Source organism: Sylvia atricapilla, chromosome 7, assembly GCF_009819655.1.
Source record: "Sylvia atricapilla isolate bSylAtr1 chromosome 7, bSylAtr1.pri, whole genome shotgun sequence".
NCBI classification, from domain to species: Eukaryota; Metazoa; Chordata; class Aves; order Passeriformes; family Sylviidae; genus Sylvia; species Sylvia atricapilla.
In genome coordinates this window covers 1-266,570 of record NC_089146.1, presented here as the reverse complement: position 1 = coordinate 266,570, position 266,570 = coordinate 1, and the positions used below count along the sequence as shown (strand labels likewise).

At 52.1% G+C, this 266,570-nt stretch overlaps 12 protein-coding genes, 2 long non-coding RNA genes and 20 other non-coding genes across 57 annotated transcripts; 16 read left to right on the top strand and 18 right to left on the bottom strand.

Annotated features, from left to right (window-relative positions):
* The first annotated feature begins 30 nt into the window (after positions 1-30).
* COL18A1 (collagen type XVIII alpha 1 chain) lies at positions 31-18,844 on the top strand. Of its 3 annotated transcripts, none has more exons than XM_066322346.1 (42): positions 31-722; positions 5,149-5,693; positions 8,319-8,399; positions 8,491-8,550; positions 8,721-8,859; positions 8,946-9,049; positions 9,137-9,163; positions 9,254-9,424; positions 9,513-9,539; positions 9,630-9,692; positions 9,782-9,868; positions 10,008-10,061; positions 10,140-10,289; positions 10,420-10,473; positions 10,649-10,693; positions 11,619-11,759; positions 11,841-11,903; positions 12,016-12,042; positions 12,136-12,180; positions 12,303-12,365; positions 12,721-12,756; positions 12,827-12,916; positions 13,057-13,086; positions 13,196-13,222; positions 13,383-13,445; positions 13,589-13,663; positions 13,757-13,792; positions 13,905-13,958; positions 14,157-14,222; positions 14,402-14,473; positions 14,668-14,701; positions 14,840-14,902; positions 14,990-15,033; positions 15,128-15,250; positions 15,346-15,490; positions 15,623-15,696; positions 15,776-15,904; positions 16,085-16,120; positions 16,459-16,719; positions 16,804-17,001; positions 17,283-17,398; positions 17,481-18,844. In XM_066322346.1, the coding sequence occupies exons 1-42, from the start codon at positions 47-49 to the stop codon at positions 17,692-17,694; spliced, it is 4,608 nt and encodes a 1,535-aa protein (XP_066178443.1). In that variant the 5' UTR covers positions 31-46; the 3' UTR covers positions 17,695-18,844. The 3 variants fall into 3 exon arrangements, with proteins under 3 accessions (XP_066178443.1, XP_066178442.1, XP_066178441.1); XM_066322345.1 differs by having other exon boundaries at positions 10,411-10,473; XM_066322344.1 differs by having other exon boundaries at positions 31-1,412; positions 10,411-10,473.
* SLC19A1 (solute carrier family 19 member 1) lies at positions 18,636-24,158 on the bottom strand. The gene is made up of 6 exons (XM_066322347.1): positions 24,122-24,158; positions 21,514-21,812; positions 20,095-20,842; positions 19,648-19,840; positions 19,422-19,563; positions 18,636-19,322 (listed from the first exon to the last, which is right to left on the bottom strand). The coding sequence occupies exons 2-6, from the start codon at positions 21,724-21,726 to the stop codon at positions 19,134-19,136; spliced, it is 1,485 nt and encodes a 494-aa protein (XP_066178444.1). The 5' UTR covers positions 21,727-21,812; positions 24,122-24,158; the 3' UTR covers positions 18,636-19,133.
* Positions 24,159-28,878: 4,720 nt separating this feature from the next.
* Positions 28,879-80,646, top strand: PCBP3 (poly(rC) binding protein 3). 20 transcript variants are annotated; one of them, XM_066322324.1, is made up of 16 exons: positions 28,879-28,966; positions 35,582-35,656; positions 36,844-36,954; positions 53,287-53,358; positions 53,639-53,662; positions 54,365-54,397; positions 54,921-55,037; positions 55,533-55,664; positions 55,935-56,063; positions 58,358-58,501; positions 60,915-60,956; positions 64,950-65,028; positions 65,790-65,849; positions 68,983-69,035; positions 71,649-71,818; positions 80,279-80,646. In XM_066322324.1, exons 4-16 carry the CDS (start codon positions 53,290-53,292, stop codon positions 80,322-80,324), a joined length of 1,098 nt encoding a protein of 365 aa, XP_066178421.1. In that variant the 5' UTR covers positions 28,879-28,966; positions 35,582-35,656; positions 36,844-36,954; positions 53,287-53,289; the 3' UTR covers positions 80,325-80,646. The 20 variants fall into 20 exon arrangements, with proteins under 20 accessions (XP_066178421.1, XP_066178430.1, XP_066178429.1 ...); XM_066322333.1 differs by having other exon boundaries at positions 53,215-53,358; positions 58,358-58,432; positions 64,953-65,028; XM_066322332.1 differs by having other exon boundaries at positions 53,215-53,358; positions 58,358-58,432.
* Positions 80,647-87,946: 7,300 nt separating this feature from the next.
* Positions 87,947-110,702, top strand: COL6A1 (collagen type VI alpha 1 chain). The gene is made up of 35 exons (XM_066322321.1): positions 87,947-88,214; positions 88,937-89,066; positions 90,716-90,916; positions 91,201-91,360; positions 91,475-91,597; positions 91,689-91,709; positions 91,894-91,914; positions 92,012-92,056; positions 92,325-92,378; positions 93,123-93,167; positions 93,271-93,297; positions 93,585-93,611; positions 93,707-93,751; positions 93,964-94,017; positions 94,556-94,618; positions 95,104-95,166; positions 95,332-95,385; positions 95,466-95,501; positions 95,651-95,713; positions 97,639-97,701; positions 101,003-101,065; positions 101,759-101,821; positions 101,931-101,981; positions 102,067-102,102; positions 102,660-102,722; positions 103,166-103,231; positions 103,604-103,639; positions 103,731-103,767; positions 104,502-104,510; positions 105,334-105,467; positions 106,544-106,653; positions 106,929-107,112; positions 107,312-107,486; positions 107,852-107,881; positions 108,636-110,702. The coding sequence occupies exons 1-35, from the start codon at positions 88,106-88,108 to the stop codon at positions 109,244-109,246; spliced, it is 3,072 nt and encodes a 1,023-aa protein (XP_066178418.1). The 5' UTR covers positions 87,947-88,105; the 3' UTR covers positions 109,247-110,702.
* Positions 110,703-129,901: 19,199 nt separating this feature from the next.
* On the top strand, positions 129,902-156,117 carry LOC136363273 (collagen alpha-2(VI) chain-like). 2 transcript variants are annotated; one of them, XM_066322320.1, is made up of 28 exons: positions 129,902-130,102; positions 135,638-135,784; positions 136,461-137,059; positions 137,535-137,555; positions 138,216-138,281; positions 138,677-138,730; positions 138,812-138,856; positions 139,061-139,087; positions 139,373-139,399; positions 139,503-139,547; positions 140,743-140,796; positions 141,208-141,270; positions 141,933-141,995; positions 142,474-142,563; positions 143,352-143,414; positions 143,788-143,850; positions 143,973-144,035; positions 144,500-144,562; positions 144,887-144,937; positions 145,284-145,319; positions 145,687-145,749; positions 145,993-146,055; positions 146,245-146,280; positions 146,500-146,545; positions 146,671-146,823; positions 146,989-147,441; positions 147,725-147,763; positions 150,425-151,707. In XM_066322320.1, the coding sequence occupies exons 2-28, from the start codon at positions 135,667-135,669 to the stop codon at positions 150,718-150,720; spliced, it is 2,760 nt and encodes a 919-aa protein (XP_066178417.1). In that variant the 5' UTR covers positions 129,902-130,102; positions 135,638-135,666; the 3' UTR covers positions 150,721-151,707. The 2 variants fall into 2 exon arrangements, with proteins under 2 accessions (XP_066178417.1, XP_066178416.1); XM_066322319.1 differs by lacking the exon at positions 150,425-151,707 and adding an exon at positions 154,740-156,117 and having other exon boundaries at positions 129,904-130,102.
* A 436-nt stretch (positions 156,118-156,553) lies between these two features.
* On the bottom strand, positions 156,554-157,883 carry LOC136363809 (uncharacterized). Its single transcript, XR_010744048.1, has 2 exons — positions 157,661-157,883; positions 156,554-156,851 (listed from the first exon to the last, which is right to left on the bottom strand). It is a non-coding gene; the product is annotated as an uncharacterized lncRNA (long non-coding RNA).
* A 2,431-nt stretch (positions 157,884-160,314) lies between these two features.
* COL6A2 (collagen type VI alpha 2 chain) lies at positions 160,315-180,474 on the top strand. Its single transcript, XM_066323264.1, has 27 exons — positions 160,315-160,333; positions 160,802-161,400; positions 161,876-161,896; positions 162,557-162,622; positions 163,018-163,071; positions 163,153-163,197; positions 163,403-163,429; positions 163,715-163,741; positions 163,844-163,888; positions 165,090-165,143; positions 165,555-165,617; positions 166,279-166,341; positions 166,820-166,909; positions 167,698-167,760; positions 168,134-168,196; positions 168,319-168,381; positions 168,846-168,908; positions 169,233-169,283; positions 169,630-169,665; positions 170,033-170,095; positions 170,339-170,401; positions 170,591-170,626; positions 170,846-170,891; positions 171,017-171,169; positions 171,335-171,787; positions 172,071-172,109; positions 179,097-180,474. The coding sequence occupies exons 1-27, from the start codon at positions 160,315-160,317 to the stop codon at positions 179,702-179,704; spliced, it is 2,973 nt and encodes a 990-aa protein (XP_066179361.1). The 3' UTR covers positions 179,705-180,474.
* A 436-nt stretch (positions 180,475-180,910) lies between these two features.
* LOC136363808 (uncharacterized) lies at positions 180,911-183,204 on the bottom strand. The gene is made up of 4 exons (XR_010744047.1): positions 183,033-183,204; positions 182,566-182,601; positions 182,017-182,318; positions 180,911-181,208 (listed from the first exon to the last, which is right to left on the bottom strand). It is a non-coding gene; the product is annotated as an uncharacterized lncRNA (long non-coding RNA).
* A 1,565-nt stretch (positions 183,205-184,769) lies between these two features.
* On the bottom strand, positions 184,770-190,683 carry FTCD (formimidoyltransferase cyclodeaminase). Its single transcript, XM_066322318.1, has 14 exons — positions 190,534-190,683; positions 189,613-189,796; positions 189,131-189,259; positions 188,930-189,018; positions 188,533-188,712; positions 188,307-188,444; positions 187,881-188,012; positions 187,182-187,243; positions 186,380-186,509; positions 186,108-186,269; positions 185,683-185,726; positions 185,464-185,602; positions 185,090-185,185; positions 184,770-184,917 (listed from the first exon to the last, which is right to left on the bottom strand). The coding sequence occupies exons 1-14, from the start codon at positions 190,585-190,587 to the stop codon at positions 184,831-184,833; spliced, it is 1,626 nt and encodes a 541-aa protein (XP_066178415.1). The 5' UTR covers positions 190,588-190,683; the 3' UTR covers positions 184,770-184,830.
* Positions 190,684-191,200: 517 nt separating this feature from the next.
* On the top strand, positions 191,201-191,272 carry TRNAP-AGG (transfer RNA proline (anticodon AGG)). Its single transcript has one exon. It is a non-coding gene; the product is annotated as a tRNA-Pro (tRNA).
* A 349-nt stretch (positions 191,273-191,621) lies between these two features.
* Positions 191,622-191,693, top strand: TRNAA-UGC (transfer RNA alanine (anticodon UGC)). Its single transcript has one exon. It is a non-coding gene; the product is annotated as a tRNA-Ala (tRNA).
* A 294-nt stretch (positions 191,694-191,987) lies between these two features.
* TRNAP-AGG (transfer RNA proline (anticodon AGG)) lies at positions 191,988-192,059 on the bottom strand. Its single transcript has one exon. It is a non-coding gene; the product is annotated as a tRNA-Pro (tRNA).
* Positions 192,060-194,089: 2,030 nt separating this feature from the next.
* TRNAA-CGC (transfer RNA alanine (anticodon CGC)) lies at positions 194,090-194,161 on the bottom strand. The gene has a single exon. It is a non-coding gene; the product is annotated as a tRNA-Ala (tRNA).
* Positions 194,162-194,725: 564 nt separating this feature from the next.
* TRNAA-UGC (transfer RNA alanine (anticodon UGC)) lies at positions 194,726-194,797 on the bottom strand. Its single transcript has one exon. It is a non-coding gene; the product is annotated as a tRNA-Ala (tRNA).
* Positions 194,798-205,007: 10,210 nt separating this feature from the next.
* On the bottom strand, positions 205,008-205,089 carry TRNAS-GCU (transfer RNA serine (anticodon GCU)). The gene has a single exon. It is a non-coding gene; the product is annotated as a tRNA-Ser (tRNA).
* Positions 205,090-205,693: 604 nt separating this feature from the next.
* On the bottom strand, positions 205,694-205,767 carry TRNAT-AGU (transfer RNA threonine (anticodon AGU)). Its single transcript has one exon. It is a non-coding gene; the product is annotated as a tRNA-Thr (tRNA).
* A 594-nt stretch (positions 205,768-206,361) lies between these two features.
* Positions 206,362-206,433, bottom strand: TRNAA-UGC (transfer RNA alanine (anticodon UGC)). Its single transcript has one exon. It is a non-coding gene; the product is annotated as a tRNA-Ala (tRNA).
* A 351-nt stretch (positions 206,434-206,784) lies between these two features.
* Positions 206,785-206,856, bottom strand: TRNAP-AGG (transfer RNA proline (anticodon AGG)). The gene has a single exon. It is a non-coding gene; the product is annotated as a tRNA-Pro (tRNA).
* A 249-nt stretch (positions 206,857-207,105) lies between these two features.
* On the top strand, positions 207,106-207,187 carry TRNAS-CGA (transfer RNA serine (anticodon CGA)). The gene has a single exon. It is a non-coding gene; the product is annotated as a tRNA-Ser (tRNA).
* A 1,436-nt stretch (positions 207,188-208,623) lies between these two features.
* TRNAP-AGG (transfer RNA proline (anticodon AGG)) lies at positions 208,624-208,695 on the top strand. Its single transcript has one exon. It is a non-coding gene; the product is annotated as a tRNA-Pro (tRNA).
* A 609-nt stretch (positions 208,696-209,304) lies between these two features.
* TRNAP-CGG (transfer RNA proline (anticodon CGG)) lies at positions 209,305-209,376 on the bottom strand. Its single transcript has one exon. It is a non-coding gene; the product is annotated as a tRNA-Pro (tRNA).
* A 1,125-nt stretch (positions 209,377-210,501) lies between these two features.
* On the top strand, positions 210,502-210,573 carry TRNAA-CGC (transfer RNA alanine (anticodon CGC)). The gene has a single exon. It is a non-coding gene; the product is annotated as a tRNA-Ala (tRNA).
* Positions 210,574-211,142: 569 nt separating this feature from the next.
* Positions 211,143-211,224, bottom strand: TRNAS-UGA (transfer RNA serine (anticodon UGA)). Its single transcript has one exon. It is a non-coding gene; the product is annotated as a tRNA-Ser (tRNA).
* A 240-nt stretch (positions 211,225-211,464) lies between these two features.
* Positions 211,465-211,536, bottom strand: TRNAA-UGC (transfer RNA alanine (anticodon UGC)). The gene has a single exon. It is a non-coding gene; the product is annotated as a tRNA-Ala (tRNA).
* A 2,504-nt stretch (positions 211,537-214,040) lies between these two features.
* TRNAS-CGA (transfer RNA serine (anticodon CGA)) lies at positions 214,041-214,122 on the bottom strand. The gene has a single exon. It is a non-coding gene; the product is annotated as a tRNA-Ser (tRNA).
* A 249-nt stretch (positions 214,123-214,371) lies between these two features.
* TRNAP-AGG (transfer RNA proline (anticodon AGG)) lies at positions 214,372-214,443 on the top strand. Its single transcript has one exon. It is a non-coding gene; the product is annotated as a tRNA-Pro (tRNA).
* A 1,419-nt stretch (positions 214,444-215,862) lies between these two features.
* On the bottom strand, positions 215,863-215,944 carry TRNAS-GCU (transfer RNA serine (anticodon GCU)). Its single transcript has one exon. It is a non-coding gene; the product is annotated as a tRNA-Ser (tRNA).
* Positions 215,945-216,074: 130 nt separating this feature from the next.
* On the top strand, positions 216,075-216,147 carry TRNAM-CAU (transfer RNA methionine (anticodon CAU)). The gene has a single exon. It is a non-coding gene; the product is annotated as a tRNA-Met (tRNA).
* Positions 216,148-216,345: 198 nt separating this feature from the next.
* Positions 216,346-216,427, top strand: TRNAS-GCU (transfer RNA serine (anticodon GCU)). Its single transcript has one exon. It is a non-coding gene; the product is annotated as a tRNA-Ser (tRNA).
* Positions 216,428-216,602: 175 nt separating this feature from the next.
* On the bottom strand, positions 216,603-237,759 carry MCM3AP (minichromosome maintenance complex component 3 associated protein). The gene is made up of 29 exons (XM_066322316.1): positions 236,922-237,759; positions 236,615-236,838; positions 235,896-235,974; positions 234,500-234,647; positions 233,319-233,515; positions 232,208-232,347; positions 231,624-231,821; positions 231,141-231,409; positions 230,800-230,962; positions 230,085-230,245; positions 229,373-229,617; positions 228,378-228,568; positions 227,628-227,728; positions 226,666-226,797; positions 225,900-226,013; positions 225,603-225,755; positions 224,983-225,180; positions 224,618-224,686; positions 223,733-223,867; positions 223,175-223,328; positions 222,502-222,760; positions 222,063-222,160; positions 220,877-221,267; positions 220,502-220,759; positions 219,894-220,023; positions 219,064-219,258; positions 218,269-218,419; positions 217,491-218,152; positions 216,603-217,459 (listed from the first exon to the last, which is right to left on the bottom strand). The coding sequence occupies exons 1-28, from the start codon at positions 237,757-237,759 to the stop codon at positions 217,994-217,996; spliced, it is 5,550 nt and encodes a 1,849-aa protein (XP_066178413.1). The 3' UTR covers positions 216,603-217,459; positions 217,491-217,993.
* Positions 237,760-238,091: 332 nt separating this feature from the next.
* YBEY (ybeY metalloendoribonuclease) lies at positions 238,092-238,848 on the top strand. Of its 2 annotated transcripts, XM_066322315.1 has the most exons (3): positions 238,092-238,448; positions 238,536-238,604; positions 238,719-238,848. In XM_066322315.1, the coding sequence occupies exons 1-3, from the start codon at positions 238,110-238,112 to the stop codon at positions 238,803-238,805; spliced, it is 495 nt and encodes a 164-aa protein (XP_066178412.1). In that variant the 5' UTR covers positions 238,092-238,109; the 3' UTR covers positions 238,806-238,848. The 2 variants fall into 2 exon arrangements, with proteins under 2 accessions (XP_066178412.1, XP_066178411.1); XM_066322314.1 differs by having other exon boundaries at positions 238,092-238,604.
* Positions 238,849-238,858: 10 nt separating this feature from the next.
* On the top strand, positions 238,859-248,835 carry POFUT2 (protein O-fucosyltransferase 2). Its single transcript, XM_066322313.1, has 9 exons — positions 238,859-239,034; positions 240,102-240,352; positions 241,380-241,524; positions 241,817-241,927; positions 244,108-244,174; positions 245,534-245,659; positions 246,211-246,391; positions 246,633-246,756; positions 247,045-248,835. Exons 1-9 carry the CDS (start codon positions 238,859-238,861, stop codon positions 247,196-247,198), a joined length of 1,335 nt encoding a protein of 444 aa, XP_066178410.1. The 3' UTR covers positions 247,199-248,835.
* Positions 248,836-253,918: 5,083 nt separating this feature from the next.
* Positions 253,919-258,567, bottom strand: LOC136363780 (maestro heat-like repeat-containing protein family member 6). Its single transcript, XM_066323262.1, is given in 12 exon segments — positions 253,919-254,449; positions 254,624-254,725; positions 254,892-255,047; positions 255,168-255,344; positions 255,580-255,717; positions 255,901-256,015; positions 256,296-256,511; positions 256,513-256,703; positions 256,910-257,057; positions 257,306-257,454; positions 257,631-257,956; positions 258,450-258,567. Coding segments are annotated over 12 exon segments (2,367 nt in total).
* Positions 258,568-265,513: 6,946 nt separating this feature from the next.
* Positions 265,514-266,212, top strand: LOC136363779 (G-protein coupled receptor 26-like; the record flags this gene model as incomplete). Its single annotated transcript, XM_066323261.1, is given in 2 exon segments — positions 265,514-266,029; positions 266,032-266,212. Coding segments are annotated over 2 exon segments (665 nt in total), but the record flags the coding sequence as incomplete, so codon positions are not given.
* Between the last annotated feature and the right edge of the window lie 358 nt (positions 266,213-266,570).

The window sequence follows — 266,570 nt, the reverse complement described above, 5'->3', positions numbered from 1 at the left end:
CCAGCTCCTGGGGACAGGGACCACTGAACACGTGCGGCTCCTGAGGATGGGGACCACCAAAGACCCCCAGTTCCTGGGGTCAGAGACCTCCAAGCATCCACAGCTCCTGGGGTTAGGGACTACTGAGGATCTGCAGCTGCTGGAGTCAGGGACCACTGAGAACCCACAGCTCCTGAGGATGGGGACCACTGAAGACCCCCAGCTCCTGGGTTCAGGGACCTCTAAGGACCCCCAGCTCCTGGGGTTAGGAACTACTGAGGACCTGCAGCTGCTGGGGTTGGGCACCACTGAGGACCCACAGCTCCTAGGGATGAGTACCACAGACCTGCAGCTCTCGGTGACGGGGCACACCAAGGATGCACAGCTCCTGAGGACATGGACCACTGAGGACCCTCAGCTCCTGGGGACAGGGACCACCAAGGACCCACAGCTCCCAGGCATGGGGACCACTGAGAATCTGCACCTCCTGGCGATGAGGGACACCGAGGACACACAGCTCTTGAGGACAGTGACCCCCGAGAACCTAGAGCTCCTGGGGAACACTGAGAACCCACAGCTCCTGTGGACAGTGACCCCTGAGGACCCAGAACTCCTGGGGAACACTGAGAACTCACAGCTCCTGAAGACAGTGACCACCAACAACCCAGAGTTCCTGGGGACGGAAACTCCTACAGTAATGGAGACACAGGTGTCCTTGCAGAGACCAGCAGGTCCCCAGCCAGGTAGTGCCCTTTTTCCTTCCTCACCAGGTGACAGTACCCCTGAGCAGCCGGTGCCATCCCGGCACCCCTCGGCACCACCTCCCCATCACCTCCACGGAGCATCACCAAACCTATGGCATGGCACCAGCCGCCCGGGGCTGGCTCTGGCCAGCAGGAATGGGAGCCAGAGCCCCCCTCGGCCTGACCTGAGGGTGGATAAAGGTGTGGATCCTCCTGCTGCTGCTAACCCCGTCCCTCTGGAGTTTGATTTACTAACCGCTACCATGCGGCTCTACAGGGCTGGCAGCGCAGAGCTCGCATCCTTCTCTCCGGGACTGATGCCAGTGGCCGGCCGTTGCCAGCCCATCCCGACCTACCTGCCCTTCTGCAGTGTGCTGGGCACCAGCCATGTCCGATTGCCAAACTACCTCCAGCACGGCAGCGAGGAGGAAATTCGGGCGGCTTTGCATGAGTGGGAGGGGCTGCTTGAGTCGCGGTGCCATCGCTACCTGGAGTGGTTCCTCTGCTTGCTGCTGCTCCCCGGCTGTAGCCCCTTGGTCCCCGTCACCCCCCCACCATGCCAGGGCTTCTGCGAGGCCATCAGAGACCTGTGTTGGACTCACTTGGCCGGCGGGCGCCTGCCTCTGCCTTGCGATGCTCTCCCTGAGGAGGATGACGGGGTTTCTTGTGTCTTTATTAATGCTTCTGCAGGTAATGTGCCTGGGCGATGTCCTTGTGTTGTGTCTCCCCTGCCCAGACTCCCCCGGGCACTGGGGGTGCTTCTGCCTTGTGCCTGTGGGACGCTGCCGAATCCAAAATCGCTTTCCATCCAGCCTTGGCTTTTCCAAACAGAACCAGCAGGTTTTGCCTCCCTCCACGAGGCCGAGGATCACTCCCGGTGATTTTAGTGAATTACAGTGAGTTACAGTGGCCAGCACAGGGGACGCTCCCCCAGTGCATTGTGCTGGCATTGAGGGCCAGGCGCCACGGGGCTTTGAGGTGTCCATCCTGGCTAGGATCAGAGCACTTGGAGAGCTGGCAGCTCCTCACAGGAACGGGGCAAGGAACAGGGCAAAGACCAAGACCCCCTGACTACCCAGCCACAGCACTATGATGGCGAGCAGGTTTCAAGGTGACCCTCAGCCATGCCCGCGCACTCCCCCTCCCAGAGCAGCCCTTTGGGGTTAATGATTCACCTTATGGCGGCTAATGTTTGATCCCTGCTGCTTGGAAAAGTGGGAGAGGTTACTTCACCCCCAGCTTCATCATTCCGTTCCTGTGACCTTCCAGGGATCCAGACAGGGCAGGGGGGTGAGAGACAGGAGCTGGGGGTGACTCGTGCTTGGAGAAATGCAGTTGGGATGAAAGCTGGAGCTCCCCCCCAACCCCCCTGCCAAAGCCTCTGAATGAGGCTGTGTTCCCTTGCCGACCCCTGCGCCCTCGGGAGATGGCCGGGAGATGCCAAGGAGGAATGCTGAGACTGGGGGATGGCAAACCAGGGTTGCACACAGAGTCCCCTTGGTGTCAAAGAGGCTCTGTTTGTGGGGGGATGCACTGGGATCGTGGAGATGCTTCCAGAGGAGATGTATTCCCACCTGGGACTGCACTGTGGTTGCTTGGATGGGCAGTGTTGGAAATGAGTGGGGAATGTGGGGGCTGTGGTACACCCCATGGAGTGATTTGATGTACTGCTGCGTGCTGGGGGTCCCCTGAATCCCATGCTGGCAGGCTGGGCTCAGGCCAGCCAGAAAGGTCATGGCAGAGTGCGAGGGTGGCTTAGAGCATTCTGGGGACATTTCCAATGGCAGAATCACTGCGTCCAGAGACATCCCCACAGCCATCCCATGCCGGCACCAAACCCACTGCAGTCCCCACCATCTCTCCATGTTCTGTGGTGGGTGCTGACAGTTTGCCACAGTGATGATGGGCTGCAATATTTGGGCTCTGAATGCCCTTTGGAAAAAGCAGGTGCGGCCTGAAAGCTCTGGGGATGAGAAGGGGCACTTGGCTTTTGTAGGGGAGCAGACATTTGAAGGGCTCTCCCTTTACCCCTCTGCTCCCCAGTCTCCATCCAGCCTCTGTCATGCAGGAAAAAAGTTCATTTGCTTTGGGAAGTGCTAGCACCCAGCTCCCACCCTGGACGCAGGGGCGAGTGGCATGTTTGAGGAGGAGGGAGACTCCCAGAGCTGGCTGCAGCTCCAAGAGGAGAATGGTTGCAAATTGCCCTGCTAACAAAAGCCTCTTTTAGCGTGTCCCCAACATCCTGAGGCCTGTGGGGGGATACAATGACTTGTCTGCAGGAATTGCAGCACTGGCTCTTACACCCGTGTGGACCCCCAGGAGGAAGCTCCGGTTTCCTTTTTCCTTTAAAGCTGCTGTAGATTTGGCTTCCTCCAACCCCAGATAAACGCAATCCCTGCATCCTGGCATTTGCAGCTGGAACAAACTTGTGAGGTGCTGAGCACGGGATGACTCAAGGGTGGGTGACAGGCTGAGAGTCTGGGGGAGGGTCACTCACTCACCTCATCAGTTTTGGTGTAGGGCTGTGCACATCTGGGAGTGAAAGGCTGCTGGAGTCCAGGATCCAGAGGTTCTCTTCTAAGCAGATTGGGCATGCCCCATGAGGAAGCCTGATCCCAGTACAGGGCAGATGAAGGGGCTAGAACTGGTGAAAGAATGGGAAGGAGATTTTTTTCCCAGCCAGGGGGTCAGTTTTGGGGTGCTGGAGTTGGGAGGGACTGGGGGCTTGGGGAGTAGGATGGACATGGAGCAGTTTCAGAGCCAGAGTTACAGAGCATCAGTGTGTCTGGCTCTGGCAGAGCAAAAATTTGCTCCCAACTTTAGTTGGTGGCACTTCTTATGTCCCCACTGCTGGTTTCCTGTCATGGGACTGTCACTGGCATTGGGGCTTGGCAGCCAGGGAGCCTGGGAATGATTCATGTCCCTCAGGCTTTGGAAGAGGCACTCAGGTTTTCACCACCATCCCAAGAGACGTGTTTTCCTTTTGGGCTGGGCAAGGCTGGGCTGATTCCTTTTCCCTTCCCTTCCCTTCCCTTCCCTTCCCTTCCCTTCCCTTCCCTTCCCTTCCCTTCCCTTCCCTTCCCTTCCCTTCCCTTCCCTTCCCTTCCCTTCCCTTCCCTTCCCTTCCCTTCCCTTCCCTTCCCTTCCCTTCCCTTCCCTTCCCTTCCCTTCCCTTCCCTTCCCTTCCCTTCCCTTCCCTTCCCTTCCCTTCCCTTCCCTTCCCTTCCCTTCCCTTCCCTTCCCTTCCCTTCCCTTCCCTTCCCTTCCCTTCCCTTCCCTTCCCTTCCCTTCCCTCTGGAGGACAATGCCTACCTAGCTTCAGAGCTGGGTAGAGATTCCTGGCTGATCCTCCAGGGTTCAGCCCAGGATACCTCAGGATACAACTCTGATTCCCCCCACTCCCCATTGCTCTACATGAAAATCGGGGATAGAACTGGGGACACTGAATTGTGTCAGCTCCTGCTTCTGGCTCAGGATGGGGCTGAAACTCAGCACTGAGCATCCATTCCCAGTGCAGATCCCCCAGCAGTTTTGGAGCCAGGGTGGTTGGGTTTCCTCCCTCCCAGGAAAGGAGAGGTTAAAAAGCCTCTCCTTTGGAGCTGGCACCAGCCCTGAGCGGTTGACATAGGAGAGGAGGAATCCAGCGCCCGGTGTGGGGGCGATGAGGATGTGCTGGCTGCCAGAACAACGGGAGCTGGCAGACACAGTGCTGGCTCGCCCTGACCAGATGTTCAGCTGCGCCGGGTAGGAGAGAGGTCTCCAGCAGAACCTCTCCAATTCCCTAATTCTCAGTAGGAGTTGGGAAATGAGTCGACCTCCAAATTGAGAGCATCTGGGAAGCTGAGCTGGCTTGAGCTGCGTTCCCAGGGTGTTGCGAGGGGATGATTCTGATTTATTCCCAGCTGGGGTGACCGTAGGATTTTGTCCCAGGATGACGCGAGGGGTCACTGTGATCCCGGAATGAGTATGGATGCAGCACACTTCCATGGGCTCCATGGTTGGCTCAGTGTCCTGGTGCTCCAGGAGCATCTCCCTACCAGGGGCAGGACCCCTTTGCTTTTATCCCATCTCAGGGATCTGAGCAACCTGGGCTAGTGGAATGTGTCCTTGCTCATGGCAGGGGCATTGTAATGAGGTGGTCTTTAAAGTCCCTTCCCACCCAAGTTATGCCGTGATTCTGTGATGTCCCAACTATGGTTGGAGGGGCAGCAGCTGGGAATGGGGGGCATTTCGGAAGATGCATCCGAATGATGTGGTGGGAGTGGTTCAAGGTCACTGCCTTGGCCAAGACACAAACCTTGGGGTGGGTGAGTGAAGGTAGCCACTGAAGAACAGTGTATTTGGGAGGTACAGGCAGGGGTGTCTTTGCTGAGTGACCATCCTTGCCTGTCTGGTTGAGACCATCCCCTGTCCTTCCTCCTTGCAGAGAGCCTGAGTGCTGAGGTCAGCCTGCTGGAGCTGATCGGGGACCCGCCGACAGAGGAGATCCACAGAATTTACGGCCCCGACAACAACCCTGGCTACGTCTTCGGTCCCAATGCCAACACGGGCCAGGTGGCCCGGTACCACCTGCCCAGCCCTTTCTACCGGGACTTCTCGCTGCTGTTCCACATCCAGCCCACCACGCCCCGGGCCGGTGTGCTCTTTGCCGTCACGGACTCCTCACAGAGCATCATCTACGTGGGTGTCAAGCTCTCGGAGCTGCGGGCAGGCCAGCAGCAGATCATCTTCTACTACACGGAGCCAGGCTCACCCAGCTCCTACCCGGCTGCCACCTTCACTGTGCCCACCCTGCTCAACCAGTGGACGCGCTTCGCCATCGCCGTGGAGGAAGAGGAAGTTGTTCTCTACCTGGACTGTGAGGAGCATGAGCGTGTCCGCTTCGAGCGCTCCCCAGATGAGATGGAGCTGGAAGAGGGCTCTGGGCTCTTTGTTGCTCAGGCTGGAGGGGCTGACCCAGATAAATACCAGGTAAGAGCTCAGGCCTCCCCAAGGAGTGTCTCCCAGAAGCCTGGAGAGATGTGACACTGCCCATGCCCAGAAGACAACCAGCTCCATATGTGTCCCTGGGGAAAGGGGACATCTGAGATGGAGGGGAAGGTAGCTTGAGGTGCCACTGGTTTATTGTCTTGGGGCTCACCACAGCAAAGCTCTCAACCTGGGCTGGCAGGAGGACATGGGGCTGCCACGCAGCTCCCACCATTCCCTTTTCCCAGCAAATACAGGGAGCCTCTTCATATCTCCCCATTCCTAAAAATACCCAGCTCCTTTGGTGGAGAAGTTGGTTTGGCTGGGAAAATGTCTCTTACATGGAAATAATGCTTGGGCTGGAGCATATCTTTGTTGGCTCATGTTGGGCGGTATCTCCAGGAAGACTGTGGAGAGTGAGGAAGGATGTGATAGCTCAGCCCGTGCTTTGAGCAGGACTCGTGTTCCAGATAAGGGGTGTGGGGAAAATGCCCAGCTGCCTTGGAAATCCCCTGCAGAACTTGAGAACAGGAATGTTCAGGTTTATCCTAGGCTGAGCAGGATTTGCCCAGCGACAGAGGCTCTGCTGAAGGGAACAATGTTTTTGCTGTGGAGCTCTACAAAGCACGTTTCTGAGCTTAAACATCATCCTGACTGTACTGCCACATTTTCCCTGGAATGGCTTTGGGCAGGGAAAGCTCCCCCAGGAAGGGTTTAATCATTGATGGACTACAAACTGGTTTGCACTGGGATTTGGGTTGGTCCCTTGAAGAGCAGCTCTTTACTCTTGAAGAGCAATTTCTTTGCTCTTGAACATTATGGGAGGGCCAGCTCGTGGCTGTGGAGTAGCTCCTCTCCACAGCTGGAGGGGTTTGTCACCATATGGAAGGCATGGCAACAGCCTGCAGCAGAGCAGACCCTTTTAGCAGGTGATGCTCCTGGGCTTGCCAACCCTCAATCCCACTGCCCGCCTCCAGTTTTCCCATGGGGAGTAGCTGGTCATGGAGGGAAGGAGGCCTTGGCTGGGTGAGAAGGGAGCAGCATCTGACTGCCTCGTGGTGTTTCCATCACTGTCCAGCCCTGCCTCGCGTTATCTGGAACTAATGGGGCATCAAGCGGATTAAAGCCTGGCTCTGGGTCAAGCCTCAGGATGAACTCGTTGGGAGGCAGCTGGAGGGGTGTCCTGGCACTTCTGCTCCTCCCTGAGTTGCCTTTGTGGCTGTGGCAAGAAACTTGGTGGAACAAAGTCTGTGGGTGATGCAGAAGCCCCCGGGATAGCAGCTCTCAAGGGGGCAAATGGGATCTCAGCTGGGGTCTGGCAGGAGGGTTTGTTTGCAGCTGGATGTGGCACCTGGGGACACGGTTTAGTGAGGGACCTGGCAGCACTGTGTTAATGGTTGGCCTCGATGGTCCTAGAGGGCTTTTCCAGCCTTAACAATTCCACGATTCTATGAATTCACTGTAAGATCTGTGGTGCTGCTGCTCCTGTATCAGAGCAAAGAGGCTGCAAAGGGCCCCTATCACCATCCCTCGTGGGACTGCCTCACTTTAGGGCTTGGAACTGGCTTGTTTACCATGCCTCTGCAAAGCCCCGGGTTTCAGCCTTGCAGCCCCTGCCCAGCACCACCAGCAGGGCTTGGCAAGCCATGTGCCAGAGCTGGCACCATATGGGCTGAGCAGAGGGAGTGTTCAGACACCCAGCAGAGCTTTTACAGGGATCTTTTGACTGTGCTCTTTGGTTTTCCTCTCCCAAGGGCTCCCTGGCCACAGCCCCTTGTGTGCCTTGCCCCCCACAAGGATGGCTGGCAGGCTCTGCAGCCCACGTGTTGTATTTCCTGGGATAAGCTGCACTTCCTTCCTATTTATTTGTGTTTTGCAAGCATCGCGTGCATCCAGGCCACTTGTTTATACAAGAAACCACCACAAATCCCTTCCTAAGGATGCTGCCTCCAGGCAAAACCCCGTAGCACCCTGATCTCAGCAGGAGAGGGAATGTGGGTACCAGCCTGAACCCCACAGATCCCACTGCAAGCAGTGTCACCCAGCACATCCCGGAACCCAGCCTGGGTTCTTGCTGCTGGGTGGGACACAGGGATGCTGTCAGGATGGGAGTCTGCCAAGCTGGGCTGCTGCCCATCTGTCTGATCCCAGTGGGGAGGAGCAGGGGACCACACTAGGAAGCGAGCTCAGAGAGAGGAGATAACTCTCCCTTGGTGTTTCTTCTTTGGGCAAGACCCCTAAAATAATATTTGGCCTGGCCTGAAAGCACAGTGCACCACGTCTGGGCAAGGAAACGCAATGGACTTAGGAAAACACGGATCAAGGGCAGTCACAGTTCAGCCAGGCTGACTGTGACATAATATGAATGAATTATAAGTAGATTAAGTTATATAATAAATTTATTATAGATACATAGTTTATATATAATTAAAAAATTATATCAATTCCTCTCACAAGCAAATGGCTCCAGTTGGGTGGTGACCTCCTGCAGCTGCTCACAGTGCTGACAGCAGATCTCATCCATGCTTTTTCTCCGACTTGAGGACGTGATGGCCGAGTGGCACGGCAGGTCATGTCACAGCAGGGTGGCTTGTCTGTGTCCCCCACCTGTCCGTGGTCTCCTTCCAGGGGGTGATTGCAGACTTGAGGCTCCGAGGGGACCCGCGGGCAGCCGAGCGCCAGTGCGAGGAAGAAGAGGATGACGCAGAGGTGAGTGCTGGAACGTGGCCAGGGCAGGCTCAGGGCTGCCCCCACCCTCCTCCCGGCTTAGCCCTCATCCTTTCTCCATGGGCAAACGCAGGTCTCTGGCGATTTTGGCAGCGGGATGGAAGGTGGTCAGCAGCCTTCGGGCAAGGTTGAGGTGAGTTGCTGCTCACAGGTGTTGCACATAGGGTGAGACCCCAAAAGTCTAGTGATGAGAAGGACTGAGTGCCCTGCATGGCCAAGGTGATGGGGTGCTTGATGGTGTCCCAGCACCTGTCCCTTACGGGAAGGCGCTGGGAGGTGAATGATCTCTCGTTGTTGGTGCAGGGTGTCCCAGGGCTGGTGGATGCTGTCCCCGTGACCTCCCCCCCCGTGGCAGGGGGCAGTGGTCCGAGGAGTGGTGGGGGGTCCCCACAGCAAGCTGAGAGGACCAGGGCAGAGGAGACACGGCGGGTCTCCACGGGAGGTAATTCCAGCAGCTTTCCCCAAGGTGCACAACTGGGCACATGGTGGTGTGGCCGTCCCTAACCACAACTGGGTCCTCTTCCACAGGCACCGGCCGGAAAGGTGAAAAGGGAGAGAAGGGGGAACGTGGCTTGAAAGGAGACTCAGGGACCAGTGGCATGATAGGGCCAGGCAGTGTCAAGGGTCAAAAGGTGGGTGAGACCTGGTCCCTGGGGGCCTGAGGGTGCCGGTGACGTGTCTGTGTTTGATACACACTTCTCTCTGTTTCTGATCCTCAGGGGGAGAAAGGAGACCTGGGCATCAAGGTGAGCACTGCTGGGGGAGCTGGCACAGAGCTGTGCCCTACCTGGTCTGCCACCTCAGGGACCTGCCACCCATCTCCCTCCCCTCCCCAGGGCAGTGCTGGATTTGGCTACCCTGGCTCTAAGGGCCAAAAAGGAGAACCAGGTGAACCCGGACCCCCCGGGACCCTCTCTCGGCACGCTGATGGCTTGGTGATGGAGCAGGTCACCGGCCCCCCAGGGCCACCGGGGAAGGATGGATTCCCTGGCAGGGATGGTGAGCCTGTGAGTCAATTCCCCCCCTACAGGGTGTCGTCTGTCCACCCACCCTACCCACCTGCACACTGACCTGTCCCCTCTCTGTCGTCCCTAGGGAGATCCTGGCGAGGATGGCAAACCTGTAAGTGGTGTGGAGGGAGTGGCAGGGTGATGGAGGACAGCCACCCCCTTGTCCTGCCACCTGCTGAGCCCCCACTGCTCCCCTTTGCAGGGTGAAATGGGGCCCCCGGGGTTCCCCGGGATGCCGGGGGAGCCAGGCCTGAAGGGGGAGAAGGTGAGTGCCGGTGTTGGGAGCCAGAACCCTCCTTCCTCTCACCCTCAGCTTGGCTGATCCCCCAAACCACACTCTGTCCTTTGTGCCAGGGCGAGCCAGGCCTGGGGCCGAGGGGACCCCCTGGACCACCTGGCCCTCCAGGACCGCCGGGACCCTCCTCCAAGAATGACAAGCTGGTGGGTGCCCCCTGGGACACAGGGATTTGAGGGATGGGGAGTCCATCAAGCCACAGAGGTGTGGAGTGCTGCCACCAGCCCCTGGGCAAGCCCCAGTGCCACCGGGTGCCCTGACATCCCTCTCATGCTTCTTCCCCAGACCTTCATTGACATGGAGGGCTCTGGCTTTGGCGGTGACCTGGAGAGCCTGAGGGTGAGTGGGGGTGAGTGCCTGTCCTGCCAGATGGGAGTGGGGGGACACCTTAGGCATGGTCTCCCGCATCTCTTCTAGGGTCCACGAGGGCCACCTGGTCCCCCAGGGCCACCTGGCGTGCCTGGTTTGCCAGGGGAGCCGGGACGGTTTGGGATGAACCGCACAGACCTGCTGGGATCACCGGGGCTGCCGGGCAGGGACGGGATCCCCGGGCCCCCAGGGCCAGCGGTAGGTGCACAGGGTGGCCGAGGGGGCCCATCCCAGGGCCACCCTGTGGTGGTGGGGGGCCCAGTGCTCACGAGCCCTGTGGGGCTTTCCAGTGTTGGAACCATCTCCTGGGATCTTACAGGGTCCTCAGGGTCCTCCAGGAAGAGATGGAGAGGCTGGGCCACCGGGCCCCAAAGGAGAGCGGGTGAGTGTCCCCTGTCCCACGTGCCCCAGGAACATGTCACAGCTGTCCCACAGGGCAGCTGGCACCCTTGGCACATCCAGGAGGCCCAAGTTCCTGGGATGGGGAGCACCATTCTGCTCCTGCCTGGAGCTGGGCAGCTTCTTCTCACCCTCTTCTCCCTCCTCCTCCTTCCTAGGGTGACATGGGTGACCTCGGCCTTCCCGGCCTGCCAGGACCCAAGGTACTGTGCCTGGGGTGGGGTTTTTGGGTTCTCCAGTACAGACTGGAGGCAGGGGTTTTGCCTAGGGGAGCCATCTTGCACGGGAATGGGGAGGAAGGCACTGCCCTTTGTGTTCCTCCCAGATCAGTGCCACAGCTCCAAGGTGCATGGAACTGCTGACCCCACAAAGGATGCTCACCGGGCTCCTACCACCCTGCCTTGGCTTTGCTCCAGGCACTTCCACATCAGGAAGTGGGCAGGAAAACCAAGGGGGGTGTGTTTTAAGATGCAGAGGAGAGCTTGCTTGGGGGGGTGCCCACACCCCACTGGAAAACACCCCATCTGCTGTGCATCATTCTCTCCTGCCTGTTTGCTCCAGCTTCTTTCCACCCTGCATCCCCAAGAGTGGAAATAAAGGCTTGCTGGGAGCCCCTTAGAGTTGGGATGCTGCCCCTTGGTTTGACCATCTACTCCAGCCTGAGCTGGGGGCAAAAAGGTCAAAACTTAAAGTTTCTTAACCTTAATTCTAACTTTTTGCACTTGTGCAGCACCCAGAGGGCAGATGGGGTGGCAGCGGGTGTAAGGTCCAGTCCTGTTGCTTCCAGACCCATTGCAATCCGAGGAATGCCTGGGAGCATTCCTTTACGGCACTGAGCTCTGCTGCAACGCTGGAGCCAGCCCCCACTTGCAAAAACATTCCCATTCATGGTTTTAGACGAGCCTCTGGTGGCCACTGTGGACATTACATGGGGAACTGGTGGAATGAAGGGTGCCCGAGCTGGGCAGTGCCTCCTCCCACAAAGCCCTTAGCCAGGGAAGCGTCAGGACAAGCATCCATGTCCTGTCCCAGAGAGGATTTGGGAGGGGATGCTCTGCCTCCTGCTTGCAGGCTCTAGGCAGCTGCCGCTGCCGCCTTCCATCTGTCCCATTCTTGTCTGCTTTGCAGGGCAGCAAAGGAGAAACAGGACCAGCAGGACCCCCAGGAGAAATGGGCTTAGCTGGCCTTCCCGGGCCCATTGGACCCCAAGGGCTGCCAGGGCCCCCCGGACCCCCGGGACCACCGGGGCCAGGCTATGACGCTGGATTTGTGAGTAATCACTGCACTGATGGGGTGGGATGAGCTGGAGCCAGGGACAAACACAGCTCAGCCTCTTCTCCCTGCATTTAGGGTGACATGGAGGGCTCGGGGCTGTCATTCAGCCCTGGACCGCCTGGACCTGAAGGACCACGGGTACGGCCATTCCTGCCCTTTCCCTCCTCTCCATCCTGGGCTCTTTGGGGTATTCCCTGCCATCGTGCCCCCTGCCATCACCCAGTGCTCACGATCCCTTTGTTGCTTGCAGGGTGTGCCGGGACTGCCAGGTCTGAAGGTGAGGACCCCTTCTGACATGCTCCTGGCTCCATCCATGTAGGATGCCTGCCAGCAGCCTGTAGGGATGCCTCTGACACCTCTTTCCTTGCAGGGAGAGGTGGGCAGCCCTGGACAGCCTGGCTTGCTGGGACCAAAGGTAGGAGCCCTGGGAGAATTGGGATGGCTTTGTGCCAGCACCTGGGTATGCAGGGCAGTGGGCAGGACCCCTGTGCTCCCCTGCCTGAGGCTGCATCCTGCCCTTTCCCACTCCCCTTGCAGGGAGATGCTGGCATTCCTGGTGTGGATGGCCGCCCTGGCCTGGAAGGCTTCCCTGGACCACAGGTAGGAGCCTCAGCCTCCTAGCTCCAGAAGACCCTCCCACTCCAGGCAGGGTACCTTTGATTGCAACAGCTCCATCCTCCAGCAAGGAAAACTCCCCCTCCCTGCTGTGGGACCTAGCTCACCGTGTGCCAGTGGTGCCCACACTCTTTCAGATCCCGTTCCCCCCCTACCTTGCCACCCCCACTGGCCACCACCTCCACCCAAAATCATCACAGCCTGGCTCATTGCTGGGAGCTGGAGGCAGACGTGGGGTTGTCTGAAGGGGTTTTTTCAGCTAGAGGTGGGAGGGGATCCGTGCTTGTGAGCCAGAGTCTGTCTCCATGTGATGCTCACTCCTTCCTGCACTTCTTTCCAGGGACCCAAAGGTGACAAAGGCAGCACCGGTGAGAAGGTAGGTGCCACCAGGCTGGGGACAGGGACCAGCCACTGGTGGCCTTGGGCTGATGCCTTGTTTCGTCCAGGGAGAGCGAGGCCAAGATGGAGTGGGGCTGCCTGGCCCCCCTGGCCCACCTGGTCCCCCTGGACAGGTCATCACTGTCTCCAGTGAAGATGTAAGTGGTGGCACCTGGCTTCAGCACGGGGCAGGAGAAGGGGTATTCCAGCAGCCGTCATGAGGGGACACCTTGCCAGTAGCTCTGACCCTCAGAGCCAAGCTTGGGGGGGGAAAACCTCATTTTGTCTCTTTTTGCAGAAGTCCTTGGTGGCTTTTCCTGGTCTAGAGGTAGGTGCCCTGCTGTCACCTGTGCCTACCCCTCAGCAGTGCCAGGAGGGCACCCTGATTTTGGAAAGAGGGGGTTTGCTCTTAGGAGCATCTCTGCTTCTCTCTGCAGGGCAGACCAGGCCGTGCTGGCTTCCCGGTGAGTTAGTGACACATCTGGGGACCACAGGGTGGCCCTGCTGAAAGCTGTAGTTGCTAGTCCTGCTGTGCTTTGCTGCAGAGTGGTGGTGATGGAGGGGTCGTTTGGGGCCTGCCTTTGGTGGGTTGGGAATGATGTGAGCTCTGTGTCCTTCCTGCAGGGTCCAGTGGGACCAAAAGGAGACCAGGGGTCAGCTGGTCCCCAGGGTGCCCCAGGCTTGAAGGTAACTGCTCCAGGCCACCTGCATCCCATGGAGTGGTCACATTCCTGGTCCCCCATTCTACCTGGCCACCAGGTGACACCGGCCCTGTTATGGGAGGGAGCCTGATCCCTTCACGTCCCCTCCCACCTCTTCTTCTCTTGCAGGGGGAGAAGGGGGAGCCTGGTGTCATCATCAGCCCTGATGGGACTGTGGTCACTGCCAAGGTGAAAGGAGAAAAGGTGGGTTCCTGGCAGGAATAGGGGGCACATCCCCATGGGACATGTGCCAGGTGGGCCCAGTGGTGATGCCCTTTCCCTCTCCATTGTTTGCAGGGGGAGCCGGGACTGCGGGGCCCGATGGGACCATCGGTAAGTCACCATCACCATCCTCCTCCTTGTGTCCCACGGCGAGGGAATGATCCTAGGCAGAGGGGCTGCCCCCATACTCAGCACCCTCATCCTCATCTTCTCTCCCTTCCAGGGTCCCCCGGGACGAGCAGGGATGAAGGGAGAGATTGGCTTTCCAGGCAGACCCGTAAGACCTGCTCCTGGTTTGTTTGTGTCCATCCCTCTCCCCGTTTGCACGTCCTGCACAGGCTGAGCCCCACACCCCGCCATGTCCCTGAGGGGTGGGGCAGTGCCAGGGTGTCAGAGGTGACTCCAGAGCACCAGATGTGACGCCAGGGGCTGGCGGGGGGACAAGGACAAGGCTCATTTTGCTGCTCATCCGTAGGGACGTCCTGGCATGAACGGGCTGAAGGGCGAGAAGGGTGACCCTGCAGATGTGCTGGGCTCGCGGGTGAGCACTGCTGTACCCCCCAGCTGCTGGCCCTGCAGGCCGGGGCACACAGCCCCAGGGTCTCCCCGAGGACCCGTCCCTTAGGCAAAGGGCTCCTTCTCTCAGGGCCTGCTTGTCCCCCTCCACGGTGGGGACTGACGGCTTTGCAAGACCTTGACAAGTCTTCTTGCCCCCTACAGGGTCCCCCAGGGCCCCCAGGACCCCCTGGACCCCCTGGGCCACCTGGCAGCATAGTCTACAGCAACGGCAATGTGAGTATCACTGTGGTCACCGTGATGGACATGCTGGTGACTGGGCCCCCAGTGTCCCCTGCCTACCTGGAGGGCACTGAGGATGCTCTGCTGACATCCTGGCTGGGGCTGGCATGTGGGACTGTCACCGGCATTGGTGGGGGGTCCTCGAGGATGCTGCTGTCTCTGCAGCCACTTCCTTTGCATCTCCACAGACCTTCAGTGACTCCAGCCATCCGACGTTCCCTGGTAAGGGGGTGTCCCTCTCCCAGCCCCCTCTGGGCACTTTGGGGAACCTCGACAAAGCAGAGCTGGGGGGAAAGCCCCTCCCTCCCTCCCTCCCTTTGAGCTGCAGCTCTGAGATGGCATCTCTGCTGCTGCCCACAGGTTTCCATCAGTTCCTAGGACAAAAGGGGGAGAAAGGTGACACTGGACCCCCAGGACCCCCTGGTAGGTAACTGGTCCTTGCTGGCAGAGGCAGGCAGGTGGTGGCTCATGCCCATCCCAGCTCCTCTCCCCTCCTCTCCCTCTCCACAGGCCAGTTCCCCTATGATGCGAGTCACTTTGGTGCTAGCCTGCGGGTAAGTCCTTTGCACACTGGCAGCTGTAACCCAGCATGGTTTGGGGTACCCAGCGTGCCCCAGCTGCTCACCCCAAGGCTGTGCTATCCCACAGGGTGACAAGGGAGATGCAGGTCCCAAGGGTGAGAAGGGCGAGCCGGGCAGCACCCCACTCTACGGTCCTGGAGTTTCTGGACTTCCAGGGCCTCCAGGACCCCAGGGATACCCTGGGCTGCCGGTGAGTACCTCATGGGGTGGGCAGTGAAAGGGGGCACAGTGGGGGCAGCATCCCTGGGAGTTTTGCTCCAACAGATGTTCTTTCACACTGCCTAGGGTCCCAAGGGGGAGAGTATTGTTGGGCCACCAGGGCCTCCAGGGCCTCAGGGTCCCCCTGGTATGGGATACGAGGGGCGGCAGGGCCCCCCTGGCCCTCCTGGTCCGCCTGGGCCACCGTCCATCCCAGGTGCCCACAGACAAGGTGAGTACCTGCTCTACTGCATCCTTCCCTGCTCCCGCAGCATCCCTGCTTGTATGCCATGCATCCCTCCTTGCAGCTCTGCATTCCTCTCTGTACTGCACATCTCTCCATCTCACCCTCATTCCCCCACAGCTGTCAGCATCCCTGGACCCCCAGGACCACCGGGACCCCCCGGACCACCAGGCACTAGTGGGATGTCCTTGGGGGTGAGCTGGGGCTCTGGGCAGGGGCTGCCCGTGGTGCAGGCAGCCAATCCCTGAGCCCTGCCCCGGGCTGTGCCTGCAGCTCCGGGTCGTGCCCACGTACCAGGCAATGCTGAGCGCCGTGCACGAGCTACCCGAGGGCAGCCTCGTCTTCCTGACCAACAGGCAGGAGCTCTACATCCGCCTGCGCGGGGGCTTCCGCAGAGTGCTGGTGAGTGAGGGGGGCCCGAGGGGCACCCGCCGTGGCTGCGCTGCCCGGCTCGAGGGGAGCGTGGATAGCACCACCCCGGGGGCTCGGTGGTGACTCTTGGTGATGCTCGGGCTCCCCCCACCCGTGTGCGAGGAAGAGGAGAGGGGGGCAGCTGGGATCTGATGTGCCATGCCTTTGCAGCTGGAGGAGCACAACCTGATCCCTAGTTCAGCTCTGGTGAGTCCTCCATTCCCCGTGCACATCCTTATCCCTATCCTCCTTCCCAATCCCATCCCTATCCTCCATCCTCATCTAACCTCAACCCATGCCAGACCATCTCTATCCATCAACGATCAACTTCATCCCCTTCTCCATCCATCCCCGACCAAATGAATCCCCAGCCATCTCCATCCCCGTCCCCATCTCCATCCCCGTCCCCATCTCCATCCAATCTCAACCATCTCTATGCCCATCTTGATCCAACCACAACCATCTCCATCCGTCCCCCAACGCTCTCCATCCCCACGGCCACCTGGGGCGCCACGGCCCCCCTCATGCCTTGTCCCCCTCCCCAGGACAACGAGGTGTACGACAAGCCACCCACCCTCCACTACGCCGGCCCCCAGCCCCGCGGGCCCCTGCACCCGCTCCGCAACCACGTCCCCGCAGCCACCGCCCGTCCCTGGCGTGGGGACGAGGTGGTGGCCAACCAGCACCGCCTGCCCGAGCAGCCCCTGCTGCACCACCAGCAGGAGCTCATCAACGGATACTACATCCACCGCCGGCCAGATCCCGCCCCCGTGGCCGCCCACGTGCACCAGGACTTCCAGCCTGCCGTGAGTGCCGCATTCTGGCTGAGGGGAGCTGATGGTGGTGGCCAACGATGTGTCCCTCAAGCCCCCATTGTCCCCTCTTGGCAGCTTCACCTAGTGGCCCTGAACACCCCGCTGAGCGGCAGCATGCGTGGCATCCGGGGCGCTGATTTCCAGTGCTTCCAGCAAGCCCGGCAGGTCGGGCTGGCCGGCACCTTCCGCGCCTTCCTGTCCTCGCGCCTGCAGGATCTCTACAGCATCGTGCGCAGGGCTGACCGCGCCACCGTCCCCATTGTCAACCTCCAGGTAGGTGTCCCCATCCCCTTCCCAGCGCTCTCTGAACTCCAAGAATCATGGAATAGGATCGCGGAGTCATTACGGTTGGAAAAGGTCCCTTTAAGATCGTCGAGTCCAATGATTAAACCAGCACCACCAAGGTCTGGGATGCAGAGCATAGCAAAGCCCCCATCCATCATGAAGCATCCTCTTCCCGAGGCTGCTGGGGCTTGGAGCTTCTGGAATGCTCTTGGAGTGCAGGCAGGACTAAAGCCCCTCCTCCTCCTCCATTTTCCCACTCTTCCCACCAGGATGAAGTGCTCTTCAATAACTGGGAAGCCCTTTTCACGGGCAGTGGGGCCCCACTGCGAGCCGGCGCCCGCATCCTCTCCTTTGACGGACGGGATGTCCTGCAGGACGCAGGATGGTGAGTGCAGGATTGAGCCACGGGGAAATGGGGTTGGAAGCATGGTGGAGCAGCAGCAGCCCCCCACCTTTCACCCTTCCAGGCCGCAGAAGAACGTCTGGCACGGCTCAGATGCCAAGGGCCGGCGCCTGCCTGAGAGCTACTGCGAGACATGGCGGACAGAGGAGCGCGCGGTCACCGGCCAGGCTTCCTCCCTGGCCTCTGGAAAACTGCTGGAGCAGGCAGCCAGCAGCTGCCAGCACACCTTCATCGTCCTCTGCATCGAGAACAGCTTCATGACTGCCGCCAAAAAGTGACACCTACCCTGGCGCCCCCTGGGTACCCTCCAAGTGCCCAGGGAGGGTCGGGCCAGCCTACACCCTGGCACCCCTGGGCCCCTCAGCCCCCTCCATGCGCCCGCTCTCACCCCACAGGGTTTCCTTCTCCCGCAGACCTGAAGCCAAAGAGTATTGCCATGGCCCCTGCCCTGGGTTGGCAGGGGCTCAGATCCCACCCGGGGCAGGGCAGCTGTGGGCTGGTGGCCTTCCTCCTCCTCTTCTAACTCCTAATATTTAACCACTTCAGCTTGTTTCCCTCCCTGCTCAGATGCTCTTTTTGGTGTGGCTGCGTGGGAGGGTGCTCGGCAGGAAGATTTCAGTGCTGCCAAGCAGGCTGTCCCTTGCAAAAAGCCTGTGGGGCCTCTCTCACCAGCCCCCTGGCCCTGCGCCGTCCTCACCAGGAGCCTGGAGCTGGACACAAATCCCTGCTCCTGAGGCCATGGGGTCTTCTCTAGCCAAGACCCCAGCATCCCACCCAAGGGACTGTCCTGTGGTGATGCTGGGGCTCTCCCAGATGGTCTCCATTCTGCCCAGGTAAGGACCATCCCATAACCATCTTCATCTCCGTCTACCAGCCAGCAGAACTCTGGTGGGGGTCCGGTCTTCCCCATCACATCCACGCACCCTGGGGACCCCCAGCTGTGCTCCCACAGCCCAAGTGCAGCCACAGCCAGCCCAGCACAGGTACTGGGGTGATAGGGTGGCCCCAAGGCGTGGCCAGATGTGCCCTCAGCACGAGTTTCTCTGTGTGTTTGCATGTTGAGCACATGTGGTACCGAGGGCAGGCACTGCCACCCCCCTCCCCATGCCACCTTTTCTGGGCTTGAATGGCAAAGACAAAGCAAAGCAGGTTGGAATTGGTGTGGGCAAATCCAAGGTGCTAAAAAAAAAAAAAACAAACAAAAAAAAAAGAAAAAAGAGAAATTTGTAACTAGCTTTTTTTTTTGTTATTATATGGAAATTATTACCGTAAAAGCTGTGCGAGTCACACGGTCTCTATTTCTTACAGTCTACTGTATTTTGTGTAATGCAATTTAAAGTCTGTGGATCTTTATATTATTTTTTTGTCATTGGTTGTGTCCTATAAACCATTTCTGAAAGGCACTGAATAAAGAAACATCCTCTTGTAGCCTGGGTCTGTGCCATGATGGGGATGCAGCAGGATGGGGTCTCCATCCATATCCCTGTGTATGGGGTACAGCAGCAGCACCATGGCAATTCTGCTCCCACTCTGTGTGCGGGGACAGGGAAGGGGTACAGCCCTGTCCTCAGAGAGCAGAAAAACGTGTCCCAAGGGTTACATCCTCGACAGAACAGCACCCAGGACCAGCAGTGGGACAGGACACCAAGCACATGGTGAGGATGACAATGCTCACTTTGGGAGCGAAGAGCCAGCCACAGTGTCGCGGTGCCAGCGCTCAGGCCTGCACAGTGCCTGCCTCCGGGCTTTTCTCCTGCGCTGGGATCTCCACCGGGAGCTGGCACAGCTCCTTGGCCAGGGGCAGCTCCACTGGCTGCCTGCGGTGGCTGTGCTGGACACCCACTCTGACGGCCGCCAGTAGGTAGACCACGGCCAGCAGCGTGAAGTAGCCAAAATATACATAAAACTGCAAAAGAGGAGAGAGGGGAGAAGAGCACTTGGATCCCTCCCTTCATCCCATACCCTTCGGGGACCACCTCCATCCAAGGTGTCCCCCCATCCCTACCTGGGGATGCACAGATAAGCCCAAGCCCCTCTTGTCAGCCACAATGACAGTGATGATGGTCTTCAGCACAGTGGCAAAGAAGGTGTTGACCCCGAAGACCAGAGCACAGAGCTCTTTGGAGAGGGAGGTAGCAATCTGGAAACTGGGGAAAAACGGGAGCACTGGTGAGCCCCTGGCATCGACCCGGCAGCCAGGGTGGGAGTGGGTCCCCAGGAGCACCACGCACATGGCAATGGGCACCAGGAACTGGTGGGAGCCACGGAAGAGGATGTAGGCAGCATAGCACAGCCAGATGTTGGTGGTGGAGTTCATGAGCAGGAGCAGTCCCGCCTGGAATGCCGTCACCACTCCAATCACCAGCTCTGACCACAGCGTCCAGCGGATCTTCACGTAGCCAGCAGCAAAGGAGGCGACGGCACCTGCAGAGGGATGAAGGATGCTGTGAGCATCTCAAGGATCCCCTGCCCTACCTAGGCTGGGACCCAGCCCTGTGACCAACACGTCATCCCCAGTGCCAAACTACCAAAAATTCTGTAAGGACCATCACTCCCAAGGGGTGCAGCAGGACAGCAGTGACCCCCTGCCTCTCTGGCGTCCCCGGCCATTCCCACGGGAGGCAGCAGGATGTGAGTGTCCCCCCACAGCCCCAGTGTCCTCATCCCGGGCGAGTTACCCAGCAGTGTGGAGGCAGCATCCACGCCTCCATTGTACACCCGGCGGTTGTCTGTGGTGGGAGAGATCTCGTTCCAGAGGATGTGTGCATAGTACAGCATCAGGTAGTACCCAGCCGAGTTGAAGATCCACCACAGAGACCAGAGGCGGAGTTGGGGCTGCCTGGCCAGCACTCCCAGCTCCCGCAGCATACGGCACAGCACCATGTCCTGCCAGCCCCGTGTCACCACCCCACTGTCCCCCTCGGCCATCCTGTCCAGCTCAGCGGGGACAGCGGCATCGCTGGCCCCTCTGGGCCGGTTGAAGAAGAGGCTGCGCCGCGGCCGTTCAAGGAAGAGGGTGAGGATGAGGCCGAAGCTAACGAAGCCCAAGGAGACGTAGTTGAGGGTGAGGAAGGAGACGCCGCCGAAGGTGACGCAGAGCTGGCCCAACACAGAGCTAGTGAAGACCCCCAGGAGCACGGCGGAGCGGGAATAACTGGCCATCCGCTGGTAGCGGGACGGGGCGACCAGGGAGAAGATGTAGGAGGAGTAGGCAATGCGGGCGGCCATGGTGATGCTGTAGAAGAACTCCATCAGCTGCATGGCCAGGACAGAGGTGCCCAGCACCAGCAGCAGCCAGATGGAGATATGGCTCAGGCTCTGCAGCACCAGCACAGGCTTGTAGCGCAGGTAGTCCGTCAGCAGGAAGATGGGCACCAGCACGGCCATGTAGGAGTAGGACAGCACTGGTGTGATCACATTGGTCACCTGCCGTGAGGGCAAGGAGGGGCTGAGCACCAGACACATCCCTGGGGACGCCCCCCAACCTTCCGACTGTGTGGGCACCACCTCCATGGCACCTGCTCGAGGAGGAATGTGACCAACAGCGTGCTCATCTGGGGGCCTGGCTGGGCCTCTGCCCCTTCCCATGCCAGGAATGCAGCGATCCCAGAGGCGCAGCGGCTGGCTGGGATCGGGGCCAGCATCCCTTGGTTGGGAGACGATGACGTTGTGGCCCCACCTCGTGTAACCCCGTTGTTGCCAGCAGCCTGGCAGTGCACCGTGCCATCATGGAAAAGTCTCCCCAGTGGGGGTGGGGCATGGCTTCTCCCAGCTCAGCACCCTCCCGCAATCCCACAGGCTGCTAAGGTGGGCAAGGGTTCACACACTGCCCCCAAAATCAGTTGCCAGCCTGTGCACGAGGTTTTATGCAAGGGCAAGTTGAGCCTGGGACTCAGGGGACAGGGTGACCTCACAGCCAGGTGAGACAGGGCCCCACACCACACCCCTGCCCTGAAATCAGCACGAGTCACCACACATCACCATGCCCAGCACGTGAAACCCCAGAAGCACGGAGGGATGCTCTGGACAGCCCCTGGACAGTGACCATGGCCATAAAGGGAGACATCAGGGTGGGGGACTGGGTCCCCACAGCTCACCTCTGCCTTTGTGAAGTTCTTCTCGCCGCTCAGCAGAAAGGGGGTGATGAAGCTCTCCCCGGGCCGGATCTGTGTCATGAAGCCATAGAAGCAGAGGTACAAGACTTGTAGCTTCCAACGCTGGTCTGGCACTGTTTCTGACGCCGGCTTTTTGGCACCATCATTCTTAGGCATGGCTCTGCAGCAGGACAGCGGCATTATCCCAGGAACCATCAGCTACACAGGCTTTGCTGGACCACGCAGCCCCTCTCTGTCCGCAGGCGCTCTTGGACGCATGGAAAACCAGGGCGCTGCAGTTTCTGTGGAAAAAGCAGCGTTTGGCACAGGCTCAAAATTCCTTCAGAATCGCAAGGCAAATAAATACCACTACCTTCTCCCCAGGAGATGTTCTGGGAAGAAGAAAAGCAGCCATGCGTCTCGCTGTGCAGAAGCAGGGGGGTAACTTCGGGCAGCATTCATACATCACGTGCATCCGGAGCCTGGATGCACAGAGCATCTGATCCACAGTGGGGCATCCTCAGCTCCCATCGCCTCCTTTTCCTCCCCTTCAAGACTCAGTGGGGTTTTGCCGCTTCCTGGAGCAACATTTCCCTCTGAGCTGCAGAAGCAGAAGGATGCAGACGCCCTGCACCGGGGATACTCCAGAGGGGGTGGCACAGGAATGTGCTGGTTGTGGAAATGAGTTAATGTGCACGGTAGGCACGGGGCCACCCATGTTACTCAGTAGCTGAGTGGCTAACAGGATCTCAGCTGAGCCAGAGGCAAGAGGCTGCCCCTTGGCTCTTCCCGGTGGGACAAAATGCCCAGCCTGGGGAGAATGCAAAATGCCACGAAATTCACGGTCCAGAGGGAGATTAAAAGCTCACATCCTGAGGTTTGGCTGCAGGAAAGTTGGCAGTGCCAGGAGATCTGATTAACGGTCACGGGATAAGGGCAGGGACAGGAGAAGGCCTGGACTGGGTGTCGTCCCAGTGTTCCCCACTCCCACATGAAGTCACTAAGGTGAATTTTCATGCCATAAAATTCCACGTATGCCAATACGCCCCACCGGAGCAAGGTCTAGAAACCTGATTACCCTGATAACCACAGAACAGCTAATCACCGTCGTTAAAAATGAAGTTCATGGTCCCAGTCTGTGTCCCACTGGATCCTGCATGGCGAAATTGGAGGATAATCCCCGCCTACTGCCAGATAACAGGATAAATGGGGACACGAGCCAGCACCAGTGGTGGCAGAGGAAAGCTGGTGGTGAAAGACCTAAACCTACAGGAAGCCGAGTGCCCATTTGCCCCAGTGAGGACCCACTGCTCCAGCAGCATTCCCATGGGATTTCAGCACTGGTGCCTGAGTATCACCAGAACACTCATGTGCCAGAGCTCACAGCTGGGCAAACAGCCCCCCCCCCCAAAACGGCACTCACTCACTCACTCACTCACCGCCCAGTGAGCCTGTCCAGCACTGTCCGCAGCACTGTCCCCCCTGCTGTGGCAGGAAGGGCAAGGGGCAAGGAGCAAGGGCTAACCCCCACCAAGCACCAACCCCTGCACCGTGCCGGGGCCACTGCCAGCTGCAAGTGCCTGGACTCTGCCCCATTGCCTTCCTGTCCCCAAGCTGGGCTGTGGATGTTACCTGCAGCAGCCGCTTGCTGCCGCGTGCATCACGGCCCCTTATGGGATGTTTGCCACCCTCTGCTCCCCATTTCCTACCATGTCCATTCAGGAGGGATACACACATGCATCCCTGGCCCACAGGAAACCATCCACACTAAATCCAGGATGCAGCTCCACGAAGCTGCTCCATTCCCAGCAGCACTGGCTCCTAACTCCCAGCATGTGTGTCCCCACACACAAAGGGACTCCAGACCAGAACCCATCTGGCCGCACCCAATTCCCCTTCTCCAGAACATCCACGGAGCTGCTTTGCTCGAGGTGAGTGGGCATGAGTCCCAGGGAATGTTCCATCCTTCATCCCTGGTGCAAGGCAGGGAGTGGAGGGAAGACGGTGAGGGAGAAGAGAGGGACAGAGTGGGAGAGCTGGTCCGTTATCACCGTGTGAACCTGTTTATCACCGCGTTATCGGGCCGTGACCTTGACAGGGATCACTGTCACGCCACACACCGCTGTCTTCCCGGGGTCACGGGTGACACGGGTGGCCGAGCTCAGGCTCAGCTCCCCGCAGAGCCACGGCCACCGTGGCCCAGAGGTCGGGGAGATGCTCTCCCCCCAGCCACGTGTCGGTGACATGAAAGCGACACTGCCAAGGCACCACGGGTTTTGGTGGGAAGGTGCCACATCGAATGGGGAGTATGAGTCCCTGAGGCACCTTCCCTAAAACAACGGCTGGGAAGCTCCTGGAAACACACCTCGCCCACCGTGCGGGCACCTCTTTGCCTCCCACCGCTCAGCACCAAGGCACGGGCGCTGCGGCGCGGGGCGCACTTGTCATAGGACGGTGTTGAGCGGGACCTGCTCACCCTGAGACAGGGGCGGAGGGAAACACCACACCACCCGGCACACATCCCCAGCACCCGGGGGAACAACACTGCCGGCATCCCACGGACCCTCCGGGACTCCGCCGCCGCGGCGACACCCGCGCCCCGCACTCGTACCTGGTGGGCAGCGGGCATGGGCGCTGCGGGCCGGGGCTCCCGATGCCGGCAGAGCCCGAGCCGCGGCGACCCGGGCACAGCAGCAGCAGGAGGAGGAGGAGGATGTGGGGGTACCTCGGGAAATGTAGTCGCCCCAAGAGCAGGGCGGAGCGGGGACTACAAAGCCCACAGTGCAGCGGGCCGGAGGAAGGGGAGGAGGAACGGGAACAGCCCGGCCCCCGGGGACCGAGCTGCGCCAGCGCCTGTGTGTCCCGTGCTGGGACAAATCTCCCCCGAAAGCGTCGGCAGGGCGTGAAGGAGCGGCTTTTACCCTGCCCGCAGCCGGGGTCGGCTCCTCGCCCCTCTGGCCTCTGGGCTGCGGGCCCTGGGGGACCCCGCCTCCGCCTTGGCTCCCTCCGCTGATGTGCGATACCCATGGCTGCTGGTTTTATTTCTGCACCCCGTTTGTTTCCTGGGGTGGATTAGTTCCAGTCTGCGCTGTTCTGCATTCCAGAGGGTCCCGAACAGTTGCCCCGCTGTGCTCCAAGCAGAGCTCCCGAAACTTCTCATCCCCCCCACCCAGCCTGGCAGCAGCCCCCGAGAATTGCTTATGGGGTGAGCCTGGCTGTCAGGACCAAGAGCGAGTGAAGCACGGCTGTGCACTTCTCCCGGAGGGAAGAGCATCCCTAGAGGAAGTGGAGTCCCCTGAGAACGGGGTCCCGGAGCTGGTGCCCCATCTCCCGGGAGATGTTGCATCTTCCGAACGCATCTTCTCTCCCCGCCTTTCCTCCCCCTTTCCCAGCGCTCACTCTGCCAGGAGCAAATGCAAGCTGACAGGGCTCGGCTATTCCTCTGAAATATTTATCTGCTCCCGCCTGGAGTGCGGCAGCAGGATTCCAGACGTCCGGGGACTGTCACACACAGCCGCCCCATCCAAGCCAGCCTGTAAGGTCCAGGCAGCCCTGGGTATTCCCACCCAGAGGTTTCCAGCCCTACTGAGCCCTCGAGGCGGTCCTGGGGAGGCTGGCCAGACGTGTCCCACAGCACCCCGTTCTCATCCCGTCCCTCCCGCGGGCCGGGGGAGCTGTGTCTCCGTCCCTGATGGCCAGGACGGTGGCAGGGTTAGGTCCTTCCCTTAAACGCAGCCGGATCCGGGAGCTCCTCAGGGTGTGGGTCCGGGGCGATGCTGGACACCCGAACAACGCCAGCACCCTGGGGCAGAGTCACCCTGGGCAGAGTCACCCTGGGCAGTGTCACCTGGGCAGTGTCACCTGGGCAGTGTCACCTGGGACTGCCCCCGGGCAGCAGAGCGCAGCGGCAGGGACTGGGTAGGGCGAGGGCAGTGGAGGAGCAGGGGCAGGAGCAGAGACTGGAGTAGGGAAGAGCAGCACTTAGGGCGGGAGGGGAGCAGTTTCGGGGGCTTTATTAGAGAGAGGGGCAGTGGAGGGGCGGGGGCAGGAGCAGAGACTGAGCAGGGGAAGAGCAGTTTCAGGGGCTTTATCAGAGAGAGGGCAGCAGAGGGGCGGGGGCGGGAGTAGGGAAGAGCAGCACTTAGGGCAGGAGAGGAGCAGGTTCAGGGGCTGTGTTAGACACAGGGCAGCGGAGGAGCAGGGGCAGGGGCTAGAGGAGGAGTTGGGCCAGGGGAGGAGCAGGTTTAGAGACAGGAGCAGGAGCAGGCACTGTGTCTGGGCCGGGAAGGGACGGGCAGGGGCAGGAAGTCGGCGGGCTGGGCAGAGCCGGGGGGGCGGGCAGTGCCGGGCGCTCCCGCTCGGCTCCGGCTGCCGCCGGCCCTGAGTCAGCCCTGCCGCTCCCCCGGCCTGCCCCAGCCGCCCGGCCGGACACAGGTAGGGCTTTGCCTTCTCTGGGGAGTGTGTTCTGGGCGTGGGGGGCCCGGGACGGCGCTGCGGCTCCCGCAGAGGCACCGCGGCACCCGGAGCCGGGATGAAGGGTCCCTGTGCGGATGGGTGTGGCGGCGGCAGCGTCGGGGCGAGGCGGCATCGCTCCGAGGAGCGGAGGGCGGGCACCCACCGGCCCTGTCCCCGTGTCCCTCTGTCCCCAGGAGGTGCCCCCGTGTGCTGCCACCTTCCCGGCTGGGCGGCTCTGCGAGGCTCTGGGAGTTCTCTGTCCCTGGCTCCCAGCTTTGGGAGGCTCCCCGGCGCTGCTGAAACAATCCCAAAGTGCTGCCCCCACTTGGGGATAAGTGGGGGGTCTCCAAGGCGGGCGACTTTCCGACCCCTCGCCGCTGCAGGGAGAAATGTGCATGGGGATGGATGACGGCGGGGATGCTGCGTGGGTTTAGGTGGGAACATCCCGGGGGATGCCACAGTGCGTTTCTGAGCCCTGGCTGCTGGCTTTTGGGTGCCAGCACCCGTGGGGTCTGACGAGTGTCGGGCTGGTGGTCATTTATTAGCCTGTGCTCAAGGTGTGGTGGTCACCAAGCGGTTCAAACGCAGCCTCGGTATCACTGCTGGGGGCAGAAAAGGGGTCCCAGGCCTCCAAACTTCCCCTGTAACTGGGTGGATAACTCCTGGGAGCCCATTTCCCCAGGCAGGGCTTTTCTCTCCTTCCTCCGAAATCAGAATCATCACAGAATCACAGAACGTTTTGGATTGGAAAGAACTTTAGAGACCATCTAATTTTAACCCGTGCCACAGGCAGGGCTGCCCCCCACTCAGTCACTGAGCTGGTTTTTCAGCATGTGCCTCGAGGGAGCCGTGGGTGCCCTGTGCTGGGGCTGCTCCCCACTGGAGCCACCACCTCTCATCACATGGAGCGGGCTCAGCAGGGGTGAGTTTATTCAGCTCTGGCTCCTGGGGCAGCATTTATTGCCCACCTCCTTTCAGCAGGCGCTCTCAGGGTCTGGGGGAGACCCGTCCTGGGGAGGAGTACGTGCAGCAGCCCGGCCAGTGCAGCATCCTCCTGCACGGCCACGCCGCAGAGCATCCCCACCCCATGCGGATGCTGCATGGCCACCCGGGAATCGCTGCAGGGATTGTCCCATTGCTGCAGGCAGCCGGGAGATGGTGTTCCAGGCTTTCCAGGCCTGGATGGTTCCTGCTTCCTGTCCTTGGGAGAGCAGAGAGCGTTGGTGCATCCTGAGGGATGCGGTGTGAGGGAGCGGGTGGTCCTGGTGGGGGATACAGGACACTGCACCTGGGGTCTGGGGTGGGCTGGCAGGGGCACAGGGGTGCCTCAGGGTGGAGGGGACGCTCAGCAGCCCCTGCTGCAGACTGTAAGGAAGCAAACTGGGGATAGAGACCCCTGCAGAAGGTGAAGAAGCCACTCAAAATCTCCGTGACCTAATCTGTGCTTTCAAATAGCATTTCTATAGCAGCCTGTGGGAGGATGTGAGAGGGAAATCCCTGTCTGAGCTCACTTTAAGTGCCCTGGGCAGGTCCATGCAGATACCAAAATGCTGCCGGACTGCTGAAGTGGGTTGGGCAATGCTTGGATCCATGGGGCTGTGGCAGGAGGCTTCAGCCGAGGTTAGTGGGTACCATATCATCTCCAGTACCTTTCCCTTCTCTTTTTGATGTTCCCAGGAGAGGCTGGGCTTGTTTTGAGGCCCTGTACAGCAAGGCTGTGCTGATGCAGCCACTCCTGGGTGGACCCTTCACTCCCAGCCCTGGGCAAGGAGCATCATGCTCCATCCTCTTTCCCTGTCCCAGCTCAGTGGGGTTCATGCCCATTGCCACGACCGTGGTTTGAAGCTCCCATCTTTCCACACTACAAGAACAGGTCCAATGTCATCAGGTTGGTAAGAAAGCTGAGTGCTGGCACATCTCTGCCTGTCTGCAGGGCGGAAAACCTCCTTTTAACACAGAATTTCCCACCTGTCCCCAAAGGTCTGTTTTCTGTCGAGGAGGGATGGGACTCTCCAGCGGGCTGTTTCCCTCTGTTTTGGGTAAAGCCCATCGAATCTTGAACACACTGAACAACGAGGATCCCATCGGAGCCACAGATGGTTGGTGGGTTGCTAAATGAAACAAGGACTCAGGAGTGCAGGAATCAAGAGCCTTCCCCCCAAAACGGCAAAATAAAGAGCTTTAAATTTTCCACCTTATTTTTCTGAGCTGTATTTTCCCTTTGTTGGACCACAAACACCGTTTTGTTTGCTGGGCAGGCTTTGTGGTGGGGCGTGTGGAAGAGAAATGCTGTTCCCCATTTGGGTGGCCTGGGGAGACCCCATCTGGTCTGGCAGCAGCCCATCACTGGCGTCTCATGGCATGTCCCCCTCCCTGCCTTTGCTAGGGCAGCGTTGGCCTCGTGTCCACCAACCTGGTGGGTTCACAGAGTGGGAAAATCCAGCACTGAGCAAAGGAGGGGAAAGGATCTGCATGGGAGGGCAGCCAGCCAGCTTCTGCCAGGAAAGGGTTAATCCTGGAGCTCCAGGTCTGGTGTATCTTATTGCTGGCTACTTTGGCTAAAAGCTTTTTTGGCTCTGTTTCAAGGACATCAGGCTGGAGGATGACTCACAAATCTCTGCCACTGAGGAGCAAACCCTCTTGTCCCTACTTTACCAGCACAAGGTGATGATTTCCTGAAAATCCAAGTGCCCCAGAGGCCTCTGATTATGCCTTAGAGGACTCTGGTCAGCTGGGCTGGGAAAAGCTGCATCTAGGACTTGCTTATCCTGAGGGAATTGTGCTGGTGACATCTCTGGCATGGGTTCAGACGGTTGTGTGGGTGTCCCCAGGGTGGGGGCCTGCTGTGGAAGGCACATTGTTCAAAGGATGCTTTGCCCCATAAGTGACTCTCATCCCTTTATTCTGCAGGGAAGGAGCCAACCATCCAGCTGTAGCTCCACCCTCCCAGCGCTGCCAGATGTGCCTTCACCTTGCGCTGTGCCTGCAACCCACTCTGGAGGTGAGGAGGCAGGAATGACCCCACCATAGCCTGGGGCTGTCCAGGGGACTCTTGGGGTGATGGTGGCATGTTCACCCCAGGCGCAGGTCACTCAGGCTGGTGGCCATTCCAGGCTGGACACTGCTGTGGGCATGGGGTCACAATCATGGGCATGGGGACATCATCACAGTGAGCACCACCATGAAGTGGTCCCCTTTTATCCAGGTGATGATCTGTGGTGAGGTCCCTGCTGCCCATTGTGCTCTGAAAAGGGATAAAAATGAGGTCTTCTAGTGATGACAGTGGGTGAGGGCATCCAGGGAACATCTCCTTGTATGCAGGCAGAAAATGGAGGGCTTGGAAAGAGTTTTGAAGTTTCAGGGTGGAGTCATTTCATGCCAGGCAGCCAAATCCATCTCTGGAGTGACTCTCCTCGAGCCAGGATCCGAGCCAGAGACCTCCAGAGATGCTCACTCACTCTGTGCCTCTAAGCTTTCCTTAAAATATGGAAACAATTCCCATTTAAAGGCTTTTATGGGACTAATAACATGAAGGCAGGGCATGATGGCATGAGCCCAGGGTAGCCCTTCCCTGTGATGGTGTGGCTTTATGGGGCAGGCAAGCCTGTCCATAGAGGTTTCCTCTGTGACTCAGTTTCCCCACCTGGAAAACAGGTTTTTCTGGGGTTCCCTCAGAGAAATTTCGGGATTTTTCCCAAATCTCTCCTCCGAGGCATGGGGATGGATTAGTGAGGGACTTGAAATAGCCTGTTTCGACTGCATAGCTTGAGTGGCTGTGGTCCCCAGGGACACACCGATGGCTCATCCTCTGTCTCAGGCCATTGCTTTGGATGTGCAGTGGCACCCAGAGAGGTGGCACTGATGCTGTGCCACACTGGTGGGTGTCACACCTCATCAGGAGTTCCCTGGGCTCTGCTGGCCATCCATAATCCTCCATCTGAGGTGCAGGGTGCAATCCAGACCCAGATGCCCCAAATCCCAGCCTGTAACCTTTTCCATCCTCTCCCTGGGCTACAGCTTCCTCCCTCCAAGCGTTTCTGAGTGTTCCTGTGCCTGTCCTCATCAGCTCTCCTGCCTTGGAGTTTTCTGAGTAGGGCTGACGATATCTGGCAAGACATTTGTCCCTTGCAAGCACACAGGAGGAGTTTTCCAGCCCTTAGGCAAGGGAAGAGAGGATGCAAGAAAGAAAGGAGGAGAGGATAAAAAACACAACCCAGACGAACGAAGGGTGGCATGAAATTTGCTGACTTCACTTTCTGTGGCTTCTGGAGCAGAAGAAAAATTAGTTGGAGAGGGTTAATGCTTGTGGATGGCCCCGGGAGCAGGGCTGGGCTGTGCCTCCTTGGGCTGACTTCTGGTTTGAGGTCTTTGGGGCAGAAACACCTTTCTGAAAGTGGGGTGAGCATGGCTGGGGGCGATGTCCGTGGCGGGATCTGCTGTGGGGCTTTGACATCAGCACGTTATCATCCCCAGTCCTTCTGGGGATGTCTGTGTTTGGAGAAAGAATGTTTGGCTCTCCAGATCCCATCATCTGGACCTGGACTGACCCACCCCAGTGGACCTAATCCTCATCCAAGCGTGAGGAAGAAGCAGGGATTCCACTGTGGGTGATCCACCTCATCCCAGCGGCTGCTCCTCCCGCTTCCCACGCCCACCAAGGACCTCTCAGACTTGAAGAATCCCCTTCGTGGCTGGGGAGCATCTTGGCAGTTTTAAGAGCTCACCAGATGTGGTTTTCCCCACAGAGACATCAGCTGCCACATCTCCCTGTGCGGGGCATGAGAGGCTTAGCTGGCTGTGACCTAAATGTCTGCTTGTCCCCAAACTGGGCCTCCAGCAGGTACCCAAACTCCTGGTGCTGCCTCTGCCCTTGGGGGTGCCGTGATCCCTCTGGGTGTTCTGGGTGCTGCTGGGTTTGCCACAGGAGGGAGGAAAAAGTGCAATGTTGAGCTTCCCCCCCCATGCCAACCGATTTGTCCTCTGGGAGATTAGTCCCTTCCCAGGCTTACAGGGGGATTTGTGGCCGCTCCATCTGCTTGAGCCCAGCAGATCAGTGGGCTGCCAGGGAGGAGCAGCCTGAGCCCAGTTTGCGCTCCCAGGCATCCCAGGGAAAGGGCTGGAGCCTTCTTTTGGGTGTTTCTGACTACGCTTGTTGGAAAAGAGCCAGGCAGGAGAAAGTCATGCTTGTAGTGGGGTTTAGACCCAAGACTGTTTGTTGATGGAGCTGGTGAAAACCATTGGGAGTAATGTCGGTGTTTTGAAGCTGCTTTTTAGGCTGGCAGAAAGCCTTGAGGATGCGCCAGGATCTCCCCTTTGAGCCAGGATAGTTGCAGGGAGATGATCTTCCTGTAAATCCACTTGGCCTTTGGGAAAGCAGGCAGGCAGGTGGGGAGAAGAGCATCCCCCTTTGGGATCTGGGGAGCATGAGGGTGTTTCCTGGCTCGCAAGTACTTTTAGAGCCAAGTTTTCCTGAAGGGAAAATTGGGAGGTGATAGGGGCAATAGAGGCCTCTCCCTTCTGCTCCATCGCTCCTGTCTCATCACCAGTGGAAGGTGGTGGGTAGGGAAGAAGCTGGAGGTAGGGTGAGTTAGGAAAGAGCTTGTGACAAGTGGGCTTAGGGAGGCTGGATTTATGGGGACTGACAGAATTAGGTTTGTGGAAGTGTGGGGGGTGACACCGGGGGCTGGAGCATTGCTGAGTGCCACCCTGCTCCTGGGATGTGGAGAGCAGGGGACACGGGGAGCCTTTGCCCGTGCCTAGATCCCAGCCTAGAGCAGGTCTGGTGTGCTGCTGGACCCAGGAACGTGCTCCCTGCCGTGCTGCTGCCTCTTCCTGGGGCATGGGGCAACATGGGACCCTCCCAGACGCCCCCCTCCAGCTCCCTGGAAGCACCAGTTTTTCTTCTAAGGTGACAGAAAATCCCAGACTGGAGGTTTGGGCAGCGCAGGTGAGCCACTGAAATGTCAGCCCTGCGGCCATCCAGGTCACCCAGCCCTGCAGAGCCCAGGGGTGGCCGGCTCCAGCCCCTCCACTGCTGTGCTCCTTCCCGCACTGTTTGGTCAGGGGCACCAATGGAGGCTGCCAGGTGTCAGCTTAGGGATCTTTCCACTTTCCCTCTTCTGTGCAAGTGGACAGTGTCTCTGCTCATTAGGTACCCGCCCAGGGGGCAGATGTCAGCTCTGCTCTTGGCTTTTCTCGGCCCCTGTGTGCCCAGGCTGCTGCTGGCTCTGCAGCACTCGGCTCCCATCATGTCAGGGGATGCTCCAGCCCAGCGGCACCTCCTCTCCAAGCCCCAGCCCGGCCTGGCTGCCTCCCGCTCCTTCCCAGCAGGGTTTGCCAGGAGTTTTCGTTAAAAGGCTGGAGAATCACAGGCACCGGTGACACGGGGGGTGTGTGTGCACGCGTGGAGCTGGGATTGCTTTTCCTGGCCCAGGCAGCACCCGGGAGGAGAAGGCAGCTCTGAAGCCTGCCCTTTGAGGCTGATGCATCCTGACAGCTTGTTCACTGGGACATTAAAATCGTTGCCTCTGTCTGTGTGGAACGCCCGGGCAGGCGGATGATGGGAGCACAGATCAGGGGAGGGTCCCTTTCTCCCTGCACGGGGAGCAGCAGTGCCCAGAACCCTGGAACAAAGTGGATCCTGGCAATGTGGGGTCTGCTTTGTCCTCAGTGGAGGGAATTCCCACTAGCACAAAGGGGGCTGGCAGCCTGGGGATCAGTGCAGGTGGAGCCATCTCACTGACCTTCCCGTCCGTGGGGTGTGCTATAGATGAGGGTTTGGTGGTATAGTAGGAGAGCATCCCCATCCCACCCCCATTCCACCTCATCTCATCCCATCCCATCCTATCCTACCCCATCCCATCCGTTTCATTCCGTCATATCCTGTCTCATCCCCATACCATCTCTCCCTCACCACTGCACAGCATGTCTTCCAAAAGACCTTGGGTTTTCTCTGGAGGGTCACAGCAAAGCCAGAGGACCTAACCAAGCTCTCCATGCTCTCTGCAAAGCTTGGACCTCACACAGGTGCCCCACGGTCCCAAACATCCCAAGGAAGGTTCCTGATGGTCACAAACAGCCAGAGACTCACTTGTGAGGGAAACTGAAGTCCTGAGTTTGCAGGAGAGGCAGGGTGGGTGTTGCAGCAGGCTTTGGTATTTTTGGGAAAGGGGAGTGGTATGGAGGGGGGGATGTGATATTTGGGGTGGTAGGATAGGGCATCCTACCCTGCCTGAGCAGAAACAGGGAGCTTTCACAGCCCTGTGGGACCAGGCACAGGAACTGCTCCCACATGGAAGTAACACCAGCTCACCTTGGAGGCTGGGCATCAGCAAGGAGCCACCCTCAGCTCTTTCCCCTTGGCTGTTTTCCCCCTTCCCCAGGTTTGTCCAATGTGTATCCTCCGTTCCCATCACAGACTAAAGTTTGAGCCCCCTGGCATGAGGTGGCCGAGGGCTCTGGTGTAGGTGGGGCCATCGAGCTGTGGGTGCTGCCCAGCCCCTGGGTCCCTGTGGCCTCACAGGGATGAGTTAAGGGCAGTGACATGCTGTGGTCTCCAGAGGCTGATTTTTGGGATTGGCCACATGGATGCATTGGAATTTGTTGCATCCTCAGGTGCTTTTTTGTGGGAGCAATAGGTGGGATCTGGGCACTCTGCTGTTCAGAACTGACTCCTTCAGCATCCTGAGTGATCCTTGTGAACATTCCTGACCAAATTTCCTGATGGGACGTAGTCCACGAGGGCTAGCTGGCTGTGCAGGGATGGAGCCGTGCCCTCCCCTGCCACGGGTCAGGAGCTGGAAAGCTTTTTGTGGGAGAAGCTTACTGGTTCCTCTTGTTGGAGTCCAGGACATCCCCTTGGATGGCCTGGGACCTGAGGAAAGGAGTTTGAGCCCTGGACAGGGGGGTGTGGAGACGGTCCAGGGGGCTCGGAGACCTTGGCACAGAGCCCAGGAAAACACCGGGTTTGATTTTGGTCCATGGGAAAAGTTTTCAACATTGCAAAAGTAATTACAAACCACCAGGATGTGAAAATTGTAATTTGGCACAGTAGATGATGTAGAATTTAATAGTTTTAGAATTTTTAGAATAGAGGTAAATGGGGACAAGATGGTGGAATTTGGGTGGTACCTCATGTACTTCTTCTTCCTCTTCCTCCATTTTTTGGGGCGGTGATGGCACAAAGTAGTTAGAGTGGATTAGACCAAAGTAGAATGTCACTTCTGGTGTGGGCACTGGGCATTGGCACAAAATAGTAAATAACTAGTATGTAATAATCTGTATAAATGTTAGGGGACGTCCCATCTGTGGGGCAGTCGCCTCGTGTCCCAGCTGCTGTCCGGACCTCGGCTGGGAGCAGAGAAAATTTTGAGATACCAAATAATAAACAACACGAGAAACCTGGAAACAAACCTTGAGGACTCTGCTTTTTTACACCGACGCGACTCGGGGCTTTTTAGAGGGCCAAGGACTTTAAAGCACCTAAAGCTCGGGTGAGGAAACCCCCCCCGACACCTCTTGGCACCAATGCCTGCTCCACTTCAACCAGGAAAAAAGTTTAATTGGCTCCTTTGCCTGTACTGTTGGGGCAGCCACAAGGGGCAGGGGCTTTGGCCGTGCTGAAGAGAGGATTCGGGAGGTGACAGTGAGGGTGATAGTCCTCCAGCAGCCCAAATGTTGCTTGTCCATCTCATGATGCCTTTTAAACCAGTTCCTGAGTGCCTTGGACTGGTCAGTGATGAGGAAGGAAACACTGTGGTGTGGCGTGGCAGGTGCTGGATGGCTGTGCCCAGCAGAATTTTCTGGAAACAGCCCCACTGGAGCTGTCAGAGGGTGCTTAAAGCAGCCAAGATGTCTTTTTCAGTGCTGAGGTTTCTGCCTGGAGGCTGCTTTTGAGTTGCTTGAGGTTCACTCTTACCTTTGCTGGAGCTGAAGTTGTCCCAGCACAGCCCCAGTCCTGTGGGACACACAGGCATGGGTGCACCTGGAGGGGACCTGCACCCTGATGGCACAGAACCTCTCCAGTGTGCACTGGTGCCTCCTGCAGGAGCACGGGGGCTTGGCTGGGATCTCACCTGCAGCTTCGTAGTGGAAGGGGTGGGACATAACAAGGAGCAGAGCTGCTGAGAGGTGGACCCATTTTTGATTAAGAAAACTGCTAACAAATTCCTTAATGCTGTGTTCCCTGGATGCTAAGCCTTGCCTTGGGATGAACTCAAACCTGGGACCCGGAAGATGAGTGCAAGTATCTTCTGCCCGGGATCTGTAGGGTGTGGGTTGATGATCTGTGCTCACGCTGGCTCTGGGAAGAAGGATTGGGGTTTCCTTGCAACCACTTGTCTTTCCAGCATACCTAAATCCTTGCCTGAGCTCCCTTTTCATGGGTATGTTGATGAGACTGGTGCCATGATGAGGGTTTTCCCTTCTTACCATCAGTCCTGGAATCAGTCACCAGCAATTGGTGCTGATTGGAATAAAACAATTACCAAGGACCTCGCTGACTTGTGCCTGGGCTTCCCTGTGCTGCTCTTGGCCATGGCAGCCGAGGATGCTCTGTGGGTTCCAAGTTGGGGGGCTACCTGGACTCCTCAGGGTGCTGAGATGTGCTGTCTTCCAGATCCCTCCCTGCCTCCTGCACTGCTGACCACCAGCTCCACGGGATCCCCAGCCTGTCCCTGCGGGTCCTCCAGTGGTGAGTCACAGTCTGGGGGTTCCATTCTTTCCAGTTTTTTAGCTTTGGCCAGAGCCCATAGGACTGGATGTTGCAATTGCAGCATTTATTGGGACTTAGAATTTATCTGACTTGGTTGTCTCGCTGGAGGGCAGGGAAGTCCCTCAGAGTCCATCCTGGGACCTTGCTTGCAGGTGCTGATGAAAATTTCCTGCTTGCAGGTGACACGGGCTGGGGATGTAGCCACTACCTTGGAGGACATGGAGAGAACTATTTAAAAGAAAAAATAAAAAAATAAAAAAATTAAAAAAAAATATTTAAGAGAAAAAAGAAAAGAATGCTCCATCCTTGGAGGTTTTCAGCCCCCAAAGGAAAAAAGTCCTGGGCAACACTCTCTGGCCTTAGCACTGATGGTGCTGTGAGCATTGGCAGGACTGAAGACTGACCCAGAACATCCTGTGGCCTTCCCTGCCACTGACAGGCTCCTTCCCATGGCAGGGCAATGCCCAGGTGGCTGGGGATGGGCATGGAGGCTGCTGAGTCACCAAGAATAGGAGGGTTTTCCCTGTTAACACACACAAGGTGCCCAGCACACTAAGAGCAGCCCCAAGTCCAAGCACGGTGTCTTCAGGTCACCCACCCTGCTGCCCAGGGAATATTTTGGGCAGTGGAGAGATTTTCCTGCCCTCTGGCAGTTGGTTTATTAGCAGCTGAGGCTGCTCCATTGATTGTATTGATGGATAGTACATGCCCCAGTTAACTTATTTGGAGCAGCAGCAAAAATCCAGCTGGCACCCAGCACCCATGGCACTGAAATGTGCTGAATTCTTTCCACCAAGGCTGGATTTCTGCAGGAGGCAGGCCCCATGCTCCACAGCTGGGCACGAGCACAGGCAGGTGACCACAGAGGAGCACTGCTGGGCTGTGGTCACCGGGAAGTCTCTCTGGCATCCCAGGGATCCCCTCCTCCACAGGATGATTTCCTGTGGCTGGTGGATGCTGAGTGTCTGCACAGACCTGTTTGCAACGTAGAGAAAAATATAAGTTCTGCTTGCCTACCCCAAACACAACCTGGAGGTGATGCTTTTGACCATTCTTCCCTGACCCCCAACCCTGTCTATGTTTTATTTCTCTCTGAAGTTCACATTAAGCAGCTTTGGTCTTTCCTCTGTGCTGTGCCTTAACCTCTGCCATGTCCTGGTCTGCAGGCTCGTGCTGTGGACTGCTGGGCTCCCCCCTGCACTCAGCATGCCCTTTTCTGGTGCAGCCAGACCCTCCCAGGAGTCACTCTGGAGCTTGAGGCCGTCCTGTAGGGTAAGGTAAGGTCCTTCCCGAGTCATACAGTCCTGGAATGGTTCAGATTGGAAGGGGCCCTAAAGCTCATCATGTTTCATGGGGACACCATCAACAGTCCCCATCCAACCTGGCCTAGAATACTTCCAGGGATGGGGCAGCCACACCTTCTCTGGGCATATCCTGGGAGGAGGGCTCTTGCAGGTCCCTTAGGCTGTGAAGTACCTGCAGGGAGGGTGATGGGGCCTGTCTCCTGCATCCCTGCAGGTCTCCCATGCCACCACATCCGCCCTCACCGCCTGCTTTCTGCCGCACTGGCCATTCCATTAAAGCCAGCGGAAGAGCTGAGCTGGGAAGTGCAGAGACAGGGTGATTTTCATCAGCCACTCTGCTGTGGTGACTAAAATAGATGTGGAGTGGCCCCAGGCCATTATGTTGTCCCATACATTGACTGGCACGAATGGATGGCGGGGCAACATTTTCCATTAGTGGAGAGGCGGATGCGCACCTCCGAGGGAGAAGACAGTGCCATAAAGTAGAAATGTTGTGGCAACAGATAAGCCCGTTTCTCTTTTCTCCCATTCCTTTTACAAATGTCATTTTATCCCTGTTTTCTGCACAGAAAACGGTGGGAGAGACCAGCCAGAGCAAACAGCCTGCAGCTGCAACATGAGGGTGTGTTTTGGATCAGGGGGTGGGGGTTTCCCAGAGGAGCTGGAGGTGACTCAGTAAGGTACAGCAAGGATAGAATTTGCCAGAAAAACTGTGAGGAGGTTTATCCATGGCCTCTGGTGATGTGGTGGGTACTGGTTATGTCTGGTCTGAGGTTTCTGCCATCAACAGCAAGTGTGTTTTATTCTCTGGCTTTAGTGAATGCACTTTCCTGCACTATAAGGCTAAATTTGGGTGAACATCAAAACATCTCATAGCTCCCATCTCTCTCTGGGAAGGTCTCTGGTGTAATTTTTCTGCCTTCTCATGCTCCCTGTGCACCATCCCATCCATCCCTTCTCCCAGGTCTGTGTCCCAGCCCCTCTCCCACATCCACAGGAGGGAGAGGAGCCTGGTGCTTGTCTCCATCCAAGTCCTCCTCAAGGCTGTGGGATTCCATCGTCAGAACTCGAGGCTGATCCTCTGTGTGTGGTACCGTGACATTTTTATAGCAAAACTACAGCTGAGAGAGGCACCTGGAAGAGCACAAGGTGGGATTCTGAGCATTGTCTTGTGCAGGGCCAGGGGTTGGACTCTATCCAAGGTTGGATCCTTGTGGATTCTTTCCAACTCAGGATATTCTGGGACTTAGCACTGGAAAAATTGCTGCTCCATCTCCCATCCAGGTGGTGGGATGAGTGGTCACTGCTGATGCTGGAAGATGGAGATTCTACAGGGTTAGCAGTGTGCTCAGGTGGGAATGCTGACTCTGGAGATACTGTGGGGTGGGAATTGTCCATTCCAGCAGGGCAAACAGCTGTGACACGAGGCTGCAGGGTGGTGATGGGGGTGTGTCTGCCAGTGCCAAACCATTTCTCAGTTTGACCCTTCTGCTCCATCTGAAGTTGAAGGTGAATGAGCAGAGCTCACCTATTGATCCAAAATGGGCTGATGAGTGCCATGCCCTGCGGAGGGCTCGGCCCCTGGCGCCAGCTCCTTCTCTCCCCGTTTTGTTCCTGCCTCCCCTTCACGCCTTTCCAAAGCCATCAGTCAGAGCACAGCACCCCAGGCTGCTGACCTTGCTGGGGGGCCAGGGGGACAACATATAGGTCTCTCCTGTAGGGAGCTGTCCCGCTGTCTGATGGGCTTCTCTCAGCTGTCACTGCCACCTCTGCGCTGCCGGTAAGCATGGCATCCACCTACCATCAGCTCAGGGGTGTGGGGAGGCACGGGGCAGGGCAGAGAGGTTGATGCCCATTGTGCCAGGAGCCATATTTTTCACAGGCAGTGATGTTATCTGCTGAGCTGTGTGCGGATTCTCCTGATTTGAGGGCTCTGATGGCTTCACACGGGGAAAAAGCAATTTGAAGGGCTCTTAATCTTTAGCTAAAATGTCATATGAACTGGCAAAATGTATTTTTTTTACCTATTGGGAAGCAAAAACCTGATTTGTGGTTGGAAACTTAGAACTTGTCTTGGCTAATATATAAAAAGGTTAGGTTTTGGGGGGAAAGAAGATGATGCGCCTTCGCTTCGTGTCGTCTGTACTTTAGCAACAGATTTTTTCCTGCAGCTGAAAATAACAAACCATTTTAATCTAAGTACTGCTTGTTCAGATCTTTTAAACCAGCTTGCTTTCTATCAGCACAGTGGCCTGAAATAATTCACCCGCCTGCCTCTCTATTATATAATTATTGGGAAGATTACTGTGGAGCCAGCTTTAGCTTTGCTGGGGAAGGAGGAGGGGGCTGAAAGGTGAGGCAGGAGTTTGAGGAATCACAGCATCACGGAATGCTTTGGGTTGGAAGGGATCTTAAAGCTCATCTTGCTTCCACCCCCTGCCATGAGCAGGACCACCTTCTACAGTCCCAGGGTGCTGAGGTTTCTTCTCTGTGGCCATCAGAAAACATGGGAGGGGCAAGCAGCGAGCTGGGTGCTTTGGGCTGTGGCCATAGCTTGCGTTTGAAAATTCTAAGTGTGGAAAGTTTCTCCCTCGATGTGTACTGGTTGGAACTGAGTGCCCCTTGATCTGGCTGGAGCATGGCCCTCTGAGCCAGAGAGGCTTTGGGTAAAACCCTGCACTTTTCTACACTGTTTGGGGCCTTTTATGGCTGTGCTTGTTGTTTTGGGAACAGCGTGGTGAGACAGTCTGGCCTCGGGAAGAATCTGGAATTAGGGGCTGTGCTCCTCATGCTTCCCATGCCTGTACAGAGCTGTGGAGGGGGCACATCTGAAGGAAGAACCAGCATTTGGGACATGGTGGTGATAGCAGGAGGGGCTGCAGGTGGAGGTGGCCGTGGCTGTTTCAACAAGCTTAGCTGTCCTCAAAGGAGCCTTAGGTGCCACCCAAGGATAAGAAGGGCTCAAGCCCTTGGGTGATGGGGTGGCTGGGGACAGCTGCTCTGCAGAACCAACATCCAGATGCCCAAGGTAGATTTGGCCAGGGCTTTCAGGTGAGCAGATGTATCCCTAACATGAAAAGATGGCACAGCCGAGGCTTGGCACAGCCAGGTGGATACTTGGGTTGCCAGAAAAAGGAAGCTTCTGACTGTTGTGACCAATGGCCTTGATGGACAGAACATGAAGATGTCTGGGGGCTCCAAAAATTCCTTTTCCCTTTGCCAAAATGAATGCCTGGACACTGAAGGGCTGGTGCCTGCCCTGGTTACCAAGGGAAGGACAGGAGATGCTTGGCCTGTGGACCATGGACAGCTGGGATGTGGTAGTTCAGAGCTGGGACAAGGGGACACCCCCATCAATGGTGAAAATCAGATCCTGAGAGTAGTGGCTTGGCTTTCTTTGCTCCACAGGGTCTCAGGGATTTTTTTGGGATCCCCAAAATTGTGCAGCATTTTGGGCTTGGTGAGTGTCTGTGGGGGGACACTGAAACACCCTTTGGGCCTGGCATGGCCATGGGCTGGTGGGAGCAGGCAGTGCCCACCTGGAGCGTGCCACACTCCCTCCACTGCTCTTGGTCCAGCTTCCCGGAAAGCTGCTCCAGCAGCCTCCAGAGCAGGAGATTGTCATCTCTTGGAGCAGCTGTTTGGTGCATCAGCCAGGAGGGCAGCAGAGGATGGGAACAGCTGAGGAGGGGTCAGGAGCAACATCAGGGCATGAGATCATCTGGTTTGGGTGATGGAGCAGTTGTAACGCATTCCCTTCCTGCAGGGAGCCAGCTGAACTCTGGGACACGCAGGCAGAGCTTCAGCCTGGTCCTTTCCACCCTGCCTCTGAGATGGAGGGTTTAGCACAGCTCTCCTGTCCCCCCCGGAGGCTCTGGCCACACGTTGGATGGGCAGGCACCCTTTAGAACATGCCCAAATTTCCCCCTGCACATGGGCAGCACAGCGGGGCTCATCTCATGCTGAGATCCTTTCTCCTTCATGTTGGAAGCGTTGGCTGGTTTGCCCTCATTGCCTTGAGGCATTCAGATTTGCTCAGTGGCCTTTAAATAAAAAATAATAAAAATAAATAAATAAATCAAAGCCCATGAAGTGACGAGAACATCAGCGGTGGGTGCATCCCTCTTTCCAGCAAACCCAGGGATTTGGGAGAAAATAGGTCACGTGCTCTTCATCCTGTGCCACGTGGTGGATCTCCCAGGGCCAATGAGGTTGGGAGTCCTTCTGCGCTGAACGGCGGAATAAGAAAAAAAAAAAATCACTGGGATTTTTTTTCCCCCCCCTGTAGCATTTTTCATCCTTTCCAAACGTGAAAAGACTGGCCATCTGTCTGGATCCCCCTCCCGCCAAAGCAGCACGAAAGCGGCTCTTTGGGAAAGGTAAGGAGATTTAAAAGATTGTCCTGGGAGAAGACCACCTGCCGCGGGCAACTTTTCACACCAGTGTAAGTCCGGGAAGAATCCTGGAATGAGGCAGGTCTCAGGCTTTCGGTGTGGGTTGGAAGAGCTTTGGATGCTTAAGAGCAGTTTTAAGGGAATCTCTCATGGAGGAAATTTAAGTCTGTGGCAGCATGAGGCGGGATTATGGGAGACATCGGGACGCGAGCAGCGGGGTTCCCTTAAGTTAGCGGCTGCTCCCCAAGTCTCTCCTGGGAGAAATTCCCAAAATACTGTTGGGAAATTATTTTGCCGAATATTTTTTTGGTTTTGTTTTTTGCAAAAAAACCCCCAGAATTTGCAAAAAATTTTGCAAAAAGAATATTTTTTGCAAGTTAAATTTGACAAATCTTGCGGCAGATTTTTTTTGCAAAATCGTTCTCAAAGCGTGTGCCTTTTTTTTAGGTAATTCCATTTTACGTATGCCCGGCAGCCAGTCCCAAAGATTGTCTCTCTGGGTAGGGAAGCATCCATCTCTTCCTTAACCAGAACATCCAGCTGTTCCTAAATTCCATGATTTGCAGCTCAGGCTTTGGACAGTGTCATTTGTGTGCGCGCTTGGGTAGGAATGGCACAAATGGAATTGCCTTCAAGAAACGGACACTAAAATAACAGGGATGTTAATCGTGTCTTAGAGTGACAACATAATGAAACCCGCAACCCTGATTCATCTGATTTTTACCTTCCGTTGTTTGGTTTCGTTTGGTTTATAGTATTGGTATAGTTCCAGTATATTTCCGAATTTTTTAATATTTTTATTTTGAATTCCACTCTAGTTCCAGTATTTTTTAAAAAATATTTCTAATTCCATTCCATGTCCATTAATTTTTAATGCTATAAATATTATTTAATTGCATCCTATTTCTATTAATTTTATTTTCCTTTTGTTGGGGAAATTTTATTTCAAGAGACGATTCCCTTTTATTGTGATGCTTGCTTTTTATTCTGTTTGCCCTCAGATACCCATTTTCCTCAGGGTGTCGAAATTCTTCCTGATACCATGATGTTTCTGTTGCATTTTCCTTGGTTTCATCATCACTTTCTAAGTAGAAAGGTGAAATATTAGTGGCAAATGTTGTAGAGGACTTAAAAGTTGTTGAAATGAACCCGAAATTATCACCTCCATACTCTAAAGGAAAAATATTCTCAGGTGTTTTTCTCGTAATCTGAGTTTTCTAGAGTAGTGTAATTTGAATGTGAACCATCTCAAAAAATCTGATTTTAGTAATTGGAAATCACGTCCGGCTTAAAAATAAACCAGGAACAGTGGCTCAAGGACATTGTGTTTAAGTTTCCATAAAATGATTGACCTTTGTTTTGACAGATGCAAGGGCAGATGCTGGGCTGCATTTTGATACAGAAACCCAATGATGAATTAAAGAAAAAACAACAAACCAGACATTCTTTCCTAATAGCTGGGGTTTTGGTCTTAATACGGAATTCCAGAATAGCTCGGTAATATTTCCAAAGCTCTTAATCTCAGACTTCCCCCTTTCTTTTTAGGATTCATTTATATAAATATTTTCAGTGTTCTCAGACACAAAAGCAAATTTTTCTTCTTGGGAAATAACTGCAGGAAATGTTCTTTTAGTCATGCTGAATTAAAAGGACGTTTATTCCTCCAAAGAAAAATGGTCATTTTGAGTTGGGAACGAAAGGCTGCCGATCAAGGCAGAGGGGAAAATCTCTTCTTAAGTGCCTCCGACATTATTTGAATGCCTTCAGAATGGCATTGAAGAAGCAGCAGGAATATAGCGTGGGATGAGGGAAGAGGAGTGCTGTCGGGATTGCTGGTGGGTGGATGGAGCAAACCCCTCTGTGGTGGCCAGCTCCCTTTTGGGGTGGACCAGGCAGGACAGGGACCTGCTTATCCCCCAGCTTGAGGGATACTCCCCTGGCTATGCTGCTTGGAGGGGTCTCAAGATTGCTTTTCCAAGGGGATCAATCGTTTTTTCCAGGCCCCCTCTTGGAAAATGGGTGTTTGCTGAGGAGTAGGCGGAGAGGGCACCTTGCCTGCAGCTTGGCTCTTGGTGGCGGGTGTGGGGCACACGCCTGGCACAATGGGATGACCTCAATCCCAGTGGCAACGGAGCACTGAGAGCCCTGGCTCCTGGCTCTGTGTGCCTTTGGAGAGCAGAGGATGGTCCCCAAGCAGGGTGGCATCTCTGCCCTCAAGCCCCCCAGTGCTGCAGCACGAGGGCGAGTGACAGCCCCCATGATGTGAGCCTGCTGGTTCTCTGCAGCTGCTTTATGGGCAGCTGAGCTGAAAAGGAAATTTGAAGGCTTCCCCACTTCATGAGGGCTGTCTCCATCCACTGAGCTTTTTCCCAGCTTCCCGCTGAACACATCCATCCCGGTGCTGTGATCACACACACACACACACACACACACACACAGAGACACACAGATCTGGTATAATTGATTTTTTTAATCTGGGGGTTGCTCAGTGAGCTGGCAGCAGGCAGTGGGTGCACCCTGCTGCCACCAAAGCCTCTCCACTCCATGGATGCAGGTTTGGAGCTGGATACTACCCACGGCAGAGGCAGGTTGTGGTTTCAGTGATATCGGTGGCATATCCCCCATGGATTTTAACAGAGACCCACAGGGATGCATCACTGTGGTGGCTGTGCCCTCGCTGCCAGGGCCAGGTTTGGGGAGAAGGGCAGTCATGGCCCTGTCTCTGGCAGCCCCAGTTCCCAGTGGAGCCGGTTCATCCATTCCCCGGCCGGGGTTTGGCTCAGCATTGAGACCTGAGGTTACAGAGGACCTACCACAGGGAGAAGGGGAGAGGAGAGGCGGCTCTCCTTGATTGTAATCGGGGCTGAGGTTTAGCTGAAGTGAAAACAGATCAGGAGTGACAGTTTTGGAGCCTGCTGTCAGGGTCTGAGCTCAGTGCGCTGGCGATCCACCCCCGGATGCCGAGGGCCCTGTCCTCCTCCCCGCCAGCTGGAGCGGGGAGAGCCGGCACCGCGGGATGGGGACAAGGGCAGCCTGGCACGGCCACCACCGGCACTGTCACACACCGTGCAGCCGGTTCCTTCGGCTGGGGACAGCGTCAGGCGGGACACAGCCCTGTGTGGCCAGCTGTGTGGGGTCCCCCTATCCCATACCTCTGGCCCCACACCAGTGGGGGCTTGGCAAAGGAGGGATGGGGTCAGTCTGCATCCTGACCAATGCCCTCGGGGTATTGGGTCACTTCTCCAGGGCAGGCAAAGGCAAGAATCTCCCTTCCCGTGTCTCTGATCAGTCTCCCATTCCCAAAGAGCATCTATGGCCAGGGTGGAAATCACGGGTGTGGGATTGTGGACAAGGGGCACCGCATCCGATCAGGATTGATGGGACCAGGGTGGTTGTGACTCCCCCCGACACCTTTGCTTGATCCCCGTGTCTTTTCTGTTCTGCACCTCATCTCATCCCTTACATCCCTAGCATGGAAGCTGGGGGCAGTGGGAAGACCTGTTCCCCCATGTCTGGATCAGGAAGGGCCATGATCTGGCCCAGGTGCTTTGAGAAGTTGGCTGGCATTCATGAGAATAGCCCCAGCCTCTCATATTTCTGTCCAGCAGTGCCTGGACAGGCCCCTCCAGGGCAGCTCGTGTGCTCCAAACCTCGTCCCTGTTTCCAGGGATTAGAGAAATGGAGATGGGACCAGATGAAGCAGTAGATTGCTTTGCACTCAGGATGAAGGGATTTGTGGGCTGCCCCCTGATCACTGCATTGAAAATGGAGGGAAGTAGATTGAAAATGGAGGAAATTATTGGGATGATGCTGCCTGTGGGATTAAAGGCAGTGCAGCTGGCAGGCTCTGGAAGAGGAGGGGAATGAGGGGGGTTGTGGGATGGCTGCTGCTGAGCACTGTGGAGGGATGCTCCTGGTTGCATCCTCATTTGTTTTGGTGGATGCCCTGGAAGGTGGGTGCTTTCTGCTTTCCCAGGTCCATGGAGGGATTCTTCTCTCAGCTGTCCCCCCAGCTGCAAGGATGTTGGGAATGTGCCTGGAGCTTTTTGCAGTGATGTGCCTCTCATTTCCAGAATGCTAGAGAACAGTGCTAGAAACAAGCTGCTTGTCTCTGGAGGTCCACACAGCTCCCAGTGGCCTCTCCTTCTTTGCAAGCATCCAGCATGAGTGTCCTTTTTGGGGAGTCCTTTGGATTCCCCTGAAAAATGGCATCTCAAATCTGGCACTTAGGGGGCTGATCTTTGACTATCTCATCCCTTGAGGCGTGTTTCCAACTACGCTGGCTCCTTTGGGGCAAGATATGGATCCTTTGGAGCTGATGCACAACCCTGGCTGAGCATCCCCGGGGTATCTCTTGCTGCAAGGTTGCACCTCCTGGCTTCCATTCCTCGGCCTTTGGCTGGCAAGGAAAAAACCTTGAATTGGCCGCATTTGGCTCAGTGCCAAGGTGGTAAGCGTGGCTGTTGAACAGAGGTGAGCTTTATTTGCCAATACGTGAATATTTGGAAGATTTAAAGAAGGATAACTGGCAGCTTGGCATTGCTGTGCAGAAGCTCTTTCCCTGGATCTTCTTCAGTGCAGCTTAAGCCCCTCACTCAAGGCCTTCCCATGCCTCTGTCCCCGTGTGCTGCAGAGCCTTTGGTTCCTCCAGCCCTTCCCTGTGGGGCCATGTTTGCTGGCCCCAGGGGTCTGGGGTTGCTCTCTGCTGCCTGGATCTGCTTTGAAGAGCCACTTCACCATTCCCGGTTTCCTTCTGCTGGTCCTGCAAGTCGGCTTGTCACTCCCAGCCACTTTCAAGTGGATGGGGAGCAGTTCTTCTGTTCCTATGCACTTAATTGCATGCAATTAAGTTCAGTACTTTGCCTTGCAAAATTCCATCTTATTTTCTTCACATTGCCAAGCTCATTTTGGCTTCTTGCTCTGCTTGCCAAGAGCTTCTCCCACCTGGGTTGGCACCTGGCATTTTAATAGGAGTGTCCCTGATCAATGTCTGGGGTGGTTTTAGGGCGTTTCCCAGCCATTTTCCAGTGGTTTCACCTACCCCAGCTCCCTGCACACGTCGCAGTCACCCCACTCTCTGGCAGGCTCGGTGTGGCCGCCCTCTGCAGCGCTGCCTGTGGTGATTCCCAGTCCCACTGGCACAGTCAGGGATGCGGACGCGGAGTGCGGCACTGAAACAGCTCCTTGCCTGGTCTCTGCAGTGCAAGGTGGTGACGTTGGAGGTTTGGGATTCTGTCCCCTGGCTCGGCTTCTGCAGTAGAACCGCCTCGCTCTGCAGTGCCGAGCCCCGCGGCAGGCTCCAGGCTGGGGGGGCAATGCAGTGCTGCTGGCTCTGCCTCCCTCAGCCCACTGGGGCACCTGACATCAGCCAAGACCCAGCCAATGCTTGCTCCTCCCTGGACCATCAGCAGCTCCAATGGATGCTCTTGGCCTCTCCAAAATAATGGCTTGGGCGTGGAGGAACAGCCGGTATTTCAAGAAAAAAACTGTAGTGGATTCTTTTTATCTATCCTTTAATCTGCTGGCAGACCAAAGGAAAAAGAATTGATGTTCCTTATCCCAAGAAATGTTATTTTCTTGGCATTCAGGGTCTTGCTAAAGGCTCGAAGACATCTGACAGTGCTTCTGGTCACTGAGTAGTGTTGGACCCAGCTGCAAAGAGCATTGGCTTTCATCACCTCATCGGGGGAAGTTTCTGATGCACTTACGCAGTGTGACATTCACTGAAAACACTGTTTTCATTGGCAAGTTGTTCCAGAAGTAATTAACAGGGTGGTTTGGAAGTGGCTGAATTGTAGCATGATGTTCCCATCCCCTTCCTGCTCACCCCAACCTTCCAAAATCAGCTTTAATTAAAGAAATTAAATGAGGACACATTATTCCTCTAATGACTCTTAATAATTCTAATAACCTTGTTGAGGTGGTGGTTAAAGAGGTTCAGGCCACTGGTTTTGCTCAGGGTCCCACAATCAAAAGCCCTGAAACCAGCCCAAGCAAGGTTTTCTGGCTTTCCTAAGGACATCTAATATCCTGCTGCTATTGCATTTCCCTAACTCGTCTGTGTCTGCCCTCTGCTTGCAACACTGCAGCAGCTCATGTGAGTGAACGCGAATTCTGCATGCTGTAGATCTCTGCAGATACGTCTCTCGGGTACCTGAATTAACACCAACCTAAAGGTTTTGTCTCCCACAAATGTATCAGGTCGCAGAGATAGATGCTCTCATCCTGCTGTCCTGTTGCAGGGGGCAAAATGATATTCCAGACCATCATCCTAGGGAGGTTGGCAGAGAAAAGTTGCGGTTTCATCTGCTGATCTGCACACAAGATTGCAATAATGGCACTGCCAGCACAGCAAAGCAAGTCGTTCTCCCTGGACTGAGCTTGCTTTGGTGGAGACTAATGCCTGAGTCCATAAGTGGAGCTCACCAGATAAAGGAGAAAACCAGGAAATCAGCTGGGAATTTCCTGGAGGAGAGGGCAGGTGTTTGGCTGGGACGTGGCTGAGCCCGCTGCAGTGTGACTGCAGTGTGCTGGAGTTCTGCGTCATCATATCAGCGCAGATGTTCACAACAAGAGGAAATGGCTTCAGGATGCGCCACAGGAGGTGTAGATTGGATATTAGGAAAAAAATTTCTTCATGGAAAGGGTGGTCAGGCACTGGCAGAGGCTGTCTGGAGCAGTGGTGGAGTCCCCATCCCTGAAACTGTTAATGAGGCACGTAGATGTGGCACTTGGGGACAGGGTTCAGTGGTTGACTTTGACAGTGCTGGGGAAACAGTTGGACTTGGTGATCACAGAGGTCTTTTCCAACCTAAATGATTCTGTGAGGCTGTGATCTCAGCTGGAGGGGAGCAGGAAAATGGGAACAGGTGACTGAGAAAGAAGCCTCCAGAGATGCCCGCTGTGAGGGCCAGAGCAGGACATTTGTCTCCTGTGCTGCTTGGAATGATCACAGCCAGGGGAGAGGCAGGAACATCCTGCTGCCTGATGAATTAGGAGGGCACAGGGCATTTTTTTTTTTTTTTTTTAAGAGATGCCTAAAATATTTCCACTGAAGTTGGAGAGTAGAGAGGAGGAAAGGTCAGCCAAAATTACTACAGCTGTGGAAAATGGCAGCAGCTGGAATTGCAGCTTTGTTCCCAACTGGCATTTGGTGTCACTCATGTAGACTACTGCCCTCCCACAGCTTCACCTCCCAACAGCCGAAGCTCGCTGGTGGCTGATGCATTTCCATGTGGTCTAACAGAGTGCTTGGCTTTGGGTTTCTGCCTGTTTTTTCCTCCTTCCACCCCCATCTTGACCTGGGCAGACTGTGCTGTCATCATAATCCCGAGCTGGCTGCATTGCCGAGCTTCCCAGCCAGTAAAACACTATAAACACTATGCTGGAAATCGCCGGATTAGGTCTTAATGGCAGGATCAAGTCAGCAGGAGATGAGTGGGGAGAAAGCTCCTGCTTACACAGGTGGATAGGCAGTCCTCCTTGAGAAAAGGGGCTAGAAAGCCTAAAATGTCAGAAAAGCATCCTCTTTCCTAGCCACCAGCTTTTCTGTGCTTTTAACACGTCCATCATTTTTTAAGGGTCAGAAAACCCTGCTCTGAGTTTTGTGAAGGTGATATGGAGAGGTCAGAGAAAAGGAAACGTTTAAGCGTTTCCTCCCTCACAAGGGAAAATGCTGTCATGGGTGGTGGACCTTCTGTCCCAGATGTTAATTCCCAACACTAAATTCTGCCGCCCCTGTTGAATATCCTGGCTGTGGGATGTTGCAGTGTGCTGTAGGATGCCAAGGGTTTGTGGCTGCCTTTAACACCCGTGCTGGTGGTGCTCCTGGAACACCAGAGAGCCTGGGAAGTGTGGTGGATGTTTTCCAGGGTGGCATTACCACTGAGCAACTGAGATCTTCCAGGGTGAGGTTTTGGGGATGGTCCTTCAGGAGGGTGCCACAGCAGGGACTGCCCAGATCAGGGCCCTGCCCACCCTGCCCTTTACCTGCACAGGTCATCAAGGGCTCTTGGTCAGCAGGGCTCTGAAGGTGATGGATTTTATCAGCCTGCACTGACCAGGAGAAGCTGTGGCTGCCCCTGGAAGTGTCCAAGGCCAGGTTGGACAGGGCTTGGAGCAACCTGGAGGGGTGGAAGGTGCCTCTGCCCATGGCAGGGGGTGAAACAAGATGAGCATTAAGGTCCCTTCCAACCCAAATCATTCTGTGGTTCTGTGACACGCCTGCAAGAAAGTGGGATTTTCTGGAGATGGAAGGGGGGGTGATGGAGACTTTATCCTTTGCATTTGCTTGGTGGTGCCTGTGAACCCAAACCTTTCAGGGAGGGGGTGAATTATGGCACTGGGGCATCTTTGCGTGGAATTGTCCTCTGTTTTTGGACAGCTTGAACAAAACATTGCTGTACCCCCCACCAAAATAACTCCAGGGAGCAAAGGCTTGCTCACATGGGGCTCATGAACCCAGCGAGCCCTCAGAATGCATGGCAGGAGGAGGAGGAGGGCAAGGGCTGGCTTCAGCAAGCACAGAGGCAGCAACGTTGCCCAGCCCCTGCAGGGATTTGGGGTCTGCTCAAGCTCAGCTGAGCCCCCTGGCATCAGGGTTAGCATCCCTGATAGGATATCAGAGGCATGATTCACTGGATCCCAGCATCTGCTTTTCCAGCTCCTGTCTGGAAGCTAGTCTGGAGACCAGCATCCAGCCCAGAGCTCCATTTTTCTCCTCCTGTTCCGCTTCATGCACCTTCTCCTGTATAGGAGATGATCGTGTTATTAAACTGATTCAATACACAGTGTTCAGATTTCCACTAATTGAAAGGGAATTACTTGAATTTTAGGGATGTGTTGGTATTTGTGAGGTATCAGAAAGCATAAACACAAGAGCACCAGCTAAGGCAATTGCTCCAACCTCTAAAAAACAGGAAAAGAGAAAACTTGGAGTGCATATGTTTGCATGTGAGGAAGAGGAGTCTTCCTGTTGTTCTGGGCTTTTGTTTTCCTTTCTATTCCTTGATTACTGATTCCTGAGTTGCTTTTTCAAACATGGGGGATTACTGATAGGTATGGGGAATTTCCCAGAATTTAAGATGTTTGAACCGAAGAAGAACCAAATTGCTCTGAGAACTGATGATGACTCCTCCAGGCACTCTTGCAAAGGCAGCTGCAATCAACAGAACTGTTTGTTGTGGAATGGGATCATCCTTTGGAAGGGCATTGGGCAGCTTTGGGGCAGATCTCCCCTTGCCGTGGTGCAAAAACTTTTGGCTGCTCCCCATGCATGGAAGGAGGATGCTCCAGTCCTCCACTTGTGGTTGCCCAGGTGTGATGCTTGGCAGAGCCTGGCTCTGTGCAGCTTCCCTTTTGGGGCCAAGCTTGACCACTTCTGTCTCCTAATTCCATGTCTTTGACCTCTGTGGGGCTGCACCTGCTTCGCACTGGGCTGGAGCTGGGCTCTGTATCCACTCTGTCCATTGGGCTGGATGTAATGGTGTCCTCAGGGCTCGAGTGGGTGGACAAAGGAGCCTTTTCAAAGCTGTGGTGAACAAGGCACAACGTGATGGTGAAGAAGAAGGGGCCGAGATGTTTCTCTCTCCAGGCAGGGAATGCTCTGAAATGCTCAAAGTGGCATTTTGGGGGAAATTTTTTCCCAGCCCTTTGTCCATGAATAATGAGGGCTGTTGGGGGAGGCCTGTGCCCACAGTAATGTGTGCTTTGTCTCTATTGTTGCCATGCCTTCCACTGAGCTCATGAGCCCCCTATAAAACACTTACCTTTCACTAGTATGATTAAGAAAAGGCCAATGTAGCTTTCCTGCTCACTGGAGCATGAAGCGTGTTTAATTTAATAATGCTGATAAATCTTAAAGCCAGGAGCATTTGGCTAACACATGACCCACTTTTTCAATCAATTGGAAGCATTTACATAACAGCCTGATGCAGGGCTCCTCCTGTGAGGGATGTGGAGCTGGGGATGGCAAACGCCCTCCCTGCCACAGATCCAGGAGGAACGGGTTTAGACTGAAAGAGGGGAGGATTAGGTGAGATTTTAGGAAGAAATTCTTACCTGTGAGGGTGGGCAGGCCCTGGCACAGGGTCCCCAGAGAAGCTGTGGCTGCCCCTGGATCCCTGGCAATGTCCAAGGCCAGGTTGGACACTGGGGCTTGGAGCCACCTGGGACAGTGGAAGGTGTCCCTGCCCATGGCAGGGGGCTAAAATGGTATATCTTAAGTTCCCTTCCAACCCAAACCATTCCATGATTCTGTGATGCCTCCAGTGCAGGAGTCTGTCTCATGGCACATTGTGAGCACTGGAAATGCAGACCTCCACCTATCAGCTTACTGACTCTTTCCCACACACAGGTCAGCATGGTGTTGACCAACACAGCCAGTTACTCTTTTCTTTCATTGTTCACCTTACAGTGGGCTCAGTCTTGAAAATTCCTTATCTTACCTTGTTCTGTTACAGTCTCCCAACCCATTCCCATTGCTTTAGTCACCAGTGTTATCACCTTTTTCCTTGGAAGTATTCTCCTTTGCCCCACCATTAAAAGCACCTTTTGGCTTTACACAGAACCAGAGAATAGCAGCATGGTTTGGATTGGAAGGGACCCTAAAGTTCATCTTATTTCACCGCCTGCCATGGGCAGAGACACCTTCCACTATCCCAAGTTGCTCCAAGTCCAGTCCAGCCTGGCCTTGGACACTGTCAGGCATGGGGAGTCCACAGTCTCTCTGGGCAACCTGTGCCAGTGAACCTGTTTTGGTGTTCAGCACATTTCGTTTCTCATCCTCCTTGTGACGATTTCATCCTTTTTTTTTTTCATTTGTAACATGCAGCAGCCTCAAGCCCTGTGTTTGCACCTAGGTCATAAGCAGCCTCATTCCCAGTGAGCCAGTGTCCTTTAGCTTTATGGAATTCTATCTCCCTGCAAACCACGTGGGTTTATCCATTTTGGGTTTCATAATAACCTCTGGGAAGCGGTTTTGCATCAAACCCATCTCCCAGCTATGGTCTGAGCATTGCTGCTGTTTATTCATCCCGACTTGCATTAAAGCACTACTTGAGTACTTGTTTATCTCCTGCTTTTTTTGCTCGCTTAAGTCCCCATCTGAGCAAAGGGACAGATGCTTGTGAGCAGGATGAAAAATCTCCCATCTGATACATACTGAGGGATTAAATAAGATGGGGGAGAATTGCTCTGTATCTCTCAGCATTGCACGTAGAAAGGATGCTGGCACCTCCCTCTAGGATAGGACTGATCTCCCCATGCAGTAGGCTGCAGGGACATTTCATATGCTGTGTTCTCATGCAGAGATGCTCCTAAAGAGGCATCAGGAAGGAAAACTGAAGGGTTTGTTGCCATGATGGGGTTTTTATTTCTTTACCCCATGCCTTCAAAACATCACTGGCCCCTTGAGAGGCAGGGATAGAAAGAGAGAGAATGGAAAAGGCGAACAGCATGGTTTTGTTAGATATGTGTGACATGAATGGCTGGAGGTGGCATGGTCCACAGGCTGCCCAGCTGGGGAGCCCTCAGATCAGGATGTGTGGCAACCAGGATGCCAGTTCTGTCCTTCCCATTCAGTGCTCCTGGGGTCAGATAGACAATTCTTGGTCACTGAAAAAGTGCCACCTGCCACTGAAAAAGTGGTTCTCTTTATGCTGGTGAACTTTGGTTTGCTAGATAGGTGCTGTGGTCTTTTAAAGCCCCACTGCAGCCACTGGCCCTTGGCCAGGCTGTTCATCTGATGCCCTGGTCCAGAGTTGTTTTTTGGCTGCCCTGTGGGGTCTGTTCCACCCCGAGGAACCTGTTCTCAGAGTAGACCTTCTCCCCGTGTCCCCAGGTGATCCAGCCAAGGTGCTGCCTGTGCCAGGGCTGCTCTCCCAGCTGACGTACGTCTCCCGTCCCCTGATAGGAAATGGAGTCCAAGGTCTCTGAAGGTGGCCTCAACGTCACCCTCACCATCCGGCTGCTGATGCACGGCAAGGTAAGGGGCTCTCACAGCTGGGTGGTCCTCACAGCTGCCTCTCCAACCTGCCCAGCCCCACACACACAGCTCTGTCCAGCTGTCCCAGCCCCGGGAATAGCTGTCCTGCCAGTGGAGAGGGTGGCATGGTGCTCCTGCTTCCTCTCATTCCTGCCCCTCAACCCTGTCCCTCTGCTGGGGACAGCCTCCACCAGGTCTTCACTTCATTATGAGATTGGGCTGGATTCTCATCACGTTTTCTAATGTCACTTCCTCTGGTTTTGACTCTTTCTCTGTGTAGGAAGTTGGAAGCATCATTGGGAAGGTAAGGATGCCTTTTAATGTACCTTTGTTGCTGTTCCTGCACCTGTGGTATGGTAGATGCTGTAGTCACCTCTTCCCTGTGATGTCCTGAAAAGTGTGGGGTGCCTGAGCTAGTTGCTGCAATTGTGAGCCAGAAATTAGGAGAGACCCACAGAGGGGTCAAAGACCGTTCCCGTAAAAACCCTGTAAACCACCAGACTGTTCCCAGCTGCTTCACTGGCTGATGGCTGGGAATTTACGGTCATGTTGCTCTGGTGTTTTCATCAAATAACTTCATTAAGAGATACTAAAAATGTCACACAATTGTGGAAAAAAGCTTCCTGAGTTGCTCTGGTGTTTCCACAGTGGTTTGGAAAGTCCTGGCTATACAGGAATTAGGAGGTTTTTTGGGTGGTTTTAAAAGAAAGGTTTATGGTGGCGAAGATTTGCAGCATGAACATGTTGTCCCTGTAGGCTTGTGCCCTCTTTTTCCATCAGCATGTCCAACTCTGGGAAGACTCACAGTTGTGAATTTGTATATATATATTTGATGATTTACATCCTCATCTTTTCAGCTGACAATCACATGGGGATGCAGAGCCAGGAAGCACATGTTTTTGGCTACACATTGCCTTGTATTAGGGAGATGCATTTTGGCTAGGATTGTTTTAAAGGTGGAAGTCTTGAATTTTTAGTAATGGCTCGGCTTTCTCTCTTGTTTCAGAAAGGAGAGACTGTGAAGAAGATGCGTGAGGAGGTGAGCAACCTGCTCTGTGGACAGTTTGTAGGAGAAAGGGAGTACAGAGTGGCCAGAGCTGCACATTGCTCTGTGTGATATGTGTAGTAATTCCCAGGGTCAGGACAAGCAAGGCAGCTGTCCCCAGAGCTCTTTGGACCAGTTTTCTCCCTTCACATTCAAACTTCTATTACATTTTCCAGAATCAAGTATTTAATGAAACGTTGAAATTAAGTCACTTGTAAGATGCTTTGTCCAGGGCCTTTGTGCCTGCAGCTCTCAGGGAGTTGTCAGGGCAGTGAGCAAAAATCTTCACAGGCAGTAACCCCATGAGCTGGTCTTGCCTCAGTCCCGTGGGTTTCCTTTGCAGTAAAACATTGGAAAGCATTTCTTAGGGCCGGGATCTGAAATCACTGCAGAGGAAGGGTGGGAGTTTGGAAGGTTAGATGGAATGCTGTGAGGCCGGCACAAGTATCAGGCTGAAGAGAGGACCCGATCTGATTGCTTGGCTGTAGCTATTCCAGGACTCCTCTTCTCTTTCCAGAGCGGGGCAAGGATCAACATCTCGGAGGGGAACTGCCCTGAGCGGATTGTGACCATCACTGGCCCCACCGATGCCATCTTCAAGGCTTTTGCCATGATTGCCTACAAATTTGAGGAGGTGAGAAATGTGAGCCAGCCCATGCCTGGGGACAGCACTGGTTGGTTGGATTTGCCTAACTGGGATGTGGCCTCAGCACAGAACCTTTCACACATCTCAAACTAGGGTGGGTCTGGAGCACAAGTCTGATCGGGAGTGGCTGAGGGAGCGTGAGGACTTAGCCTGGAGAAAAGGAGGCTCAGAGGGGGCCTTCTCCCTCTCTACAACTGCTTGGAAGGAGAGTGTAGCCATTTAAGGGTTGGTTTCTTCTCCCAGGTAACAAGGGACAGGGCCAGAGGAAGTGACCTGAGGTTCAGGTTGGATATTAGGGAAAATTTCCTCACCGGAAGGTTAGTCAGGCCTTGGAACAGGCTGCCCAGGGTAGTGGTGGTCACCATCCCTGGAAGTGTTCAAGAGGGAACACTTTAGTCACCTGACCACAACATGTGTGTATGTGGCACCTGAGTGTGGCCCTGGTCAGGTACCAAGGGTTGTGCTGTGCTTTTCCTTCCCAAGGACATAACCAACTCCATGAGCAACAGCACCGCCACCAGCAAACCTCCAGTGACACTGCGGCTGGTGGTGCCAGCAAGTCAGTGCGGCTCTCTCATCGGCAAGGGGGGCTCCAAGATCAAGGAAATCCGAGAGGTAAGGCAGTTTCCATTTCATTATTGCACCTCAGCGCAGCTCCCTGGAGCTGATCCGTGGCCAAGGGGGTGCTGTCTTGGAAAAGAGGATCCCTGTGCTGCATCGTGCATCACATTGCTTCCTGGGGTGGTCTGGCTGATGTGGGAGCAGCATCCCACAGGATGCCATGGGCTGGGCCCTCAGGAGGCGTGTGCTGTCGGAGCTGGAGCTGGCTCTGGGTGAAAGCGTTCAGCTGTGGGATTTCTCCTTCCTCTCTCTTTCTGTCTCCAGTCCACAGGTGCTCAGGTCCAAGTGGCGGGGGACATGCTGCCCAACTCCACGGAGCGGGCAGTGACAATCTCGGGAACACCCGATGCAATTATCCAGTGTGTCAAACAGATCTGTGTGGTCATGCTGGAGGTACAGTCTGTAACAAAGGGGGTAAAGTACATACAGAAAAAAATCCCAGCTGGCCCCACCAGAGCACTGGGAGCTGTGGAGCATATGTCTCTTGTCCCCTTCTCCAAGTGTTGTCGGACCACTCTCATTTCCTGGTACTTCCACTGGAAACACACCCTGTGTCTTTTCCCCACCATTCTCCATAGTTTCTAGAGTCCCACACTGGAAGCCTGTCTGGTTGGGTGCCCCAAAGGAGGTGGTTTGTGTCAGAGCAGAGGGTGGCTTCAGGGCAGAGAGGGGTGCCAGCAATCTGGGACAGCCTGACCTGGTGTCCCAGCAGCACCCGGGCTGCCATGGGAAGGAGCTGGGGGCTGCAGCCACTGCTCCAAGCACCTGGTCTCTGCCCCACAAGGACCACAACCAGAATGAGGGGGAGGCCAGAGGATCCCCTGCGCTGGGGGAGCTGCAACTGAAAGCACAAGGCTGTGTTCCAGTGTGGCACAGTGGGAATGGTAGTGAGGAAGGCCGGTGGAGAGCAGAGATGTAGGGCACGTGGATATATGTCCAAGGTGCAATTTTCTGGGGTAAGTGCTGACAAGCAGAGCTGGAAGATCTCTGCCATGGAGAGATGCTACTGTATGCTGTGTGCGACTGATGCTCCAGCTGCTGGAGATGACCTCAGCCACACACCCCACATCCACACCTGCCACCTCAGGTGGGAGAAGCTCCAGGAGGAAAGCCCCTGGGACACAGGACGGTGACACAGTCCACTCCTGGTGCATCCCAGAGACAGACAATGCAGGGCCCAATGTAAGGCCCCTCTGCCTAGCTGCACAGCCCTTTCACAGCAGGAAGGAGCGCATTTCCCACTGGAAAAGCTTCCGATGGGGATGGCAAGGCTTGGCGAAGGTGAAGCAAAGCCAAATGGAACCAACTTCAGCTTGGCAGCGGCACATCTCAAGAGGGATAGCCAGGAGCAACATTACCCAGCCCTCCTGGCTGTGATACTCAGGCAACTGCACTGCTTCCAGAGGGGTTTTAGGCACCCAGTGACTCCAGGTCACAGACTGCAGCAGAGATAAGCCTGAGGTGATGCTTGCCAGGTGTGTTAAAAAGTCTTTCTCACAAAACAAGATGTGCTGCTCCTCTGTACAGCTCAGCCATGGAAAAGAGAAAAACCCACAGGTCTTGCAGTCTGACATCTGGAAAGTGCCCTGACTTTAATGGCTCACAGAGATGTTCCATATCACTTCTCAGTCTTAAACAGATAATCCTGGCTTGTCCCCTCCAAGATTTGTAATGCAATGAAAGAACAAGTAGGTTTGGGATGCTGAAGATATGCTTTGATCAGCTTTCCCACAGACAGGTGCTTAGCAGGAGGATTTAGATAATGCCTCTTGCCTAGATGTAAGTAGTCATCCAAAGAATGTACAGGGGAAAAGAGAACTTTCCGTGAGATAGTGTAATTTCTATTGCCTGTCCTTATATAGCAGTCACTGAGTTGTTTAATTTTGGGTAGAAGCAGGAGGAGAGCTGAAATCTCTCCCGATCCCTAGGAACCTCCATGTTTCCTGTGGCCTGTAAGTTGTTCAGGAGAAAACCAGGAGGGAGAACGTGGGTGAGCAGCTCCTGTGCATCACACCAGTGGCTCAGTCACTGCAGCTCTGCTCACACCTACCCAGGGACCAGCCACAGAGCAGCAAGACCGCGGAATCATTCCATCACGTAATGGTGTGGGTCGGAAGAGACCTTCAAGGCCACCTAATTCCAGCCCCTTGTCATGTGCAGGGACACCTCTCAGCTGACCACAGGTGCCTCACAGCGGCCACGTCCCAGCTTGGATGGTGATGGACCACACCAAGGCCTGAAGGTGATCCTGTTCCAGCAGTGAAGAAGACGAGGGCAGCCAGAGAGCTTGAGCATGGTGCCAGGTCACTCGTATGGGCTGTACCTCCCCTCTTGCTGATTGAGGCTCTCCTCAGGGCGTTCTGAGGAGAGTTCCTGGAGCTTAGAGCAGGTGATGTGCTTTGCGCAGAGCAGAGTGAAGCTGAGGGAGGCAGCGGAGGTCCAGGAGGCTGCTTGGGGGCCTGTGCCTTGGCAGGAGATGTCCCGTGCCCCAGGTTGTCCTCGTTGCCCATGAAACCCCCGTGTCCCCTGTGTGCTCCTGTCCAGAAACGCAGAGTTGCCTGGTGCGGGTGTTGCTGTGGCGGCCCCGGGGGCCGTGCTCCATTAGGTGCTTTCTAACGCTCTTTTTGCCGCCGTTTCAGGAAAGCTGTTCTAATGTTCTCTCTCCCTCTCCTTATCCCTTTTCCTAGTCCCCACCAAAAGGTGCCACCATTCCCTACCGCCCAAAGCCCGCCTCCACCCCTGTCATTTTTGCAGGTGGTCAGGTAAGAGCCGACCCGCTTGCAGCCTCCACTGCCAACCTCAGCCTTTTACTGCAGCACCAGCCGCTGCCCGTTAGTGCACTCAGGTTTCTTGCCTTCTGACTTGCATGTTGTCATCCCATCTGTTGTGTGCCACGGCAACTGGACTGAAAGCTCTTGGCTTAGCTCCTGTGATGGATGCTTGACAATGAGGAGAAGGGAAGGGCCAGCCTGGGTGTCATCTCTGTGTCAAGGTGTCGCACGAAGGAGAGGCTGGAATTTGCTTCACTAGAACCAAGTTCAGTATTTGTCAGTGATTGAGAAGGAGACGATTAGAAAAGCGTTGTTGAACAAGAGGCTGTCCCTCCCCTCTGGCACCTCCAGCCCAATTAAAAATACCTTTGTGTAGCTGTAATTGATCCAAGGTAGGACGGGTTTGTTGCAGCTGCTCTTCTGCTCAGAGCAGCCCCCATGGAAGAGCTGTGGCCCTCTCCCTGGTGCTCGGCTGGTTTGGGGTGCTGCTTCCCCCTGTGGCAGAGCGTGCACAGTGTCACCCCCAGTGACACTGTGGCCTTGCAGACACCATGTGCTATTTCCAGTAGCAACCCTTGGAGAGGTTTTCCTTTGTGGGTTAACCATCATACGGGTGAGCTGAAGGTTATTCTGAAGGCAGAAATCAGCAGAAACAAGAGCAGCTGAGCATGTGGCTGTTTCTAAAGAGGGAACCTGCACCTTTGCTTTCTCCTCCTCATCTCCTCGCCTCACTTGGTGACCAAAGGCCTGCCTGTAGATGCCACCATGCTGTGGTGCATCCTATCCCACAGGGGATGTACCTTCCCAAGAGCTCCAGCAGCCAGGTAGGGCCAGCACCACAAAACCACAGCTTTAACCACCCAGAGCAGCTCCACATGAGTTATTTAATTTCTCTCCAACCTTAATAGAAGGACAAACTAAGACCAGGAGCAAAGCCCAGAGCACAGGCTATTTCAGGCTGAATTAGTCATTGCCAGGATCAGGACTGTGTCACTCCATCTGAGCAGCTGTCCTGGAAAAGAGCTTTGAGTCCAACTGCCTGGTGAACTGATCTTTTCAAAAGGGAGAGTGAGATGGAGGTGGAAATTCTCCTGCTGTGAGTGGTTGGTGTCTTGGACAGAAGTAACATCACAGGAAGAGGCAACTGTCTCTGAAGTGAGAGCTCTTCCCAAGGCTGGGAGCCCTTTGGCTCTGCCCGAGGGGTGGCACGGGGCGGGTGGGCATAGGACAGCTGGTGACAGTGGTGACAGGTCTTTGGGGTGGGATGAGCCTCAGCAGGCTGAGGGATGTAGTGACCAATGGCAGCTGTCAAAGGGACCAGCCCTCCATGGGCAATGTCAGAGTTGAGCTGCATCTGTCCAAGACACCTTCCTACCTTTAATTACCTATTTGGCTCAAATTTTCTAATCAAAAACCAATGGCTAAATGAAACCACCAGGACAGGCAACTCTTCAGCCTCTGTTGCGCCCCCAGTGTGCTGGGATGCTGGTGGGCACCGGGAAAGCCACATGCCCTTTTCCTTCTCCATGACTGGGGCTTTTCTTCACACAGAGCACTTTGTTCTTTGCAAACTGTGTGGCAAATTTGCAGGAGGTTCCAACGTTTTTTCCTTTCATTTTTCTCGGCAATCTTTACTCTCTCTTTTCAAAGTGTTCTCCATCTCTTTTGCCATTTCTTTCAGAGTCATCTGAATAATGTGTCAACCAGTGAGATACATTTTGCTAGCTGGTTAAGTCCTAAATATTGGGCTCTCTAGTGTCTGGCTCTTCACCCACGCTGGTGTTTATTTTGGGGTTATTTATAAACAAAAAGAAGAAGTGTTGCTACAAAGGATGGGGAAAAATGCACGAACCCATTTGCCTGGCAGATACTTGCATGGACTCATCAATTACAGCTGGTGAAAGGCATCGCAGTGCAGGCAGCCCTCAGCTCGATGCCTTTCCAGTGCCCCAGCAGAGCACTAGCGCGCACTGGGTGGATGTAAAGAATCCACTGGGACTCGTGCACCTGGAAATACAGAGAGGCTCACGGAGCTGGCTTGCTTTTTGAGGTCACGCTTGGGCAGTGATGTCACTGCGCACCTGCTGCACAGGTAGTTCTGGTTATCAGAGAATCACAGGAGGGTCCGGGTTGGAAGGGATACTAAAGATCATCCACTTCCAACCCTCCTGCCCCTGATACTTATTTTTGTACAGCAAAGACCAGCTGCAGCCTGATCTTCCTACTCCATGCAATGCTGGCACCTATAAAAGAGCTGTTTCTTCCCTTTCGAAAGAGCCAAACTGAGCCAAAGCCCTTGAAGTCAGGTAGCTCAGCATGCTCTAGGTTGGCTGGGAGGTGGTACATCTCCCTCCTGCCCCAAGGGTTTGGTGCCCCAGGGAATTGAATGTGGCACAGGGTTTCCCAGCAGAGGGATGGAGTTCTCTCCCCATGTCCTGCCAGCCTTGGTAACATCTTTGTTTTTCCTTTACAGGCCTATACAATTCAGGGACAATACGCTATTCCACACCCAGATGTGAGTTTTACTCTAATTTTTCTTATACCCTTTTCTGTCACCTGCATGCTACCGTTAATTCACATAATATTAATATTAGCCAATAATATTAATAGTGTATTTTCAAAGTAATTGGCTGTGTGTAGTATCTGTAAAACCTCGAGTAGCCTTTTAACCTGTTAACACTAAACTTTATTACTTCTGAGGACTTGGCCTGATGCTAAATTGTTTGCATTATACAGTGCTATCCCTTCATTCTGAGATAAATCATGCTGTATGCATTTTGTGCCTCAAAGTGGTCAAAACAAGAAAAAAAAAATAATATTTTCCCTTCTGTTTTCCCCCTTGTCTTTAAAATGTTGGTAAGCCAAGGGCATATTTAGCTGCTGAGTGCTTTGGTGGGGTGGGAAGAAGCCAGAGCTCCGGAGCTTTTGTGCTTGAAGCCTGGGCAGGGATGTGCCTTTCTGAGGGGGTGCTCCTTTGGGTGATGTGGAAATTGGACAAACACCCCCCAGCGTATCTCCTAGAGGGATGGGGAAGGTGTGTGCTTCTCAATCTCACCTTGTTGAGGGCTCCCAGACCGACGTGGTCATCCTGGGTTTGGTGGCTGTCTCACTGCTGTGGGTGGCTGTCACCCATGGCAGGGCAGTGTGGAGACAGCCCCCACTTCTCCTCAGGCTCCTTGGTGCAGAGACAGGAACTGCTCTGAGCTGCTCTGGCTAAGGTTTGCTAATGCTGGGCTCCCCTGGGCTCCCATGCCTGTGGGGGGTCAGGGAGTACTTTTGTGGAGGCACATGTAGGGATCAACATCTAGAAATTACCTGAAATTACAAAGGAAAATAGAAAATCAGTCTGTTTGAAGGATTTCTTGGAGGAAAGTAGTGAAGCTCAGCTTGTGAGGTGGCCACGGCTCTTGGAAAAAGCAGGGACTTGCTAAATGTGTTTTCAAGGGGATAAAATACCCATCGAGTCCCATTATAGAGGGTCCCTCCTGCTACGAGGCAGGGGTCTGCAATGGGGCTGAGGATGTGGCAGTGGATGGAAAACTTTCTCCAGCCACCCCACCCATGGGAAGGAGTTGATGCAGCGCAGCGTGACCCTTTCCAGTGAATGCATTGGGTACTAAACCATGGAACTACTTTTTCCATAATTGAGAAGGTGGCAAGGCTGATTGATACCACGAATGCCTTCCCCATATGGGAACATTTGGGAGCTGCAGGCTGGATTTTCATTCTGGGAGAAGTGGCTTCACTGGAATTAGAGGAATCCAGGCTTTGGCTTTCCATGTGACACCAGTATACGTGTACTCTGAACAGCCTGCTGTGATGGTTAAGAAATGTTCATAATTAAGTACTCTTTGCTTCTGCTCCATAAGCAGAATATAACATAATAACCTATGTATTCAAGGTAGATCAGTGCAGTCCTTATCCCAGTGTTTTTTTGGTGCCAAGAGCTTAGTGTTTTCCTTGTTTCTGTATTCCTCTGATTGTCAGGATTCAAATGCATTTGCTGGCTGCACTCTGCCCCACTCCCAACAAATTTCCTGAATAAAGCTGTTGATACAGGGGCTACTTACTTACTCTCATCCTTACTCTCAGGGTGTTCTTTCAATGATTGGTCATTTTAAACAATGTTCTGTGCAGAATCCAGTCTAGAATGTGCTTTTAGGGCATTTTAGACACCTTTCAGTGTCTGTGCTTAGTGGATGCCTTTTGCAAAGTCAGCAGAATTTTGAATGCATTGGGCATTTGAATGTGCTCCTCCCTTGATTTTGCCCTCTGGAGAAATGCCCCAGGATAGAGGAAGCTTTAGCTCATGAGGGCCTTCAGCATTGCATGCGTGTTTTTGGCTGTTTGGGATGTGATGTGTAGCTGCCTGCCTTCCCAAAAGCTGCAACATCATAGAGTCACAGAATGGGTTGGGGTTGGAAGGGCCCTTAAAACTTACTTATTTCACTCCAAACCCCTGCCATGGGCAGGGACACCTTCCACTATCCCAGGCTGCTTCAAGCCCCAGGGTCCAACCTGCCTTGGACACTTCCAGGGATCCAGGGGCAGCCACAGCTTCTCTGGGTGCCCTGTGCCAGGGCGTCCCCACCCTCACAGGGAAGAATTTCTCCCCAGAATCCTATCTAACTGTGCCCTCTTTCAGTGTGAAGCCATTCTCCCCAGTCCTGTCACTCCAGGCCCTTGTCCAAAGTCCCTCTCCAGCTCTTTTGGAGCCCCTTTGGCCCATTAGAGCATCTCCGTGACCTCCTCTGGACTCGCTCCAACAGATCCATGTCCTTCCTGTGCTGGAGACCCCAGAGCTGGGTGCCATACCTCAGGTACAGTCTCACCAGAGCAGAGGGGGGACAATGCCCTCCCTCGACCCTGGAGGATGAGCTGGAAGAGATGGACATAGCAGCTTTTACTTTGACACCTGGCTGCAGCCATCTTCTCTCTCCTAGGCTTGTTTATTGCTCTAATTGCAGGGGCTGCATAAATACCGCTATTCAAACTATGTCTGGAAGGTCTACTAGGTCAGTATCAGAAAGGATTTTGGTCTGCCCCGCTTGGCAAAGCAGGACCCCTGTCCCAGGGCGTGGCTAGAGTGCACCAGGCGAAGAGGTTTCATCTGGAGTCCTGCCAGTGGGACCAGGTGTCATGAGGAATTCCAGAAACAGGGTGCAGCTGCAGAAAACGGGATAGTTCTGAAGCTGAAAAGCAGTGAATGCTGATATCGCTGCTCCCTGCAGGAGCAGTGGCATGCCTAGTGTTATCTGGAGACAGCTGTGTTGTGGCAGGAACCGATCGTATCACACCTTTGGCTAAAATAAGCCAAAGACAGCCAAAACAAGCACAGAGATGTGCAGACACCTCTTCTCGTGAAGTGGTGAGACCTCTCCCCTGGGGTGAGTGGGTGTCCCCATATTCTTCAGAGATCCCTGTCCAGGGATTTGCAGATGTTTCACCCCTTCCTGCTGCCTCCCTCCAGCCTCCCCTAGTGTGTGCAGTCCCGTGGGTCAGCTCTTCCCAGCATTTCCCCCTGACTGCTGCCTGCCAGACCTCCCTGCTCTCCCTCCCCGGCCCTGCTGCAGCAGCAAGGAGGTGTTTGTCCTGTCCCCCAAAAGCACTGAAACTAAAGCTCCTGTCTCCCCATTGCCAGGGCTGATGGGCAAAACAAGCAGTTTGAGTTTGGGAGGTGATGCTGTGCTGACAACTCCCTGGAGCACCCGTGAAAGTGGGAGGTGATAAAGAGCCTCCCTCCTGCTCACTGCCAGACTTCAGCCCAGTTTGGTTTGTTTTCTTTTCTTTTCCTGTCTTTTTGGGTTTTTCGTTTGTTTGGTGTTTTTTGTTTTGTTTTCTTTGTTTTTGATTTAGAGCAGTGAAACTGAGCACAAAATGTATTCCAAACAAACCAACATCTCTATAAAACTGCTTCCTGACGGGGCAGCAAAACCTCCCCGGCACAACAAGGGATACAGGGATCTGAAATACCTACTGGTCATGGCTGAAGCCCATAATTCCCCATATTCCTAACGAGCTGGCGTTTAGGAACACAGTTTATCCATCTCCCGGAGACACTTCCCATCAGAGGCACAGCACAAGAACGTGTGATGCTGGGGCGAAGTGGTGACAATGGTGGCACAAAGAGAGTCCCTGAGTGCTGGCTGTGACACCCGCCAGCTGGCCCTGCATCGAGGCAGAGGAGTTGAACTGACACTAAGAATGGGTTTTTTGCCGGTGACATACTTCAGACCCTGACCAAGCACTTCTGCCAAAGATTTGGACTTTATTGCACTATACCCAGGCCAAGTCCTTTCTGCTAATGTTTTTGCCATGTCTCACCATGGCTTCCTGGTTTGTGTTTTTTTTTTATTTTATTTTGTTTTGGTTTGGTTTTTTTCTGTTTTTCAGTTTGTTTTCCTTCCTCCCCTCCCTTCTGTTATAATTTTGTTCTTGCTTTTCGGTGTGACTTGTTGTACTCTATGACAATAACCTTCTTAGCTCTAATGTCCCTCCTACCCCTCAGCAGTTGACCAAGCTCCACCAGTTGGCTATGCAGCAAACCCCCTTTACTCCCCTTGGACAGACCACCCCCGCTTTCCCTGGTACGTACCCACATGCCCTTTCAAGATATCCTTCTCTTACCTGTAGAGTTTCTCTCTCTTTAAACTCTCTTTGAACTCTTGTTTAATGGAAATGAGCAGGGCAAGTAAGAAGTGGCAATATCCATGGGGAGAGGTTAAGGAGAGGCTTGCCTGATGTTGTGGGGGTTACAGTGCTCAAGGGCAAGCTCTCAGCCTGGGTTTTCCCAACAGAAGCTGTGAGCACCGTCCCTCCCTCCCTTCCACGGAGGAGGCAGCATCCCCTGCCCCGCCTTGCTCCAGATTCTGGCGGGACACCCGTGCTCTCCCGGCGGGACACCTGCGCTTTCCCAGCGGGACACCTGCGCTCTCCCAGAGGGACACCCGCACTCTCCCGGAGGGACAGCCGCGCTTTCCCAGAGGGACAGCCGCGCTCTCCCGACCGGAGTGGCACAGGGGGTCCCAGCAGAGGGCTGCTGCCTCGGGGCGTGGTGCTGAGCCAGGCAGGATGGCATCCCTGCAGTGGGAAAGAGTCGTGGCTGGAGGGGGCTGCACGGACGGGAGGACAGCCGGCCCCGGCGTGGCCCGAGCCTTGTTCTCAAGGCCAGCATGTTTCTGGTGACCTGGGAAGCAGATAGAGCACAGGGATGGAGGTACTTAAAGTACCGCTTGGAAATGACTTTTCTGACACTATGTTCATCATATTTTGAGCTTCCTAGATGAAGTGACATTGCTTATCTCCTCGAAGGCAAAAGCATTAAACCTGTTTCTTCTTTGCTCTTCAGGAGAAAAGCTGCCCTTACATTCCTCCGAAGAAGCTCAAAATCTGATGGGCCAGTCATCAGGTAAAACATAAAGCTAGAGGGAAGTAAGCAGGCTTCGGTTGAACTATATTTCATAAATAGGACTGTGCCATTTTTGTGCTCCGAGAGGAATCACGGAGAAGACAGCAGGTTGTCTTGGTGGGTAGGGAGAGGTTGGGCAGCATCCTTCTCCTTGGTGTGGCATGTAAAGGAAAAGTACCTGTGCTTTGCTGCCTGGTTCTGTAACATTTGTGTATAACTGCCACAGAGCCACAGAATATCCTGAGCTGGAAGGATCAAAGTCCAACCCCTGGCCCTGCACGGACACCCCAATAGTTCCACCCTGTGCATCTCTGAGAGCGTTGTTCAAATGCTCCTCGAGCTGTGGCACCTCGGGGATGTGCCCATTCCCTGGGAGCCTGGGCAGTGCCCAGCACCATCTGGGGGAAGAGCCTTTTCCTGATCTCCAGCCTGACTCTCCCCTGGCACAGCTTCATGCTGTTACCTCAGCTACTGTCCCTGGGCACAGAGAGCAGAGATTGGAAGTGCCCCTCAGGTATGATGAGGTCTCCCTCAATGCTGTTTGCGTAACATTTGCTGTTTGGGAAGGTACCAGAGTCATCACCCTTGTTCCTGCAATTAATTTTGCATAAACTTTGCTCAGAAACAACAGAACAGTGCCTGTGGGAACGGCCACGACATGCGACTCGTAGCCATCTCTGAGCCATTCAGGGTGAGTTGCAATTTTAGTGGGACAGGACCCTGAGGAGCCAAAGCATGGCTGCAGCTTTGGAGAAATTTTGCTCTCAGGTGTCCCACATTCATCCATATGTGAGGAAGAGATTTGTCTTTTGTTTCCTACCATTGCATAGAGGAGCTATGAAGCAGGATGGACCAGACCTGGGGAACACAGCTATCCCATGCGTACCTCAAAGGCTTCGGGACAGCACCTAACTATGAAAGCAAGTGTAGCCCAAGCAAACAGACCCCACAAGACTGCAGAAATACAGATATCATGACACTGACCTGTTCAGCCATGTTTTCTGCATGCCTGCTTTGCCCTTTGCAGTCACCCAAGGCATTAATCCTGCCCTGACACCCTCGTTACAGCCTCAAGGGCTGCTTGTACATACCAGAGAGGGAAGATCTGGAATGATGAAATAAACAGTCTCTAGATTGTGGAGAAGGATATGGCCATTCCTCAAAGGCTTCGTGATGCAGGGATTGTGCAGTGCCACACCAGGTGTCCCAAGGGCTTTCAGTATCATCCATATCATCGGAGTATGGGGTGGAGGATGTTGGCCATGAGTCTGAGAAGCTTAGCTTATATTCCCTAAGATCCCTGGATGCCTCAGTGCTGCCCAGAGCCCTCACTGGTGCTCTGCTCCCTTCAGAAGACATTTTCTGCCATACCCAGGCTGCTGCCGAGCTGAGCCTTGTAACACATGGCCAAGGGAGAGGGACACCCTCACCAGAGGGACATGTCTGTGATAGGTGCAGTCCACTTCACCCCAGACTGTGAGGAGGCTCAGTGTACAGGCCAGTCCAGATGAAGTGTGTGCTGTAAAGTCAACATTGAGCATTGCCTGTGGTGTAATACCTGAGCAGATATTTTGTGCAGGTTTTGGCACTAGTATCCCTGGCAGCAATGAAGGACAGCAGAGGGCTGCCTGCTGGAAGATCTGCATCCTCATTCCCTGCATTTCCTCTCCTCTCTTGTGCTCCCAAGTTAAAAATCTGGGGAGGAAGCCTCCTGCAGGCAGACAGTGAGATGTATCTGGGAAGGCACATTCATGAAAGCACAGGAAGTACAGTGTCACATAATCGTGGAATGGTTTGGGTTGGAAGGGCTCTTAGAGCCCATCTTGTTCCACCCCCCTGCCATGGACAGGGACACCTTCCACTATCCCAAGTTGCTTTAAATCCCATCTACCCTGGCCCTGAACACTTCCAGGGATGGGACAGCCACAGCTTCTCTGGACAACCAGCACCAGGGCCTCCTCACCCTCATTTCCTAGCATCCTAAGATCAGGCATGAGCACATCAGAGATACCCAGAGCTCCTCTTGGTCTGTGTTGAGGCCCTCCATGGAAATATGTGAGGAATTGGGTGCTGCTGCTGTCTTGTTTTGCAGGAGCCTTGCACTTCCAGTCTCCTTGCTCTTTTTCATTCTGCACCTCCTTAACCACCCTCTTTCTGTGGATACAGATCTGACAGTCTCTTCTGCTCTTACTAGCCTTCATCAGTGGTTTATATCATAAGGATAAGGAGGTTTTTTTGCCCTATTACTGCAAATCCCTGTCAGGCACCAGACAGCTTCTTTTTACAGATTTGACACGAGATGTCCATGCTTTGGCGCTGAGGTGATTTAATATGGGAAGCCATGGGAGAGGCAGGCTTTGACCTAGGAGCACTACAGCATGGTGTCCTCTTACCTCTGAGCTGCATTCACAGGGCGTCCTGCTGGCTCCAGCCATTCCCACTGTGGAGGAGAGAGCTCTCCCTGATCCAGGAGAGAGTGGGAGGAAGCAAGCCACTGCCTTTACTCCTCACTGTGTAATTTTGGAGAGAAGAAGGGTCTAAATACTGCTCATCTTGCTTTTCCTTGGGGATAAGAGGGACAACTGGTCTTGGATCCAGCTAGGTTGCATGTCTTAGCAGTCTGGCTCAAATTGAGCATGAGAGCCTGTGGGGCTTAACTTGCAGAGGACTTGTGCCACTGGATCCCTCAGGGACACCAATTTTGGGGCACCAAGCTGCTGTCACACCCCAACGGCTCAATGCTGCTGCATCCAGAGAGGGCTGGAGGGTGCATGAACAGCATTCCTGTGGGGCTGGTAGGTGTCCCTGCCAGCATGCTCTCTGCTGCTGTGTGGGAAGGTGCTTCATCCACCTCTCTTTGCTGATGCTGGAACCTTGCACCTTCCTCTGAAGCCATTCCCAGTGGGAGGATGAAGGGTGAGAAGCGAGGCACTCGTGGGCTGCAGGGAAGGTGACACCCAGCTCCAGCAGAGTCAGGTAGCAACTGTCTTCCTCCTCCTTGTCCCAGAGTGTGTGTTCCCCTTCCCCTCCCAGCCCGGAGCAGGACGCAGCCTTGGCAGTGTTGCAGGAAAGCAGCGGAGCTCCATTGCATTGCCTCTGCCAGCTCTAACCATATTCCCTTGCATCTGCCCAGGTTTGGATGCCAGTCCCCCGGCCAGTACTCATGAACTCACCATTCCCAATGATGTAAGTAAATCCAACTGCTTCCTTGGCATGTCCATGTTTTTGTGTGTATATACGCATACATGTTCATATATACGTACATTTATCTATGTGTAAGCTGCAGCCACTTGGTTTTGTTAAATATATTTAGAGATGCCCCTTCCCCATGTCCCCTCATCCATGTGCAGTCCATTGAGGATCAACCTGCAGCACAAAGCGCCCGTTGGACTTTACCTCATCAGTAGGTTCCCTGGGTACAATCCTTAATGCTCTATTGCCCTTTCCAAGTGAACCCAGTGCTCATGAAATATGCCCAGTTGACAGCACTGGGAACGGGACAGAGCTCCTATGCCAGTCCTGATTAAACTCTTAATTGCTTAATCAGGCCGTGGCAGTTCTGAGATGATATTCCAGCTCAAGGGTAGTGACTGGGTGGGGTGGTGGAGAAGAGGAGGTAAGTAAGGGGCATTTCCGATGCCACAAAGTGCCACACGAGTCTGAAGAACAGTGCATCTCAGTACTGCTGGCAGGCAGCTGTGGGGTCTGATAGGTGGAAGCTTTGTGGTAACATGGGTCCTGGGCTGGGATATTTGCTGGGAGGAGGCTGGAGCCATGCTGGGTGGGCAGGAGGTGGGATGGAGAGCACGACAGAGCCAGTACCTGGATCCATGAGCCTCCCTTGCTTTTGGATTGCCTTCTGTGGATTATGACCCAGTCTGTGCTCAAATCAGGATGAGGGCAAGGGAAGGGATGACATCCAGTCTCTGTTCCCATCTCCATCACTGACAAGCACCTTCAGCCCATCCTCGTCAGGAGTCTCTGGATGGGGTCTGGCAGCTGTTGCTCCTTCTCCCTGCTGTTCACCAGCAGCCAGCAGAGGCAGGAAAGGGCAGCTATCCCAGCTGCAGCTGCCGGGCACCTCTGCCAAGACCTGTCCCTTGAAGAGATGTGGCAAGATCCTGTGAGCACCTGCTGACTGAAACCCTTGGACATGCTTCACCCTGGGCCAAATCACCATGGGAGGGATCTGCAGAGGAGCCAGTGGGGACTGATGCCAGATCTGCTTTGGTCCACTTAGCAGGTACCGCTCTCCAGGAGGCTGCAGGGAGCTCTGCAAGCACTCCTGAGGTTCCAACAGCCATGTCTGCTGCGCATGGAGGACCATAGCAATGAAGACATCTTCAGGAATATAAAGACACCCCTTGCAAAAGGACTCACATGAGAGGAAAGGATGCCAGGAGACATCTCCTCTGAGAACTCAGGAGCGCTCGGAGCATTCGCTTGGCAGAGACCCACCTCTCACTAGACTTGGGAGATATTAGATGTCATCACCTGCATCTTGAAAAGACTCCTCCTTAGCTCTCCCCACTGTTCTTTCAAAGGCTTTTAAGCACCCTCTCAGGAAGCAGGGAGCAGGTCTGGGTTCCTTTAAGAGTCACCAGGCATGTTTTAGTGGTGTAGCTTGGAGTTGTGCTGCAGTGGAAGGATATCTGATGATAGCCATCTTGCTGCTCCTCTAACTGTCGGGAGGAGCTTGAATTGGGTGTAGCTGAGCAGCTGCCTAAATAGTTTGGCTTCCCAGGTGTCTTCAGCAGATTTTCACTTGCTGAAGCATCTCGGAGTTATTTCTGTGCTGTGAAGACTAGGATGGGCTGAACATCCCCCCACAGACCATGGGACAGTGGATACTGTTCCAGTGTATGTTCAGGTCCATAAGGGAGAAACCACCATGGGAGCCCCATGGTCTGACAAAAGGATCAGGGAATATTTGGAGGAGTAATCATCTCTACTTTAACCATGCAGAAATCCAGGAGCTGCCAAGATGAACATCCCATGAATAAAATGCCCTTGAAACCAGCCCAAATGGCCAAAAAGGGTACGCAGAGCACTTCATGCCTGTGTTGGTCAAGCTGGATATCCCCATATGTGTTACCAACCTTTGGAGATGCTGTGAGGGAGATGCACAAATGAAGAAAGACCACTGAAGAAGTTCAAGCCGCTGAGGACCATTGGGGAAATTCAAGCCTCCAGCTGGCTCTGATTTTTTTCACGAGTGTGAAAGATGCATCCACCTTTTATGTGGGTGCCGCAGCTGTATGGTGCTCTCCTGTGCCTGCTGGCAAGCCACTGGATTGCACCAAAAGAGCTGGAGGGGGTAGCAGAGGAACTGAGGTTGTCCTGGTGGGATAGAAGGAATGTGGGATGAGGTCACTGCACCAGCTGATGAGGGGTCTCATGGGGTTGGCCTGTCCCCAGGGAAGGCAGCAGGCTTGTTTCCTTCTAGTAACGTGTCCAAACCACCTTTGGGTTTGCTGCGACTGGCAAGGGGATAAGTGCTTGCAAAACACTGACCATTCATTAAACCATGAAAATTATTACTACTGAATGAAGCCCTCTGAGGTGCTGGGCACCATGTGCAGATAATGGAGATTCTTCCCCACGAGGAGCAGAACAGAGCAGGTATCTGGGTGTGTCCTTGGAGGACTGTGCTCACATGCTGGTAGGATTCACCCCAGGTTGTCCCTCTCCTGTTTTCATGAGCATTAGGGTCACTCTTATCCCAGATGTGCTCGCATCCTGCCAGTGACTGTCAGAGCTGCCGCTTCTCAGACGTTCCCTCCATGCTTTCTTTCCTAGCTAATAGGCTGCATAATTGGACGCCAAGGGACCAAAATCAATGAAATTCGGCAGATGTCGGGAGCGCAGATCAAAATTGCCAACGCCACGGAAGGGTCATCGGAGCGCCAAATTACCATCACAGGAACCCCTGCAAACATCAGCCTTGCGCAGTACCTCATCAACGCCAGGTGAGACCCCCCCCGCCGACCTCCACCACCTCCCACCAGGGCTGATCCTGTCCTGCCAGTGCGCTGGGAGCAACCTCTGCTCCCAGTGCTGTGGGCCAGCGGGGCCTTCCCAAGGCCAGCTGGGATGGATGGTGTCTTGCTGAGACCTCTGAGCAGGGACCAGACATCTCCAGCAGGACATCTTCTCCCAGCTGGCACTTGGGGTGGGGGCCAGGAGCCACCATGCTGCTGGTGGAGTGGCTGCAGGTTGTGCCGGGCACCTGCCCTCCCACCACCCTCCTCAAGGATTTTGCTCGTGGGTGGACAAAGTTGCCACCATCTTTGCCTGTGGAGCAGTTGGGGGACGGGGACAGGAACAGAGCTGAGGCAGTGACAGGGAGGCATCACTTGGGGCCTGCTTGCTGGGATCCCAGCATCCACTTACTGCCTCTTCCACGTGCTTCCAGGCCTCCCAAAGGCTTTCCTCCATTCACTGAATACAGTCCAAAAAATGCAAGACACGGGAACGGCCCGGCTGCTTCCTTTTCATCGTAAGAAGCTTGGCACTGCAGGACTTCACGGGGGCCGAGGGTTCCTGGCACTGCCGCCCGCTGGGCGGAGGCGCAGCCCGTGCCATGAGGGCCAGGGGCTGGTGAGAGCCTGCGAGGGCGGCGTGCAGGGCAGGCAGAGCTCCCTGAGCTGGGGACCTGCTCTGTGCGCGCAGCCAACTGTGTCCAGTGTGCTAACTCAGACCCATTTGCCTGTATCTGTGGACTCCTGGGGAGTGAGTTTAAGGGGATATACAGGATCCTCCTGGTAGCTTTGCAGCCGCGTGGCAGGGCAACTCAAACGGGCCCATCCACCTAGACAGGAGAGATGCCGTGCCAGCCCTGGATGCCCGCGGGAGGCAGGCTGCTGGCAGGGCCCCGAGGACGGGGGCTGCTGGTGGCGACTCTGACATTGTTGGGGTGTGGGCTGGGAGCGCCGGTGAGGTCTGTATGTGCTTTCTCCTCCTTGCACCTAACCCACCCTAGCCCCGATCCGCAGCAGACCCCTGCCATCGCATCCCGCCCTGCTCCCCCGCCGCCCATGGCACCTCTTCCCCTGGGTGAGGGATGGGGTCAAGCCCCCGCCCGCGGACATGGCTGAGTGGCTTCCCTGCAGATCCTTGCCAATCCCTCCCCACCCTCTGAGACGGGAGAGAGAAAGAAAAGAAAAAGAAGCAGCTCCTAGTTGCTGAGAAGGGCTGGCTGAGGTGCCCCCCTGTGCAGAGGTTACCTGGTGGGGCAGCAGGATGGGGCTCTCCTCTCCCATAGTTTACAAACCAGAGCAAAACGAAGCAGCCGGGGGAGCTGGCACAGCTGCCTGTCCCCTGCGGGAGGGATGCTGCTGGAAGAGAAGTTGTTCTCTGGGATGAGCCCTGCCAGAGCCTCTGGTGGGTGACACCCCTGCCACGACACGGTGATAGTAAAGGGCACCACCTGGCCGCAGCAAGGAGAGGGGAAGGCAGCCAGCCTGGCTGGCTGTGTGCTCCAGGCCCCCGTGCCCTCCACGGGGGACCCCCGGCCCGTCCAGTGATGCTCCGTCTGTGCGGGGTCTTGGCAAGAAGAGGAGCGCTGCCCGCAGGGTCTTCATTTTCTTTTCTGCTCCGGTGATTAAGCGCTTGTTTTTTGTCTCCCCCCCACCCCTCTCTCTGCCCCTGTCTATTCTAGGCTGACGTCTGAGGTCACTGGAATGGGCGCACTCTAATTTCCAACCCACCATCCTCCACTCCGCACCACCCGACCCTCTCCAGCCTCCGGCACTCCACCCAGCCTGTACTGCCTGTACAGACATTTACCGTCTTCCCTTTGCTTCCACAGATACTCTTTTCTTTACTAACAAATATATATATATATATATATAAACACGCCCGCGCATATGCACACAGTGGAACGTTTCTTTACAAGCTCTTTACTCTGTGCTCCCGAGGCTGCTCCCAAACTCTTTGGTTATGGTCCTTGTTTTCAGCATTATGGTGTTAATTCTTCATCTGCTTTTTGGGGACGAGGGAGGAGGGAGGGGGGTGTTTGTTTCTTTCTCTCACTGGCGAGACTTCAAGAGCTGGCGGGGTCTCTTGTGTCAGTCTAGCGTAGCTACCTACACATTTGAGTTGACATTGGCGGTACTTTCTGTAGCCTATGGACATACGTGATGCCACCCAGAGCTGTGCGTACTTCAGATGACTTAACTTTCCTCACCCTCCTTCCTCTGGTGCTCCCCCTTGCTTGTCCTGGCTCACCTTCACCACCTCACGCCCCTGCCCTCAGGGTAAGGGCATACTTTTCACCCGCTGTTATTTGGGAAGCAGAAGCCAAATATGGGTTCAACCCGCAGGCTTCTCTTTTGGAACATGGCATGGTCCAGACAAGCCCTTTTTCCTACTAAACTAAGGGAATCACACACACACACACACATTTATACACGAATGCTCTTTTTTTTTTTAACTAATGGGCACCTGGAAGTAGGAAGGACTCAGCTGTATGGGATTCACACCCCCAGGGGCCTTTGAAAGCACTCTTGGCAATCCCCCACGAGCAAAACCTTTGGATGATAGCTCAGGAAGCTCTGTGAGCAGGCTGTATTTGTCACTGTTTATGTTCAATAAATGTCTGTGCAGCTCTGGTACCGATGGGCTCCGACTGTTCTTCTCCTGGGTCGCCCTGACAATGCCAGCCCCGTCCTTCCTTCTGCATCTTTCCACACCTTTTTAGTTGCTTGGAGGGAAGGTGGGAGTTGTATGCAAGAGTTCTCAGTTTTTAAATTATTATCATTATTGTTACTATTATTATTTGTCATCACCATCATAAATTTTGTTTGTTTCATTTTTTTTAGATAAGGTCCCCATGACCAATGCACTTCCTGAGTGATTCCATGCTTTCTGTTTTTCCTTTTTTTCCAAAGGGAGAATATTTGGCTTGCATAATCCTTTGGTTTTCCCTGGGATTAATTTAAAGGTTACAGTGTGACAAGCTCCATTTCTCACTGCCCCCTTGTCTGGACGGATCTGCCATGTCTGTATCCTACACCCTTCCTCAAGACCCTCTCTGCCCAGCCCTGCCTTCTGCTTCCAGGATTTTCTTCTCTCTCCTACCTCTCCAACAGGAAAACATATGTTTCCCATCTGTTAATTCCTGACTGTCCCTTTTCCCAGATTGCAGATGAGGGGACCATGGTACACCATGTCCCCAGACAGCTGCAGCAGCCACACAGTACATTTTTGCAGTGTACCACATGAGAAATACGTTGTTTTTCCAGGTGAACCCCAAGACTTCCTGGTCTTTTCCTCTCTTTGACCCTCAGTACCAGCACTGACAGCTGGTACACTGGCAGTACCACTGACAGCTTCCCACCCTTCTCCTGCCAGGATCCTAGGTCAGGGATCCCAGGTGATGCTACTGCATTGTTGGAGCCAGGAAGGGGCAGGAGGCTGTGGGCTCCAGCAGGGAGCTGGTGGGGATGAAAGCCCAGCCCAGGAGCCCAGAAAGGTGGAGGTGGTGCCACTCAGCATCAAGGTTTGCTCTGCCCAGTTGTCCCAAAACCTGAGCATGCTCAGCTCTGCAGAGCATTCCAATCTTCTGTGGTTGAAGGTGCTCCCAGATCCTCCATAGGGTGCTTTGCTGCCTGTCTCCAGCCCCATGCCCTTCTCTCCCTGGCACTTTGGGTTCAGCTGTGCCTTTTGGGTGGCCCAGCAGCCACACAGGCTCAAGAGCATCTCCTGGATCCAGAGGATCCACCATGCATCCAGAGGAGCACGGGTGCTGTGGGGAGTGCTGACGGGCTCAGATGGAGCTGGCAGCCTTTCCTGGCACCTCCCCTTGTGTATTTCTGCTGATGCTGAGGATGGAGGGAGGCAGGCACCAAATGAGGCCTCCTCCAAGTCACTGACTGGCCAGCAAAGCATAGAACCACCTGCCAAGGTGGCGAGTCAGCTGTGGGCAAGGGGCACTCCTCATCTTCTCCTGTTCCTCACTCTGTTTTAGACGAAGTGTTTTTTCTGTTGGAAGAATGAAATATCTGTGTCTGAGACCCAGTGAAAATAACCACCCCGGTGCCCTGGGGTGTGAGCCATGACAAAAGCTCCACATCCCACTGCCAGCACCCTCTATGGCAGCCTGGGGTGCTGCATCCTCGGAGAGGAATGTTACATGGAGGAAGCCAGCCCATCCTGCCATTCTCAGCTCTTCGTGGGGCTGCACAAAAGCTGGAGCACAAGAAGAGTTTCTTCGCGAGGTGACGGAGGCACAGCAGCAGCAGAATCACAGAGTTGACCAAGACTGAGAAATCCATCTCAGGCCAACAGGGTTGTGGGATTCGGATACCTGGGGAAGGCTGGGGAGTGTGCCAGCATCCTGGACACGGAAACGTCTTTGTACAGTGCCTGCAGGTCACAGCTGCCCTGAATTCCTCTGCTCCCTGTGCCATTCCCCACCTCCACTGAGGCAGCCCTGCCCAAAATAGCAAATGCCAGATTGTGTCTGCCAGATGCAGCTGAGCTCCGAGGCTGCTGGAGAGGGGGAGCAGACTGCAGCAATACCTCTGCACCCATCCCCATGCCAGCAAACTCACTGATAACACCTCCCTCTGGGTACTATCTCCATCCCCGCCTGTGCCAGGCAACCATCACCCAGCCAGGCTGTGGAAAAGCCACCCCAGGAATTGATGGTGAGGGAGAAGAGGCTGGATATGAGTGTTGGCTCTGGCATCAGGCAGGTGTCTGAGACATCGTGTCAAGGCTTCTGCTGCCACAAGGGTCTGTGCTCATGGGAGTGTTCCAGGGAGTGCTGGATGTGGCCACAGGGGAACAAAGGCTGGTCCAAGCAGTAGCGGTCACCTGGGTCACCTCACAGGAGCACTGCACAGTCATGGAATCACAGAATGTCCTCAGCTGGAAGGGATCCACAAGGATTATCAAGTCCAGTTCCTGATCCTGCAGAGGGCAACCTGAAGCATCCCTCCTTCTGGCATTGCCTTTGACTTCACAACTTTTCTTTGGGGGGTCACATTGCCAAGGTTATTTTGCAAATTTAAAAAGGAAAACAAACCCAAGAAAACACCTGCAGTGTTATGTGGGAATCAGCTTATCCATCATCATCTGGGCTTGAGCGAGGTTTGGAGAAAGGTGTTGAAACCATTGCAGCATCTCCTGGGAGCACGTTGATGACACCAAGGATAACAACAAAATCACAAGGAACGTATCAAACTCAGCTTTGATTTCTTTGGGATGACTCAAAAGGAGATTTGCCATTTTCTTTGGAAGGAGCCTCAGTGTATTGCTTTGATTTGTGATAGGTCTTGGGTTTCCATTTGGGATTAACTTAAAAATACTGTGGTGATGCATCCACAGCCATGCCACTGGGAAAAATCTCTAATATACTGGAGTGAATATTCAGTACAAGGTGAATGTTAATCCCAGTTAATCAACAGAATAGCTTTAATACATTGGTTTTCTCTCCCAAAACTATCCAGCCAGAATGGTTCAACGTTTCTGGAAGCAACCAACTCAGTCAATCTCTTTAGGGATGAGTTATTTACGGAGGATATTTTGACTTTGACTGGAAAGTATTGGTCCAATGCCTCCCCCTGCCCCTGGAGTGTTGGGGTCTCCATCAGAGGGGCCAGTTGATGTTGATGCTCAGCCCCTTGGCCTCAGCTGAAGGTCCTCACTCCCCCTGCATATCCTTGTCGTGCTCCCAAAATTGTTTGGAGTACTGTTTTGTACTTTTTTCCCCCGCCTAGACTGTATTTGCAAATCTAGTACAAAATAAGGCTGAAAAAAAATAGACCATTTCCCCTAAGGGAAAGTGACTTTCACCGGGGAGACTCTTTAAATTTCATAGTCTCTTTGAGCTGTCATTCCGGCGATTGTTATTGTATCCATGCTAGTCACTTTTAATTATGCTAATTCCCGGTTTATGCTCCATTAGCAAGGGTAATTTCCTGCCTCTGCCCGCACCGGAGGTAGAGTTTCTGCGTGGTGTGGCAGGGATGAACGCTCCATCCCGTTTTCTCCTTGGCCACAGCGATGGAAGGCATTGCCCCTGGCCGTGCCTGGCTGCAGTCCCCGGGGCCGTACCCGGTCCTCAGCCCTGGGCTGGTCACTAGATGTCCCCATTGCCCAGCTTTTCGTGGGCGCATCCACAGCCGCGCCGGGATGTGAGCGGCACTGCGATGTCTGCTTCTTCCAGCCGCTGCTCCGATGCGTGCAGAGGATACCCCGCGCTGCTGGAAAGGCTTCTGTGTGTGTGTGTGTCCCTGACACTGGTGACACACAGGGCAGTGACATCTCGCGGGCGGGTGGCTCGCACCGTGTCCCTCTGCAGAGGTGGTCCCATCGGTGCTGGGACCTTCATGGAGCCGGCCCACATGACCAAGGACGTGTGGCCAGCATCTCCTTGGCCATGGGCGGCACAAGCCACCCCCTTATGCCGGCCCGAGCCCACTCGGGCTGGCAGAAGGACAAGGTTTTGCTGGAGAAGCCCCAGGGGCCTCCATCCCTGTGGTCCCCAGGGAGGCATTCCCAAGCTGGCTGCTCTGTGCCTTGGCTGGCAGCAGAAGCTGCTGGAATGACTTGCAGAAAGGTCATAGTCTCCGTGTAATACCCCTGCTCCCGTGCTGGATGTTGCAGGGAGCTGGGGCTCTGCTGAGAGGGATATTTTTGCTTTCCCTTCAAAAGGAATGCAGCTGCACATCCTGATCTGTTGTGCAGCGAGCCCCAGGCCCCTGTCCAAAGGGTAACGTGGCAGTGACTTTAAGGAAGTACTGAATGTACCAGATGTGCAACTCCCTCCACTCCAGATGTGCGGTCCCCCTCCCACTCTGCCCCAGCACCCTTGTCCTGCAAAGAGGAAGATGAGACTCCAGATTGCTCCAAAAGCGTCCCACCGACCAAACACAGCCAAATGCAAAGCCAGACTGGCTCTGGATTCCCACACTTGTGTTTAGGCAGTTTAACTGCAGTCACGTCTCTTCCCAGAAATGATGATCAAGTCCACTCTGCACACGGGGAACAAAACCAGCCAGGGGATGGGGATGAGGATGGAGCCGTGGGAGAAGGCTTTGGGTGTGGCTGATTTAGGACACACGTGCTGTTTCCAGTAGAAACTGCTTTGATCTTGACAGTATAGGTTGGGATGTGCGTGAGGACTGGAATGTTTGGAGCACACTTGGAGTGCTGTGTCCTGGTTCCTGGCAGGCAGTGTCACTATTTGTCCTTGGAGAAAGCCTGTGTCTGAGGGCATTTGTGTCTGGGTTGAATGGGATGAGTGGCGCTTGGCTCAGGAGCTTCTCCAGGTTTTGTTGTGTCCAATGGGACCGAGTGGCACAGGATGCCCCACAGGCGCATGGGCACAGCGCAGATGTGAGATGCTCTGTGGCAGCGTGGGCACAGTGGTGATGGGCCAGCAGCAAGCTGGGAGCATGGCCAGGCACACAGAGCACTGAGGGATGGGGCGGCATCTCTCCTGAATTAAGGATTGCGTGCACAGCTTGGGGTCAAACCACAACAGGTATCCAACAGGATTTTCCCGTGCAAACGGGAGCAAGCCATGATGTGCTCACCCAGAAGCAGTCACTTAGGGGTTTGGAGAATTTTTTGGTAGGAGGACGTTGCAGTGATGTAACTTGAGGCTGCTGCTGCAGCTGCTGGTGCGGTTTTCCCAAGGGACGCTGCTCTGTGCTACCAAGCATGTAGCCACACTCCCACATCTCTTACAGGAGTGCTGCAGAGGAACTGTCAGTAAAAAAGCCAGTTAAAAATGCAAACACAGAAAAATCTCCAGCTCTGTGCTTAAAACAAATTTTCAGTTGCAGACTAAAATTTATTCTTTCTGCAAGTAGACCTGCTCTTCACATATTTTGGGCTGAAATGTGATTTCCAGCGGCACAGGGTGGTGCAGTGCAGAGCCAGGCAGAGGATGTGTGCCTTTCCCAGTGCTCCTCTCCCAGCTGCCCGTCACCCCTAGCACAGCAGTGCCCTTGCTCGTCTTGCTGATGGGGTACCAGCAGAACCAGCTCTCAACAGTCACCATCCCTGTAGACATGGGTTTGTAGGGCAGAGAAAGGGCAGATCCTCAGCCCGGAAACAGCCTTAGTGTGTTCAGATGGCTTCTTTGAAGCTCCCAAAAAACTGCTCTCAGCCCTCAATGAGAGCCCATGAGGCAAATGCGGCATGCTGGGCAACCACTTGGGCTCACCTGGCAGCCCAGCTCGTGCTGGATGTGCTTGGTGTGAGCTCCCATGAAAAAAAAAAAAGGGAGGTTTGTTGTGATGTAGCAGAGCTCCTCCAGCTTGGCATTTTGGAGCGTGGGTGATTTCGGCATCGTGCTGGAGAATTGCTCAGGGTGTTGAAGCAGCCTCACCCTCATGTGGCCTGAGAGGCCAGAAGGCAGCCGTACCAGAGCCTTGGCTGAGCCCTAACCATCTCCCTTGCTTGCCCCCCAGCTCTGCAGACCTTGACCCCCATGGGAGGAACACCTTCACCGCCTGACCTGATGCCAGTGGCTGATGCTTGAGCCCCCTCCGAAGACGCTGCCGGCTTCCCGCGAGCTTCTCCCGCTCCTTCGTGGTGCCCTTGGGCTGCTGCCCGAGCCCCCTGCCCATGGTTGCCCAGCGCTCGCTCCCTTGGCCAGGGCAGCAGCAGGCTCGGGGGCCTGGGGCAGCAGCTCTCAGGAGGACAGCAGCTTGCAGCCAGCGTCCAGCGGCTCCCACCGCCCCTCTCTGCGCTTCCTCATCGCCCCTCACACCCCTGCCACTCTGCGATGTATTTCGTGGCTTATCCGTGTCATTGCAATAAAGTTATTGTTGCTCGAGGCTTCCTCCGTGGTGCGCGGGATGAGGCTGGGGAGTTGTGGTTTGGGCAGTGGGGGACTCACGGGGAGAGGGGTGGGGTGTTGGGGTGCCCCCGTAGCTCAAAAGCCTCAGGGCCCTCCGAATTGTTAATGGGGAAACTGAGCCTGTGGAGCAAACCATGGTTCGGAAAATGGGCCACAGAGCCCTGGCTCCACTCAGCATCAGGAAATGATCCCACATGGGAGCAGAGCTGCCAGGAGGGAGGGGGGAACGAGACAGGGGGAGCACTGCAAAGAGAATCCAGAGCGTTCCTGAAAGGCGGCGACAACTGGGATTCATTATCCATCGGGAGACGTGTTTATAGCAAGCGTGAGTCACTGCCGGGCCCCAGGATCAGCCCAGCACTCCGGGGGCTGCCAGCAGTCCGGATGAGATACAGGCTCCCCATCCAGCCCCATGCAATGCCAGCTCTCAAACACGCCCCACCAGCCCACCACGTGCCACCCCTGCTGGACTTTGGAGCAGCCAAGGTGCTATTTTTGGACACATTGGGACATAGGTTTTTTCCTGGGATGCTTCCTTTCTACTCAAGAAGAGAAACCAGAGCACTGCCCCAACTCTGCATGTTGTCCTGGTGTAACGAGGGTCTCCATCTCCAGCCCATCCAGCCCTGGGCTTGACGTACATCCAGAAGAGGCCAGCACTGACTGCCCAGACCTCTGTGCTATGTGGAAGCAAAGGCAAAAAAAGCTGTATTAACATTCTTTCTCCATCTGGAATTATATTTTCTGAGTGCACCTCATCCCTGCTCCCGTTTGGCCCTGCGAAGGGGCTGTGGGCAGGCAGGCAGGGTAGTTCACCCTTCTCTACACTCTTGCTCAACCCCAGGGAGCAGCAGCCCAAATCTCTGTGGAACCTGGAAGACATTCTCCCCTTGTTTGTGCCACGCCTGACATGCCCCTGGCTGGGGTGCCCAGCCCTGCTCCCTGACAAGCCACAAAGCAAACCGCAATATTCAGCTGCAGGTCTGGCACCCACTTTTGACTAAACCCCAGGTTTTCTGGGTTTCTCCTGCCCAGGAGTTGGTTGAATGCTTACACTTGGGGAAAAGCCCCTGTTGCTGTTCCCATCCCATTCTCAGAGCTGCAGTGCCATGGAGACCACCCCAAAGTGGGATATCACCGATTGAGAGCAATGCTCTGGGAGACATGGCTCAGGACTCTTTTCCCACCTCCCTGCAAAAGCCTTGGGCTTGAAGCACCTTCTGTGGCCTTTGCTGAGCTGGGAGACGTTCCCAGAGCCGGAGCCAGCCCCGGGTGGGAGCAGCCCTGGGGAAGGTGGCTGTGTGTGCAAACACCCCCAAAGGTTATTATGTCTGCTTGAATCCCTGCCTAGGCTGGAGAGGTGGGATGCAGAGGGATGTGAACCACCTACATGCACTGGCTTAACCTCTGCAGGACTCATCAGCTACAAGAGGAAGCTTCTGTGTCCCACTGAAGGCATTAAAGGGTGCAGAGGCCCCACAGCCCTGTCCATTGCATCCAGCCCTTAGTGCTGGCTGCAGCTCCATGGCTTCCACTTGAGACGGTGCGTGTTTGGAGATTAAAACAGCCTGTTTACCTTTGGCTGTGCCTCTAAAAAATATTGAAGTTGTGGGAGAGAGATGCTTATCTTTACACCCTGCTGGGATTCCCCTGGCTGCAGCTTGTGCTGGGATCTGCTGCATGGAGCAGAGGAAATAGGGCTGAGGAGAGCAATCCTAGAATCACATGGTGGTTTGGATTAGAAGGGACCTTAAAGATCATCTCATTCCACCTCCCTGCCACGGGCAGGGACACCTTCTACCATTCCAGGGTGCTCTATGCCCCATCCAGCCAGCCCTTGGACCCTTCCAGGGATCCACGAGCAGTCACAGCTTCTTTGGGCAACCTATGCCAGGGCCTCACCACCCTCACAGGGAAGGATTCCTTCCATATATCCAACAAAAACCTACTTTCAGTGTAAAGCCATTCCACATTCTCCGTGGCTGGATGGTTTGCTTTTGCTCCTCATTGTCTCTGAAAGATCCAAGGAAGAAGATGCTTGGCATTGCTTGGAGTGGGTTGGGAAGGCATTCTTGCCAGGAAGGGTGGCTGACTTGTTTCACCCCTCTTAGGAAAAAGCTGCAGCTGGATCTGGTGTGGAGGGAGCTGGGCTGCGTGCCTTGCTGCATCCCAGCACTGCTCTTGAAGGGCGCAGCCACACCCAGAGCTTGGGCAGCTGCTTGGGTGATAAAAATTACAAGTATGAACAATGCATGCTTAATAAAATGGGAACAGAAACAGCCTGGGAAAGGCTACTGGGAGCCTCTGGGGGTTTGATAGACACTGCAAGCTCCTGGGCTGGGGTGGATCATCCCTGTGGAAAACTATGGAAAGAATAGGGCTGGCTCTGTGCTGCAGTGTGCCAGGAAGCCAGCTGAGATATGCAGAGGGCAGCCAACAAGGAAGATGCTTTCTCTGTCCTTCCCAAGGCTTTGGGGTTCGATGCCTGAATGCACATGGATGCAGAGATGGGGGCTGCAATCCACGGCAGGGGAAAAGCAGGTTTTCAACCCGTGTGGCTCATCCCATCATGGTTTGTTAATGCCGGCTGGGCTCTGGGAGTGTGGGGCTGGGTGGAACCAGCACTTGCAGTCCCACCAGCTGGAGACAGGGCTGTGTCTGGCGGCTGCTCGGCTGTTCCTAGAGGGCCTGGGGCCTCTCCTTCCCCAGGGAACATGTGCCCAGCCTGGCAGGCACACTCTGCTCCCTGGGAATTGCCCAAGACACGCCTGTTATCAAAGAAGAATGGAAAATATTCCCTGCTCAGCTGCTGGTGGGGTTAGTGCGTGTTTTTCCACCCATTTTTCCTGGATGTGCTCTACAGGAGGGGGTTTCTCTGTCCCCTGTCCCTCCAGTGATGTCCTCAGGGTTGAAGGTGGCATGTCCCAGGGTGCTGCCTTTTCTCCAAGAACAAGAAGACAGTGCAGAGGTGCTGATCTTTCTGTTTTGAGCCAGTTCTGTTCCCAAACGGTGATGCTCTCAACTCCCCAGACCCCATGCTTTGGGCTGTTTCTATTCACTGAGTGTAAAATGGAGGCAGCGGGGGAGCCCTGGAAGTGAATTTTGCTGCCCACGTTCAAGCCTCCACTGTGGGACAGAGGAAGAGAGTGAGACTCTTTCACCGTGGGGCATCCCAAATGTGTGATGTCCTGGCATCCCATGGCTCCCCTGTAGGTCGTGGTCCCAAGGGTCCCTGCAAGCACTGGGGTGGCCCAGGAAAACGATCCTGAAAGCGTTACCTCCTCTCCTCCAGCTCCCACATTGTATCTGCAACTTCCTCTCTCATTCAACCCTCTCATCTTCCCTAAGAAGCTGAGCCAAGCTTTCCCACAGACCCAGACAGCTATTAAGGAAATATGATTACCAGATGGTTTGGTTTTCTCCATAAGAACAGAGGCCAGAATGAAGTAATGGGGAAAACATTAACCCAAGCATGCACCATCCCAGGTATGGGGACGTGGATTTGCTCCTGGAGAGGCGCTGTGTCCTGGCTGTGCCAGCATGGAAGGGGTCTGCTGAGTGGGCTGGAGGGACACTCACACCCTGTGTATGCTGGATGGACGGGATCTGGAAATCCCTGCTGGAGTGGTGGTGACTCCCTGAGATGGCTTGGGAAGGGAAGAGTGTAGCCCCAAATGGTGCTGGAAAGGGAGGGAAGCTCCCCGCACCGGTTTGGACCCAACTGGCAAACAGCACAGCAGGAGAGTTGGTGCCAGGTCAGCGGTTCAGAGAAGCACCGAGTCTCAAGTGGGCTGCGTCTTCAGGGGGGGGCTTCGAGCCCTTGGCAAGGAAAGGGTCTCAAGGGGCCACTTCGTAGGACTGTCAAGGGATTTGGGAGATGGGTTATCTCCTCCACTGGGTGTTTTTGCAGGTGGGTGGATGCCAGACCCCGTTTTGGTGCTGCCTAGGCTTGCTCTGCCATGGTGAGATCCTCCCACGGCACCTTTGGGAGAGGGGATGTTTTCCTGCTCAGAGGAGTTTTTCCACTGCCTTCTCCTGCAGACATACACTGTGGGAAGCTGAATTATCATGTGCATAAGCACCACAAGCCACATTCTTTGTGGTGGGGTTTGTGGTTGGTACAGTGCTGGGCACACAGCACAGCTGCTCCCGTGGCACAGGACTGAGCACGGAGATGGGAGGGTACACTGCAATGGGACAGACGCCTTGGGGACCTACAGCCAGTCTGGGGAGCTGCAGCCCCTGGTAACTAAACACATGGAAACATTCACCATCCCAAACTTTTCCATCACTGCTGCCCACGTTCCCAGCAGTGGGGGGTAGGTGACAAAGATGACTCAGGCAGCTGGCAGGGCACGGTGTGCTTTGTGTAGTTACAACCAGGGAAATTTCGATGTTCTATAACTGAGGCATCTCCCAGCACCATCTGAGGGGACGAAGTAGCCCCAGCTGCAACTTGGCACTCAGTCCTTCCCTGCTTTCCAAAGCACCCTTTGGTTCTATACGTACTGGTGTGCTCAATCCTGTTTTTTCACATGGGAATTATTTTCTGCTCCTTTCCATGTTTCCTATGGAAGCACAATTTTTTCCATTTCCAAGTGGATCTGATCAAAGAGAAGAAAAGGTTACATGGAAGAGTTAATATCAGAAAAAGAAAGCAAACTCATTCTTTTCTCAATCTCTGGAAGGAGAAAAAGCAAAAATTTTGTCCCAAGTGCACTTTTTTTTTCAGCACCCAGTTTGGTCTGGAATTGGACTGAAAGTTCAGTGCAGTGCTGTGGTCTGGAACTGGGGAAGGGGAACACCCATTCCCTGGGGCACTTAGGCAGCCCGGAGGGGCTTCCCTTGCCCATCTTCATGGCACTCCAGAGGAAGGCTGATATATAGAAGGGGTCCCCTGCTCCTTGTCAAGGGGGACAGAGCCATAGGGTTTCATTTCCCTGGCCTCATCTGAAGAGAAGGGGAATGGAGACATCCTACACAGGCATGTGTTGTTGGATTTGGAGACGCAGTGGCATGCTGCTAGGCCCAGTGACTTGGGAGTGGAATTTTTTCCTGCAAAACTAGCCCACACTCTTCCAAGGAAACGGCTATTCGCTGTCCTGGGGACACTGCTGGCTGTTTGCCATGGTTTAGCACCACAGACCTGAAAAAGACAATGATTTAAAATTCTTTGGAAGCCGCACACTGCTCCAGTCCAGCGATCCCATCAGATGCTCCTGGGACATCGTCCGTGAGGACAGCCCTGGGGGGCCAGGCTGGGTTCCAGCCATGGACTGGTGTCCCCAGTGGGGTGGGAGGAGCTCCCTGGGGCACACAGGGTCTGACAGGCTGCAGCTGCTCTGGGCCTTGGACAGTCAGCAGGCGCCTTGCACAGGCCATACCACGATGATTGAGTCTTTGCTGACGCAGCCAGCTGGCCTCCAGCTTGCTCCAGCTCTGCAGAGCTGCTCCCGAGAACAGTTTGCTTTTCCCTGCTTGCAGAGAGGGGGAGGCCAGCTTCTCTTCTGCTTGGGATAATCCTCTGCGAGGGAAAGGGAGGGAGGAAGGGAGAAAGAAAGAGGAAATTACTCTGCTGAGATGATGCACGAAGACAGGTCCCTTCCAGGCAACCCCTTTCTGGGAGCTGCTGGCTGGTTTTCAAAATCCTAGGAGAGGTCCCTTGTGGCAGCCTGAGGACGTGTGTTGGGAAGCCAGATCAGGTCTGATCCTCATGAACTGTCAGGCAGCAGGACTTGTCCCTGGGCGTGCTTGCTCTCTGGAAGAGCACCTTCAGTAGGTTTGAGATGTTGTGGAAATTTGCCTTGTGGTGCCCTCCTCTCCTGATGCTGCCTGTGCAGCCCAGCAAAGCCCACACACCTCAGTGCCTGGGCAGCTGGTTGGACTTGAGCATCCTTGATGGTCCCTTCCAAGTCAGCTTATTCTCTAAATTCATCTCGGAGTGAAAAAACGGTGCCTGAAGATTTTTGGGTTCATGAGGTTTCAGTTCAGCGCAGTCTGCAGATTATTTCCCACTGGTTTTGGATGCTGTTTGTCCAAAGAGTCATTATTTGATGTATCTGCCTGTGTAGAGTGGGCAGGCTCCTCCACTGTTTTAACTTGTCATCAGTGGTTCTTCTGAGGTGTCTCAGCTTGGGACACCTCTGACACCCAAACCTGCAACGTTTCCTCCTGGCCATCCCCACAAAGATGCTGTCAGATGACAGGCAGAGTGACAGAGCTGGCCTGAGGGACCCTGCATGATCCCTCCGTGCGGCAGGTCTCCTGCTGCCTTCATGCCACCAGCCTGTGTTGCAAACAGTTTGTGCAAGCTGGGTTTGTGCTGTTGACTCCTTGCTCTTTGGAGCCATCAACGTTTTATTTAATGACAGCTTTTGGTGCCCTCCTGTGCTTTTGGGAGCAAGTTACAGTTCCGGCTGTACTGGGGTCAGCCCTCAGTAGTTCACCTTTTGCCACTCCCCTCCATAGCAATTGATGCTCCCACTATGATGGGGGGGTTTGGCAGGGCCTGGGACTTCTCCAGGACTGTCTCCAGCTCTGACCATAAAGAGCAGATAGTCAGTACCACCTTGGGGTGCCTTGCTGTAGAGGTCCTCAGGCTCTTCTGCCACCTTACGGAGTGGGAAGGTGCTCATCTCCAGATATCCCTAAGGGCTTGTGCTCCTACTTCTCTTCCTCCTGGCCTTGACAACTTTGACCCTGTTCCCAGCTCCCCGCCCTGAGCATGGCCCTGGGGAGAAGCGTTGTTCCCAATCTGGGGTGACCCTGTGGGTTTCTCCTCAGGAACAAGCCTCTCCTCTTCCTGACTGGCATGAGCAGAAAGCCCTGAAAGTCAAGGAAGAAAGTGCTTCTCCAAAAATACTGTGCCTTCATGGTGCCCCCACGCCTGGGATAACTTCAGCTGTGCCGTGTGCTGGGGGCTCCCCTGGCAGAACCCAGACCAGCTCTCGTGCAAATTGGGATGTGATGGGAATGCCTGTGCCCCTGGCACGGCTTTCTTGGCCCAGGATCTGAGAGGAAAGTGCTGGCAGGTGCCCCAAAACCCCCTGCCCCAGCGAGCAGTTAAGCCCCAAGGCTGGGCACTGCCTGCTCCAGGGCTCCCTGCAAGGCTTGTGGAGGTCCCAGGCACTGGTGGCTGGGCTGCCATCGCAGGTACAGTGACATCCATACAAAGGGTAAGGAGAAATACTTCCTAAGTTTGACTCATAGCTGACACCCCCTGATCCCTCCCTCCGTCCTCAGGCTGGAGAAGTCTCCTCCTTACCCTTACCCTCCTGTCTTCTCTTCCTCCCACAGAAACCAAGGGGAAAGTGGTAAAAAAAAAACAAGTTCAGCAATTCCTGCCTCCGGACCGTGGCCTCGCTCAGCTGCTGGGTTCTCCTTCCCTGCTTTTTTTCCCTTGGATCTAGCTCGATGGTAATCTGAACCGAGAAACATGAGGCTGCGAGACTTTTTGCTCACGCTGCTGTTCCCGGCTGGCTTCCTGTGGGGGGGCTCATGTGCTCAGCGCCCAGAAATCATCACCCAAGTCTCAAGTGCAGAAGGTAAGCCTGGAATGCTTTCCAGGGTGGTTTTCCTTCCTGGGATCAGCAGAGAAGCCTGACTGCTGTTTCCCTCTGCAGTGGATGCCTCTGCTGCCGACACACCGGAGATTTGTTGGGATGTTTCACTTGCTGAGGGGAGCGATGTAGGATTAGAGAGGATCTGCAAGAAGTACCCACTTTTGTGTTTTTGGCTCTTTTTCCTTGGCTCTGTCTGGCTGGGAGTTACCAGTAGCAGTGGGATGTAGGAGAGATGGAAAACAGCAGATACTAGCCAGTCGAGCTTTCTGAACTATTCTGGGCAGGATGCTGGCTCTTAAGGGAAGTTTATGTTATTGCTCTTTCCTAAAACTATCTTTTTGGCAGGATCTGTCCTAAATTTTTTACTTTCTTATTGCATTGATTGCTAAAATGGTTTCATTTTTTAAGTGGTTCCTGCAGCTGCATGTTATTTGTTATACTAAGTAATATAGGTCTTGCAAAGATGTCCTTTGAATGGTAACAGAGAACAAAGTAGAGGAAAGTGTTAAATGCCACAAAATTAAGCCTTCTCAAAAAGCGATCTTGCTTACTCTCGATGCCAAGGGGGTTGGGCTGTGAAAGCGTTCCCCTTAGCGCAGATCCTGGGAGCCTGCTAGGAGGGAAATGGGGTGGGCAGTGCAGGAAGCCTGGGAGGGGATGCCACAGGACCACCGGCCAATTCCTGCTTCTCCACTTGTTCCCAGACTGCCCTGTGGACCTGTTCTTCGTCCTGGACACATCAGAGAGCGTTGCCCTCAGGGTGAAGCCCTTTGGGGACCTGGTTACCCAAGTGAAAGATTTCACCAACCGGTTCATTGATAAGCTGACTCAGAGGTACATTCTCTGGGGATTTATCCGGGCTGCTTTGGGGATGGAGCCTGCTGCGGGGTGGGATGATGAGATCCCCCTGCGTGTCTGTCCACAGAAGGAAAAAAGGAAAGCAGGGGTGCTGGAGAGGGGGATGGGACACTCTCCTTCCTCTCCCAGTCCTCGGCTGCTCTGTTTTGGCTCTGTCTGTGCTGACAGCAGCAGTGTAGCTTTAGCAGGGCTGCTTGCACCCACCCTCGGGAAAGACGGGAATTGCTGGAGCGGCAGACATGGCAGCCTGACCCCACCACCTCCGGGTGACCGTGTGGTTATTGTGCAGTGCTAAAAAGATGCTGGTCCCTGTGCTCGGGCCCAGAACCACACAGGTGCGTAGGTGACAGCAGGGGACACCTCTGGGGTTAAACCCAGCACTCACAGGCACCCTTCAGAGCAAACCCTCCCTTGCCACTGGTGCACCCCAGGTTTGGGTGCCCCTTATCCACCCCATTCCCCAGCTCTTTATCTGCCTCCTCCTTACCCACCTCTGCAGCCACCAACCCTCATCTGACTCTGGATGACTGTGGCATCCCTGGAGAGGCCACCCAGGGATGCCCAGGAGCACCAAAGCTCCCGGATCCCAGAGGGGTTGGTGCTGGCCTTGACTGCAGGCAGGAGATCCAGGGATGCACAGGAGCACCACAAGTTCTGGAGACACGTGTGTCTTGCTGAGCTCCTCAGGGCAGCAGGAGATGTGTGCTGGTGCCCAGAGGGGCACTCTTGGGATGTTCCAGTGCTGCACCAGCTGGAAGGGCAATACCCTATCTCAGGATAGGTAGGAGGGGGTTAACAGCTTACCTGTCCATTGCCCAGGCAGAAAAGTTGTCTCACAACGCTTTGCATGACCAGGAGCCTTGTGTTGGGAAAAACTTGCCAGTTGCAAGCATCAGTGCAGCATCACTGTGCGATACCCTGGGCTCAGTCCTGCAGCGGAATGGATGGAACATCAGTGGACAAGGCTCAGGTGGCTTTGGGACAGCTCCTGCTGGGCAGAGAGAAGATGTGCAACACCACTCCTTTGGGACTGGCCCCTACTTGCTGAAAAAAGAAATCGTATCCCTTTGGAATTGGTCCCCATATCCTGAAAAGACCTTTTTCGGGGCAGTGGCCAAAGCACAGGTGATGCCTCTGTCCCAGGGAGTCACAGGTGCTGGATACGTCAGTGCACAGGACAGGGCTGCAACACACACATGCTCATCCTTCCCCAAGTCAGAGCATCCTTCCGAGGGAGGCCTTGCTCTCTGATTTTATTACATCTGGCAGTGGAAAACCTCTTTGCAGGGTGTTTCAGTGGTTACTTTCCTTGCACTCACACACACACACACACACACACCTGGCTGTCTGGGTCAGCCCCTCCTGCCCAGCTACAGCCCCTGGCGTCTCTTCCAGAAGCTCCTCTGCCAAACTGTTTGATCCCTGCAGATGCCCACCCACTGCATTGCTTTACCCTTCCACCCACAGGACAAGCTGCCCTGGGGTCCCATGCTGTACTTTGCATGGGAAGCATGTCCCAGCTTTGCAGGAGAGCAGGGAGTCCTGCAGTCCAGTTCTGCAGAGGATTTGCATTTTCTATGCTGGTGCAAGTGAAGAGAACCCTACGTCCTGGTGTGTCCATGCAGGTACTACCGCTGTGACCGCAACCTGGTGTGGAATGCGGGAGCGCTGCACTACAGTGACGAGGTGGTGCTCATCAAGAGCCTCACACCAATGCCCAGCGGGCAGAGCGAACTGAAGAACCGCGTGTCAGCCATCAACTACATCGGGAAGGGCACCTACACTGACTGCGCCATAAAGCGCGGCATCGAGGAGCTGCTCATCAGGTCAGGCGCTGTTTGGCACAGTGGCGTGGGGGTGGTGTGGCTCTGCTGGGTGGAGGGTGGGAGTGTCTGTGTTGGGACATCCCTGTGCACTGTGCAGAGCCATCCCCAGGCTGGGAAAAGAGGTCACAGGGACAGGGGTGGCAAGCTGCTCCAGCTTTGCTGGGATGAAGCACGCCCTGACCTCAGGCTGGGACACTGTCTTGGGCGGGTGTCTCCAGGTGTCCAAACCACTCCTTTCCAGCTAAATCCTTTCAACATTAAATCCCGTCTTTAAACCTCTCTAGTGGTTCCCATCACAAGGAGAATAAATACCTGATTGTGGTGACTGATGGACATCCCTTGGAAGGTTACAAGGAGCCCTGTGGAGGCCTGGATGATGCTGCCAATGAAGCTAAACTCCTGGGGATCAAAGTGTTCTCTGTTGCCATCTCCCCCAACCATTTGGTAGGGACCACACGGCAGGGATGCTCCCGGCAGGGGGTCCCCAGTGTGACAAAGGAAGGGCACTCAGAGCTGCAGGGGTGCCCACAGGTCTCACTCTGCCCTCCCCACCCCTAGGACCAGCGGCTGAACATCATTGCCACAGACCACGCCTACCGCCGCAACTTCACCGCCACCAGCCTGAAGCCCACGCGGGAGATTGATGTGGAGGAGACCATCGACACCATCATCGACATGATTGTGAGCACTGCCCACCCCCTCCCCAGGCCAGCCCCTCCCCAGGCCCCCCCAGTCCCTCTCAAACTCTTCTCTTTGCTTTCTTGTCTTGCAGAAACTTAACACAGAGCAATCGGTGAGTGTCCCCCTGCAATTGAGCCTGTCCCCTGTGGGTGACCCATGGCTAAGGGGCGCTTGATGGCGCAGGCCTGCCCTGTAGGCCACTCTTGTCAGCCTGGGAAGCCTCCGCTAAGCAGGGTACAGCCTGACCCAGCTGCTGCACCCTTCTCTAATGTTGTTTCCTCCTTCTGTCTGTGCAGTGCTGCTCCTTCGAGTGCCAGGTGAGTCAGGCTTTTGTGAGTCCCGTCCCCTTCCCTCTTATTCCTGTGGTCCCAGGCTGTGCCTCAGGCTGGTTTAACCCACATCTCTCTCCTGCAGCCTCCCCGAGGGCCCCCTGGACCTCCTGGTGACCCTGGCCATGAGGTGAGGGACTGGGGCAGTGAGATGGGCTCAGTGGGGATGTTCAGAGACATGGAATCATTATCATAGAACCATGAAGGTTGGAAAAGGCCTTCAGGGTCACCTCTGGGGCGTGGACCCACACCATGCTCCCATGTAGCCAGCACCACCTGCTCCCTGTATCCATGGAACATGGATCTGCTCCCATCCTCCCTGCTCTTCTTTCAACCGGTCATCCGTCATTCTGTTCCTGGGGGTGATGAACTAACTGTGTTTCTGTCCTGTATTGCAGGGAGAACGAGGCAAGCCAGGTCTTCCTGGCCAGAAGGGAGAGGCTGGAGACCCAGTAAGTGAAGGACCAGCCCTGGTGGCTCTGCACAGGGGCTGGTTTTTGGCTGCTTTGGCCAGACCTCTTGGACGCATCCTCACCAGCATCACCCTGTTTCCATGGGGTGTGCAGTCATGCTGTGCAGTGGGGTGACTCCTCCTCTTGTTACAAGGCTTCCTTGTTCCTCACCCAAAATAGCTGTCCCTCCTGCAGGACGCATCTCTGACTCATGTGTGCCAGCCCAGGGGTGGACTCTGGGCTGCCTTCAGCATCCTCTGACACAACAAGCACAGCAGTGTTACAGGGAAACCTTTGGTAAATAACCTGAGAGCATGAGGAAACTATTTCCCTCCTCCTCCCTCTTTTATTTTACTAGGCACACTTATTTTTGGAAGGAACATTTCTCACACACACGAGCCCGCAGTTACCCATCTTGTGTGTCCCCAGCCTGGAAACCCCCTGCCATTCATTTTTCCTTCCCAAGGGTTTTCTACCCTTTGCTTTCATCCCAAATGATGTGTCCCCAAGCACCCAGTTTCAATCACCTCCATGAAGAGCTGGAGATGGTGGAGGTGAAGACAGGTCCTCTTGGTCCCCCAAAATGATCCTGTGCTCCCAGACCAGGAAAACATGGAGCAGAGTTATGGGAGAGGATCCTATGTGAGAGAATGGCAGCTGAGCCCCATATCAAGAGTCTGGGGGGATGCTGTCCCATGGTGGCGACTGTATCTGCCTCTGTAACACGGTGTTTCTGTCCCCAAGGGTAGGCCAGGAGACATGGGACCTGTTGGCTACCAAGGAATGAAGGTATGTGGGGCTGCAGGCTCACAGAGGTGGTTTAGAGGTGGACCACAGGCTTTGTCTGCAAGTGTTCTCATTCTCCCATTTCCCTTTCTCTTTTCCTCTCTAGGGTGACAAAGGAAGCCGAGGAGAAAAGGTGAGGAGCACAGGGATGTTTGGGGGAGATCCCTGTGTCCCCATGCGTGGTTATCCTGGGCTGGCCCTGCAAGCTGCGTGGTGTTGGGGTCTGCTATGTGCCCCGACATCCACCCCGCCTGCTGGCACTGCCTGAGCCAGGAGTGGGGATCCAGTGGGATCCAGTGGTGTGCAGAGGAGCGGTGAATGCCTGTGCCCTCAGACTGAGCTGCTGTGGGGACAGCACTGAGGTGGGGGGACGGATATGCTCTGCATGGGCATCTGACACCTCTCTCCTTCCCTCTGCAGGGCTCAAGGGGATCCAAAGGAGCCAAGGTCAGACTCTACTTTTGCACCATTTTTCTCTGTTTGCTGTTTGGGGGGCATTGGGAATTTGGGAATCACTTTGTGGTCCTTGCACTCTGTTTCAGGGCGAGAAAGGCAAGCGTGGAATCGATGGTATTGATGGCATGAAGGTAAATCTCTGCTCCAGGGCACTTTGCTGGCCTGAGCACCCTGGCTTTTGCCACTGCAAAACCTGTGGGGCAGTGGAGTTCCCTCCCTGCAGGGCCATGCATCTACCAGCCAGGGATGGGGCTGGAATGTCCCTTCCAGGAGTCTGGGATGATGGATGGGGTCTTCCCATGAGTGTCACTCATTGGGGACTCCTGCTTTGGCTGCCTGACAGGGTGAAGCTGGATACCCCGGATTACCTGGCTGCAAAGGCTCACCTGGATTCGATGTAGGTACCCAAAGGGTGCCCCTTGCATGCAAGTGAACAGCTCTGCCATGATGATGTGTGGAAATAGGGAATTGCTTGGAAATGTGCGATGCTTATCCCAGCCATGGCAGCCTGGGGCTGGCCCTGGGACAGTCTGCCTAGTCCTTCCCTGGAAGCTGTCCCCAATTGCCCTGGGGCTGCCTGGGATGCAGCTCTAGAAAACATTATCCTGACATTGTGTTTCCCCAGTTTCCCTGCTTTTTCCATGCTCCTGGTACGACACATTTGTGGCAGCACAAGTGTCACTGTCGTCAAACTACCACAGCCCCAAAACACTTTTTCTGCCATTTTCCTCTGAGCTTCAGAAGTGTTTCAGCAATGTGGGTGCAGCACTGCTGGCACAGCTCCGTGGTGCAGGACTCACTTCTGGCCATGCCCCTCCTGTCCATCCCAACTGGGAGCTGCCTGCCAGGGTGCTGGGATGCTCAGTCCATGCCCAGTTTCCTGCAGATGGTGACACCAGTTCAGGTTTCAGCAATACTGCCTTGAATTTCAACAGGGAGCTCAAGGCCCGCCCGGACCGAAGGGAGATCCCGGTGCTTTTGGACCCAAGGGAGCAAAAGTGAGTTGCTCTGCCCAGCCTCACAGAGAGGAGGGATGTTGGGACTCCTTTTCTTCAGGTGGAAACTCCTTGGACTGCTGGGGCAAGTCTATCACAGAATCAGAATGGTAGAGATGGGAAGGGACCTTGAAGTCCACCTCATTCCACCCCCTGCCATGCACAGGCACACTTTCCACTAGACCAGGTTGCTCCAAGACTTGTCCAACCTGGCCTCTTCACTAAAAGATGGCCCTCATCACCCATAGTGTGCCCAAGGTTTGTGGGCGCCCACAAGCATGGCACAAAGCATCCCTGAGATATCAGGGGAGTGCCGTGAAAAGGTGGCTTTCACTGGGAGTGGAGTAGGGAGGAATCTGCTGGGATGAGGAGACACCACAACCCTGAAAGTGTCTTGAGGTGCACTGTGGCTCCTGACAGCTTCTGTGCTGTGGGAGCTGAAATCCCTGCTGGATAGAGCCTTGATAGTGCCTTGTGTTCTTGTGAAGGGGGAGCCTGGGAATGATGGAAAGCCTGGCCGACAGGGGATTCCTGGAAACCCTGGAGAGAAGGTGAGTGAAGAAGCACCCTTGTGTGAAAAAACATCCTCTGCTCTCTGTGAGAGGACTCCTGCTCCAGTCTGGACTTTGAAGCAGAGCTTGAACAAAGCTCTTCAAGTGTGCAGGGCTTTGCTCCAGAACTGTCTGACTTCTTGTTTGCATTCCTGTGCCTTGCAGGGTGCTCCTGGGAACCGGGGTGAGCCTGGACCAGCAGGAGAGGCTGGTGACGAGGTGAATTCTCTACTTGTGATTCCCCTGTGTGTGCATGCTGGCCATTCCACGCCCTGACCACCCCTCTTGTTTCTCCACAGGGTGATCTAGGTGAGGATGGTCCTCCTGGAGAACGGGTAAGTTAGAGCGCCTCTGCCCAGGGCAGGGGCCGGTGCCCTCTGGAAGAGGAGGTGGGGGCCTGAGGCTGAGCCTGCTTAGAGGCGGGCAGTAAGGGAGGGGAGCTGGGACCAGGCCCTGACTCTGTGATGCCACCCTCTCTTTGCAGGGCAGCAATGGAGAGAGGGGACCCCCCGGCTCGCCGGGTGACCGCGGGCCGAGAGGACAGCCGGTAACTGCGCCCACAGGGCAGCCTTCAGCATCTGCTTTCAAACAGGGTGCTGCTTGCAAGCCAGGGGCTGGGAAGAGGTGTCCAGGGGCTGACTCCACCAGCCTGTGGGCCAGCAGGCAAGCTCAGTGCCTTAACCTGCCAATTTGGGAGGGACCTGCTGTCGTCCCCCAGAAATTGCCCCTTTATGCAAGCAGGTAATCACCAAACAGACAAAATCTAGAGGAGAGCATGCCCAGCAAGCGAAGAGCAGGTGAACAGCTCTTAATTCCTTTCTCACAGCTGGAAAAGTTAATGGAAAGAGTCAAGGTGTCGTCCTCTGGGTGCTCAGGGGCTGCTTGGGCTACCAGTGGTTTGGGCAGGAGGGCACAGGTACAATCAGCAGCAGGGCAGCAAGACTGGGTATGGATGGAAGGGGGAATACTCTTCCCTTCCCCTTTTGAGTGGGAGTCACTAGGAAAGTATGTTTCTAGCCTGCTGGGGTGAGTCATCGAGTGTGAGTGTGGGAGGGACAGGCAGGAACCCTTAGCAGGCCAGGACAAACACGTGTCAAGCGACAGCCATGTCACACATCACAGGGAGGGGCAAGGGATGCCCTGTGCAGGGTAGGGGCAGTGGCACCCAGGGCATTCCACAGCAGCATCCCATATCCCCATCCCCCTTTGCACCACTCACTCCCTGTCGCTAAAGTGAGAACAGCAAGGACCCAGCACCAGCTTAGAGGGAGGCAGAGGTCTGCCTTGAGGGGTGGGTAGCTCTGGCAGGGGGCTTCTGGCAGCCTCCCCCTTCCTGTTTACTGCTCAGGGAGCATCAGTGCTGCTGTACAGGGTGTGCGGGGCAGATGTATGGGAGATGAAGGCGCACCAGTGTCCTGCAGTTAAATTGTTCAGCAGATGATGGGCTGCTTCCTTCCAACTTTGAGTCCAAGCACGAGGCCGTGTAACCTTGCCAGAAATGTCTTGGGGCCATTTGGAAGTTGTGTTTTATATTTGCCGTTTGGCAGATGCATCTGGACACTTCTAGGTTGCAAACAACAGCTTTAGGTCACCAACCTCTCAACTGCTTCCCTCAAATTCCCCTCTCCTCTGCCTCCCCAACTTGCTCATTCCTGGTTGTGGGCCTGGATAGGGAAAGTGCTGCAGAGCCAGCCTGGATTTGGCAGGCACACTGCCCTGTTGGGATGCAGCTGTGCTAGACTGGTGGAAGGCTGTTCAGTGAAAGGGAACTGAGCCATGTCCATGGTGTATTTCCTTCTACTGAAACTGTTGGGGTGCAAAATCACTGAGATTCAGGTTGTTCTCTGAGACTCAGCACCCTCCTGGGCTATCAGTTCTCTGCAAACAGCCCTAGCTCAGGGTTCTGCATGTCGGCAAAGGAGAGGGGAGAACATTGGCAGTGAGAGGTGAGGGTGTCTCTCTCTTCATCTGTGGCTAATTCCCATGGAAATCCTCTTAGCTCCATAGGGATGACAGGCTGGAGGAAGGATGCAGGAATCCTGGAAGCCATGTTCCTCTCCATGCATACTGCCCAGGGCAGGAACTGTTCTAGAAGAGCATCCATGGGTGCAGAGTGTGGCTGGTTTGGGTCCCGGGCCAGGTCTGTGTATCTGCAGATTAATCTCTCCACACTTTCGCTTTTCTAGCACAAAATGGGTTGAAAAATATCCTCTAGATGAAGCTTCACAAGGCCTTCCTCTTAGGGCTATCTTCTTGGACTCAAGGGGGCCACACTAGCTTGTCGTTATCTCCCTCCACCTCTGACAGTTCCCTACTCAATTCCTGAATTTGCCTCGAACTTCTTCCTGTTGGGATGACTGCATTTCCATCCCACTGTGGGTGCTGCACCCCTGCTCCCCACTGCACATAGATCCCTTGGCACCCATGCCTGCTCCTCTTTGTGCTTCTCATGCCCTCTGTGTGTGTTTTCAGGGAGAGCCTGGACCACCTGGTGACCAAGGGCGGGAAGGACCCATTGGACCACCTGGTGACCAGGTAAGAGCTTAGTTTAACCTTCTGTGGTTGGAACACCAAGGCGAGTGGGATAGGACAGCATCTTGGGCGACTTCTCAGCATCTTTCAGACCAGGAAACAAAGCTGATGAAGGGCAGGGATTTTTATGAGAACCCAGGATATGAAGAGGGCAAAAAAAGCGGAGACTTGGCTACTGGGCTGGGGGCAGAAGAACCTGCACAACATTTCCCAATCCCATGGAAACAGATGTCAACACATATGACAGAACTGGAAACTGGCAAGTGCAGGCTGCAGCCACACAAAAATGTTGAGGCCTGGGGCCAGAAGCTGCTCATCTCAGTCAGGGCTGTCAGTGAGACATCTTGTGTCGGTGAGGATATCCTGACATGGCTCCAGAGGTGTCACCCTTGGCATCCTGCAGAGACATCCTCTCCCAGACCCAGCACTCAAGTCTGCTGACTGCAAGGTGTGGCCCTCTGGCTCTGGGGTCTGCCTGTGCCTTGTGTGCCTCAAGGAACAGATCTCAGATGACACGGGCTTTCCGGAGAGCAGGGTGGGCCACCTGCAGACTGAGGAAGGCTTTTTTCCCCTGCACAGTTGAAGGCTCCTTCTTCCCAGCTGATAACTTGGGGTCTGGAAGAGTTGCTGGGTCAATTCTTCCTGGCCATGGCACTGATTGCAATAGCCAACAGGATCTTTGCACCTGAGCAAGCACACTTTAACATCACCCTTGGACTGGGCTCTGTCGGACAATGCCCCTTCTACCCGCACCATTGGAGTTTTGATGGATCCCAAGACAGAGGAATGTATCAAGATAAACACTCCCACAGTGGCAGAGCAGGGCTCTCAGAAGAGGTGAAGCTTGGAGGCCAGCAAGCAGACAAATGTGAGACAGCTTTTAAACTCCTTTCTGCTTGGCCAAGTGTTGGAGAGCCCTTGGAGAAGATCTGGAGTGCAGAACAGCCATGAAGGGGTGGCTGTTACATTCACATTATCCCCAGTATGGGTGACCCCCCAGGTCAGACCTGCACTGTTCCACAGCCTGAAGAGAGGCCATGCTTCTGCCAGGCTTGGAATTGTACTTCCCTTGAACCTGTCTCATGCTAGTGAAGAGCACCAAATCCCCACAGGACGATTGTCCAGGTCCTACTGTTCTGATATTTTCCAGATCCTGTAATGGAGCTGAGATCCTGCTATGACCAGAGAGTCTGGGAGCATCCAGCTTGCTTGGGTGTCTTTTTAGGAGGTGGCTCTGGTGGGAAGGCAGCTCTTCAGATGTGTGCATGTAACGATCCACTGATCAGTGCCACAGGCTGGTGCCAGCAAAAGAGACTAGGGCTGGAGCTGCTCTCTCTTTGGTAGAGGCAGATTCCAGATTCAAGGCAGGAGGAAGACCAGGCACAAGACAGAAATTTGATGCAAGCATGGTGGGGATCCCGGGTGGCATAGATCCTACTTCCAGACAGTCTTTCCTGTTGGGGAGCAAGAGAAGAAAGAATGGTCTCCCTGCTGTCACTGAGTCTGTGGGCCACCAGTTTTCCCTCCCCACCACTGAACTTGAGTCAAATCCCTGTCAGAGAGGGAAGCATTACAAAAGCAGCTCCAGGGCCTCCCCAGGCCAGAGGCTGTCCCAGTGCTTCCACAGCTCCAGGGAGATTTGAAAAGCAGTTGCAAAGTGAGACGATTTCTCCATGCACTGAGGAAGAATGCTTGTGTTTGGCCAAATTAAAAATAAATGTGTAATTAGGTTTGGGTAAGAGTGGGACCTTGGCAAACACAAGTATTTTTCAAGCCGTGTTATCAGCAAGCTCTGGACCTTGGAGTGTGTCTCTCTTGGCAAGGGGAAAGTGCTCCCGCTATCCTGTGACTCCCTTTCATCCTGTTTCTATCTGAGAGAAGTTAAAGGCCAGCATGCTCTTTCCCTGAGCCTCGTGGGCAGGTTTGGTGGTCCTTCTCTATTCCTGGCCATGGTGCCCTTCCCTTTTGTCAGACCCTTGTTGCATGCAGAGAAGTAGTGGACAAGATTTCCTCACCCAAAATCCTGCATCATCTATCATAAACTCCTCCAGGGCCATGAGGGATTTGCACTATGCTGCTGCAGTGAGGACAAGAGTGGCCAGTGTGAGCCAAGGGTGCTGTGGCTCCAGCCTTGGATGGTGTGAAGGATCTCAAGTTCCTGTCCTTCCCTCCAAGATTTTTCCTTTTCTGGGCTTTTGTGCAGAAATAAGGTCACATGCCTTGGAGCAGTTCAGTGCTCTGCACTGGGCAATTTTAAGATTTCTGCAATCACAAGGACACTTTTCCTTGGAAGAAGGGTGGCTACAGTACGTATGGATGTTTGGCACCAGCTCTCTGCATCCCTCTGTCCTCTCCGCTGCCTGGGGACTGGCTACACACCCAGCTCCACACAAAATGCTGCCTGAATACTTGATGTGATGCCAGAGCATCACTACCCAGTCATTATCCACCATCATATCCCACCTTCTGGGAAGCAAAAAGCTGTGGGCACTGGGCAGAAGGTGGAGGCAGACCCTTGAGCATCTGTGGAGCTCTCAGAGAAAAGAACCCCCCTACGTCCTCTCCTGTCTCATGCTGTCTCTGGCCAGCCTTGCAGCTGGTGGTGCGAGCGGCCACTGCCCAGATGGGATGTGGCAATGTGACAGCTTTGTCTGTTCCAGCTCATGCTGCCGGGGTCCTGCAGCCTCCTGAGGACAGAAACTCCCCAGAGCCCTGGCTGTGACCCAGACGTGTCCAAGCTGTGAGGCAAGGGGAGGTTTGTGTCACCTTCAGGGTGATGTGCTTGCACTAAGGACCATCCTCCAGGGGCACCTCTGTCGCGGCTGATGAGATGCCACTGTGTCACACAGCTGTGCTTTGATCCTGGAAAGCATCAACCTGTCCTCCCGGGTCCTTTTCCCACCAGGTCGTCTGTTACTGGGGTGAGCTCTGAAGGAGAGGGATGATTCTGGGGGCCTGCCACTGAAAGCATATGATGTTCAGCCCATACCTGTTGTGTCACACCTTGGCCCAGAGAGCTTTTGGGTTTGGTGCATGCTCAACAGGGATCTACCTCCCAGAGGGTTTTGCAGAGAAAATGGCATAAGGGAGAAAGGAGGAAAAGGAGAAGCCAGGACAGCTCCTGAAGCACCTCCTATTAGTATTAACCCTCCTCTATAGGTGCTTTCTGGGGCTGTCCAAGGTAGAGCTGACTCGTGGACGGGCAGCTCTACCCATCAAATCACAAAACAAAGGGACCAGCCCCTCAGGGCAGGAGCGGCAGCAAGAGGAACCCCCTTTGAGAGAGCTCTCTGTCTTTCCCTAGGGTGAGCCTGGACCCCCAGGACCCAAAGGCTACAGGGGAGATGATGGCCCCCCAGGCAATGAGGTCAGTGCCGCTTCATCGTCACTTCTTCTGCAGGGTGGGGATACAGTGATGAGCAGCAGGTGCTGTCCCTTAGGTCTTTACCCAAATCCCATGGATACTGGAACCCTGTTGAACCTATAGGTACAGGCTCCAGTACTGGCATTTCCATGGGTCCTGAAGGCCACAGCTGCCTCTTTCCCTACCTCCCACAGGTAATTTCTTGGAGAGGTTATAGCCACACCACAAACCACACAGCTTCCCATCACGGGAGCTGGGGAAGATGCTCTCTGGGGGCAGCCACCTGAATTGCCAGCAGGTTTGATCCCCAGAGCAGGAAGCAAATGGAAGCCAAGCACAGCTGTTTGCTTTCATAGAAATCCTAGAATAGTTTGGGTTGGGGCCTGAAAGCTCATCCAGTGCCATGGGCAAGGACAACTTTCACTATCCCAGATCTCTCCAAGCCCTATCCAACCTGGCCTGGAACACCTCCAAGGATGGGGCAGCCACAGCCTGTCTGGGCAACCTGTGCCATGACCTCACCAGCCTCAGAGTAAAGAACTTTCTGACAGTTAATCTAAATCCTCACATTGCTCCTATATAAGCAGAACACCTCCATGGTGGGCTTGTGTTGGTAGGGGGTTGCCTCAGAAGTCATTGTCTTCCCAGCTCAGATGATGTTGTGCAATGCTTGACTACTTCTTCTGCCCTTTCCAGGGCCCAAAGGGATTGCCTGGAGCACCTGGGCTGCCTGGGGACCCTGGGCTGATGGGAGAAAAAGTGAGTAGTGCTGGGGAGATACACTGTCTAAGGAGACCAGCATCCTTCTGCCATGCTATCTGAGACATCTATATTTCTTTGTCTCATCTATGTCTGCCTTCCTTTCCAGGGAGAGGACGGTCCTCCTGGGAATGGCACAATTGGATTTACAGGTGCCCCAGTAAGTTTTTTGTGCTGCCTTGAAACTGTAATACCATTATGTCTACTTGTCCAACCTAAACATGCTTCCTTTTCTTCATCCCCAGGGGCAGCCAGGAGACAGAGGCAACCCTGGCATTAATGTAAGTGTGCTGCTTCCTCGGCAACACAGGATTTGCCCTTGGTAGTGGTTTGGCACTGGGAGCTTCTCATCAGCTGCATAGTGGACTGGGCTCCCTGAAGCAACCTGCTCCTCCAAAGCCCTCTTTTCCCTCTGCCCACCTCTCCCTGCAGTGGATGCTTCCCGTGGAAGTGTCCTGCTGTGGCTGTAACATCCAAGGGCAGCAGCTTGGGCTGGGTACTTTCTGAAGCAGTCCCAGAGCCAGAGTTCAGGGTTGGGAGTGTCACCCAGGAGAGCTGGATGGTGTTATGCTGGGGGCCTGATTTAGTGCTGGGTTAATAGTTGGATTTGATCTTAGAGGTTGTTTCCAACCTAAAGAATTCTGTGAGTTTGTAGCAGTGAAAGCCATCTAGGAAGTTCTCCTTATCAAGAGCATGGGATTCTGGTGCTGGAGAGCCTATGTGCTGCCCTCCACCCCTGACCCAAGCCAGCATTCACAAGGTCACCACGTGCCAACACCAACTTCACCACGCTAACAACAGCCACTCACACAGCAGTCTCATCCTTACTGTTTTTCAGGGAACAAAAGGCTATGTTGGACCTAAAGGTGATGAAGGGGAAGCTGGTGACCCTGGCAACGATGTGAGTAACCTGTGCAATGCTGAATCCTCTTTTCCTGTGAGCACAGTGCAGAAGCCTTGGGCAATGATGGGCCAGAGCCCATGAGACTCTGTAAATCTTCAGCATTTTGCCTCTGAGCAGTGACTGATGGATAGCAAGGGGAACTCCCTCCAGGTGTTCATTTTGCGTCCAACAGCTGATAAACCTCCACATTTGTTGGGCTGAGGTGGGCATCACCTCTGCAAGGCTTTGTATGCTTCCAGGTGGCACTGGTGATCTGAGCTTTATTGCTACCCCATGGAGGGAGATTTTCCCAGTGTCCCTTCCAAGTCCTTATTTAGTGGGGTACAGCAAACTCAGATAACACTTCAGTGGTGAAGCAGGGCTCATCAGACATCTGGAAGGAAAGATGCTGACCCCTGACACACACAGATTTGTGAGGTTTTGTTTTGTTTTCATTCCAGAACCTGACCCCTGGGCCCAGTGGCATCAAAGGAGCAAAGGGCCACAGGGGACGTGAAGGTCCTCCGGTAAGTAAGGACCCTGGCAGGGTTGGCCCCAGTGGCGTGCATCTTACCGTCCCTCCATCCATCCCTCCATCTCTCCATGCTCTGGGTGCTCTGGGAGCAACACCAAGCCATGCACACATTGTGTGTGCTCACTGCTTTCCCACCTGGGTGTACATGGCACATGTGGAAGTGGATCTCCTCCTTCCACCTCCATGTGGCACCAGGCCATGATGCAAACAAGCAGATGTCCCTGCTCCAAGCCCAGTGCAGGGGCCAGCAACTGGGAAGCCAAGAGGCTTTTCACAACTCTGCATTGCTTGGCAAGGTATCATTAGAGTACACCACAGATAGGACTGACTGCTCCTGTAACTCCTCTGTGCTTCTGTCTGACAGGGACCACCAGGACCCGTGGGGCCTCCAGGACCAGATGTGAGTGGGACAGGACTGGGTATTGCTTGCTGATCTGCTCTGTGCATTGCTTTGGCTGTTAATCAAACATTTATTTTTCCTCTGTTTTCAGGAATGTGAAATCTTGGACATCATCATGAAGATGTGCTGTGAGTATCCCTGTACCTTTCCTCCCACCCTGCTCAGTGCTTTGCCAAACAAGAGGCAGCTGACTTTTGCCTGTCCACGGGCAGGAGAATGTCATCCATGGGCATGTCTCCCCTTTCATGAGCCACAATAAAATCCCTTTGATTCAGGGACCTCCAACTCCATCTCTAGAGTAGCTCAAACAACTGTGTCTCACTTGTACGTGGCACAGACTTGTTTGTCTGTAGCTCTGTATAGGGAAAATATGAGGAAAGTTGTGTAAAAATCCTTGAGTGGCCCATTTTGCAATGCTCTTTTTCTCCTAAATATCATGGTCTCATATTCCCTCTTGGGAAAGAGGGCTTGGTTTGGGGTGTCCTGCCATGGGGAGAAGCAGCACATATGTCCTACAGAGGATTTCTGGCCCATGGCCAGTAATGAAGTGCTGGAAGTACACAGGGTACTTGGGGAACTGACTTTGATCTCTATACTCTGGTGACTTACTTAGCTTAAAAATGCATCCGCATGTGCAGAAACAGAGCTCTGCTGTGATTGGTGCTCCAGGTCAGGGCATTCCAACCTGAAATGGAAGAGAATCTGGGTATTTCAAGTGGGAGAAAAACCTCCATGAGCTTGGATTGTCCAGTCCAGGTGTCTGTGGGTTTGCAGAGACACAAACCTGCATTCTGTATTAGGGTGTGAAAAACCAATTTGTCAAGCATTTTAATGTTCTTTCTTTCTCTCCCTTTTCCTCTAGCTTGCTGTGGTGAGTGTTTTTTGGCAAAGCTGCTCTGCAAACATTTGCTAGTCTTTCTCCTTCCTTGCACCCCTCCCTTTCCCTGCTCCTTGCCTTCTGATATGGAGATGTAGTGAGAGCCCATGAGGGAGAATCAGGCATGAGCCAGGCAGGGGAGGGCAGGAAGCAATTCCTGAGTGTGCCACACGGATTAGAGGCTGATGTAGCTGAGTCCTCCAACTGGAAAATGGTTGTCAAGGCGCCCTGTGCCAGCAGGGTGGATTTTCTCCACCCTTTTTGCAGTTGGGACGTCTGTTCTGGGCACACTGTGGATCTAGGTCTGTCCTCTTCCTTCCAAATCCTGTGCTGGTTAGCAGAGGAATGTGCTGGGCTTTATTCCCTGATGCTGCCCTGATAGGTTGGGTTTTCAGTCCAAAAGCTTGATGGAAGAGCCAAGTGTACATGATGTTCCTCAGCTATGAGAAAGAGGGGAGCAAGCTGAGTCAGCCTCCTCCAGCCCACCAGTGTCACCTCTGTCCTGCCAGGCTGGGTGAATGGAAGAAGTGAGAAGGCTTATTAGGAAATGGGTTATGGAATAATTGCTGGGTGGTTTCAGGATACTCCCAGCCTGGAGATGCCCCATGTCTTACTAGGGAGCAAATACACATGGAAAAATTTGTAAACTGGCTCTCAAGTCTTCTATGCAGCTATTTTTCTGCACTGTTTTGCACCATGCTCTGGGGGTAGATGGGGCATAGCACCCAGCTGGGCAGGACTGCAGCAGGCATCAGCTGCTTCCTTTGGAAATGCCTCCGTGCAAAACATGTCCCTCCGCTCCTGTGCCATGCTCCAGAGTGCACCTGTGGTCCTGTCGACCTCCTGTTTGTGTTGGACAGCTCGGAGAGCATTGGCCTGCAGAACTTCCAGATTGCCAAGGACTTCATCATCAAAGTAATCGACCGCCTGAGCAAGGACGAGCGAGTTAAGGTGAGATTTCCATGGAGTGCTGTAAAATCCTTGTGTTCACTCACTTACTTTTCACTGCAAGCAGGAAAATGGGCAGGTGCCTCCACTCCAAAAAGCCTCCACTAGGGTTGGTTGCAAGCTAGGGGTGGGTCTTCCCAAATTAATAAATTGATGGAGATTAGACAGCAGTTTGTTGCCCCAAAGTAGACATTTCACTCTTTCTGGGCAAAAAGACTATTTCCTCTACATCCCAGAGCAGATGGCTCACAAAGCATTCAATCAGCCTGACCAATCAGCATCTCAGTCTCTCCCTCGTTCTCATGAGCATTTTGGGTGTCTGGAGTGTGTTGGAAGTTTCTGATATCTAGCCCCCATGCTTGGATTTAGGTCACCAGTTAAGCACTCTACTAAAAATGATCCTTGTGGCCCAAACCCAGCAATACCATCCCCATAGCAAATCTTTCAGTCTGAAGAGGGACATAAATGCTTGCTCTCCTTCCTAACTCCTCTCTGGAAACCTGCTGTATTATGTTTTGTTTGCCTCTGTGATTTGAAGGGCTGTTTGGAATCAAGATTTTCCTGAAGGTATAACCAGCCCTATCTAAAGCACATAATCTGCTGTTGAATATGTGTGTGGTGGGCACTTTTTGGATGGCAAAGAGCCAGTAATAATCAGAAAAGGTAGAGCTGGGCAGCAAAACCACCGTGTTGGAAGAAAACCAGGAGTCTTGAAAACAGATCTTCTCATGGAACCATAGAATCCCCTGAGTTAGAAGGAACCCAAGGATCGAGTCCAGCTCCTGACTCTGCACACAGGACAATCCAAAGAATTCCACTGTGTGCCTGAGAGTCCAATGGCTGCTGTTGAGACCAGTGAGATGTGAGATCTAGGTTTGGGTCTCCTTTTACTTACTGTCTCACCAAGTTGGTTCCAGTGTGCATCCACTCCTGGTGGGGCTCTGTCTGCCCAGAATAAGGTAGAAGAGAGACATCAGAGCCTGCCATTAAGGCATTCAGGAGAAACCATCAGCAGGATTCTGAGCCTCTGGGCTCCCCTGAGGTATCTGCTCCTAACTGGTTTCTATTCTGTCCCACAGTTTGAAGCTGGGGAGTCCCGTGTGGGAGTTGTGCAGTACAGCCATGACAACACGCAAGAGCTGGTGGCAATGGGGGATGCCAACATCGACAACATCGGGGCACTCAAGCAGTGAGTCTGTGGGGTCTGTGAGTCAGGTACACCTACTCACCCCCCCATCCTCCAACTCCAGGCCAGCAGCTCCTGCAGCGGCAACAATCTAAATGTCCTTTAGTGGAAGGTAGTGGCTAGTGGCATCCTAAATGGTGCTGAGACTAAGCTAAGGAGCTTGCCAGTTTTCCATCCAAATCCCTACGCAGGGGTGTCTGCCTGGTCACAAGCCATGTTCTGGCTCCTCCAGTACCCATGGGCGGGGCTGGTAAGCTCACTGGTGTCTGTCCTTGCAGGGCAGTCAAGAACTTGCAGTGGATCGCTGGGGGCACCTACACTGGGGAGGCCCTGCAGTTCACCAAGGACAACCTGCTGCGGAGGTTCACATCTGACAAGCGCGTGGCCATCGTCATCACAGATGGGCGCTCCGACACCCTGCGAGACCCCACCCCGCTCAACTCTCTGTGTGATGTCACCCCGGTAAGGGCACGGGGGACCTGCCATGTGGCAACTGTGTGGCACACTGCAGGCTTTCTGGGTGTCTCCATGTCCTTGCTACACAAGGCTAGGGCGAGGGACACAGCTGTCAGTAGAAGCACTTTCACAAAGTGGCAGGCATATAGCTATGGATGCATTAGATGAAGAATGCATCCAGTGATGGACTCAAACTTCCTCCCAGGTGGTTTCCCTTGGGATTGGTGACATTTTCCGGAACCCTCCAAATCCAGATCACCTGAATGACATTGCTTGTCTAAGCAGACCAACCAGGCCAGGACTGTCCATTCAAAGGGACAACTATGCCGAGCTCCTGGATGACACCTTCTTGCAGAACATCACCTCGTATGTCTGCCAAGGTGAGTGAAAGGTGGTTGGCTGGTGGCAATGGGAAAAGTGGCCAGGGATGCAGGATGCCCTCCCCTGTGTACCCCCAGTCATGCTCTTAAGCAGATGTGAGAGAAGAGAATAGAGATTAAATTTAGTTAAATAAGAGACAAGGGCATCTTGTGTCTCAGAATACTTTGTGATCAGGTCCCCATCCTCACCTGCTGCGGGACATGTCTGTCCACACTATTTTCATACACATTTACAGCCTTTGCACAGGTGGCAAAGGTGGATGTTCACCTTCTGCAGGTGAACTTCTATCTCTTCTGTGGCTCTCTGGGACAAGTGGTTTTCCTGGGTGAGCTGGTGACATTAATCTCTATTATTTTCTTAACAGAGAAAAAATGTCCTGACTACACCTGCCCAAGTGAGTATTGACTCCTCACACCACACTGAAGGGCTGTGGGTGCTGTGATGGGGGAAGTGGCAGTTTGTGTTTGTGGGGATGCACAGCTTGGCCACTTCTTGCAATGGGAATGCTCTTGGGCTGGAGAGGTGAACAAGATCTGTCAGATGCTCTCAGGGTCTCTTTCAAACACACATACCAACCCAAAGCAGCTGGGGAAAATCTTGGGTGGTTGTTTCTCCGGCATCTCAGACCTAGAGAGGAGGCTATGAAAGACTGTGACCCTCCCAGGTTTTAGCAACTGACCTCACTACCTGCTTCCACTATCTAGTGGTGGAAGCACGAGCAAAATCAGCTCCATGGGAAGGATATTGGAGAAAGGTGCTTGAAAAGTGAGTACAAGGAGGCTTTTAATGGAGTACACCTCCAAGTCAGAAACGTATTCAGCCTTCAGAATTTCCATGAAAAGAAGGGAGGCGAGGAGGATGAAGTGGCTCCCCAGACATGCAAAGAGAGCCTCTGTATTTAAACAAGAGTCATTAGATTATCTCAGCCAAGTAAACACCTACCTTGCCTATCCTAAACCAAATAAAAGAAGGAATGAACGGGTGAAGGGATAAATGTAGGAGAGTACTCGGGCAGGGGAAGGAAGGGTTGCATGAGTGGAGATTTCCCAAGTCTGACAAGGCAGGAAGCCTGTGAGACAGGCGGTGACTTCATTGGCTTTCCATGGAAGAGCCGAAGTGTAACAAGCCCTGGACCTTTCCCCTTGCAGTCACCTTCACTGGGCCAGCAGACATCACGATGCTGGTGGATAGCTCCACCAGTGTGGGGAGCAAGAACTTTGAGACCACCAAGAAGTTTGTGAAGCGGCTGGTGGGGCGGTTCCTGGAGGCCAGCAAGCCTGCTGACGATTCTGTGCGCATCTCGGTGGTGCAGTACAGCGGCCGGAACCAGCAGAAGGTGGAAGCTCAGTTCCAGTACAACTACACGGTCATTGCCAAGGCCATCGACAACATGGAGTTCATGAACGATGCCACAGATGTAAACTCCGCTCTGCAGTTCATCACAGAGCTGTACCGGCGCTCTGCCCGCAGCGTGGCCAAGAAGAGGGTGCTGGTGTTTTCTGATGGACACTCCCAAGGGATCACCGCCAGGGCCATCGAGAGGGCTGTGCAGGATGCACAGCAGGCTGACATTGAGATCTACGTGCTGGCAGTGGGCAGCCAAGCCAATGAGCCAAACATCCGTGTCCTGGTCACGGGGAAGAGCGCAGATTACGACGTGGCCTATGGGGAGCGGCACCTTTTCCGTGTGCCCGACTACACCTCTCTGCTGCGTGGTGTCTTCTACCAAACCGTCTCCAGGAAGATAGCTGTTGACTGAGCATCTGGGTGTGTTTATGCCAAGGCCATAGCTGCTTCTGTCTCACCTAAAAAGGAAAATTAATGAAGCAAAAAAAGATTTTAACAGTATTCTTGACCAACCTGAGGAATTTACATAACCATAGAGCCACAGCGTGGCTGTACAGAGTCCCCTCCCTTCTCCCTCTGCTTCACCATCTGTGTCCCTATTCTGTTAGCCTCAAATTCCCTCACTGCCCATAACTGCCCTCCCTCCCCACAGCAGGAAAACACAAGCACACCATGCAATAAGCCATCAGAACCCAAATACCAACCTCAGCCCACTGTGTTTTTGCCAAGAAAGAATCAGGATGAGGACTTTTGTACCACTAATATCTAGCCTGGTCTCTTAAGGCTGATTATGCTCTTTTTACCTACCTTGTTGTTGTTGTTGTCCATTACTTTCTCTCTTTTATGCATCAGTTGAGTAGTTGCCCAGCTCATGATGATCCTAGCTTAATGCTGTTGTCCGAGTGAAAGAGTCACACTTCAGCAAGCTTTGAGAGGGGATCGTTGCCACAGCTGGCAAGTTTGGTTCAGTTCTCCCATGCCTGGGGAGGAGAGAGGGCTGGACTGCACTACCCAAGTTGTGTGCAAGCATGTCTGGCCTCTGTGGCCAGGGGATGGGACACTCACTTCCCAGGGCTGGGGTAGAGGTGGGTGGTGGAGCATCCCTTGGCACTGACACTCCCATTCAGGGCAAGGAGGCTGGACACTGACCAAAGCAAAGATGGGCAGCAGCCTTTGGGGAGAGGGAAATCCTAAAAGAAGCTACATAACTGCACTCCCTCACTTACTGATCTCATGGTCCTACAGTGAAACCAGGAACCTCATTAATAACCTGAAGACTTGTTTTATGGTTCAAGGTCCATTCTGGAAAATCTCTTTGAGCCCAGTTAGTGGGATTTTTAATTTTTTTTTTAAGTTTTTTATTTTAAAAGAGCCAAGCTGACTTATTCCCAGCAAGCTCTGTTGGAGTACTGTTTCTATAGGACTACCTAGGAGTTAGGCACCTGGGCCCTAGGGAAACCCACTAACTGCACTATATATCAGATTAAGGCTCATCTTCAGCCCAGCGAAGTAAAGGGAAAGGCTGCCATCATCTCCCAAGGTCTTTGACTCACACTCTACAGATATACTGACAAAGGTGCTATCATTTATGTGGGTGATGTGAGCCCTTGGTGTTTACACAGTTGTTTCCGGGACGACACTGAAAATGTGGTTTGGCTGGGTGAAATTTTGTTTCAGCACTTCCATTGGTGCTCTTGCTATGAATTCATGTCCTTTGGAGAAACCAACAGTGACTGCCAGGTATCAGCACCCCAAACTCTGTACTTTGTATCCAGAAGTCCATTGTACCATTTAGTTTTATTTTATGCCTGTGTTTTACTAAAATTGTCCACTTTGGAAATTTGTCAAATAAATTGTTTTCCACAGTCTCTTAGGTTGTTTGTCTGACTTGACTTCCTCTCTCCCAGACCTTGATTTTACATCCTAAGAGATCTCTAAAATGTCCTTGGGGAAACTCCTAGGCCCACACCTCTGTGTCCCAGGGCTTGTGACAGCTTTTCACTGTGGATTCATGCGAAGTCACTTGTTCCCCAGACAGCGGGGACATTCAACAGGGCATTGTCTCATATCCTCCTCTTAGTCATGCTGCCTTCATCTCTGTGGAAAGGCTTGTTGGGCTCCCTGCAGCACTGGGGGTACCTCACTCACAGCTGGAAAGTCTGAGGAGCAGCTCTGGAGCAGCTCTACATGTGGCAGCTGTTTGTGTCTGATCTCCTGCTCTCCTCTCCATGGAAAGTCAGGAAAAAAGGCCTTCATATTTGCCCTAAGAAAGGGGCTTTTAATAGCTCAAGGAGTACCTATTAATGGCTTGCCACCGTCCTTGGCAGGAGTCAGGCATGAAGGAACATGATGGGGACAAGCCCTTGGGCTACAAATTTGTGGCTAAGGATGCCCAGCCCGCAGGATAGGCTCCTGCCAGCAGGAAGGGGTGCAAAAAGGGAGCTTCTGCCCACCCCCTGCTGTATGTCCCCCCTAAAATCCTACCCGGGCCATGTCCAATGCATGGATGCAAAAGGTACCCGAGCAAAGATCTCTCTGTCTTCGGGCTGGTTTACACCTTTTTCCTAGAAAAGTAGGTGGCAGGAGGGATCTTTCCCACTTCTGTTCATTTCTTCCCTCCGCTCCAAACCATGCCCTAGCATTTTCCCTCTGCAGAAAGGAAAAGAAGATCCCAAACCAGTGAAAAATATCAGATTCTGAGCCTCAGTTCTGGAGTGCTTGTCAGTTTTCCCCATCCTTTCATCATGTCATTTATAGAAAAATCTAAAAGTTCCCTTTAAATTCCAACTTGCCAGAAGAAAAACAATTATAACCAGAACCGCATGGCAAGCTGGCTTCCCAGGAGACAGGGAACAGCAGGAATTATGCACAAGTGCCCATTGCCTTATGTTTAGCAGTCTCGCCCTGTCTTTCCCCACTGCTGTGCACTGCTCAGGTAGGACTGTGGAAGCCCTGTCAGGTGTCAGGGACAAAGCTGGTCCCAGCATGATGGATTTCATTTATCTTCCATTTTTGGTGATATTCATTCCAATCCCCTCTTTTCAGTCTCAATTTTTGTGCTTCCATTATGGGGAAGGTCAAAAATGCCTCTGCCTGCAGGCCTCCTTTGTTAAACTTCAAATGTTCTCCAGATGTTCAGCGAGGGGGTTTATGTAACAACAACAGAATTTGGGTCACATTTCTCTATTTTCCTCTGACTAAATGCTCCTTGTTTGAGGCAACACTGATTCACAGCCCTTTCATGGGAAGATGATGGCTGGGGAAGGACTGGATTACTGAGGCTGTTTTACCAGTGTGGTAGGACTCCTAAAACACATACCAAGCTACCCAGCTACTCGGGGATGATTTTGTGTATTTAAGAATCTTTCCTGTGCCTGCAACTTTCCCAAGGTGCAGAGATCCATTGCCTTGCCTCTTCTAGCTGTGACAGCCAAATAACTGAGTGTTCACTTCTGTGTTTTGGGGCTTGCTTTAGCTTGTATTCCCAAGCATGCTTTAGTTTAAGGTATGCATTATTTAGTCCAGTTCATGGCTTTTCCCCTTAAAAGAAGTAGCATTTTGTAAGGAGAAAGAATCATGGACAAACAGTAGAGGAAAGACTGTAACCTATTAAGAAATACGGAAATATGGGGTTGACACACAGAATTAATTCTCAGAAAACTCAAGACCATGGAGAAAGGCCATTCGCTCCCTGTCCCCAGCATACATTAGCATCATTATCGTCCCTCTCCAGGTAAAGGATTTAGGAAGCTGATGGCCTCCCATAATGTTGCATGAGACAAAGGAGTATCACCAAAGCATGGTGCAGCTCTGGGAGACTTCATGTAACAATTTTAGGGTTTTGCTAATTCCCGTCCATAGCTAGGTCACTTAGATTTTAAGGGCCTATGTAATAATGGGACTAAACAAGTTGTTATGGTCTGGCTAGGCTGAGAAGGCTTTAATTTGACAAACAATTAATTTTCCTTATCTACACTTAACAGTGCCTTCCCTGCTTGTCCCTAGCTAAGCCCACAGGCAAACATAAATGTTCTGCCAGGGTCTTGCCTCCCAAAATTTCTCTTCATTGTTCATAGGGAGATCAGGCTGGATCCACAGTGTCTGATTTCTATGCTTTTCCACAGAAAATGTATATTGTGTCAGCAGAGATTCTGGAGGATGTGTGGCAGGAGGGGGACTGCAGCCAGGCAGGCCTAACCAGAAAGGTGAGATGTACTTCTGAACACAGGAAGGGGCACTGTTTCATTTCTATTTCCATTTTTTCTCTTGTTTCTTTTAGCTTCTTACAAGGTGTGGCCATCCCTGCCACACAAGGAAACTACAGAGGTACTCCCAGGAACGCGCTGTGGCAGTGATGTCGCCCTTCCACTGAGGACTGGGAATTCATGGAGTGACTTATTCCCCCTGAGGTATTGCTGCTGCCCTTCCACCTGCTCACAGCCTCAGCAGAGCAATGCTCTTGGTACCATCCATCTCTGTAGACACCAGTAAGAAGCACTTCTCAGCTTTGTCATCCCCGTGAAAATGCTGGCATTTAATATCCAAGTTGCTGAACCAGACAAGAATGCAGCTGGGGTGTCTCTTCTTGTGGTAATATATTAAAAAGAGAAAATGGAAAGAGATAGCAGAAAATGGAGTCAAAGCAGACCCTTCCGACCCTTTACCACGTACATCTGGAGAATTTGTTTTTTCCTTTTTTCTTCACTTTTGGCTATGGCACTTTGGAGAATCATAGGACAGTTTGCGTTGGAAAGGACCCTAGAAATTATTTTGTTCCAAACCCCTGCTGCGGTCAAGGACAGCTCCTACTATACCAGGTTACTCCAAGCCCCATCCAACCCTTTAACACCTCCAGGGATGGGGTGCAAATAACCCTTCTTCCTTGTTCTAGATGCTTCTAGAGGTCTTGGGAGATAAACTGTTTCTTGAGATGAATTTCCTAGAGGGGAAAAACCATGCAAGAAACTTTGAGGGTCATTTATTGTTACAACATCATCTGATTTGACTGCACAAAGGTGCAGCAATCTTGGTACAGCCTCTGCCTAAGAACTTTTTTTTTCCATAATCTAGTGGCCACATAAAAGGTGCTGCCTCATCAAACTCAGGTTCCTTTAGTCACCAAGAATAAGGCATGAGGAGGTCATTAAGACCATTTTCTACCTTTATGGTGTGTTTTACCTCACACAGAGGTCATGTTCCTCCTTCCCTTCTGGAGTTACCAGCTGAAGTCTCTTACTTACTTGTGTTTTCTTTTTTCCCTCGTGACCTGACACTCAGTTCTTGTTTTAGGTGTCAGTAGCTTGCAGCAGCACAACAAGGTCAAGCTATGGCAGAAAGTCCAAAGGCTTGTTCCCTAATACTGAGACCTCTACCCATCATAAAAGTGGTGTTGGGACATGGCAATGCCATTCCATGGAGAAGATTAAAAACCCAAACTAGACTACTGGCAAGAAAAACCTCAAGACAATTTGGTTTGCACCATTGTCCTGGAGACTGGGAAGGGAACTAGGTCACAAATTGTCTGTGCACAGGCAGCTTTGAAACAACCTTTGAGGAAGGCAACCTCTGTTTTACATGTGGATCAGTAGAACACAGCTGGAATTACCCTCAAGCTTCTGCCAGTGAGCAGCAAATAATTTTTGAAGCTGAAATCTGACCTGTTGGCCGGGAAAATATGAGTCTCAGAGAGCTCCCAAACACAGAGGCAAGCCTGGAAGAGGCTTGACAAGAGGAAATAAATAGCGTCCTTCTACAGAATCAAGCTGAGGAGGAGAGACAGCCTGCCAGGCTGTGATGTGAAGTGATGCCCACATCCCTCAGATGTGCCCTTCCTGGAAGAGGTTGGATGAGGCTTGGAGCAACCTGGTCTAATGGAAGGTGTCCCTGCTTATGTCACATGGGGTTGGAACAAGATGAGCTTTAAGGTCCCTTCCAATCCAGACCTTGGAGCTAGTCCTTTCTCTGCCCCTAGATCCCTGGAAGTGTCCTGTATTTGCTTCATTTTTTTTTCCTTTCATTGAGCATGCTCCCTGCTGTCTGCCAGGCCAAAAATCACTATAAGTCAGTAGTTGTATTGCTAATGTCTCCTTGCCCTTTGCATGAGAGGTGATGGTCTTTGATGTCCTTCCTGCCTTCCAGAAACAAGATTTTCTAGTGTAAGGAGTGAGGGGATTAACTCCTGCTGGCATATTAAACCACAGATGCTGGTGCACACCAGAAGGGAAATGCTGCCATGTCCGCAGCGCCTCTCCTGCAGTCAAACCAGCCCACCTGCAGGACTCATGCCGCAGACCAGCTATCTCAAGGCCAGCCCTGGCAGCCAAAGTTTCAAGACATATCCTGCATGTAAAAATACATTTGCATTCTACAGAAGTTCCCTTCACCTCTGCTGCTGCCGCTGCTGCCCCGGGGCTGGCCTGCAGCAGTGGCAGGACAGGCTGCAAGCAGCGCGGCCTGCGGACACCATCTTGGGAGCAGGCTTCCCCTCACGGCACAGGCCTGGTGTGGTGAGACCCTTAAATACGAGTCTGAGGTTGCCCCTTTCAGCCTTTCAGTTTTTCTCTGCCTCTCTTTTCTTCTGTCCTCACAACTAAATCTCATTCCCCTCAGATAGCATTTTTTGTGTCTTAAGGAAAAGCAAGCAGGGCAGGGATCAGCAGTAGGTGCTGATATTAACCCAGGTGCCCACAGCTTTCAGTGCTCCAAAAGCAGTGGGGAAGGCATATGTGTCACAGGCTAGTTGCTGTTTAATTCCTGGCTTGGCATTAGAAAGCAGTTCAAACCTTCACAAATACGGAAGGGCTTGTCTGTAACTCCTGAAATCCCTGGAAATCCCACTCTTGCCCCCAAAGAATCCAAACCCTCAGGACCCAAAATGTGTTTGTCCTGTTACCCGAGTCATGCTTACTTCTGCATAAATGGGAAATTTGGCCTGGATTATGTCTCTGGATTTCTGATAGCACCACCAGTGGTAAAAATATCCCTGCACACAACATTATGTTTTGGTTAACGTGAGAGCTGAACACAGTTACACGCGATGTTTTCCACGGGACTTGAAGTCCATGAGATTTTTTTAAGGTAGCTTGTAAACCCAGCATGTTGCTTTTCTGAAGCAAGCCTGTCTTGGATAAATCCCAGGCCACGAGCTGCACAATGCAGTTTTTCCTGGCTCCAAGACCCAGAAGCATTGGGCACGTACTGAACAGGACACAGGCAAGGGCGGCTGGATGAGCCCCATCTGGAGCTCCACAGCTCCTTGGAAAAGTGTGTCAAAAGGGGACTGGCATGCAGAGGAAATGAGAACATGTGGCAGATTACTGTGCCTGAAATCAACCATCCCCACAACACCCCAGGATGTGCCTCGAGGCACTGCAGGGTCCTGCTGGAAGTGCCATTGACTGCTAGGCAGAAACAGGCTGGTCTTGCACAGGTTTCCCTCTGCAGCAGCCCTGGGCCTCACAGCTGCCGGACAATGTTCAAAGGGACTCCAACATGGAAGGGGAAGGAGAAGGGGAAGGGGAAGCTGACTGAGGAGTATCTGAGGTTACTTGGAGGAGACCAAGCGGACACCTTACTGGGATCTGCAGCTTCCTCATAAGGGGCAGTGGAGGGGCAGCATCCATCTCTGTGAGCAGTGACAGGACTGAGGGAACAGATGTGTCTGCAGAGATTTAGGTTGGACATTAGACAAAGGATCTTCTCCCAGGGGGTGCTGGGGCACTAAATAGGCTCCCCAGGGAATGGGCACAGCCCCAAGGCTGCGAGAGCTCCGGAGTGTTTGGAAATGCTCTCGGGCACATTGTGGGATTGTTGGGGTGTCTGTGCAGGGCCACGGGTTGAACCCAATGATCCTTGTTGGTCCCTTCCAGCTCAGGATATTTTGTGGTTCTGTGGCTCTGTGATTCTACCAAACATAAATTGAGTGGTTCCGCTCCTCATCATCACAAGGGGATTTGGGATTTCCTGTGAATTCAGGGTTCCTTGGTTTCACATTGTATGGGGTTTTTTTGCAGGGCCTGGGAAGCTCCTTATTGATGTGGCAAGTCATGGCCAAAAAACACTCTGATGGCAGATGCTCTGTGACTGAATGGTGAGTAAACCATTGCATAATCCAGGCATTGCTACATCCCAGGACCTGTCTCACATATGTTAAATGAGGTAGTTAGCACAGATATTTGAGTAAATACTTTTTGTTTGTAATGTCTGGTGGGTTGTTAGGTAAAGACAAGAGCTGGAAAAAAATCTGGGAGACATTTTGCTGGCAGGGTGCTGCAAAACAAAGAAATTAGCAGTTTGCCCAAGACCAAGACTGTGGTCGACATGGGAACAGAACCTATCTCCTTTGATTCCTGTATGCAATAGATTCTGTAAAAGCAGAGCCAAGAAGTGAACATGTCTGGAGTAAAATTGTCCAGAGCTGTATCAGACAGGTCAGAGGATGACAAACTGGTCCATACAAGTCACCAGTTGTAAAGAGGGCCCTGGTGGCTGTTTCAGAAGTGAATGGCTCCTTAGGATCCCAAGAGTTCACACCACCCTTCAGCTCTTGCAGAGTGTTATGTATTAGGGAGAAATATTAGGAAGAAGTTCTTTACTCAGAAGGTAGGGAGGCCCTGGCACAGGGCGCCCAGAGAAGCTGTGGCTGCCCCTAGATCCCTGAAAGTGTCCAGGGCCAGGTTGGATGGGACTTGGAGAAACCTGAGGTAGTAGAAGATGTCCCTTTCCAAGGCAGGGGGTAAGAATGAGATGGGCTTTAAAGTCCCTCCCAACCCAAGCTATTCTGAGATTCTCTGATTATATGATTTTTATGCTATTTTTCATAAGCTTGCATAGTTGAATCAAGCCTGTGACCGTTTTGTCTCCAGTTTGTTTTCAGTCCCATGACCTTGATAGCCAGATTTGAAGCACATGTTCACCATGCAGTTGTGAAATTGAAACTGAAGTGCTCAGTTGACCCCCAAACACTGTTTTTGTTGCATTAAAGTTAATGACTGCTTGTTCAACACTAAGGTAGGACACGTGCTGCATCTGTAAAAACAGAGTTATTGCAGTGTGCATTTTTTTCTGGGAAATTTGCATCAAAATCCTCCAAAAAGACCCCGAGTTCTATTAAAATGTTTGAAATGTAGTCTTAAATGTTAATCACTCAATGAATCAGAGCCTGATAGCTTTTACTGATCCTAATAAAGAAAATTCAAGAATCAAGTGATTTTAACAGGACCAGAGGTAACAGGCACAAACTGAAACATGGGAAGTTCCATCTGAACACAAGGAAACACTGGTCTTTTTAGAGTAAGGGTGGTCAGATATTGGACCTGGTTTTCTAGAGATATTGTGTGTTCTCCATCTGTGGAGATGCTCAAAACCCTGGACATTGTTCTGGACATCCTGCTCTAGCTGACCCTGTTCAAGCCAGGGCTTTGGACTGCCAGCCTTGACCATTTAGCTGTGACCCTGCTGGTCCCTATGTCACCAGAGGCAACAGAAAGTCCTCCCTGCAGAGTCCTGGCTTAGTCAGTGTTTCAGAGGGTTTCAGGGTTTCACTCTGCAGTCCCAAGGCACTACACAAGAAAAAAGAAAATTATAGAGGGATCTTCTAACCTCTTGAGTGCATCACCATGACTCAGAAATTACTTTAAAAGTGTGGGTTTTAAAAACCTTTGTAAGCTTAGAAATGGTTCCTGTCTTATTTCTAGGTAAACGTGCTGGATTTGGGACCATCCCTGCTTCAGAGCGCCCAGAGCCAAGCTTCAGGAGCTGATTACCTTCTTGCTTACTATTTCCAAGTGTCTTTTTGTTTCTGTCGCCAAGCTGTATCTGGAAATAGTGGAAGAGTGCCAGGGAGCATCTGCATAGTTTTTGTCTGTGTGAAAGGGCAGCAGTTACAGAAAGTGCAGGATCTTGTGCCGACTTTGCTGCTTAGTCATCCTGCAGTAACTGTGACTTGGCAGCTGGTCTGACCCTGCCCCTTACAAACACTTCCATATATGGCTGGGATTTTTTATTTCCCTTTGCCTCCAAATGGCTACACAGCTGGAAAGCCTCCAAAAGGGAGAAGCCATGGGTTTACATCAAGAGAAACCAGCTGTGCATAGTCATACCTTTAATTTGAAGCCTCTCTCACAGGAACACACCACCCAGGATGCTCCAGGGATTGATTCCTTAAGTTGCCCAGAAGTGGGTGCTGTGCCTGTCTGGTGACAGGAACACAGATGCCAGAGTGGTTGTCAATATTTTCCTTGCCCAGGGCTCAGATAAGCTGGGAAGGAAAAAGCTTCAGCCACGTGACCTGGCTGACCCTGTGAGCAGCCAGGTGTCATCCCTGGCCCTGTCAGGGACCCAGGAGAAGAGGTGGCCATGAGAGCAGATGCCGGAGACCTCGGTGCTGCGCCCATCCTGAATAGCTTCTGAGGGCTCCTTGCTGGCCTCTGGGAAGACAGGATCTGGTCACAGGGACTCAACATGTGGGATCCAGGTTCCCTCCAGGCATTACAGATGTGCAGGTTTTCTCTGCTCTGCTCTGGCAAGCCAACGGAAAAAAAGCATTCCTGGCTTATGAAGAGCTTTAGGGCAGATGAAGCACAGTCATGACCTGAGCTGGAAAAGGGATATGCCTGCTGCGAATTTATTGCTGTGCCTAGAGTTGGAGCCTCTGGGGGAATGGCACTGGGATGCTGCACCCCATCTTGTGACTTGTCTTGTGCCAATCCCCCATGTCGTGCCCACATGGAGAACATGGATGAGTGGCCTGATAACAACTGAGAAAAAAAAACCCAAGTAATTTTCCTCACCCAGGACACCAGACTGGAAAAAATATCTTTCATTTGAGGCCAGATTCCAGCTAGGCGCTGAAAATTCTATACTTTTTGCTCCTGCTCCATGTATTTTTGTGGAAATTTAATGTGTGAAAGAGGTGGCTGCAAGTGGGGTGGGACCTCCAGCCCTCTTTTGTTTACAGAAAAGGTGCTAAGATGAGAGCACTGACCTGACAGCCTCCTCAGGTTATAGATAACCTCACCATGTATGAACCCTTTCCTTTTAAACCTTTTGCAGGATTCTGGATATTCTGTAGAAACACAGGAATTCTGTAGAAATCTTCTGCAAACAGAGCATCAATTTTTCTAGCCAAAATGGCCTAATGTCTGCCAGAGCTAATTTCTCTACAATCAAACATTCAGCTCCTCTGAACAAGGAGTCACTGTGGGAAGAACAAATGCAGTGTTATTGCCAGGACCTGCTGAGGGAATTCCTGTCTACAGCTCTTGTTGTGACAAGGATTCAAGAAAAGAAGATCAGAGCCACTTAAAACCATCCCATCACAGTGTAGAATCCCTCATCCCTTATCACCAAGTTATCCCTTTTATAAATCTTGAGTCCTACCCAGTCTTTTATCCATCCAAACAGGGAGAAGGACAGGAGTGAGACCCCAAAGTGCTCCCCCAAGATCAGAAGCTGCACTGGGATGGGTCCTGTACCAAGTGTTTTCTTGATGGCCTGGATCTGGGACCTTCATCTCACAGAGATGGAAAGTCCAATTGGATATTCAGGGGGTCCAAGGAGCTGCTAATGGGGCACTAGTGGAGAATCCTAGTTGGGAGGCAGCACTGAAACTGCCCCTGAGAGAGAGGAGAGTGACCCCACCACCATGCAGAGGAAAACCCCAACACTTGGCACAGGGAAATGTGGAGCTCCAATGGAGGTGAGACATTGGAGTGGGTGGGAAGCGGCTGATGGCTAATGAGAACAGGCTGCTGGGACACAGTGTCCTGTGCAAGACAAAAAAACTTTGGGAGGGACAAGGGGAGGGATATGTGGGGCAGTGGGTCAATCCTGCTGTTCTGAATGGAAGCCTCCTGGAGTGACAGGGCATGGAGGACTGCAATAGGTGAATATTCAAGTGGTGGATGTGTTATGGGATGCTTGTTCTGCTCAGGGAAAGAGATTCTGCTCAGGGTTATTATAGGACCTCCACAGGGGCACAGAGTGGAGGTTGTCTCCAATGTGTGTTTAAACTTGTGACACCTTCCTAATTTTTGGTGTTTTGTAGGGTGAGGAAGTTATCATGTCCCACTCAAATTGTCCATGAGGAAAGGTAGCACCTGTGGAGCCTATTTGTTAAGGGTGTGATGATAATAAATTACCTTGTCATGAAGGAATGATACACACATATATCCGAATGGCAGCTCCTAAATATATATTCTCCTGAAATGTGGACTTGGGCTGCATGAAAGCAACTCCCAGTTCTGGCAAGGGACCCTTAACACAATGCTGTTGAAACTGAAGCTGGGGCTTCATGGATGTCAGCAGCTCCAAGGCAGCAAACCCAGGCTGTAATCTTTGCTGGAATTTCTGGTGTGCTCCAGCCATGGATTTTCTTCGTGGCTGCAGCATCTACTCCTAAAGCTGCTAAGGGGCAAAGATAGACCTAGCACCTCCTGTGCTCCCACACCTCTTCCCAAAGATTTCAAGAGCAAAACCTGGACTGAAGGCAAGCTTGCTGTTTGCTCCCAGAGCAAATCAGGACAGAGGCTTTGCCAAACCCAGCTGCTGTGTCCTCCTGCCAGCCCCTGGTCCTCCTCCAAGGAGATGTCTGTCCACTGTGGTCTCTCAATGGGATCCATGTGTTCTTCATGAGAGGCCTGGAGAGCTTAATCATCCGTGGTCTGGGGTTTTCTATCAAGCATTCCTACACCACTCAATTATCTGGATTCCCCAGAAGGGATATGGGAGACTGATTTTCTCACAGGGCTTCCAGTGGCTCCTGCAAGTTCTTCCTTACCCCATCCTGCTCCAGTATCCTTTCTCACTGTGCTTGTCCTCGTGCTTCCTCCTGAGGGTGGGGTCTGCTGGATGATATCTCAGTCACAGACTCACCTTTTTCTCTCGTAGTGTCTGACAGAGATATACTGAGCAGACAGGTCATGGGCTTGCCTTGGAGGCAGTGAGCTGTGCAAAGGCAAACCTGGGCTGCTCTTGGGGATGCTCATGTTGGCCTGACCTCACCCAAGTTCTGCTGTTAAACCTTGAAGCTTCTCCTGTGAGCAGGTGAACCTGCCACAACCACTACCACAGGTTTAGGAGAAGCACAAATTATTTACTTCATGACTTCATGGCAGAGCACATTTGTAATTCATTGACAGTAGTTTTGCTGCTGTCTGAAGAGGTACTCAGGCACATAATGCCAATCCTTTGGGGACTCTTTAGAGTGATGCAGGGGAAATCTCAATGTAAAATGAAACTGTGGCTTCTATGCTCAGTTATTTAACAAATGACTAATGCATTATTTCTTGCTCATTTCTGTGTTTCTCTTAGCATTTTTATCCCTGTTAGATAGAGGCTGCCAAAACCTGGATGGAGAGGGGACAGAAGGGAGGGTGAAGAAGTGTAAGCGGAAGAACTCTGGGTAAAAATGCTTCAAGTAAAAGAAGAACAGCAGGTAAAAGAAGGACTGTTTGTAAAAAAATTGTGTGTAAAGGAAGTGTATGTAGGAGCCAGTGAGCACATGCCTGCATATTCCCATCCTCACTCTTCATTTGTTTATCACACACTGAAGCTGGAAAATCTCAAGCCTCTTTGGACTGCAGATAAGCAGTCCAGTTCCACTGGCAGCCTTAGGGAAAATGAGTATAAACATAAGATACTATTTATTGTGTGCATGATCAAAATTATTTCATTTGATGTTGGAGATTGAGCTCGTGTTAATGCTCCAATTAAATGCACAGACTTTCAGTTACCCTGGTAAAAGGTGATGTTGCATCTCTGGCAAAAATATTTTAACTTCCTTGTGACCCAGATCTCTTGGCTTGATTTAAGATGCCATCAGAAAGGAATTCAAGGAAGGATGGAATACAGCTCTCCTAACTCACTCTGCAGAGTAGTTGCTTTTTCTCAGGGGAATACCTATTTAATAATGAATCTTTTTTGTTTTGCTTTGCTTTGGAGGTTGGTGGGTTTGGGTTTTTTTTTTGGGGGGGGGGGGTGTTACTTTGTAGTAACACCTTTGAAACCAGCTCAGATAAGAATCTTTTTCTTAACACTGATTACATATCTAATTATATTACATTTTTTACATGTCTGAAACTCCTGTGACAAACTTTTACGAGATTTGGGGCAAATATTGTTTTCCTTCCCAGCTGGCATGATGGGAGAGGGCAATTTTTTATTGCTGTGTTGTATTTGGCCAGGAGGACAATTCATTATGGAATTCCAAATTTCTTTAGCATAAAGAGAGCCACAAATGGGATGAGGGCCGTGTTTTGTGTCAGAGCAAGAATTCCAGCATGTGTATAATGGAAAGGGAGGTGTTAAGTGTTGTGCCAAAAGCACAAGCAACACTCTGCTGTACGTGACCCGGGAGCTGAGCCGAAGAGCTGCACAGGGTTCCCTGGATCCACATCAAATACGTGAGGAGCAGCAGCCATGGAGCAGTGGAAAGCTCAGAAACCCCAGGAACAGCAGCTGGGAGGCTGCCCACCACCCTCCCCAAACAAGGCTGTCTGGAAAGTGGTGCAGCTTCCCGCAGCCTCCATCTCGGTGGAGTGAAGCAAGTCCTGAAGGGCTCAGCACATAAAGCCCAGCTGAGGAGGGCTAGAGACCAGTTGGGGTTTTTATTCCTGAGTGGACGGTTGAGGTGGACACAGATTTCAGGAGCCTCACTCCAGTTCTGAGGCACCTCTGTGAGTGTATGCCTGTGGCATACACTGTTAGGACGACTTGAATCAGCTGCAAAATTTTGGGGTTTCGAGTTATTTTGAAAATTATTATGATTGCAAATTTAACCTTGAACGCTTTGGCCCCATACCGAAGTCATGAAAGGGGTAACAGTGGAATTCGTTGCTCCAGGACTGCACTGGTCTTCTGGAGAGTTTGGGAGATTGGAAATGAGTAGCCAAACACAGCTCCCTACCACTGCAGGAGCTCATTCCTGAGCCTCCTTCCATCTCCTGAGGGGAGGTGAGGATTAGAGGTTTTCAAAAACTTCAGTTTAATGCTTTCTCTTGAAGAACATCTTTAGTAGCAAGTTGCAACCTTGAAGTCACAGATTTTCTTTCAGGACCTGAATAACAGGTCCCTAAAGCCAAGAAAACCTCTCTCATTGGTTTCAGTGTTAGGTTTTCTTCACATTTCCTTTCTAATTCCTCTTTACAAGTCCTACTGAAATGGGAATTAGACATAATCTGCCTCAAGGATTCAGCTCCATACAAGGGCTAATGTTGGAAACACTCGTTTAAGACCCGAGGGCAGAATATCGTGGTTGCAGAGACAAAGCCAAGATTAAAGACACGGTTAGCATTTCGAATAAATCAGCTCAATTACTGACCCCCAGGAGGCTTTGCCGGGCCACTGCCCTCCTGATGGGAATCACTGAAACCAGGGCTAGCCCCCTTCCAGCGCAGCAGCCCACACTGATATACCCTCAGATTCAGAAAAAGAAGCCCTTTTTTTTTCTCTATCTGCTCCATTTCAGCCCCCTCATTTCCCAGGATAAGGCAATAATTAATTCCTTTCCTTTCTATTTATAACCATTAGTCATTGCAAAAGTGTCTCCCATAGATCTGTGGTTCAATATAATGAGTGTGTCTTGAGGGAATATTATTCATGCAAGTAGCTGAAATCTAAAAGAGAAAGTCTCTGTTTTATTTGTAACCTTAGCCAGAGTAGTCATTTCATTGGCGGGGGTGGGGGGAAGGCGGCATAGACTGCACCTCCAGGCTCCAGCAAATGTTTAGATAGGAAGAAAAATGATATTTCTTTCCTGGGCTGGTACGTGGTGTTAAGGACCGTGGGTGGGGTGGGATGGGATGTGACTAAGTTTAAAAAATGTACTCTTCTTAAATTTTTAATTTTTTTTTTTTTTTTTTTTAACCATCATCAGTAAAAGGCTAGGGAGAGTCATGAGGTTTCTTCTATAAACTGTGTGGTTTTTTTTCCCTTAAATTCATGGAAACACCACTGCAAGTTTTTCCTTCTCGTTTCTCTGGTGACAAGAAAACAAAACAAATGCAGCTGGGTCATTCTGCTCTCACTGTATTGCACCACAAAGACCTAAAGACACACACTGTGTGTTTTAACTCTTTTCCCTCTCTACCCAGGGCTGCAAAATTACAGATGGCCTGAAATCTCCAGAGAGATATCTTGGGATTATCCAGCATGTGCTCCAGATACACCAGCCATCACTCTGAGGTCCCGCCCTGCCAGGGAGCTGGAATACAGTTCACTGTGCAAAGGTTCTTCTCTATGAGTCAACAAGTCCTGGGACTTCATTCTGACTGGCTGCCTGGAAAAAATGTGCTGCAAGAGGGGAAAGTATTAAAAAGCACAGACTGGGAATCTGGTAAAAGGGGAAGTATTCTGGGAGAAAGGGTTTCAGTTCATACTCTTCCTGCTCTGTCTCTATTCTCTGTCCACCCATTTTTCATAGAGTCAAAGAATCTCCTGAGCAGGAAGGGGCCTGCAGGGATTATCCAGTTCAGCTCCTGGCCTGGCACAGACATGCCAATAATCCCACCCTGTGCATCCCTGAGAGCATTGCCCAAACACTTCTGGAGCTCTGGCAGCCTTGGGGCCTCTTCCCTGGGGAGCCTGGGCAGTGCCCCAGCACCCTCTGGGGGAAGAACCTTTTCCTGATATCCAACCTAAACCAAAATAATTTGCTTGTTATGTTCATAATGAAGCTGTGTTGGTGCTGCCTGGCACTTCTGGGACAACACTAGGTACCTTCCCTTTCCCTGGCATTGAAATGCCTGAGACGGCTCTGCCATCCCCTCCATGATAGTGAGCAGACCCAGACATGCTCTGGGAGTTTGCCCTTCCAGAGGGGATCAGCTCCAGAAGATGCTGAGCCACCATGGAAAAGATTACCCTAGACAATAAGCTTGGACTGAAGAACTGAAGGCACAATATTTTATAAGTTCATAATTATGGCCTTGATTTCTCCAAAGATCCAAAGAAATTCTGCCCCTTGGCACAGAAGAATTCCTGTTGCTTTTCCAAGCTGGTGTCCTCAAACCCCTTCTGAGAAGGGAAGCCTTGAGCAGACAGGAGATAAATATTGGAGCAAAGGCTTCCACACTAGTGGGGTCTAAACAACTATTTCTGGAAGATTATGAGAACTCATGGAGAATCAGGCTTCCTCACCACTGTATCTACACAGTGCAGAGTCCCTGGGATATCTTCATCCCCCTAAGGATCTTGAGCTCTAGCAAAAAACCACAAGGCTACAGATATAGGCCTGTGCCTGGCAGAGCTTCAAAAGTGCTTTAGGCTTGGAAAACCTTAGGGCTGTTTAAAATAAAATTCTAGAAACTCCAAACAGTCCTTCCTTCCTTATGTGTTAGCAAGCAAAAATTTGCAAGTACACAAAAGTTGTGTATAAAAACTGGGTGCTAAGTAAATAAGAGCTGCAAGAGCACAGGGGACTGAAAAGTTAACACTGGGATATTAAAATAGGACAAAGTATGCAAAGCCTCAGATTGTACTTGTGTGTTCGTGAACACTCTCTAAACATCCTGGAGCAGTTGGCTTTAATGGCCTAAATCCCAGGAAATGCTGCTAAAATATGGTATCAAACGAATAATTGCTTTTTTCTTCAGAAAGATTCCCCTTTGTGCCTCATCTTACCGCAATTTGAGAAAGTCAGGCTCAGTGGGGGCTGTTGCTCACATGCATGAACTGGCTAAATTCAGAAAACTAAGTTTATTTTCTTCTCTTTCATATACATATATGTTCCTTTAATAGATGTCTTCTCCTGAGTAAGACCTGCCAGAGATGCCCTGGAGTCAGCCAAGTCTCTTTTGGAAGGATGGTCCAGCACAGGGGATGTTATAGTAGGATTCTGCTGGAGACCACCTGATGAAGACGAGAAGGTGGATGAAGTGTACTTCAGGCTCTGAGAGGAATCCTTAGGGCCACAGGCTGACCATGAACACCACAAGAGACTTCAGGAATAGTTTGAAGACAGGTTCCTGAAGGAGCTGATGAATGAGCCAACCAGGAGAGATGATCTGTTGGACCCACTACACAAACACAGGGAAAAACTGGCTGAAAATGAGAGGGCTGGAGGCAGCCCTGTCTGCAGAGACTGGGGCAGTTCAGAGAGTAAGAGAGGTCAGCAAGGCAAAGAGCAGAATTACAGTCTTGAGCCTCAGAGGGGCAGGGATTTGCCTGTTGGGGTGAAGGAATGCTAACACATTGTAGGAATTGAGCTCAGAAGTCACAACCGTGGAAGTGTCCGAGGCCAGGCCGGACAGGGCTTGGAGTGACCTGATCTAATAGAAGGTGTCCCTGGTGCCAGCCAAGGCTGGGGGTGGAACTGGATGAGCTTTAAGGTCCCTTCCAACCCAAAGCATTGCTTAGTTCTGTGAATAGGAAGCAAGAATTTCAGAAAATGGTAACTACAAAAGAGCATAAAATCCATCCTGCAGTTTGTCATCAGTGAGAATGCTGAGAATATCAACTGCATACCTACAAAAAGTCGAAAGCCAGCATCCATTATTCTCAGTAAACATTTAACAATCTTGGCCTCATTTTTGATTCTCTACACACAAGACTCTTGGAAATCACGGCATAACATCAGAATAGTGTGAAGGGTGGTTGCAATTGTAGACAGACACAAAGGCAGTACAGTAGCTGCTTTCCAGAGAACCCATAAAGCTGTTTCACATGTACACAAGTGGTTTAAAACAGGGAGTTCACATTTTACTGGGGGCTACAAGTCAGATGAAAAAAGTAAAAAAAAAAAAAAAAAAAAAAAAAAACCACACCACCAAAAAACAAAACAAAACAAAAAAACCCAAAAAACCCCCCAGATATACAGTTTATAAAGGAACAACTAAACAAACCATAAAACACATTTCAGTTTACAAGGGGATGTAAATGAAATAGTAGCCATCTGTGCCTTACTTCCAATTCTATAGAATTGTAGAGGAGAGCAGATTTTGTCTTTCTTTCTACCCTTCAGCTTCCACTGTTTCCTCTCTCTCCATTTTATGAATAGTGGAATACTCAGTATATGTTCAGTACAGTGTGTTCTGTGAGCTGCAATAATAATTTGCAGGTAACATAGAATAATAGAATCATTAAGATTGGAAAAGAACTCCAAGATCACCAAGACAAATATAGAGGGTAATTAATCCATATCCATGCACATTCTCTGCAAAATATCTTTCCATGAAATCTGCAGTTCAACTGAAAGGAGGAAGGAAGAAAGAAAGGAAAAAATTGTTTGAGGATTAGAAAAAATAGCTAAAGAGAACACACCCATTTTCCTTCAGACCTTCCTATGTCCTCAGCCCATTCTTAAGAAAAAAACCCCTCAGTCACAAAAAACTAGCTCAGGCCTTTAACACCAGTTCTAAAAGAAGATGGGGACGGGGAGACGGGGGCGGGGGGGGGGGGAGGCGGAAGGCAGCAGGATGTTTTGAGGTTATTTTGTCCCATCTTCCACCACTTTAATGTGCCTGTGTGTCAGATTGCCCCAACGTAAGACAGGAACTTGCTAGGTGTGCCCATCTATGACAGAGATGTCATAGATGTCCTACAAATGTCCTTTTTGTCCTACAAATGTCATGCAAATGGATATCTAGGCAGGTGAGAAACACCAAGATTGCCTTTATTATGGAGGGAAAGTGTACAGCAGGGAGCTGTCCTGTAAAATATACAGGAATCCTCTCAGGGACAAAGCATTTTGTCATGTCAAGCTGCAAGGAAAGGTTTTGATTTGACATGAGAAAGTTCAAGAAGCACCGAGAGAAAGTTAAATGTAGGTCCTTTGCTCAAGAAACTGCAGAGAAAAGACAAGACTCTCCAGTCTGGGAGGAGGAAGAGGGAGATGTGGAGGTGTGGATCTATGCTCTACTCCTTTCCAGACTCTGGGCACTCACAGCACTGCAAGGGACAGATGTGCTGTCCAGCTGTTTGTAATAAGGCTTCTTGCTGGAGAAACAGCTTCTGCAGGGGAAGGTTCACCTAGAAACAGCTGAATTGAATGAATTAGAAGCATCATGGATGGGTATCCATGGGCATAACAGAGCTTGGGCACAGCAGCAAAGCAGACAAAAATCAATGGCCTGGAGCATGGCATGTTCACTGGATCACTGGTGAGTGAGCAGTTTGCTCAGATATCTCAAGTGCTGCCTGGTAAACCTCTGTCAGCAAAAGCTGGACCCTTCCTTTCCACTAAAGATATTCCAGAGGAAAAGGGACCAACCCATTCAGAGCTGTAGGAGAGTCCCTGGAAAGCAGCAGCCTCACAAAATCATTCTTTTGCTCTTCAAAACAAAGTTACAGCTCAAGGAACAACAGGCTGTGTTCCTGAAAGTCACTGGTGTTCTCCATATTTTTGGTTGGGACATTTGGCCCTAATTTTCTTCTAGCAGACCTAAAAATAGCTTGTAAATTTAAAAGTAATTTTAAAAATACTACAACAACAAAGCCCTTGAAGCTTAGGGAGTGTTTGGACAATGCTTTCAGGCACATGGTGTGATTTTTGGTGCTGTTCTGTGCAGGGCCAAGAGCTGGACTCAATCCTTGTGAGCCCCTTCCAACTCAGGACACTCCATGGTTCCATGATTCTGTGAACCCAGACCCAGAAATTAATTTATAGAAACAGGTAATATTCACACTTGGCTGACTCTGAGCAAGACTTGGATATTTGCAAGGGCAATGATTCCACAATTCTGTGCAAGCTGGTCTTTTTTTGAAATGTTCTTGTTTTCATTTGTTCCACTCAGGACACATTGCTAGGATGGAAAGAGGAGTAGGACGGCGGGGGGTTCGGGAAGAAAGAGAAAGACTGATGGTATAAATATATGGGGCAGCAATGCCAACCCCGAAAAGGGGCCTCTCATCATGGAAAAATGAGACACGTTCCGTTCCGCGTCAAACAAAGATGCCTTCAGCTCCAGAAGGGACAACCTCGCCCCAGCCCATCCCGAGCCGCGCGGGAGCGGAGGGGAGGGGACCCTACCAGGTCTCGGTAGACCCACAGTGACTCTCCGTGGATGTTCGCAGCTACTGCAAACCAGACTCTGCCCGATTTTGGAGGAGGAGGAACTCAGAGGGCAGCTGCAGACGGCCGGGAAATAGGGAGACTGGGCTGGAGACGCCTCCGCTGCTCCTCCCGCTCCGTCACCGCGCACATCCCAGAGCCCGGAGCCACTCTCCAGCCGGGGATGCGGGAGCCTTCCTGACACCGGCCACCCCCCAGAGCCCCTTCTCCTTACGTTGCCGAGGGATTTGGGAGAGAAGTTTTGATGACCTCATTTTCCAGGTAGGCAGACTTTTTTCACCCCGAGTACAGGGGTTCTGTGGCTGCTTACGGACCGAGCTCCAGCCGGGAGTAACAGAAATCCCTCTGAAATTTCAGCCTGTGCCTGCTGCTGCTTACCAGCTTTCCCACAAGCTTTCTATTTCATGTTTAGACAGTATCTGCTGTTAGAGAATATAATTTTTTCTTTACTTTCAGCTCTTGGCTAGTTTGGGCATTTTTCCAGGGTTTTGGGTTTTTTCCCGAGGTATAAGTAGTGTGGGCCACAAACTGCCATGGCCACAGGTCCAGACAATCCCTCAGTGAAGGGTGTGGATTTGTTGAACCAAAGTCTTCCCTGGGGTAACTGAGCTGAGTTCAACGGCTGCAGTGAAGTGATAGAAGCAGGACAGAGAACTGCTGTGCTGCATGACTCCCCCTTGATTTTTGGGATTTCAGAAGATAGGATTTAGACTCACCTGTGGCCCTTGTCTCCTATTTATGTTGAATTACATCTGTACAAGCTCCTCTATTTTAGGAGGTGCCAGCACATTTAGGAATGCCTGTGAATTCATTGCACTTGGTGGCAGGGGTTTGCTCCTCCCAGTTTTCCTGCAGCCCGGGCTTTCCCTGGCTGAAATCCCAGGATAATTACATTGGGAGACCTGGGGAAGATCTGGAGTCCCCACTGCTAATCTCTCCTCTGGGTGCTCTGCTCAGAGATTAAAATTACAAGGCACTTTTGGTTAGTAGTTGCAACCAGCACCAAAATTCTGTCCTCATGCAGTATGAAAACCACAGACACACAAATGGGAGAGAAAAGGAGGTGTATTTATAAGAATATTTTTCTTTTCTAGTTTCATTTATCAAACATTTGAGTGGAGAAAATGCTGCATGCACAAGTGAATGACACCACAGGCACTGCCTGCTGGGCATGGCCATAGAAAATGCCAAGACTGAGCAGCAGGGAGGCTTCAAACATTATTCTGCATATTTTAGCAGAGTCAGCATAACTTTCCTTTCTTGAGAGTAATGCAATTTGTGTGGCTTTAAATTTTTCTAGCTTTAGATAAGTTCCTTGAAGACAGCGTTAGCTTAGAGAGCAGAGCATCTCAATTTTTGCAAATTTGGAGAACAGTTTGCTCAGTTACAATGGGCGTTCTGGTGTTGGAGGAGGCATACACAGTGCACAAGGGGGAACTTCAGGAATATCAGTGTGTGGGATAATGCAGACCATGACTCTGCCTGGCTAGGTGCATGAGGCGACATTTCCACTGCATTGGGATCTACTCAAAGTGATAATCAGATGTGAAATGGCAAATAACCAGATACAATTTGCACATTTCAGCCACTGCAATAAATTGTGTGCCATAATATCACTTTTGGTTCAGTTGCTCATGCTGGGAAGAGAAACAAGCAGAGAACTTGGGTCCTCCTGCAAGGCCACTCTTTTGCAGGGCTATGTCTAGATAAATCCATATATTTTTCAGTTATGTGCATGCCAGGTCACCTGGGCTCTCTGGACCAGCAAAGACCTTGCATTTTTCTGCACCTGAGGCAGGAGCGCAGGACCCTCATTCAGGGAAAATGATACAAAATAGTACCCTCAAATAATGTTCAGAGGACCTACTGCTTGAGATTTCCTATTGGTTTTCCCTTGTGTGCATATGGGGATAGAGGTGATACACTCAAAAATACAAATACTGAGAGAAGGCCTCATAGGAACAAAGGTTCCTGCTCTGGCAGAGAGAGAAAAGTCAAGGAAGAACAGGATAGGCAGACCCAATTGTTCAGGTGTTATGAGCCAGCTCTCAATTTGCTCTTTGTGTTAGTTTTTTGAACTGTGTTTAAAATTTGCCTTCAACATGCAGAAAACAGTCTGAAATACTGGTGAAATCTGAGGTTTCCATCTCAGCATCTTGCAGCGGCAGGTGGGACTTTAAGTCAAACACCAAATGTTACAGAGTTTGCAACAGCATCACAACAGCTGGTGGTGCTCTGAGGATGACAAAATGGGCAGCTTCACCCACCCCACCCTTGGAGGCGTCTGAGGTGGGGAATGAAGCTCCCAGCAGCCCCCTGCTGTATATCCAGGGGGGTTAATACCAGGTGGGATACTGGGAGAGCAGGAGAGTAATGTAGCTCAGGGTGCAGAGTGGGCTAGAGAAGATGGTGCAAGAGGAGCCCAGGGAAGTGAGGTGTGTCTCGTGTTTTCAGGAGTTGCTTTCCTGCCTCGTTGTTCTGCCCATGGAGACTCCAAGGCTCATGGTGCTTCACTGATCCAGTCCCAGGCCCTGGTTGTGGGTAGGAGCCGGACTGTGCCAGAGCTAGCCCTGGTTGCTTGTGCAGGCCAACTGCTCTGCTCTGCATTGTCTTCCCACCCACACGCACAGAGGGAAAGAAGGAGGAAGAGAGGGACATGGTTAAACTCAGGATGCAATAATGAGTCAGACACTTGGCCAAAGCCCTCCGTGCTCCCACCCTCTCCAAAAGTTAACGTCTCCATCTTCCTCAGCTAAAGGCTGGCTCTAAAATGGTGCTGTCTGAAGGCTCAAAACTATTGTGTCCTACTGTAGAGGCATCCGTGGACAGCAGGGACAAAGGAACTCTGCAGACCTGAGATATTCTAGAAACACGTGGTTTTATTGCAAGGGCCGTGGGTAAAGAGGGCTGCTTTCAGGCACCAGCCTCGGCTGAAGGGAAGCCCCAAAGAGAGTTGGGAGAGAGGGGAGGGGGCGGGGTATGAGGTAAGGGAGGTAAAAAAGCTAAGAGGGGTAAGAGAGCTGAGAAGAGTGCCGGGGTCAGAGCGGTAGGAGAGAGGGAGGGAGAAGAAGCAGAGGGAGAGAGTGGGCAAGAGAAGGGGTGAAGAGGGAAGAGCGCAGGGAGAAGAGCAGGGAAAATGAGAGCAGCAAGAGGGGAAGGAGCAAGAGAGCAAGAAAGTAAGAGGTAAGAGGTACGAGAGCAAGGACCTTGTTACAACACATTATATCTCCTTTTGTGTTGAATATTCTAATTAACAGTGACCAACCGGCACAAGATACAAAACCTACAAACTTTGCATGCAAGCTATGAGAACTACTATATTACCATATTATCCTATATTGTAAACTCTAAAGACTACTCATCTACTTTTTCCTTGATGCCTTGGCAGGGTGGAGAGAGGCTGCATTCTTGGGTCCTTTTGTTTTCTGTCATTCGACCTATCTCCAGCTAATCACCGTCTTTCTGCCTGCCGTGCCTACATCTCAAAGCTGGCCTTCATTTCTATTTCACTCACAGATTTTATATCCCCAGTATTTCTTACCAGACAATCATATCCATAAGCCCTTCCTGTCCCATCTTTCCCAACATCCTACAAAAGATCAGGATCTCCTGCAGCACTGTTTTATGAAGGGCAAATAAAACAAGGAAACCCTTAGAGGAGTGAAATCTTGATCTTAACTAAAACACCTCTTTAGCATGGAAGTGCTTTATCCTTACCACACCACTTTTATTCTTTGCAGCACAATGGAAGTTTAGCCACACTGACTTGTGCAGGGACTTCATAGAATCATGGAAAGGTTTGGGCTGGAAGGGACCTGAAAAACTATCCCATCCCACTCCCTGCCATGGGCAGGGGTAAGTTCCACTGTCCCAGGTTTCTCCAAGCCCCATCCAACCTGGCCTTGGACACTTTCCGGGATCCAGGGGAAGCCACAACTTCTCTGGGCAACCTCTGCCAGGGCCTCACCACCCTCACAGGGAACAATTCTTTCCACACAGTACACCATACAGCCCTGCCCTCTGGCAATGGGAAGCCATTCCTCCTTCTCCTATCACTCCAGGCCCTTGTCCAAAGTCCCTCTCCAGCTCTCGTTGCTCCATTTGGTACTGGCACGTACTCTAAGGTCACCCCAGAACCTTTTCTTTTCTAGACTGAACAATCCCAATTCTTTCATAAGCACAAGCCTTAGTGAGGAGGAAGACTGTCACTGTTGTAGGGTCTCAGCAGCACTGACATCAATCTTTCCAGCATAAACCAGTCTGCAGAAGCCTGTGGTGCACTGCATCTGGTGCTGTAAACTGGAACGGGGCCTGTGCCACCAGGCAAGAGCTGGGGCACTGTAGGAGCCTGCCGAGGGAGTCCAGGGCAGCTCTTGGATCATGCAGTTTATTGCATAGGTCGTGGGTGCAAGAGCTCTGCTTAAGCTGCCAGCTGAAAGCGTACCTGAAAGAGAGATCAAGAGAGAGAGAGGAAGTGGGAGAGGGGGAGAAGGCAAGCTAAAGAGAGAGGGAGAGAGGAGGTAAGAGAAGGAGGGCTAAGAGAGTTAAGTTCTTGTTACAATACATTATATCCCTTTCTGTGGTGAATATTCTAATTTACACTAACCAGCCAGTACAAGACACAGATCCTACAGAATTTACATACAGCAAATAAGAACTACTACATTACCATACTGTGGTACATTTTAAACTCTAAAAGCTACTCTCTAGACTCCCTTCTCTTGCTGCACTGACCTTTGGATCCCTCAGCTAGCAGAAGGGTATCATTCAATCCAAAGGGATTCTCCTTCAGCTGCCTAGACTATTGTTTTCAGGTTATACAGTAACTAAGGCTCACTATCCTACAACTCAAAGCTAGCTCTTTCATTTCTACTTTGCTTTTAGGTTTCATATTTTCAGAATCTTTTGCCAAGCAATCGTATTTATAAGGTTTCCCTGTTTCATCTTCCCCAACATGGCACCACATGGTCTCGAAGGATGCCGGGGGGGCTGAGTTGCCTGTATTCTTCAGTAATGCTGCTCGTCAGGCAGCTGCGGCAGCAACCCAGCTGCATTGCACACTTGCCCTCCTCCTGCATTGCCAGTGCCACCAAATGCATGCTCAGTGCCCCTTCAAGCCTTGGACTCTTCCAAAAGTTACTAAAAAAACCCCCAAACAAACCACCCCAAACCAAAAAACAACACAAGCACCAAACAAACAAACAAAAACCTACAAACAAACAAACAACACCAAAAAACCCACTACCAAAAACATTCAAGAAAGAAGCTCGCTTTTTGGACTGGATTCAAGTCTTTTGTTCATAACAGACATCCCGCATGCCCCCATTTGGTTAGTGATGAATTGGCCACCATGCAGAGAAGCATCTCTGGGCCACCACAGGGCCACATTGGTTTTTTCTGAGGTCCTCTAGACACGAAGGTGAGGATCTTCCCTTCCTCAATATTCCATGCTGGTGACAAGTGTTGCTTGAGTGTTGCCTGAGAATATCCTTTCAAATCCTGCATTCCTTTGAACACTTCCATACATTCCTAAGAACTCTTCAGACTAGATCTCTAACTCTCCTGCTGCTTTAAGTTGTTATAACCCTACATGGAATAAACTCCCACATGCAGCTGGGTCTTGGAAGCCTGGTGATGGGTTGAGCACTGAAGATGGGCATTTCTTCAAGAGTTTTTTGTTTTCCTTTCACTCTATGGGTTTACAAGGAGCAAGGTTTACTGGCTGTCTTTGTGTCATGTCAGCAGAGTCAGGAGATTGTGCATCATGTTTAAGGTGTAACTTGTGTTTTCCCACAGGCATCTCAATATCCTGAGGAGCCACTGAGATGTTCCGACCAGCCTTGTTTCCCACTCTCCTTTGTGTGTTTCCCACTCTCCTACTTCCACTCCACTCTGCTCAGCTTGATGTGGACGTTGGAGATGTTAGTCCTACCTCCTGTGCAGGTATTAACCAAATAATTTGGGTCACTTTTGTGGGCAGCAATTTTAACAAATAAAAGGCTCAGTTGTAGAACCTGTTTGCCAGGAACTGACAGTGGGACATTTCACCTCTTCTGGCCCTTTGTACTCCCATGGTAATAACCCATCTGTGAGGAGCATCGTCCTCCAGCCAAACTCACATTTCCAGGTTTGCTTTGGTGTGCAGATAGGTAGAGATGGAAGAGCTGAGGTCTGCCAGTGGTAGTCTCTCCCAGCAGCTGCAGTAAAAAACATCAGTCAGTCTCCAGCACTCAGCTCTCTCTGTCTGATGCTAGAAAATTGTTCACTTTAAATCTGGTCATTTCCTCACTTTTCAGTTACAATAAAGAGGTGATTCACGGGTCCAGCCTGACTCTTACCAAAAAAAAAGCAAGATTTTCAAGATTATTCAGTACTGAGCAGTGCTGGATTAATGGTTGGACGCGATGATCTTAGAGGTCTTTTCCAACCTTAATTATCCTGTGATTCTATAGCAGATCTTGTAAGTCCTGGTCAGTAGGGAACTGTCTGACCTAAACACTTCTAGAACTAGGAGGGACTTGTGCTTTCTCTGGTACCGCGCTAGGTGAGGGTGTCTGTGGGACAGCAAAGGGGGTGCATGAAGTGCTCTGACATGGTCTGAATAAATGTCCCCATGCAGAAAAGAGGAACTGCCCCATCAATGTCTACTTCATCATTGACACCTCAGAGAGTGTGGCTCTTCAGACTGTGCCCATCCAGAGCCTTGTGGACCAAATAAAGCGTTTCATCCCCATCTTCATTGATAAACTGGAGAGCGAGCTCTACCAGAACCAAGTGTACATCACCTGGCAGTTTGGTGGGCTCCATTACTCAGATGTGGTAGAAATTTACAGCCCTTTGACAAGCAGCAAAGACATTTACCTGCCCAGGCTGTCTGCCATCAAGTACCTGGGCCGGGGCACCTTCACGGACTGTGCAATCTCCAACATGACCCAGCAGATCCAGACCCAGATGGCCAACGGCGTGAACTTCGCGGTGGTCATCACTGACGGCCACGTGACAGGCAGCCCCTGTGGGGGGATGAAGATGCAGGCTGAGAGGGCACGAGACACGGGCATCAAGCTGTTTGCCGTGGCCCCCAGCGAGAAGGTGTATGAGCAGGGCCTGCGGGAGATTGCCAACCTGCCGCACGAGCTGTACCGAAACAACTATGCCATCACCCAGCAGGACACCCTGGAGATCGACACCAACACCATCGACAGGATCATCCAGGCTATGGTAGGGGCAGGGATGCAAAAAGGGGGCAAAAGGGGAGCAGCTCATCTGTGGGGGATGCTTTCCCTTATATTGGGTTTTGGAGATAACCTCTAGTAGGGAAAGTGGAGACTTTTTTTCTGGTACTTGGCCAGGACGCCTTGTTTGTGCCTCCATTTCCCAGCATGTCTAGGCAGGCTACCCGCCCCTAGTCCTGGCTCTTGCTGAAGACTAGGCCATACCCCAGCCTGTTCTCCCTCCGGGGGCATTGCAAGAGTGTGTCACACTGAGACACATGCTCACCATCAGCATGGTCTTTGAGACCCCAGCTGTGAGGCGCTGTTAATCAGGGGCTCTCCAGAGGACATCTTTACAGCCAGGGGACCTTTACCACCTCCTCTCCCTTACCACCACACACACCTCCAAGGGTGGACTGCTGTCTCCCCCATGGGACTGAGCACCTTAACTGATCTTCTTCCTCCTGTTCTCTCCTTTGCAGAAACATGAAGCCTATGGCGAGGTGAGTGAGCAGCATCTTTATGCTTTTGCCACACAACACAGGTTTGAGTTGCCCCAGTTAGAGCAGACCAGCTCAGACCTCAGAATAGCATGGACCTGTGTGGGATGGGTCCCTGTCCACCTGTGGGTCAGGGCAGAGTCTGGGGACACATTCCCTTATCACACATGGGTTGTCATAGCATGCTGGACTCACTCCCTGGCTCCCCCTCACCTGCAATGGGTTCTGGTCTATGGAATGGACACATGTCATCACTTTGGAGGCACATTCCGTAAGTGCTCCCCCTGCTGAAGCTCCTGCCCTGCTGGTGCTACGGGCAGGGTTTGGCACACAGAGAGGGAAGTATGCAGGAGATGCTCCAAAGAATATTCCAGTCCCATGATGACTGCAGATGAGCAATCCCCCACCACCTCTGACACTTGGCCATCTTGTTCTTCCAGTTTGGGCCCAGAGCCAAGCTATAATGAACATGCTCGAGCCAACTTCCCACTCCTAATTTACAGGCAACACTTCTTTGTGTGCTTGTTACTGCCTCAGCCCCGACCCAATAGATTTTAGCCCTGAGCTGATGGGGGAGAGGCACATGGAGAGCCATGGGTATAGAGTTGAGCTGAGTTTGGGATGCACACTGTCAGTACCTCAGCTGAATTTCTTGTGTTTCAGTGCTACAAGATGAGCTGCCTGGAGATTGCAGGTCCACCTGGTCCCAAGGGATACCGAGGGCAGAAGGTAAGTTGCTCTAAGCTGTGGGAAAGGCAATAATGCCCCTGCCTGCCACAACCACTGCAGGATGCCCTAGATCTCAGCTTACCTCAGCTGCATTCTCAGGTAGCACTCAGGTGGGAAATTCCCCCCAGCATCTGTCTTGGCCCTGGGAGACACAGCCAGCACCGGTGTGCCCATGTTTGTGATGAGGCTGACGCACTGCCAGCAGTGTAGAGAGACACCTGAGGACACTAGGACTGAGGCAGCAGCTGAGCTCCCCACTCTCAGAGCAGAGCTCTCACATGCACAGGGTTGCCCACTCTCCTGCTCCAGCTCTGTGTGCTCTGATCTCACAGAAATTGCCATTTTCTCAATCAGCACCAAGCCTGGACTTATGCTGGGTGTTTTCCTTTCCTTAGGGTGCAAAGGGGAACATGGGTGAGCCAGGTTCCCCTGGGCTGAAGGGACGACAGGTGAGTTGTGGAAAATCCTCCCCTTCACTTGCCACATCTCTGATGACCTCAAGCTAACTCTCCGTGCCTTCCTTCCCGAAGGGCGACCCAGGTATTGAAGGTCCGATCGGATACCCTGGTCCCAAGGTAAGAATCCCATAGCCGATGCCTGAGCTCTGTCCATTCCTTGATTCTTGGTAAAGCAAGGGGAGCTTTGCTTCTCCCTCTCACCTGCCCATTTCCCACCCCAGACCCCTGCGCTCAGCTCCTGTTGATTGCCCAGGCACTAACACAGCGATTTTTTTTTTTTTCCTTTCTTTTTCTCTTTTTCTTTTTCCCTCCCTTGTCCAGGGTGTCCCAGGGCTGAAAGGAGAGAAGGTGAGAAAGAAGAGACAGAATGGCTGGCTGGGTACTTGGCAGGGGCCATACTCCTTTCTGACGCACAGAGGAGAGACTAGCTGTGATGGGGGAAGGATAACAACCCTATTAACGTGTAATTGTGGACCTGGGGACGGATTTCCAAGGGCATCGCAAAGCCAGTCTCCTCCTCCCGGCTTTGCTCACGGTCTGGTGAAGCGCGGATGGGGTTAGGATGTAAATGAAGGGCGGGAGGAAGGGCGGGATGCAGGCGGTCTCTGACTTCCTGTCCTCTTCTTCTCCCAGGGAGAAATTGGATCTGACGGACGGAGGGTAAGAAAGAATATTTTCTTTCAACCTGCACGTTGTTCCAGCTCCCAAACACTCGGCCTGTGTGTTAATAGATTTTTTTATTTTTTTTTCGCCATGGTCCAAGGGTGCCCCTGGCTTGGCAGGAAGAAACGGCACAGATGGGCAGAAGGTAACCGGGAGCGCTGGGAGCACGCCGTAATGTTGCTGCTTCCGTTTCTTTACACTCTTTCATCCCCACAGGCTGTTTAGTTTCTACTGTCCCGCATGCTGGCTTTCTGTTCCAAGGGAGGTGTTTGTGAACTTATCTTTACATTATTCTGCATGTCCTGTAGAAATGCATGAAGTAATTCGGGACACCCCAACAATCCCCGCCCTGTGCCTGAGAGCGTTGTCCAAACTCTCCTCGAACTGTGGCAGGATTGGGACTGTGATCAGTTCCCTGGGGCGTCTTTTCCAGTGCCCCACCACCCCCGGGGGAAGAACATTTTCCTAATATCTAGCCTAAATCCCTCACACAGCTCTATGCCATTAAGTGCTGTCCCTCTGTCAGCAAGCTCTCTGCAGGATGTGGGTCTGTAACCCGGTCTGTGCTCCTGCTGAGAAGGTAATAAAGCCAGTTAATCTGGGTGTAGATAGTTTATTCTTAGCGCAGAAAGCTTCAGAAATTTGGGGTTCAGGGTAGTTTGTCACTTCATCTGTAAACCCCAGTTTGTACTTAGTGTTAAAAGCCCTAAAGCCAAGTTCAAAGGCTTCACAGCAAAGTCCCTGGCTTTGTCCACTGGCCAGCACACCCTGGCTTTGCACAGTTTCCTGTACCCAGCCCAGTCTATTTGTGGGTAATAACTGTTCTTCCCACTCCTCAAGTGCAGCTGAAGCTCTAAAACATCCTTCAGTCCCCCCCCACTCTTTAAAACACTAAAGCCCTTCAGTTCTTCCCAGCTTCTATCCCAGAGCTGTCTCAGCACTGGTGACAGAGCTGTTTTGGGATAGAGCAAGGCAGTCCCTTCTCTCACAGCATCTGTCAGGCAGAGTAGTTGCTCCACACCTGAGCTGCTCTGACAGGAGAGGCGTGAGAGAGGACTAGCACAACCCTGGACTTCAGTGCCTCCAAATCCAGCCTCAAGGGACATTCCCATCTCTAAGGGTACACTCATGGGATGAGCCTCCCTGATTTCCTTGGGTCTGCTTGCTTCTTCTCCATGTTTCTCCCTGTTTAAGGAAAACACTTGTTATTTGTGCTCTAGCTGGTGACAGGTAAGGTCAGTGGATGATGCTAATATTATTAACTGTCAGCAAGAGAAGCTGTGTTTTCTCTTCAACCACCTATAACTTCTGCCTTTTCATTTTGAATGTAATCTCTCCAGGGCAGGCTGGGGAGAATTGGACCACCAGGATGCAAGGGTGACCCTGGTGACAAGGTAGGAACACTTTTCCCTTTCACCAGCACATCAGTTTTGTAGCTGCTGAGTGAGGTACGTATGTAGAAAGATGGCCAACGAGAGTTTACTGGCCCATTTTCCTGCTAGCTGTATAATCTGATCCCAGTCCTGGGATGCCTGAAATGGGGACCACAGTTTGATTTTTTCTGTGCCTCCTTTCCATGGACAAACAAGCTGGGAGCCCCCAGTGTCCCTCCCCTCCACGTTAGAGAGGAGGAATTTCCCCTTTCATCAACATTAGCAACAAGCAAAAAGTACTTTAGCATCTAGAGCAGCTTTCTAAGCACTGGCTTAGAAATGTTATTTGATTAGAAGGTTGTATTTGATTTATTCTGCATGGAAAGTGTTCCCAATGTGAAGTGTGTGGTTCTTTGTGATTTCCCTACCCAGGGCCCTGATGGCTACCCAGGAGATGCAGGAGACCAAGGAGAAAGAGGAGATGCAGGCATAAAGGTACAAGTGCTCCGGGCAGACAGCAGGATGTGAGCAGAGGCAGACAGTGGTGCAGGGGCAAATGGGCTACTGAAATAAACAAATCAATATGACTCTAACAGAAGCCATTTATTGTTTACATAATGCCACGGTTATAGTTTCTCCCACTACTGCTCACGCTTGCAGGAATCTCTCGATTGGGTAAGTCATTTGTTTATTAGACAGGTACACATCTTTCAGGGCACTTAATTGGTCAAGTGTTTATTACTACACTGTGTGTTTTCTATCTGAGTTTTGCATTTTTTGTAGATACTTTTTCAGGCTCTTGCTCATTATTTTTAGATTTGGGGTTTTTTTTGTAGCCTTGACGAATCCTTGAGAATTCTGAAAAACAAGACTGCAGGTGCCTTCTTATCTACAAACAGTTTGGCTGGTACAGGGAATGGCCTAAGTTGTTCAGATACATTGCTACACAGTGGAAACAGCTAAACGCCATTCTCCATATTTTTATATATATCCTAAATCCTTTGCTGCCTATGGAGCCCATAGGCTTTGAGGGTCTGGATCCCATCACCAGGCACAGGAGCTGAGGAAAGGGCCTTGCTGGCCTTGCTCTTTGGGCTACTTGTAGTGCAATGTGCTGGTGAGGCAGGCAATGACCATTGGCTCTCTGGCTGTTTCAGGGGGATCCTGGCCGGCCTGGTCGTAGTGGACCCCTGGGGCCCCCGGGAGAAAAAGGAAGCCCGGTAGGTTCATGCAGCATTCAAATGTCTCCAGTGTTTTACTGTGGTCTGTTCGTAAAATCACAGAATGGTTTGGGCTGCAAGGGACCTTAAAATTCTTGCCCACTGCCGTGGACAAGAACACCCTCCGCTATCCCAGGTTGCTCCAAGCCCTGTCCAGCCTGGCCTGGAACGCTTCCGGGGATGGGGCAGCCACAGCCCCTCTGGCTTTGGGCAGGACTGAACAGATGCTGTAAGGAACAGTTGACACACGTGTTGTCAGCTGATGGAGGGAAGGTGATCCAGGATCACTCTGCTCCCAGGCTGGAGCCCCTGCTCATGGCAGTGTCATACGGGCATGCCGAGTGCGTGGAAGCAGAACCTGGGTGGTCGTACACACTTCTGCTTGAGGGGGACTGCTTGACACAGGATAAAAAATGGGGGGTTGTATGCACACCTTGACCTCTCTTCCAACAAACTGTATTTCTTTTTCTTCTCCAAGGGACTTCCAGGCAACCCTGGAGCTCAAGGGCCTGCTGGAACCAAGGGAAGGAAAGGTGAAGAGGGACCTCGTGGACCCAAAGGAGAGGCTGTAAGTAACTGAATAGATCCCTGGATATTATGCACACTGCAGGAACCTGAGGCAGTTTCGTGGATGAGTGCCGAGAAACCCCCGTTCTGCTTTGTACATCCCAAAAGATGTGCAGATTCTGATCTCCTTGTCTCTCCCATCCTCACAGAGCAGAACTCCCATAATCCTAAGCCTGATGTTAACCATTCAGCTTAGAGAAGCATCCTGTGTTCCCACATAACCACACAGGCCTGGCCTCTGTGGATGCCCAGGGACACTTTGGCTGTACTCTGGCAAGTTCCCCAAACTTCTTGCAGGAGCTCAAAGAATCAGGATCTGGTGGCCATTATGCAGAGCTCTGTGAAAAGGGAATTGCCACATATTAGTGGCGCCACACAGACCCAAGTTAATATGATGGGGCACTGCAAATTTTGGAGAGTGGGTTGGAGAGGATGATGCCTGGCACAGCTCCACCAGCACCAAGGGGCCAGAACCCAGCCAGCCTGTATCCTTTTGCAAGATCCAATGGGGAAAGCAACACTGGATGAGCTGGAAGTAAACCATAGTCTTCAACCCTGAGGGAATGAACCAGGCATGTTTGTGGTCACTGTGGTGAAAAAAACAGTCTGGCTGTGGCTTCCCAAAAGGAAGCATGGACATCCCTGCTCCCCTGCTGCTGGGAAGACACTTGCTTAAGGGGCAGGTGTACATCTCTTGAGCCCAGAGGGAGGAGAGAGGGCAGCCAGGGGTCACTGCCCAGGTGACATCTATCCTCTCACCCCATATATGTGACTTCTGTGTCTGTCAAGGGGCGACGTGGAGATCCAGGGACAAAAGGCAGCAAAGGCTCTCCCGGAGGCATAGGAGAAAGGGTGAGTAAAGCAACTGCCCAGATTGTTGCAAATGAGCCCCAAATGGACACGACTGGGGGGTGTATGTATGTGCTACAGCCCAGCCGTGCAGTGTCCATGCAGCACCAGATCTGGGAATGCAGATCCCACTGTGCTGTGCTCCCACTGTGCCACTGGCACCAGCTACAGCCTCCTCCTCCTCTGGGTTTTGGTCCAGAGAGGGGACAAAGGGCACCAAAGCTCAAGGTTGAGGGACACATTCAGAGGGCACACTGCCCCGACACAGTTTCAAACCAAGAAACACCAGGTTTGAGAAGGGCGGCATGAAGCACTGCCATTCACACAGGTAGCACTGGAGACATCCCTGACTAGGAATATCGTTCCCTTCTTACAGGGAGATCCTGGTCCAGAGGGTACTCGTGGTCTGCCTGGTGAGGTTGGAAACAAAGGAGCTAGGGTAAGCATGGAGCAAGGCTTGGTGACAGCCGGGAGGAAGGGGGAGCACTGGTGCCACCGAGGGCAGCAGGCCTGGCTTTCCTCCTCATGCACTCTGTTCTTGCGTCTTTCTTTGCTGTGCAGGGAGAACAAGGACTGCCAGGACCTCGAGGCCCTTCAGGTGCTGTGGGAGAGCCAGGCAGAATAGTAAGTCACACTTGGGCATGTGTATGACCATGCCCTCCTTCTGTGGTGAGAGCTTGCCCTGCTGACACAAGCTGCCTGCACTGTCCCTCCCAAGGAGAACCTGCATGACCTTCTCTCAGGGAGGCTCAAAAACTGGGTGTTCCCATGGCAGTGTGAAAGGGCTCTCTGGAATGGGTGGGTCACTGGGAAGAGGGAAGATGGGACTCCACAAGCACCCATTTGTCCTGGGTCTGTGTTTAGTCCATCACGCCACTGTGGCAGTAGTGCTGTGATATCCAGGTGTCTCTATGGGACGTGGGAACCCCAGTGGTGAGACCATCACTGCCACAGTAAACTCAGGAAGGGAGATGGTCCTGCAGCACTGTCTTGAGAGCTGGTTTTTCCAGCACAGTCTCCTGTGTGCTGGGGGGCAGCAGGTAACATCCTCACTCACTCCCTGCCTTCTTCCCAAATCTGTCCTGCAGGGATCACGTGGGGACCCTGGTGACTTGGGCCCAAGAGGTGATGCTGGACCACCAGGACCAAAGGTAAAATTCATTAATAGACCTGTACATTTGAAAAGGCAGGTTTGTGTTCCTATTTATTTTTTTTATTTTTTTAAAGGCAGTTTTCACAGCAAACTTGTGGGCCTCAAAAGCAGAATCAGCCCCTGATTCTGAAAAATCCCTAACACCCTGAAAATTCTTGCTCTGAAAAACTGTTCCCAAGTGCTTCAGGGCCAGCTGCAGAAGCCCTGACTCCTGCTGGTGTCTCATCCCCAGAGAAGATGAAAATGACTGTAACTGTCACAGAGGGGAGCGGGTCAGAAGGGCCAGGTTTTGTATCTCACAGGTCTTTTTTTTGTACCAAAGGGTGACAGAGGCAGGCCTGGCTTTAGCTACCCTGGACCCAGAGGACCTCAGGTATATATTCCTCATCCAAGACGTGAGTACATCTGTTTTGAGTGGATGTTGCTGTTGGATCTGAGCAGACTGAGAAAACAGGGAAGGAGGAAGAAAAATGCTCAGGGTCACAGATGTGTGGAGCCTGTGAAGGAGAAAGGGGCTTGAACATCAGGACTGAACCTGGCCACATTCCATCAGGTGCTGGTGACCCCAGCTCCAATCATGGTGATGGTCCTTCAAGCATCAGCCTGAAGCTACAGCTGCTCTTCATCTTGCCCCTCACTGCAGTCTTGGGTGTATGGGTGGGTACAGTGTGGGGCCCATCCTGGACAGCTTCTAACCTCTCCCTCATCTCCTTTTGCAGGGTGACAAGGGTGAGAAGGGGCAGCCAGGACCCAAGGTGAGTGTGCTTGTCTCCATCATCTGTATTTTTGTACTGACTGCCAAGGAGTTGTCTCCCAGCCCTCAGGTTTAATGGCTGAGGAGCCAGCCCTGCCAGCAGCTGCCCTGGATGTTCCTGCAGCTGCAGCCTGATTATGTCTCCTAAGCCCATTTCATTTTGAAATCATATGAAAAATGTGTTGCAGAACATCCTTTTTTTTCGGGGAATAATGCCTGTATAAACACTGCTTGCTGTCCTCTGAGCTGTTGGTTCAGAGGATGCTATCCCAATCCAGCCAGGCATATGTTTGTGATGCAGCAGAGCCTCTGCCTGAGCACATCCAGATGTGCTCCATGCCAGATCTGTTTCTCCTTCCATCGAGCAGGGAGGACGAGGTGAGCTTGGACCAAGAGGAGTACAGGGGACCAAAGGAGAGAAGGGGGAGCCGGTAAGCAGACTCCCTGTACTGCCCCAGGGTCAGTGTCCCCCTCTCACACCCCTGCCACGTGTGCTGGGGATGATACTGCCACTCTCTACCTGGTCCCTGTCCCCAGGCTCAGCTGTGGCAAGCTGGTGGCTGTGTTTAGCAGGGCTGGGGCTGACCAGGGGGTCAGGAGAGTCCCTGAACACTGGGGGCTGCATTACCGACAATGCCCAGGAAATATTTGACCCTTCTTTACTTCTTCCCCAGGGTGATCCTGGCCCAGGAGGAGAGCCTGGACAGCGTGGTCCACCTGGTGAAGCAGGCCCTGAGGTACAGTCCCATGGCACTGTGTCTGAGCAGATGCTGTTGTAGGGGACACAGCTGCCAGATGTGTCCACTGGCTCACAGTGGGCCTTCCCCTTCTGCAAAAAGCCACATTTTTGATGGCTCTGACATCTAGTTCCCAGAAAAAGAACTCTTGGGAAAACTGTGCCTGAAATTCCTGTGCTCTTCTTACAGGGGACCCCTGGCCCACCAGGAGACCCCGGTCTGACTGTAAGTAACCCTGCTACTCTTCCTCCTGGGGCAGTCATGGCTTTTCTGTGCACAGCCCAAGAACGAAACAGGAGATCAGCTCCTGCTGCTGGCTGGCGGAGGTGGCCTGTGGCTTCCCATGGGAGCCAAGGAAAGAGGGGAGAGGGCTGGCTAGGTAGGAAGGGAAAGGGGAGTTTTGCTTTAGAGGGATGCATTGACCCTGCATCCCTTTCCTGGCAGGACTGTGACGTGATGACCTATGTGCGAGAGACGTGCGGATGCTGTGGTAAGCTGACATAACCTCTCCCCAAGGAAAAGGAACAACCACCTGAGGGATTGAGATAGGGGGTCACCAGAAGGTTCCCAGCATCACTGACCCCTGTGTTTCCCTCCCCCTGCCTCTCTCCCTAGACTGTGAGAAGCGCTGTGGTGCCCTGGACATCATGTTTGTCATAGACAGCTCTGAGAGTATTGGCTACACCAACTTCACCCTGGAGAAGAATTTTGTCGTCAATGTGGTCAGCAGGCTGGGCTCTATTGCCAAGGATCCCAAGTCACAGACAGGTATGGGCTCTGCGGGGACACAGTGGGGCATGGGGAGAAGAAAAGGGTCTTGGATCCTTTCAATGGTTATTTTCCATGGCTTTTCAGACCAATTGGGCAGCTCTTTGACTCTCTTCACTTTTCCCCAAGGATGCAAAGCCAAGTAATGTGACGCTTCCTTGGCAGGTGCCCGTGTTGGGGTGGTGCAGTACAGTCACGAGGGAACTTTTGAAGCCATCAAGCTTGATGACGAGCGCATCGATTCCCTGTCGAGCTTCAAGGAAGCGGTGAAGCGCCTGGAGTGGATTGCTGGAGGCACCTGGACACCATCTGCCCTTCAGTTTGCCTACAACAAGCTCATCAAAGAAAGCAGGAGAGAGAAAGCCCAAGTGTTCGCTGTGGTGATCACAGATGGGCGCTATGACCCCCGGGATGACGACAAGAACCTCGGGGCTCTTTGTGGTAGAGATGTGGTGGTCAACACCATCGGCATAGGAGACATGTTCGACCAGCCGGAGCAGAGCGAGACCCTGGTCTCCATCGCCTGCAATGAACCCCAGCGAGTCCAGAAGATGAGGCTCTTCTCAGACCTGGTGGCAGAGGAGTTCATTGACAAGATGGAGGATGTGCTCTGCCCAGGTCTGTCCCTGTCCTTGCATGGAGCGGAAGTTTTGAGGCCCAGGGTTTGGAGTAGGGGGCAGAGATGTGTCCCAGCAGCTTGGCTGGCAGCTGGAACATCCATGGTGGGGTCTGACCTTAGCCCTGAACTAAGAGTCCTTCCTCAGATACAAAAGGACCAACCTTTTGGGGCAGTTCCTTTGGTGTTCCCTGTAAGACACCTTGTCCTGTCACTCTGACTGTGCAAGCTGTAAAGGGGAATGGCAAAATATGGCTGAGTTTTCCTTGTTTCTTTTCCTTCCAGATCCACAGGTCGTCTGCCCCGAGCTGCCCTGTCAGACAGGTAAAACATTACAAGTAGCTTCATGCCATCTACACAGTCTCTGGGGGGTGACTGCATGAGGGTCAGGAGTAGGAGAGGGGGTTGCAACCCTGTTCAATCCCTTTGGAAGGCAGGAGTTTGGGAAATAGTGTTACTTTACATGAGGAGAGGCTCCAGGGTTTCATCTCCTGCTCTTTTCCTGTCTCTTTGTGTTCTGTGCACAGGTAGGTATGAATGCACTCCGTGAGTACATGGCTCAACCCTGATATTTTTCCCCATCCAAATTCTTGGGAGCCACCAGGTTTTGACCTCCAAACTCAAGTCAAAATCCCTTTACTAAACACGCACTCACGTGACCTTTGTAGCAGGATGCTCCTTGAGAGTGACAGGCAGAGCAGATATTAAGGACCAGCTGGAAAATGGCAATGTAGTGGACCCAAAGCTTTGGCTTCTCTAATGCTGGCTGTATTTAATTAACAATTAACTGAGGGTGTTGTATTAAAGGAAAAGGCTGTAAGGATCCTCTGGTGCTCTGAGTGCTGAAGGTAGCTTTACTGGTTCACATTTTGCTTGTTAAGGGGCAGACGTGCATCCCAAATTCCTAGAGATCCTGTCTGCCTGAGTCCCTGTGTCTGTTTAGAATACTAGAGATACAAAGAATGCATCTATAGTATTTAAACAGACACTAAGTTTATAGAGGTCCACAGTTTTGCGCATTCTGCAATTTCTATCTCTTCTCCCAGCATGAATGTTTTTGTGGCAGTCCCCGGCTACAACTGAGCCTTATACAGAATATCAGATTTTGTTTTTAAATAAGTCCCTTTCTTTCCATGCAAAGGAAAGGAAAACTGGTTCCAAGATGCACAGAAAATCAGAGAAAATCTGTAATTATTCCTGTCTAAAATCTCTTGTTGGGATTTTGAGTATTTGCACCTGGCCATGCCAGGGACACAGTGTCCAACCGAGATGCTGAGCACCTCTGCCATGTCCTCTGAGGAGCTTTACCTGCAAATCTGTGCACAAGGAGGTAACATTCCCAGACCACACTGGTGATTGCTCAGGTGTCTTCCTGAGGTTTTGGTATTTGCAGCCTTCCCATTTCCAAGGAACACAAGCAGTGGCACACTCATTTCCCCTGGGCTTAGGCCATCAAAGCCCTCCAAAGAAGGGTGAAGTTGTCGGTTCTTTCCTTGTAGTGCAGTTGGGTGTTCCTGTTCGTGATGCAAGGTGAGAACAGTTCAGTGGTGCCTGGCAGCCCTGGGAACCAGAACAGGAATGGCTTGAGGAGGCATCTGAGGGGGTTCCCTCTTTGGTGAATCCCTTAAGCCATGCCATACACAAACCAGGCTTAGTGTGGGCAAGACCTGCTCCCCAGAGAACTTAGGAGGTAGAGTGACGTGGCTGGGTAAGGTTGGCCTCCTCTCAAAGTACCCTTTCAGCACGGGCAAAAGTTATTCTAGGTCTGGTAGATGAAATTTTAAGTAATAAGTTCAGGAGTCTCCCACCCACCACACCGAATGGTCCGTGCTGTGCTGCTGTCATCGTTTAGAAGGATTTGCAGTGGTCACACTTCCCTAGTGGCAAGGGGACGTGTTGGATGGGATGGGATGGAACATAAGGCACATGACACAGCCTGGGGCTTCTCTGGTTCTCACAGAACATCCCATGAGCTTGTGCGAATTGCCGTGCAGTTCCTCTGGGTGGGGGACAGTGCCCTTTGGAAGGAATGGGAGTAAGCCAGTGCACATCCAATGCATGTGTGTGTGTCGTGGACTGGCCAGACAGACAGGTCATGGAGGCAGCTAAAACAGCCCCGTTCTTGGCTCCATGGCTCAGCATGGTGGTTCTGGTGCTTGGAGGGGCAAATCAACTGCCCCAGCTTCAGCCTGGGTATTGCCAGCAGGAACAGGTACCACACAGAGCCTGTCTTCCCCTCATGCATCCTCAGAGCTTTACCTGAGATTTTCCCATTTTCAGCACAGCCCCTTGTCTCCCATCAGTTACTGCTGTGCTAACAGGATGCTGGAGGGTTAAATGGGGAGCAAATCTGAACTAACCACTTGCTTTGTAGAAATCACATGACATCTTGAGAGGCTCTTGCTAACCGATGCAAAAGGATTTGCTTTGAGCTTTGGGGTTTTATTCAAAGTTAAATTCAGCACAGCCAGGTGCAGACAGAAGCTCTCAGGGTCCTGACAAGCCCAGGCACCACATGGCTTTGACTGGAGTCACTGCCCTGAGGCTGAGTGCCAGGCAAGGAGGTCACATAATGCTGTCCCTTAGATGTCTTTCTGCCTTACAGCATCATGTGTGCAGTTTGCAGCTAGCACAGTCCCAAGCTACATGATGGGTGAACCCCATCTGCAGAAGGAAGTGGCCTTTTTCCTGAATACTGTTCCTTCTCCATTGTGCCTGTGCCAGATCAGTAGGAACTGGGGAGTTCAGGTTCTGTGTACTTTTCTGGAGTCACTCAGTTGATGTGTGAAAGATTTGAGGGCAAATCTCACAGTTCCTCAGACACAAATGGCAGAAAGATTTAAAATCTGGCTTTGGTCTTTACTTCTCTGTCCTCGTTAGCTCTGTTCTTCTCTGGTGCAGTGCAGGTAGGAAAGTCAGGTAGCTTTCAGAGATGCAGCCATTGCTAGCAAGCCCTGAAAATATTCTTTTGACGCTCACTTGCAGATGACAGGAACCCTGGGAGCATAAACCCAGTAATTTTCCGCCCCATGGAAGAGGGAGTCAACATAGATTTCCCCAGCACCATACACTCGATCGCCCAGTTCCTAAACTCCACGCGGGAATCCCGGGACCCCAGCATGTACACCCAACTGGTGGCCACTTTGGCCTTTACCGCCGAAAAAGCCAAGTTTGCCACTGGAAATGAGCGGCAAGAGTGGATGGACTTGTTCATTGACACCTTCAAAATGGTGCACAGTGAGATTGTGGGGGACCCAGAGACCGTGCTAGGGCTGTGCTGAGACCTCTCTTGGGGATCACATGGAGGCAGAGGCTGAGTGGAGGTGGAACTCATCACTCCTGTGTGGTGGAAGGGGCAGCAACAGGGGGAAGTGCTTTTAGTTCAGGAGACACAGGGGCAGTGGAATGGCTTGGTTGCATTCAGCTGGGGACAGGACACAAGGAGCAGTCCCCTCCAGCTTGGCCAGCATGGTGGCTTTACCCAGCAATACCAAGGGGTGCTCTTGTTCTGCCTGCTGCTTTTTTGCTGAGAGCCTAATGATGCATTTTCCCCACGCCTTCCTGCACATGTCCTTGCTGAGCCCTTCCAAAGCACCTTCTGCATCCTCTCTCTCAATTACCACAGGCTCTCTCAGAGTCCTGTAAGTCTGACTAAACCAGGTGCATCCCTGCTCACCAGTGTCTCTGTGGAACCCCTCATGGGCAGCTGGGGGTGTGGAGGGGAGGAGCAAGCAGGATGGGAGAGGGAGCAACCCTCCGTTTCCATTGGGAGCACTGACATGTGGGCAGTGTGTCCCTCAGAAGCTCTGTGGGCTCCCCTGGCCTTTTCCTCTGCTTGTACATTTGTGTTTCCTCTGTCATAATCCACAACATGTACCTGTCCGTATACAAAAGGCAGATACTCTGCCAGATAGGGCCAGGTGGTCCAAAGCAAAACTCCTTGACTGATGTGAGTTGTTTAAAAGCAAGCTTGATGTAGTAGAGCCTACTCAATCCACACCCAGTGCTGCTTTGGCTCAGAGACCACAGAGCCACCACCTGTGCTGCAGATATGTGTGTTTAGTAAAGGCTTGGTATCTCCATCCTCTCACCTGCCCCTGGTTGCACAAAGTCAGGCAGGCGAGTGCCATTCCCACCTCCAGTTTAACTGCTCTCAAGCTCTGTTCAGAGGTAGGGGGATTTCGTGTGCAGACACAGGATTAGAAGCACTTACTCTGATGGACATGCTATTATTGCAATAAAGTATACTGAGCAAATGTCATATTTAATGGGCAAAAGGGAGGTGTGCCATCTTCAAGAATGTGGCTGTAATATTTCCAGCTGTAAAAAGTGAAACCATGGGAATTGCCCACTTTGAACTTATTTCAGTTCCCCAAGGTTTCAGCACTTTTTCCTCCCAGGGACAAGTTGCTTAGAGAACTCTGCTGCTATCAGTGCAGAATACAGGGGGAAAGAGTTCTGAAGGCTTTCCATGATGTGCACTGTGTTTTAGGTGAAAGCAAAAACATCAGCCTGTGCCTGACTCTGGTCATAATTGACATATTCCAGATAGTCTGTGCAAAGCTAAACTCCCTGTTTTGATTTTTTTACCCCAAAATTAGTGTGACTTAGCCTGCTGGGCTGCAGGACTGAACTCAGAGTAGTTAAGCTGGTCCAGCGGTGATGCCAGAGGAAAAGTTCCCGAACCCCACTGATTTGAAAAGGTCTCAGGGCTGAGACATTTTGCTGAACAACGAGAGAACTGGAGAAGATTTCAGCAAAGGAGGGTGTTGATTTTACTTGATTTTATCACACAATTTATTCCTAGCAAAACATTGGAAACAAAGTTTTTTACCTCTCAAAAAACCTTCAGCTCTTTAGAGGTGGGGAGAGGGAGAAAATGTCTCTTTGCATGATAGATATCTCTGTGCTTGTTCTTGTTAGAGGTAAATGGGTGAAGGAGTGGGGTTTTTTTAGCGTAATCCTAGGTAATCCCTCTGATACAACAAGGTGGACTTCATCACAGTAGGAGTTCCTTCAGTGAAGCTCTTGGGCAAAGGAAGGACAGATAAGGAGCTAGGCAAAGGATGGTCTATGCCTCCCCAAAGACACAGGAGGGGATGGGAAAGGGGGAAACCCCAGAAAGGTCTGGGAGGTCAGTCCCCATCTCACTTTCATCTCCACTGTCAACACTGCAAAAGAATAGAGGAAATACAAGTTCCTCCAGTTTTAGAAGAATCAGGAAGGTGATGTGAACGGGTGGGGTTGCTCTGCACACACTAATGGCAGAAAAATCAATTATATTTCTGCTCATTTGTGTTGCCTTTGTTAGACATCCTCAGCTGTGAGCTACAGGCGTTCATGATTCACGTGAGAAGGACCGATGCACCAGTTAAAAGCATTGCAGGAAGATTTTAGTTGGCCTAATTCATGGTGGTGCTTTGAGACCCTCTCTCGCACTTAGGATGAGAATCTTGCCACAGGAAAGGGTGCTCGGGTCCTCAGTCTCTCAGAAATGGGAACAAGCTTCAACCAGAGCCTGACACTGAACAGGACAAAACCAAGGCTTTGCTGCCTCACATTCCCTTGGGATAACTCATATGTAAAGGCACCCTATTAAAAACAGCTGGAGGGTAGCCCTCTCCAGCTGTGAGGGCTGAGCAGTGAGCAGAACATGGCTTTGGGGAATGCTTGTGTCAGATGTGCACTGTGCTCTCACTGAAGCTCCATGGAGTGATGCTGCCCTCTGCTTAGCCAGGAGCTCTTCGGGCTTGCTTGTCATCTCAAAAAACATGTGGGCAGGCACTGGGGGAGGCTGTTAGCACTGCCCCAACACGACACACAGCCCCTGCTCCCAGCTGCTTTCACAGACTCTCATGTAGATGTGCTGTGTGGTTGCAAGGGGGCTTCCTTCCTGCCTTTCCCCCTCCACAGCTGCTCAGAGCAGGTGAGGACCAGAAGTGCAGGTGCTGCCAAGGGGAAGTATGCTTGTGGCAGCAGTGCCTGCAAATCAGGAACTGCAGCATCAACATGCCTTTACACAATATTTCTCATGGAAGATTGGGCAGAGGTGAGTATGTGCCTTTACTGCTTTAAAAGAGGGGAGGTAACAAGTGAGAAGACAAAAGGAAATGGCCTCAGGTTGCACTAGGGGAGATTTAGATTGGATATTAGGAGAAAATTCTTCACTGAAAGGGCAGTCAGGCACTAAAACAGGCTGTCCAGGGAAGCAGTTGAGTCATCCATGAAAGTGTGGTGCTTATGTGTATGGTTTAGAGGTTAACACAATAGTACTGAGTTAATGGTTGCACTTGAGGATCTCAGAGGGCTTTTCTAACCATACAGAATCTGTGATTCCTTGATTTTGTGCTGAACTCAGGCAAGGCACTGTTCAGCACTAGGGAAGCTCTTTGTCGGGCTGGATTTGCTCAGAGTGTGGAAATTCAATCTAACATTACACTCCTGCCCCCAAAGTTACCCCCTGTTGCCAGAAATGGATGCTCAAGGTGGAGCTGCTACAGAAAGTTCCTATTCCTTGTCAGTCATGCAACACAACATGGCAGCATCTTCAGGACTTCACCTTTTTGACATTCAGTCTCACAGCCATAGAACTACTTTGAGAGTGCTGTGGGCGTTGCCCTGCTGCCAGTTCAGGGGGAACACTGAGTGGAATGCATATAACTACAGAAAAAGGAGGAAATAATGATCCCTGACTATCAGCTGACTCCAAAGATAGCTACTTTCTTCTCCTTTTTGTTTTTTCCTGAGTTTATTCACTGCATATATTCATATATTCTATATGGTTGGACTGGGCTTGGAGCAGCCTGGTCTAGTGAAAGGTGTCCCTGCCCATGGCAGGGGGTTGGAATGAGATGAGTGTTAAGGTTCCCTCCAACCCAAAGCATTCTGAGATTCTCCGATTCTAGGACTTTATGATGAGAATAGCTCTGACAGTAAACCACTCTCCTGAAGTAACTGAGAGGTTTGCAGGTGCTGCTTGCGATTAATCTCTGGATATTCCTCTGAAAAATGAGAGTTGGAAATTGATGTAGGGCAGTGGGTGTAATTCTGGGACTGAAATGCACAGACCTGTCTAGTTTCATGAGGGTCTGCCACCAGTCCCAGAAATAACATTCATTAAATGCCCAGTAGCTGAGGGCATCAAAAGCAAAGCTCCTACATTTCGAGCTGTAAGGACAGGCTTTGGCAGCAGGGTTGGGCTGGTTCTTCTTTGGACAAGGATGCACAGAGGCAACTCCAACACAAATTATCCCATAGCCTTCTCATCCTCCCAGCTCCTGTCTCCTTCTTCCCCCTGCAGAGCTTGCCGTAGCCCAGTGCACCCAGCGCCCCGTTGACATTGTCTTCTTGCTGGATGGCTCAGAAAGGATCGGGGAGCAGAACTTCCAGAGTGCCCAGCGCTTCGTGGAGGATGTGGCCCAGCAGCTGACACTGGCCCGGAGCAGCAGCGACCACATGAATGCCCGGATCGCGCTGCTGCAGTATGGCAGTGAGCGGGACCAGAATGTGGTCTTCCCACTGACCCACAACCTCACCGAGATCTCCGATGCCCTGGCGCAGATCAAGTACTTGGACTCGTCCTCCAACATTGGGTCAGCCATCATCCATGCCATCAACAACATCGTGCTCAGCCCAGGCAATGGGCAACGACTTGCCCGGCGCAATGCCGAGCTCTCCTTCATCTTCATTACTGACGGCATCACGGGAAGCAAGAACCTAGAGGAGGCCATCAACTCCATGAAGAAGCAAGATGTCATGCCCACAGTGGTGGCTCTGGGGAGTGATGTGGACATGGATGTCCTGCTGAAGCTTGGCCTGGGGGACCGGGCAGCCATCTTCCGGGAGAAGGACTATCACAGCCTCTCCCAGCCCAGCTTCTTCGACAGGTTCATTCGGTGGATTTGTTAAAGGGCGGGCACACACAATCCTCTCACTGATATACACACCCCTGATATTACCTGTTGTATTTTCTTCCCCTTGTATGGTTGCTAGCCCGGAAGAGCTGCCCTCTGGGTCCTCCTTTCTAACCAAAATCCAGAGCTCTTTTTTTATTTTCTTCTTTTTGATGATGAAGAGTCATGTATCTTACATTTATGGTGCTAATTAAAACACGCATCAAAGCAGGATACAGAGCCATATGAAGTACTTCTGTAAAGCTTTGCACACACGACTTGCATACGTACTGTAATCCTAGGAGGGCTTATCAGAGATGCAAGAAACCTTTCCAGAGTAGCAGGACCAATGAATAACTCTAATTTTCAAAAACACTCAATATCTCTCAGTGCATCTTGATCCTCCTTTCTGGGCACAGCAGGATGGTGTGAGAGGTTTTGCTGCCTTCCACAGATGCTCCTTTGGGGAGTTTATCTGTCTCAAATTTTGCAAATCATCTCTTAAGATCTTTATTTTCCTGTGAGCCATACTTGCCTTGATTCCTTCTGTCATTCTGCCCTTCATCAGAACCTGCTCATCTATTACTGCACTCATAATTTCAGCTGAGAGGGGCAGCATGACTCCCAGCATCAACAAAATACTGGACAGCTACCAGAGCTGCCTCCCAGTCATCCCAGTGTGCTCAAAGCGTCCATGGTACCTTCCTCACACCAGTATCTGCTGAGCAATACCCATATTTGAACTTGAATTGTGCTGTCTGCAAAAATAAACTTTTTTCACCCTATCCTGAAAAAGCCTTTTTTCCTGTATGTGTGGAGATTCTTAAAATTATTTTCATTCAGCAGCTGATTCTCCTGGCTTCAAGCTGGTAAATCCAGATAATCATGGAATCACAGAATGGTTTGTGTTGGGAGGGAACCGAAAGACCATCTCATTCCACTCCTGCCATGGGCAGGGACACAGATTGCTCTAAGCGCTGGTCTTAGACACCTTCAGCTGTTCATGCTCATCTGTTCATGGGAGAATCCCTCTAACATGGTGCACTTTTTCCTATAAATTTTTACCCTGGCGTGGAGGATGGCAGTGCACATAATTACAGCGTCTCCCAGCCACTCCCTCTGCAACACATAGGAAAGCTCACACAAAATGGCAGGAGTTTTATGGGATCCATGTTAGCAGCCAGCATCATTGCCCAGGAAAAAACACACACGGACACCAGCAGATTGGAAAACAACATGTGATGATTTTCAGCAGGCTGTCCCAAAAGATAGAAGGTGGAAATGTTGTCCATTGACTTGGAGATTCTGGGTCAAAGGATTTATAAGCTACACACAAGAAAAATCACTCAACAGGCAAAGCACTGCTCCAAGGGGAAGGTGGAGGGAGGGGATCGACATGCAGACGGTTCCCATGAGGAGTTTGGCCTCATGTTTTGCTGATCACCGGAGAGTAGGTGGGATATGCCAGATGTTCAGTCAGAGTCAGAGCTGCTGCTTGAGCTGGACGAGCCACCAGAGTGCTGGGGAAGAAAAAACAACTTTAGGACAGCAGGGAAACGAGCAGTCTTGATAGGGGTTAGTGACCCTGTGATGGCTGCCCTATATTGTGGGAGGGCTGAAGGTTTTTTATGAGTTTTTTACAAGGCTCTTAAGGTCAATAAAGGAAATTCCAGAAAGGTCTTGGTTTCTGCCAGCAAGGATGTTGGTCACAGCAGATCACTTCCAGAGCTGTTTCCCAGTGAGAGGAGCTGTTGGTGTGATTTTGTTTGGGAAATGCTCCCACCCTCAATGTTGGAAGTGGGGCCTGGTATAGAAGTTCCTCATTCAGACCTGCTCAGGTTGGTGTCCATCCCTGGAATGGTATTTTCTGCAGAATCTACTCCAAGCATAGGGAATTCTTCTCCTTTTCTGGGTTTTTTTTGTGATTTTTTTTTTGTTTATTTCATTTTAAGGGGGAGCCAAACAGCTCCTCTGCTGCAGACACTTAGTGAATGTCCATTATGGAGGCACAACTTGCACTCAGGTGAGCAGGACGAAGTCCTGGAATTTAATACACTGCATGGTGCCATGTCACCCCTTTAAATGGCTTAAAGGAATTTCAAAGGATTACTTTTCAAATTACTCACTTACTATGACTCATTCTTGCCTATTTATTAATCTAACAAGTTTCCACATCTAAAAAAAGCCACTGAAGTTTGGGCAGCTTGCTCCAGCCACTACAGGGTAGGAGAGGAGAGTCTCAGCTGCTCAGGTTGGATGCTGTGGCAGGGAAGGGGTCCAAAGGACCGCAGCAGAATTAGGGAAGGGTTCACTGCTGTCTCACTCTTACCTTGCCTTCATGGTGCTTGCAGTGCTACTTCTCATGGTGCTTCTTATGGTGCTCATGGTGCCCGTGAGGATGATGCCCCGATGGGGGGTGCCCGTGAGGGTGCTGGCCAGGGGGAGCAGTGTGTGGGGGGCAGACTGCCACACCACCAGGGTGGGGACCTGTGCCAGGACCAGGGTGTCCTGGAGGGGCAGGAGGGCACACTGCAAGGTGTGGTTGTGGCCGGCCTAGGAAGAAGAGAGGGCTGTCAGTGGGCAGAGACACGCTCTCCTCAGACAGAGAGCGCAGGGACCTGGTGTACCCTTCCACCCAAAGGGCCCACCCCGATCTATCTCTTCCTCACAAAGGACACTCCACACCCCTTTGGGAGGTAGGTAAAACCCCCAGATGTCTGTGGCCATGGCATAGAGCTCCCCTCTAAGCCCTGATGGCTGTGTGGTACCCACAGCCCTGCCTGGCCCCACAGCCTCTCACCTTGGTTGCGGTCACACATCCTCAGCAGTCTCCAAGCTGAAAGGGAAGGACAGGTACCATTGGTCTCCTCCTGCAATGGGACATCTCCGGACCAGCAGCTGGGACCTGTCTCCTCTGTCCCACACGTCTGCCCCCAGCACAGGGACCATGCTTGCTTCCCCAGGAGTGTCATCCCCCCACAGACCCCAACCACTGTCCTGCCCCTTCGGTGACAGCACCGAGCCCCAGAGTGACTGTCTCCCGCCTCCATGCACCCCCAAGGCCCAGGTATGTGGTTTCCATTGTTAATAGAAATAAACCTACAGCGGCTCAGCCTAGGTGCCAAGCTCGAGTCCTCATGGGCCACGAAGGACTGGGAACACATGCCTGTGTGCAGTGCCAGCCATGGGGACAGTGCACCCTGACCCACGGGTGTCCATGCTCCCGCTGCCCCCGTGCTCCCCTTTGCTGCCCCGCACTCATCAAACCTGCGGAAAAGTTCCCAGAAGAGGCGATGCCGGCAGCACTCGCGATCTCTGTCCTCGGCACGGCTCTCCCGGCTGTCGGGCACACGTTAAATAGTGGGGCCCTGCCCCGGTGAGCAGGGGTGCGGCGGGCAAGGGTGACACCGCAGCGCTGGCACCGCGCCGTCACCATGGACACGCAAGAAACGCCAACACGCCGCTCCCAGGTAGCACGAAGGTCCCGCAAGGATAACAAACACAGGCGGTGGAGGGCGGTGATTCCAGCTCCCGGCCTCAAGGGATGGACGAAATGAGTCAGTTGACCCTGCCATGAACCCTGGCTCGGTGCTCCCCGCCCAGGCACAGTGCCCAGGAACAGGGGTGACCTTCCCACAGACGAGGCTGTGGGACATCGGGGTGCAGCGGCCAGACACTGCTCACGGTGCTGCCGCGACATGCGGTCAACACGGACAGGAGGCAGGGCTGGATGCCCTGATTTTCAGGTTTTCCTCTGGGAGGATCTGTGAGGAGGGTGCAGGCTTTCTCCCATCTCGACCCACCCCATCGCCCTCCTAACGCCCCTGATGGTGCCTCATGTTTGGCAGTACTCCCTTCCCAGACAATTCAACAGGAATTGTGGAATTGTCACACATAGCCTGAAAGACATCTGGCAGAAAGGTACTGTGCCAGGTCTTGCCCCAGATCTTGGGTAGGAGGGTGTTTCATGGGGGTTTCTGGAAACGGGTGTTGGGAAAGATGGGACAGGAAGGACTTATGGATATGATTGTCTGGTAAGAAATACTGGGGATATAAAATCTGTGAGTGAAATAGAAATGAAGGCCAGCTTTGAGATGTAGGCACGGCAGGCAGAAAGACGGTGATTAGCTGGAGATAGGTCGAATGACAGAAAACAAAATGACCCAAGAATGCAGCCTCTCTCCACCCTGCCAAGGCATCAAGGAAAAAGTAGATAAGAAGAGTAGTCTTTAGAGTTTACAATATAGGATAATATGGTAGTATAGTAGTTCTAATAGATTATATGCAAAGTTTAAAAGTTTTTGATTATCTTGCACCCGTTGGTCACTGTAAATTAGAATATTCAACACAAAAGAATATATAATGTGTTGTAACAAGATCCTTGCTCTCTTACCTCCTCGCCCCTTCTCTTGCCTCTTCCCTCTTTTCCTCTTGCCTCTTTGCTCCTTCTCTTGCCCACTCTCTCCCTCTGCTTCTTCTCCCTCCCTCTCTCCTACCGCTCTGACCCCGGCACTCTTCTCACCTCTCTTACCCCTCTTAGCTTTTTTACCTCCCTTACCTCATACCCCCCCCTCCCCTCTCTCCCAACTCTCTTTGGGGCTTCCCTTCAGCCGAGGCTGGTGGCTGAAAGCAGCCCTCTTTACCCACGGCCCTTGCAATAAAACCACGTGTTTCTAGAATATCTCAGGTCTGCAGAGTTCCTTTGTCCCTGCCGTCCACGGATGCCTCTACAACAGGGACTTGTGCCAGGTCAGCAGGTGCTCCTGCACAGGGATCTCCCTGCAGGCAGTGCCACAGGGATCCTGCCATCCCTTCTGTTGGGATCATTGTGGTCCCAGGAACTGCCAACCCAGTCTGCCCCAGGGATGGGAGCATGGAGCCTGGGGTCCAAGCCCCAGACAGTAAAAATCCCCCTTGTCCAGGGAAAAGCCTGGGGATGTGATGCTAGATGTGCCTGAGCAGAGCAGCTCTCCAGTGGCGGATATGAACAGTGTGCAGATAGGTAGAGATTGAAGAGCTGAGATGTGCCAGTGGTGGTCTCTCCCAGCAGCTGCAGTAAAAAACATCAGTCAGTCTCCAGCACTCAGCTCTCTCTGTCTGATGCCAGAAAATTGTTCACTTTAAATCTGGTCATTTCCTCACTTTTCAGTTACAATAAAGAGGTGATTCACGGGTCCAGCCTGACTCTTACCAAAAAAAAAGCAAGATTTTCAAGATGATTCAGTACTGAGCAGTGCTGGATTAATGGTTGGACTCGATGATCTTAGAGGTCTTTTCCAACCTTAATTATCCTGTGATTCTATAGCAGATCTTGTAAGTCCTGGTCAGTAGGGAACTGTCTGACCTAAACACTTCTAGAACTAGGAGGGACTTGTGCTTTCTCTGGTACCGCGCTAGGTGAGGGTGTCTGGGACAGCAAAGGGGGTGCATGAAGTGCTCTGACATGGTCTGAATAAATGTCCCCATGCAGAAAAGAGGAACTGCCCCATCAATGTCTACTTCATCATTGACACCTCAGAGAGTGTGGCTCTTCAGACTGTGCCCATCCAGAGCCTTGTGGACCAAATAAAGCGTTTCATCCCCATCTTCATTGATAAACTGGAGAGCGAGCTCTACCAGAACCAAGTGTACATCACCTGGCAGTTTGGTGGGCTCCATTACTCAGATGTGGTAGAAATTTACAGCCCTTTGACAAGCAGCAAAGACATTTACCTGCCCAGGCTGTCTGCCATCAAGTACCTGGGCCGGGGCACCTTCACGGACTGTGCAATCTCCAACATGACCCAGCAGATCCAGACCCAGATGGCCAACGGCGTGAACTTCGCGGTGGTCATCACTGACGGCCACGTGACAGGCAGCCCCTGTGGGGGGATGAAGATGCAGGCTGAGAGGGCACGAGACACGGGCATCAAGCTGTTTGCCGTGGCCCCCAGCGAGAAGGTGTATGAGCAGGGCCTGCGGGAGATTGCCAACCTGCCGCACGAGCTGTACCGAAACAACTATGCCATCACCCAGCAGGACACCCTGGAGATCGACACCAACACCATCGACAGGATCATCCAGGCTATGGTAGGGGCAGGGATGCAAAAAGGGGGCAAAAGGGGAGCAGCTCATCTGTGGGGGATGCTTTCCCTTATATTGGGTTTTGGAGATAACCTCTAGTAGGGAAAGTGGAGACTTTTTTTCTGGTACTTGGCCAGGACGCCTTGTTTGTGCCTCCATTTCCCAGCATGTCTAGGCAGGCTACCCGCCCCTAGTCCTGGCTCTTGCTGAAGACTAGGCCATACCCCAGCCTGTTCTCCCTCCGGGGGCATTGCAAGAGTGTGTCACACTGAGACACATGCTCACCATCAGCATGGTCTTTGAGACCCTAGCTGTGAGGCGCTGTTAATCAGGGGCTCTCCAGAGGACATCTTTACAGCCAGGGGACCTTTACCACCTCCTCTCCCTTACCACCACACACACCTGCAAGGGTGGACTGCTGTCTCCCCCATGGGACTGAGCACCTTAACTGATCTTCTTCCTCCTGTTCTCTCCTTTGCAGAAACATGAAGCCTATGGCGAGGTGAGTGAGCAGCATCTTTATGCTTTTGCCACACAACACAGGTTTGAGTTGCCCCAGTTAGAGCAGACCAGCTCAGACCTCAGAATAGCATGGACCTGTGTGGGATGGGTCCCTGTCCACCTGTGGGTCAGGGCAGAGTCTGGGGACACATTCCCTTATCACACATGGGTTGTCATAGCATGCTGGACTCACTCCCTGGCTCCCCCTCACCTGCAATGGGTTCTGGTCTATGGAATGGACACATGTCATCACTTTGGAGGCACATTCCGTAAGTGCTCCCCCTGCTGAAGCTCCTGCCCTGCTGGTGCTACGGGCAGGGTTTGGCACACAGAGAGGGAAGTATGCAGGAGATGCTCCAAAGAATATTCCAGTCCCATGATGACTGCAGATGAGCAATCCCCCACCACCTCTGACACTTGGCCATCTTGTTCTTCCAGTTTGGGCCCAGAGCCAAGCTATAATGAACATGCTCGAGCCAACTTCCCACTCCTAATTTACAGGCAACACTTCTTTGTGTGCTTGTTACTGCCTCAGCCCCGACCCAATAGATTTTAGCCCTGAGCTGATGGGGGAGAGGCACATGGAGAGCCATGGGTACAGAGTTGAGCTGAGTTTGGGATGCACACTGTCAGTACCTCAGTTGAATTTCTTGTGTTTCAGTGCTACAAGATGAGCTGCCTGGAGATTGCAGGTCCACCTGGTCCCAAGGGATACCGAGGGCAGAAGGTAAGTTGCTCTAAGCTGTGGGAAAGGCAATAATGCCCCTGCCTGCCACAACCACTGCAGGATGCCCTAGATCTCAGCTTACCTCAGCTGCATTCTCAGGTAGCACTCAGGTGGGAAATTCCCCCCAGCATCTGTCTTGGCCCTGGGAGACACAGCCAGCACCGGTGTGCCCATGTTTGTGATGAGGCTGATGCACTGCCAGCAGTGTAGAGAGACACCTGAGGACACTAGGACTGAGGCAGCAGCTGAGCTCCACACTCTCAGAGCAGAGCTCTCACATGCACAGGGTTGCCCACTCTCCTGCTCCAGCTCTGTGTGCTCTGATCTCACAGAAATTGTCATTTTCTCAATCAGCACCAAGCCTGGACTTATGCTGGGTGTTTTCCTTTCCTTAGGGTGCAAAGGGGAACATGGGTGAGCCAGGTTCCCCTGGGCTGAAGGGACGACAGGTGAGTTGTGGAAAATCCTCCCCTTCACTTGCCACATCTCTGATGACCTCAAGCTAACTCTCCGTGCCTTCCTTCCCGAAGGGCGACCCAGGTATTGAAGGTCCGATCGGATACCCTGGTCCCAAGGTAAGAATCCCATAGCCGATGCCTGAGCTCTGTCCATTCCTTGATTCTTGGTAAAGCAAGGGGAGCTTTGCTTCTCCCTCTCACCTGCCCATTTCCCACCCCAGACCCCTGCGCTCAGCTCCTGTTGATTGCCCAGGCACTAACACAGCGATTTTTTTTTTTTTTCCTTTCTTTTTCTCTTTTTCTTTTTCCCTCCCTTGTCCAGGGTGTCCCAGGGCTGAAAGGAGAGAAGGTGAGAAAGAAGAGACAGAATGGCTGGCTGGGTACTTGGCAGGGGCCATACTCCTTTCTGACGCACAGAGGAGAGACTAGTTGTGATGGGAGAAGGATAACAACCCTATTAACGTGTAATTGTGGACCTGGGGACGGATTTCCAAGGGCATCGCAAAGCCAGTCTCCTCCTCCAGGCTTTGCTCACGGTCTGGTGAAGCGCGGATGGGGTTAGGATGTAAATGAAGGGCGGGAGGAAGGGCGGGATGCAGGCGGTCTCTGACTTCCTGTCCTCTTCTTCTCCCAGGGAGAAATTGGATCTGACGGACGGAGGGTAAGAAAGAATATTTTCTTTCAACCTGCACGTTGTTCCAGCTCCCAAACACTCGGCCTGTGTGTTAATAGATTTTTTTATTTTTTTTCCCCATGGTCCAAGGGTGCCCCTGGCTTGGCAGGAAGAAACGGCACAGATGGGCAGAAGGTAACCGGGAGCGCTGGGAGCACGCCGTAATGTTGCTGCTTCCGTTTCTTTACACTCTTTCATCCCCACAGGCTGTTTAGTTTCTACTGTCCCGCATGCTGGCTTTCTGTTCCAAGGGAGGTGTTTGTGAACTTATCTTTACATTATTCTGCATGTCCTGTAGAAATGCATGAAGTAATTCAGGACACCCCAACAATCCCCGCCCTGTGCCTGAGAGCGTTGTCCAAACTCTCCTCGAACTGTGGCAGGATTGGGACTGTGATCAGTTCCCTGGGGCGTCTTTTCCAGTGCCCCACCACCCCCGGGGGAAGAACATTTTCCTAATATCTAGCCTAAATCCCTCACACAGCTCTATGCCATTAAGTCATGCTGTCCCTCTGTCAGCAAGCTCTCTGCAGGATGTGGGTCTGTAACCCGGTCTGTGCTCCTGCTGAGAAGGTAATAAAGCCAGTTAATCTGGGTGTAGATAGTTTATTCTTAGCGCAGAAAGCTTCAGAAATTTGGGGTTCAGGGTAGTTTGTCACTTCATCTGTAAACCCCAGTTTGTACTTAGTGTTAAAAGCCCTAAAGCCAAGTTCAAAGGCTTCACAGCAAAGTCCCTGGCTTTGTCCACTGGCCAGCACACCCTGGCTTTGCACAGTTTCCTGTACCCAGCCCAGTCTATTTGTGGGTAATAACTGTTCTTCCCACTCCTCAAGTGCAGCTGAAGCTCTAAAACATCCTTCAGTCCCCCCCCCCCACTCTTTAAAACACTAAAGCCCTTCAGTTCTTCCCAGCTTCTATCCCAGAGCTGTCTCAGCACTGGTGACAGAGCTGTTTTGGGATAGAGCAAGGCAGTCCCTTCTCTCACAGCATCTGTCAGGCAGAGTAGTTGCTCCACACCTGAGCTGCTCTGACAGGAGAGGCGTGAGAGAGGACTAGCACAACCCTGGACTTCAGTGCCTCCAAATCCAGCCTCAAGGGACATTCCCATCTCTAAGGGTACACTCATGGGATGAGCCTCCCTGATTTCCTTGGGTCTGCTTGCTTCTTCTCCATGTTTCTCCCTGTTGAAGGAAAACACTTGTTATTTGTGCTCTAGCTGGTGACAGGTAAGGTCAGTGGATGATGCTAATATTATTAACTGTCAGCAAGAGAAGCTGTGTTTTCTCTTCAACCACCTATAACTTCTGCCTTTTCATTTTGAATGTAATCTCTCCAGGGCAGGCTGGGGAGAATTGGACCACCAGGATGCAAGGGTGACCCTGGTGACAAGGTAGGAACACTTTTCCCTTTCACCAGCACATCAGTTTTGTAGCTGCTGAGTGAGGTACGTATGTAGAAAGATGGCCAACGAGAGTTTACTGGCCCATTTTCCTGCTAGCTGTATAATCTGATCCCAGTCCTGGGATGCCTGAAATGGGGACCACAGTTTGATTTTTTCTGTGCCTCCTTTCCATGGACAAACAAGCTGGGAGCCCCCAGTGTCCCTCCCCTCCACGTTAGAGAGGAGGAATTTCCCCTTTCATCAACATTAGCAACAAGCAAAAAGTACTTTAGCATCTAGAGCAGCTTTCTAAGCACTGGCTTAGAAATGTTATTTGATTAGAAGGTTGTATTTGATTTATTCTGCATGGAAAGTGTTCCCAATGTGAAGTGTGTGGTTCTTTGTGATTTCCCTACCCAGGGCCCTGATGGCTACCCAGGAGATGCAGGAGACCAAGGAGAAAGAGGAGATGCAGGCATAAAGGTACAAGTGCTCTGGGCAGACAGCAGGATGTGAGCAGAGGCAGACAGTGGTGCAGGGGCAAATGGGCTACTGAAATAAACAAATCAATATGACTCTAACAGAAGCCATTTATTGTTTACATAATGCCACGGTTATAGTTTCTCCCACTACTGCTCACGCTTGCAGGAATCTCTCGATTGGGTAAGTCATTTGTTTATTAGACAGGTACACATCTTTCAGGGCACTTAATTGGTCAAGTGTTTATTACTACACTGTGTGTTTTCTATCTGAGTTTTGCATTTTTTGTAGATACTTTTTCAGGCTCTTGCTCATTATTTTTAGATTTGGGGTTTTTTTGTAGCCTTGACGAATCCTTGAGAATTCTGAAAAACAAGACTGCAGGTGCCTTCTTATCTACAAACAGTTTGGCTGGTACAGGGAATGGCCTAAGTTGTTCAGATACATTGCTACACAGTGGAAACAGCTAAACGCCATTCTCCATATTTTTATATATATCCTAAATCCTTTGCTGCCTATGGAGCCCATAGGCTTTGAGGGTCTGGATCCCATCACCAGGCACAGGAGCTGAGGAAGGGGCCTTGCTGGCCTTGCTCTTTGGGCTACTTGTAGTGCAATGTGCTGGTGAGGCAGGCAATGACCATTGGCTCTCTGGCTGTTTCAGGGGGATCCTGGCCGGCCTGGTCGTAGTGGACCCCTGGGGCCCCCGGGAGAAAAAGGAAGCCCGGTAGGTTCATGCAGCATTCAAATGTCTCCAGTGTTTTACTGTGGTCTGTTCGTAAAATCACAGAATGGTTTGGGCTGCAAGGGACCTTAAAATTATTGCCCACTGCCGTGGACAAGAACACCCTCTGCTATCCCAGGTTGCTCCAAGCCCTGTCCGGCCTGGCCTGGAACACTTGCGGGGATGGGGCAGCCACAGCCCCTCTGGCTTTGGGCAGGACTGAACAGATGCTGTAAGGAACAGTTGACACGCGTGTTGTCAGCTGATGGAGGGAAGGTGATCCAGGATCACTCTGCTCCCAGGCTGGAGCCCCTGCTCATGGCAGTGTCATACGGGCATGCCGAGTGCGTGGAAGCAGAACCTGGGTGGTCATACACACTTCTGCTTGAGGGGGACTGCTTGACACAGGATAAAAAATGGGGGGTTGTATGCACACTTTGACCTCTCTTCCAACAAACTGTATTTCTTTTTCTTCTCCAAGGGACTTCCAGGCAACCCTGGAGCTCAAGGGCCTGCTGGAACCAAGGGAAGGAAAGGTGAAGAGGGACCTCGTGGACCCAAAGGAGAGGCTGTAAGTAACTGAATAGATCCCTGGATATTATGCACACTGCAGGAACCTGAGGCAGTTTCGTGGATGAGTGCCGAGAAACCCCCGTTCTGCTTTGTACATCCCAAAAGATGTGCAGATTCTGATCTCCTTGTCTCTCCCATCCTCACAGAGCAGAACTCCCATAATCCTAAGCCTGATGTTAACCATTCAGCTTAGAGAAGCATCCTGTGTTCCCACATAACCACACAGGCCTGGCCTCTGTGGATGCCCAGGGACACTTTGGCTGTACTCTGGCAAGTTCCCCAAACTTCTTGCAGGAGCTCAAAGAATCAGGATCTGGTGGCCATTATGCAGAGCTCTGTGAAAAGGGAATTGCCACATATTAGTGGCGCCACACAGACCCAAGTTAATATGATGGGACACTGCAAATTTTGGAGAGTGGGTTGGAGAGGATGATGCCTGGCACAGCTCCACCAGCACCAAGGGGCCAGAACCCAGCCAGCCTGTATCCTTTTGCAAGATCCAATGGGGAAAGCAACACTGGATGAGCTGGAAGTAAACCATAGTCTTCAACCCTGAGGGAATGAACCAGGCATGTTTGTGGTCACTGTGGTGAAAAAAACAGTCTGGCTGTGGCTTCCCAAAAGGAAGCATGGACATCCCTGCTCCCCTGCTGCTGGGAAGACACTTGCTTAAGGGGCAGGTGTACATCTCTTGAGCCCAGAGGGAGGAGAGAGGGCAGCCAGGGGTCACTGCCTAGGTGACATCTATCCTCTCACCCCATATATGTGACTTCTGTGTCTGTCAAGGGGCGACGTGGAGATCCAGGGACAAAAGGCAGCAAAGGCTCTCCCGGAGGCATAGGAGAAAGGGTGAGTAAAGCAACTGCCCAGATTGTTGCAAATGAGCCCCAAATGGACACGACTGGGGGGTGTATGTATGTGCTAGAGCCCAGCCGTGCAGTGTCCATGCAGCACCAGATCTGGGAATGCAGATCCCACTGTGCTGTGCTCCCGCTGTGCCACTGGCACCAGCTACAGCCTCCTCCTCCTCCGGGGTTTGGTCCAGAGAGGGGACAAAGGGCACCAAAGCTCAAGGTTGAGAGACACATTCAGAGGGCACACTGCCCCGACACTGTTTCAAACCAAGAAACACCAGGTTTGAGAAGGGCGGCATGAAGCACTGCCATTCACACAGGTAGCACTGGAGACATCCCTGACTAGGAATATCGTTCCCTTCTTACAGGGAGATCCTGGTCCAGAGGGTACTCGTGGTCTGCCTGGTGAGGTTGGAAACAAAGGAGCTAGGGTAAGCATGGAGCAAGGCTTGGTGACAGCCAGGAGGAAGGGGGAGCACTGGTGCCACCGAGGGCAGCAGGCCTGGCTTTCCTCCTCATGCACTCTGTTCTTGCATCTTTCTTTGCTGTGCAGGGAGAACAAGGACTGCCAGGACCTCGAGGCCCTTCAGGTGCTGTGGGAGAGCCAGGCAGAATAGTAAGTCACACTTGGGCATGTGTATGACCATGCCCTCCTTCTGTGGTGAGAGCTTGCCCTGCTGACACAAGCTGCCTGCACTGTCCCTCCCAAGGAGAACCTGCATGACCTTCTCTCAGGGAGGCTCAAAAACTGGGTGTTCCCATGGCAGTGTGAAAGGGCTCTCTGGAATGGGTGGGTCACTGGGAAGAGGGAAGATGGGACTCCACAAGCACCCATTTGTCCTGGGTCTGTGTTTAGTCCATCACGCCACTGTGGCAGTAGTGCTGTGATATCCAGGTGTCTCTATGGGACGTGGGAACCCCAGTGGTGAGACCATCACTGCCACAGTAAACTCAGGAAGGGAGATGGTCCTGCAGCACTGTCTTGAGAGCTGGTTTCTCCAGCACAGTCTCCTGTGTGCTGGGGGGCAGCAGGTAACATCCTCACTCACTCCCTGCCTTCTTCCCAAATCTGTCCTGCAGGGATCACGTGGAGACCCTGGTGACTTGGGCCCAAGAGGTGATGCTGGACCACCAGGACCAAAGGTAAAATTCATTAATAGACCTGTACATTTGAAAAGGCAGGTTTGTGTTCCTATTTACTTTTTTTTTTTTTTTAAAGGCGGTTTTCACAGCAAACTTGTGGGCCTCAAAAGCAGAATCAGCCCCTGATTCTGAAAAATCCCCAAGACCCTGAAAATTCTTGCTCTGAAAAACTGTTCCCAAGTGCTTCAGGGCCAGCTGCAGAAGCCTTGACTCCTGCTGGTGTCTCATCCCCAGAGAAGATGAAAATGACTGTAACTGTCACAGAGGGGAGCGGGTCAGAAGGGCCAGGTTTTGTATCTCACAGGTCTTTTTTTTGTACCAAAGGGTGACAGAGGCAGGCCTGGCTTTAGCTACCCTGGACCCAGAGGACCTCAGGTATATATTCCTCATCCAAGACGTGAGTACATCTGTTTTGAGTGGATGTTGCTGTTGGATCTGAGCAGACTGAGAAAACAGGGAAGGAGGAAGAAAAAGGCTCAGGGTCACAGATGTGTGGAGCCTGTGAAGGAGAAAGGGGCTTGAACATCAGGACTGAACCTGGCCACATTCCATCAGGTGCTGGCGACCCCAGCTCCAATCATGGTGATGGTCCTTCAAGCATCAGCCTGAAGCTACAGCTGCTCTTCATCTTGCCCCTCACTGCAGTCTTGGGTGTATGGGTGGGTACAGTGTGGGGCCCATCCTGGACAGCTTCTAACCTCTCCCTCATCTCCTTTTGCAGGGTGACAAGGGTGAGAAGGGGCAGCCAGGACCCAAGGTGAGTGTGCTTGTCTCCATCATCTGTATTTTTGTACTGACTGCCAAGGAGTTGTCTCCCAGCCCTCAGGTTTAATGGCTGAGGAGCCAGCCCTGCCAGCAGCTGCCCTGGATGTTCCTGCAGCTGCAGCCTGATTATGTCTCCTAAGCCCATTTCGTTTTGAAATCATATGAAAAATGTGTTGCAGAACATCCTTTTTTTTCGGGGAATAATGCCTGTATAAACACTGCTTGCTGTCCTCTGAGCTGTTGGTTCAGAGGATGCTATCCCAATCCAGCCAGGCATATGTTTGTGATGCAGCAGAGCCTCTGCCTGAGCACATCCAGATGTGCTCCATGCCAGATCTGTTTCTCCTTCCATCGAGCAGGGAGGACGAGGTGAGCTTGGACCAAGAGGAGTACAGGGGACCAAAGGAGAGAAGGGGGAGCCGGTAAGCAGACTCCCTGTACTGCCCCAGGGTCAGTGTCCCCCTCTCACACCCCTGCCACGTGTGCTGGGGATGATACTGCCACTCTCTACCTGGTCCCTGTCCCCAAGCTCAGCTGTGGCAAGCTGGTGGCTGTGTTTAGCAGGGCTGGGGCTGACCAGGGGGTCAGGAGAGTCCCTGAACACTGGGGGCTGCATTACCGACAATGCCCAGGAAATATTTGACCCTTCTTTACTTCTTCCCCAGGGTGATCCTGGCCCAGGAGGAGAGCCTGGACAGCGTGGTCCACCTGGTGAAGCAGGCCCTGAGGTACAGTCCCATGGCACTGTGTCTGAGCAGATGCTGTTGTAGGGGACACAGCTGCCAGATGTGTCCACTGGCTCACAGTGGGCCTTCCCCTTCTGCAAAAAGCCACATTTTTGATGGCTCTGACATCTAGTTCCCAGAAAAAGAACTCTTGGGAAAACTGTGCCTGAAATTCCTGTGCTCTTCTTACAGGGGACCCCTGGCCCACCAGGAGACCCCGGTCTGACTGTAAGTAACCCTGCTACTCTTCCTCCTGGGGCAGTCATGGCTTTTCTGTGCACAGCCCAAGAACGAAACAGGAGATCAGCTCCTGCTGCTGGCTGGCGGAGGTGGCCTGTGGCTTCCCATGGGAGCCAAGGAAAGAGGGGAGAGGGCTGGCTAGGTAGGAAGGGAAAGGGGAGTTTTGCTTTAGAGGGATGCATTGACCCTGCATCCCTTTCCTGGCAGGACTGTGACGTGATGACCTACGTGCGAGAGACGTGCGGATGCTGTGGTAAGCTGACGTAACCTCTCCCCAAGGAAAAGGAACAACCACCTGAGGGATTGAGATAGGGGGTCACCAGAAGGTTCCCAGCATCACTGACCCCTGTGTTTCCCTCCCCCTGCCTCTCTCCCTAGACTGTGAGAAGCGCTGTGGTGCCCTGGACATCATGTTTGTCATAGACAGCTCTGAGAGTATTGGCTACACCAACTTCACCCTGGAGAAGAATTTTGTCGTCAATGTGGTCAGCAGGCTGGGCTCTATTGCCAAGGATCCCAAGTCACAGACAGGTATGGGCTCTGCGGGGACACAGTGGGGCATGGGGAGAAGAAAAGGGTCTTGGATCCTTTCAATGGTTATTTTCCATGGCTTTTCAGACCAATTGGGCAGCTCTTTGACTCTCTTCACTTTTCCCCAAGGATGCAAAGCCAAGTAATGTGACACTTCCTTGGCAGGTGCCCGTGTTGGGGTGGTGCAGTACAGTCACGAGGGAACTTTTGAAGCCATCAAGCTTGATGACGAGCGCATCGATTCCCTGTCGAGCTTCAAGGAAGCGGTGAAGCGCCTGGAGTGGATTGCTGGAGGCACCTGGACACCATCTGCCCTTCAGTTTGCCTACAACAAGCTCATCAAAGAAAGCAGGAGAGAGAAAGCCCAAGTGTTCGCTGTGGTGATCACAGATGGGCGCTATGACCCCCGGGATGACGACAAGAACCTCGGGGCTCTTTGTGGTAGAGATGTGGTGGTCAACACCATCGGCATAGGAGACATGTTCGACCAGCCGGAGCAGAGCGAGACCCTGGTCTCCATCGCCTGCAATGAACCCCAGCGAGTCCAGAAGATGAGGCTCTTCTCAGACCTGGTGGCAGAGGAGTTCATTGACAAGATGGAGGATGTGCTCTGCCCAGGTCTGTCCCTGTCCTTGCATGGAGCGGAAGTTTTGAGGCCCAGGGTTTGGAGTAGGGGGCAGAGATGTGTCCCAGCAGCTTGGCTGGCAGCTGGATCATCCATGGTGGGGTCTGACCTTAGCCCTGAACTAAGAGTCCTTCCTCAGATACAAAAGGACCAACCTTTTGGGGCAGTTCCTTTGGTGTTCCCTGTAAGACACCTTGTCCTGTCACTCTGACTGTGCAAGCTGTAAAGGGGAATGGCAAAATATGGCTGAGTTTTCCTTGTTTCTTTTCCTTCCAGATCCACAGGTCGTCTGCCCCGAGCTGCCCTGTCAGACAGGTAAAACATTACAAGTAGCTTCATGCCATCTACACAGTCTCTGGGGGGTGACTGCATGAGGGTCAGGAGTAGGAGAGGGGGTTGCAACCCTGTTCAATCCCTTTGGAAGGCAGGAGTTTGGGAAATAGTGTTACTTTACATGAGGAGAGGCTCCAGGGTTTCATCTCCTGCTCTTTTCCTGTCTCTTTGTGTTCTGTGCACAGGTAGGTATGAATGCACTCCGTGAGTACATGGCTCAACCCTGATATTTTTCCCCATCCAAATTCTTGGGAGCCACCAGGTTTTGACCTCCAAACTCAAGTCAAAATCCCTTTACTAAACACACACTCATGTGACCTTTGTAGCAGGATGCTCCTTGAGAGTGACAGGCAGAGCAGATATTAAGGACCAGCTGGAAAATGGCAATGTAGTGGACCCAAAGCTTTGGCTTCTCTAATGCTGGCTGTATTTAATTAACAATTAACTGAGGGTGTTGTATTAAAGGAAAAGGCTGTAAGGATCCTCTGGTGCTCTGAGTGCTGAAGGTAGCTTTACTGGTTCACATTTTGCTTGTTAAGGGGCAGATGTGCATCCCAAATTCCTAGAGATCCTGTCTGCCTGAGTCCCTGTGTCTGTTTAGAATACTAGAGATGCAAAGAGTGCATCTATAGTATTTAAACAGACACTAAGTTTATAGAGGTCCACAGTTTTGCGCATTCTGCAATTTCTATCTCTTCTCCCAGCATGAATGTTTTTGTGGCAGTCCCCGGCTACAACTGAGCCTTATACAGAATATCAGATTTTGTTTTTAAATAAGTCCCTTTCTTTCCATGCAAAGGAAAGGAAAACTGGTTCCAAGATGCACAGAAAATCAGAGAAAATCTGTAATTATTCCTGTCTAAAATCTCTTGTTGGGATTTTGAGTATTTGCACCTGGCCATGCCAGGGACACAGTGTCCAACCGAGATGCTGAGCACCTCTGCATCTGAGTCCTCTGAGGAGCTTTACCTGCAAATCTGTGCACAAGGAGGTAACATCCCCAGACCACACTGGTGATTGCTCAGGTGTCTTCCTGAGGTTTTGGTATTTGCAGCCTTCCCATTTCCAAGGAACACAAGCAGTGGCACACTCATTTCCCCTGGGCTTAGGCCATCAAAGCCCTCCAAAGAAGGGTGAAGTTGTCGGTTCTTTCCTTGTAGTGCAGTTGGGTGTTCCTGTTCGTGATGCAAGGTGAGAACAGTTCAGTGGTGCCTGGCAGCCCTGGGAACCAGAACAGGAATGGCTTGAGGAGGCGTCTGAGGGGGTTCCCTCTTTGGTGAATCCCTTAAGCCATGCCATACACAAACCAGGCTTAGTGTGGGCAAGACCTGCTCCCCAGAGAACTTGGGAGGTAGAGTGACGTGGCTGGGTAAGGTTGGCCTCCTCTCAAAGTACCCTTTCAGCACGGGCAAAAGTTATTCTAGGTCTGGTAGATGAAATTTTAAGTAATAAGTTCAGGAGTCTCCCACCCACCACACCGAATGGTCCGTGCTGTGCTGCTGTCATCGTTTAGAAGGATTTGCAGTGGTCACACTTCCCTAGTGGCAAGGGGACGTGTTGGATGGGATGGGATGGAACATAAGGCACATGACACAGCCTGGGGCTTCTCTGGTTCTCACAGAACATCCCATGAGCTTGTGTGAATTGCCATGCAGTTCCTCTGGGTGGGGACAGTGCCCTTTGGAGGGAATGGGAGTAAGCCAGTGCACATCCAATGCATGTGTGTGTGTCGTGGACTGGCCAGACAGACAGGTCATGGAGGCAGCTAAAACAGCCCCGTTCTTGGCTCCATGGCTCAGCATGGTGGTTCTGGTGCTTGGAGGGGCAAATCAACTGCCCCAGCTTCAGCCTGGGTATTGCCAGCAGGAACAGGTACCACATAGAGCCTGTCTTCCCCTCATGCATCCTCAGAGCTTTACCTGAGATTTTCCCATTTTCAGCACAGCCCCTTGTCTCCCATCAGTTACTGCTGTGCTAACAGGATGCTGGAGGGTTAAATGGGGAGCAAATCTGAACTAACCACTTGCTTTGTAGAAATCGCATGACATCTTGAGAGGCTCTTGCTAACCGATGCAAAAGGATTTGCTTTGAGCTTTGGGGTTTTATTCAAAGTTAAATTCAGCACAGCCAGGTGCAGACAGAAGCTCTCAGGGTCCTGACAAGCCCAGGCACCACATGGCTTTGACTGGAGTCACTGCCCTGAGGCTGAGTGCCAGGCAAGGAGGTCACATAATGCTGTCCCTTAGATGTCTTTCTGCCTTACAGCATCATGTGTGCAGTTTGCAGCTAGCACAGTCCCAAGCTACATGATGGGTGAACCCCATCTGCAGAAGGAAGTGGCCTTTTTCCTGAATACTGTTCCTTCTCCATTGTGCCTGTGCCAGATCAGTAGGAACTGGGGAGTTCAGATTCTGTGTACTTTTCTGGAGTCACTCAGTTGATGTGTGAAAGATTTCAGGGCAAATCTCACAGTTCCTCAGACACAAATGGCAGAAAGATTTAAAATCTGGCTTTGGTCTTTACTTCTCTGTCCTCGTTAGCTCTGTTCTTCTCTGGTGCAGTGCAGGTAGGAAAGTCAGGTAGCTTTCAGAGATGCAGCCATTGCTAGCAAGCCCTGAAAATATTCTTTTGACGCTCACTTGCAGATGACAGGAACCCTGGGAGCATAAACCCAGTAATTTTCCGCCCCATGGAAGAGGGAGTCAACATAGATTTCCCCAGCACCATACACTCGATCGCCCAGTTCCTAAACTCCACGCGGGAATCCCGGGACCCCAGCATGTACACCCAACTGGTGGCCACTTTGGCCTTTACCGCCGAAAAAGCCAAGTTTGCCACTGGAAATGAGCGGCAAGAGTGGATGGACTTGTTCATTGACACCTTCAAAATGGTGCACAGTGAGATTGTGGGGGACCCAGAGACCGTGCTAGGGCTGTGCTGAGACCTCTCTTGGGGATCACATGGAGGCAGAGGCTGAGTGGAGGTGGAACTCATCACTCCTGTGTGGTGGAAGGGACAGCAACAGGGGGAAGTGCTTTTAGTTCAGGAGACACAGGGGCAGTGGAATGGCTTGGTTGCATTCAGCTGGGGACAGGACACAAGGAGCAGTCCCCTCCAGCTTGGCCAGCATGGTGGCTTTACCCAGCAATACCAAGGGGTGCTCTTGTTCTGCCTGCTGCTTTTTTGCTGAGAGCCTAATGATGCATTTTCCCCACGCCTTCCTGCACATGTCCTTGCTGAGCCCTTCCAAAGCACCTTCTGCATCCTCTCTCTCAATTACCACAGGCTCTCTCAGAGTCCTGTAAGTCTGACTAAACCAGGTGCATCCCTGCTCACCAGTGTCTCTGTGGAACCCCTCATGGGCAGCTGGGGGTGTGGAGGGGAGGAGCAAGCAGGATGGGAGAGGGAGCAACCCTCCGTTTCCATTGGGAGCACTGACACGTGGGCAGTGTGTCCCTCAGAAGCTCTGTGGGCTCCCCTGGCCTTTTCCTCTGCTTGTACATTTGTGTTTCCTCTGTCATAATCCACAACATGTACCTGTCCGTATACAAAAGGCAGATACTCTGCCAGATAGGGCCAGGTGGTCCAAAGCAAAACTCCTTGACTGATGTGAGTTGTTTAAAAGCAAGCTTGATGTAGTAGAGCCTACTCAATCCACACCCAGTGCTGCTTTGGCTCAGAGACCACAGAGCCACCACCTGTGCTGCAGATATGTGTGTTTAGTAAAGGCTTGGTATCTCCATCCTCTCACCTGCCCCTGGTTGCACAAAGTCAGGCAGGCGAGTGCCATTCCCACCTCCAGTTTAACTGCTCTCAAGCTCTGTTCAGAGGTAGGGGGATTTCGTGTGCAGACACAGGATTAGAAGCGCTTACTCTGATGGACATGATATTATTGCAATAAAGTATACTGAGCAAATGTCATATTTAATGGGCAAAAGGGAGGTGTGCCATCTTCAAGAATGTGGCTGTAATATTTCCAGCTGTAAAAAGTGAAACCATGGGAATTGCCCACTTTGAACTTATTTCAGTTCCCCAAGGTTTCAGCACTTTTTCCTCCCAGGGACAAGTTGCTTAGAGAACTCTGCTGCTATCAGTGCAGAATACAGGGGGAAAGAGTTCTGAAGGCTTTCCATGATGTGCACTGTGTTTTAGGTGAAAGCAAAAACATCAGCCTGTGCCTGACTCTGGTCATAATTGACATATTCCAGATAGTCTGTGCAAAGCTAAACTCCCTGTTTTGATTTTTTTACCCCAAAATTAGTGTGACTTAGCCTGCTGGGCTGCAGGACTGAACTCAGAGTAGTTAAGCTGGTCCAGCGGTGATGCCAGAGGAAAAGTTCCCGAACCCCACTGATTTGAAAAGGTCTCAGGGCTGAGACATTTTGCTGAACAACGAGAGAACTGGAGAAGATTTCAGCAAAGGAGGGTGTTGATTTTATTTGATTTTATCACACAGTAGCAATTTATTCCTAGCAAAACATTGGAAACAAAGTTTTTTACCTCTCAAAAAACCTTCAGCTCTTTAGAGGTGGGGAGAGGGAGAAAATGTCTCTTTGCATGATAGATATCTCTGTGCTTGTTCTTGTTAGAGGTAAATGGGTGAAGGAGTGGGGTTTTTTTAGCGTAATCCTAGCTAATCCCTCTGATACAACAAGGTGGACTTCATCACAGTAGGAGTTCCTTCAGTGAAGCTCTTGGGCAAAGGAAGGACAGATAAGGAGCTAGGCAAAGGATGGTCTATGCCTCCCCAAAGACACAGGAGGGGATGGGAAAGGGGGAAACCCCAGAAAGGTCTGGGAGGTCAGTCCCCATCTCACTTTCATCTCCACTGTGAACACTGCAAAAGAATAGAGGAAATACAAGTTCCTCCAGTTTTAGAAGAATCAGGAAGGTGATGTGAACGGGTGGGGTTGCTCTGCACACACTAATGGCAGAAAAATCAATTATATTTCTGCTTATTTGTGTTGCCTTTGTTAGACATCCTCAGCTGTGAGCTACAGGCATTCATGATTCACGTGAGAAGGACCGATGCACCAGTTAAAAGCATTACAGGAAGATTTTAGTTGGCCTAATTCATGGTGGTGCTTTGAGACCCTCTCTCGCACTTAGGATGAGAATCTTGCCACAGGAAAGGGTGCTCGGGTCCTCAGTCTCTCAGAAATGGGAACAAGCTCCAACCAGAGCCTGACACTGAACAGGACAAAACCAAGGCTTTGCTGCCTCACATTCCCTTGGGATAACCCTTGGGATGTAAAGGCACCCTATTAAAAACAGCTGGAGGGTAGCCCTCTCCAGCTGTGAGGGCTGAGCAGTGAGCAGAACATGGCTTTGGGGAATGCTTGTGTCAGATGTGCACTGTGCTCTCACTGAGGCTCCATGGAGTGATGCTGCCCTCTGCTTAGCCAGGAGCTCTTCGGGCTTGCTTGTCATCTCAAAAAACATGTGGGCAGGCACTGGGGGAGGCTGTTAGCACTGCCCCAACACGACACACAGCCCCTGCTCCCAGCTGCTTTCACAGACTCTCATGTAGATGTGCTGTGTGGTTGCAAGGGGGCTTCCTTCCTGCCTTTCCCCCTCCACAGCTGCTCAGAGCAGGTGAGGACCAGAAGTGCAGGTGCTGCCAAGGGGAAGTATGCTTGTGGCAGCAGTGCCTGCAAATCAGGAACTGCAGCATCAACATGCCTTTACACAATATTTCTCATGGAAGATTGGGCAGAGGTGAGTATGTGCCTTTACTGCTTTAAAAGAGGGGAGGTAACAAGTGAGAAGACAAAAGGAAATGGCCTCGGGTTGCACTAGGGGAGATTTAGATTGGATATTAGGAGAAAATTCTTCACTGAAAGGGCAGTCAGGCACTAAAACAGGCTGTCCAGGGAAGCAGTTGAGTCATCCATGAAAGTGTGGTGCTTAGGTGTATGGTTTAGAGGTTAACACAATAGTACTGAGTTAATGGTTGCACTTGAGGATCTCCGAGGGCTTTTCTAACCATACAGAACCTGTGATTCCTTGATTTTGTGCTGAACTCAGGCAAGGCACTGTTCAGCACTAGGGAAGCTCTTTGTCGGGCTGGATTTGCTCAGAGTGTGGAAATTCAATCTAACATTACACTCCTACCCCCAAAGTTACCCCCTGTTGCCAGAAATCGATGCTCAAGGTGGAGCTGCTACAGAAAGTTCCTATTCCTTGTCAGTCATGCAACACAACATGGCAGCATCTTCAGGACTTCACCTTTTTGACATTCAGTCTCACAGCCATAGAACTACTTTGAGAGTGCTGTGGGCGTTGCCCTGCTGCCAGTTCAGGGGGAACACTGAGTGGAATGCATATAACTACAGAAAAAGGAGGAAATAATGATCCCTGACTATCAGCTGACTCCAAAGATAGCTACTTTCTTCTCCTTTTTGTTTTTTCCTGAGTTTATTCACTGCATATATTCATATATTCTATATGGTTGGACTGGGCTTGGAGCAGCCTGGTCTAGTGAAAGGTGTCCCTGCCCATGGCAGGGGGTTGGAATGAGATGAGTGTTAAGGTTCCCTCCAACCCAAAGCATTCTGAGATTCTCCGATTCTAGGACTTTATGATGAGAATAGCTCTGACAGTAAACCACTCTCCTGAAGTAACTGAGAGGTTTGCAGGTGCTGCTTGCGATTAATCTCTGGATATTCCTCTCAAAAATGAGAGTTGGAAATTGATGTAGGGCAGTGGGTGTAATTCTGGCACTGAAATGCACAGACCTGTCTAGTTTCATGAGGGTCTGCCACCAGTCCCAGAAATAACATTCATTAAATGCCCAGTAGCTGAGGGCATCAAAAGCAAAGCTCCTACATTTCGAGCTGTAAGGACAGGCTTTGGCAGCAGGGTTGGGCTGGTTCTTCTTTGGACAAGGATGCACAGAGGCAACTCCAACACAAATTATCCCATAGCCTTCTCATCCTCCCAGCTCCTGTCTCCTTCTTCCCCCTGCAGAGCTTGCCGTAGCCCAGTGCACCCAGCGCCCCGTTGACATTGTCTTCTTGCTGGATGGCTCAGAAAGGATCGGGGAGCAGAACTTCCAGAGTGCCCAGCGCTTCGTGGAGGATGTGGCCCAGCAGCTGACACTGGCCCGGAGCAACAGCGACCACATGAATGCCCGGATCGCGCTGCTGCAGTATGGCAGTGAGCGGGACCAGAATGTGGTCTTCCCACTGACCCACAACCTCACCGAGATCTCCGATGCCCTGGCGCAGATCAAGTACTTGGACTCGTCCTCCAACATTGGGTCAGCCATCATCCATGCCATCAACAACATCGTGCTCAGCCCAGGCAATGGGCAACGACTTGCCCGGCGCAATGCCGAGCTCTCCTTCATCTTCATTACTGACGGCATCACGGGAAGCAAGAACCTAGAGGAGGCCATCAACTCCATGAAGAAGCAAGATGTCATGCCCACAGTGGTGGCTCTGGGGAGTGATGTGGACATGGATGTCCTGCTGAAGCTTGGCCTGGGGGACCGGGCAGCCATCTTCCGGGAGAAGGACTATCACAGCCTCTCCCAGCCCAGCTTCTTCGACAGGTTCATTCGGTGGATTTGTTAAAGGGCGGGCACACACAATCCTCTCACTGATATACACACCCCTGATATTACCTGTTGTATTTTCTTCCCCTTGTATGGTTGCTAGCCCGGAAGAGCTGCCCTCTGGGTCCTCCTTTCTAACCAAAATCCAGAGCTCTTTTTTTATTTTCTTCTTTTTGATGATGAAGAGTCATGTATCTTACATTTATGGTTCTAATTAAAACACGCATCAAAGCAGGATACAGAGCCATATGAAGTACTTCTGTAAAGCTTTGCACACACGACTTGCATACGTACTGTAATCCTAGGAGGGCTTATCAGAGATGCAAGAAACCTTTCCAGAGTAGCAGGACCAATGAATAACTCTAATTTTCAAAAACACTCAATATCTCTCAGTGCATCTTGATCCTCCTTTCTGGGCACAGCAGGATGGTGTGAGAGGTTTTGCTGCCTTCCACAGATGCTCCTTTGGGGAGTTTATCTGTCTCAAATTTTGCAAATCATCTCTTAAGATCTTTATTTTCCTGTGAGCCATACTTGCCTTGATTCCTTCTGTCATTCTGCCCTTCATCAGAACCTGCTCATCTATTACTGCACTCATAATTTCAGCTGAGAGGGGCAGCATGACTCCCAGCATCAACAAAATACTGGACAGCTACCAGAGCTGCCTCCCAGTCATCCCAGTGTGCTCAAAGCGTCCATGGTACCTTCCTCACACCAGTATCTGCTGAGCAATACCCATATTTGAACTTGAATTGTGCTGTCTGCAAAAATAAACTTTTTTCACCCTATCCTGAAAAAGCCTTTTTTCCTGTATGTGTGGAGATTCTTAAAATTATTTTCATTCAGCAGCTGATTCTCCTGGCTTCAAGCTGGTAAATCCAGATAATCATGGAATCACAGAATGGTTTGTGTTGGGAGGGAACCGAAAGACCATCTCATTCCACTCCTGCCATGGGCAGGGACACAGATTGCTCTAAGCGCTGGTCTTAGACACCTTCAGCTGTTCATGCTCATCTGTTCATGGGAGAATCCCTCTAACATGGTGCACTTTTTCCTATAAATTTTTACCCTGGCGTGGAGGATGGCAGTGCACATAATTACAGCGTCTCCCAGCCACTCCCTCTGCAACACATAGGAAAGCTCACACAAAATGGCAGGAGTTTTATGGGATCCATGTTAGCAGCCAGCATCATTGCCCAGGAAAAAACACACACGGACACCAGCAGATTGGAAAACAACATGTGATGATTTTCAGCAGGCTGTCCCAAAAGATAGAAGGTGGAAATGTTGTCCATTGACTTGGAGATTCTGGGTCAAAGGATTTACAAGCTACACACAAGAAAAATCACTCAACAGGCAAAGCACTGCTCCAAGGGGAAGGTGGAGGGAGGGGATCGACATGCAGACGGTTCCCATGAGGAGTTTGGCCTCATGTTTTGCTGATCACCGGAGAGTAGGTGGGATATGCCAGATGTTCAGTCAGAGTCAGAGCTGCTGCTTGAGCTGGACGAGCCACCAGAGTGCTGGGGAAGAAAAAACAACTTTAGGACAGCAGGGAAACGAGCAGTCTTGATAGGGGTTAGTGACCCTGTGATGGCTGCCCTATATTGTGGGAGGGCTGAAGGTTTTTTATGAGTTTTTTACAAGGCTCTTAAGGTCAATAAAGGAAATTCCAGAAAGGTCTTGGTTTCTGCCAGCAAGGATGTTGGTCACAGCAGATCACTTCCAGAGCTGTTTCCCAGTGAGAGGAGCTGTTGGTGTGATTTTGTTTGGGAAATGCTCCCACCCCCAATGTTGGAAGTGGGGCCTGGTATAGAAGTTCCTCATTCAGACCTGCTCAGGTTGGTGCCCATCCCTGGAATGGTATTTTCTGCAGAATCTACTCCAAGCATAGGGAATTCTTCTCCTTTTCTGGGTTTTTTTGTGATTTTTTTTTGTTTGTTTCATTTTAAGGGGGAGCCAAACAATCCTCTGCTGCAGACACTTAGTGAATGCCCATTATGGAGGCACAACTTGCACTCAGGTGAGCAGGACGAAGTCCTGGAATTTAATACACTGCATGGTGCCATGTCACCCCTTTAAATGGCTTAAAGGAATTTCAAAGGATTACTTTTCAAATTACTCACTTACTATGACTCATTATTGCCTATTTATTAATCTAACAAGTTTCCACATCTAAAAAAAGCCACTGAAGTTTGGGCAGCTTGCTCCAGCCACTACAGGGTAGGAGAGGAGAGTCTCAGCTGCTCAGGTTGGATGCTGTGGTATAGGGAAGGGGTCCAAAGGACCGCAGCAGAATTAGGGAAGGGTTCACTGCTGTCTCACTCTTACCTTGCCTTCATGGTGCTTGCAGTGCTTCTTCTTATGGTGCTTCTTATGGTGCTTCTTATGGTGCTCATGGTGCCCGTGAGGATGATGCCCCGATGGGGGGTGCCCGTGAGGGTGCTGGCCAGGGGGAGCAGTGTGTGGGGGGCAGACTGCCACACCACCAGGGTGGGGACCTGTGCCAGGACCAGGGTGTCCTGGAGGAGCAGCAGGGCAAACTGCAATGCCACCAGGGTAGGGACCTGTGCCAGGACCAGGGTATCCTGGAGGGGCAGGAGGGCACACTGCAAGGTGTGGTTGTGGCCGGCCTAGGAAGAAGAGAGGGCTGTCAGTGGGCAGAGACACGCTCTCCTCAGACAGAGAGCGCAGGGACCTGGTGTACCCTTCCACCCAAAGGGCCCACCCCGATCTATCTCTTCCTCACAAAGGACACTCCACACCCCTTTGGGAGGTAGGTAAAACCCCCAGATGTCTGTGGCCATGGCATAGAGCTCCCCTCTAAGCCCTGATGGCTGTGTGGTACCCACAGCCCTGCCTGGCCCCACAGCCTCTCACCTTGGTTGGGGTCACACATCCTCAGCAGTCTCCAAGCTGAAAGGGAAGGACAGGTACCATTGGTCTCCTCCTGCAATGGGACATCTCCGGACCAGCAGCTGGGACCTGTCTCCTCTGTCCCACACGTCTGCCCCCAGCACAGGGACCATGCTTGCTTCCCCAGGAGTGTCATCCCCCCACAGACCCCAACCACTGTCCTGCCCCTTCGGTGACAGCACCGAGCCCCAGAGTGACTGTCTCCCGCCTCCATGCACCCCCAAGGCCCAGGTATGTGGTTTCCATTGTTAATAGAAATAAACCTACAGCGGCTCAGCCTAGGTGCCAAGCTCGAGTCCTCATGGGCCACGAAGGACTGGGAACACATGCCTGTGTGCAGTGCCAGCCATGGGGACAGTGCACCCTGACCCGCGGGTGTCCATGCTCCCGCTGCCCCCGTGCTCCCCTTTGCTGCCCCGCACTCATCAAACCTGCGGAAAAGTTCCCAGAAGAGGCGATGCCGGCAGCACTCGCGATCTCTGTCCTCGGCACGGCTCTCCCGGCTGTCGGGCACACGTTAAATAGTGGGGCCCTGCCCCGGTGAGCAGGGGTGCGGCGGGCAAGGGTGACACCGGAGCGCTGGCACCGTCACCGTGGGCACGCAAGAAACGCCAACACGCCGCTCCCAGGTGGCACGAAGGTCCCGCAAGGATAACAAACACAGGCGGTGGAGGGCGGTGATTCCAGCTCCCGGCCTCAAGGGATGGACGAAATGAGTCAGTTGACCCTGCCATGAACCCTGGCTCGGTGCTCCCCGCCCAGGCACAGTGCCCAGGAACAGGGGTGACCTTCCCACAGACGAGGCTGTGGGACATCGGGGTGCAGCGGCCAGACACTGCTCACGGTGCTGCCGCGACATGCGGTCAACACGGACAGGAGGCAGGGCTGGATGCCCTGATTTTCAGGTTTTCCTCTTGGAGGATCTGTGAGGAGGGTGCAGGCTTTCTCCCATCTCGACCCACCCCATCGCCCTCCTAACGCCCCTGATGGTGCCTCATGTTTGGCAGTACTCCCTTCCCAGACAATTCAACAGGAATTGTGGAATTGTCACACATAGCCTGAAAGACATCTGGCAGAAAGGTACTGTGCCAGGTCTTGCCCCAGATCTTGGGTAGGAGGGTGTTTCATGGGGGTTTCTGGAAACGGGTGTTGGGAAAGATGGGACAGGAAGGACTTATGGATATGATTGTCTGGTAAGAAATACTGGGGATATAAAATCTGTGAGTGAAATAGAAATGAAGGCCAGCTTTGAGATGTAGGCACGGCAGGCAGAAAGACAGTGATTAGCTGGAGATAGGTCGAATGACAGAAAACAAAAGGACCCAAGAATGCAGCCTCTCTCCACCCTGCCAAGGCATCAAGGAAAAAGTAGGTAAGAAGAGTAGTCTTTAGAGTTTACAATATAGGATAATATGGTAATATAGTAGTTCTAATAGATTGCATGCAAAGTTTAAAAGTTTTTGATTATCTTGCACCCGTTGGTCACTGTAAATTAGAATATTCAATACAAAAGGAGATATAATGTGTTGTAACAAGATCCTTGCTCTCTTACCTCTTCGCCCCTTCTCTTGCCTCTTCCCTCTTTTCCTCTTGCCTCTTTGCTCCTTCTCTTGCCCACTCTCTCCCTCTGCTTCTTCTCCCTCCCTCTCTCCTACCGCTCTGACCCCGGCACTCTTCTCACCTCTCTTACCCCTCTTAGCTTTTTTACCTCCCTTACCTCATACCCCCCCCCCCCCCCCCTCTCTCCCAACTCTCTTTGGGGCTTCCCTTCAGCCGAGGCTGGTGGCTGAAAGCAGCCCTCTTTACCCACGGCCCTTGCAATAAAACCACGTGTTTCTAGAATATCTCAGGTCTGCAGAGTTCCTTTGTCCCTGCCGTCCACGGATGCCTCTACAACAGGGACTTGTGCCAGGTCAGGAGGTGCTCCTGCACAGGGATCTCCCTGCAGGCAGTGCCACAGGGATCCTGCCATCCCTTCTGTTGGGATCATTGTGGTCCCAGGAACTGCCAACCCAGTCTGCCCCAGGGATGGGAGCATGGAGCCTGGGGTCCAAGCCCCAGACAGTAAAAATCCCCCTTGTCCAGGGAAAAGCCTGGGGATGTGATGCTAGATGTGCCTGAGCAGAGCAGCTCTCCAGTGGCGGATACGAACAGAGCCTAGGCGGGGACAAGAGTACTTCCCAGCTGTATTTGCCACTGCAGAACCCCCAGAGCATTCCCGAGCCCTTCTCAGGCCACCCGCTTGTCCAGCAGCGCCAGCACGACCGCCGAGCCTTGCTTCGCCTCTTCCAGCAGCCCGGAGACCTTCTGTGACATCTGTGCGGGGACAAGATGCGTCGTTTGCCACTCGACGGGCCAGAAGAGCCACCCGCCGAGCCCGCCACGCGTCCCGCCGGCGGCCGAGGGCCGTGAGGGGATCCTGAGGCGCCGCCGCCATCTCCGCCCGCTCCGCCAGCCCGCCAGGGGGCGCCCGCGCGGCCCCGCTCACCGCACGCTGGAACTTCTCGTCCGTGATGTCCTTGAGGTTGATCATGACGTTGAAGTAAGCCCCGAACACCGCCGCTTCCAGCATTTTGGCTCCCACCTGAGAAAAGTGGGACTCGAGAGAAGCTCTCCTGGTGAACCAGCCCCACCGTACAGCAGTTAAGCAGGTCAGAGCCTTACACTGCGGAACTCCCACTCTGCACCGGCCACCAGCGTGCAGAGCTTTCCAATCTATTGGTATTCTCAGGAAATGGGTGACAAAGAATTACTGAGTGGAAACTACTGGCCAGTTTTAAAAGCACAGTTGGAGAGACACATCCTGGAGGTCAGAACACGAGGGAACACCTTGCAGGGCAAGCGTATGAGCTGGGGCCATACCTGGAGGTCGGATTTGCAGGCCACGTTACAGTGTCGTGCCAGCTCCTTCAGAGCAGGCCAGAGCCCGCTCACCTTCTCTGCCAGGCTATAGGGCACCTCCACAGCCGTCTTCAGCCCCTGCTGCATGGCAGCCGTGCGCCTGGGAGGGTGGAAAAGCACTGGGGTGAGTGCTGGGTGGCTGTGCCCCCCAGTGACCCAGTCCCTACCAGCCCAGTTCACCTCTCCTGCTCCTCAGGGGTGTTCTTGGGCATCTTCATGGCTTCCTGCAGGCAAAGAAAAGCAAGTTTACTGCTGTCACCCAGACCACGCCTCGCATGGGGGGTAGGGGCACATCCCGTAGCTCCTGCGCTCTTGCAAACCTCCCTTACGTGACAATGTCCCTTCTCCTGGCCCTGGCTTTAGCATCCCTGGAAGTGTTCAAAAAGCAAGCAGACGTGGCACGTTGCCATATGGTTTAGTGGGCGTGGGTGTACTCAGTAGAAGGTTGGACTTGATAATCTTGGAGGTCTTTTCCAACCTTAATGACACTATGATTCTAAGATCAGAGCCCTGCTCCTGAGGAATCCAGAGCGCAGCAATCCCAGCCCTCCTCTCAGCTGGAAAGCCCCCGTTTCCCTGGCAGGATGCCTCTGGTGGGACCTCACCATGTAGCTGCTGAAGGCACGGGAGTCAGCATCCACCATTGCCACCAGCTCCTCCATGGCCTGGTGGAAAGGGGGGATCAGCTTCCTCATGATGGGGTCCAGGTCCTCAAACTGTCGCTTCCCGTAGCTCATCAGCCCCACCATGCTGCCCAGCGCTGCTCCCTGCCAGGGTAAATCCTCCAGTAGGACAAAGTGCCCACTGCAACCACCATGCCAGCTCCACCTGGCACACCCAGGACCCCCAGGCCTCTGTCTCAGTGTGGGGCACTTACCAGGGCTCCTGCAGCTGCAGACACAGAGCCTCCTCCAGGCGCTGCTGACCTCGCTCCAACTGCTCGCACAAAGGCACCCAGTGGCCTGGCCACCAGCCCCCTATCCACCTCTCCTGCCTCCACCAAGTACCTGCAGCACAGGTTATTTAGAGGCCTCCATGTGCAGGGACACCACCACCACCACCCAGACCCTTCTCACCCAACACTGCCCTCTTCAGCATCGACCCCGTGAATGAGTAGGGGACTAATCAAAAAAAAAACCCAACCTGAGGGTCAGTGTAAGGACTGGGAACCCCATGGGGACAGCTGGGAAACACAGGTGGTTATGGGGGTTGCTCTGCATTAGGCAGGTTGGGCTGATGCAAACAGCATTTAGTGGGACAGAAACACCCCTGCAGCCATGGCCTGGGAAGGGTGACAAGGGCTTCACCTTGTGGGTGGATTTCCCTTCCTTTCCCCTTGTACAGACTCATATTGCACACTGGCTGCTGCACCATGTGAATCAGAGACAGTGAAATTTTGCATGAGGATAGGGTAAGGAATTTTAACATTCAAATCTGGCCATGAAACCTGCTCCCGCTGCCTACTGAAACAACCTGGAGTTTCCCCACTCCACGTTCATGTCCATTAACATTTGGGAGCAGAGACCACCCTGTTCCTGCACAACACCCAGCAGAGGTGTCCCCAGGCTGTGAAGAGCAGCTGGGAGCCACCACTTCCAAAACAAGCTGAGTGCAGGATGCAGGCAGCAGGATCCTCCCCATCCAGGCACCATGCCAAGAAGTAGGATGTAGGTCCCTACTCGATGATGCGCTCCCGGGGATGAAATGGAGACAGGGAGTCCAGACCCAGCCGACTGACCACCTGCAAGGAGCAGCACCACTGCGTCAGCCCTGTCACGTAAGTCCTGCTGTATCCTCATTCCCCACTGCTAATTAACCATAGGTGAGTCAGCACTGGGTCTGGGCCACCACCCAGGGAGAGGACAGCTGGCACCACCAGCCCATCCCAGACTCAGGGGCGGTGTGCAGTCACCTCCAAATGACTGGGAACTGTATGGATAAATCATTAGCTTGCTCTTATCTAGCATGTTGCCCACAGGCTGGAAAAGTCCCTCCCTCCTGCAGTGGAACAACAGAGCCTGTATCCTCCTTTCCAGCTTACTCTCTGTCCTTGGACAGCCTCCCATAATGCTGTCCTTGAGCTCTGGGGACATGGGGGCTCTCCTGGCCTCCATGCAGGCAAGACAAGTAGCTGCTACCCACACTCAGTCCTCCTAGGTTGTGGTTCCTGCTCCCTGTGCATCTCAGCATCCCAAGCGAAATAAAGCAACTTGTCCCACTTGTCTCCCCGCAAAATCCACCCTGGAGACAAATGTCATGCCTGGGGCCTGAGCAGTCCCAAATCTCTGCTCAGTACCACTTTGGGAGGCTGGTGGGGGGTGGGATGTGTCTCTCTCATGATGCTACCCTTGTGCTGATAGCAGGAGAAGCCACATTACCAGCCTGATCTTCTGTTCCTCCTCCAGGATGAAGAGTTTTTCCTTCTTGATGTAAAACTCGGCTGCATCCAGCATGGCCTTTTTGGGAATGAGCCCCACCAGCTGAGATCCCACCACAGGGATATTCAGTTCCTGCAAAGGACATCAGAAATGTGATTTCCCCCAGAGCTCTGCTGCCATTACTACCCCAGCCTGGTGGTCTTCACCCCCTCCCAAGCCATGGGAAGCTCACAGAAAAGATTTCAACAGAGGAGCTGGGGGCTTCCAGCAAGTTGCTGAGTTTCTGGGGGTTTTGTGCTATTCAGCAGCTATTGGCTGAGCTAAGCATGAGAGAAACCAGAACCTGACCTGAGGGTGGGGAAGAAAACGTGGTGGGAGACATCCTCTGGGAAGCCCTCTTGGGAACAAGCACCCCAGGCCACCCACCTGTGCATCTCGGCAGATCTCCTCGTAGATGGCATGGAGCGGCGTGGCCTCAAAGTCCAGCAGGTTTGTTGAAACCTGGGCCATGTTCTCCTCCTCCAAATACCAGCCAATGCCCTGCACCTTCTTCAAGCGCCCAGGCTGCCAACAACTGCCACATTCAGGGTACAGCCCAGGAGGTGTGGGGACAGGCAGGCATGCTCCTGTCATGCCTGTGCTCCTGGGGTACCTGGTTGGGGCCGCGGCCCTGTTCACGGATGTTGAGGGCGATGCGGTGAGCCAGCTCCTTGGTGCACAGCAGATTGACATTGTACGCGATAAGGAAGGTCCGGGCACCCGTCACAGTGGCCCCCCACCGGGGGACAAAAGTTGGGGGCCCAAAATCAGGAGACCACTCTGGTTTTGCAAGCTGGGGAGGAGGCAGGAGAGCTTGTGAGCTGGCACCACCCAGGAGCACATGCCACTCTCCTAAGGAGGGCATCTCCCTCCCCAGCTGGAATTTGCCATGACCACCCGTGTCACCAGCTCCTCCTGGTGCAAAGAGACTATACCAGCCCCCAGCATGCTCCCTGAAGCCAGGGAAGCACAGGTCAGGTCTGCCCAGCCTGTGCCACCACCAGGCTCACCTTCTCAGGGAGCGCCTCATACTCCCCAGCACGGATGGAGGGCAAAGCTTTCCTGCTCTCGTCCCGTGCTGCCGCTCCATACAGGTAAACTGCAAGACACAGCCAGGGGTGAGCACCGCCAGACACGGACTGGGACTTCTTCCAACAGTTGGAATCATGCAGGGTGGGATGGATTGTGGAGAAGTTCCTGACCCCACTCACCAGGCACACTCAGCTCTGCTGCCAAGCGCTGCCCGAAGATGTGGGCGCAGGTGACACACTCCTCCATGCTGACATTCCTCACTGGCACAAAGGGGCAGACATCCAAGGCTCCCATCCGAGGGTGCTCACCTGGTGGTGGGGCAGATATAGGAGTGGGAGGTCTGAAGAACAAGCAGATAAGGAGGGAGAACAACTCTTTCCCACATTCTTACAGACTGGACACCATTGCTGTGAGAAAATCATAGAATCACAGAATAAGCCATTTTGAAAGGGACCCACCATGATCACTGAGTCCAACCCCTGGCCCTGCACAAGGCAGCACCAACAATCCCACCATGTACCAGCGAGCATTGCAAACACTTCTTAAACTCTGTCAGGCCTGGGACTATTTCCACAGTCTCTGTTCCAGTGCCATGCTTGGTCCCAGCATCATGGCAGCCCTCTCTGTGCCAGCACAGTCCCTGGGCCTGCCCCAAGCTCACCCGAGTGTTGTCTCATGTCAATGAGCTGCTCAGCCACCCGGGCCGCGCTCAGTGCCCCTTCCACCACGGCCTCAGGGGACCCCACAAAGGTGTAGACAGTGCGGTTGGTGGAGGAGCCGGCATCCACGTCCAGCAGCACACATCCTGGTGTCCGGGAGATGGCCTGTGCCACTGCATCGATCACCTGCCCAAGAGTGGGTGGGAGCAAGGCAGCTGATATGGCTGCGATTGCACAACAGCCATGGCTTTTCTAGAGAGGGGACATCTCAGCTCTCCCCCTTCCCACTGGTGGGGGGGTTGAGGATGACCCCATGATCAGTGGGGATGCAGCCCTCCTCAAGCATGCCACTCCCACCCAGGGGGTTTGGGGCACCCCTAGGTCCCCAAACCTGCCATGGAGGGGGAGAGACACCTGGCTGCTGCTGCATGTCACAGAGCACAAATTGCTGATCCTGAGGATACATACACCTGCCAGCTTCCCAACACATTTGGCTGTGGAAAGCCTCTTTGCTGGAGGAGGCTGTGTTTTTACAGCCATGCTGGGTTTGCTAAACTCTCCTGCCACAGCAGAGCCAAAGCTCAGCTGCAGGCTGATGCCAATGATGGACTCCATTAACCTGGACAGCGCCTTTTGGCACAACAACTTCAAGCAATATTTCCACGCAGGGGTATCCCAGACCAACCCGAGACCTGGTGCTACAGCAACCCACAGGTAGTTGTGGACGAGGTCTGAGCCACAGCTTCTCACCAAGGTGCCATAAGGGAGCTGGTATTTTGGTACTAGCCAGGTAGTGAAAGGTGCATGGCACTTGCAAAGGAAGCATGGCAGAGTCTAGCACTGAGTACTGTCCCTCAGGGGGAAACCTGTCTGTCAGCACCCCAGTGCCACCCACCCCTCAGCCCTTCCATGTACTCCCTCACCTCTTTATTATTCCCTTCTGAGAAGTTGGGGACGCATTCCACCAGCTTGGCCATGGTCCCAGGGTCTGCTTGCACCCCTCAGCCCCCAGCTCAGCTCTTCACACCCTGGGGGTTTCCTGCCCTTTCCCGTCCCACTGCAGAGCAAAAGCTTTTCAGCAGCTGACCCGTGGCCTCTTTCCCAAGCAGGAGTTTCTCATTAACTGAATCGATCTGTGGCCAGGGGACAGAAAGGGGCTTGGATAAACACCATGGTAATAGCCCTGCTGTGCTTGGAACAGCTGGCAGCACTCACCAGCACCAGTTAATGGATGAAGGAAAAAAAATCTGCTGCAATCAGCAAGATGCTGTGATTGCCATACGGGACAGCCAAGTCACTGCAACATTACCACCACTCCTAGTGGTGGGGACAGTTCCTTGCAGGACTTTCACCATGGATACCGGGTTACACCCATCCTGCGAGCAGAATTCGAACCTGCGCAAGGAATCCCTATTGAATCTCGATTCTAAAGCCTTCACCCCTCGGCCATCACAGTCCTGAGCCGCACAGCGTGGGGGACACCCTTGCGCCGGCCTGGATCGCCCCACGTTTTCCTTTGGGAGGGTGGGGGGAGGAATTGTCCGGGATGTCCCAGGCCAAAGGGGGGCTGCGGGACGCATTGTGCACCCTGGCTCGTTGGTCTAGGGGTATGATTCTCGCTTAGGGTGCGAGAGGTCCCGGGTTCAAATCCCGGACGAGCCCTCCTTTTTTCACACCCGCTGCTCCCCACGGGCACGCCTCAGCACCCCGCAAACGTGGCCTCGCATTCCCGCTCGCCGCCGCCGCCCCGCCCGGCGCTGCCGCCGGCCGACACACCTCTGGCACACCTACATTCGCCCCTTGACATGGCCTCTCTACCTGCAAAATCACCTCCCTGCTCTGCCCCGAAGTTATTGCCCCTGCTCCAACCCCCTCACGAGCCCGGTGACACCTGAGGGACCCCCAGTGCCTGAAGCCCCTTTTCCCAGCTTGGGCGGCAGGGGAACGCAGCAAGGAAGACACAGGCATTTTCCCAGAGGCAGGAGAACGCCAGGGCAGAGCCTGCGGCGGGGGGGATGTAGCTCAGCGGGAGAGCGCTTGCTTTGCATGCAAGAGGCCCTGGGATCAACTCCCAGCATCTCCATGGCCTTTTGCCTCTCCAGACCCCACCCTGATGCAAACGGGGCCACCAGAGACACTCCCCCAGATCCCCCCTCAAAATATCCCTGGGGCTGCCTCTGGCTACACCTGACCCGGCGTTGCCTCCTGGCGCCCCAAGGCAGGCAGCAAGGAAACGCCCGCGGACATTTCCCTCCCTTACCAGGTGCTGGAGAACGTGGAGGCGCGCACTGCCCCTTCCTCTCGGGACTCACGGTGTCCCTCGGGGAGACCAGCCGAGTGGCAGGGGGGCGCCGGGTGCCCAAAAACCAAAAACCAAGGGCTCGTCCGGGAGTTGAACCCGGGACCTCTCGCACCCTAAGCGAGAATCATACCCCTAGACCAACGAGCCGGGATGCACTAGGTGCCCTGCAGCCCCCCTCTGCCCTGCGACACCCCAGACACTTCCCCACGGCCCGACAAAACGCTGCTCCACACGCGCGCTCACACACGACGCCCTGCCTGCACAGGGACATCATGCACACACATCTCTACAGCCCCTCACAGCCCGCCCACACCTCACACAACGAAACAACTCACACTTCCAACACTGCTCGCTGCACTCTCCCCTAAACACACCCTCCCCCCCTGTCCCGCCACCACACCACCCCAGGCACCCACACCAAAGGCACCCCAGGCACCCACACCGACTGCCATACAGACACGCCCATTTGCTGCCACTCATCACAAACACACCTCGCAGGGGATTGCCTTTGCACCATGCCCCACACCAAAACGGGGCACAAAAAGCACCCGCCATTCCAGCTGCTGCAAATGCCCAGCCACGGGCGTTCCATGGAGGAAACTGAACCTGCGAGTGGGACATGCTGGATCTGACACCTTGTGGCCACAGCAGGAGGCACCTCCCTGCTCCCAGGCTGTGACATGCTGCACAGAGCCCCAGCTGCCTCAGTGGGCAGCTCCAGGTGATCCAACGAGCCCCCCACATGGCTCCTTGTACACTCCACTCCCATTCAGTCACCATATAGTTTCCTCACTGGCACAACCACAGATTTCCTCTGGCGAAGTCTCTGGCATTTGGATCCTTAAAACAATTTAATCCCGGCACAGGAACACAGCAACACCTCAAGATGGTGAGTCTGGGAAGGGACCAAATCAAGGTATCCCCACTCCAGTATCCCAGGGTCCCCTCTGTGCCCTTGCACAGGAAGATAGCTCAGCAGAAGTGTGCTCGCTTTGCATGCAAGAGGCCCTGGGATCAACCCCCAGCATCTCCATGGTTTTCTGCCTCCCCAGACTCCTCCCTGCTGGATGCAGGGCTGTCAGAGCTCCTTAGGAAAGGCCTTGTGCTGTGTTCTGGCACCTCAAACCTGTGTAGAAATGCCCCAGGCTCTTTCTCTCCCTTCCCGGAGGCTACAGGGCACTGGGGCACTTTGTTTTCCTTCCCCCCGCGAGTCTCAGGGTGCCTCTAGGGGTGAACATCGGTACTGGGAGAAGCATCTGGGAAGGTGAGCTGGTTGTGCCCAAAACCTCTTCTGCGAGCTGGACCAATGAAGCTGGTGCGTGCACTGCTCTCCCAGGGATGTGGGACAGGGCGATGAGAGGGCATCCACTCCGCAAGACGGGACACTGTTCCACCTCCTCATGCCACTTCCCTCAGTATCTTTTTCCTCACCTCTCCCGGGTCTGCAAAACCTAAAAATCCCGGGTGTGCCCCTGCCCTGGGGACATTATAGTCCGTGACTAGGCCATTGAGCTGCTCCCGAAGGAGAAGCGGGGCTCCTCTGGCTGCCAATGATCTTGCCATATCAGCTTCTCCCGGGAGCCCCAGCTTGGGTATCTGGGCGTCGGGGTAAAACCATAGCTGTGAGCAGAATTCGAACCCGCACACGGAATTCCTACTGGATGCCGAGTCCAAGGCCTATCACCCGCCGGCCACCGCAGACCCGGGGCCCATGGCGGGGAGGACACCCTTGCGCCGGGCTGAACTGTGCCACATTTTTCTGGGGTGGGGGGGGGGAAGTGTCTGGGGTGTCCTGCCACAGAGAGGGGCTGCAGGGCGAGTCTGGCAGCCCGGCTTGTTGGTGCAGGGGTATGATTCCTCGCTGAGGGTGCGAGATGGCCCGCGTTCAATTCCCGGATGAGTTCCTCTTTTTGGGCAGGCCGGATTCTGGGCACGCGTGGGGCGTCGCTGCCTTGCCCCATACGGCCCAGCCGTGGTCGGGATCGGACCCCTCGGGAGCGGAGAAGGCGCTGCCAGGGTAGTGGGGACGGCAGAGCGTGGGATCGGTGCTGCCATTTGGGCCGCGGGTGGGAGGCACAGCCGTGGTGCAGGGAATCTCATTTGGAAAAGCCTGATGTAAAAGGAGTTTATCATCGCCGCCTCGTGGAGGAAGTGGGAAAAGAAAATTACCGCTCAACTGGAGATGCTGGGGATTGAACCCAGGGCCTCTTACATGCGAAGCAAGCGCTCTCCCACTGAGCTACATCCCCTGCCGTGGCTGATGGTGGGAGGGCACATCCTCCTAGTACTGCAGGGTTTGTGTTTATGTAGTAAAAATGATGTTAGCTGACTGAGAGGCATTACAGCAACCCCATGGGATGCTGTTCACAGGGACCTGGGGCATGCAAGGGCTGATCATATCGCACCTGGTAAGAAGAGAGCAGCAAGGGTGCAGTCCCCAAAGGAGGAGCTGTCCTAACAAAGAGTTGTCTCCAATGCCGGAGCTCTACCCAAAGGAAGGTTTGTCCCCCAAAAAAGAGAGGTTATATCCAAAGGAGGATTTATCCAGGAGTTGAACTCAGCATCTCTTGCACCCAAAAGTGCAAGACACCTATCCCTACACCAACAATCTGAAGTGCTGCACCCCTTTTGCCTCCCCAGCCTTACAGTTTGGATTTTGGGGTACAGCTGAGGCTGTGCTTTTCCCCAGCACACCCACAGCCTTGAGGAGGAATTTCCAGGCCAGCCATGCCAGGAGGCAACCCCAGGGTCTTTTGAGGTGACTCTGGGAACCCTGCATCCAGCAGGGAGGAGTCTGGGGAGGCAAAAAACCGTGAAGATGCTGGGGGTTGATCCCAGGGCCTCTTGCATGCAAAGCAAGCGCTCTTCTGCTGAGCTACATCCCCTGCTCCAGCAGCACTTTGCTGCCGACCCTCGATGAGAACAGCCCAGGAGGTCTGTGTTCTGACCCAGAATTCCACAATCTTCCCAGAAAGAGAAGTCTCACAAGAAATACCTTCTAGGGGCCTCGGGCAGTCCACTGGCCACCCGGCAGCCTCAGCAAGGCACAGCCTGTGGCTGCAAGTGATCAGCTCTTAGCAGTGATTTCAGCTTTGCCTTGCGAGGTGATCCCAGGCTGACACAGAGAGACAGGGGAGTCGTGTGGCAATTCCACAGGGTAGCCTTTATTAGTCCAACACCCTGTGAAGGGGGCCAGGGATGACAGCTCCCTCCTGAACTGGGCAGAAGCTGGGGTATTTATGGAGGCGGTACCAAAGGGGAAAAACCGATGGGTTGGAAAGAATCTACATGGGTATATCAGAGCATTATGGTTACTCGCCATGACCAGGAGAGCAGCCTCATCTAAGGGGTATCTCGATTGGGGACAGTTGAGATGAGCTTACCTCATTCCATTCAAGGGATATCCCTCCAGAGCAGAGGCTTGGCAGGCTCATCTCTCTCCACACCTCGTGCTCTGTACTGCCTGCAGGAATTTGCCAAGCTAGGATGAGGGACTAGGCCTGTTCCAATACATGTCACAGCCCCACAGATCCCGGTGTGGCTTTGGGACAAAGGACAGGAGCTGTGAATGCTGGGTAACCAGCAAATATCTCAATCTGCTATTGTTTCCCAGCTCCTGTGGGGGTCTGCAGGATGCGGATGCTCCTATGGGTGCCACGGGGTCACAGCTCTAGGGCAGGACATGAGGGATTTTTCAAGACACAGTTCCTGAGGCTTGGGCTGTAGCTGGGCATGTAGCTGTACTGGGGTGGGAAATATGCTGCAGGAGCCTCCTGCTGGGGACTCCCCTTCACACACAGAGAACAGTGCAAAGAAATGATTTGCAGACAGCTGCGAGCCTCCAGTGCTGACTGTAAGACATGGCTGTGCCAAAGCAGATTCCCCCCATCCAAACTCCCTGAGCTGACCGAGGGGAACTGGGAGGATGGTTCAGCCACAGCCTTTCATATCACAGAGGGTGGAGGGGAGCAGGCAAGGGAAACACTGCACCCCCCACGATTTCCAGGTCTCATAACCCGCCCTGCCCCTCCCCCGAGATATCCAGCTCCTTCAACCACATAACCAGGGCTGACAGGAGCTACTCCACACAACAATAACTAATCACCCTTCTTCTCTTTGGGAGGTATGCAGACACCTTTCAGAAAACGAGAATTAGCAGTCCTGAAATGTTTAATCAAACAATTCTTGACTTTAAAACTTAGATTTCCTCCCAGGACCATGCAAACCGTTGGGATCTGGGCTCCGCTTTCATTGCACTCATCCCAGTCTCTTGCTGAGAGCTGCCCTCCACAGCAAAAGCTCAGAGCAGAGGAGAGTGTAGGACAGCCAGAAGCAATGTCTGCTGGTGCTGTGGGTACTGGGTGACACACTACTGGTGGACCCAATAGGGCTGCAGGATGCAAGTCTTGTGAGCCCCATTTCCACAGGGAGCACCAGGAGGGCCAGACCAGGATGCCTGTGCCTTTTAATTTGCCTGCTTCTTCCCCCGTGACTCAGACATGTGGGAAGCCTGTTATTTTCCTGTTTCATGGGATCTCCAGCCTTGGGGAAGAGCCAGAGCCCTTGGCAGAGCCACTGCCTGTCTGGCTCCACAGGTGTGGCAGGGAGGGCACCCTTAGCCCCTGCCCTGTGCTTGATCCATGGATGTATGGGGTGGGATATCCTCAGTGGTGGCCTCTATCATTATTATTTTTCGGGAGGGCTTTAATAATGATATAATCCAAATCATCTTGGAGGGCTTAAAAGCAAAAGTTTATTGAGAGGCACATCCTTTTAGACAGTGTTTCAGTACAATGAATATTATTGGTAATTTGGAACAACATCTCTCGACCTTTCTTTACCTTTCTTACAGGTAAACAACAACCAGGCAAAAACACCACCTGCTAACAGTCTTCCACCTTCCAAGGGTTGTTTTTGATTCCTCCTTACAATTTCTCAGGCCAGTGTGAGAAAGTTATGTGACTTGATTTCACACAGACTCGGACTCTGCTGTTGCTGCCTGAAGCCTAGAAATTCCTCTTTGACCACTGTCAGTTCCCACAGCCTCTCCTCCCTCTTATCCTGGCCATGCAGACACTTTCTCTCCCCTTCCTCAATCTGGAAGATTCCTCCAAGCTCCATCCAGCATGGCCTTGGACATATCCAGGGACTGGCCACACAAGACCCATCTTTCTGTCTGCCATGCCTACAGGCTTCCATCTCCAGGGACTCTGTCTCTCACTGGGCTAGCTCCAGGTGTGTCCCGAAGTTCTCTGGCCAACAGTCCTTGCCCCAGTGAGGGGGATAAGGGATGCTACCTGTTGGTGCAGCTCACTCTCGCAGCGTTGCCCTCAGCCTAGTGCCCCAGTGCCAGTCTGAGATACACCTTTTGCAACCCATTAAAGGCACAGGTGGTAGATCTGTCTCTTCATCCTCTCCCACTCCTGAAACACACCACAATTTTTGTCTCCTCATCTGCACGTGCAGAGAAGCTGCAGATTGATGTGCTGTGTTGACCCACCAATGATCCAGCCACCACCAATCTTTCCAGCCCTATCACCAGCACCATGCTGCTTGGGGCTTCCATAGTATCATAGAATATCCTGAACTGGAAGGGACCCATAAGGATCATCAAAGTCCAACTCTTGGCTCTGCACAAGACACCCCAGCAATCCCATCCTGTGCCTGAGATCATTGTCCAAACTCTCTTGGAACTTTGGCAGCCTTGGGGCTGTGCCCATTCCCTGGGGAGCCTGGTCAGAGCCCCACCACCCTCTGGGGGAAGAACTTTTTCCTGATCCAGCCTAACCCTCCCCAGGCAAAGTCTCCATTACAAATGGTCCCGCTCCCTTGCTGTTCACAGCAATCTCTCCTTTTCCACCACAGCTCTCTGTGCATGTTCCTCCACAAACCACGACTTCCCTTCTCCTTCCCACCTCATCCACCCCCAGGGTGGGAAGGAGCCTGAGGATACTTGGTGACCACAGGAGAAGGTTTCCTCCAAGATCATGAAGCAGCTGAAGGAAAATGAGAAATGGGCAGGAGATATGAACCTCAACAGGCACGGCCAGAGGGTGGCACCTGGGCTATACTGCAGGCTCTTTTCAAAAATGCTTCTGCTGCTTTTGAATGCTATAGGTAGGCAATGCTGGGACCAAATCCCAGAATCTGGCTATTTCCCTCCATGTGCTTCCACCTGCTGAGCATTATTTTTCACCCCTGTCTTGTTATGTAGCTCTGTGTTTCTCACTGGAGCCTTTGGTTGCACTGCTCTACAGAAACCTGTATTTAGGGCCTGATCAGCAGGTCTGGGGGGTCCTGCCTGGGGCAAGGGCTTGCTTGGGGGGAAAATGTGGTGGATTCAAGACTGTTCATGACCTGGGACCCAAGGAGACACGCTGGAGTCCAGGCTCCCATGGGAGACAGAGTCCACAGACCCTCAGGATAGGGAGCCCTGAAGGGCACCAAGGTCCTCATTCCCCCGACAGTCTGCACTAACGCATAACAATTTTCAAGTTAAATCAAGGAGCTGTGTAGATTTTTGGAGACGTTGTATTTTCAGAAAAAACAAAAACAAAAACAAAAAAAACCAAAACAAAACAAACAAAACAAAACAGAACAAAACACACACACACACACAAAAATTAAAATCTGTATAACCTCACCAGTGGAGTCATTCAGTGCAAAGCTACATAAAAATGTCATTATTCTGACCACCTGCTCCTTCCTGGACTCTTTGGTGCTTCAGGCTTGGGGAAGGCAGCTGCACAAGGCCCAGAGACCTACAGCTTCCCAACCAAACTTCTGCTGGAATTCCAGGGATTTTTGTAATTTTTTATTCAAAATTTTGCATCCTATCTCTCCAGAGAGTTTCCAAAGCTGGGATAAAAATATCTGAACAGTCATTGGAAGGACACCTCCCTTTGCCTGGTGCACTGGCTGCTGAGCAATTGCCATGTAAATTTTCTCCAAATTAGGAGCACCTCTGCAAAGATCTCCTGAGCAATAAAACCAGTTCAGCTTGATCAAAGGCTTTTGATGACCAAGAGGCTTTCAAGCTCAGCATAATCCCTCATTATGAACACTCCAAGCTTTATGCAAATACTCCTTCCTTCCATCAGCTGAAAAAGTTCTGCCGGATGATCCATGGCATCTTAAAAAGAGGCTATTGAGAGGCTTTACTCAATTCATGACATCTTCCAGAGACTCCAGTGTCTCCTATCCATAAAGCAATTATTGTCTCATCTTTTTCACTCTTCACTGTCACCTATTAAACACTGGGTGAGCTTGGCATAGGATGTCCATCCAAAGAACCCCATCTCCCAAAAATCCCACTTCTACCTTTTTTTCATGACTCCACATTCACCCTCCTTAGCTCAGCCCCCCCAAAAATCACCGCAAAATGCAGGGTAAATGCCATTTTGAAATGTCAAATTTTCACATTCCCAGCTCCTTAAGGGACCAGGCAATAAAGTCGGCTCCTGAGGGAATTCCTCCCTGAGCAGGTGCTTGCCGTGAGGCAGGAGGAGAGATTTCCAGGATGAGAAAGTTGCCTTGGGACTGGTGCCAGCAAACCACACACTTCTGTCAGCACAAGGAAGAGCTGGGCAGCAGAAACCCCTATTTCATGTAAAAACCGGACCTCCCCAGCTGCGACAAGCTGCCTCCAGAGGAGGTCACCCCTCCAGACTCCTGAACAAGGAACAACAGAAGACTCAGGCTATGATGTAGCAAGTCTTTAATGACAAGGAGAGTGAACCAGTTCAGAGTACAAGTGCGTTTCCAGCGCTCAATAAAGAAATGGATAAACCCCACTTTGGGACAGGCTGATCCCTACAAGGTGTCCCCTCACCCCCCACCCCATGACTATCAACTGTCATCTAGAAGCATTTATTTCCCAGTCAGCTGCAAATGTTGAGTAGAACATGGAAATATAAAGACTTAGTGAGATAAATGAGCGTACAGAGGCATGGTCTAGAGTGACGAGCTCACACAGCTCCTGTCCTCCTGAGGCAACTGATGGGAAACCCTGGGGCATCTCCTTAATCCTCTTCCCTAGTCTTGGCCATGTTCTTTGCTTGCCCTTCCTGACCATGCCACTGGCACGGGCAGGAGGAGGAGCCCGCCAGGGACACTCTACAGCCCAGTGCCCAGGCACAGCAGTCCCGCCTTGCCCAGTCCCCGGGAGCCCACGGGGATGCCGCAGCAGCGCAGGTAGCTCCCGACCGCTGCCGACGCCGTGGAGCCCACCGTGGTGTTCTGCGGGAAGGAGCTGAGGATGGGCCCAGGCAGTGTGACCACGACTGTGGGTGGCTGGATGAAGGCAGTGGAGTCCCCACAGCGGCGGAAGCAGGGCTGGTTGCAGCTGGTGGCCAGGGGCCGGGGACCACAGGAGGAAGGCAGGCACAGATCGTAGCAGGACATGGCTTGGCAAGGATGTGCACCTGAAAGCCAGAGCCAGGGTGTAAAGTAAGGCAGAGGCTAGTCTGTCCCCGCTGAGCTCTCATGCAATACCTCCCATAATAAGAAGCATGGGTGAGTGAGCTAGAGGGTGAGTTTGGATGGTTTGGAAACACCAAAGGAAGGCTTCCCCCTGCCTCACCCCATAAACTGCTCGGGAGAATGAGGGGAGCTTGGTTTGAGCTGCAGATTTGTCTGGGAAAGTTGAAGGCACCAGGCCCTGGGACCAGAGAGCAGAACCACTCCTGCTCTGAGCTGACAAGGAGCCTTTGGCAAGCAAAGTGCTCACAAGATGCATGTGGTTAAAGCTAAACCCACTTAAATCAACAAAACATGAGCTGAGCCATCCCATCCCAAAATACAAGGGACCTTTGATGCCCGTCCATGAACAGGGACACACTGATCCCTACAACCCGGGCATGTCCTATTCTAATCTGTTTTGCTCTTTCAGCAAAGAAAATCATGCAGGATGCAACTGATTATGTGGTTGCAGATGCTGTAAGCCCTGCATCCTGCAACCACTTGCACTCTTCATTTTAGGGCAGAAACACACCTTTCCCAGATGTCCTGTGCAGCTGGAAGAGAGGAGGGAGGAGTGGGGAAGGGGATGAAGCCCGTCTCGACTTACCCAGATGGAGGTGGCAGTGGCAGCAGCTGGAGCAGGTGGTGGGGCCAAGCACTGTCCCTGCAGTTTTATAGGGTGGCCCAGCCCTCCAGGGGAGTGGGTGTGTGCCATCCACCTGAAACTCCCCAACAACCAGCAGTTTTCTCCATGAAAGCTCCCCTGACTGATTAAACAGTTCTCTCTTTCATCTCTTATGTTTTGCTTCCATGTAATACTGAGTAAGATTGAAATGATTTGGGCTACAGGCAATAATTACCTTCCTTCCTAAGGCCAAGGGACATTTTAGGTCTTTATGCCACCAGGGAGGAGAGTGTTTCAGCAGAATTTAGGGCAGACGTATCCCCACCTTCCTCTCAGCACTCAGGGAACCAATTCAGTTCCCTGGTGCACCTGAGGTGAGACCAGGGATGTAAGCTGAGTGTAAGGAACATCCCTTTGGAGTGAAATTCTGTGCCAGGATTCTCATGGATGGCAGGAAAGCTGAGGGGCTGCAGGAGTGAGGACATGAGCTATGTGGACACAGGGACCTGACCTAGCACAGCATGAGCAATTTGTTACAGGTTTAGAATGCACTTAGAAGATTTTCCTTTTACTATTCTTATTCTTAATATCATTATTATTATCATTATTACTATTATTATTACTACTCACACCTGGGATATGAGTCCTGCTTGGAAGGCATATCAGATTTTAAAAGCAAAGTCATCACGGGCTCTGAAGTCCACACCAACAGGTGACACACGCCTAAACCAGCTGATTTTGTGCAGGGAGCTGACTTCCAAGAGCCCTTCCATCCTGCTCTGTGGATAGGGTAGTAGCAGTGAGCCAGAAGGTCATAGGTGTCCTTCCTCCATGATGGAGTGACATCATCAAGACAGGATTAATTACAGTAATTGCAGGCTTTGGTGTGACACCTGATCACTCTGCTGGAAGCCTGTTAGCTACTAAATATACCAAACATCCCAACCTGCACTTAAACATGAATCACCCACACAGTGGGGAGGGGGAGTTGCTGATGTGGTCCCAAGTGGAACCATGATGAGCTCTAGGGGCAAGGAAAATTTGAAAAAGGCTTTTCATTTCACACCAGCAGAGCCCAGTTAACAGCACAAACATCTCCTGCCCTGGAATAAACCCTGACAGTACTGGGACACATGTACTATGCGTGTATGGGGCTGTCAGCATCCTGTTAAAGATGTGCCTTGTGGGGTTTGGGGGGTCATTTGAGTTCTTGACATGACTTGGCCACGATGGATCACACTGAATGGTCCCTAGTGACTCCTCTTTGCCCAGCCTGTCAGGGCAGCAAAGCTTTTCCAAGGTTATGAGGCCTAACTCAGCTATTTCTTAACATCATTCTGGAAGGGGAAAAAGGAAATCAGGTTTTCTGAGGTTCGGCAGAGGACATGGGCTTCACAGAGAAGCAACCTAGCAGCTCCTATCAGTGAGGCATGATGCTGTGGGTTCATCATTCATAATCTCCTAAATGGTGACTTGGCAAGCATGAAAAGATGAGATTTTAGTTTAAGCTTTACTGTGTTGTGTTTTGCACCACTCTTGAATAATAACTTGATGTCACAAGTGCACCTTGGACCCACAGCCTGAGACCCAAACCCTTCTTTCACCAGTCTGATTTTCCTTTTTTTTTTTTTTTTTTTTTTCTGTTCAGTCCCATGATCTCAGGAAAACAGCCCTTCCTAGGTGACTCCCTCCCAGACACAGGGTGGGATATTCTGAACTGCAGCCTCACTGTGTGTTTCAGTTTTGAAACCCAGCACTTTAAGCACTTGAGGTTCTGCTCACACTGGACAGTCACATCCCAGAATAATATCAATGGCTGCAGTGATGCTTGGGATAAATGCAGTGGGGAACTCAGAGTGGGAATGTTGTTGAATGTGAGCAGATCTGTGGACTGAAACAAGTCCCTTTCATAGAAAAGATAGCAAGGAAAACAAAAGGCACATGTTAGGAAGTTAAAATATTTAGATCTGTGTAATTATTGAATTTTTAAAAAGGAAAACAATAGGGGGAAAGATATTTGGAAGATAAACAAAGACTGAATTTTCCAATCCGTATTCATTTCAGAGAATGAGCACTTTCTGCTTCAGATGTGACTTTCTCTGGAGAAACCTGAAACCTGAGAAAATTTCACCAAACCAAACATGTCGGATCCATTTTCTTCACTGCTGCATGGATCCAGGATGCGTGGCCACCTCTTCCTGCAGGTAAGGACAAGAAAAACATGGCCCAGGATCAATTATTCATGTGTTTCCCTTCCTATCATCAGCCCCAGCAGCACTTTGCAACTCTGATTTCCCCAATTTGCATTTTGATTTCAAACAACCCAAGGGCTGGATGTGTCCAACGCTGGCTGGAGGGTGAAAGCTTGCCCGTGTCCTAAAATTTCTCCTGAAAGCCAAAGGCAAGGACACATCATGGAACAGCAACATACCTACAGCATCCTATCTCCAAGGAATGTCTGCATGTAGGGCGCTCATCCAGGGCTTGTCTCCCAGCAGCAGAACAGTCAGGGACCATTCCCAGACGGCTGATGGATGAGTGGGACATCCCAATGCCCAGGAGGCAGAATCTTGATGCAACCGGATCCAAGCACAGAGCATTCTGGCTGCCTGTGTCCTTGTCAGAGCAGTTTTGGGGTGCTCCAGGGCCACTGTGTGCAGCCCAGGCAGTGGAGCCCAGCCAGTGGCACTGGGGAGAGCCAGGCTCCAGTTGTCAGGCGCTGTCCCGGGGCTGCAGATGATCTAATTCCACACTGCCACAGGATCCCTGTAATTGCCAGGTCCCTAGGTGGGCTGATGCCCCACAGCACCACCAACAGTGGCACATTCCTTTCAGGAAGATTTGTCACTGCTCACAACGACAGGGACACGTGTGCCAGGGCAAGGTTGAAGGGTATCTATCCCAAGGGAATCAGTGGGGATCCTCTCCTGGCTGCCTGTGCCCTGCAAATCTCGGGTCCCAACTTGTGAGAGCAATTTCCCTGCCACGCACTACCATAGCCCAGCACCCACCACCCTGGACCATTTCGCCATCTCCAGTTGTAGCTTGGTCTCTCTCCAAGGGCTGGACCCGAACCCATGTATTTTTTTCCCAAGAAATCTCACAGAGATCCCTTGGAAGGCACCTGGCTGTCCAGGCAGGGACACCACCTTTTCCTGGGGTGGCTGAGCTGGACAAGCAGCACAGCATCTCTTGGGAGTGGAATGGGATGGGCTCAGTGTTTCCACATGGTTTCTGGCACAGGAGATGCTGATGGAGAGAAGCAGCTCCTCACTGGTCCCCTGGAACATTTCCCCAAGGCATGAGAAGGAAATGTAGCCACAGGGGAGGTCAAAAAGGTGTGGGCAGCTAAGCCAGAGCATCCCCTCACCTTGCCTTGAAGCCATGGCATTGCTTGGCCACATTCTCATCAGTGGAAAGGAATAGAAGGGATTAGGGAAAGCACTGGCAAGACTAGCGTGATGCCTTTTGCCAGGTGCCTCAAAGCACAGATACTGCCAAATGCAAGGCTTTCCTCTCTGCAAGACCACTTAGATTCCAGAGGCAGTTTTACCTCTTTCTCTTGCCATAGGTCATGCTCTCCTATCTACAGGAATCTCCACTGTGAGCACTGCTGCAGGCACAGGAAGGAGGTGCCAGTGCACAGCAGCTCTGCCATCCCCAAAACAAGGACCTCTGGTACATGCCAGAGACGTCCAGGCCACGTGTTGGCTCTCAGCGGCATGCCCAGTCCCCACCTTCCCTGCCCACATTTCATGCTCCTGGAGAAAAGGTGATGGGATGGCAGTAGAGAGCCTGGTACGTGGTCTGGGAAACCTTGCCCCCATGAGGTATCGCATAGAAGAGCCACGCCACTCTCTGAGCCCACCAGGAGCAGGTTCAGCCGGTGGGAGCAGTCCAGAGGCAGATGAGATGTGTGTTTGATACAGCAGAGCAAAACAGGGAGAGCAGGAGGTTACTGTGTGGGCTGCACCAAAACACTTCACTCGGGAAGGAGACCCTGAAGGACCCGACGAGGGTGGGATTCGAACCCACGCGTGCAGAGCACAATGGATTAGCAGTCCATCGCCTTAACCACTCGGCCACCTCGTCCCCTGTCCTACCGGCTGTGATTAATAGAATGTTTTAGCAGATTTCGCTTTTGACTGTTTTGCCCACAGGCAGCAATACTGGAGCTGGTTCTTCGGGGGGTCCTTTGGTGAGCAAGGCAGGGCAGGCAGAACCCTGGCAGCCCCTGTCACAGCGGGGCAGGGAGACAAACAAAAGTCTGTGATTAATTTGCCCCTCTCTCTGTTCCTTTCTGTGTTCATGGGGTGGTAAAGGGTAACGTGGCATTTACTGTTGCCGTAAAAATGCATGCACCAGGCATCTCCATTACTCAGCCACACCCAACCTGTGTCCAGAGGCTTTTGCTACATGATTCGGCACCTGTTGTGCAAAGTGATCAGGAAGATCGTGGGGGTTCAGACAGTATCTAATCCATCTCTTATTTCCCAAATTTCCCTGGTTTCTGAAAACAGTTTAGGCCATCGCCTAAATGTGAGGAGGGAAGGGAGAAGAAGCAACATTTAACCCCCAGAGTAGAGTCAGGTGAGACAGAGCACTGGGGAGACTGACGGTGCTCAGAGCAGAACAAAAGACCCCCAGCAGTACCCCTAGTTTAGAACAACAAGGAAAAAAAAACCTCCAACAGCTGAGGCACCACTGGGAGTCGAACCCAGGATCTCCTGTTTACTAGACAGGCGCTTTGACCAGCTGAGCCATGGCGCCTACGGACCTTTTTTGTTTTTAACTCTCGGTGCTCCTTAAAACACCTGATTCTCTGCTCATCTCTGCTTACATGTCACACACTGTTGCCCCAGGTTCGGGGTAGCCCATCTCTTTTTGCTGCTGGGAACACTCCTGGTGCTCACCCAAGGCCTTGGCACAGGAGCCCAACACATCCTGTAAGCACTACTGGGGGTCCCCAGGCCCTATAAGGACATACTGACCCTTCCCACTGCCCTGGCAGAGCTGTGCCACCTGCCACCCTACACTGCCCTGAGACGACAGCCTCAGCCTCATCTCCCTCTCCGACTGCTCCCTCCCAGCACCAATAGTCACCCAAAAACAATGGTCACCCCCAGAGACACCGTGAGCCCTGAGGGGAAGGGAATATGTGTGCCTGCACACCCTGCCGCACCTGGTAAGGGAGGGAAATGTCCGCGGGCGTTTCCTTGCTGCCTGCCTTGGGGCGCCGGGAGGCAACGCCAGGTCAGGTGTAGCCAGAGGCAGCCCCAGGGATATTTTGAGGGGGGGGATCTGGGGGAGTGTCTCTGGTGGCTCCGTTTGCATCAGGGTGGGGTCTGGAGAGGCAAAAGGCCATGGAGATGCTGGGAGTTGATCCCAGGGCCTCTTGCATGCAAAGCAAGCGCTCTCCCGCTGAGCTACATCCCCCCCGCCGCAGGCTCTGCCCTGGCGTTCTCCTGCCTCTGGGAAAATGCCTGTGTCTTCCTTGCTGCGTTCCCCTGCCGCCCAAGCTGGGAAAAGGGGCTTCAGGCACTGGGGGTCCCTCAGGTGTCACCGGGCTCGTGAGGGGGTTGGAACAGGGGCAATAACTTCGGGGCAGAGCAGGGAGGTGATTTTGCAGGTAGAGAGAGGCCATGTCAAGGGGCGAATGTAGGTGTGCCAGAGGTGTGTCGGCCGGCGGCAGCGCCGGGCGGGGCGGCGGCGGCGAGCGGGAATGCGAGGCCACGTTTGCGGGGTGCTGAGGCGTGTCCGTGGGGAGCAGCGGGTGTGAAAAAAGGAGGGCTCGTCCGGGATTTGAACCCGGGACCTCTCGCACCCTAAGCGAGAATCATACCCCTAGACCAACGAGCCGCGACACACACCCGCCCCCGCGCCCCGCCCTCGCCCGGCCCGGCCGCTGCCCGGGGCCCTCACACACGGGCCGCTCCCTGCCCACGGCCCGCGCCCGCAGCCCCGCCGCGACACTGCGCCATCACAGCTGCGCTCACACGGCGGCCCCGACATCCCCACACCCGGACACCACACGCCCGGACACTCCTCCGCACCCCGCCCCGCCGCCCGCCACAGCGCCGCCGCCGCCCGCCCCGCCGCCACACCGGGGCTGTGATGGCCGAGGGGTGAAGGCGTTGGACTCGAAATCCAATAGGGGTTCCCTGCGCAGGTTCGAATCCTGCTCACAGCGATGGGTTTTACCGAACGCTCTGATCCCTCCCTGGGGGTCCCGGGAGCGGCTAATTGCGAGAGCACCATAAACAGCCACAGCACCCCCAGCCTTATCTAGTATCTCTTCGCCCTCGGAAGCACCTTAGTGCACGAGGCAGGGACTTTGAAAACCCCCGGATACTCTAGGTTTTGCAGACCGCCGGTGGAACATGTTCCCAGGAAGCTGAGTGGATTTCCCCTCATTGCCCTGTCCGACATCCCTGAGGAAGCAGTGTACCCCACCTCAGTAGTCTGGGTGTGCAGTTCTCATTTTAAAGTGCAAGTGGTCCGGGATTCAACTCTTGGATGAATCTGCCTATTTGGCACCCACTATCCTCCTCCTCCTGAGCTGGTCTCCCCAGCCTTTATGTTCACCTCAAGAAATACTCAGCCCCGTGAGAGCTTAAAAAAAGTTTTAAAAAGGGCTCCTATGCCCTGCAGCCTCCAGACAGGGTAGGGAAAGAGCCATGAGATTTTTACACAGCCTTGGGATGCCAGGACACAGCACCAGTCCTTTCCTGGGGAGCTCTGACAGCCCCACGACCAGCAGAGAAGGGGTTGAGAAGGCAAAAGGACATGAGAATGTGGAGGGCTGATCTCAGCTACATCTCTCTTCTCCAGGAGCATCTTGCTGCCTGTCCTCTGGAGTCCGTCTTTCCCACAGGAATGTACCCAGTCAGCAAGGGTCACCCTCAGTGCTGGACACGGTGGGTGGCCAAACATAAGGGTTCATCTGGGAGTTGAAACCAGGATCTCCTGCACCCAAAGCAAGAATCATACCTATAGACCAACAAGCCAGGGTGTGGCCCTCACCTCCTACTCTGCATCGCAGATCCTTTTAGGGGCTTGGGGACACCTGGGGCTCTGTGCAGCATGTCACAGCCTGGGAGCAGGGAGGTGCCTCCTGCTGTGGCCACAAGGTGTCAGATCCAGCATGTCCCACTCGCAGGTTCAGTTTCCTCCATGGAACGCCCGTGGCTGGGCATTTGCAGCAGCTGGAATGGCGGGTGCTTTTTGTGCCCCGTTTTGGTGTGGGGCATGGTGCAAAGGCAATCCCCTGCGAGGTGTGTTTGTGATGAGTGGCAGCAAATGGGCATGTCTGTATGGCAGTCAGTGTGGGTGCCTGGGGTGCCTTTGGTGTGGGTGCCTGGGGTGGTGTGGTGGCGGGACAGGGGGGAGGGTGTGTTTAGGGGAGAGTGCAGCGAGCAGTGTTGGAAGTGTGAGTTGTTTCGTTGTGTGAGGTGTGGGCGGGCTGTGAGGGGCTGTAGAGATGTGTGTGCATGATGTCCCTGTGCAGGCACAGGGTGTGTGTCGTCGTGTGTGAGCGCGTGTGTGGAGCAGCGTTTTGTCGGGCCGTGGGGAAGTGTCTGGGGTGTCGCAGGGCAGAGGGGGGCTGCAGGGCACGGAGTGCACCCCGGCTCGTTGGTCTAGGGGTATGATTCTCGCTTAGGGTGCGAGAGGTCCCGGGTTCAACTCCCGGACGAGCCCTTGGTTTTTGGTTTTTGGGCACCCGGTGCCCCCCTGCCACTCGGCTGGTCTCCCCGAGGGACACCGTGAGTCCCGAGAGGAAGGGGCAGTGCGCGCCTCCACGTTCTCCAGCACCTGGTAAGGGAGGGAAATGTCCGCGGGCGTTTCCTTGCTGCCTGCCTTGGGGCGCCAGGAGGCAACGCCGGGTCAGGTGTAGCCAGAGGCAGCCCCAGGGATATTTTGAGGGGGGATCTGGGGGAGTGTCTCTGGTGGCCCCGTTTGCATCAGGGTGGGGTCTGGAGAGGCAAAAGGCCATGGAGATGCTGGGAGTTGATCCCAGGGCCTCTTGCATGCAAAGCAAGCGCTCTCCCGCTGAGCTATATACCTCTGTGCAAGAACAAAGTTGGTTGGCCAAGTCCCCTCGCCCCACTTTTCCGCCACGGTTCTAAACCCGACTGTCACATGCTGAACTCTACCCTCCGCACTGCTGCTTCCAAGGCTCCCCTCCTTGTTTACGGACGTTCCCACCCAAAGCACTGTGCCCGTCCCTGCTCCGCAAGCACTGCTTCCCTCTCTCCACCCTCGCCCCGGCCCCGCCACATCCCAAAGCACGTGGGTGCCCAAAAACATGGGCTCGTCCGGGAGTTGAACCCGGGACCTCTCGCACCCGAAGCGAGAATCATACCCCTAGACCAACGAGCCACACGAAACGAAGTGCAGAAAACGTTTTTTTCAAGCTCGAGTACTCACAGACGTACCTGGGGCAAGATTTGGTTTGTGACGGTTCTGTTCGTCTCTGATGGATGGGTCACCGTTGAGAAGTCACCCTTGTTCTTCCCTGGCTGTGGGGATGTCACCTGGGCATATGTAGCAGGTCGCTTTGCCTGGAATGGAGGAAACAACTCAAAAAAGCTCTATTTCCCAAACTATCAATGTTAAATGAAGACAAAGGAGTTGCACCGCTTTTGGTGTTGAATAAAGCTGAAACCGGCCTGACTCATCAATCCCAAATTTAAGCATCCTGATAGTGAGATGAAGATATAGTAAATCTGGTAAAATACCAAGGTGAAAAAACAAATAAGTAATATTAGTGATAATTTTACTAAAGCTGTTGAGCTGGCACAGCTGCTCTGGACTTATCTGGTTGACAGTCCATCCTTTCATACTATAAAAGTATAAAAGTCCCATATTTGAATGGCAGGGTTTTCTAACAGATCCCTTCTTGAAGTGTATGTGTGGTGATTTCCCCCTGGAGTAGGGACAGTCCTCAAGGTCATTCCTTAAGGCTGAGCCAAAGAGATTTGCCCCCAGTCATTGGTCTGGGTGAGAAACATCAGCCTCTACTTAAAAATTTGCTTTGGTAGCTTTAATACATTTGCTTTAATATAATTGCTTCAACATGCCTTCACAGTGCACTATATTGTTAAAGTTGTTATAGCACCTATATTGTGTAGTAAATAATTCTGTTTAACATTTTTTGTCTAATCATTATAATAAATCATATATATTTGTATATCTGCTTTATTTTTGATCCTGTAGGATAAAGCTATATATATACGTACAGCTATACAGTATTTTAGAGATAAACCACTAACGAAGTCTGGGGCTAAGGTTGGATTCAGCCACACCCAGGCTCCTCCCTGAAAAGTTTAAAACGCCAGGGGTTCCTTTCTGCACCTCATGATTCAGTGGGAGTTTCTGAACTTCATCTGAAGCTCCCACTCTGCCCAGCACAGCATGGCTGTGTGGCTGCACCTGCCTAGTTTTAAAATGGGGCCACGAGGAGCATGGGGTCGGCACAACCCCCAGTAGCACATAGCTAAGGCGGGGGATGTAGCTCAGTGGGAGAGCGCTTGCTTCGCATGTAAGAGGCCCTGGGTTCAAACCCCAGCATCTCCAGCTTTTTTTTTTTTTTTTTTTTTTTTTCCCCTCCTCAAATCCGCCTCCTCCACGGGCCAGTGATGATAAACTCGCATCTACCTCTGGAAGGGCTCCCTAAAGGTAGGGGATGCACCATGACAGAACTGCCCCCTGAGACTGCAGTGGCAGCATGGCCCCCACTCAACCATCCCCCACTGCCCTGACAGCTCCTTCCCGATCCAGGAGGGGACCAGCGCTAGGCTTGACTGAGCTGTGCCTTTGCCCACGGGCACTATGCAACACCACGCTGCTGACAGTGATGGCACTATCCCAGCCCAGGGGCCACCAAGCTACGGAGGCTGTCTGTGCCCTCTTGTGCCGAGCACTGCTTCCGCATCCTTGCCCTGACACCACACAGGTCATGCCTGGCCACAGGTGCCTAAAAAGAGGGGTCATCCAGCAGTTGAGCGTAAAGTCCATCAGCCCACCAGTGCCCAACGCAAGAGCATTTTCCCTTCCCTGCCCACTGCCCTCCAGGGATCAAAACCCTCAAGCAAAGAAGTTATGTTACCACTCCACCTCAGTCAGCTGACTTGGGTAAAACCTTTCGCTGTGAGCAGGATTCGAACCTGCGCAGGGAATCCCTATTGGATTTCAAGTCCAACGCCTTCACCCCTCGGCCATCACAGCTACTGATAGCTATTGCCGAGGTGAGGACACCCAGGGACACCCCACTTTGCCTCAGGCTGTGCATCCCCCATCTGCTCAGGCCTGGTACCCGCACCTTGAGGGTTAGGATAAGAGAACATGCAGGGATATTTACTGATTACTGGAAAAAATTCAGGTGCCTTGGCCATGAGATAGGCAGCACAGGGACGCATCCTTCAGGGATGCTCAGGGACACAGCAGCTCTTGGAGTGAAAAAAGACATGGAGATGCTGGGGGTTGATCCCAGGGCCTCTTGCATGCAAAGCAAGCGCTCTCCCGCTGAGCTACATCCCCTTGTGCAAAGCAAGGAGAGGTCCTGACTGAGTCCACTCATCCCTGGGGCATGCACTGCCAGCTTTGGGGGTCCATCCTGCCCACCCAGGAAGAGGCACACCTTCCTGGCTGGAAGGGGCACACAGTCCTATATGTCGGCCAAAGAAGGTAAGTGCCCAAAAGGTGGGCTCATCCAGTTGCTGAATCCAGGACCTTTCACACTTTAAGTAAGACTCATGCCCCAGATCTGTGCCCCACAATCCTGGGTGTTGAGGAGGGTGGCTGATGCTGCCTTTTCACCCTTGGCACACCCGGGAGCAAGGAAACCCATCTTATGGTGCCCAGGAGGTGAGGCTGGCATTTGGAAGTGTCCATGGTGCATAACTTCCCTACATCCAGCAGCCACAGGGGCAGGTGGACCACGAAGACAATGGGGACGCTTGGGCACCACCCTGCCCTTACACAGGGGGTTGTAGGAGAGCACTTGCTTTGCATGCAAGAGGCCTTGGGATCAATCCCCATCTCCATATTCTTTTGCCTCTCCAGACCTCTCCCTGTTGGTTGTGGGGCTGTCAGAGCCCCACAGGCCCCTGCAAAAAGTGCTGGTGCTGCCTGCGTGGCAGCCCACGGGGGTGGGGTGGAGGGGACAGCAATGGTGCACAGTGGGTGCCCAGCCAGCCGCCCACTCATCCTGCCCAGCCCCAAGCTGCAGTGACTGGACGAGAACAAGGGGAAGTCCCAGAATGCTCTGAACCTCCAGAGAAAAACAAGACAGACTCTGACCAAAGGGACGATTCCTCTGGGAGTGAGACATCTCTTCATACCTGAAGATGGAAACTGTTATAAACGGGCCAGGAGACCTGCTTCTTTGAAAAGCCTTTATTAGTCAGCTCTTTCAAGGGGGAACTCGAGGGGTCGCCTACGCTGCCGCTGCTCCTGTCGCCGCTGAGGATCAGGTGTCAGTCGGACCTTCTGCTCTCGCCGCAGAAGAGTCGGGGGTTCCGGCCTCGCGGGAATCCCCAGGAACTCAATTGGGCTCGTGTGGTCTAGGGCCGTCACTTCTTCCCAGTCTCTTTGTGGTTATGGCGAGGCGGCAGAAGCAGAATTTAGTCCTTAGGTAGCTGAGGGTCTTCTCGGTGTTGTAATGTCTCCCTGTTATCTGGATTTTGTGCCGGGTCCTGGCTTTTGGGTCCGCTTGCCGGCAACTGCACTTCGGTTTTGGAGCGGTGCACCATGGAAGTCCTTGGATTTTCCTATTAGGCGGGGCCAGCAGTTCGAGGAGCTGGTGGGGAATGGCGACAGCCTAGCCCGATGGAAGGGGAAGGGAACCCGGGGTTTTAGAGGGGGTATACAACTTGGAATAAGGTTTTGAGAGTACAAATTTTGGTACAAACAGCATAACTTTCTTAACAGACAGGTTACAACTGGCATAACATTTTAAACAGCATAACTTTCTTAACAAATGACAGACTGTGTCAAAAAAGGGAATTTCTTACATTTCATTTATTTCAGAAACAAACCCTAGACCTGCATTTTTGGGCACCTTGGCCCCATTGCCCTGAGCCTACACGTGTTCTAGCTGGTCAATAGGTAAAAGGAAATAATCTCATCCCTGACACCCAGGGTGGGTGGGAGTCCAAACACCTCCTGAAGTGAATAAAATTAAGGGACTCCTAGTTGTTCAAGTGTTGGAAGTTTGGTTATTGTTACTTGTTACTGTTGAGTACACTGGTATCCATAGCAACTTGCATGCCCCCTTACCTTCCCTCGAAAGTTTGTATCCCAGACCCTAGTTTCTTACCCCTTGTATTGTACACCCCTTGGCCCCTGCTGCTCCTCCCACCTGCCCTCTGCCTGCTCCACTTCCTGCGTGCTCCACTTCCCGTTCCCTGCCAGTGCCCGGCCTGCCCATCAAACTGCTGTTGCCACCCTTATGGAAAACCCAAGGACTCCCATGAAGCTCCACTCCAAGAGGAAGTGGAGTTGCTGGCAAAATGGTCCAAAAGCTGCAACCCAACACAAAATCCAAATAAAGGAAAGACACTGCAGTACTGAGAGGACCCTCAGCTACCGGAGGACTGATTCTGCCTTCTCGCCATGACCACAGGAAAACTGAGCAAAGGAGACAACCCTAGACCAAACGTGCCAGATTGCGTTCTAGACAATACCCCTGAGGGCGAGCTCCGGGCCCTGCAATGGCTCTGCAGCAACGAGGGCAGTGGCAGAACCGACTTGGACCTTCTCCTCGGTGGAGCAGCAGGGGCGTAGGCCATTCCTCGAGCTTCCCCTTTTTAAATAAAGCCATTTAAGGAGTTAATATCATCTCCTGCCCTGGTCATTTCTAACACCTCCCGCTGCTCCCGCCTCGTGGGATAGAAGAATTTCCCCTACCCCCTGAGCCGGTAGTCCGTGACTCTCTCTCTCTTACGGTGCTACTCCATATTCCCCTGACAGCAGGAGGGGAAGGATATGACGCAGTGAACAATACATAAGTGGCCTGCATTCCAGGCAAGTACAAAACCCATCGCTGTGAGCAGGATTCGAACCTGCGCAGGGAACCCCTATTGGATTTCGAGTCCAACGCCTTCACCCCTCGGCCATCACAGCCCCGGTGTGGCGGCGGGGCGGGCGGCGGCGGCGCTATGGCGGGCGGCGGGGCGGGGTGCGGAGGAGTGTCCGGGCGTGTGGTGTCCGGGTGTGGGGATGTCGGGGCCGCCGTGTGAGCGCAGCTGTGATGGCGCAGTGTCGCGGCGGGGCTGCGGGCGCGGGCCGTGGGCAGGGAGCGGCCCGTGTGTGAGGGCCCCGGGCAGCGGCCGGGCCGGGCGAGGGCGGGGCGCGGGGGCGGGTGTGCGTCGCGGCTCGTTGGTCTAGGGGTATGATTCTCGCTTAGGGTGCGAGAGGTCCCGGGTTCAAATCCCGGACGAGCCCTTTTCTTTTTTTTTTTTTGGGCATCACCACCCTTCTTCCCAGTCTGGGTGCTGCAGAGCCCGACGGGACCTGGCCATCGACTTTTAACTCTCAGGGACACCCGCAATGCGGGGCTTTGAACTTAAGCGTGGCACACAGAGCGTCACACGGGGCCGTGCCCTGTCCCTGGGGTCCCGACCCATTCGTACTGCAGAGTGAGCCTATTTTTGAGTTGGCAGTAGGGCGGGAATGGGCTGGGAAGGAAACGCTGTGTCTGTGGCCATGGGACACCCCTGGCAGTGGGGCAGATGGGGGCCCTGGCTCAGCTGATCGAAGCACCTGTCTAATAAACAGGAGATCCTGGATTCGACTTCCAGTGGTGCCTGGGTCTGGGAGGATATTTTTCCTCCTTGGCCCAAGTTGGGGACACTACTGGGGGTTTCCTACTCCCCCCGTTTGCCCCTCACAATGATGACTTTGGGTGCATACTTTTACTGAAAGCTTATTTCAGGGTCCCCAGGGTCCCTCTTGGACGGAGCAATGACGAAGGCATCCCTCGAACTCCTGTCCCTGCTCCTTGTCCCCTGCAAGCCCCAGAAGCAGCGGCAGGATCTGTTTCCCTGAGCACGGCTGCCCAGCCCACAGCCAACCCTCCAGGCTCCTACGCTTGGCAAGGCTGGCTGGAGGGACCTGGTAGCACCTCAGGTGCCTACCTTCCTAGGGTACCCAGACCTGTCCAATGGTCAGGATGAGCCACAGGAGAGGGCTAATCCCCGCTAGGTGGGGAGAAGGGAGCTGTTTAGATCCGTCTCCAGTCGGGCTACCCAAAGCCACACCAAGCATCCCGGTGCCAGTGGGGGCTCGGGGTGGTGTGGGGTCAGGGCACCTTCCTCTGTTCCTCTGGGCTCCCACCACATGCAGGATGAGATTTACACTGTGCCTTTTGCCCTTTCTTTGCTGCTTTTACCCAATTACAATGAACGGGCATAATCACCAACAACTCCGATGGGAAAAACCCTCCTATACCTTCTCTGCCTGCTCTCCCCACAGTATCCAGGGTATCCATCCATGGTTTCACACTTCCTTTGTCCCGGTTTTCTTCCCTATTGCATTCTCCGTTTCGGAAGTTTATTGCCTGACTGCTCAACAGCCACTTTCGGCAGTAATCGCTCTTGTAAGGATTCCTGAGTGTTTTCTTTTCCACGAGTCTTGGGTAAGAGACTTCCAGCCCCTCCACATAAGGACTCTGGATGGCCCTTTAGACACTACGTCAATCTCTCCTGCCATCCCCTTCCAAAAATCTCCAGGGCACGGGTGACTCTTGATCCCGGGAAGGACGCAGATGCCAGGGTAGACCAGGCACTTGCCGAGTCCCCGTATGCCTCGAGAATCCGAGCCCACCCCGAGGATTGCCAGTCCCCCGCGCGGGAGCAAAATTGCCGACGAGGGTGGGATTCGAACCCACGCGTGCAGAGCACAATGGATTAGCAGTCCATCGCCTTAACCACTCGGCCACCTCGTCCCATTGCGGGGGCCTGTCGCCCCCTGCTGGCCTGACCCAACCCTCGCAGTCCCTTCCCGCCTCGCCCCGGGACTCGCCCTGCTGCTGTCGCCTGCCCTCACATTGAAGTCCGGAAACCACCTGCTTCACCGCCCTCTTAGCGCAGTAGGCAGCGCGTCAGTCTCATAATCTGAAGGTCCTGAGTTCGAGCCTCAGAGAGGGCACTAATTTTTTGGCAGTCCTTTTTTGCCTCCCCACGGCCACGCGAAGTGGCTCCGCAAGGCGCACGGCCCGGACACTCAGTAGCCCTTCGCCCGGCCCCCGCGGCAGACGGCTCCCACAGCGCCGGACCCTCACGGGCACGGGGCGGGCGGAGGCGCGGGGTGGGTGGATCCCACGGGCACGGGGCCGGCGCGCGGCGAGACGAGGTGGCCGAGTGGTTAAGGCGATGGACTGCTAATCCATTGTGCTCTGCACGCGTGGGTTCGAATCCCACCCTCGTCGGGAGTTTTGCTGCTGCCCCGGGTCTTCCAACCACAGGTGAATGATACGGAGGAGGCCGGGAGCGACAGCAGCCACCCGCACTGATACCGCAGAAACACCCCGGGTAAAAGACAGCAACCACCCGCACGCAGGCGAGCATCCCATACCATGAGCTTTTACAGAGGAATGAGGCACCTTTCAAGCCACTAAAAATTTTACTAGGTACAAAACACAATTTACAGCAAAAAGTATGATCCACGCTTCCAAAGCTCTCTTTGGTTTTGACAGCTGAATTCCAGGTAAACTGAGAACATCAGAAGCAGGGCACAGATTTCCCTTCATATGGAACCATTTAAACTCAACAAAACTCAGCCCAACAAAAGCATGTGGAGCAGAAACAGCCTCAAAGCACACAAATTTAAATTTATTTCCAATTTAAATTTATTTTAACTTAGCATTAAGCTACTCTTGCTATTTTGAGTTTAAGAGAAATAATACAAATGAAGTGCTATTTTTAAAAACTGTAAAATTACTTTTTTGGAAGACGGTTGACACTTTCAGACTACTGAGAATTTCAGCTTGGGTTGGGCAGGCAAAATAATCAGTTTAGTAATCAGTGCAGTAATTTGTATTCCACCAGGCAGAAGGCTCTGATTGAGAAAAATGTGCTGATTTTGCAAGAAAAAGAAGAAGATGAACTCTATAGGAGTACTGCAGACATGAACTACATCTTCAAATTATTTACTGGGAATTAAACTAAAACCAAGGACCTTCAATTTCCAAAGATTTTAAAATGCTGGAAAATGCAGGCTATCTGCTCTTAAAAAAAAAGAAGAAAGAAAAAAAAAAAAAAGAAAGGAAAATTGTTTTTTCATAGTTGTTTACTGAAGACAGAAGGAAGCATCCTGTTTTCCAGCATGACATGAAATCTGTGGAATAGGCACCTCACCCACTTTTAACGCTGAAAACATTGAATAAAATAGAACTTGGACCCAGAACAACAAACATTCTTCTGGATTTGCACTGAGAAACAAGAAGTACAAAAATCATGTGCTGCTAGTACATGAACAAGAAGTACAAAAACCAGGTGCTGCTACAGCTTGAGAATGACAGTTTTGACATTCCTGAAAACAGAATATGAACTTCAAACCACAATGCTGCTGCAAGGCAGTTCCTGCCTGAAGGAAGCACAGATCGAGACATTTCAGGGACTGTGTCTATGGAGAGCAATTGCTCCACTCTTCCCTAGGGCCTGTGCTACTCTACTGCTGAACCTGATGAAGCTGTGTTTACCCACAATGAGAGCTGAGTGAAAGAAAAAAACACCACTGTCATTTAAGGCTGTCCAAGAAAAAGCATTTGACTCGTCTCTGTGCCTATGGGGCAGAAAAGGAAGGAGTCCCAGACCACCCATGACACACTGGCCCTGTACAACGCAGCCATGTGAGAAAGGCCCAGGGCCCAGGCCCCATGGCAGCTCCGTCTTCTCATCCCAGAGAAACGTGTTCTGAAACGTGTCCCAGGAGTGTATCTGTTCAATCGCCTGGACCTCGATTTCTTTCCCGAGTCTCCGAGTCTCAGCTCAGCTCAAATGTCCACCATGTCCACCAGAGCAGAGAGGTGGAGCTCAGAGGCAGCCTCAGCCTCCTTGGTGGCTCTGAGGAGCTGCTGCAGGTGTTTGAGTCTGTCTGACAGCACAGGGCTTTGCTCCAGCTCTGGAACCTTGCATCCCTCCTGACTCCCAGCCTGGGCAGAAGGAAAAGAGATGAGACAGACTTTCTCCCAAGGTAATTTCCACTACAGGTTTTACAGCTACTACATTCCTCAGAGCTTTAGTTTAGCTCTAAACCACCTTCTCTTACCTCTTGAGCAGCTGAGATGGGACCCTTCACCAAGGGGCAGGTAGCAGCTGGGGTGGAGAGCAGAGACTGGGGGAGGTAGAGAGGAAGACCCAGGAGATCCCCAAGGGGCTCCATGTCCTCAGCTAGATATTGGTGCAGCTGCTCTTCAAACCTGGATGGGAAGGGCGAAAGCACCTTGTCAGATGGCAGCCTGGCTTTGTCCCTGTAACCAGTGATTTTCACTAAGAGATTTTTTTGGGGTTCAGAAGCATCTGATCTCCACAGTCATATTCAAAACAGTCTGATGTTTTGAATAGCCCCACTGCAGCTATCAAAATCTATCACAGAGCACTGTGGTACAGAAAGGAGCCACACAGACTGAAAAGACTCAACTTATGGGAAGGCAGAAGAGGCAAAAACCTCTTGGACCAACCTCAAAAGCTTTAGTTCTTCACCTTTGTGATCTGCACTGCTGCAAACTGATATCCCAGATAGGACTTTATAGATGCTTGTGACACTGGGGGGCACACAGACCACTGTACACACTGTACTGGTTCAGTTCTGGTGGCATGACTGACCACAGAGTTTCCAACCATCCCCAAGAGCTCCAAGAATTTCTACCAGCCTGGACTGTTCCCATGATGCAAAAAGGAAATATTAGGGAATTGTCCTGATGTGCCTGATGAAATCAGATGGAACTCAGTACAGTCTGGCTTTTTTTCTAGCACAGTTTAACTTCCTGTTCCATACAAGTTACAAATTGTTTACAACCCTGGCCTGAAGCTGCAAGGAAAAGACACTCCTCTGGGAACTTACCTCTTGTTTTCTATTTTTTCCAGTTGCAGCTGTGCCAACAGATGCTCCTGGGCCATGGACGTGTCTCTGAATTCATCTGTGCTGGCAATGCTCACTTCCTGACCTGGTAGCATGCTCATGCTAGAGCCATACTGACCTGGCACCATGGAAATGCTGTAGGGTTTCTTAAAAGATTTGGGAGATTTTATCTTTGATCTGAAATGGGGAGGAAAACAAACAAACAAAACCACACAAATTGGTATGAGCACGTTGATTTTTCCCTACGAGTTTGAAGCTTGGAAATAACAGGGAGTGAGAAGTGATCCCTTGGAGAAATAATGCCCTTGTGCCAGTGTCCAACACAGCACCACATGTGCATGGGATCAGAGAGGAACTAATCTGACTGGAGCATAGGATCCACCCCAATCATCACCCACTACACAACAGAGCTGAAGCTAAGCTTCCAAGGGGGAAGAGAGTGGCTTCCCTCTCAACATGGCTAGGGAAGTGCACTAGACTAAACTTGTCAAATACTTTAATGCCACACGGCTCTAAGGCATCCTTCCCTCTCAACGTATCTAGCGTTTTCTCAGACTCACATTGCTTTCCCTCCATGCTTTGCACAACTCCAAAGCCTCAGCAGCAGGGTATTTTTGGCAGAAGTTAATATCTACACTTTCAGCACTCCCCAAGCAATCCATTTCTCTGAGAGCTGAGTAACCCTGTACAAATAAAATCTACTTCCTACTCTGTTTCAGCACAGCCTTGTACATCATTTTAGGGAGATGTACACAACCAGGTTCTGGGAAGATGTCAAATGGTGGTCTTCAGCACCGTGGAGGCCACCTCACCTCTTGTGGCCTTGCCGGATCTCCTCCTGTGTCCGCAGCCTGGCTTGATCCCACAAGAAAGGCACGGTGTAGTTCTTTAAATGCTCCTTGAAGAAGTACACACGAATTTGACCATCTTTACTTACAGCTTCTGTGAATAAACCCAAGCCCAATGTTTATCATTTGCACAGGTTCTCTCCTTCAGAAGAAAAGCTCAGTATTAAAAAAGGCAATTTGGGGCAAGAGTAACTGTTCACTTTCAAATAGTTTTCAGAGCCTGTGACAAGCTTCAAGATTAATCAATGGAAGTGATATTTACCTGTGGCAGCCCGCCCTCCCTGCTGACACGGCTTCTGAGGGGTAACTCTTGGCCTCTGCTTAATGCAAACCCTCACCCCCTGGGAGGGCAGGGCTGAAAGACTACGACCACATTTGTAGTCACGGGATCAATTCAGGCCATAACCAATACTAAATACATGCTCCAAAGCAAAGACACATGCAGAACACAGCAAGACCACAGCTGCCTCCCTGCTACATATCACTTCCTGCCATATGGAAAGGCACCACTGGCAATGTATTAAATACCATCACAAAAGAAGCATCATCCATGCTGCAGGAGGACACAATACCTGGAGCTACAGGCAGTTTGGGTGGTTTCCAGTCTCTCAGTTTATGATCAATGCAGACTGCCAAAATACAGTCCCAAGGGATCTCATCAACAGAAGGTCCACCTTCATCAGAGTTCCCAGCTGTTCTGGTTTTCCAGTTTCGGTAAGTTTTGCCCAACAGATTCTCCACCTGAGACTGGATCAGTGGTTGAGTGTGGGAAGAACTTGCAATCTGAGAAACATACTGAAAAATCATGTGGCAAACAGGACGCCAAGGAGCTGTGGAACAAAAATCCCAAAATAAATTGCAAGAATTTGTGATAGAACCAACACTGCACGGGCACATCTTGGAGAACAACGTGCTGCCAAGAAGATACTAGAGTGTGAAGTACCTACCACCCAAAGGAGGCATCTCTAGGTATGGGATTTGGAAGGACAGCACAGCCTTCCTCAGCCAGGCCAGGTGATCTGGCATATTCCACTGCAGGTGAGGCAACACCTTGTTACCCCCTGCTTCTGAAAACTCTGTGACAGGCCAAGACAAGTCACAAAGGTGCTCAGAGGATGCCACATCTGACAGGAACTGCAGCACGCTGTTGTAGAGCTCTATGATGACGCCAGGCTCCTGGGATGGCAGCCCAGCTAAACGCCTCTCCTTCCAGTCATGGTAGAAACGCTTGCCAAATTCTCCATCGATCCCATCCTCAATGTACTCCTGAAGGGTCTGGCTGCAAAGCTCAAGGGAGGCAGGACACTGGGACACTAGCCAACCCACAGCTTCAGAGACCTACAAGACATGAAAGAGGGAGGGCTGGAAACTGCTCTGCTGTGATCAGGACACAGATTCAACCCTAAGTTTGAACAACACTCTCCAAGAGAATATGCACCAAAAGGCAAATAAATCAGGTGTCATCATATACTAACATTTGGAACGATAGTTTTCTAGCTAAGTGGACACAAACTGAATTTCCATACAGCAGACTCAGGAACAGACAAAGAAGAGGCTGTATGTACATGTATGCAGTGGAATTCCCTGCTGCAGGATGCTGGGGTTGTTGAAAACTTATCCAGGAAAAAATTGGACAGATTCATAGAAATTAGCCCAGGGTGACTATTTCATGTCTGATCATGGCAGTCCTTGAAGTGCAGACCTAAGTTGTGAGGGTCTGTGGGGGAGCATCACTCTAGGCTTGTCAGGGAGACATGTGGAATGACTGTATTTGTGTACACAACATGAGAGGTAGAGGCATCTCAGTCTCATCCACCAAGATGGGGTAATTCTGGATGATCTCACAGCACCCAGAACAGCTACAAAGGGTCTTCAGCACTTTAGGACTAAGAGCCTAAGGTCAAAAAGATTTACCCACCACCAGTACTCCTCTGTTGGGCAGCAACACAGGCAGGGCAGACCAGAGTGGGTTTAGGTAATCCATGAATTTTGGTCTCAGTGCAGTTTTCAGGTGTGGTGTTATTTTTGTGTGTGTGTTTTTGTTGTTGTTAGCAAATGCCACTGATCTCTGGTCAGTGAAAATAGAACAGTCACAAGTAATGGAAAATAATTCCTGTATCTTGCTGTTCTTACCCTTCTGGTGCCTTCTAAGTCATTGACAGAGCCTGGGACCTCTACAACGGTGTAGTCTGAAATAAGATGGGCTGAAATCAAGTCCTGGAGCATCAAACCTTAAAAAATAAGAAAACTCATCATGTACACAGAGAAAGAACACATATCCTTTGACAACATGCTCTGCATTACATTCACTACATTGCTACTCCCCTCCATCTCTGCCCACAGACTCAGGATCAAATACTGTGTGTAAAAAAACTGGAAGCCAAAATTGTTGAGCTCTTAAGGAAAGGATTTTTAGGAAAGTTGTGGGATGTGCTGTATTTCATATGCTCCACAGCCTCTCTCTTTAGTGGATGCTAAACTGATGTAACTGAGAGCCTGCACTGGCCACAACACCTCTACTTGGGGCAGCCCTAAATATTCATTGTTTCAAGACACAAAAACAATTACATACCATCTTCTACTTCTTTCTCAACAGCCTCCTCTTCCTGACTGGGGACTAGAACCACCAGGGGAACTATGGGGTGGAAAGGTTTGGCCTGCAGCAGCTGTTTCAGCTGCAGCAAAGATGAAAGCCAGTAAACATCATCTTCGGCAACATCTTCACTCCTAACTCGGCGGGGCAGGAGAAGAACAAGGCCACTGGTCCCAAGCAAGTCCTTTTGTGTCTCAGCCATATCAAGCTCTAAGTCAGAGAGTGCACCATGTGCCACCTAGACAGGCAACAAAGATGACAACAGTAATGAAGCTAAACAAAGCTGTTTCCACACCAAAATCTGGCATTCAGCTTTGACTGGCATTTTCAGCATTCTTTCCCAGAAGCTCTACACAACCTAAGACAACAAGCTGTTGTCAGGCCAACATGGATGTGTCTAACAGATGAGCTGAGCACAGAAGTGCCCTTCAGCAGCTGCTTTGGGACCAGGAATTGCTGATTCAGGTTCTACTACTGCAGGTATTTCTCAGCTGATTGAAAACAAAGAAAATAATCCATCTTTTTTCAGACCTTTTCAACAACCCTGTCCCTCCCAGTATCATCTCCCTCCATCTAACAGGACATAATATCCACTGGAAAAGAGCCCGCCCTGCTTTTATGGCCTCTTAGATATGGAATTGTTCTCACCTACCTTTATACACACGTTAACTTTAATGCTTCTGCTCCCCTGCATGCCAGGAGAACTAAATAATGTCAGCGTTTGAATTTTGCCTTCTGTATTTGAAACGCTTTTCTCACAGGTTTTGTGTCCCATAAACTTGGCTTTCAACCAATCCATCAGTATCCTAGCAAACAAAAAAGAGGGCTTTGGTGGGTTTTGTTGTCAAAACTAGGATTTTAGCGGTGCTGATACTAAAACCCTAAGATACCACAATCTATCGTAATCCCATATATTTATGTTATGAGAAATAGCCCTTAAAGAAGTAGCTATATATTTTAATGAAATTATCATCTATCAAGGTTTTGGTTTTAGTATGAGCAAAAGGAATTAATGTTAAAAAATACAGATCACTGTAATACATTACAGCTATATTGTTTAGAGTGCTCTGCAGGAAAAAAAAATAAACTGGAAATTTGACATGGTACAGGCAAAATTACATCAAGGATTGTGTATTACTGATCTTCTACCTAAATAAAACAAGTCTGCCTTGTTTGAGAAAGGGACTCAGCAACCAGCTCTTCAACATACCTATTTGGATCATCCTTGGAATATTCATCATCACTGGGCAAAACCAAGAGTGCCTTCCAAAAAACCTGTTCTTGTTTAACTGGAATATGTTCCGTGATTAACGAGATGAGATCCAGGGGAGTCCAAGCTAAATCACTTAAAGAGAAACAAAAATCTGGTGAAAAGATCCACCCCAGGGCTCTTTCCCACCTGAGGAATGTCTGTCTTGCACTGAACTTGCACTACTTACAATACTGTAAATAGTGACCAGTTATTAATTATTTGGATCTGTTGCCCAGCCTTCAGGAACTGCAGCTGCAAAACTTGACACGAGCCTTACTCTGGGGATTTCAGGAGAACAGGTGTACTGCTTCACTTCCACATATGTGAAAGCTGATCCAACACACCTCCAGGCGACTGGAGAGCATGAAGAGCCATGGGAAGCCAGACTTCCTGCTACACACTTCAAACATCTCAATCAGTATTTTCCAGCCACAAGCCAGGTCACTGGTAGCTCATTTACTCCTCTCTCCCCATAGCTCATCCTTGGCCCCATCCCATCCAGGTACAAAGTCACACCCCATAATACCCATCATATCCTTAAAATTACACCCAAGAGGATCATCTGGCCCAACACCTTCACTAATTCAGTGAAGGTGTTCCTACCCATGGCAGGAGGAATGGAATGGACAAAACGATCTTTAAGGTCCTTTCCAACTCAAACCGTCCTATGACAGTTCCCCTTATTCCTATTTCCTGTTCCCCTTATTCCAAAATACTCCCAGAAACAAGGCTGCAAGTGGACATTAAGGCATGGTTAGCCATACCTTTTGGCCCTTTCTGGGATTTCTGGCACATCTGCTGCAGCTTGCTTCTAAAGAAAACAAGAATCAAACCCCAGCCTACCTTACCAACTGCTGGTAGAAGTGCTGAACTTTAATTTCATGCACTGTCTTGTTTCTCAGCAAGTTCAGTCTGGAAATGAAATATTGTTGGCTGTATTTTTTGGTATAGAACAGGTACTTTAAACAAATCTAAGAACATTGAGGCCTGAGAAGTATTACAGAGGACTTAGAATGTTGCTGTTAAGAGAAGAATTTATTTGGATTTTTCAGTCCTGGTCATGGTATTTGTGGAGAAAATCTTTTGGAAGCTATTTAAGAATAAACAGTTTTGTAAACCCACTAACACTCACAACAGAAGAACTGTTGGTAACTTATCTTCCAAAAATCAACCAGATTGCCAGCTGATGCCACTGAAAGTATCCTTACCTTGTGCAAGAGATTCCCAGCTTTCCTCCATTCCCCAGGTTTACAAATCTCTTGCACAAGTTCTCCATGGCTATAGGCCACTCTGCACTGGGGGACAGTGCTTTCAGTTGATGTTTGGAATCCAAGCCACAGGGAGCAGCTGGAAATGCCCTCATCTGACGTTTCAACTTTGTCCGAGCTGCCACTGCTTCCCTCCACCTTTGGAAGAGAACAGATAAATAGGTCATGTTCATGAACTCTTCTGCAGAACTTCGTCACAAGATATTTGTATAATGAACACCACAACAACCACAACACACTAAGCATATGTGCAGGAAAACCAGTGATCAGCAGAAAGAATACAAGGATAAACTATTACAAAGTTTCTACACGCAATGAAGCTGCAATCTCTACCAAGCTTATTACCTGACTACAACAAAGTGTGATCCCCTCCCTAAATTACATACAGTAATTTAGCAGAGGTTAGTACTAAGACTGTAAGGTCTACCTTTATCACAGAGATAAGACAGAAAAAACTGTCTCAAAAAGAACACAACCAGACAGCAGTAGTTTCATCTCTATTAACTGCACCAAGCCAATGCTCCCAAGAGAAACAGCCATGTTCCATGATAGTAACTCACCGTTGTAGGTATTTGCAGAAACACTGGAGCTCTTGAAGGGTTTCCTTGGCAATCTGGAAAATTTCATCCCCCAGAAAGAGCTCCATGAAGTGGCCACACACTTCTTCTGAACACCGGGCAATCCGGGCTTGCCGGTCTCTTTCTAAGGCACATCTGGTTCCAAATAAAACAAAGACTGCTGAGGTGAAGATCTGCAGCAGATGCCAATTCAATGGGCTGAGATGCAAACAGGGAAGCCCATGGTATTTAGGAAACCCTTGGGAAAGCACACTACAGCATGCTGCACATTGTACATACCTTAACTCATTAGCTGAAGCTTCTTTAACACCTTCCTTTATTACTTCTTCTATTAATTCCATACCCAGCAACTGGCTCAACTGCTTTATTAACTCTTCCCTTTCCTGCTTTTGCCTGGAAGGACAGAGAAAAGATTGACACAAGTGAAAAAATTTACACTGGCAAATCTGATGCTTAGTTACAGAAGCACTCACTACATGTAGTATCAAACAGCTAATTCACCTAAAATTATTTCCCACTATCTAGTTTCTAAATAAACAGCATGGAGCAGGTTTCTCTTAAAACCACAGATGGCAATGGCGTTCCTTATGCAACCTGATCTAGTGAGTGGCATCTCTGCCCATGGCTGAGGCTTGGAACTAGATGATCTTTACGGTACTTTCCAAACCAAACCATTCTAGAATTCTCTTTATTCTTACCTCAATAAGCTATAAACAAGTAGCTCACTCAGAAGGATCTGCATACAGAAGATTCATGTTCCTCTCTGGAAGCTCCGGGTAAATAAAAGTTCCTAAAATTCCCACCCACCACTTTCACTTTGGCCCTGAGGCAACCAAAATGCTAACCAGCAGATCACACCAGAACGCAGAGGGGAACCCTGCCTGCACAGTCCCAGGGCAGTTCAAGGTGAGAGTGGTTCTGCTACCGTGGCAGAAACACATGGAGTTTGAGCAGAGGCACAAGGACGCAGGCTGGCACCAGCTGTCCTTACATTGTCCGGGGTGTTTCCAACCCGCCCTGCCCCACAGCCAAAGTAGTGCCTCACCTCTCCTCCTCCACTCTGCGCTGTTCCTCCTGGACACGCTGCCTTTCCACACTAAGCATGTTTCCAGCCACTTCTCTGAGGATCTCCCCCATCACCTCAGTCATGAGTTCCTCCAAGGTGGCCTCTGAGGCACTGTGCAGAAACAGCAAATCTCTTCTCAAAGCCAGAATGTTTTCATTCAAAGCCCCAAGTCCGTTCTTTTCTCAGCCACACCTTGCTCTCTGTGGTGGGCTGACTCCAGCCATTAGCCAAGCACCCACATTGATACTGGCTCACTCCCTTCCCCACATTGGGACAAGTAATAAAGTAGGAAGAAAAAATGAAAACTCATGGATGGAAATAAACACACTGTAATACAGAAAGGCCAAACCCCCACTCCCCATCAAGAAAAGTAAATGCAGCCAGTCTCAGCTCCCACGGGAAGAGCAATACCCAGACATTATCCAATCAATGTCCATTCTGAAAGCCACAAATCTCCAACTTCTTACTCCAAACCAATTTTATTGCTGACCATGACATCACAGGGAATGGACTTTAGTCAGTCTGGGTCAGCTGTCCCCATTCAGTAATTATCAAACAGTCGTGGAATAACAACCGTTTGGGTCACATCCCACATCTGTGACTCTACTGACTGCCCTGGAGAGGAAATTTATCAGAAGCAGAGAAGCAGCCAGATGTGGACTTGCTCCTCTTGTCCCCCTTTGGACACCTTCCCTTCCGTGACAGAGGTTTCTTGCCAGGCAAAGCTTCCAGAGGTTTGGGTCGGCCTTCCCTTAGGCTAGAGCTAGGATGTGACAGACATCTGAATAAAGGTCTGCTTTCCCTTCCACTGCATCAGTAACACGGCTCTCTATCACAGACCTGGCAGTGCTTAGTTTTACCACCTTCACACACGGTGCTGCTATGGCAAAGGGCAGCTGTGGTGACAGACTCCAGGAGAACCTGCAAGAAATGCTCTTTACCAGATGGCAGCAGCCACGTAAGCCACTCCTGCTCTGCCCACTTCTCTGCACTCTCCTTTGATGACATCATGCACCAGCCCATCCACCACTTCGGCAATGTCCTGCAACACAGCAGAGGAAGAAGCTGAACCAAGGTGCAGTCCTTCTCAGGAGTAAACTGGGAGTAAGGCTCTCCAGCCTTGCTTAACTGACTGTAATTCATAACAGTATCTGTATCTGTGCTTACAAACTGAGCCAACTTAACCAAACACAACAGCTTGCAAACTTCAGACTATTTAGACTATCTAAAAAGGTTAGTAATAGCCCATAAACAAAAGCAGATTTTTGTACCAAATGTGGACAAATCGATTCAGGAAACCATAACTGAGGAGAGAGACCTATTTTCTCACTTTAGACTTCCAATCTAGCTGATTCAATTCCAATTATCATGTCTACCCTTGTACTGAAATTTGCCATTATCGAAGTAGAATATGGCAACTGTACTGTACAAAGCAATGAGACACTCTGAGACTGGTTCAGCATCAGCACACAAAAACTCATGTGGGAGAGAGAAAAACAGCACAGGTAGACGGGGTGCACATTCAAGACCCAGCATTAATGGTCATGCACCCACAGAAAGAAACTTTGTCATGTCTCATTTGAACTACATGCATGTTCCAGAAAAATGAAATACTGTAAGAGCTTGGTTATCTTTTGTTATATTTCACAGATCTTTCCCAAATATTTCCTTATGGGTTTAGAGTTCCCTACCGTGTCCGAGTAGCCAGGCTGAGGCTTTGAAGGGAGAGGCACAGGCTGTGCAGCAGGCTGGGAGATGGGCTGTGCAGAGAGCAGGACTGGCACCAGTTGACGAGGCAACAGCGAGGGCAGAAGATGAGGTGGGGACTGGACCTTCGCTGCTGTGCCCTCTAAATCCACACCTCTGCTTTCCACTCTTCCTTCTTGGGAGGGAAGAGGAGAAAAATTAAGGAAACCAGATCAGTCACAGAGGCAAATTTTATTTTCAAAAAACTGGCTTGTCTGATCAAACTCAGCAGGTCATAAAATAAATACGTAACAGCAGCTTGTTGCCCTAAAGTTAAAAATGTATCATAGAAACTAATTTACATTTATGTATGTTTTCTGCAAAACATTTAAACATTTAATTGCACATTACCCCCATTACCAAGCACATGTATTTCTCACAAAGCAACTGTTTTAAGTCAGGCACACCTGGCACCTACACACACTATCTGTACTTCCAGCAAGGACAGAAAAACATACATTCAGTTAACCCGAAAACTGACATGTTTATAAACACAGTGGCAACAAACAGCTGCAAATAAAAAACATGCAAACTGCAAAGGGAAGTTGGTTTTCTGAAGCAGTCAAATATTTGTTATTTCACTTTTGTCGGCAAAATTTGGCTCAATAGATAATTTCCTGAATTGCGAAAGGCATTCTATTATTTAGGTTTTTCTTCACTTTTGCAGATACCTAAATACACCTTGGCAACCTGGTCTAGTGGAAGGCGCCTCTGCCATGTCAGAGGTGTTAGAACTTGATGGGCTTCAAGGTCCCTTCCAACTCAAACCACTCTGTGATTCTCTTATGATTTAAATTGTAATCTTTTCCTTACACCTAAATTTCAATGCAGTTTCAATCTCTGAGACACAGACAGTTTTTGTTTTGTACAATAAACCTGCTCACAGAGCTGCTTCGACAGTGTGTTCTGAGCAGTACCTAAAACACAGGTTTGCTCTCACCTGTTGCTTCCACACTGGGTTTTTGGCTACTGCTGGCCTGATCCACGGAGGTGCTTCCACCAATGTACTTGTTCTGCCCGTTGAAGCTGGACACAGGCACGTGGTGGGGCACAGGTGGCAAGGGCCCCCCGTTCACAACCTCCCCAACAGAGACAGTGAGCTTCTGGCTGACAAAGAGGGATTTCCGTGGTTTGGGTATTCCGTCTGGCTCCAGGAAAGTCGAGCGATTCAGCTCCACATAACCCCTGGGGAAAAACAAAAGTAACAACCAGGTGTACATCCTCAGAGCTCCAGCAACCTACAGGCTTTCAATTCTGAAACTTATTATTTCGAAACAGAATGTTGACAGGAACAGATGATTAACTGGCATCCTTGAGGGTTTTTCTCCATTTTCCAGTTGCTCAAAATCCCAAGTTCAGATGAACATACCTTACAATGCATGGATCTTCATGGCAGACACTTATCACTGAACTGCTGTCTTCCAACATCCTCTACCAGCTAGTCTGCACTGTTAGGTTTAATCCCACCCTACAGGCATCACTATAATGCCAGTTTCCCATGAAGCAGAACTGTGTCCTTATTTCCTATGGAGACCCATCCTCTGCTCTTGGCCCGTTCTTTCCCTGGTTCCAACCTTCAGGAGCAGCTCCCCCATATTACCCCTTTGCTTGGCATCAGGCTCCCCCCCAGGCATCATCTTCCTCACACTTACCCATCTGATACACTCAGGCCATAGTAACTTATAAAATCAGTTGCCTCCTCGCAGTCTTTGAACAGCAGCATGCGGACCAGGTGGTCCAGGGGGAACGCTGTACTTCTCTGGGTGCTCACAGTGTAGGCAATATTGAGGGATTTGAGACCATCCTTACGAATCTGGGGGAAAAGAAAAAGCCGCACAACCACTGGGAAAGAACCCAAAATAAACTATAAAGCTTACAATAAATGTGAGAATTGTATTTAAATACACCAATACTTTGTCATCAAGTATCCACACAAACTATTATTTGGATTTGCAACTTTCTTTTTAAATTCTAAGCACTTGCTTTTTAGTTTCTATTCCTCTTTCATAATATTTGTTTTGAGTATATTCCTTTGTGATTCTTGTGCAGAAAAAGCACCTTGCAAGGTCTTCTGAAAGTGCAGGCTCGTATTTGCTCTGCAAGACTCTTAGGCCTCCTTCTCTGCTTCCCAATTATGTTTCAGGGAAATATTTATTTGTACACAATTACAAGGAAAAAAAAAGAGCATATCAGTATTTGCCTTTCATATCACAGTAGAAAGGTCCTGATAAATTTTTAACACTTCTAATGAAAACAGTAACATTATTTTTAAGGCTCAATATCTACTAAGTTTTCTGCTGATTTCCCCCCAAATCCCAGACTGTCTAACTCACCAGTACTTTTAAAAATATCTGTTTTTTTCCTCACCTGGTTGAAATAACAGTGTAAGAGGCAGGCATTCAGATAGGAAGCTGCTTGCACAAGCTTGAAAAACCTCACAAAATTGTTGCTGTTTAATGCTGCAAAAGCTTGGACTGCAAATCTAACTTCAGGCGAGTTTCTAACCTCTGGATGAAATTGCTGAACTTCTCTGCAGAGACAAAAGACAGGGACAAAACTTTTGCTTCAGTATTGAACAATCACAATTCAACAGCAACCTGTAACAGCATGGAATTGAAAACAGGAGCATTACGATTTGTCTGGATTTAATCCTAAACTCAATTCTTACCAGAGGTAAAGACAGAAAACAAGTGATGTCTTCTTCTCACCTGAGAATATCACCCTTGTTGAGATTCAGCAAGACATTATAACCTCGGAACTCCGCTTCACTCTTGCAGTAAATCCCCTTGTTAGCCAAGTCCTGATACATCTCCTTTAGGCTCTGCAGGCATTTAGTCATGTTCTCATTGTTGATTTTGGCATCAAAGGAGGACATCGGCTCTTCACACAAGTGGTGAGCACAGTGGATGTGAAAGCGAGTGCACTTCTCAATCAGAGACACCATCAGCGGATTGCAGAGGTGCTGCTGGGTTATATCCTAACAGAATAAAAAAAGAATACATTATGTGCATTTTTAAACTAGTTGAAGAGCAGTTACCTGGCACTACCTCTGGAAAAATCCATGTCACTGTGCTTTGAGTCACTCTGCAATTCAAATGTTTCAACAACTATTGCTTTTTGCTTCCTTTTTTTACAGCATGATGGGATGTTTTTGCTTCTTATTACTTAACATCTCCATCCACAGTGCTTACCTTTCTTATTCCACGAGTTCTGTTCCAGACAAAATCATACCATTCTCGGTAGTTTCCTTCTCCTTGATCCATAATATTTGTCACTAAATAGTCCATGGTCATGCTCAGCACCTCAGACGGCCTCAGTTCATGGGGCAAAGGTTCCTCCTGATCTGCTGAAGACCTGCTATATTCCTTGATTGCTGCTGCATGATCCACCTGCAAGAGGTGAGGAAAAGAATCAAGACCCAAGAAGTATGTACAACTTCCCAGCAGTGAAGAGGATTTCATCTCACCCATGCCTTTAACTTCTGTAAGGAGCAGTCTATTGAAATGTTGACTTAGTCTCAAACTCATAACCTTTAAGACAATATATAGCTATAGATAATTACATATAACTGTAATTACAGCTTTAGAACTATAGTTCTAAATAACTGGATAAAAGACAGAGTGAAAAAGCAAATCTTGTTTTCCAATGGGGAATTGAAAGGTAATACTTGAACAGCCTATAGAATTTTTGCACCAGAATTACCCCTGTAATCAGCTAAACAATACTGACAGCTCCAATGAGCATCAGGCATACTGATATCCTGGGAATCTCATACCTTGTCAGTTCCTAGAAGCAATTCAAAGACGCTGAGCTGGTTTCTTGTCTCTCTCATGTAACGCTCCTTTTCAGGACACATATCTGGGCAAGTGCCAACAACAGTTTTTGCTTTGCCAAGATCAGTCCTTTTTATTCGAGCTAAAAAAACCCAACAAAAACAGAAATAATTGAACAAAAACTAAACATCTCTTGGGTTTGGTTTTTTTCCTTCACAATAAGCTATTACTCTGCTGTGCCAAAACAGCCCTGAGCGTGCAAGGCTGTACCCAAACCTTGACATAGTCAGAAATGCATCAGGATGGGGTTCTCTCCACTCTGAGGCCTGTCCAAGTATCGGACATATTGCTAGTTTTGCTGAAAAGACTGAAGCTTTCAAAAGATACCCAATGTTTTGTGTCCTAAGAAACAGCAAATTCAAAATTCTGCATTGAGTGGACAAGAAGTTTGTCAGTATTAAAAATACGATCTTAAATTAGAAATAGGATCAGTTCTGAAACTGCAATAACAGCATGGAAGGTGCTACAACCACCACTATGAAACAAAAGGGCATTTCTTGAAATAATTTTCAGCTGTGTAATAGTTTGAATTTGGAGAAATATGAGAGGCACTGGCACAAGTTGCTCAGAGAAGCTGTAGCAGCCCCACCCCTGGAAGAGTTCAAGGCCAGACGGGATGAGGCTTGGAGCAACCTGGGATAGTAGAAGGTGTCCCTGCCCATCCCAGGGGGGTGAGACTGGATGAGCTTTAGGGCACCTTCCAACTCAAACAATTCTGTGGTTCTATGAAATGCAGTTAAGTCTTTGGGTAACTTTCTTCAAAGAGTCTGTAGAGATCCGGATGTCCCTATGTGCCCTGCTTCACAGAAGATGGATATTTTGCCCTTCCCTTTACACAAGATGTTGCATGTGCAGTAAGTAAAACAGATTTGTGTGTTTTACAAGGAAAAATACAGAAAATAGTACACTAGGAGAGTATTTTATAGACTGTTCCACATTAAACTCTCTTTTAAGCCATTTCCATAATATCACAACAGCTTTGCCACAAAACCCAAACCCTTACTCCTTTCTAGCAGAGAAGCAGATGTCTACTCATTAGCTTATGTTAATTACCTTGTCGCATGATTTTGTCCCTCTGGTCCAAGAGCCTGTATCTCTCTTCAGATGTCTCAGCCACCAATCCCACCAGGTTACTGAGAGACAACAGCGAAGCTCCCAAGCCCTCTGAGCTCTGCCCTTCAAAACTGGAATCAAACAGCTCTGCTTCAAACTGCAGTGCCTTTCGAAGTCCAGGCTTCTTTGCTGGAGAACTAAAAGCAAAAGACTTTTTTTATCAATAATAATACCTTAGTGCATGCCCTGATCTTCATCAATTCACTCTTGTTTAGGACGTCAGCATCTGTTTAGAAGAGTATTTTGTTCACAGGGAAATGTGAATACATGGATGTGCTGAGCTAACATCAACACCGGGAGTTAATCTGGTTAAACCCTCAGCACTGTCCTGACAATACTGCCAAGAGTACTGGCATTGTGGAGAAAGTCCTAACAGAAAAGGTATTACTGAAAGTGTCATAGAGGGGGCAGAAATGGATGGTTCTAGTAGCATTTTGCATCACTGTGGCACAGCAGCTTGTATTTTAAGCTAGGAACTGGCTTGTTGGTATGGAGACAAACCCAATGTGCTTCCTATAGCAACAGAGATTATTTAAAGATTTTACAGGGCCAAGTAAAAATATGCTTTTTAATTCAAGTCCTTCCCATCATATTACTAATCTTATATTGTTACGTGTATCAAAGGACTTTTGGCAGACCAGACACATCGAGGTATGGCAAAGATGACAACCTTGCCACTTCTGTGACTACCACAAACCAGGAAGACTCTTCATTTGAAGTGAGACAATGATCCAAACTGCTCCAAAAAAAGACATCCCACAGAACCCTAACTGCCTCCTAAGGAAACTGCTTGCTTGAGAAGCTCATTGAATCATGACCACAAACAGTGTCATTATGCTCAGTCCTAGCTGGGCTCTGGACTGTTTGTTCACTTCCCTCATGCCTCATATCAAGACACTTTTATGAACAAAATTGAGAGACCAAAGTCAATGACCCTAATGAGCCATTAGAAGTATCCTTCTGACAAAGTGTGACAGCTGAGTGCTTCTAATTCAGACAAACCAAAAAAGAGGGGAAGCAGCATCCCTGAAGGGAACGTGAGTATCTGGCACACAGTGATCATCATTTTTCTCCAAGCTCCCCCTCTCCTGTCAGGTGGATTCCCAGAGGAGAGGACATACCTTCTCCCAGGCATGACACTGCTGGCAGAAGATCTTATTAAAGGTTTTCTAAGAGGGGAATGCTGATAGCTTTGCTCTTCACCGCTTTGCCCTCCTTCATCTTCACCTGCTTTCTTCTCCTTTGATGAAAATTCTCTTTTTGCTGGACCTGAAATGACACGTAAATATGAAACCAGGTATCTGCCAAGCAGCTTAAGCAACAGCTCTTTCTTGACACCATGGAGGTGGTGATGAAAACTAAGACTCCCAGTTTTGTACAGGCATGCAAAACTTCTACAACTTGCACTAAGGAGATGTACCAAGTTTCCACCAATTGCTATCAAAGTCATTGCTCTATAAAGAACAAGGATTTTTCAAGACAGTATCACTTCGCAATAGCTCTAATTATCAGTAAATGGAGTCTGACCCTCAACTGAATCACAGTTCTCTCAGGTTTGTGATATAATCCACAAGTCCTAACTCCCTATGGGATATGAAATGCATTTCACCTGCATAAATCGCTCCTACTGAAAGTATTTATTTCACATACCCAAGCTTAGACTCAGGTCAGCATGAGTTAACACTTAAGGAAGGGAGAATTTCTTCTTCCAGAGACAATTTTTCCACCAGCTGGATTTCTTAAACCCTCCCAGAACAGTTATTTCAGAATGCTGCCACACGTGCTGCCACAGACATAACACCATGATAAAATGACTCTGCCAAAGAGGCAGACCTAGAGCTGCTGCTTGAGGTGTTAATTCTCAGGGAGACAACTAGGCATCTGTTTGTTTTTTTGAATGCAAGGCTGTGGTTGGTCAAAGCTGAGGTGAACCATCCATCTGCTGGCAGCTGAAGCGCACCCCAGGCTAGGATCTCACAGGCACACACTCTGCACTCATGAAACTAAAGAAAGGCAAGCACTTGACGTTGTAAGTATTCCTCTGGGGACTGAACAATCTCCTCTTGCCCTCATCCCAAGCAGGGTCTGGAATCCAGGTTTCCCACTTCTAACTCTGTAGGTTGTTCTCTTGTTTGGTTTAAATGGTGTCTAACTATTGACGCACAAAACAGCAACCTCAGCAGACACTGCAGAGATTCTGAGGTCACTTTTCTTAGGCTGGTTCTCAGAACCTTTTTCTGAACGCTGGAAGTCCACATCCCAGTCCATGATCTGAGGCAGGCAGCAAAGCCATTTCAGAGTGGGTTTTCTTACATCCCCAAAGAACACCCTACTTCTGGACAGAAGCACAAAGCTGAACATTACCATGTTGCTGCTGTGTGACTGCATTAAGGATTCAACCATGGTATCTCCTACTAGGAGATAATTTAGGTATCATCCTCAGCACATCAGGGGAAAAAACAGAGCAGCTGGCACATTATTTAGACATCATCCAGTAGTCTGAAAATACAGACTTACTTGTTTTCTTCTTTTGCCAAAATGTAACTATGTCTTTGTGCAACTCTTTTGCTTTTTTTCTGGCAAGAACTGCAGAGGCCTGAAAGAAAACAAAAGCAGAGCATGGAAACCTATTTGCATCATAACATCAAAATGCACAGCGCAGTTTTTGTCACAGAAACGTTTACTGATTCCCCGAAAAATTCTGGATGCTGTATTTTAAACCTCAGTTAAGGCCCACAGGATCAGCTGAACTGGTCTCCACAAAAAAAAAAAAAATAAATGCTGCTTTTCTACAAACGAGAGTGTAGCTTTCATCAGTGCTGGACCCACTCCAAGCACTCAGATTTAAGTCTTTCTTCATAGAATCAGAGACTGGTTTGGGTTGGAAGGGACCTGAAAGACCATCCAGCTACAACCCACTGCCTTGAGCAGGGACACCTTCCACTACACTAGGTAACTCCAGGCCCCATCCAACCTGGCCACAGACACTTCCAAGGATGGGGCAGCCACAGCTTCTCAGGGCAACCTGTGCCAAGGCCTTATCAACTTCAAATAATTTCTTCCTAACATCTAACTCTTCTTTTAGTTTACACTGTTTCCCCTTATCCTGTCCCTGTAAAAAGTTGCTTTCCCTCTTTATTGCAGGCCCCTTTAGACACTGGAAGGGGCTCTAAGGTATCCCTGGAGACTTCTCCAGGCTGAACACTCCCAAAAATTATGCCACTTTTGATACTCACATGATCAAAAAAGTGGAGCACAGCCATTTTTTTATTACGCCTGGTCATGACCCGACGAACTTTTACGAACTGGCCAAAATGTTTTTCCAGCACAGTCCTGTCGTTGAGGTAGTCAGGGATGTTCTTGCACTGCACGGCCGTCAGCTCCGCGGCTGGCAGGCCCCCCAGCCCCTCCGTGCTCTCGCTGCCGCGACTCCGGCGAGCAGGGGCGGCGGGGGTCGCATCTGTGACGAGAAGGAACACGACAGTGGTCAGCAAGCGGGGCAACACCCGGGCGGCCGGGCTGCCCCGCAAAACTCCCGCTCACCTTCTCGGGTGGGCTCCCGGGCCTCGGCCGGCGGCGGCTCCTCGGCGGGTCCCCGCTCGGCCTCGGGGCCATCCCCGCGCTCCCGCTGCTCGCGGGCCTGGCTGCGCAGCATATCCTCCAGCGTGCGGCCGAACAGGATCCCGCCCCGGGGCCGGCTCAGCATCACCGCCCGCTTCTCCGGCGGCGCCGCCGCCCGTCCGCCCGCCGCCGCCCGCCGCGGCGAGCGCTCTCTCTCCTCCTTCCGCTTCAGCCCCTTGGACGGCGGCTCCCCCGGATCTTCCAGCAGCGCCCTCGGGGCTCTCTCTTCCGGCCGCCCCAAAGCAGAAGTGGGACGCGAGAACGAGAAAGGCTCCCGTGCCACCGCCGCCTCGGGGCCCGTCTCAGACGCAAAGCCGAAGGGCGACGAGAAAGCAAAAACGGCGGGAGCAGCCGGGCCCTTCTCCGCCTCGCCGCCGGACACCGGCTTGAAGGCGGCGGCGCTCTCGGGCGCCTTGAAGCGGAACTCGGGCGCGTTGAAGGCACTGCCGCCGCCACCCGATGCTTCGCTGGAGGTCGGGAAGCCGCTTAGGCTGGTGGGCGGCCTGAAGCTGAATCCCGCGTTCCCCGCCGGGACCGGCGCCTGGCCCAGCGCGGAGGGCGGCGCGAAGGTGGCGGCGGGCGCAAAGGGGAGGCCGGCGGGGCCGCCACCCTGGCCGAACACGGCGGGCTGCCCGAAGCGCAGCGGCGGGAAGGAGGGCGGGCCGCGGAACGGGCCCCGCGCCGACATCGCTGCGGCGGCAACCGCGGACCGCCGGGCGAAGGGGGATCCGCATGCGCGGTCGGTAGAGGCCCCGGCCATGGGGCGGAGTCCAGCGGGAAAGTGGGCGGGGTCACGGCGGCAGCAGGACTGTGGGAGCGGGGAGATGGGTGGGAGCAGGGTTTGTGGGCGTGACCATGGGGGTGGTGACCGTGAGCGGGGTTTTAGCCCGGTGGGCGGGCATATTAACGATGGACACAAGAGTGGCCAGGGTCTCGTTGCCGGAGCCTGGGCGCGGTGGGCGCGGCCTCAGGGGCGGGATCTCATCGGGGTAGGCGGGGTCCCCATCGGGGTAGGCGGGGTCCCCATCGGGGTAGGCGGGGTCCCCATCGGGGTAGGCGGGGTCCCCATCGGGGTAGGCGGGGACTCCCCCGGGCAGTGGCGGTTCCGCCATGAGCGTGGCGCTGCGGAATGCGCAGTCCGCTGTGCCCGTGCGTCGGGCCCCTCTCCGCCGCGCTGTGTGCGTCCTGCGCGCCGCCCTGGGCGCCTCCCGCTTCGACGTGGGGCTGGTCTGCGCCGGCAACGCGTTGATGCAGCGTCTGAACGGCGCCTACCGGCACTGCCCGGAGCCCACCGACGTCCTCTCTTTCCCGTTCTACGAAGTGGCGGCGGGGGAGCTGCCGCGGCCGCGCTGCCGCGACGAGTACAACCTGGGGGACATCTTCCTGGGAGTGGAATACATCCACCAGCAGTGCCGCGAAACCGGGGAGGATTTTGACGATGTCCTGACGGTGAGCCCCTCCCGGGCGTGGTGGGCGGCGGGGCGGGCACGGGGCTCGGTCGGTAACACGCGCGTTGTGCTCCCATCCCCCGTGCAGGTGACGGCAGCCCACGGATTGTGCCACTTGCTCGGCTACCGCCACGACACGAAACCCAACTGGGAGCAGGTACGGGATGTGCTGGGGCTGGGCAGGGTGTGTGGGGCCTGGCATGGAGTGGACTGGAGACCCCGGTGATAGGAACTGGAGCTCGCCCACTGCTGACCGCCGCTGCTCCCGCAGATGTACCAGAAGGAAGCGCAAATCCTGGAGGAGCTGAACCGCCTCACAGGCTCCCGCCTGCGGCCCCTCACTGCTAGCCTCTTCTGAGAGACCGAGAAGTGCCGGGGCTCCGCCGGCGCCGCCCCGGATGTGGCGTGGGGATGGCGGCGCAGAGGCCCGGTGGCCGCTGCCCGCCGTCGCTGCTGCTCCTGGGCCTGGCCGCGCTCGCCCTCCCGCCGCCGCCCGCCGCCGCCTCCGAGCCGCCGCCCGCCGCCTTCCGCGCCGGCCACGCCGCCGCCTCCTCGCTACCAGCCGCCGCCGCCGCCCCTCGCACCAGGTGAGCCCGGCCCCGGGCCGCTCCTGCCCGCCGGGATCGCCCCGCGCCGCGCGGTGTCCCCTTGCACAGGCGACCCATGGTGTCTCGGCTATCCGCTGGTAAAGGGTCTCCTCTGCCTGCTGGCGCTTTTCCGGGTCAATTTTGGAAGGTGTCATCGCGGCTGTCCGAGGGCTTTTGTCCGTAGAGTATCCCGAGTTGGAAGGGATCCCACAGGGATCATCCAGCTCCCAGCTGCATTCTTTTCCTCTACTTCTCCAGAGCATTTCCTCCTGCCTTTGTGTCCAGCTTACAAGAGTTAGCCTGAGTGACATGCCCACAATTTCGCCGTTTTCACCACACACCCCATGTTACCCTCAGGATGAGCGAGACTCTTCACTCCTGGACCCTCTGCAAGAAAGGCTCCTGGCATGCACCCCCTCGCCAGGAGACCTTAGTGACCCCTGCAGCAAACACTGCTCTGACTTCCCCTGCTTCTTCCCCTTCCGAGTGCCACAAACTCAAAACGAGGAACAGCTTCCTTACCAACAGTTTCATCGTAAAATTGTAGGGTAGAAACTGAAAAATGTATAATAGCCTCAATTTGCTCCCATGCCTTGGGAAGGCTGACCTGAAACAGAGACTGGACAGAGCTAGTGAATAAAGTAAATATTAATTCAGAGGCCTGTACGATACACGTTGGGCAGGACAGGGCCTGACCAGGGCTAGTCCCAAAGTGGACTAAGAATGGTCACAAAATGGCTGACCTGTCACGAGGTTTTACATTTTTGTAAGTTTTGGTGCATTTGCATATTGGGGTTTAATTGTCCAATTACAGCTTTAGGTTGTGAGGTTCCATCCTTCTTGTTCCTCCCTTCTCTCCGTTGTTGTTTATGCTTTTGGGCCTCCAACTTGTTCTTGGTCTTCAGCAGGAAAAAGATTTGTTTTGTCTACGTACTCTATGAAGAGAGCTTACTAGCACTTAATATAAGGCTCAGAACTACATCCCTAGGGAACACAAAATCCGAAAAACCTGAAAGCTAAAACTTAATCCATCACCAGCAATAATGGTATTCCTTTGTTCTCCCTAGATACCTTTTGTACGATGTAAACCCCCCTGAAGGGTTCAACCTTCGCAGAGATGTCTATGTTCGCATTGCCTCCCTTCTAAACACCCTGCGGAAAAGTGAAAACTGGGTGTTGGTTCTGCCTCCCTGGGGACGTCTTTATCACTGGCAGAGCCCTGACATCCTCCAGGTTCGGATTCCTTGGTCCGAGTTCTTTGATGTCCCAAGCCTCAACAGGAACATCCCTGTCATTGAATATGAGCAGTTCCTTGCAGGTAGGGTATAGGATCATGCAAACTATGATTTACTAAATATTTGATGTGATCTCTTTATAAATTTGTCTTTATAGGGACTTTTATCCTTTCATGTAGAAAAAAAAAATCTTTGAGGTGGCAAGAGGAGGGATGGGAGGGAGTTTTGCTGAGCTACACAATCATTAAGATTGAATAACCCAATTACTTGGCTGCTTGTTTGATGTAGCACTGCTGTCCCATCAAGTGCTGGGACCCCCAAAGACAGACAATTAATGCCCGTGGTTAAATTCACCTGTGGCATTTCTGTTTGATTTTGACCATAATGACAAGACCATAGGGAGAGAGGCAGCTTGTTGAAATACAGCTATCTTTTTCTGGATGTGGTTGGACAGTAAAAGTTTTAAAGTGTGTTTTTCCCTGAACTTACTTTTTCATCTTTGATACTGCACATACTTGAAATATCTCTTACTTTTTGTGTCTTAAGAGAAAGGCTTTCCATAAGCCTAAAGTTGGTTTCTTTAGGATTTAATGCCAGGGTGAGCTAATCACCAAATGTTCAAATCTGCAGCAGTGTCACAGGCTTGTTCAGTAAGGGGAAATAAAGGTCGCCAAATGTCACACCTCTGCAAAGAGCTCTGAAGGGAGGAGCTCCTTTCCAGGAAAATGCATGTAGATACCCTGAAATTTAGGGGAAGAAGGGGCTTGTACATGGCATTTTTCTTGGAGGTACTCCTCTTGTGGCAGCTGCTTACAGCACTGAAAACCTGTGTGCTTCCTGGTGTGTTTTACCCAGCTGACAGTAATTCCGTTGTGTTTGGCACATAAAATCACAGAGCTGGGTGGGATAGCAGGTAGTCACATTGCCTGATCCTTTTAGCTTCTATGGCTTGCACAGAATTTCCTCTCCTTTTTTATAGGGAAAATAGGAATGAGAGAGTAGTATAATATTAGTGTTTCTAGCAAATTTTTAACTGCAACTGATTCTTGTTCTTACCTTTACAGTGTGAGCTTTTATGCTTACAAATCCTTTGCTTTGCCTTCTGCTCAGAGTCAGGTGGGCCCTTTATTGAACAGATTTATGTGCTACAAGGCTACGCAGAAGGATGGAAAGAGGGAACGTGGGAAGAAAAAATAAATGAAAGGCCATGCATTGACCAGCTGATGTACTCCAAAGACAAACATGGCTACTACAGGTAACATTGAGCAGTCAGTCTGGTCTTTTCAGTTGTATTCAGAGAGATATTTGCCTGCTGTGAATATCTGGGTGCCTGGAGTTCACTTTGTTTCTAAAAGGCCAATCAATAATAAAATGTTATATTGCTATGAGAAGATCTAATTCGGTAAAGTTGTTGCTCCCCAGAAAAGCAGCGTAAAGGATGTGGTTGGTTTATTTATATAATATGTAATTTTTTAGGGTGTTTTGTTCTATATATTACATTAATTTAAAATACAAGCCTGGAACCAATCCTTTGTGTTCACTTTTAGGGGCTGGTTTTGGGGTTATGAGGAAACACGAGGTCTGAACGCCTCTTGCTTGTCTGTCCAAGGTTCTGCCTCTATTGTGGCTCCCATCCTTCTGAAGAACACTTCAGCACAGTGAGTTGCCTTGTATAACTATGTATTGTTGTATTATTGTTGTACAACCACATTGCTGGGTGGGAAGAGCAGGGGGAATTTAAAGTCGGTATCCCACTGCTGAGATACTTAGTTACTGAATTATTGTACACTGTTAAAATCATTACAGAGGAGATTTACACTGTAAGAAGCATTTAACTATAAGTTAAGTTAAAGATTGTGATGCTAAAACTTAAGAGCAAATAGCCTTGAGCTCCTTTATATTCCCTCTCAGGCAACTTCTGTGACTCCCACCTCGATGGTGTCATCAAATATCCCCATGATCATGCAGCAGAAGAGATGCTGAACCATCAGCTGTTCCATATTCCACCCCACACCATGTGTACTTTTACGTCTCTGGCATATTCTCCCTCAGTACTCTCCTCTACAGTGGGAAGAGTCCTGGCTCCCTTAGTTGTTCCCCATGTGAAAGCCATTCCATGTCTTTGGTTGTCACCACTGCCGATCTCCGAACCTTTGCATTTCAGCAGGAACCTCTACACTGAGTGTGGCAAAACCTGTTACACTGCAGTACAAATTACATGCTCTGTCAAGTGCTCTCTTCTTTTTCTGCTAATTCTTGAGATGCAAGTTCCTTATTTTGACCTGAGTGTTGCCTTGATGTTTTTGCATCAAACTGTCCAGTTCCTGACCATCAAGACCTTTAGCTATTAGATTAAGCCAGGTTGGCTTTTTTTTTTTTTTCTAATTACACTCACTCCTATGTTAGATTTCATCTGCTGCTTCATTGGCCAGTGATGAGACTTCTCTAATTTTTCATAGTTGGCCTTAGCTGCTCTGAGGAATTAAAAATAATTGTTAGCCTGTGTCACCTGATTTCATGCCCTTCTGTAGGTTGTTTAGGAATATGGTGAAGAGACCTTCCACTTGTGACCACCCTCTGCAATGAGAACCATACATTTATCCCTGTCTATAAACTTTGGTTTGGTTTGGTTTTTTTGGGTGTTTTTTTTTTGTTTTTGTTTTGTTTTGTTTTGTTTTGTTTTTTAATCTGTGCAAGAACCTTTCTGTGCCAAGTTTTCTTAAGAGCCTTTAATGAAGGCTGTCAGGAAATCTTGTTAGGCAATGTCAGTGACATGTCCCTTATATTCATGTGTGCCAGTGTCCTCAAACTACACTGATTGTTCAGAGCTCTGATCTCCCATATTGCCCTGCTGGCTGGACAGCCAGTTGTGTGGTCCTAGGATTGGATTTTTGCCCCTCAAGTGTGGTCACTTCGAGGAAACTTCCCAATGCATTTGGATTAGTAACCTCATTCACCTCCAGTCTACCTGTTTGATGCAGTACTGCTTCTTCACCAGCAGTCTAGTCTGTTTCCCAGGTGATTTAGAGCCTTCCATGCAGGTGTCCAGCTGATTATCAACAGTGATAATCCAAAGTTGATTGGTTATTTTCTTCCTCTCTTTTTAGTAGAAGGAGATGCAGATAATGACCTTGATCCCTTTTAGCAGAGGCATTTCTCTGTGTGTTTGCTTATCATCAGTGTACTTGAAAACTAAATCTACATATCTTAAGCTCTGGGATACTTGAAACTCTCAAAATCTCTTCTGCTTCTTAGAATTTGGATAGTGCAGTTATGCTTCCAGTACACAATCCTGAACTGTGTTTATTTATGAGAATCACAAGCTGCTGTCTACTATCACACATTTTGGTAGTGTCTTTGTGCTCTTTGATCTGTTGTTTTACTGTAGGACATTTTATTCTACATGTGGAAAACACCTTCTCTGGGTTTGTTTTCATGATCTTCTGTGTCCACCCAGAGGCTGAGCATTATCACACAGGTCACTTTACACCACTCTCCCTGTTGGAAATCTTATTTCTCCTATATAAACTATTGCAAGGACTATGAGGGGTGGTTATTGCTTGTTAGTGCTTAACTTTCAGAGTCAGGGTACTATTTATTAAGGAAGAGAGCAGGCACATGGAGTGGCATGGTTCCCTTCTCTCCCCAGCAGACTGTGGGTCCTAATTTGCCTTGCGGAGAACTAGAATTTGCCTCATAGGAGCCCAATTCTCATTCCCCATGCTCCCTTTGCAAACAGGTCATAGTCTGTGCTTTATCCTAGCAAATGTGTGAAGAAACATAATAATGTAAATTCTATTCCTAAGGGAACTGCACTCAGTTTTACAATTTTCAATAGGTCAGTGATGTTAGACAGAGCTGAAAACCTTCTTCATGACCACTACGGAGGGAAAAATTATTGGAATGTGAGTATTTTACAGATAGCTTCTCTAGACTTTTTACTTGGCTCTGCTAAAAAATTCATATCCAATGTGTGCTTCAGTTTTGCATTGGGTTTCTTGTCTTGAAAGTCGCTTGTGTCTTCTGTTTCAGCAATGTGTGCTAACATGATTTTCAGGCTGCTGTGGATTATGCTGCAGGGCATGATGATTTAAAGGTCCTCCTCTGTACAACTCATCTACAATCAGAAGGGAGCAGTCCCTTATGTAGTCAACCTAAAGATTAGTTTTTTTCCAAAGAATTCTGTAATATGCTCATTATTGTCCCAAATTCCCTCCCATTGGCTTCAAATGCAAAATTCCCATGGCTTTCAAGGCAAAGGTCTGTGATAAAATAATTCCTGTCATAAAAGTTTTAAGAAAATGTTAAGGTTCAGATACAGGAAAATGGAACATGATATGGAGTGCTTGATATAATTAAAACTCCTAAGAGAAACTGACTCTCATGGTATTACAAAACAAATTACACAGACCTCAGTCTTGTAAGCATCTGGCTATTCACTTGAGATATGGCATGTTTTCAAAAGTGGACAAAACAGTAGTTTGCTAGCCATGAATTGTTCATTGAGAGTGACCTCTCAAAGAAGGAAATGTAACTCAGGTACCATATTCCATAACACACATTTCTTCACAGTGGCACTTTCAACATTGCTCCAGTGGTTTTGCCTGATGTTCAAACAGAAATTTACTCACTGCAGCTTGGGCCAAGGGCCTCTTCTCTTTTTTCCATGCTCCTCTGAGAAGCTTCTCTCCCTTCTCTGTTTCTTTGCAGACAAAAAAGGGAGAAATTGAGATTTCCTTCATTCTTTTGTCTGTTAATACGAAGGCCACTTGTGGCTGTGTGCAGTGGTAACTGCATCACAGAATCTTAGAGGTTATTATTCACTGGTTAAGGAAATAATTCCTTTTTCGTCACTTTTCTGCTGAATTTCATAGATGTGTCTGTGGCTAGATGCCTAATATTTTTAAAGCAGGTTTTATTCTTACAGGTGTTTTGCACACTAAACTGTTTGCCCAGCTTTTGTTTTCAGAAGTGTTATATTGCTAGAGTGTTTAATTTGGTATGTTATGTGTTCCTATGTAAATAACTGCAGTGTACTCCCTATACCTGTGTGTTGCAGGGGCAGGTGAGTATGCTAGTTATAAATGTGGTGATAATTAGAAATAAGCTATTAAAGCTTGGATAAAAGGTTAGAAATCATTGCTTAGAGTACTGCATAGCGGCACCAGAAGTAACTGCATCCTGGAGGTGTGTGTGAAACTGTCTCCACCTATGCATTTTTAGCTCTCCTTTTTCTGACTTGGTGTCTGCTCTTATTCTGACAGACCCGTCGGAGCATGGTGTTCGCTAAACACCTCCGTGTGGTGGGAGATGAGTTTAGGAAGAAATACCTTCAATCCACTGATGAGGCAGACAGGACTCAGTACAAGGAGGACTGGACACAGATGAAGGTAAACTTCTTAGCAGTCTGTTCCCCATAAAAAACATTTAATTTGTGTACTCCTGGCTGTGTGCTGTAGGGCATGTTGGTAGGTACACATGAGTGACACACTTCTGCTCACATCGAGGTGGACATGCATGTTCCTTGTGCATCTTCTCCTTGTGTGACACAAGCTAACAGTCTGGCAAGGTGTGCCTGACTGGTTCTGAGGGCCAGACCTTAGCTACCCTCATTTCAGCAAAGGAAAGCTGAATTTCTTCCTGTTTTCAGCACCACATGTTGGTGTAAAGTTCAGCTGCCACCTGTCAAATGAAGATTTATTTGGTCAAGGAGAGGATTTTCTGCTTACAAAGATTTGGCACTCCAGTTTCTCTTGTATGATGGAGGCCACCCAAGATCTAAATGTTGCAGCTAGTGCCCTAAGCTACTTCCATTCCATACTTTAAAATTTCTTTCTGAAACTAGAGTGATTCTGTACCTTATTCAGAGATTATGCATTCTGGCTTTTCAGTGTGAACAGTGATGCTCTCAAGCTTTAAAGTTTTGATCTTTCTCTCGTAGGTTAAGACGGGCACAGCTCTAGGTGGCCCATATCTTGGGGTTCATCTCAGAAGGAGAGACTTCATTTGGGGTCACAGAGAAGACGTGCCTTCCCTGCAAGGAGCAGTAAAGAAAATCCACAGCATCTTGGAGACGCTTAAACTTGAAAAAGTTTTTGTAGCCACTGATGCTGTTGAGGAAGGTAGGCAGATCACAGTCATTTCAGGATTGGTAACTTTTGACGATGTGCAGCATTTACCATTGGCTCCCCTCCTCGCCTGCAATGCTGTGAAATTTGACAACTGTATTGTAAAATTTGTTGGTAGATTTTGATGTCACTTGCTCTGTAACTGTTCACCCAGGGTTCTCTTAAACACATTCTGTGACAGCAGCAAGTGGGTCTTCATAATGTAGAGATAAATTTGTATTCATCCTTTTTTAAGAGATTGAACTGCTCAAGAAACTGCTGCCTGAGATGGTGAGGTTTGAACCCTCTCTGGAAGAGCTGGAACTCTATAAGGATGGAGGTTTGGCTGTGATTGACCAGTGGATTTGTGCACATGCAAGGTAGGAAACCTGACTTTCACTTCAGTCAAAGCTTAATGTCACTGTCACAAAACTGAATATAGTTTTTGCTTATGGTTGTTTACAAGTTATATAAGACATTTTATAATCAATTATATAATCGAGATGTATATAGTAGCTGTATTATGGTTATATTGTGTGTAGATATATGATAACTTCATTATCATATCATTCCACTGAACAGTGAAGTTCATTGGACTGAAATCTAATTATTTGCATTTTAAAAACTTGCCCTTGCTCACAAACCCTCTTTGATTTTTTTTTTTCAAGGTATTTTATAGGCACCTCAGTTTCAACATTTTCCTTCCGAATCCATGAGGAAAGGGAGATCTTGGGATTTGATCCAAAAACAACTTACAACCGATTTTGTGGTGAAACAGAGAAAAACTGTGAGCAGCCAACTCACTGGAAAATTGTATATTAAATACAGAGAAACACCAAGGTTTCGATACTGTTAAGAGTTCAAAATAATAAGGAAAACTCATGGGGAATTACCTCCCTTGGAACAAACTATGACCCAGTCTTGTACTCTCTTAGCTTCTGCTCCCTTTCCAGCATGGGTGTGACATAGGGTTGGCTGTACTGATCAGTGTCTCTGCACCTTACAACATTTCTGCATAGCTGCTGGACTTGAGTCCCCAGTATGTCCTGCTCTGGCTCCCTTCCTTGAGTCATCGCACGTGCACGAAGTGGGTTGCTACAGACCAGAGGCCTCTTGGCTGCAGAGCAGCACCCAGGATGCAGCTATTCAAGCCAGCCTCACCTGCTGGAGCATTTCTTAACTGTCCATGATTCTCTGTGGGACATTTTTTTAAGTGCAGGGCTAGGGGGCATGGCCATGTCACCCATGGAGGAACCAAGCTGCTACCACAATAAAAGTGGGGGTGCTGCTCCCACTTCAAGGGAAGAGCCTGCAAGGCCCATCCCTTGGGGATTCATGTTTCATGTGAAGGCACATTGCCTAGTAGAGAAAGATTTCGGTACATGATGGAGACAAGGCCAAGATTACATTTTCTCAAGGCAGCTCCCTCCTCTGCCTGCCACAGCACTGGTCAGGGCTGGGAGAGGAGGGTGGATGTGTTTAGCACTGCTGCTGGAAGGGAGGCAGCACTGGTGGCCCTCTCAGGAGGGTTCTGGTTGCTTCAGGGCCTTACTTTTCCACTAGTTTCTATCCAGACACGTACAAGGCAGCAGCATTACCACAACCCTCAGGAGTACATCAGCCTTTCCCCAGAGTGAAGGTGGTTAAACCTTTCAGCCACTTTCCAAAACTCAGCACTACTGCAGATCTACAGGAGAACAACAGTTTATCTGCAGGGGGCTTCTGAAGCATGTTTCTGTAAGAAATAAAATACAAGTTTCTAAACTCAGTTTATACTGAGTTTATACTGAGTTTCTAAACTCAGTTAAGTGTTGTTATTGTAAAGTGCCTTCTCTTGGTTGAATACTGGTTATCTGGTACCTATTGAAAGGTCTTCCTTGTTAAATACCGTTTACCCCATACTTACTGTTCTTGTAATTGCAAATGCCTGTCCTAAATGCTTTCCCTGTTAAATGCTACTTACCTCAGAACCCCTTTCTTTGGAACTGTAATTTTCCCCTTGGAGCATCCACCCCTGCCCTGCTGCTCCCCTGCCCTCCTGCTCACTGCGTAGCACCCGATGACAGCACCCGACATGCAAATAAAGAAGACTCCCAAGGACCTTAGCCTCCACAAGAAGTGAAATAAAGCCCCTGAAAACAACGAGCCAACACAAAACCAAGGACTAAGAATAACCACTCTGGGTCAGCAAAACCATAGAGAACCTCACACCGATCAGAGCTGGGTTCCACCTCATCACTATATCTTAAATAGCACTCAACTGGACAGACCTAGACTACAAGCCCAACAGTGTCTTCCCAGGGTTTTCCCAGGGTCTCTCACAAAGAAGGAAGGCCCAGCTCTGACTTGTGGCAAAGCTGAATCCCTCCTCCCCTGAGTTGTTCATTGGGAGCAGCTGTGGTGTACACGACCCCATGAGCACTCACCTAGAGTTGATCTTAATAAAGGCCTTAAAAGGAGCTGATCTCCTTGCCCTTCTTTTCACTGCCATTATGTGTCCGGAGAAATCCAAGTGCTTATTTTACATCTCCACAAGTGTGGCCAAAGCCACACATACAGAGCAATAACAAATTCTAACCATGTGCCAATAGGAACAAACATTGAATAACATTGTTTCTTAGACAGCTCTTGAGGATGAAATCAAATCCAAAGAAAAAAATTTAAAAATCAAGATGTTGGTGCACACTCATACTGAAAGGTTTCTGCTGTTGAGCTCCAAAGGTGTTTTTCCTCCTTCCTTTGTATGAGGTCTCTTTAATTTCATTTTGTTTGCATCTTTGTCATCTATTTTTAGCTAAATAATCTTGATAGTGTCAGTCATACAGTGCCCAGGTTTCATCTCGTAGGTCAGCCCTGCTGCTCAGGCCTCAGCACATCAGGAGTAAAGTGCAGCTCCTGGTGCCAGTGTTCCCAATCACAGCAAAGTTTCAAGTGAGCGTTTAAAGTGTCCCCTTGCTGCTGGCAGGTGTCCTGTGGTGCCCCATCAGCACTATAGAGTCCCTTCAGCTGGGGTATTGTGCTGCTGGACTGGGCTTTCCAGTGAGATCCAGGTACAAAGAGAATTTGTGAAATAGCCTCCAAAATGTTCTAGGATCATAGCTCTAAAATGGCTCCAAATGGCAACAGCTCTTGTATTTTGGATCTGCAGAGACACAGCATATACAAAGCTTTCGGGTGATTGGGCAGGTAGCTGCACTATTGCGGTGGTGAAACCTGCTGCTTTCTTATTACCCAAAGAGTTTGGGGCAATTTTAGGAATCCCGTTGTTTGATAATTTGAGAAAAGATCCAAGTCGACAGAAAAGAGAAACCATTCAGATGGGAGGAGACCGAAAATGGAGGGGTAAGGTCTGGACACCTGAAGAAATAATTGAACATATGGACCACTTGGGCTCAGGATGAATCCTGGGGTTATCAGACTCCAATCTACATGTTAAACCGAATAATTTGGGTACAAGCAGCGTTAGAAATAGTATCTAACAAAACCACCCTTGCCCTTGATCATATTAGCAATCAGTTGACCCAAACTCGATCAGTAATCTATCAAATTAGGCTAGCTGTTGATTTTTTGCTAGCCAATGAAGGGGGAATTTTAACACCTCTGAATGTTGCCTAGAAATTATTAATAAGAATGAAGTGATGAAAAACATTTCTAAAGAAATTAGAAAAAGAACTTATGTAGGCACCCAACAATGTACTCCCTCGGTGGGTACAAGCTGGTAGGATGAGTTTTGGTCATGGAAAGGGAAGTGGTGGAAAAAAGTGGCTTTCATGACATGACACATTTCATTTTGTGCAGTTATAGTGTTAATTTTTCTACCATGTCTACTTCCCTGTCTATGTTGATCAATTGCCTCTACCATACAAACAGGCCTCATGACTCCTGGAGAGTTAAAACCTTCCAAAGAATAGATAAAGTAATGGCATTAAAAGATTCTGAGCACCCTAGACAAGAGAGTGCGAAAAAAATTTACATCAAGTTCCAGAAGTTAAAAAAGACTTACGCTCATGACCCCGAAATAGCAGATTGATGCAGGTCTAGGACCCAATCAAAGAATTAAGAGGGGGAATTGAGATGAATGAGTCTGACCAGAGCAATGATTGTAATTGTTATTGAAAAGTTGTCAGTTCAGTGTTCCTTGTTAAGTAATAACCCCTTGTTCTGTTTCCCTTTCCTCCAGATTATCGTCGAGCCCTGCTGCTCCACAAAATGGCAACAGGAAGTGTATGCAAATTAACCATTCAGTTAACACCATTCCAAAAGATGATAAGCCAACACACAAACGGAAGACTGAAAAGGACATATCATGGTCAGGAAAGAGTAGTATCTTCCCCCACTTCATCCTTGTAGACCCAACATTGTCACCATAACTAAAAGGACACTAGCGTAGAGTGACCCCCCTGGAGCTCCAAGCCAACTGGGACTCCTAGTGCTCCCATGAGGGTGGAAGTCCCAGCTCAGCCTGCATTCCACACCAGCGGACAAAGCTGCACACCTCCTCATCCATGTCGCCCCTGGGAGTGGCGGCAGCATGGGCGTGACTTCTCAGGCCCATGTCCTAAGCTTATTCCAATAAAGGCGTTAAAAGGAGCAAATCTCCTGCCCTATTTATTTCATCAGGGACATGTGGTGGATCGGTGGCCAGCACCTTCCATTAGATCCCGTTGGTCAGTGCTCCCTCCTGGCCATTGCAAAAGTGGGCTGGGATGGCCCTGGCAGGGGGCTCTCCATGGGTCCCCACAGCTCCAGGATCTGACTGTGCCTCTGTTCTCTCTCTTTCAGGCCTTGAAGACATGGCAGATGACATCAGCCCTGCCATCAGTAGCCTGGCAATTCAAACACTCTACATCCTGCTGGCATTAGATGGAGCTCGATATTCTATCTTTGAGAACCTGTGAGATCAGCTGCACCGGGCATGGAGGACACAGCCTCGACTGTTGGGCCTTGGCTGTTTGTGCTGCTGGAGCTCTGCAGAGAGTTGATCCGAGAGGCTCTGTCTGCTGGGGCCACCTGAGCCAGCAGGGATTTTCCGTTTCTTCAAGATTGTCCTTACCTTCTTTTTGTTTTTCTTTGGTAGATAAATATAGGATGTGTTCTAATACACAGATTCCCAGGACCTTTCTTTTGCTGCCCTGGGTGCACAGGGCATAGGGGAAGAGGAGGGAAAGGGTGCTTGTCCAGAGCAAGTTACCCACGTGTGAAGTGTTGCAGGGTAAATGGCCAGTTGCCCCTTGGCCTTTGGTGGTTCTGCTCAAGTCCTTGCGCTCACAAGAGATGGGGTGTGCAGGGCCCAGAGCTGTGGGGATCCCTGGGAGACTGGTGGCTGGAGATGGCCACAACCCCTGTGCCAGCCAGGAACCGCCGTCTGTGTTCCCCTGCCCGTGTGTTGCTGGCTGGATTGCTGAGGGCTCCGAGGTGCCTCCTGATCGGGCTCCTGTGGGGCTGGGGCAGGCAGGTTGTCTGGGCTGGGGGAGACCCTGAGGGGATGGGGCAGTGGGAGGCTGTGAAGGGATGAGAGGCTGCAGAGGCCCTGACAGGAGAAGCCAGTGGGAAGACATGAAGGGGATGTGTGAGGGAGTGGGTGGGAGGAGGCTACAAGGGGACGGGTGGCCCCTGAGGGGCTTGGGCTGGTGGGAAGCTGTGAGGAATTGGGTGTCAGAGGCCACAAGCAGCCCCCAGGCAGCCGCCTTGTTCCTGCCACGGCTGCTCTTGTGCTTCCCCAAAGCATCTCCCATTCCTGCAGCAGAAGCCCTAGAGGCCAGGACACCACCGGGAAGAAGGTGGTGCCATCAGGGAAGCATCTCTCCTCAGCGACATGCAGGGCACCGAGCTCTCCCTCAGAGGCTGTCACCTCCTCTCAGCAATACCCAGGGCATGGAACACACAGGCACCTGAATCTCCCTCAGTGACCCTTATGTCTCTTTAGTTACACACAGGGCATCTGGCACCGCCTTAGTGTCCTCTCAGTGACACATGGATCGCAGGAGCCAAAATGTGCATTTAGCATCCTAAACAAATTGTCATTTCTTCAGACAGGTAGAAATACATGTACAAAGCGGATACACTAGTGTCCCAGCTTTGGGAACAAAAATTAATTCTGCTTGGGAAGAGGCCGTAATCTCAAAGGAGGAGATCGCTGAAAAGCAGAGACGGCTGAAGGAAGGCCGCCCGGCGCCGGGCCCAGAGGCTCGGACACGGCGGTTCGAGTTCCCGCCCCGCGGCTGAGGGGAGCGGGGGGCGGGGCCGCCCGAGCCTGGGCGGGAAACGCCCCCCTGCGGCGGGGAGCGGGCGGCGGCGGCGGCGGCGGCGGCGGGGCCGGGGGGACCCGCCCGCCCCTCCCCTGGCCCTCAGGGCGCACCCACGGCCCCTCAGCGGCCCTGGGCTCTGACAGAGAGCGGCGTGTCTGCTCGGCGACACGCAGCGTGCCTGCGTCCCCCTCAATGCGGCATGCATTTTGTCCTTCTCGTCCGTGCACCCCAGAATGTCTTCTCCACTGGAGTGGAGTTTTTCCAGTTACGATGTCATCTCACGCTTGGCCACTGCCTTGTGATACCACCTCCATAACAACAACAGTTCCTCTTTCACAGGTTGACTTCCTATCCATTGACTGATCCATTGTTTCTCTTAAGGTTCAAATTCTCACCACTTAAACCCTAAGGTTTCCTTCCTTCTCTGTTCTTCATCATCTTGTTGACATGCACAACAGCGGAGAAAATATGGCACGGCCTTAGACACGACTTTGGTCCCTGACACACAGGCTCCTTGTCCCACTGCGGGCCTCCAGGGTGTTCAGCAAGACCCTCAGCTCCACAGTGGTGTGCGGAACTGGACCTTCAGCACAGGCACCTTTCCAGCCTGATGTGGCCTCGCTCCCCTGTGTGTCTGCACAAAACAGGGCATGGAAGAGGATGGCAGCACGGGCCTGTGGGTCGTTTTCACGCTGCTTCAGCTTCACAGAGATGCAGGTAAAGTGAAGAAGCCAAAGCGTTTATTAATTAAAGGCAAAGCAAAGGGATGAGCTGGAAGGGAAAAAAGGGGATGGGCAGGGTCTGAGGGCTGGAGTTAAGGAGCTGTCAAAAGGGAGGGAGAGGGCTGAAAAGCAATGCCAGCGTTCCACAGGCTCAGCTGTGCTGATCGTCAGCTGTGCCTGGAGCTAAAGTGGCAGTGGGAGATGGTGTCCTCTTCAGTTCCTGCTGTTGCTGTTCTTGGGACACTGCTTCACTGCATCTTGAAGATGAATTCTTCAGCTCCTATGCCAAACTGGGCTTGAATATTCAGGTTTCAGTGGGATGGACTGGTGCCTTTCCGCTGGGCTTGAAAGGCTGGAACAGAGAGGAAGAGAACCACAGTCAGGGCACACACCTGCAGGAATCCTAGGAGACCCTCCTGTCAGGGGCGTCTCTCTCAGCTCTTGCAACGACCACAAGATTGACAGGCCAACAGGATCAGCCAGAAGGTACTGACCTGAATCCTCCCCGTGTCCCTAAAATCTCTCTGTGCTCTTCCCACACCACCCCCCGTCCACACAGAGAGCAAAGCCCTCTACAGCCGGGCCAGACATCGCAGCTCCCTGTGCAGGCAGTGCAGCCCCTCCCTGCCGGATCCCACTGCCAGCCCACGGCCATCACTCACCTCATCGAGGACCTGGAGCGCTTCCTTCTGCCCTCTCAAGATTTCCCTGGCGGACCCTGCGGACACAGAGCCTGTCGGGCCCCAGCGGCACGGCTCCCTGCCGGCGGCGCTGCCGGCCCTGTGGCCACACGGCCTCCTGCCCCGGCAGGGCTCAGCCCGGGCCCTTGCCGCACGCTGCCGCCCCAGGGCACGGCTGCCAGAGGGCGGCGGCGGCCCCGAGGCCGGGCGGGGCTCCACGGCGCCGGGCCCGGCCGCCGCCGCAGCCGGGGCAGCAGCCGGGGTCGGGGCGGGGGCCGAGCTGCGGCGGGCCGGGGAGGGAGCCCGGGCCCGTGGCTCACCGATGAACCTGAGGGCCTCCTCTCGCATGGGCTTCTGTGGGCTCTCCAGGTACGGCAGGGCCTGGCGCAGGTGCTCAGGCACTCGGCTCCTGTCGTCTGTCAGCTGCAGAGAGCGGCAGCAGGGAAGGGTTGGCAGAGGGGCTCCATGGACACCCAGCTTGGGGCCACAGGAGCCTGGAGAAGAGCCCACGTGGCCCAGGGAAGGCCCCATATACTGAGCATCGTTCCCAGGGATCTTCTCCAGCCTGAGGCTGTGGCATCTCCAGGCTGTCCTTACCAAGCAAATGCTAAACTTCAACATCCTCCCATTCTTCAGCAGGTGCTTGAGCTTCCTCTTCTTCAGGAACCTGGCCGCACAAAGCAGCAGTTCACGAGAGGCCTAGAGAGCAGCAGACACATGGGGATGCCACCAGAGCCCAAACAAAAGGACTTTGCGTTTCTGTGGCAAGGCCAGCAGCAGAAGGCTGGAGCCTGGGAGAGGCCAGGGCAGGAGACATGCCAGCCTCTTTCCCGAGCGATTGCACCAGCATGGCTCAGAACCTCACCATCACCACGCGCCAGTTCTCATCGTGGCAATGAAAGAAGAGCGGGAGCAGGCTCTGCCTCACAATCCTCTTTAATGGCTTTTTTTCTTCCCCCACTGCCTGGTCCATGACCTCGAAGAGGAGGTTCAGGGAGCACAGCTGCACATGGGTGTTGTCCTGGAGAAAAGCAGAAGAGCTCAGCGCAAACTTCCCAAGGCCCGCCTGGGCAAGGGCCTGAAAAGCCCCAAATTTTCTGGGCAGCAGCCAGTGCCCGTGGCTGGGGGCACAGAGCCTTACACTGTCCAAGAGCGGCAGGAGTGCCTCAGCCAGCTTTGGGGCGGTGGGGCTGGTTATCGGGATGTGTTCATCCTTATGTATATTGGTGAGCACGGAGAGGGCCATGCTGACAACACATCCATGTGCATCACCCAGCAGCTCCACAAGCCGTAGAGACAGGAACGCTATTATTCTTGCCTGTGTGGAACAAAAGGCCATGCTGTGAAGCCATGAAGAGCTGCACCACCAACAGCGGCCCCCTGGCACTGCAAGTGCAGCCTGCTGCCGCAGGGCCCAGAGGCCAAAGGCCTGTCCCAAAGCACTCAGGCAGCTGAGGCTGGAGAGCCTGCAGCAACTGCCTCAGCTCCTGAAGCCCAGCCAGCCCACGGGGCTGCTCTCCCCAGTGCAGCTTCAGCAGCTGCCCCCTTCTCACCATGGAGGGCTCCTTGCTGAGCGTCATGAGGCCTCTGAGCGCCAGGCGACGCCTCTCGCTGCACTCGCTCTGCAGGTACCTGGACATAATCTCCAGGATGCAGTAACACCTTTCCCGCAAGCCCAGGCATTCGAGGACCTGAAAGGCACAGGGCAGTGACACAGGGCCCGGCCGGCAGGAGCCCAGAACCGCACAGGGCCGGCCCCAGGCAGCAGCAGCAGCACAGGGCGTAGGGCGCCGTCCCAGGCACGGGATAGTGGCTACGAGAGGGCAGAGAGCTGTGAGGCAGCTCGGCCAGGCAGTGCTGGCCTTCAGGCTCACCTCCACAAGAAATGCCAGTAGAGGCAGATCCCAGCTTGGCTGTTCCGTGCCGAGCTTCATGACAAGGTGGTATGCGACGTAGCAACAGAAGGGGTTCAAGTAACGGCGCATCTCCCTTTCAGGGGGAAAAAGGCACAAAGACCCTGAGATGGGGGGAGGAAATCCTTTCCCAGGACTGACTCACAGATGCCCGGTCTTTCCCCAACACCCTCTGGAGGGGATGTGGGCATTTTGGGAGGTGGATCCTCCTTGCACCCAGCCTTTCCCAGCCTTTTCCAGTCTGCTCAGCCGTCCCTCAGTGATGAGGCTCTCTGGCCCATGAGCATAGGCGCTGTGGGGGGCAACCTGAGCACAGAGCACAAATGCTGGGGACAGAGGGGTGAAGGGGGTCTCACCTGGCCAGCAGACCCATGGCATAGTGCTGGGTGTCGGCACAGAGCATGGTGTCCCATCCACGCTTGCGCTCCATCACCATCAACAGAGGCTCATACTGCAGACAGTGGAGCAGAGCCTTCATGGCCTGCACGGCAAACCTGTGTGCAGAGCAACACCTGGGTCACACTGGGAGCACTGGCACTGGCCACAAGGGCATGGGAAGGACAGGAGGACGGAGACCTGTTGGGGTTGCTGGGAAGGCGGTGCTCCTCCTGGCATGCTCTCCAGAAGTGATCAACTTCCTCTGGCATCTGCTGCGTGGTGATGGCAACATGGAAAAGCAGAGCCATAAACAGAGGGTAGGAAGCACGCGTCATCACCTCATGGTTCTGAGGCACCTGGACAATCACCCAGAGCACCAGAGTTGCCTGCAAAAGAAGCAGCCCAAGAGAGCACTCAGTGCCGTGGTGTCCATGTGGCAGGGCCCCAGGGGAGAGACGCAGGGGGAGCAGCGGGCCTGGTGCCCACTGAGCCTGCCCTTAGCCCAGGTTTCAGCCCAGTGCCTGAGGCAGGGGGAGGATGGAGAGCTGCTGGAGAGGACATCTAGGGGCGAGCAAAGGCCCAAAATACTCACAGCCAGGGCAAAAACGTCCTTGCTGTCTCCATCAGAGGTGCACATCCTGTACAGTGGCCCGTGCTCCATTACACGGGCCAGTGTTGGCAGCACCTTCTCCATCGCTGGTCCCGATGAGGCTATGGCTCTCCACATTGTTGCAGCAGCTCTGTGGGATCAGAGCTCTGTGTCAAAGGCATCTCAGTCACACTACCATGCCCTGTGCAGCTCTGGAGGCCAGGTGAGAGAGCCCCAGTGCCCTGAAGGGCAGGGAGGGAGCATGGCAGCAGGCTCGGGAAAGAGAGGGGCCCGAGGGTCCTGGACCTCTCTGCCTGTCTGGCAGAGCCCATTGCACAGGCCGTGCAGGGCGATGGCCCTAAAGCCTGGTTGAGCTCTCAAGGCAGGCAGGCCCCGTACCTGTCACATGTTGGGGCACAGCGCAGGAGGGTCAGCACCACGTCAGCAGGGTGTTCTTCAGCCAGCCTCACAATGTCAATTTGCATCATGGCATCCACAGTGACATGGGATGCCAGACTCTGGTGAGTATTTCTCACAATGGCTGGCACCTGGAAAAACCATGGGGAAGATGTGGCGTGTTATCTAAGAAAGCAACCTCTCCAGTTTCTTCCAAGAAGTGCTCCCTTTCCTGCCACACCGTACTGACCTCAAAGGATGAGGGGGCCCAGAGACTGTGGCCTGAGAGGCCATGCAGAACCCTGAGTTCTGGCCCCAAGCTGCTTACCGGATCCTGAGAAGAAACAGCAGGCTCCTCGAAAAAATCCCTAGTGGGAGTAGGAACGACAGTAGGAGTGGCAGTGGTGTCAGTATTTGTGATGCCCGGAGTGTCTCCGGTGTAAGCAATTCTGATGACCACATCCTCCGTCATTGACATGAGCAGAGCCTTTGCCCAGTTCTCAAAGGCTGAGCTGTCAGAGTCATGTGATTCCTCATCCAAATCTATGCTGACATCAGGCTCTGCCTGGAGCTCAATCACCCGGCAGTCAGGCTCGGCCTCTGTTGCAGTGGTGCTGATCCTTCTGCGCCGAATGCGCAGGAACTTCCGAACATCTGCAGGAGAACAAAGGACAGGGAAGAGAGACATGTTGCATGGAGTGCTCCAAGCGTGGTGCTCAGCTGAGCAGTGACAGCAGGCCCAGCCCAGGCAGGGATGGCTGCAGGTACCTTCAGTGTCCTGCGGAAACGGCCACGGGCAGGCTCCTGCTCTTGTGTGCGGTCTGTGCCTGCATCTGGCAAAGAGCGAGAGCAGCCAGAGCTGAGAGGCTGCGGGAGAGGCCGGAGAACACGGCCCAGCCCTGTCCTCCTCAGGCTGGGACTGCCCCAGGGGATGCCCCAGGGGATGCAGCAAGGGCGCTGCGAGATTCAGCCCCAGCCCCTCTTCCATCCTGTCTTCGGGCATGTCGACAGCAGGTGGGATGGGATGGGATGGGATGGGATGGGATGGGATGGGATGGGATGGGATGGGATGGGATGGGATGGGATGGGATGGGATGGGGCCAAGCTGTCTGCATCCATCCTGCAGTGGCCCAGCTCTTCCACTCACCATCCTGCAGTGGCTTGAACTGCTCCACTTCTTCAGGCTCTTGTGCTGGGGCAGCTCCAGGGCCTTTCTTTCTTTTGCCCCTGAATACTTTGGACAGGCCAAGAAATCTGCCCGCCATGCCGCAGCACCCCTTAGAGAGAGGCCTCAGGAAAGCTCTGGGTGAACAAGTTGTGCAGTTGTGCCTTGAAAGCACCTGCGACAGAGAAGTCTCAGGAAGGCTGCAGGACAGCAAGTCCTGCTCTCCGGTCTCGAGGGCTCCTGCCACAATGACAGGAGATTCCTTGTAGAGGATTCAGGTCACCAAATCTCGCAGTCTGGCCTGGAGAGCACAGGCCACTGCGATAGGAGATGGCTTGGAAAGCCTGCGAATCACAAGGCCTTGCAGTCTGGCCGTGAGGTCAGCTGCACGAGTCACTCCTCGGAAAAGCTCCGGGTCAGGCACAAACGAGTGCGCTGTGCGGGGGCTCCTCACAGCACTGCTCTGGCGCGTCCTGTCCCGTCGCCCGCTCCAAAGAATGTGGCGTGGCTGCGTTGTTGCCAGCACCTATGTCACCACGTGTCACAAAGGGCCCTTGGACACCCTGTACCGTTCCATGCCATGGTGACCATGGAGCTCCAGCGTGTCACAAAGGGCCCTTAGACACAGCACCACCAACCCTGGGGCTGCTCCCAGCCCAGCCAAAGTGGCCCAGGTTGGAAGGAATCCCTCGCCCCAAGTGTCTAAGACGGCCCTGGGACAGGATCTTTCGGAAGGGCTCACACCATGGGCAAACGCTGCCCTGCTCTGCAGGCTCAGGGCAGCAGAAGGAGCCCCCAGGGCTGCCGACACAGCCGCAGCAGGAAGGGCACGGGGCCTTGCTCAGAAGCTGGCACGGCCTCCTCGGGACACGTCCCACCTGGTGGCCACCCTAAAACTGTGGGTGTGACGCAGACAAGGAATGTGTGGGCCAGGGCACGAGTGCTGCTCTGACCCCTAGGGCAAGGGGAACACTGAAATCTGCCGGTGTGGCAGAGTCCCCGCCCAAGCAGAGCTGCCACTCCCCTTGAGCCCGGGCAGCGCTGGCGTCATCTGCTGCCCCAGAGACCTGTGCCCTGGGGGGCTTCTCTGCCACAGGGCAGCCTAAGCCAATGTGCATTGAGGCCACTGCACCTTCCTACACGGGATGTTGGCAGGAGCACCTGGAGCAGCTGCTGGCAACACTTGGTCTCTTGTCAGAAGCTGTTACTCCATGCTGACATTGTTTTCTCATTGGAGTGATTTCCTGCAGCACAAGATTACCTTCCCACAAAGGCATAGAAAGATCTGGCATTTAAGAATCCTCAATTCAGGCAAGCTTTTCTTTCCATTCCTCAATTGACAGAGTTCCAAAAAGTTTCAAACTTCCTAGAATAATGGGAATGGCCTGAGAACCTGATAGATTTGGAAGTTTCCTTCTCATCTCAAAGAAGCAACACATTTGCCCTAAGGTCATCCATTGAATGTCACCTCACAAAACACAGGACTACACAGAGGCAAAAGAAAGGCCTTGCTTTGGTTTCAAGCATTCTTCTGTGAAGGGATGATAAGAACCTAATTCTCTTAAGGAATAAAAGCTCTCCAGGAATCAAAGTGCACTCAGTGTTACAAAAGTAGCCCAAACAAATGAGTCCCTTGCAAAATGGCTAATCCTCCCCCTGCGACAGATATTTCAGAGGCCAATATTGTACAGCTTTCCCCTCTCCTTCGCTGCAGGAGAAGCAGGAACTCTAACAGAAAAAGTCCCAACTATTCATTCTGGCCTCCATAACCAAAGCTGTGCCTTCAAACTGGCTCCAATTGCAGCCTAGACCTCTCACCTTGCAGACAACTCCTTCCCCAACACGCCCACCAACACCAAGCCCAGCTCAACACCCCGCCAGGACCCCCAGCTGTCCCCACCCCTCCGCAGGGCTTTCCCACCCTCCAGCAGACCCCCTGGTTCCCTGCACGTGCCGTGGGATGGCACTCAGGAGGATGTGCTCCAAGGCCTTCCCCGGTAGCAAGCTCAGGCTGCCAGGCCTACGGTTCCTGGATCATCCTTCCCACCGATCCTTCCTGCGCACGGCGGTTCCATTTGCACGTCTGCGCTCAGCTCGGACTTGTCCCCTTAACCAGGACTGCTGGTAAAGGATGGACAGCAGCCCGGCCGGCTTGTTCTCCAGCTCCCTCTTTACTCTTGGCGGAGGTAGAAGATCCCAAAGGAAAGCAAGTGGTGTCGCAAGGAATGGGCAGCATCAGGCACCTTTGGGGAGATGCCTCAGGACTGCTGTATCCTGAGGGAAGGAACAGCGTTGGCCTAGATCAGTGGGGACCTGTGCAAGCTGTAAATCCGCTGCCTCGTATCGCCAGAAGTTTTAATACAGCAGACGGGTAAGATGTGAGATGTGTGTGCGTGAAGGCCTCTTAATCCACAGCTTTCAAAGACAGCTTTTGGCCTCACAGCTGGAAAGAGATGCTCCTGCTCACACCTCTGTCCAAAGGGGGGCTAACACACCCTGCTGCAGGTGCTTGCCTTGATCTCTGGTCCAGGTCCAGGTGGATTCCAAACGTGCCCTTCACAGCCTTCTCCCTTCTTCCCCTGCCACTCTCCCAAGTGTAATGGGCCTCAAGGACTGAAAGGACCACAGAGAGCTAAAGGGGGACACTTGCACCTTCCTCACAGGGAGCTCCTCAGAGAGCGCTTTCCTTGAGAAATAAACCCCTTTCCCCCAGAGGCATTCCCCAGATTGGGAGCTTTCCTGGGGAACACAAACAGACCCTTAAGAAACCCTGGCAAGCCTGAATTCCTTGTGGTCCTTTCTGGACAGGCACTCCAGCTCCAGCGTGGATTCCCCCCAGTGTGGTTCCAGGTGGAGGTTCGGAACGTGCAGCCTCAGGCCCTCTACAAACACAAGCTGCCCGCTGCCTCCTCACCTGCCCCAACTCCTGCCTGCCATCACAGCAGCAAAACCAGGCTGTTCCCGGCCACAGACCGGAGCCCTGTTGCCACAGGACGCTCTTGCCAGCACCTTCCAGGACTCTCCGCTGTGCACGTGCAGCACTGTTCACACCCCTCTCCACAGCCTTTGGAACACAGAGAGCACAACCTGTCTGGCGCTGCCATTCGCAGACTGGTGCAGGACTTACCATTTACCACAAAAGAGGTTATCTATTGTATCAGCTGGTACAGTAATTCTGTGCATTCTGCCCCCCCACATGAATCCATGAAAGGAGTTGTCTCTGAAACCAGAGGTGCGATACAAGAAACATCCCCTTCTGATAACGACCTGCTTGCCTTGAGAAAAAGATGTGGGGAGATAAGCTGGAACTTCTGACTGACAGACACTACACTTTACAAGCTATAAAAGCTACACAAACTTTGACCGAGACAGAAGTCTCCTACATACACCCTGGAAACATGTAGGGCTTCTCCTTGAATGTGTGCGCATCCTCCTGTGTGTCTTTGTGGATATTTTAAAGGAAATCGAGGGAAAGGACTGTGTATTCCATCATCAATTCGATGGAAGTCACATTAATTCCCCATCTATTCTATTCACTAACTGTAATGGAGGTATCTTTTGTCATCCATTCTATTTTTTATCTACTAGTAGCTCTTTTTGTTTCATCCTGTGTAATAAATACTCTATTTAAAGTCTTATGTCTGTTAACCCTTTGTCTATTCAAGAAAGAATTCTTTTTGTAATAGACCTAACAGGCCATTCTAAAGAACTTGCAAATGAGAGACATTTGGGGTGCAGGATGCCTCAAACAGCTGCTGCCCGAAATCTGAGCCAAAGTGAGGACTTGTCCACCTTCTTGTCTCCCTATTTTAACAGCAGATCCCAAACGTAGGTGGAGGAAGGAGAAGCAGGGGCTGGTTTGCAGCCATGCCCAAGAGAGCTCTCTCTCTCACTTGGTCTCACTTGGGCGGCTTTCTGACTGGCTCTGAGGCAGGGGCTGCGATTCCTCAGTTGTGGGGACAGAGAACCGCAGCCGGGATCCCGGCGCTGCCTGACAGCGCTCGGGGCAATCGGCACGGTGGCGCGTCCGAGTCTCGGCCACCGTGCTGCTGCTTCGCTTGCCCTTAGGCACACCCAAAGCTCCCTGTCAAGCCCTGATGGTCTCTGGTTCTGCCCTCTTCCTGACCCTGTGCAGGGATGGAGCATTGCTGTGCTTTCAGGAAGCTGTTCTTGAAAGCTTCCAGCATTCCAAGCTCCTTTGCCTTCTGTGGATGCTTGCCATGGAATCCCTCACAGCTGGCTTCAGAGCATCCTCAGGTTTGGTTCTTCCAAAATCCAGGGGCTTCAGGGTGCTCAGCAAGATTTTCACCTCCACAATGTGGAACTGGGACCTTTCAGAACAGGCACCTTTCCAGCCTCATCTGCCCTCGTTCCTCTGTGCCTCTGCACAAAACACAGCGCAGAAGAGGATGGCAGCAGGGGCCTGTGTGTCTCAGGACTCAGGTTTTTACGCTGCTTCAGCTCCACAGAGATGCAGGTAAAGCAAACAAGCCAAACTGTTTATTAATGGAGGGCAAAGCAAAGAATGAGCTAGGAGGGAAAAAAGGCATGGGCAAAGGCACAGGGCTATCAACATATCTTCTCTCCCTCTCTCATAGAAGATTTTATTTTTCCAAACTTTTATTATTTTTTTGGCACAACCCCCATTCTCAACAATATTTCTAGATTTTTTCCCACCACATTAAGTTTAGGGATCAATAAAATATCTTCCATGCATCTGCTGGTATTTCTTTGAATTACCACATCTTTTTTGTTAAGGACTTCAAACTTTTTCCTTCCCATGGTTGTCACTTTTGAGATCTCTTTTCTTATCTTCCATCCCACTGGGCCTCCCCATAACATATGCCTTTTTTGCTTTAAGACCAACCAAAAATTGGAACACCTCCTCCCCAATCTCGAGGGGGTTTTCCTCACCGAGATTTAGGTGCTTTAAAGTCCTTGGCCCTCTAAAAGCCCTGAGTCGCGTCGGTATAAAAAAGCAGAGTCCTCAAGGTCTGCTTTCAGGTTTCTCATGTTGTTTATTATTTGATATCTCAGAATTTTCTCTGCTCCCCAGCCGAGGTCCGGACAGCAGCTGGGACACGAGGCGACTGCCCGCCTCAGGGGATGTCCCCTAACATTTATACAGATAACTACGTGTCGGGTATTTACTATTTTGTACCAATGCCCAGTGCCCACACTAAAAGTGACATTTCTACTTTGCTCCAATCCACTCTAACCACTTTGTGCCATCACCACCCCAAAAGATGGAGGACGAGGAAGAAGGAGAAGTACACGAGGTACCACCCAAATTCCACCATCTTGTCCCCATTTACCTCTATTCTATAAACTCTAAAACTACTGAGTTCTGTATCGTCTACTGTGCTAAACTACTGTTTTCACATCCTGGTGGTTTGTAATTCCTTTTGCAGTGTTGGAAGCTTTTCCCATGGATTAAAATCAAACCCCGGTGTTTTCCTGGGCTCTGTGCCAAGGTCTCTGAGCCCCCTGGACCGGCTCCACACCCCCCTGTCCAGGGCTCAAACTCCTTTCCTCGGGTCCCAGGCCATCCAAGGGGATGTCCTGGACTCCAACACTTTCAAGCAGTTTTATGTACAGTTATTCACACAGTGGTCACACTTGCGTGACAAGGTTCCACTGTAGGGACAATGTATACAATACAGCATTTCCTTAGGATATTAATATTAATTTTGGATAGTAGCAAAGATACCTTTTCTTCTCCTTTTTCTTCGTGTCAGTTCTGGCGATCAACTGTAAAATGTGAGAGTGATTAGGCATGGCAGCTTTTTTCTACACCAGTATTTTGATGCACGAAAACTTTCTCTCTTCTCTCTCTCTCTCTTTTTTTTTTTTTTTTTAAATCTAAGACAAAGATGAACAGAATATTTGGGAATTAGCCATGTGATCCACATTTCTGACAACTGCAGATGGGGAATTTCTGTTCTCTTTCATGTCTGCCTTTTCAGCTTTTGCCAGAATGTGATAACAGAAGAAACCTTTCTGACCAGAACACTATCACGTTATCAGTGTAACTGGAAAACGGTAGAGAGAGAGACTTCAGCTTTCCACAGAGTGTGCCAGCAGCACCCTAATGTGGCTACTTGTTTGACCAGCTGCTGAGTTCCAAGCACTCAGAGTGGAGTCTCTAACCAAGAAATATCCTTCAGTGCTGGCCAGCAGGATGCTGGTCTGAGTACCCAGAGGGCAATCACAGCAAGCATTGTAGGGGGAAAAGGGCAAGCAAGCCCTCAGATGGACGGGGGGGAAGCCTGCCAAAGGGCACAGACACCAGATTTTGAACAGGTTTCAGTAGCTTCAGATAGAGCTGGTGCGCTCAGGGTGTGCCTGAGCATAGCGCAGGGATCAAACTACCAGCAACTCATCTCGGGGTCTGATCCTTCCTGAGCTGCACGCCAGCGGAAAGTTGGGCTTGCTGCTGCTTTCGCCTGCCATCCGGGAGTGGATCAGCCCGACGCCGCGATCCCTGGCTGAGCCTGTGCCTCGCAACCGCTCGTCTGCGCATTTGTCGCTGCGGGAGGCTCGGCGGCTGGAGTATTTGAGGGGCTGGGCAGCGGGGGAAGATGCTCAGAGCCTGCGGAGGCCGTGCGCCCGGCGGAGCGCAGCCGCGGCGGGGCACGGAGGGGGCGCGGGCTCGGGCGCTGCGGGGGCCGCGCTCCGCTCTCCGGGCGCCTCGGGCCGCCGATCTCCAGCCCATCCTCGGCTACCTCCATCTCCACCCCATCTCCCGATCCGGTCGCTGGGTGCCCCGGAGCCCCTACCCTCGGCTCCGGCCACGCTCTTCCCGGGCCCCCCTCCTCCGCTGGCTGACTGCTGTCAGAGACGCCCTGCCCCGCTGTCCCTGTCCTCCCCCCTCTGCCCCGGCCAGCCGCCCAGTCCCGGTCCACTCTCCCCTCTCTCAGCGCCGTCGACTCCGCTCCCCGCCCTGCCCTTCTCTGCGCGCCCCGCTGCCCCCGGCGCTGCCCCCGGCCCCGTGCGCAGGGCGGCAGGCGAGGCTGCGGGGCCGGCGCGGGTGCCCCCTTCCTCCTGCCCTCGCCCGCTCCGGGCAACCCGCTGAGAGATGGACTTGGCAGGCGTGCTGCTGGCGCTGCTCCTCGTGCTGGTGCTGGTTGTTTCTCTGCTCTCCAACCTCCTGGTGCCGCTATGCTTCGTCTACAGTACGGAGATCCGCAAGCAGGTCGCCGGGGTTTTCCTGGTGAACTTATCCTTCTGCAACCTGCTTCTCACCGTTCTGAACATGCCTTTTGCCCTGCTGGGCATCCTGAGGAGCCAGCAACCTCTCGGGGGCTGCGTCTGCAAGGCGGTGGGTTTCCTGGAAGCTTTCCTGATTTCCAACACCATGCTGAGCATGGCAGCGCTCAGCATCGACAAATGGATTGCCGTGGTGTTCCCCCTGAGCTACACCAGCAAGATGCGGTATAAGGACGCTGTGATACTGATGGGCTACTCGTGGCTCCACTCCCTCACGTTCCCCTTGGTATCCTTGTTTTACTCATGGGTAGATTACAACAGCGTTTATGCCTCTTGCACCTTACACCTGAAGAAGAGACGGAGCGGAGAAGGTTTACAGTGTTCCCCATTGTCTTTCACTCCACCAGTTTCATGCTGTCTCTGGTGATCTTGTGTTTCACCTATTTGAAGGTGTTGAAAGTTGCCCGGTTCCACTGCAAGCGGATAGACATTATTACCATGCAGACTCTGGTTTTGCTGGTGGATATCCACCCCAGGTAATGGCTGCGCGTTCGGATTCACAGCCCCGGTCACTCGCGGTAGTTACCCCCGGCGGAAAAGATACCCCGCCTCTCCAGCACCCTTTCCTGCCCGCCCCGGCCGCATGGCGAGCGCTCCTGCCTCTAGTTTCAGACGCTGCTTACAGTGCCAGGAACGGTGGCTTGTGCATTTGTAGCCTTCTCTGTTTAAATGCTAATCGGGCTCTCCAGGTTATCCCACTTGCCTGAGTTCCCTTCAAGCGGGACTCACTGCTTTGTTGTGTGCGATCGTCCCGAGGCTCGGCGGGGCCGGGGCTATCCTCCTTCTCTCCGGGCTGCCCTCCTCTTCCCGAGGGGATTGCCTTCCTCTCCCCGG

Excerpts from the sequence above, each read along its gene's own strand:
- COL18A1 (XM_066322344.1), top strand. The coding sequence starts at position 47 with ATGGGGACCACCAAAGACCCCCAGTTCCTGGGGTCAGAGACCTCCAAG. Across the intron at positions 13,959-14,156 it reads TTGGCTTTCCAGGCAGACCC|GGACGTCCTGGCATGAACGG; the intron begins GTAAGACCTGCT and ends GCTCATCCGTAG. Across the intron at positions 17,399-17,480 it reads GTCCTGCAGGACGCAGGATG|GCCGCAGAAGAACGTCTGGC; the intron begins GTGAGTGCAGGA and ends TCACCCTTCCAG.
- SLC19A1 (XM_066322347.1), bottom strand. The coding sequence starts at position 21,726 with ATGGTTCCTGGGATAATGCCGCTGTCCTGCTGCAGAGCCATGCCTAAG. Across the intron at positions 19,841-20,094 it reads TGCTGCCTCCACACTGCTGG|GTGCCGTCGCCTCCTTTGCT; the intron begins GTAACTCGCCCG and ends ATCCCTCTGCAG. Across the intron at positions 19,564-19,647 it reads TTCCTGGTGCCCATTGCCAT|TTTCCAGATTGCTACCTCCC; the intron begins GTGCGTGGTGCT and ends GTTTTTCCCCAG.
- PCBP3 (XM_066322324.1), top strand. The coding sequence starts at position 53,290 with ATGGAGTCCAAGGTCTCTGAAGGTGGCCTCAACGTCACCCTCACCATC. Across the intron at positions 56,064-58,357 it reads TCTGTGTGGTCATGCTGGAG|TCCCCACCAAAAGGTGCCAC; the intron begins GTACAGTCTGTA and ends CCCTTTTCCTAG. Across the intron at positions 65,850-68,982 it reads TCTGATGGGCCAGTCATCAG|GTTTGGATGCCAGTCCCCCG; the intron begins GTAAAACATAAA and ends GCATCTGCCCAG.
- COL6A1 (XM_066322321.1), top strand. The coding sequence starts at position 88,106 with ATGAGGCTGCGAGACTTTTTGCTCACGCTGCTGTTCCCGGCTGGCTTC. Across the intron at positions 94,619-95,103 it reads TTGGACCCAAGGGAGCAAAA|GGGGAGCCTGGGAATGATGG; the intron begins GTGAGTTGCTCT and ends GTTCTTGTGAAG. Across the intron at positions 95,502-95,650 it reads ATGGTCCTCCTGGAGAACGG|GGCAGCAATGGAGAGAGGGG; the intron begins GTAAGTTAGAGC and ends CTCTCTTTGCAG.
- LOC136363273 (XM_066322319.1), top strand. The coding sequence starts at position 135,667 with ATGTTCCGACCAGCCTTGTTTCCCACTCTCCTTTGTGTGTTTCCCACT. Across the intron at positions 139,400-139,502 it reads TTGGATCTGACGGACGGAGG|GGTGCCCCTGGCTTGGCAGG; the intron begins GTAAGAAAGAAT and ends CCATGGTCCAAG. Across the intron at positions 146,281-146,499 it reads CAGGAGACCCCGGTCTGACT|GACTGTGACGTGATGACCTA; the intron begins GTAAGTAACCCT and ends CTTTCCTGGCAG.
- COL6A2 (XM_066323264.1), top strand. Across the intron at positions 161,401-161,875 it reads ACAGGATCATCCAGGCTATG|AAACATGAAGCCTATGGCGA; the intron begins GTAGGGGCAGGG and ends TCTCCTTTGCAG. Across the intron at positions 161,897-162,556 it reads AACATGAAGCCTATGGCGAG|TGCTACAAGATGAGCTGCCT; the intron begins GTGAGTGAGCAG and ends CTTGTGTTTCAG.
- FTCD (XM_066322318.1), bottom strand. The coding sequence starts at position 190,587 with ATGGCCAAGCTGGTGGAATGCGTCCCCAACTTCTCAGAAGGGAATAAT. Across the intron at positions 189,019-189,130 it reads AGCAGAGCTGAGTGTGCCTG|TTTACCTGTATGGAGCGGCA; the intron begins GTGAGTGGGGTC and ends TGTGTCTTGCAG. Across the intron at positions 185,186-185,463 it reads CCTGCAAATCCGACCTCCAG|GTGGGAGCCAAAATGCTGGA; the intron begins GTATGGCCCCAG and ends CACTTTTCTCAG.
- MCM3AP (XM_066322316.1), bottom strand. The coding sequence starts at position 237,759 with ATGGCCGGGGCCTCTACCGACCGCGCATGCGGATCCCCCTTCGCCCGG. Across the intron at positions 236,839-236,921 it reads CCGGGAGCCCACCCGAGAAG|ATGCGACCCCCGCCGCCCCT; the intron begins GTGAGCGGGAGT and ends TTCTCGTCACAG. Across the intron at positions 227,729-228,377 it reads AGCCTGGCTACTCGGACACG|GACATTGCCGAAGTGGTGGA; the intron begins GTAGGGAACTCT and ends GCTGTGTTGCAG.
- YBEY (XM_066322314.1), top strand. The coding sequence starts at position 238,110 with ATGAGCGTGGCGCTGCGGAATGCGCAGTCCGCTGTGCCCGTGCGTCGG. Across the intron at positions 238,605-238,718 it reads CGAAACCCAACTGGGAGCAG|ATGTACCAGAAGGAAGCGCA; the intron begins GTACGGGATGTG and ends CTGCTCCCGCAG.
- POFUT2 (XM_066322313.1), top strand. The coding sequence starts at position 238,859 with ATGGCGGCGCAGAGGCCCGGTGGCCGCTGCCCGCCGTCGCTGCTGCTC. Across the intron at positions 245,660-246,210 it reads AGGACTGGACACAGATGAAG|GTTAAGACGGGCACAGCTCT; the intron begins GTAAACTTCTTA and ends TTTCTCTCGTAG. Across the intron at positions 246,757-247,044 it reads TGGATTTGTGCACATGCAAG|GTATTTTATAGGCACCTCAG; the intron begins GTAGGAAACCTG and ends TTTTTTTTCAAG.